Here is a 284,238-nt window from a genome sequence, read left to right on the forward strand (position 1 = left end):
GGGGCTCCCAGTGGTGGCAGCTGCCCAGGGAGGCTCTGGGGATGTGCCGGCTGCTCCTGGTTCCATGGGACATGGTTGTGTGGCAGGGATGGGGCCTCGGGAGCCTCTACTCAGGTGTCCCGTGTCCTTTCATGGGGCACAGCCCAGCCAGGGGCTGGCCATGGGGGCGGCTTGGGCAGGATGGGCCCCACGCTGTCTCCAGCCAGGGCCCGCAGCCCCCTCAAGCCTGTTGACACCAGTGCCCAAATGCTTTCCTGGGGCAGCCCGTGCTCCATCCGTGCAGTGCTCACAGACCCCACTCTTGCTCCCTTCCACCTCCCTCACCCCAGCTCCTACTGGCCCCAGGCACCTCCTGCCCCTCTCCCCCAGCCCTGTGCTCCCTCCCACCCAGCCCTGCTCAGCCCCTTTTCTCCCATCTCCTCCAGGCCATGGCTGCGGCAATCGCCTTCGCCCTGGCTGTGCTGGCTGTCGAGCACATCCTGAAGCCCGAGCCGCAGACAGATGTGGCTACGGCTGAGCGGATGCGGCAGCGTGAGGAGTATCTGCATCAGAAGATGGATCAGCTGCTGCGGGAGATGGAGTGGTGCGAGAGCGCAGAAGAGACCACGCTTCTCTCTGTGATGCAGCACTGTCTGCTTCTGGGCATTGCACTAGTCCTGGTCCTGCTTGCTGTGGCCTCTCGGCTGATCAGGAGAAGGAAGCTTGCCTTTGAGAACCAGAGTGAGCAGGACAGCTCCAGCCACAAGGAGAAGGACAACAAGGAGGTGAAAGACCTCAATGGCGCACACAATGGTGTCAGGTCTTTGGCTGTGTCCACCCCATTGCTAATGCAGGTCCCGCCTGACACGTGCAAGGCGCTGCAGCAGCTGGTGGGTGACCTGCTTGGTGTCTGCCGAATGCTTTCCAAGAAGACTTCCATGCCACAGATGCACCCAGCCATTGGGATGGACGGTCCCTATGAATCTTGGCGAGCCCACAAGAACAACATCTCCTACTGCCTGCTCGTGTTCCTGAGGCCACCACCCAGACACTCTTTCAGCCTGGAGCTGGACACCATGGGGCAGCTGCCACCAAGGCACTCCAGCATCCGTGTGGCGCTGGACTGCGTGTGCTCGAGCGAGCAGCTGCTGGAGGATAGTTTGTGCTCCTTCAGCCACCCCGACAACAACCTGCCGAGGGATCAGAGCTCATACCTCCTACATACCCTCTGCACGAGCTCTTGCTTAGACGTGGAGAAATTAGCCTGCTGGGTCCAAGAGCTGGTGAAATCAGCCTGGCTGTTTTTGCCTCAGTCGCACCACTGCCAGCTAAGGGTGCTGCCCTCCCACCAGTCCTGCAGGTTCCAGCTGACAAGCACCTCCCAGATGAGCATCTACACTGAAATGACTTTTGCAGTGCAGCAAGGCAGCTCCATCACCTACCTGAGCCTTGAGTAGGCAGAGACCAGCTTCACCAGTAGTGCACCATGCCCAGTGCTTTGCTGTCACACTGCTTGGGCCCCAATGACAATTTTGGACACTGGGACAGAGAATTTGCTCATCCCGGAGACTACCTGGGGAGTCTGTGCCGCAGATCTGAGCAATTTAGGCATGGAGGTGACACTGCTCAAGAGGAGCTCAGCATCAACAGAGCTTGTGGAATCTCCTCCAGTTCACCTGAAGATGCCACTGCAACTGAGGCTCCTGTTACCACCTGTAAGAGGATGGGGCCACCCATCCTGTCAGAAAGAGCTGATCCCCTCTGGGACTTTTAGGTGACATAAAGATGGCCATTAGCTTGTCTGAATGAACCCTCTGGTTGTGAGTGTCTGTGCAACACTTCATCGCCTCCTCTGAACTCTCTGTAGTACCTCAGTGTCCTTCTTATGATGAGGGGCCCAAAGCTGAACACAGGATTCAAGGTGGGGCCTCACCAGTGCTGAGTACAGTGACAACATCACTTCTCTAGTCCTGCTGGCCACACTATTCCTGATACAATCCAGGATGCTGTTGGCCTTTTTGGCCCCCTGGGCACATGCTGGCTCATGTTCAGCCGGCTGTCGATCAACACTCCCAGATCCCTCTCTGCCAGGCACTTTCCAGCCACTCTTCCCCGAGCCTGTAGTGCTACCTGGGGTTGTTGTGACCCAAGTGCAGGATCCGGCACTTGGCCTTGTTCAACCTCATACAACTGGCCTCAGCTCAACGATCCAGCCGCTCCAGATCCCCCTGTGTGGCCTTCCCAGCGTCCATTCCCACCCAATTTGATGTCATCTGCAGACTTACTGAGGGCGTGCTCAATCCCCTCATCCAGATCATTGATAAAGAGATTAAACAGAACTGGCTTCAATACTGAGCCCTGGGGAACACCACTTGTGACCGGTCGCCAACTGGATTTGGCTCCGTTCACCACAACTCTTTGGGCCTGTCCCTCCAGCCAGTTCTTTATCCATCACAGAGTACACACATCCAGGCCATGAGCTGCCAGTTTCTCCAGGAGAATGCTGTGGGATATGGTCTTAAAGGCCTTACTGAAGTCTATCTACAAAACATCCGCAACTTTTCCCTCATCTGTTAGGGGGATTACCTTGTTGTAGAAGGAGATCAGGTTGGTCACACAGGACCTGCCTTTCATAAACCCATGTTGACTGGGCCTGGTCATATGGTTCTCTTGCATGAGCCATGTGATGTTATTCAAGATCATCTGCCCCATGACTTTGCCCAGCACCGAGGTTAGACTGACAGGTCTGTAGTTCCCCGGATCATCCTTCTGGCCCTTCTTGTAGATGGGTGTCATATTAGCCAACTTCTAGTCAACTAGGACCTCCCCAGTTAGCAAAGATTGCTGGTAGATAATGGAAAGTGGCTCAGTGATCACCTCCGCCATCACGCTTGGGTGAATCCCTTCTGGCCCCATAGACTTGTGGGTATCTAAGTGGTGTAGCAGGTCGCTAACCATTTCTCCTTGTTTTATTGGGGCTTCATTCTGCTCCCCATCCCTGTCTTCTGGCTCAGGGGGCTGGGTACCTGGAGCACAACTGTTCTGACTATTAAAGACTGAGGCGAAGAAAGCAGTTAGTACCTTGGCCTTTCCCTCATCTTCTGTCACTATATTTCCCTCTGTCTCCATCAGGGGATGGAGATTCTCCTTAGCTTTCCTCTTGTTGCTAATATATTTATAGAAACATTTCTTGTTGCCTTTCACAGCAGTGGCCAGGCTCAGCTCTAGTTGGGCTTTGGCGCTTCTAATTTTCTCCATGCATAACCTCAGAGAATTCTTGTATTCCTCTTGAGTGGCCTGACCCTCCTTTCAAAGGTTATAAATTCTCTTTTTATTCCTAAGTTCCAGCTGCAGCTCTCTATTCAGCCAGGCTGGCCTTCTTCCCCGCTGGCTGGCCTTCCGGCACATGGGGACAGCCTGCTCCTGTGCCCCTGAGATTACCTTCTTGAAGAGAGACCAGCCTTCCTGGACTCCTTTTTCCTCCAGGGCGGTCTTGCAAGGGTCTCTGCCAACCAGCCTTCTGAACAGATCAAAGTCTGCCCTTCGGAAGTCCAAAGCAGCAGTTCTGCTGACCATCCTTCTAACTTCTCCAAGGAAGAATCATTTTGTGATCACTATACCCAAGGCAACCTCCAACCAACATGTTGCCCACGAGCCCTTCTCTGTTTACAAACAACAGATCCAGTGGGGCTTCTTCCCTGGTAGGCTCACTAACCAGCTGTGTCATTTGCTTGAAGCTGTTTTGGGGTGCCTCCAGGACAGATCCAAAAGGCTGCGTTTTCCTGTGCGGTTTCTGAGAGTGTCACACACCAGACAATGCAATGCTGCTGTAGGGCTATGGGGAACATGACTGACCTGACCAACACAGGAAAGAAATCCTGTATGTTCCACTCACTGTGCTCTGCAGCCAGGAATGTCTACAGAAGCCGCAGTTCCTGCAGAAAGGCCCCAGCCCAATACACAGAGGGGAATCCAGTTCCCTCAGATTCACGCTGGCCTCATGTCAGAGCTGCTGTATCCCACACACGGTCACTCGCTTCTGTGTTCTTGGCACCTGCATGGATCAGACACACTTCTTGTTCTTGCATTGTCTGCATTTCTCTGTCCCCTCACTCTCATACAGACAGTCCTGCTGGGCTGAAATTAACCTTGCATGACTGCTTTCTGAAGAAAAACAAACAAACAACAAAATCTTCTTTTATTTTTAGACTATGACACAGTTTCAGATGGTCCTGGACTAATTTCCACATCGACTGACACTTGCCATTAGCCTCACAGATCTGTAAAGAAAACAGCTCTAAAAAATTTTAAAATCCCCTCTCTCTGGCAGAAGGGCCCTGGGAGGAAGCTCAAGCCCAAGCCCCTGGCGCTTGCTCGCCTGTCAGCACCACCTCTGCCCACTCTCCTGGAGAAGTCGGGCCTTCTGGAACGTGGGAGGCAAATCAGATGGTGTCTGTCTACATCAAAGACCAAATAATGCAGTTACACGGAATGTAGAGGTGCTGTGGTTTGGTCCTTTTCAATAATTCTTCCTAGAAAATAATGCCTTCACTGTCAGAATATACCTTTTTTAAATTTTCCTTTAATAATGACTAGTCTTTCTTTGGGAAAACATAACACCCTACTGTTTTCCTTCACTTTGGAAATTAAACATCTATCTAAATAGAGCTTGTCTATGCTTAGAAGTCTTTCAGGGTGCTGCAGCATATCTAGTCTTCAGTAGATTTCACTGGGTACAGACCAGCTCTATTACTTGAAAGTATTAGCATCTGTAGTCTAAATATCACTGTCAGAAGACAATTTATCATGCTGATCTAACAGCCCAGGAGAGGCAAGGCTGCAGCAGCTCCATGTCGCCAAGTCCAACCAGTAGTGAGGCTGAAAATATATTCCTAATAGGAAACATGCACATAGAGCACATATATATTGTGTATACACATGCCCAGACACACAGATCACAGACACATGGCACTCACACAACCGCTGAGAACCCACAGGAAACCTGCCTTTCTTTCCCATTTCTCTTCAAGACTCTGCCTCTTTTCCCAGGTTCTTTCTCCACTGGCAAACCACAGCACTGGTAACTTTCACACACCAAGTGTTTGTGCACAATTCTTTTCCCCAAACCAGGGAAACTGTAATATCTGTTCCCACTAAATGTCAGAAGGAGTTACATTTTACTACCTCTGTTTACACTAAAATGATCAATGCTGCTTCACAATTTATTTTTATTAATGATACATTGGTGCAGACACTTGTTTTAAATTACTTAATGTAAACAACCAATAAGTAAAGCATTTCCCTATTTTTCGGTTTCAGAAGAGACAAGTCATGCCACATTTTTAGACCTCGAATGTATCCCTGAAGCAAGCCATCACTGCACTCTTATTTCCTCAAAAACGCAGCTTTTGTGACTGTAGTGTGCATCCATCCATCCAGTCCCACTCATAACTTGTGAGCTGTTGTCTAAATATCAATCAGGTTTGACAGAGAATTGTAGTCTCAAAGATAATTAGGTTCCTACAAGTTTCACCAGTTTTCATTAAATCTGTAGGAGCATAATTGTCTTTGAGGGAGAGGAAAGTAACCTAAATTAGTGTCCCTCAAGAAAAGACCCCAGTATAAACTCAAGAGTCTTCTTTTTGCCCTGCCAAGACTCAAAGCAGATTCAACACAGCTCCGTACTGGACACAGCTATACTTAGGTGATGTATAAGAGAGACTTTGTCTGGAAATGAAGATTAGCTGTTAAGTGAGGGTTACTAGTGGCATTATGGGTGCAAATAATGTCACAGCAGACACAACAGGAGAATCCTGGTATCATATAGTGAGAGGAGTGTAGAAAGAGTACACAAAGCCTTAGAAATCAGACATTATCAGTTCCAACATTAATGTAATAAGTTGTTCTTCTGAGACTTTAGTGTAGAATGTATCTCTTTTTTTTCCTAAAGAGAGTAGGACCTCAATCTTGCCGTTTGAGGAAAATTCTAATGTCTGAATTTCCACTTCAATATGCAAAAAGGGCTCTGTACTTGTGCTGTCCGAGCTGGGAAGTCTCATGTAAAGGCAGAAAAAAAGCACTTTGGGTGAACAAGCTTGCCTAAAGTGTGCCTTGCTTCATTGCTTGTAGTCTTCAAATACTGACTCTTTTAATGAAGTTACTAACATGCACAGGTGTGTTGCAGTAGAACTTCTGGCAAACAAATGTTAACCCGAATTTCAGAGGTCTTTGGTACACATAAAAAACCAGTAATTTGAGTTTATCTCAAGTGTTTCTTATGTGTGCACAAAATGCATCCTGTAATAAAATAAAAATTGTGTGCTGGTTCATGATTACTTACAAGTTACTGCTTCTGCACTGGTGTGAATGAACAGCAACAATCCCATAACCAGAGTTCGGCTAAGAACCATTAGGATGCTCTTTGAAATTACTAAGATGTCGGTTATGAAACAATAATTATGCAAAAAAAAAAAAAAGGAAAACAAGGAGACTTGCAGTGCTCAGGAAGATGGGTTTATTAGTCAGTGCTTATTCATGCACTGACTAATGTGAGATGTCACTTGTAGAGAACCGAATGTCTCTCCACAGCCTGCAGCACTGGAAACCCACAGGTGGTCTCCAGACACAGTCTTCCCCTGAGATCAGAAAATATTATCTTTATGTTGATTTTTTTTACAATGCACAGTTTGAAATTATAGCTTAGCTTTCCCTGGGGTGTTGTGTCATTTTCCTGAACTCATCACTCTTTTGGAATGTGCTGTCTATACTCTTCACTTTCTTCATTCTACCATTTCTTGTCAGTGTAAGAGAATAAAGAGGAGACCACAGGTACACAATGGATCATTGTGTCCTGGAGCACTTATAACACAAACTGCTGTTATAGGCTGGAATTTCACGTTTTGGAGGCAAGAGAATCTGGACGTACCAAATAACAGAGTTGCCAATGAAGGGCAACTCTGAAAAAGGCAAAGGCAATCCTTGGATGTATTAATTACAGTATTTCAAGCAGAGACAGGAAAATATCGATGTTATTGTTTGAAGCATTTTTACTGTCTTCTCTGGGGTAACGCATATCATTCCAATCATTCATACTCAAGAGGAACACAAACTGAAAGATGGCCAGGGTGACCCTGAATTTTGAGATTCTATCACATAAGGGTGGCTTGGCTTATTTAATCCAGCAAAGCAGCACTGAGAACTGATGTGATCGTTGATTACAAATACATCATTGCATGGTTAGGAAAGGAAAATTATGTCTTAAGTGAGAGAACAATTTGTCACTAATAATTTTAGGCTCATAATAAACATCTTTAGAGTAGAAAATTTGAAAAAAAACCCTCTGAATAAGAATCACAGAATCGACTGGGTTGGAAAAGACCTCAGAGATCATCGAGTCCAACCCTTGGTCCAACTCTAGTCCGTTTATTAGATCATGGCACTAAGTGCCGTGTCCAATCTCAGTTTAAAAACCTCCAGGGACGGCGAGTCCACCACCTCCCTGGGCAGGCCATTCCAATGCCTGACCACTCTCTCTGTAAAGAATTTCTTTCTAATATCCAGCCTAAATTTCCCCTGGCAGAGTTTAAGCCCATGCTCCCTTGTCCTATTGCTAACTGCCTCGGAGATGAGACCAATCCCCACCTGGCTATAACTTCCCTTCAGGTAATTATAGAGAGTGATGAGGTCACCTCTAAGCCTCCTCTTCTCCAGACTAAACAACCCCAGCTCCCTCAGCCTCTCCCCATAGCTCTTATGCTCAAGTCCCTTCACCAGTCGTGTTGCTCTTCTCTGGACCCGCTCCAGCACTTCAATGTCTTTCCTGAACTGAGGGGCCCAGAACTGAACACAATACTCCAGGTGTGGCTTCACCAATGCAGAGTACAGGGGAAGGATCACTTCCCTTGTCCTGCTGACCACGCTATTTTTGATACAGGACAGGACAACATTGGCCTTCTTGGCCACCTGGGCACACTGATGGCTCATGTTGAGCTTCCTGTCAATCAGCACTCCCAGGTCCCTTTCTGTCTGACTGCTCTCCAGCCACTCTGCGCCCAGCCTGTAGCGCTGCAGGGGGTTGTTGTGACCAAAGTGCAGCACCCGGCACTTGGCCTTATTGAACTTCATCCCATTGGAATCAGCCCATTTTTCCAGTCTATCCAGATCCCTCTGCAGAGCCCTCTTGCCTTCCAGCAGGTCGACACTCCCTCCCAACTTGGTGTCATCAGCAAATTTGCTGATGATGGTCTCAATCCCCTCATCTAAATCGTCAATAAAGATGTTAAACAGGACTGGACGCAACACTGACCCCTGGGGAACACCACTAGTGACTGGCCGCCAGCTAGTTGCAGCCCCATTCACCAGCACTCTCTGGGCCCGGCCCTCCAGCCAGTTCTTAACCCAGCAGAGAGTGCACTTGTCCAAGCCATGGGCTACCAGCTTTTGCAGGAGTATATTATGGGAGACAGTGTCAAAGGCCTTGCTGCAGTCCAGATAGACCACATCCACGGCTTTCCCCTCATCCACCAGATGGGTCACCTGATCATAAAAGATCAGGTTGGTCAGACAGGACCTGCCCCTCCTAAACCCATGCTGGCTGGGTCTGATCCCTTGTCCATCCTGAAGGTGCTGTGTGATTCCATTCAGGATGATCTGCTCCATAACCCTGCCAGGCACCAAGGTCAGGCTGACAGGCCTGTAGTTGCCAGGGTCAGCTTTGCAGCCCTTTTTGTGGACTGGGGTAACATTGGCCAATTTCCAATCATATGGGACCTCCCCAGTGAGCCAGGACTCCTGGAAGATGATGGAGAGCGGCTTGGCAAGTTCTTCTGCTAGCTCCCTCATCACCCTAGGATGGATCCCATCTGGTCCCATAGACTTGTGAGGATCCAGATGCCTCAGTAAATCACCAACTATTTCCTCCTGGAATACAAGGGGCCTATTTGGCTTCCTATCTCTGTCAACCACCTCCAGAGATGAGTTGTCCTGAGGGCCAACTGTCTTACTGGTAAAAACTGAGGCAAAGTAGGTATTAAGTACCTCAGCTTTCTCCTCATCTTTGTTAACTATATTTCCCTCAAAGTCCAACAGAGAATGGAGGTTTTCCTTGCCCCTCCTTTTGTTATTAACATATTTGACGAAGGACGTTTTATTATCCCTGACAGAATTGGCCAAATTAACTTCAAATTGCACTTTTGTTTCCCTGATTTTTTTTCTGCATGATCTAGCTATTTCCATAAATTCTTCATAAGTAGCCAGCCCTTTTTTCCACAGTCGGTAAAGTCTCTTTTTATTTCTGATTTCATTCAGAATCTCCCTGTTTAGCCAAGCCGGTTGTCTTCCCCGCCAGCTAGCCTTTCGGCACACTGGTATAGCCTGTTCCTGTGCACTCAAAACCTCCTGCTTGAAGCATGTCTGACCCTCCTGGGCCCCCTTGTTTTTAAGCATTGTTTCCCAGGGTATGCTCTGAACTAGACTTCTGAATAGGCAAAAATCTGCCCTCCAGAAGTCCAGCGTAGAGGTTTTGTTAATGGTTCTCCCTGCATCTCTGAGTATTGAAAATTCTATTATTTCATGGTCGCTATGCCCCAGGCGGCCTCCAACCACTACACCTCCCACCAGCCCTTCTCTATTTGTAAACAGTAGGTCTAGCGGGGTCTTGCCCCTGGTAGGCTCATTTACCAGCTGATGAAGGAAATTGTCCTCTATACACTCTAGGAACTACCTAGACTGCCTCTTCTGTGCAGTATTGAGCTCCCAGCAGATATCCGGCAGGTTAAAGTCACCCACAAGAACAAGGGCCGTCGATTTTGAGACATCTGCCAGCTGCTTGTAGAATAATTCATCTCCTTCATCGTCCTGGTTGGGCAGTCTATAACAGACACCCACGAGGATGTCAGCCTTGTTGAACTTCCCTCTGATTCTGGTCCACAGGCACTCAACCTTGTCACTGCTGACCTCAAGTTTAACAGAGTCGAGTGACTCTCTAACATATAAAGCCTCTCCATCTCTCCTACCCTGCCTATCTTTTCTGAAGAGCTTGTAGCCACACATAGCAGCACTCCAGTCATATGAGTCATCCTACCATGTTTCTGTGGTGGCAACTATGTCATAGCTTTCCTGCTGCATGATGGCTTCCAGCTCCTCTTGTTTGTTGCCCATACTGCGTGCATTAGTGTACATGCACTTCAAGTGGGCTGCTGATTTCACTCTTAATTCGGGCTTTCCATCCTTAGGCTGATCTTTGGAGAGCCCAGTTTCAATCCCTTCCCCCTTCAAACCTAGTTTAAAGCCCTCCTGATCAGCCCTTTCAGAGCTTCTGAAAACAGCATTCCAGCTGCAGTAGAGGATGTAAAAAAGATCCCCACAGGAGCTGTCCGGGCAGGGCCTTGCTGGGGGCAGCAGGGCAGCCCCCCGCATCAAGCATCTCCCTGGGGATGGGGACAGCCCAAGGCCAGGCCAGGGCACCAGACCATGGGTCAGGCCAGCCATGCCAGGGCACCAGCTCAGGGGTCCTTGGCAGGGCAACAGAGCTGGAGATCAGCATCCTACAGCATCACAGGGGCAGGGACTGAAGGCCCCAGGTAGGGGCTGAAATGGGGTCCTGGGCCACAGGCAAGGTCAGGGGGGCTGAAAAGGGACTATTCGGCCTCTTGGTGCCCTCAGTGCCCTAACAAAAAAAAAGTTACATCCTAGATGGGTATTTTTTTGTTGGTTTTTGGTTTTTGTTTTGTTGTTGTTGTTGTTTGAAAGTCGTTAAGTATACCTTCTCTATAATAGTAAAGGACAATAACTGATACACACAGTGTCATTTCCAGTCCTATATTCTTATTTGGTATGAAGAAATGGGGCAGAAAAAATACTCCTAGGGTCAATTTTTCCCTAAATCAATGGAGAAGACTCACTAGCAGCTGGATCAGACACCTTAGAAGAAAAGCAGACAAAAAAATGGTGCCCAAAGTCCTATTTGTGATTTCAAAATGAGTCACTCAAATGAGAAGGACATCTGGCAGGCATTTGTCAGTACCAGGCACAGTCATTAGACTACACCTCGAGGACACAGACTTCCTTGTTGCAGAGGAGTGATCATCTTCTGTTGACTTAACTCTAAATCCACCTCTAGACATTAAAGTATCAACACTTGGTGATCTGTCAATAAATTTCTCGACAGCTCAAATGATGCTATGCCAGTTTTAGCACAGCCTCTCTCTGGAAGGCCCATTATCACCAGCAAACCTTCCTCGGTGCAGTTCATTCATGCCACTGGAACTGTACAACCACTGACTGTAGCGGACTCTTGGTACTCCTCACCTGGCATGGTTATTTTGGTCCGTATTATTCAGGTAAATAATATGTATGAGAAAGAAGACAGGAAAACTACTGGCTAGTGAAATGTTGTGAAAATATTAATGAGAAATTAATGAGCTGAATGTCCTGAAGGGGACATATGGAGGCTCATGCAACTGTTTGCTCAAAAGCCGTATGTTCTACAGCTTCACTCTTGGCAAATTATGATTCAAAAATATTGGTTATTGTGACTCTAGGAGTTCACAGAACATGTGTAAAAACGATGACTAGCAAAACCCCCTCTATTAAGCACACTTCTGCTCCCCTGTGAAGGTACCTGATTCTCTACATCCTCAATACTGCAGTGGACTTGGCTGTGTCAGAGTGGCCACTGTCTTCCCAGTGCTGAGTCCTGCAAAGCCCAATGTGTTAGATAATGGCTTTTAGGCACTCAGGTTCATAACTGTAAACTCACTGTTGTACATCAAGAGAATCAGCATCTGAATGATTTAACACTTCCATCTGCCAGAAATGTTTCTAGACCAGAAAACCTCAGTGATCCTAAAATAGCAAGAGCCAAAAAAAAAAAAAAAAAAATAAGTCAAAGCTTTTAGCACAGAATTTACTTGGTATATTGGGACTCATAAACTGTGTGATTTAAAAAGCTGTTTAAAATCAAAACTAGCTGCACTACATTATGTATGTTACATTAAATTTGAATGTGCCATCCGTGTGACTTGGATTGAAGTGGAGAGAATGTACAGTATAATGATGCAACAATAGATGTTTCCCAGCAAAACCAGATGCTGATGCAAAGACAGAAGAAAGTCTATCTTTTGAACAAGTTAGTGTTGATATTAAAACAACAGTAAATTTGAACTAAGTTCCTTAAATGCCTGTGGTGTGATCCTGTCTCACAAGGCTCTGAAGTAAATGCCCTCTGACCTTCCTTCTTTTAAGTGAGTTCACCAGAACTAGGCTTTGACCGTTCAGGTTAAAGTTGTATTAAAACATAGGCTGGATGCAAAAATACATAGGTATTAAAAAACAGGTCTTTACAACTCAGAGGCAGTAATCAACTTTATGAATAGAGGAACACACTAGTACCTTGCCTTTATTATATACTTTCAGGGTTTGCAGGGCTAAGTCCTGCCCCAGCAGAACAAATCCAAGAGAAAAGGAGATGTGTCTCTGCCCAAGGGCCCATAGCTCTTCTTTTCTAGACAACTTGGAGTCAGACCACCCGGCCCAGGAAACTTTGCACCTTTCAACTCAAGTCAGGGACACCCACCTACACTCCCCATTTTCATTTCAGTTATGGTTTGGGGGTGTCTGCCCGCTTTGTCAAGAGAACCCCTGGGTGCTCGCTCCTGCCAGGCAGGTTTGTACTCGGTGTGATGCCCAGGAGCTGCTGAGCGGGTGGTGGGGACGAAGGCTGGGGGTGCTGGCTGGGTGGTGCTGCTCTGGTGGCTGTGACAGCACAGAGGACAGGTCACAATGGGAGCTGTCCCCAGGGCCATCACCAGGCAGCCCCACTGCAGTTCGGCTTGTGCCACTGGTGAGTGCAGCATGCAGGGGGAAGGCTGGGCTGGATGGGGGACGGGGCAGATGGCCGGGGGGTCTCTAACCCAGAGCGAGAGCCGAGCCCCCCAGGGCAGGGCACGGGACCGTCCTCGGGGCTGAGGGCAGACGTGCTCGGGGCTCCCAGTGGTGGCAGCTGCCCAGGGAGGCTCTGGGGATATGCCGGCTGCTCCTGGTTCCATGGGACATGGTTGTGTGGCAGGGATGGGGCCTCAGGAGCCTCTACTCAGGTGTCCCGTGTCCTTTCATGGGGCACAGCCCAGCCAGGGGCTGGCCATGGGGCGGCTTGGGCAGGATGGGCCCCACGCTGTCTCCAGCCAGGGCCCGCAGCCCCTTCAAGCCTGTCGACACCAGTGCCCAAACGCTTTCCTGGGGCAGCCTGTGTTCCATCCGTGCAGTGCTCACAGACCCCGCTCTTGCTCCCTTCCACCTCCCTCACGCCCGCTCCTACCGGCCCCCAGCTCCAGGCACCTCCTGCCCCTCTCCCCCAGCCCTGTGCTCCCTCCCACCCAGCCCTGCTCAGCCCCTTTTCTCCCATCTCCTCCAGGCCATGGCTGCGGCAATCGCCTTCGCCCTGGCTGTGCTGGCTGTCGAGCACATCCTGAAGCCCGACCCGCAGACAGATGTGGCTACGGCTGAGCGGATGCGGCAGCGTGAGGAGTATCTGCGTCAGGAGATGGATCAGCTGCTGTGGGAGATGGAGTGGCGCGAGAGCGCAGAAGAGACCACGCTTCTCTCTGTGATGCAGCACTGTCTGCTTCTGGGCATTGCTCTAGTCCTGGTCCTGCTTGCTGTGGCCTCTTGGCTGATCAGGAGAAGGAAGCTTGCCTTTGAGAACCGGAGTGAGCAGGACAGCTCCAGCCGCAAGGAGAAGGACAACAAGGAGGTGAAAGACCTCAATGGCACACACAATGGTGTCAGGTCTTTGGCTGTGTCCACCCCATTGCTAATGCAGGTCCCGCCTGACACGTGCAAGGCGCTGCAGCAGCTGGTGGGTGACCTGCTTGGTGTCTGCCGAATGCTTTCCAAGAAGACTTCCATGCCACAGATGCACCCAGCCATTGGGATGGACGGTCCCTATGAATCTTGGCGAGCCCACAAGAACAACATCTCCTACTGCCTGCTCGTGTTCCTGAGGCCACCACCCAGACACTCTTTCAGCCTGGAGCTGGACACCATGGGGCAGCTGCCACCAAGGCACTCCAGCATCCGTGTGGCGCTGGACTGCGTGTGCTCGAGCGAGCAGCTGCTGGGGGATAGTTTGTGCTTCTTCAGCCACCCCAACGACAACCTGCCGAGGGATCAGAGCTCATACCTCCTACATACCCTCTGCACGAGCTCTTGCTTAGACGTGGAGAAATTAGCCTGCTGGGTCCAAGAGCTGGTGAAATCAGCCTGGCTGTTTTTGCCTCAGTCGCACCACTGCCAGCTAAGGGTGCTGCCCTCCCACCAGTCCTGCAGGTTCCAGCTGACAAGCACCTCCCAGATGAACATCTACACTGAAATGACTTTTGCAGTGCAGCAAGGCAGCTCCATCACCTACCTGAGCCTTGAGTAGGCAGAGACCAGCTTCACCAGTAGTGCACCATGCCCTGCAGCTGTGGGGATAGAGAAACGCTGCTGGTGCTCCTCATCCCTTGACCAGTCGTCCCAAGGCCTTGATCATCTTTAGTCTTCCCTTTTCAGTTTCATCATTGCTTACCTGAAAAATTATTAGGCGGTAGTAGACTGAGGGCCTAAGAAGCCCACATGAAACTTCACTGCTGTATTTAATTTTTGTTCTGCCACTTAGCATTGCATTCTTTGCATGTAGATTAAAGCCCTTTGAAACAGAAAAAATGTTTTCTTTCTCTTCTCTCTAGCAACTGCTAAATTTGTAGAGCTTTGAACTTTATAGACCTGAAGTTATTGGAAAGACACTTACTAAATATACTGGGCTTTGGATTAGTACTACATTAGAACTACTTCCTATTCAACAGGAAATGTTTCCTGACATTTAACACACTGGATCCCTGAGTATAGTCTTTAAAGAAATCAGTTAAAAATGGAATTAATCTAATCTCACTTAAGGAGCTTCTCAGTTAAGAAGCTCTGATTCCCCTTTCAGTGGGGTCATCTTGGCAGACTCTACTTAAAAATCAGGCTCAGGGAAGCATGGAAAAGGAAGGTCTCTCAAGGCTACTTAAATAGTTCAGAATCACATATTTTATATATATATATAGCTATATATACAAACCAAGTCAACACAGTTCTTGGGAAAGTTCTGGCATCCTTTCATCCTGAAATGCCCATACCTGCCTGCATGAAACTCTCTATAGCCCTGTGCTGCAATGCTGATTTCTTTTGCATTTGAGAATCTAAAGCTTTATTTCTCTTCCCACCCAGCCAACCCATTCACCCAGCCTCCAAAGGATAATCCTACAGGGCTTCCCCACACCTGTTTTACAGGTCAACTGGCCAAGAACCTGCCAAGAGCATTGGTATTATTATATACTATTATTCACATGCTGTGCAAGGCATTTCTGTCATACCCATCTATCCTGATGCCTGTTTTCCCCTTTGATATGAAAAAAAAAAAATCAGGCAAGTTAAAGGGACAAACCAGCACCCATTTTAGGAGTTTCTGCCAATTAGATATAAATGCTTTGCCTTGCTGTATCATGCAGAACTGATGGTATACTCATGATTTATATTTGTAGCATTAGAAAGAGAGAAAAATACAATTTATCCAGTTATACAGGAGACATGAAGGACAGTATGTAGTTCTCCTTACAGCTTGCTGGCCATGTTAATTTAAGCAGACATCTAACTTGGCCTCAGGGGGACAATTCTGAGATAAACTTGCAGTTTGTAAAGCACCTCAGCAATATCTGGAGTTGAATGGCATAAAACTATGAAAATATGCCCCAGACATTAATAATTATACCATAATCATAAATGTTTAAGGGAAATACTGACTGCAGACACAAAGGGCCTTCCCAACAGCTCTGTAAAAGGAGGAAATACAGGACCAGAAATGTGCATAGCCTCTTCAAGAGGTTGCTATAGCAGATGCAAGCCCTGCTAACCTGGAGTCCCCACCAACGATCCACAGGACCATTGAAATCAACAGGGTGTGCCTTCCCATCCTTCAGCAATAGGGACCCCCAAGGTGACAACTTCAACTTGAGAGAGCCCCCAAATTTGTAAGAAATTATCACCTTGCCGATATAACAGGCCCAGGCAAGATCTCTCAGCAAAACACTTTAATGATTTTGCTAGACCACGTGTTCTACCTAATGGTAGGCACACAGAATGGGTCAAAAAGCCCCTGCTTATATCACCCTAATCCCAGCGGCAAATTTCACTCCCCTGTTCCCCATTGTTTGGGCACTGCAGGGCTTACAGACAACCCGACGCCTGCCTCAGTTTACATATCTCATTCATTTAACAGCCCCCTTCCCCTTATCATTTAAAATACAGATTCCCGGACCCTTCCCCCTAGATTAACTTTTTTAAATGCAGGAAACAGTATGCATTCTGGGATTAGTTGGAAGAGACTTCGTTTTACATTGAGGATTCAGTCTCACGTCTCTCAGTCCTTCAACCCCCGCTGGGCTCAGGTGCCAGACCAGGTGTAAAAACAACATTCCTCCTTCAAAGCCTCCTTACAACAAGTATGTTGGTTCCCAAGCAAAACTAAAGGTGTGTCCCCCGTGTTCGCACAGCAGCCGGTTCGGTGACGCCGTGGCGGGCAGAAACTGCCGCCGCGGGGCGGGGAGCCGCGGGAGCTGCCCCGCAGCCGCCAGCACACGGCGGGATGGCAGGGGAGAGGTGACAGCCCAAGCAGGGCGGCTCCCCCCGGCCGGTTTCTCCGCACACCCGCAGCTCCCGTGGTCCTCCCTCTCTCCCCACACTCTCCTTGCCTTGGGACCAGCGCGGATTCTCTCCGCTCGCAGCCCCAGCGCCCCAGCCGGTCCCATAACAACGCCGCTGACCGGCCCTGCCAGCCCCACCGCCCGCTGCCAGCGCGGCTTCACCGCCAATTCCGCGCATGCGCCAGCCCCGCGCGTGCGCCGGGGAAATACACACGGGGTGGTGTCCCGCGCATGCGCAGCGCGCGCGGCGGCGCCGACCGCGAGGCCGGGCAGAGCCGCCGTGTGGCGCCCGCCGCGGCTCGCCCGCCCGCCCTCTCTCTCTCCGTCCCCCGCCGCGGCCTGCGCGCAGCTCCTGCCGGGGCGGGGCCCGCTCCTGCGGCCGCCCCAGCGCAGCCCCCGCTGGGCCCGTCCGAGCCGACGGCATTTCCGGGGGAGGGAGCGGGGCGCGGGCTGGCGGGGAGCGGCGCGGCGCGAGCAGAGTTGACTATATATGGTCAAAGGCAGGGGAGAGCGGCGGGCCGCGCGGGCGCTTCCTGGTTCGTGCCGCTGGGCGCGCGGGGCTGAGGCGGCGGCGGGAGCGCCACAGGCCGGTCCGGACCCAACCCAAGCGGAGGCCGCCGGAGCCAGAGGCCGGTCCGCCTGCGGGGTGCGCCCACCGCCCTTCCCAACCCGCCCTTGCTAGTGCCGGCGCCCGCGCAGTAACAAGTGGGCGAGGATGCCGTACGAGATCAGTAAGCAGCGGGGGCCGGAGCGGCGGGGCGCGGGCTGCGGAGGGACGCGGGGTGGCGGCGCTGGGGACTCCCCCGCCGGGGTCCGGAGGCGGGCGGTTCCTCCTGTCAGCAACAAGTGACCGCGGCTGCCGGCGGGGGTCTGGCTGCTGGGCTGACGTCTGGGAGCGGCGAGAAATAAAACCTCGTTTTTATTTTATTTTTCCTCCCCGCTTTCTCCTTTTCCTGTAGAAAAAGTGTTCGCCAGCCTCCCGCAGGTTGAACGAGGCGTTTCCAAAATTATCGGAGGTGATCCTAAGGGCAACAATTTTCTTTATACCAACGGAAAATGTGTCGTCATCAGAAACATTGATGTAATGTATCCTGATTTATTTTGTTCCGTAGTATAGAGCTTTAGATAAGTTTTATTTTGTTTCCCAGCGCCTCTCCTTTAATAGCCTGTGCTTCCTTCATTCACAGTTACTAATTTCAATTGAGGTCACAAATCTGTGATCAGCAGCAGGGGAATAAGCAGGGTGCATGACTCAGGCATAAAACCATGGGCAACGACTCCTAAAACCTGTAGTAAATCTCAGTAAAATGTGCAGTTCTCTCCCTCTCTTTGCATAGAATTTGTAGACAAGACTGGTGTATTCTTGTTGGCCCTGTTTATCTTCTGAAGTATTGCTGTTATGAAGTTGAGTGTTGTGTTTGCCTAATAAATGAACTTCCCTATTTGCTGTGTTGAGGCTTTAGCTTCTAAGAGAAGCAAATGCTTGCAAACACCTATCTTTAAATGCATTAGTCCATAGCTTATTTTTTTCCCTTCCTGCCCTCGGGGAATCAAAACATTTGTCAGTTGCTTGACTCTCTGGCAAACTGTTTATGTGTTGAGTTCTCAGCCCTGGTTACAGGGAATTTTTCTCATCGATTGAATATTAGAATGCCCCAGTTACTGTTTTCAGTGGTGTGGAGGTTTGGGGCTTGTTGTTTTGTTTTGGTTTTTTTAACTTTTCTGCTGGTAACTAGAGGAATGTTAAGTGAGTCATTTAAATGATTTCTGTTCAAAGATGGCATCCCTTTGAGAAGTAGGGAGGAAGCGTTACATGTCTAGGCTATTGTCTTGCTACTGGTTTTCAAAAAATAGTTTTCTTCACAGTAAATGTTTGTTCTTTAGAAAACCAAATCCTCCCCTAGATTTAGTTCCCCTGTTACTGCAGATGTGGCCTGCAGGGGGGCAGGTCATACCTCTCTGGAATTTTTAGGTCTCCACAACAATGGATTTGTTTATGGCTGCTTCTGTAAATCACCCTGGTAAACTGATTTTTTTAATTACCTATTTTCCTGATGTATCTCATGACCCCTACTATATTCAGACATTTTTTCATTGTCATGCTGTAATACAGAAGTGCTACTAATAACTTAATTCTTTGCAAGTTTCATGTTTGGTATCAGTTTAAATTCATCCACTTAAAAATGAGCTTGTACTCTGGTTTCAGTGTCTCAGTATAATGTTGTCATAGTGTTTCACTCTTGGTGTTAAGAAAAGTTCAATTTTCTGAAACCAGAAGCCCCAATTAAACACTGTAATGGCACACAGTGTGATGAGAGAAGAGTGAAAAGCCACTCTGCTTACATTACACTTTTTGCCCAAGTTATGGATTGTGACTTGCTCCCTCATACTGTTATTAGTGCTCATATGACCCTATTTTGGGGGTTAAATTGGAAGAAAACAATTTGGTTTTATCTTCCTGAATCAGCTAATTGAAGATTTGCCCAGTGCAAATGTTGGTCCCAGCATGAGCCAGAATGTAGTGCACGTGGCAAGGTCTGAGTACAGGCGAGGTGGGATTGTGGGAATTCAAATTTAGGCTGTTTAAACTCTCAAGGGAAGCTGAGAATGGAAGGCATAAATCCTTCAGTTTTATGGTGTAATTTGTGCCGATACGCAGACTTACCTGACTGTTAAGGAGAGTCTGCTGTTGTTAATAACTGACAGGTGACGCTCTGCAGACAGCTATGGAACGTACTGTAGCAGTGACACAGAGATTGACCCAAGCCTGTGCTATGGCTTGTGTGTTGGAGCATGCTGTAGTTTGTTCACAAACCAGTGTGGAAGTGTGTCTGCTCTTAGCTGAGAGCTGTGACTTCTCTGAAAAATACGGAAGCCTGTAATAGTTTGCAACATCCAAATGAAATACTAGGAGGTCTGCGTGTAATTCCTCCGTGAACAGTTCTCCAGTGGGGTAGTTGTACTCTAATTGAATAACATTAAAATGCAGTGATCACCTTTCTCTTAAGTCTGAAGCTATCTAGTGTTAGCTAATCAGTGGTGATGAATATGGTGCTCAGGGTTAATGTTTGATCTTTGAGCATGAGCTAGAGACTTCTTTTAAGAACAAAAAGTCCTGGAACAGTGCTGGAAAAGCACTGTGAGTCAGAAGGACTAGTGATATTTGTAAGGTTTCATACCTTGTTAATATTTTATTGTCTTCATGGGTCTGAATCTACTCTGAAGCTTGGGACTTCAACTGCTCACTTTCATATGTGGCTCTGGTTTCAGTGTTTGAAATAAGCCACATAAGCTCACTCTTGTTGAGTCTAGTATTAGGTAATGTGTTTGTCCCAGCTAACAATATAATCTTATCCTAAAATCTCTTTAGAAGTGACTTTTTTTTGGGTTTTGTTCTGAAAGACATACAAGTTTAAAAACAGACTTTACAAGCAGAAAGAATGTTATCAAATAAACAGCATTTAAATTGGCAGCTTAGACTTATTACCTGGTTTTCTGAATGTGTTTACAGTATATTAAATTTGGGAATCTATCTTGCATTTAACCCCTTAAGTCAGTCTGTTAAGACCAGTCTCTCATCATCTTAGCTTTCTGGCCTCAAGATCCTTGCTGTAAAATAGCAGCTGCTAATGAACGCCACTGCTAACAAAGTGTGGCGGTTTTTAAGCTCACTGAACTTGTAGGTGATGCAGTTACAGAATGGGGAAAACATTGTCTTGTCTTGCATAAATAAAATTGAGTTGCACACAAAATGGAGAGTGACTTGCATGCTGTAAATGCAGATGATTGTGACTTAAGTAGGGCTATAATGCACTCAAGCAATGTATAAAAAGCAGGAATGAAAAAGAGCTGCTTCTTGCATGAGTAAGCTGTATTCCGTCTCCTGAGATGTAGCAGTAGTGCAACAGCAAGATCTCTTGCAAGCAGGAGACTGGCTGCTTTCTAACACAGAGCGGGTGTTTTAGTTTTTCCTGATTGGATGTCTGAGTCATACCACAACATCAAGTAGTTGTCTGGTGTGGTTGAATAAATCTGTATTAATTATAGCAGTTAAAATGGACTTCTGTTTTGACCATATGAGCCAGATTTCTGGTGCTGGGAGATATCTGTTAACCAGTAGAAAAATTCTTTTAAGGTATAGTATATTACTGTTGTAGCATACGTGCAGTATATTTGGAAAACATGTAGAACATCTTTTTTACACAGTTCATTTGAGAGCAGATTTTTGCCTTGGTTTCATCCTTTTCTGATTTGTATGGTACCTTTGTAGTGTAACATTACTGATCTGGTGAGACAGAGTCAGTTTTGTCCAACCTGAAGCATCTGAAAACATGTTTAAGACTGAAGAGAGAAAATTATGATGGAGTGGCAGTGAATTTCTTCCTGAACTCCAGTACATTTCTTGATAGGAGGGAAAACATATTTTCTGGTGCTAGTCTACTAGCTTTTTAACCAGATGGCAGTTGGCAAGGAAGAGCAAGCCTCGTGCACCTCACTGGTCATCTTGAGTACATGGTGACGTTTAATGGCCATGCAGTCTTGTTAATGGTATGCTTAATTTTCATACTCAACTATAATAGAACTTTTGGATGTGTGCTGCAAAGCACAGCTAATGTTTAATGTTCTGTTTGGGTAACTACCTTACCTGAGCCTGCCCCTTAAAAAGGAAGCCTGATGCTTGGCCTGTTATTTTGGAGAGTGTTTTTCTACCTTTCAGCAGGTTTTGAAGAAGAAAGGGTCACAGCAGTTCTGGCTATTAGAGGAAATACTTTGTGTCAGTTGTTAGAAATTAGTGCGTTTTAGTGGTACTGGAGAGCAGTGTTCAGCAATGTGTACTGCACTGCTCAGTTTTAGACAATGGCTCAATTTAAGCTGGAAGGAAGAGTGAGAGAGGAGGCGTGCAAGGAGAAATTCCGAATTTTATTTTTGAATGTCTGGTTTTACTCCTTTGAAAACCAGGAAATACAACTTAGTAACTTATTTTGTTCCTTTAACTAGAATCCTGCAATAGCTGACATCTACACTGAGCATGCCCATCAGGTTGTAGTTGCCAAGTACGCTCCCAGTGGATTCTACATAGCATCTGGAGGTAAAGTATCAGTGCGCGTGCTGTGTGAGATATGTGGACAGAGCTGTTAAAGTGCTTGACGGAGTAGTAACGCTTCACATTTATGTGTAGAATATACATGGTCAATGTGACATGCTTCAATGGGATTATGTATACATGCCTGAGGGAGGAATGATTTCTGTATTTGTTCCTCTAATCTCTTTCTGAAGCAGTGAGTTTAGTGACACGCTTGGTCCTTTTAAAATTTAGTATTTAAATCAGAAAGAATCCAGAAATGAACTTTAAATACTCAGTGAGAAGCATTAAAGAAAACAAATCTTAGTGTAGTGAAGACTTGTGCAGCAGAATGAAGTTATTTCTGAAATACAGGACCATTGTTTCTGTTTGCTAATAAACTTTGGTACTTTGGGAGCCGGGCAGGTATTCTAGAAGAGTTCATACTGCTTTCTTTTTCCTCCTCCTTTCTTCCTGACTGAACTTGGCAAGACTTGGCATAACTTTCCTTAACATTTGTAACCTGAACTAAAAAAGCTTTCTTCTGTAAGTTAGCAGGGGAAGAGGCTGATTCTCAGTTTCCATGTAATGCATATGAATCAATAGTCTGAGAATGGGTAACATGGATTTCTACAGTATGAATTTCCTGGATTGTTAGTGGAAATGGCTGCAGTTTTTAATGACTCACAAAGAATTAAACAAACCCTTTTTAATAGAAGCTTGCTTCAAATAATTGATCTTTTTCAGGAGGACTGGTATATAATTGAATACTAATAGATACAATACTATAACTTCCATTTCTTAAAAATAATTGCAGTTAATCTATAGAATTTTTTTAAATCTGCTTGGCATTGTCAATTAGAAATGCTTCGTAAGTAGTGTGCCCAAATACAGAAATACTTTCTAAGTAATGTATCTGAAAATAAAACATTGTGATTATGAGCTGCTTAGAAAATGAGTCCAGACTCATGCACAGGTCTTAGAGTGGAAGTTTCATAGCAATTTTAAGGGAACAATATTTTTTTAAATGTAAAATATTCTGTCCTCCTTAGCTTCCTGTATATCAGAAAACTGTACTACAATATGTACCTTTTGAGCACTGGGGAACCTTTAAGAATACTGGCACAACTGTTTTGGAGTGGGTTTTTTGTTGTTGTTGTTGTTGTTTAAGTTTTTTTGTTTTTCACCCTTCCCTGTCTGAAAGGAATGAGAGCCAGGATTTTTTTGGCTCAGTCTTGTGTGTGGACCATATGTCAAATTTAATACCTTCTTAAAATCCAGTTTGCATTCTTTATTCTACAGACGTGGTGCTCTAGGTTTGTGCTGTACTTAACCCTCAGAATAACAGCCTGTTTTTTTTCTTTTAGCCTTGTAGATTTTCAGTCCTCTCTAAAATATATAATATACAAGTAGCCTGATCTGTGAAGAAGCTTTTCATTAATGATCAGCTTAAGGAAGCTCCTTGCTCCTAGGGCTGTACTCCGCTGACTTTTTTCAGAAGCTGTCATACCTGATTAAATGAATTTAGGCTGCAGTATTTCCCTTAAAAAGTGTCTCCTCTCTGTCATTTAAAAATAGTTTTGTGATACTGCTGAGCATGGGGTCTGAAGATAGTATCAGGCTGTTTAGGCTGTTCCTAAGTATAACACGTATGATTAATTTCTCTATCTATAAATCTGCATTAGCCATGCAGCCTGCATTAATACTTCATGTGCTTGATGAGACAGACCTTTGGCAATATGCTTCAGGGCTTTTATGGTAATTTCTCTTACTGCAGTCATAACAGATGTAGTAATGGGAGATACCACCACAAAGTTAAAGCTATATGTGTCCTAAGTGTTTGCTCCATCTATTAATAGATAGATTTTGAAGTTCACATTAAAATCTGCTTCAATAACAAATTCCCTCTGTATAATGGAGGATTCTGCATCTGTCCTTTCAGGAGAAGTGGAGAAGATGAGTTCAAGATCAGGTCCCAAAGATACAGGGTTGCTGTATGTTTAAATTGAACTGTAAAGATGCACCAATAATTAGCAAGCTAAACTCAAAAACGTTCTGCTGAGGTGAAAGGTATATATTTTAGCACATGGTTTATTCTAAAACAATGGCTTTTATGAAGGGTCCAATACACACAGAATTTGCTGTGTGGGTTTCATTAGAGATGCATAAACCTGTCTGTGTATAGAACAATTCCTCTGGTTGTGGTGCTGCGCCACAGTAATTGCTCTGAATAGAAGCAAGCTCTAGGTCTTAGTCATACTGAAGGGAAACAGTGTCCAAGAAAGCTTTCATTATGTTAAGTCTTAAATTGTTATGACCTGTATTATATCTGCTGCTTCTGACGTTACCATTTTTGAATAGTCTGTTGGATTCCTTTGTAGTAATCTAGATAGTGCCAGTATCCACACACAACATTAAGTGTGTGCATGCTTCTGTACAAAAGCATGTATGCTGATGAGTGTGCATGAATTGCGTTCTATGGGCAGAAATCTCTTTATGTTTACGTATACGTAGTGTTTGTATGCAAAATGGGTTTGCTTTGAAGGTACAAAAAAGCTGAGGTATGAATTTTAGTGCATTAGCCACTGTCCACCGGATTACTCTCTTATTGTAGACACAGGGTGGCTTCCCAGTGAAGTGTGAGTAAGTGATCCTGTAGCTGCTGGGGTGGAGGCGGTTGTTTGTTTTTTATACGTAGTACATAATAGCTGAAAACATTAGAGTTCCTACCCTCTTACTCTGCAATTTTTTCACGTCTGTTTGCAGAAGTTGTCTCTTTGTTGTATTTATCACTGCATGTCTTGAATGGCAATACCTGGTTAAAAACATAGTCTGGGGAAACACCTGTAGTTTTCAGCATTCCTAAATCAAGTGATTTGTAGTAATTGTGGTAGGGTAAGAGAATAGGTCCCTAGTACAAGTGTTCAGTGTAGCTGAAAATCTGTATCCTGACAGATTGCTGAATCATGTGACTGAGCCATGCTGTAGAAACAATAGTTATATTCTATTTTATTATGGCAGATGTCTCTGGAAAGCTGAGAATCTGGGATACTACACAGAAGGAACACCTACTGAAGTATGAGTATCAGCCGTTTGCTGGAAAAATAAAGGACCTTGCCTGGACTGAAGACAGCAAGAGAATTGCTGTGGTTGGAGAAGGAAGGGAAAAGTGAGTAATTCTTTTCTGTGTGTGTATATGTATATACATATACTGTAAACCTCTGTATTCTAACAAAGCAGGTTATTTGCAGAAAGCTTTTAATTCTTCAAGGGAAGAAAGTCATGGCTTGTTCCCTGTTTAGACTTAAAGTTGTGCTGTTCTGTGGCAGAATTCTTTGTGCAGTACTTGACAGCTGTAAAACTACTTGGAAAATACAGTTTTGTTGGAACCTGCTCAATTTAGAAATTTTGTGGGTCTTGTTTGCTTTTTAGAGGTGGGTATTGCATTCAATGGTAAATCTTCAGTCTGCCTTTTCATGGATTTTTTTTTTTTTTTTTTTTTGGTCTAATTCTGATAGACTAGGAAGGTAGAACCACAAGACAATTCTGCCTCTTATTTCACCCCTCCCAAATTGAGAGGACATGATTGAGTAAGAGTAAAAAAAATTCAAGAAAAAAAGGATATCTGAATTTTTTCCCTCAGCAGCACACCCATATTTTTAGGCCTTATTATGGTAGTTAAGAGAAAATCACAATCAGTGTCCTTACCTGACAGAGATGCCCATTACAGTCAGGTTTGTGTCCTTTCTTTAATGTTTAAAGACTGACAGAGAGAGAGAGAGTCCAGACCAGGTAGTCTTACGCTGAAAGGCCTGAAAAACATACTGTGGTCCTATTCCCTGATCCCCTGCACCATTTTTTTAATTCCCATCATGTACTGTGTTTTGAATTTTGAGAGAGATTCTTTGTCCTCCATTGCCCTCTCCACCCCTGTGTGCCCCTGGGTAAATGCTGTGTAAATTTGCTCTCCTACTTCAAAAACTCTGGTAGTTTCCTGTTAGGTGGATGCACTTTCAGTCTAGAATTTCGCTGATGTGATTCTGCAGAATTTTAATAACAATGCTCTGACGGTTTATTGCCGCTGTACTGATTATACTTTTGTGGTTTTGTTTTGTTTTTTTTTTTTTAAGTTGATTTTAAGTAAGAACTGACAAATGCTGTTAAAACTATTCTTCCTTAAACCTTTAAGTAGTAATAGTTGTAAGAGTGATGGTACCCAATCTAGGCTAAATAATCAGATGTCATTGTTAGCCTAGCTTTCTGCATTCTGTGTAGTGGCTAGGCAGATGGAATAACTTACTGCTTTCTTTTATAAACCAGCAGACTTCCTGGAGAATATCTTCAGGATCTTGGAATTTTAGAAGCTTTATACGTCGAACTTGCTTGTCTGTCCCCTTCAGCAAATCTCTCCTATTGAAGATTAGTTTCTCTCTGTGGCAAGATCTCAAATAGCCTTCAGGGAACTATGATGCGCTTGCATGAGATTAACAAGATGACCTAATTTCTTTTCTTCGAGTGCACTCAAATCTACTGTTTGCAGATTCTTAAGGAGTTAACCTATGCATAATTTTTATGAATTGTAGTTATTATGTGCTTTTCTAACTAGATTTGGAGCAGTGTTCTTGTGGGACAGTGGTTCTTCCGTTGGCGAGATTACTGGGCACAACAAAGTGATCAACAGTGTGGACATTAAACAAACAAGACCGTATCGTCTGGCAACTGGCAGTGATGACAACTGTGCTGCTTTCTTTGAGGGACCACCATTCAAGTTCAAGTTTACCATGAGTGTGAGTTTAAGTTTAGATGTGGCTCTGCTGAACTGTGTGACAAGTTGACCAAAAGCCTTCTAACCAGGTTGCAGTTCCTGTCACAAGTAGCTGTTAGAACAAACTTTTGAGACATAATTGGTGTCAAGTAGCTTTCCTAAACCTATACAACTGGAGGCTTGTGTCAGGCCAAGAAACCTGAATTAAATGATTGGCTAAAAACAAAACCTCAAGTACTTCTTCAGATCTCTTGTTTTTTTGGCAATTCATTCTCTTTGATAACTTAAGAAGTAGGGTGTTTCATTGGCCCTGTTGGTGCTTTCTGAGCTTTGCTTTGCAGTGCAGACATGTAGAAGTTCTTAATATTCTCCAAGGTTCTAAGGTGCTTGATTCAAGAAATGTGGTGATACGAATGGAGTTTTCCAATCTGCTAAAGAGTGCTCAAATCTGAAATCCCAGGGCAGCTTAGAAGGGCTGAGTGTAGATGTTTGAAAACGTAACTGATTTCTACAAGGAATGAGTATGTAACTCGTGTGGTCAATTTTCTGTTTCTGTGTTCCTTTTCACTTTTTCACTTCCTGTTTATTATTCTACTAGTTAAAATCTCTAATGTAAATGAAACAAAGCCTGGAATTACCATGTTGAAGACATTCATTGTTACTTGAGGCCAAAGAAAATAAAAACCCAAAAGCTGCTGCAGCTGTTTCTGATGGCAGAAGACATGCCTAAAAAAACAAAACAACAACAACAAACACACAAAAACAAAAAAGCACACCAGAAAAACCCCAAACAAAACAAACAAACAAACCCCACAGACAAAAAAAAGCCCCACAAACCTATTGCAGAGATACTGGATGTTATTACAGTAGGAAATTGAAAATGTTTAGTTCGTATTTTCTTTTTAAAAACACAGTAGTAGGCATTTTGTTGTTTTTCTTAAGTGTGTGCCTTGAGTAGTCTTTGTGCACTGACTTTAGTAAGGATTCCGTTCCAGTTCTAGAAAAGGAATTGTTTTGAGCTCTGCAATCCAATGAAATGATGTGGTTGCCCAATATATTTTTGAACTTAAGCTGATACTTGCATTTTGCTAAGCTGGTTCTTTTGGAATTCTGAAGTCTGAATTGCTTACCAGTGCTCCTTACACTAGTATGTGATACAGTTTTCCTTTTAAAGTGATATTTGAGTTGATATATGGGATTCTGCTACAGGCTAGTATATGGTTTAGATTAGAGCTTGAGGTATCATCAGGAAAAAATAAATCTGTAGTTAAAGAAAGTAGGTTAGAACCTGCCTTTCGTAATACTAAAAATAGCCTCCCAAATCTCTTTGCATGGGAGCTTTGGCCTCATTGTGGTGCTTCCCTATTTAACGTGTGTTTTCTAGTTAGCATGGTTTGAATAGTCTCCTACTTGGAAATGGTCTATTTGGGGAGCATGTATCAGTCTTGCCTGATTACTTCACCACTAATAGAGTCTCCCAGAAATGGAAATCCAGTAAAATAATAATTTATTCTTCATGCCTGTGTTTTTTACAATAAGAAGGATACAGTACTCTTCTGTGTATAAAACTTACTTGTGCAATGAAGCAAGAGTTAAAATCTGTAGAATGTTGCAGAAGAACTTAGTGACCAGTGGGCAAGAATCCCATGTTTGCATCTAGGCTGCAGCTGAGGGTTTTTTCCTGCCTGTCCCTGAAACTGGGTACTCGCTCACCTGGTGGCCTCCTAAGTTGTCTGAAATACACCAGTATTGATGTCACAGTTTGTTCCCTGGACTGTTCTTGATCCCCATGATCCTCTTTAGACAAAGGCTAGACTTCTTCTCTAGCAATTCTCTACAGCAGGCATCTCCTACACAGCTAATTTGTGGCTCACATGTAAGAGAACTTGATTGTTACTGGATTATCTTTTATGTAAAAAGGTCTGTTCTTATTTTGTGTACTGATTTTTACTTTTTTTTTTCATACAGGACCATACACGATTTGTGAACTGTGTGAGGTTTTCTCCTGATGGGAACAGACTTGCTACAGCTAGTGCAGATGGCCAGGTAAAAAACAAGGGACTCTTTTTGTAGTGATTTTAGCATGAGAAGATTTTCGTATGCATTTTAGAAATAGGATTAGTATTGTAAAATCCATGCTGCTTCTTTTTTCATGCCAAGAAATAACTGGCTTAAACTTTGAAGTGTATTCCTATATAAGCTGTAGCAACTGACGTCCACCAGAGTATTCTCACTCTGCTTTTCCCCCCACTTCATCTCCCTAGCATATTGCTTCTCTTACGTGTTCTTTTGGCAGGAACATACTAGATTTTTGGAATATGTATGTCCCTGTTACGATACTGAAGTCCAGCTGAAAATACTGAATTCACAGATAGCAACCCAGCTCCATGTAGGCTCCCCACTGATAAGGGCAGGCTTGATAATGACCTGTTGCCGTAGGTAGCTCCTCCATTGAAGTAGGCAGACTCCCATGACTGCAGTGCTAAGCAGCTGCTATCACAGCAGAAGTCAAAAATGTAACATCATCCACAATTTCAAATGTCAGGATCCAATGTACAGAGTGGCTTTCTGTGATTATTTACAATTGTCATCTCATTTATTTAGTCTTAAATATTAAATGCAGGAATACTTACGCCTCTTGTTCAAAAAGCTAGTGTTTAATAAACATGCAAGCATACCATATAACAAAAGAATGATCTGTGCAATGCAAGTACCAGTGTTTCAGTTCTTATACTTTTTCTGTTACTGCTTTTCTCTTTAAGTTACATGTCTGTGTGCTCTCTTAAGATTTTTGTCTATGATGGGAAGACTGGAGAGAAAGTGTGTGCTCTTGGTGGAGGCAAAGCTCATGATGGAGGTATTTATGCTGTAAGTATCGCTTCATTTGTACAAATGATCTGTAGTATTTCATTACCAAGTTCATGGACCGTGAAGTCTTGCAATAATAAATGCATTTACTATATTGTGGTGACATTTGTTTTACAGATTAGTTGGAGCCCTGACAGTAGTCAGTTGCTTTCTGCTTCTGGAGATAAAACTGCTAAAATCTGGGACGTTGGTGCTAATTCTGTTGTCAGTACTTTTAACATGGGATCAAATGTATTGGATCAGCAGCTGGGTTGTTTGTGGCAGAAGGACCACTTACTGACTCTCTCCCTGTCTGGCTACATCAATTATTTGGACAAGAACAATCCAGATAAGCCTTTACGTGTCATAAAGGTAGGTTAAACTTCTGTTGTTGCACTGGTTTCTGCAATAAATGACTCAGTGGTTGAAGTTGTTCAGATGAAATAAGAACTTGAAAAATGGTTTTGTTAAATTAGCATTGCCAGTCAAGCTATGTGTGGCTGACTCTTGCAAGTCACATGGATCAAGTGTTAAAATGTTACATCTGTAATACTGTGCTTTGTGCAAGTATACAGACTGGTTTTGGTTTCAATTAAGGTTATCAGTCAGTTTCATAGTAGCTTTTAAGCATTCTTGAAATGAGAAAAGAAATGTAGCATAAAAAGCTACCAGTGATGCCTCATTCTACCAGAACTAGTGTATTGTGAACAAGATGACTAGGGGTACTGTGCAGTTGAGCTTTATTTTTAGGAATTAAGAGTTCCCTGACACAGCACTCTCATGGGACTTTACATTTTTACATGAACTAGAAAAGGCGTCCCAGATTCTTGCTATCGATGCCATGATGCTGGCAGTTGGTGTGAGTACATGACCATATTTAGTCCTCTTCCCTGAATCATAAAGTGCATGAAAAGCAAACTTTGTAAGTGAAAGGCCATGAAAATATTTTGGCCCAATCTAATAAGGATATTCTCAGTGCCTATTCCTTCTCTTTAAGGAGTAGTATATGGAAATAGCAATCCTGCAACAGTTAACTGACTGCACCATTAATTAGTGGTGTATTCTGCATGGTTTTTAATGCTTGTGAATAAAATAATGTTATTTTCTGAATAACCTATAGTTCTTCTCATATAAGTTGATTTATGTATGTGATAAGATGAGAAATCACCTATCAATAACTATTACTTGTGTCTCATTCACAGGGTCATAGTAAATCAATTCAGTGTCTTACAGTGCATAAAAATGGTGGAAAGTCCTATATTTACTCTGGAAGTAATGATGGTCATATTAATATCCTTTGAATAATAGTGATATTTGTTCTGACCCATTGACATGCATCTCTCTTTACAGTTGTGTTTTTCCCGCTTGTACTGAGGTGTGTTTTTGCACTTGTGTGGCACATGGATTGTTTCCTTTATTTGGTATCCCAAATGTTACTGGGCTGTCTCACTACTGAAAAAACTTATACTTTTGAGACTCTATTTTAGTCCTGTTGGTTTCTGGAGCAAAACACTGGGAATGCTGCCTGGTTCTCAAAGGGCATGTTAAGGACTGAGGCTGGGGTGTGTTCAGCTAGAAGATTGTTGGCTTTTCTTCAGTCTTCTGAGGCTTAGAAGTGAAACTGCAGTCCTTCATCCTGCTTGCTGTGATGCGTTAAAATGGTGTCACTTTGGCATAAACCATTATAAATATAAGACTCGTTTCTTTACAAATATGTAGTATAGCGTTAATAGTTCAAATTGATGTTAACCTAAAACATCGGGGAAAGCAAATGTTGCAGGACTTCTAACTTTAATTATTTTAAAAGTATTTCCCATTCTTGGACCTAATGCTAATTGTTCCACTATCTGCTGGGATAGGTCATTTAGCTCATTACAGAATATCAGAGGTTCGTTTTTAATTAGTATTTTGAGATTGTGAGGTTGGTTGAACCCTGAAACAGGTTGCCCACAGAGCTTGTAGAGTCCTTATCCCTAGAGATACTCAAAACCCAATGGAGTGGGCAACCTGTTGTAGCTGACACTGATTTGAACAGTGGATTGGACCAAGCGATCTCAAGAGGTCCCTTCTAACCTTAGCTATTCTGTCAATTATTTAAGTTTTTATGATGCTGTATCTGACTGCACCAGTATCTTCAGATGTTCCTTAATTCTGTTATGCACATTATTGGGATTCTGAAACGGGAGAGAATGATGGCTTTTCTGGGAAAGGCCATACAAACCAAGTTTCTAGAATGGCAGTGGATGAAATGGATCAGCTGGTCACCTGCAGCATGGATGATACTGTGCGCTATACCAACCTTAGCAAGAGGGACTACAGGTTAGTTAAAATGTTGCATTTTATTGTAGTATTGCAGCCCTAATTGTTCTGCAGCAAGAGTTTTCTTGATTTACGTGGTAAAGGATTTTATGCTGCAATTTATTCAGGTTTTAAGTTGCCATGGAAACTGTAGAAATGATTGCTGTACCAACCTTGCTTTTTTCTGTGACAACAAGAAATGCATCCCAGACTTTTCAGTTTTTCTCATCCCTTCCACAGGTTAGATAGAGATCTGACTTCTACTGGGTGGCTTAGTTTGGGGGCTGTGGGAAGGGCATTTGTTACATATTCATAAATACCCAGTAATATTGGTAATAAATGTGGTTAGGAGGGGTGGGAAACAGCTGTTTCTTCATGGAAACTAGTTAATATGATTCCTTGAAGTATTTTGCTTTAAGATTACCTACTTAGTTTAAAAATTTAGGCTCTAGTGTAGTAACATTGGCTTTCAATTTGAAGGTATACTGGCTGATCAAGATATTAGTGCTATAAACAGTAAACAGAAGGAAACTTTGCAGATTATTTAAAAAAAAAATATTATGCATGTTCTTGATCATTAGTGGGTGATTATTTGAATAGACAGTTTTAAATAATGGTAGGCATGGAATAATTTTTGTTCTTTGTCCTTCCTGCTTCTTCACCTCGGCACATCTTCCTCCAGTGGCCAGGATGCTGTGAAAATGGATGTTCAACCAAAATGTTTAGCTGTGGGTCCTGGTGGTTATACTATAGTTCTATGCATTGGACAAGTAAGTATAAACTTGCAGATTATCTACTCAATTGTTCTATTAATAATGCCATGCATGGTGACATGATGGCTTCTGACAAACCTGTTAAGTGTGGAATCACCTTGCATGTCTGCAGAATTTCCTCATAAGAGCTAGGGGGAACATAATTGAGCAGGATACTTGACAGGCTTGCCTTTTTGCATCCTGTATCAATTTGGTAGTCTTATCTATAGATTTAAATTTCACGTGGTCCCTTGTGTGGATACATCTAAATTTGTTGTCAATACGGCTCTGTACTGGAAGGCTATGCCACTCTGAATCATGCTCTTGCCTGATCTGTTCAGTGACATGATTTGTAGGAAAGAATGTCTTGCTTCTGCATTTTTCTTTGGGTTTTTTTGGCAATTAATCCGATTAACCAGTTAACTAATGCTGTTAAACAGCATAGGTAGCTCTAGCATTCTTGCCAGTAGTATTCAGGTCATGCAAAACCAGAGAGATTGAATCGGGGCTACCTTGTATCAAAGCAGGCTTAACTTCTAATGATTTATGCTTTCTGTATGGATGCTGGTTTTATGCCTGGGATTTTCAGTAGTGTTATCCAAACCTGTTTTCTATGTGAGTTATAGTTGCAGATGTCCATAGTATGGGACTGCATAGGAAATAGCTCTTAAAACTTAACATTGCGGTATTAACTTGCTACTAATTTAGTTCTGCCTCCGTTTAACAGGAAGGGAGTAAGCGTTGCTAAAAATGCTGTTTTGTCCACGTGTCTTCCATGTTCAAACCAAATGAGATGAAGCTGAAGGCAGTCGAGCATGCTTTGCACTACCTAATTTAGAGCACATCAGCAGTGCGTGTTGAAGATGTCCCTGCTCATTGCAGGGGGTTGGACTGGATGACCTTTGAAGGTCCCTTCCAACCCAAACTGTTCTATGATTTTACTCCAGTACAGCAGATTAGTTAGTCACCACGCATTCCCTTAAGATCGGAGTATAGTTAACTTCTAAGCAATCAGAATGCATTTGTATTTATGATTAAGCAGTGTGACTTAGTCATAGTTTTGTATTAGGCCCTTTGGATTCTTAGTTTCTGGTTTTCCATTTACAGATTGTCTTGATGAAAGATAAGAAAAAATGCTTTGCAATTGATGACCTTGGCTATGAGCCAGAAGCTGTAGCTATTCACCCTGGAGGAGGTACAGCAGCAGTGGGAGGAACGGTAAGGTTGCGCATCCTAAAACTTGCACTACTTTTAACGCTGGAACTAGTAACAGAAGCATTTAATAATAGGTGTGTTGTATTGAGAGGTAGTAGGTGGCAGTTGATAACAACAACAGAATTGTAAAAAGCAAACTGTGTGCAATTGGTGTCTCTGGACTTTCATCCCCCAGGCTCTCCCACCATTGTTACGTAAGGTTTATTTCATTTTTTTAATATTGTATTTGCTCTTTTCAAATTGTCATTGTTTTTACCCGGTGTATGCTTCAAAGTAGGCAAATTCTAGAAACTGGGTCTATATTATAGACTTTGTAGATTGTAGCGAGCATAAATGGTAGGTTCTTTAACCAATTCTTAATATAAGCACTACCAAATAGAATTGATGCAAAAAGTTCCAGAAGTTGAGTAAGCCTTCCTCTTTCTATTGTAAAGTGATTTTTGTACCTTCCCCCCTTCTTCATTATTAATTTGCAGGATGGGAATGTCCGTTTGTATTCAATCCAAGGAACCTCTTTGAAAAATGATGAGAAGTCTTTGGAAGCTAAAGGTCCTGTTACTGACCTGGCGTATTCTCACGATGGTGCCTTTCTTGCAGTCTGTGATGCAAACAAAGTTGTCACTGTCTTTAGTGTCACTGATGGCTATGCGGTAAGAACTGTTGTAACAGGAGTTTCATTTGTTTAAAAACAAATTGGCATCTCATGAATAAATATGTTGTAGTGAAACACAGTGTGGCTTCTGAGACTTAATTGTTAAATCATTGATGCATCTGTTAGAGAATTTGTGTGAATTTTTTTAAAGGGGACAACAATGCAGGGTCAACTTGATAAGAATCATGCAGTACAATAAAATTTAACAAAGTAAATAAAACAGACTTGACAGTAAAATTCTGTGGGCTGTGGCACGCAGTTCCATGGTAAGAAGGGAGCAAAGAAAGGGATACATTAGGGTAGGGAATCTTGCTTTATCCTTCAGTCTAGTGTGTTTTAACCAAGAACCAAAAAATGGGCAATTTCCCCTCTTCAGCTGTATCAGCCTGTAAAGTCACTAAGCTTTGGCTGAAACTACACTGAAGTAAAAAAACAGGATGCTATTCCACAAAAACGTTTCATTTTCTAAATGAAAGTTGAAGGAGTTTTACTTGTAGAAGCACCTGTGGGGTTATTTTAAAAGCCTCTAAGCATGAAGGGAGTTGTTGAATATGCACTTTACAGGTCCAGCTTTCATAGAAAAAGTCTTAATGTTTTTTACAAAAGATTTGGGGTTTATTGGCCTGATGAGTGTTTAAATAGCATAAAATGAAGTCACCACTTGGTTTAGGGCATCCATGTGCACCTGAGATGTACATTGTCTGGAGTCGTGCAGTAGCTTATTGTGATGCTACACGTTAAAAGTCAATAACACCATATCTCTATCTTTCAAATAGGAACATAACGTCTTTTATGGACACCATGCAAAAGTTGTTTGTATTGCCTGGTCACCAGACAATGAACACTTTGCTTCTGGAGGCATGGACATGATGGTATACGTTTGGACCGTAAGTGATCCAGAGACCAGAGTCAAGATACCAGGTATGTTTCCTTCAAAATTTTGCTTTTGAAAGTTGCAAGTAGTTCCTTGAAATCCAGCACTATATCTGTTTTCTAGAACTAGTGGTAAGCAGACTTTGAATGTTCCCAGACTAATTTAGCCTCTGTGTTAATCTCTATCTTGCTACAACGGCCAGAACTCTTCTGTTATTTTTTGTAGTCACTTTTAAAATTCACTACTGGTATTTAATGCAGCTGAAAATCAGATTTGGAATATGTGCTGGAGTTATTTTGTCAGCATAGCCCTCCTAATTTTTTTTCCTGTTATTTTGCACTGCCTTACAGATGCTCACAGGCTACATCATGTAAGCGGCTTGGCGTGGCTGGATGAACATACTCTGGTAACAACATCCCATGATGCTTCTGTCAAAGAGTGGTCTATCTCCTACAACTGAAAAAAAGCCCTCTCTTTGGAAGGACCTAATCAGGGACTAGAACTACTGCAGTGGAACATAGCATTTCTCTTAAAGAATCTGTATTGGCCTCTGGGTCTGCTATCATATCCTCATATCTTTACAGGGTGTTCATATCTGTAATTAAATGTACTTTGAAAGCTTTAGCCAGTAACAGTTTGCACATGAAAAGCACTTAAATTATGTCTGGAGCTTAATCTTTGTGCTGAACATTCCAGAGGCAACAGCCAAGCAAGTTGATGTGAAAGATTCAAACCCAATCACTTGTTCTTTTCTAACCAAGAAACATGAGACTGTACAGCATGAGAGTAATACTTCTCATTTTTTCTAATTACAGAACATTTCTGTACTAACGGTCATAGTAAGAGTATTTAGTTGTGATCTGAAATCAATCCAGCTGTGTGCAGCTACTGTATATTGCTTTGCTTCTCTGTACTGCACCAAACTGTTGCCTCAGATTTTCTCCTCCAGATAACAAAATGGGGTACATACATAATAAACTTTTTATGTATTTCATGTCAAAGCTTTGTGGTTTATTTTAAGGTGGAAGTGTGGGATTTCGATGTACTTACTGTTGTGGGTATAATGTTTACAAATAATCATTGTGGCAATTTCTTGCTTCAGAAACACATTTGTTACTTTCATGAATTAAGAATGTCTGGTCATTTCAATGTCAGAAAAAAATGGTTCTGTTTCACGGATTAAAGATATTTTCTGTTTGAAGGAGGAGAAGCATGTTATTGTTTAAAAAAAAAATCAGTACTCTATCACCTCTTTGAAAATACAGGAATTAAACAGTGAAGCGTTGTTATGACTTGAAGTGATTTTTTGAGAAGATAGTGTTTGCTGAGTAAGTTTTATGCCTTTGCATGTGCAGAACAGTTGCATGGAAGCTGTTATCTAATGCGAACAGATCATGATCTTGTGTTTAGTTCCCTTCTCACACTCCACAACACCTTTAAGTGCTTTGAAGTGAGTGGGCCAGCAAGGGTGGAGGAGGACACTCTGATGTAGGAAGATTCATTACCATCTCTAGTGGCCAAAAGAAGTTGTTGCTGTCCAGAACTTTTGAAGACGTTTAAAAAAAAAACTCTGTTCAGTCTACCACTACTCCTCCAGTGCTCCTTGGTTTTTATTAAGCTTTCCTTTCTGTGTGGACTTGTGTGTTGTTTTTTTACCAATCATATTTCTATTGACACTAATTATACAGCAAATAAAATGCTTTTGCTGCTTCTCATACTGTGGACCATTGCTCAGTTGCTGAAAAAAAAATTGCCTGTCAAAAACGATTTGGTGAAATGTCTTTTTAAAAGGGAAAATGTTGATTCCTTTTTGGAAGTGGTGATCAGTTGTCTTCTGGCATGTAAACCAACATATACATTAGAACAGTTAACATAGGTTGTATCCAAGAAGCAGAATATTTTGCATCGTGGTTTTTTTGTGCTTACTGCATCTCTCCCTTAGCGATTTTGCATGTTTGCTTATTAACAATGCAAGGACAAGAGAAGTTTTGGAAAAGGGCATGTTTGAAATTAAGCGTAAGATCCAAATGAACAAGATTTCTCAGTGTCCAGCCCCTAAAGCTTGTTCTGCTATTGTTGTGCTAGTTCCTGCGGAATTCATCCGTTGTTTCCCTAGACTGATCTGCAAGAGTTGCTATTGAATCTGCCCAGTGGGTTCCTATTGTAGTTGAATTCCTGTCATTTATGAGAGAATGATAAGGGGGTGGGAGGAGAAAAGTTATGCAGATGTCTGTGGGCGAAGAATTCACTGGCATGTCCTGCTTTTTATAAGAGATGGGCCTGCTAGTGAAATGCATTTTTTTGAGGGAAAGGCTGTATTTCCTGGAGCCTCCTCCCTCAACAAATGGATTCTTTCCTGCACGTCAGAGCCTGTGCACCATGTTTGAAAAGTGATGTGTAGGACAAAGTATTTTTTGATTCCTGGAAGACTGTCATAGTGCTCGTGTGGAATGCCTGCTAGCTAGAAACCCTGTATTAAGACTTGTGCTTGGATGCCTGCCTGTGGGGTGGTTGCTCGTGCTTCAGCTTCCATTGGATTTGTTTATTGGCATGTGGCCTGAGCTTCTAATTCCTCAAGGACTAATATGGTCCTTGTAGTTGGATAGCAAAACCTGACTACAAAATTGAAAATACATTCTTCTGTTGGACCAGATGCCATAATGCAGGCTGCTTGCTGATCCAGCATAGGCAGGTAACAGAATCAAAGGAGCCAGTTGTACAGTTCTGAATTACTGGTGTTTGCACCAGGCTTAAAGTCTTGCAGTAGACTCAAAAGTCAAGAAATAGTGATGTGGCAGAAGCCCCTAGCTACAGTGTGACTCTTGCTTTCTAATCTTGGTTGCACAAACAATGCCAAAATAAGCTTTTCTTTCACTGAACCATCCACTGATAACTTAAAATGCCAGGTATAATCATGTTTTAATTGTTCTATTTTTTTTCTAAAGGGGAAATGAATACCAAACTCTGGCTTTGGCTGTATAAAGCAAAAGGATGCAGACCTTTCTGGAGGTAGCTACGTGGAAGCAGGGCATTGCTGAGTTTAAGCTTTCTCCTCAACAACCCTGTTTGATGTGAAAACAGTAGATTGTCAGCCTCTGCAAAACAATGGGGACAGCCATCCACTGGTGGGGTGACTATAAAATGTATGTGAAGGAATGGAAGCTGTTCTTGCTGTTAGACAAACTCTGATTGTTTCAGTTGTCAATTTTCTTTCCTAGTCTCTGTGAGCCATGTTCTGCCTGTGCTGAGAGACAGTGTGGAGAGCAGCTGGGGGCAGCTGCTCCTGTGGCAAGTTATCAACCCCTTGACCTGCGGCGTAACAGAGAAACAGCAGGAAGAGACTGGGTGATGGACTGTTGGGAGGTCCTCACTTCCATGGTACCCAAGTTATGTTATTCAGCAGTAGTGTATGCATTGTAGTGACCTCAAAAGGAAATATGTGAGATACTTAATGTGAATATGAAATTGAGGGTCTAAATGGGGTTGCAAATTTAAAAAAAAAAAAAGTGTTGCTATTGTAATAGTTGTGACCATTTTAATGACAGTTCAAGCCCTGCCTAAACACAGCTCCTCAAGTCCACTTACTCTTAAAGGTTTCTGTTTTAAGCATGACTGTGCTTTTACCTCTAGCTGGCAGTTACTGGAAAGCAGGTTTCACTTCACCATGACTGGCAGCTTGCCAGCTTTGCAGTGAAAATGCAGCTTAATTAGGTCAGGGATAGATTTGGAGAACTAATGTGACCGGTAATTCCTCACAAGGTTGTGTTGCAGGGCTTCTCTCCCCATTTAACCGTGTGATTTAATCCTGGTTGCCTGCTTCATTTCTGCCATGCTTGTAGAGAACATCGGCCTTCCAAGAAGCTGGTCTATACTGTCAGCCAGAAACTTAACAGCAGCTGTTCTGTGGAATATCATCAGCAAATCCTAAATGAGATCTTTAAATGGAAAGGTGAGGGACATCAGAAATCCATTTGGAGATGGAAGTTGTTTGTTTTGTGGAAAGTTAGACACCTGACAGAATTATGGATAGACCCACAACAGATGTTCTGGCACCTCTGTTCCTCTGCTAAATGCTTTAGAGCTTCTCAGAGTGAGGATAACTGCCTGACGATCTTATTTACATGAATATTTTTCTGAAGTGAAATGCCAAAGCTGTGGAATCCTTCAAGCAGGAATTAAATTTTTTAAAGCTACATTTCTAAGCAGAGAATCCAAGAATCTCTCCTACTACACGTGTTAGTATGTCACTGCAGATATTGTTTAATGATTGCAGCACAAGGAAGGATTTGCTGATCAGTCCTTTTCACTACAATAAATTTAGCCATGACTCCCTCTGTGATGAAAATATACTGAGGAGAAAAAGCTGCCTTCCTTGTGCCCAGGAGCAGAATGATGCAGTCAACTGGCTGGGCTGAGAACAACTCACAAGTTCCCACATATACAACGGATGCTTGTGCTAAGAGGGCCAAGCTCGCTGGAGAGGCTTGAGAATGAAGCTAATCAGTGAAGGAATAAATGGATGTCTTTAGCATACTACAGGAAGTTCCTTTGAGATACCAATACTATTACTGACAAGAATGAAATCAGTTACACCAATTCACAGACGTGTTGGTGGACAGGACCCTGAAGATCTCCTTCATCCCTCCATCTAGTCTAATCTCATGTATGGAATAGGGCTATGTGCAATACTACACCAGGTCTGCTGTGGTTAATTTTCTAGCCAAGCCTTAGAAAACTTAAAAGGAGGCAGCCTCTTGAGTAATCTGTTCCAGTCAAATTTTTCCTAACATCCAACCTGAGACTTCCAAGCCGTATTGTGTGGCCACTGTCACTTGTTGACTTTTCTGCTCCTAGCAGGAGGAAGTTGAACACTATGGCCTTGGTATTATCCCCCTGGAATAACTTCTCTGTTACTACCTGCTGGCCACCAGTTGGATGCTGAGTTGTTGATTGCTGCTCTCTCAGGGGTGGTCCATTTCTCCAGCCCACATACCTCAGCTTCTAATGGAGACTGCTGTGGGAGGAGGTGTCTGAAGTGCTGCATTCTGTCTGTCCTTCCTCTCATCTGCATCGCTATCAGTGTGAAATGCATAGCTATCAAGTGGTCAGGTGTGACTGGCATGTGACAAGTCTGTGTTGGCTATTCTTTTGTCCTGCAAGTATTCAGGTTTGAATTCCAATGGGAAGTGCTCCTTCATCCCTGCAGGGACTGCAGTGGAAGTGAACTAGCCCCCATGCCCAGGTCTTCCTTTTGTTCAAAGCTGCAGCAGTGAGTAGCGTACATCAGCCTTTTTCCAGCCAGCAGGGCCCTCTGATGTTAGATGTGATTTTTTCATGGATGATAGATAACAATCTCATAACCACACTGGCCAACTATTTCACCAGCTCTGGGTGGGTCCCATCACAAACAGCCCTATGGACTCCAATGCATTCAGTTTTTAGGTAGTCCCTAAAGTTGCTTCCTCCTGACGACTGCCCCCTCCACAGCACACTGACACACACAGAGCTCTGGGAGCGAGCCTGTCTCTGGTCAAAAGTGTTGAGTACTTGAGTTTTTCTGTCATCTGATGCCAGGTTATTTCCCCCATTTAACAACAGGCCCCAATTTTTCCTTTAAAAAATCATGAAGTACAGCTGTAATGTGCACTAAGTATCTGAACCACTGCCATGTTTCTCTCCTAAATCAAGGACAGTAGAAGAAAGTTTCTTTTTATGGCTTAGTTGTCTGGGACTTACAGGGAGTATATTGAGTTTAAAGAATATTCCTCACTTTCAAACACGTTCTGAAATGATGGTCTTTATTTCTGAAATATTCAACCACATAGCTGTAATAGCATTTACATCCTGATGAGAAGAGATTTGCAGATGGCTGTAGCTTTATGAAGTTCTACAGTTCATGGTTCACACTAACTCTCTATAAGCCAAACTGAAAGACAAGCACACTAAACACAAGCCAGGCTCAGCTGTTTTCTTTTCCTGTTCTATATGTTCGCTGGGAGCCAAGTATTCTGCATATGGAGCTGTCAGCATCTGCAGTGGGGTTATTTACTGTTGGTCAGACCAGCCAGCCTGTGCTGTGGGCAGTCAGCCCTTATTTGTCTGTGAGTTAGACCGGTTGGTTCCGATTCCCCTTGAAGAAAGATAAAAGTTTGAAGTGCAGTTTATCTCCGACACCAAAAGGGATTTCTTCTTGGTTACCCAGAAACGCTTGTCATTCCCGATTGCCTGGTCTGCATGATTGCAGCAAGTCTCTTCCACATGAACAAATGAGTCATCCGTATTTAGCAACCCCTGAAATCATGGCTTATCAACATTATTCAGGCTGGGTTGTCAGAGGATCTGACTACCTGAGAGTTGCTTCATGTGTCAGCCAGGTCTCAGTTCTCACCTGCTGATTCGCTTTACTCTGTAAAGCTTGGGTAGCATTAAAATGGGAAGGGGTGAGCCTCCTCAGGGTAGCCAGGTGTGAATATTTAGGCTAAAAAAATATTAAGAGGTGTCTATGCTGTGATTCACATGCCCTGAAGACAGGCCAGACTTCTGGGTTGGCATAGTTAATCTTTGTTTCATGTACTCTGTTGTCTATACTCAGAACGCAACCTGTGCGTGGTCCATACTGCAATTTAGTGGCTTGCTGTGTATATTTTATGTCCATTTTATGTCCACTGACCCGCAGAGGGCAGCAGTGGCTTGGTGCTGCTCCGCTGGGGTCTCAGCATCTCTATTGTAGAGACTCCAGAGGTGACATCTGCACCGAGGTACAACCCCACGAGGCAGGAGTGGTTTTGGGGTGGGGAAATTGTGCAGGGAAGTAGCTGCGACCTAATAAGTTAAAGCATAAGGTGCTTAGACACAGTCTTTCTACAGATCTCTCAACAGTATCTATTTGGAGGTGGAAAAGGGCCCCTTGTACTGAGTATTTTTGATAATCTTCATAGAGAATCCACTGCCAAACAGTTAAAAAAACCAAATCTTTAGTGCATGCAGCAGACTGAACCATGGCTCAGTTTACAACTACAGAAACACCGGCAACATATAAAAATATAAATAGAAACATCAAGGTAAGGAGGGGGTTAAGAACACACCTAAACATATCATACATGTACATATTTGACACTTTTTAGGCTTTGACAGTAAGGATGAAAATAATACCTATAAATGGCAAAAAATGGCTGACTAGTAGTTGCACCTTGCAACCAGTAGTCACCATGTTCTGGGACAAGATTTAGTCACCAGCATTGCCCTGTACAAAGGAGAATGATATTTATTAGTATCAGAAGTGACAAAGGGTTAAAGAACATTTTTATAGTTACATGTAGTAATCTTAGACTGCTGGATGAGAGGCGCTCAGTGCCAGGTTTGACCCAGGGATACGGGACACACTGGGATGGCTGGTGGCCGTGGTGACCTGTCAGGCTGGGGCTCCAGCACCAGGTGGCAGAGCAGCACTGCCCATTGCATCTCCCACCTCTGCTCTTTCCACTATTCTCAGCTGATTGTTCCATCCAGGCTGACACTTCGAAATTATTTCTGTTTCAGAAATGATTTCCCTGTTCCCATGTCTGGTTGCAACCTGCAGCACACAGTCACAAGCATAGTTTAAAGCCTGGGTCAAACACAGCTCGTGTCTCGGTTAGGTCCATCTGTGCTACCCAGCTCTTCTGTTGCTGTTCATTTACTCAGCGCTGCAGGTGAGCGAGGTCCCACAGAACAAGGCAGTGTGTCTAATGGGGAAGAAGATTGTTTGACAAGGAGCTGATAGGCGGTATGTCATGTTAGATCAGCATATTGCCATGCCAGCAAAGACAGTTCTTTCTGTTATGTGCTATATAGAAAATAACAGGGCCACTAAGAAACAGATATTAAAAGGTAGTCAGAAATATGCAGTCATAAATTTTTACTATATTTATATGCCTGTGTTTAATGGCAAGTGTGTAAAAAGCTTTTCTTATAAGAGCAGAGAATGTGATGCCTCATGAAACTTGAATCAAAAACAAGATGATGAGCCTTCAGTTTGCAAGGCAGGAGAGAGGAGCTGATGGGAGAAGATGCGTGCACTGGAGCTTTGGCACCTGTGATCGCTGAAGGGGTTGAAAAGTGCTAAGAGAATCAATGAGGGGCTTATCAGTTAAGAAATACTAAAGCTGAAAACAGTGGAGGTTTGTACAGTGGCTTTGATACTAGCACACAATATGAACAAATGAGCCTTTATTTATTCAGAGGACCAGATCATATATGACTTAACCAACAAAACAAGCTAAACCAATTCTCCTTTATTATGGTCAGCATAACTTGATTTATAAATATTTAGGTTAACAGAGTCAGTGAGAGCAGAAGTAAAACCTGCAGTGTATAACAAGGCAGCAAAATAAATTGTACAAAGAGCTGGAACTGGAGAGAGTTGCTGACCCTACCATGATAACCGTGAATGCGCAGAGAACGTCACAGCTGGACTGTGCAAGAGTCAACGACCAGCTGAGCCAACAAAGGACTGATATGAAGGAAAGGTCTTTCAAGGTGGTTAGATTACAGCTCTTGTCAGATGAGTGCTATTCGGTTTGCTGACTGGTTTGGTCACGCTGCAGAGCCAGTCCTGCGGTGGCAATGCAGGCAGGGCCTCCAGGGCAGTGAGGGTTGTGCCATCAGCAGATGAGAGACACAGGGATAGCACCTAACCCAGGAGACAGCACTTGAACTGACCTAAGTCTCTCTCGGTAGCACAGTTGTCTCCACGTTTCTTCATCGTGCAGGTATGCCTGAAAAAATCAGAAGCACAACAGTTGCCGAATCTTAGAATCATTTTAGTTGGAAGAAACCCTCAAGATCATCGAGTCCAACTGTTAACATAACACTGTCACTAAACGATGTCCTTAAGAACCTCATCTACGTGTCTTTTAAACACCTCTAGGGATGGTAATTCAACCACTTCCCTGGGCAGCTTGTTCCAATGCCGTCTGTCCTGCCAGTGACAGGATGGGTTTAGTTGGGGCTGTGCTGGCTCTGTCCATCTTGTCTTTATTTAACCAGGGTGACCAAGTAGCCAGTAATTGAGTTTGGCAGAGGACAACACCAGTCTGGTGTGGGAGGTGAGTGCTGGTGGGACTGGGGTTCCCAGTGCTCGTGGCTGCTGGAGGATGTGGTCCCAGGCAGCAGGAGCCAATGCAGGAGGAGGCCATGCAGGAAGCACAAAGGGGACAAGGCAGCAAGTGCCCAGGTAGCCATCCTGTGCTGCCTGGCCCAGGAGTCCCTGTGCAGCTGCAGCTGGACCCAAGTCAGCAGTGCCAGAGGTTTGCTAAATAAGCTGACAAAACCTGGGCTGTGACAGCAGAAGCAGCAGATGTCACTATGTGACGTCACCTCGGCAGCAGAAAGGCACCAGGTGGAGAAATATGCGTAGCAGTCAGAACTGTGCCCTCAGAGAGGGAGCAAATTTTGAGACAATGCAGAAGGGAGTGAGGAAAAGAGGAAGGAATACAAGGTGTGTGCTCAGCCTCAAAGAGCTGGTTGGTGGTGGCCATAGGAGAAATGAAGGGAGGCAACGACAAGGCTAGAAGGAGGCAATAATCTGCTTCCTATCTGCACTGAACAAGAGGTAAAGGGGTTATATTGCAGTAAATGAGCTTTATATCAGGCCTAACTCTGACTCACAAATTGTGCTCAGCCTGCTGGAACAGTGGTCCAGACTGTGCCCCCCTCCTGCTGTCCTCTGGCCTGACATGGGCAGATGTCTGGGGAAGTCAGCAGATGAGAGGATGGTTTGCTGTCACCCAGAAGTGCCATCTCTCTCTGCACCCATAACCTGCCTGGTACCAGGGGAACCCTTGTGGAAAAGGCAGCAGCCCCAAAGCCATGTTACAGGGAGACCCTTGGGGACAGCAGTAGAGGCTTGTCCTCACACACGGGTTTTGCTGCATGGGCATCAGAGGTCTGGGCCACCTCTGCTCCTGTCGATCATCCGAAGAGGTGGTCTCGTTGGGAAAACGGCGTTACCCACCGGGGTGAAGAGCACACGGCAGCGCGGGTGGACTCTCCTGGGGGCACTGCGCCCAGCCAGGTCTCCGCGGTGCGGGGCTGGGGAGGCTCTGCCGGGCGGCGGGAGGATCACAGTATCACAGTATCACAGTATGTTTGGGATTGGAAGGGACCTCAAAAGATCATCTAGTCCAATCCCCCTGCTGGAGCAGGAACACCTAGGTGAGGTCGCACAGGAACATGTCCAGGCGGGTTTTGAATGTCTCCAGAGAAGGAGACTCCACCACTTCCCTGGGCAGCCTGTTCCAGTGCTCTGTCACCCTCACTGAGAAGTTTCTTCTCAAATTTAAGGATGGAGGACGGAGCGCTGCTGCCGCCCGGTGGCCGGGCCGGGGGGCACCGCGGAGGAGCCGGGGCAGAGAGCCCGGGAAGGTGCGAGCCCACCCGCCCTCCCAGCGGGGCCACCGGCTCTCCCGGCGCTGACCGGCAGGGGAGCGGGGGTGGGAGCGGGGAGGACCCGCTGCCGCCTGGCGCGGGCTCCGCTGGTGCTCTGCCCTCGTCCTGCCTGTCACGCTGCCACTTTCCTGTTCAGTGCGGTCCGGGGCTGCCACACAGCCACAGTTCACGTGTTCATAGAGAATTCTACATTTTGGCTGTTTACCCCCCGAAGAGGAAAAGTTGAGAGACAGATCTGGTCCCTTGACATCTGCAGGGTTGCCCAAGTCCAGCAAAAACTGGATGTATAGGACTGCAAGGACTGCAACCCTCAAAGCACCCCACAGATCTCAGCTGCTGAATTGCACTCCAGTCAGGAGGGCAAGTGTCTGAGCTAGGCTGGACACAGATTGCTGAGAGATTTGAACACCATCCTTATGGGATGCATCCAGAAAGTCAGAAAAAGTCAGTGATGCTCCCAGTGAGCTCTCCCAAACGGGGCAGCCCTGTGGCAGTTTGTAGCCAAGAGCCACATGCTATAAAATACCCGGAAGCTGCCCAGCAGAACTAAGTGGCCACAACAGTGAGTTTCAGAGCTTTACTAAACTCATAAGCCGGTAATCAGTGAGTAGATGAAAAGCAGTGAAGTACAAGTAATAACTAAAGAAAACACACAATATTTTGTTGCAGGATTTAGTGTGAACAAACTGAAAAGAGTATAGACCTTAGTGATGCTTCAGAGACTAAATGCTTTAAAAAGTGCTGATGCCTCTGAAGGTGGGAACACCAGCAGGAACATAAGTTCAGTAAGAGGGAAACAACTTCCCAATAGACACCTTCTTTTACTAGTCTCCCATTATATGCATTATGGTGCTCCATCAGGAAGGTGGACATAGTGATGTTTTCTACCATACTTGCTTCTGGTAACAAAGCTGGTGGGAAGTCCCATCTCCTCTCACTTGTGATGCTTCCTGTTATATATCCTATGCATTGGCCTACACTGTAGTGTAGCTTTCACCAGTTTAGGTCTGTACTGTCTTGTAAGCTTCTCACAGAATCACAGAATGTCAGGGATTGGAAGGGACCTCGAAAGATCATCCAGTCCAATCCCCCTGCCGGAGCAGGAACACCCAGATGAGGCTACACAGGAAGGTGTCCAGGCGGGTTTGAATATCTCCAGAGGAGGAGACTCCACAACCCCCCTGGGCAGCCTGTTCCAGTGTCTGTCACCCTCACTGTGAAGATGTTTCTTCTCATATTTAAATGTAACCTCCTGTGTTCCAGTTTGAACCCATTACCCTTTGTCTTGTCATTGGTTGTCACTGAGAAGAGCCTGGCTCCATCCTTGTGACACTCACCCTTTATATATTTGTAAACATTAACAAGGTCACCCACCCCTCAGTCTCCTCTTCTCCTCTTCAACCTGCTTTTCCTGCTTCTGTAGATTTAAGCTGCTCCTTATGCTACCTTATCATAGAAGCATAGTGTGTGCTATTAGGGAAGGCCTTTTTGGGACTAAACAGACAATGTATTGAAGTCTTGGATGTGAACATCTCCCTATTGGGGCTGAGCTATAGAAACGTGGGCTGCGTCTGTCAGGAACTTGGTGGGGTGGGAGTCTGGAGTTCTTCCTTCCTCAGCTCTTTGTCTCCAATAAAGGTTCAGCCAGTTTCTTCACCTCTGTGCCTGCTTTTATTTTCTTTTCACTTCAAGTAACCTGTGAGTCCTGTAAGGCAATGGGCTATGCAGAGGCTAGGAATTCCTGATTACTGGAAAGGCCTTTATGGTGTAATTACTTTCTTTAGTTGTATAACACACCATGTGCTGGCTGGTTCTTCTCTTTGTGCACAGAGATACTGAGGAAAAGCAGCAAGCAATCTATCTGAATAGTCAGTGGCCAGGGTGAAGGGTTCAAGGGAACAGGCCTTCCAAACAGGCATTTAAAAACCAGCCTATACTCTCTCAAGAGCAAACCAAAGAAGAGTGCTCAGCATTCCTTCCTCTCATCACACTTATTCAACATGAGCTTGCAACCTGCTGTATTCTCAGGGGTATTATGCAGGGACCCACCTGCATCTGGCAGATAGCTGGGCTGGAGAATAAATCTTTGATCTCTGAGTCCTGCTTTATCTTTGCAGTGATGCTGGCATGTGTTCACTTGTGATATGCCACAGAACACAGGTTATGTGTGTCCTCTCTGCTGGCTGTGCAAAACCTGGGTCAAAGGAACAGCCTGCAATCAAACACCTTGCCAAGGGCACAGACAGCAGCTCAGCTTATGGGAAGCTGCTCTTTGAGCACCTTGAAGGAAGCTGCTTGACTCCCTAAGCTTGGGTCACCTCTGGGAGTGAACTGCTGGTTGGTTGTCACCCCAGAGCCAGTTGCGTTGCACAGGAGAAAGCACCTTTTGGTTTCAAGATAGGCCCTTAGAGCACTTGTGCTTTTTCAGGTGTGATGCCCACCTGGGTGTTCATCCCCACCCATGGTGATTTAAAGATGGACTTTCCTTTTCCTGCCAGTACAAGTTTGGCTCAGACAGCTCCTGAGAGCACATGCTTGCTGCAGAGATGCTGTCTCAGAGCTATTAGCCGGCTTTTGGTTGTTCTTTCACTGCCATTGTGTCACATCAGGGTTCACTAAGGCTGGGCCAACCCTACTGGAATTGGGACTACAAGAGCTGTGTGGTTGCTGGAAAGTCATTGGTGCAGAAGTGCTTAAGACCCTGAGTAGCCAGTTGGAGCCATGGGGCATGGGGGGGTCCCATCCTAGACCCCATTTTATTCACCAAGCTGAGACCGCCATGCTGAACATCCTGGGTAACACCAAGGGGAAAGATGCCTGCAGGCCCTCAAGTTTAGATAGGGAATGGTGACTGGAAGTGTGGGATTTAATGCTTTATAGCTGGTGTGGAACACAACAGAAAATTCTGTAGCAGATGTGTGGGTGAATATACACCCACACACGCGCACATCTGCATGTATTGCAATGGAGGTTTAAGAAAACAACACCCTGCAGAGCAATAGTAAAGGTTATTCATCATCAAAGTAAGGCTAACAGATCAAGAATATTTAGTTATTGAAAAGAGGCAAAATGACCATTGTCTTGTAAAGGGCCTTGTGAGGTTCTCCTACACCTGCTACTTTCTGCTCATCTGGAGTTGCACATACCATTCAGTGAGCCAGTGAAATCCTCACTGAGGGTCACTGCACAGGTACATGAATACAAGAGAGCTTTCCAGTGTGTTAGGAAATATGTATTTATACACTTACAAATGCTTATGGATACTCATTGTTAAGTTCTACAACACAGTAACAAATTTCTCCTAACAAGCTCAATTTCAATCCGACCTGTCTAGGATGCACTTCTTCTTCAGCTTCTCCTCCTCCTCAGATAGATTTATCTTGATAGGGAAGTGAGAACATTCAGAGCTGAACTTCCAGTCCTGCTCAGTGCAGAGACTTAGTCTGTAACAGTTTGTAGGTACCTATTAGTGACATCACAGAGATGAAAGCTGACTTTATGTGGTGCATTTGGATTGATGCGGAAAGCTCATCGGAAGGGATTCTTTGCAAGTGTTAACTGCTATGCAATTAGGAGTCGAAAGATACTTGAGCTACACTAAAAGAAAGCATGCAGCCCTGTAACTTGGGAAGTGGAAATGACACAAAATCTGCTGTCTTGTGTTGTCCCGCGACCCCTTCCCTCCCACAGTGATGCTGACGGTGGAGCCTCCAAGCTCAGGCTGTCCCCGGGCAGGCGCCAACCCGAGGCGGTCCGGACTGTGTGTCGGTGCCCAGCCATGTCGCTGTCCAGCCGTGTCGCTGTCCAGTCGAGTCGCTGTCCAGCCGGGTCACTGTCCCGCGGGGTCACTGTCCAGCCGCGTTGGTGTCCAGCTGTGTCGCTGTCCAGCCGGGTCACTGTCCCGCGGGGTCACTGTCCAGCCGCGTTGGTGTCCAGCTGTGTCGCTGTCCAGCCGGGTCACTGTCCAGCCGGGGTCACTGTCCAGCCGTGTTGGCGTCCAGCTGTGTCGCTGTCCAGCCGGGTCACTGTCCCGCCGGGGTCAGCCCGGACGTGCTCCGGTCGGGATTGGCCCGCCCTGGAGCCGTTCGGTGGCGGGCGGGGGGAGGCGGGGCCTGCTGCCAGGCTCGGACGGGATTGGCTCGTACGCGGGATGGGCGGGCGCATAAACTCCTCCGGTGGGCGCTGCGCGTGTTTCGTAGCGCGTGCTCTCGGGTGAGGCGGCAGCGCCACGTGGGAGCTGCCGGTGTGAATCGCGGAGCGGCAAACGGTGAGCGAGGGGCTGGCGGTGACCACCCTGATGGGGCCGCCCTGACACCGGCTGTTGTGGGGGAGGCTGGAGGGAGAAGGACGATGTGGTTTGGGAAGGAGGAGGGCGAGGGGCGAGGTGGTTTGGGAAGGAGGAGGGTGAGGTGCAGCCAGCCCCCGAGCGGCACGAGGAGATGTCGAGACCCCGGGCGGGGGAGAGAGCGGCGCGGGGCGGGAAGCACGCGGGTGGCTCTGAGGGGCGGGAGCCCCGGGCTGAGCTCTGGGCGGGGCTCAGGTGCGGGCGGTGCTGCTGAGGGTGAAGCCCGCAGCGACTCCAGGGCAGAGGGAGGACAGCGGGTGTGTAAGGACGGCGCCGGGTCGGGAAGGGGAGCGCTGGAGCGGCGCAGGGCGAGGACGGAGCCGCCGTTGGGGCGTTAGAGGGCGAGGGGCTGCGGTTCCTCAGGGAGGGAGGGGACGGCACCGGGCGGGGGTTCAGCGGGAAACGCTGAGGTACCGCGGGGGGGGCGGTGGTGGCGCGTAAGTAGCTTCGGCAGGAGGGGCTGAGTTACCTCAGGGGAGGGAACGGCGCCAGCCGGGGGCCCTTGGGCGGGAAGGGCTGAGGTACCACGGGGAGGGGGCGGTGCCGAAGGAGTTTTGGCGGGAAATACCGCAGTGCCTCGGGGCAGGGATGGCCCCGAATGGACTTCGGCGGGAAGGGCTGAGGTACCTCACGGCAGGGATGCCATCGGTGGGGGCTTCAGCAGGACACACTGAGGAACCTCAAGGAGAGGGTGTCATCAAGAAAGGTTTCAATGGTAAATGCTGAGGTACTTCAGGAGTGGATGGCCATGAGGTATGGCTCCAAAGGGAAGTTCTAAGGTACCCTGGGAAAGGGATGCTGGGGTCGGAACCTCGAAGCACATCAGATGGGTCAGGAATGTGTTTATGACAGAAATTTCTGCAGTGATGCATCTCAGTAAGGTGGGGGAGAATGGCAAAACTTAGATCAGGCCTCCTAGAATTTCTTCAGGCTTGGGGACAGGGGTGTTCAGGTTCTTAATGCTGTCCTGAATATTTATTTCTCTCTCTCTTGCAGCACCCAATTGAATGGAGAAGCAAGTGGACAAGAAGTTCCTGTGCCACAACACAGATAATATTTATTGCTCTCAGCTTCAGAGACCTGGAGAACCATTTCAGTCCTGCCTTTAAGCAGCCTCTGCCTATACACTTCTCCCAGGGGAAACACAGGTTGCCAGTAAAATGCCAGATCAAACCACAGGGTGTACACTCTGCAGCTTTCAAGCCCAGTTCTGTGTTAGCTCACCCCTGCAATATTGTGCTGCACATGCAACTTGACTTGCACTGTCTGTTGCAGTGTGTGTTTGGCTTTGGTGAGGATAGCGTGTGTTTGTCAGCAGTTAGTGCAGGGTAGAATCTTCAGGACAAAGTGCAGTTTTCCATTCTAGAAGTCGTTGATGGTGATGTGTTATTGTGGAAGATTTCATGGAGGTTTTTGGTGTTGGAGTATTATTGCAGGATGAGTAGATTTGTGAGGTTTGTCTATGAGATGCAGTAGAGAGAGCAGTTTAGAGAGGAAGGACTGCAGATTTGGGCAGTTTGTAGGTAGGTTTTGGATGGTTGTCAGTTTAAGAGTTGGAGGTTTACCCGTTAAGTGTAGGGTAGAAGGTGAAGTTGGCCTTGCCTGGGTGGTGCAATTGGATGGGTGTGGAAAGCTGATGAGAAATGGGCTTCTGCAAGTGACCCCAAAACCTGAAGATTCATCTGGCAGCTCTAGACATTTCTCCCTGCCTGGGAGGGCTGGGAGGGCCATGCATGGCTAGTGCAGTGAGGCAGGGCAAGCTTGAACCTCTGTAAAAACAACAGTTAAGGACCGTGGAAATTTGTATTCAGTTATGACATCTATAACGTTAAATTGGGGTTCAGCCTGAGAATGGCAGGTGGGGAAACTACTCCAGCAGAGGGGCAGAGCCAGGGCAAGGTGCCCTTGGTGTGGGCGAGTGTCAGCCCCCAGGCTCAGCCCCCAGGCTCAGCCCCCATCTGAATGCAGGGTCTTGGGGTTGGTGTAGTTCAGTCCTCTGTGTGTCTCTTGCAGTGGAATATCTCGCAAAGGAGAAAACAAGAAAGAAGAGAGAAGTAAAGAGCCTGCAAGTCAAGAGTAAGGGGGAAGACAGGCATCCCAAGCTGGGGAGGAGGGGAATGTCACCCTAGGCACATGGAAGGATGAAGGGAAAGAAGATCCTGCCTGAGGGAGTGCTTGGCTAATGCTGGTCTCACAGGAGTCTTGATGTGGTGTGTTTCAGCAAGTGCCAGGGGTGACTGGCAAACAAAGTCTTTGTGAGGGGCATGCAGGGAAGCTCTGCTGCTGTGGAGGGGCTGAGTTTTGGGGAAGGCCTGTGTGGGAGGCAAGGGCCAAAGCAAGGTGGTCTTGCTGTGGGGTGTGGGGAGGTGTCAGCTCCTGGACTGAGCCCCTGTATGACTGTATGGGCCTCAGGTTGGTGTAGCTCAGTGCATCGTGGGTCTCTCTTGGGGTAGAGCAGCTTGCAAAGGAGAAAGCAAGAAAGAAGAGGAAGGTGGTGAACCTACAAGTAAGAGCGATCAAGAAAGAGGATTGGAGTGCACCTGCAAGTCAAGAGGGATCAAGAGAGAAGAGAAGGAAGGTGATGGACCTGTGAGTCAAGAGTGAGGAGAAACACTGAGTTTGACAGCCCAAGTTGGGACTTCAGCATCAGCTGCTGTCAAGCTGGGGTCGGGCTGTTGGCTGGGATTTTGGGAGGCGGGGTAGGTGAGCAGGGGGGCTGGGATTTTGGGCTCCAGAGTGGTTGAGGGAGGGGGGTGGTCATCTTTTGGGAGTTGTCCATCTCTCTTAGCCCTTGGAAAGATGGGGAAAGAGGATCTCATCTGGGTGAGAGCCTGGCCAGTGGCTGGTCCCACAGGGGTCTTGATCATGTGGTGTGTCACTGTAAGTGCTGAGGTGACTGGTAAACAAAGTCTTTGTGGGGGGCATGCAGGGAAGCTCTGCTGCTGTGGGGGGGCTGCCTGGGGGAAAGGCTTGTGCGGGGGCAGGGGCCAAGTCAAGGTGGCCTTGCTGTGGGGTGTGGGGATGTGTCAGTGGCTGGACTCTGCCCCCATGTGACTGTACAGACCTGGGGCTGGAGTAGTTGTATCCTTATGTGTCTTGGTTGGGGTTGAGCAGCTTGCAAATCAGAAAGCAAAAAAAGAGTAAAGTGCTGAGCCAAGACTAATCAAGAAAGAAGACTATGATGGAGGGCATGCAAGTGAAGAGCAATTAAAAAGGATGGCAGTGGAGCTGCTGGGAAAACACCAATCAGGACTGTGGAGAGGAGGGTGTGGAATCCCAGGCAAGTCAATAAGCACCTGAAAAAAGATAGGAGAGCAATGTGATAGTCCAAGAGGTGCTCCCAAAAGAATAGGATGGCAGAGAGGAGAGCCCTGGTGGGTCAAGAGGCACTCTGAAAAAGTAAGAAGAGGCTGGCGGGGGAGAAGCACCCTGAAAATGTGAGAAGAGGGTGGAAGGGGGAGTGCCCTGAAAATATAAGAACAGGATGGTGGAGGGAAGCACTCAGAAAAAGCAAGAAGAGGTTGATGTGGGAAAGCGCACCAGTGGATCAAGACGCACTCCAAAAAAAGTAAGAACAGGACAGTGGGGGGAAATGCACTGAAAAAGAAAAGGACAGCAGGGAGGAATGACATGAACAAGTAGGAAGAGGATGGCGGAGAGGGTGCAGCTGCAGATCAAGAGGCACCCTGATAAAAGTAAGAAGAGGACCACAGGGGGCAGCACCTCAAAAAAGTGAGAAGAGGATGGCAGTGGGGAGCACACCAAAAAAGGAAGAAGAGGACAGCAGGGGGAGCACCCAGGAAAAACAAGAAGAGGATGGTGTGGGGAGCGCACTGCTGGGTCAAGAGGCGCCCCCAAGAAGGGAGAAAAGGATGGTGGGAGGGAGCAGCCCAAAATGGAGAAGAGGATGCACCCCAGAAAATATGAGAAAAGGATGGCAGGGGGAGTGCGCTGACAGGTCAAGATGAGCCCTGAAAAAGGGAGAAGAGGACCATGGGAAGGGATGGCCTGAAAAAGAAGATGATGGGGAGTAGTGCTCCAAGAAAGCGAGAAGAGGATGTTGGGGGGAGCACAGCGGAAAAGAGAGAAACGGATGGGGGGCAAGGAGTGCCTTGAAAACGTGATAAGAGGATGGTAGGGGAGAGTGCCCTGTAAGAGGGAGATGATGATGGCGGGGGGTGTGCCTGAAGAAAGAAAGGGTGCTTGGGGGAGCACATGAGGTCAAGAGGTGCTCTGAAAAAATAAGATGATGACTGTGAGGGGGAGTGGCCCAAAAAAACACAAAAATGTGAGCCGAGGACAGCAGGGGGAGCACCCTGAAAAAGCATGAAGAGGATGGCCAGCAGGTGCAACCAGAAAAAGCAAGAGGACTGTGGGTGGGAGAACACCAGTGGGTCTAGAGGTGCCCCAAAAAAGTTAGAAGAGGATGGTGGTGTAGAGTGCCTTGAGAGAAGAGGACAATGCAGGGGAGGGGAACACCCTGAGAGTGGGGGGAACACCCTGAAAAATTAGGAAGAGGACAGCAGGAGGAGAGCATCTAGAGAATGTGAGAAGAGGATGGCGGGAGGGGAGTGTGCTGAAAAAGGAGAAAGATGACAGGAGGAAGGGAAGGGGGGTTGGCAGGGAGGTGAACACCCCAAAAAAGGGAGGACAGTGGGGGAGGAGCAGCTCAAAAAAGAAGGGGGCAGCACAACAGCAGGTCAACAGGCATGCCCTGAAAAAGTAAAAAGGACAGTGCGGGGAAGCACCCAGAAAAAGGGAGAAGATAGCAGGGGGGAGTGCTTTAAAAAGGGAGAATAGGAAGGAGGGGGGGAAGTGCACCAGCCTGTCAAGCAGCACCCTGAAGTAGGAAGATGATGCTGGGGGGGGGCGCCCTGAAAAAGAAAGAAGGTGGTGGTGGAGAGGAGCGCAGCAGCAGGTCAAGAGTCATCCCAGAAAAGTAAGAAGAGGATGGCGGGGGGGGGGAAGCACCCCAAAAAAGTCTAATGAGAACAGTGCAGGGGGGGAACAGCCAAAAAAAGTTGGAAGAGGACAGTAGGAGGGAGCGCACGGGAAGGTCAAGAGGCCCCTTCAAAAAGTAAGAAGAGGGAGGTGGTGGGGACTGCTCTGAGGAAGTGAAAAGAGGAGATACAGGACATATAGGGAGCAGGTTGGGGTGGGGGAGCGCACCAGTGGGTCAAGAGGAGTCTCAGAAAAAGCGAGAAGAGGATGGTGGGGGGAGTGCACTGGCATGTTAAGAGGTACACTGAAAATGTAGGAAGGGGATGGTGGGTCAAGAGGTGCCTTGAAAAAACAACAAGAGGATGGTGGGAGGGAGCACCCCAAAAAAGGGAGAAGAGGGCAGCAAGGGGAAGTGCCCTGAAAAGGTAGGAAGAGGTTGGCAGGATGGAGAGCCCTGAGAAAGAAAGACGATGGAGTGGAGCACACCAGTGGGTCAAGAGGCACCCCAGAAAAGTAAGAAGAGGACGGCTGGGGGGAGCACCGTGAAAAAGTGAGAAAGTACAGCAGGGGAAGCACACCAAAAAAGTCAGAATGAGGGGGGACATACCCTGAAAAAGTAGGAAGAGGGCAGTGAAGGGGAATACACTGGTGGGTCAAGAAGGGCTCCCAATAAGTAGGAAGAGGGTGGGCGGGGGGGCACCCTGAAAAATTGAAGCTGTTCTAAAACCTGAAGAGGTGTCAGTAAGGCACTGTAAGGCTCACCAATTTGGACAATCTGAAATTGTGATTCTGTGATTATACGAGGTAATTGTAAAGCTGACAAAAAACACAAAGAAAGTGGCCAGTGGAGCGATAATGAGTACCCTGATTCCACAAAACCCATATGAAAGCATATGCTATGATAGCAGGTGTTAAAAGATATGCAATTGGACTTAAAATGCAAAGTTGTGCTAATCAAATAGTGAAACAATGTGTGATAAATTGTAAAAATAATCCTAAGATAGTGTTAAAGCCTCCACCCAGAGAGGTAAAAAGAGGGAATTTTCCAGGATAATATTGTCAAATTGATTTTTCTGAATTACGGAAGTGTAATAATTATAGGTATCTTTTGATACTAGTAGATACCTTTTCTGGATGGCCTGAAGCTTTCCCATGTTGGACTAACAAAGCTAGGGAAGTAGCAAAGAAATTATTGAATGAAATCATACCAAGGTTTGGGGTTCCAGGTGGGATCTCATCAGATAGAGACCCACAATTTATAGCAGAAGTAATACAGATAGGAAAAGCTGATAAAATGTATATTTCCGGAAACCAAATACTCACTGAATGCACATTGTTTTGGGGAAAAACTTCTGCATCATTACGTAGTTCTATCCAGCAGAAAGCACCTGTGCCATTGGAGGTGCCCGTACCTCCCTTCTGACCTGTAGATCAAGTCTATCTTTGGACTTGGAAAGACAAACCTTTGAAAGAGTGATGGAAGGGACTCTGTATGGTATTGTTAGAAACTAACACAGCTGTGAAACCTCAGTCTCTGGATTCACTGCACTAGAATAAAGAAAAGTACAGAGACTGGGTAGAAATCAGAAGCAATCACTCCTTTAGCATTCAAGAAAATTTAATGGACTGCACCTGGACTGAAACAGAGAATTGGATTGTATTGAGGAGGTTTATTAGTATTGATTGTAGCATTAATAATAGCCTGTTTGCTCTGTAGATATGTTTAAACATGCATTACATCGAACATAAGTATTTGCCTCTTATATCATATAGTAAGTTCACAGACTTAAATCAGGAAAATCCATGGACCTAAAATGTACCATTTATGATAATCCAGAAGACAGTGCAGATAGCTAACAAGACCGATTGCTGGGTGTGCACGCATTTCCCAGAAAATTCAATTAAAGAGGTTCCTGTATTAGGAATACCCCTTCCTATTTGTATATTTTGGGACCACTTTTGGGAAAACACTTCATTTGAATGTTGATCAATCTAAAAGAATCATGATTGAATTAGAGGAGATTTGGAAGCATAACTGCAGGCTTACATGAGGTATAGAAAAACAATATCCCTTGTGGATTTCAGGAAGTTTGGACATGATTGATGTCCTAGATTCCTGATTTACAGATGTGGATTAAGAAGTTTATTGTATTAGCAATTGTTGTATGTTATGTTGTAATGTGTGAAGTGTTATGTTGCAGTCACTAAATGAGTTTAGAAAAGGTGGGACTTATTTGATACATGGATGTATAAAAAGTCCCATAGTGGGGAATTTTAGTCATTACCACTTATAAGTATGAGTCCTGTTGGCAATTGCTAACCTAAAGATATGTAAATCCTTGCAGTAAACAAGGTGGACAATGATGTCTCATGAGGGATGGTGAATTCTCCTCTGGCCAGGAAGATTGGGTTAAATGTGCCACTTTGTCTCTTTCCCAAATTATGTTTTAGACTGTATTTCACATTATCAAAATAAAGCTTCCACCCCCTTGATTCTTATTGCGTTAATAGAATTAATAGAGGTATTGAAGCTTGTCCTAGCTAAACTGGAAAAAAGGCAACAACCATGTGTACTTCTTAATAAAGATTAAATCGAATCTGCCATGTCCTTATCCTTGAGTATTTTACTTTAATTCCTTCCCAGTGTATTGTGTGTATTAAGGCCTGACATTCACTGCCACAGCGGATGAATCTAATGTTGCACTTAAACAAGAACCACACTTGCTGCATAACCTGTTTGCTATCTAGGATATCTGCTCCATTGGACACTTTGTTGTAGGAAAAGTGCATGTGAAACTGAAGAGCCATCTAATTGTGTCATTATACACATTCACTCCTCTTTTTTTCTGTTTTATTGGTAGCTTTTAGAAATTGGATTGTTTGAAAAGGACTTTTATTTTGGCTCTGCAGAGGCAGCCCAGTATTCTGTTACGTGGGCCTTCTACCCGAGCTCACCACATGTGTATTGTGTGAGCTTTGCACTACACATTGATGGCAAAACTAGGTGTGCTTTCTATTTCTCCTGTAAAATAGTTAGAAAGATAATAACATAATGATCATGCCAGGAACTAACTTCACAGTGAATATTTGAAGGAACCTACTGCTCATGTATTTACAATTGTTATTTGGATGATTTAGATTAAAAAAAAACAATCCATACTTTTATCCTTTACTGTACGGAAGGTGGTTGAACTTTTTTATAGAAGATTAAATCACTTGTAAAGCAAAATTGTCATCTCATGTGAAGAAGAAGCAGGGTAGATTTATTCATACTTTATAAGCACCATAGGTTAGCTATACAGAGAAACAGTTTAAAAAACAAACAAGCTAACTAACAAAAAGGTGAAAAAACCAAACAAAACCTGCGGCAGAATTTAACCTTGTTACAGTAGTAGAGTTACAACTGTGGTTGAGCCAAGTTATTGCTATAAACAAGACATGGGCTGTGGGGAAAGGCAATATATTTTACTAGGTCAGGAGATGTCATTGGGAAAAACATACTATTTTTAGAAATGCCAGTCTTTTTTAGTGAGAACATTTGCAGGAACCTGAAGGAGGGTTTATGCACTCAGAAGCAGGTCTGATGTTTCCTAACTAGGGCAGTAAATCCAAGATGCAAGGAGAGTTTAGAGGAGTGCAGCACCCTCCTGGCACTGCTGGACAGTTTACAGATATCACATTTATGGGCTAATCCTTTATTTGACATCTTTTCCTTCTGCCTGATATGCGGAAATGTAAGACTGGCTTTGAGTGATCATTTACAGAGCAGTGAGTTTGCTTTCCTTGGTGTCGTTGTTTTGAAGCCACTGTATCACCTTGGCATTAAACTCATAGAAGTATTAACCTCTGGGACACCTGCATTATACATTAAATAGCAATTCTGCCATACTGGGTTTTAGGATATAATGTGCCAATCACCAAAATTAAGGTCTGCCAAGTATTTTTAACTTTCTGGGTATTTTAAGGAGAAGAAGAACAAGTTTGGATAATGGGAACCTTAGTGTAAAAGATAATATCTCCTAAGAGTGTTGTTCTACATGGTGCCAGATTCTGATAAATAAGAGAGATGCTATTTTTTAATATAAATATGTCTGTTTGTTTTGGCATTCAGTTGTGAAGTTCACAAAATACCATTAAACTTCAGATTATTAGGTTATGATGGCAGCATAAAAATGCTAAACTTCTAAGAGAGACTAATAGATAAATCATAATTGTCCTAATTCAACTCACAATGGTTTGATTTCTCCATAGAAACTAGGATCTTAAAGAAATAGTCTCTTAAAGAGATAAACCAAGTTGCATTTTGGCTTTTTTTCTTTTTCTGGCTTGCAAGTCAATAGCTTAAGATTCTTCAGCTGTAAAATCCTTCCCCTTTACCATGACCTAGGCAAGCCCTGTAACAATGACATACTTACTGGTATGTGTACTGCAAGAGGACTTCTTTAAAATGGAAATTCTATATCTAAAAATCTTGTTTTTATGTGGGTTTGTCCGTTATTGGCTAATGCATGACGTATCAAATACATAGGTGATGTGTTCCCATGCCCAGCAGCAGGATGCTAGTGCAGCACATATTATTGAAAATATGCAGAAGTGGTTTGCACTATTTATCTAACTCACTGTTTTGCACTGTTGTCTGTCTTGTTCGTTTTTAGTACTTGCCCTTTCAATACAGAAAGAGCCCAAATGTCCTCCAGCAACCACGTCACGAGTATTTGGGGAGGCATTGCCCTTTGGAGATGTGCTGGCAGTGTGCCCGTCTCCATTCGCAGCATGGAAGGTCTCACTTCGCGTGGTTCTGGTAGAAGAGGAGCCTGGAGTCACCCAGCACCGTGTCTGTCGCTGCTGAGTCACACATGCCTGTCTCATGAGCGTGGCAGGATTGGTCCCCTGCCAGCACGACACTGTGCCAACATTGTGTTCTGCACAGTATAAGTGGCCATTTGTCAAGAGAAATTTATTATATTCTGATGAGTTAAACAGGTTTATTTGACCATAGAGAAGAGTTTTTTCTTTGCGTGCTTCAAGTGGAACAGTTTCCTGTTTGCTACTCATCATGATCACACAGTTTCCACATCTCTTTTACGAACTGTACCATTATGATACACCTAAGATAACACCCACATTACAAACATTGCTACACACCAGTAGCTTTTACGGGAGAATTGTCCTTGATGTTACATTGCTGTTACCTTATTTAACAGAGTATGTCTTAATACTTTTTTTTCCTCATAAATTGTCTCATTTCTTAGGTAAGAAAAGACTTCCCCTGTCATTTATTACCTGAGATGACCGTAACGTGTCATGCTAAAAAAATTGCTGAAGGAAACAATTCCGGCCATTCTTGTGTGGGCTGTAGTTTGCTTCCCAGTGCCCCCCGGTGAGGCAGCTCCCTGCATGGCAGATCTCAGCAAAGCTGAGGTCAGAAGGAGCTATTAGATCATCGAATTTGGCCTGATGCGTATCAAAGGCATCTAAATTTCACTCAGGAATGTCTGAATTGTTACATATTAAGTTTTCCAGTGATAATTCTACACTATTGTCTGGTGCTTAAGTAGATTGTCCTCTCCTCCTACCCCCAGCAGAAATAGTAGTTCTTGCTCTCACCAGGCACAAGAAATCTGCAGGTCAGAGACCCTATGGCTGCATACATACTGCAGAATAAAGCAGAGCCAGCTACGAACTGCAAGAGAAAGCAGGGTCAAAATAGAATAGATTATTCATTTCCACACCACGTAGTGCTTGGATTTGCACTTCTCCTGAGCACTACAGTTTCTGGGCTCCTAAGACATGATTTTTAGTTGAACGTGTCTGAAATAATAGAAATGCTGTGTTGCAACCCATCAGGGGCACGGTTTAATAACGTGACATGAGCTGGGTGTGTTGCATGCCGCCAGGAGTCACCTGAGGGTACAAAGTCTGCTGGGAAAATGTTGGAGGATTTGCGTGGGGTGGAGGAGCCAAACCTGGCACAGTTCTGTCCATAATGCTTATTCAGAATGGTCTTTGCAGCCTACTGTCTCCCAGACTGGGGCCAGTTATCATCTCATAGTGGGCTAACTGGGACAGACCAAAACCATGTCACATACTGACAGTCACGACATAGTTTAGGTTGCTGCCTCTCCCTGTTATTTAGCAGCACACCCATGGCCTGTAACTGTGTCAAGTGGCAGCTCTGATTTAGGGAGAAGGTGACTTCAGCTGAGATTAAGAACCAGTATACGAATGGGACCTGGAGTCCTGAACACAGTAAGATTTGGCATGTTTTATCACTCTGGACTCACGAACCCATAAAGAAGTTGCACGCCTTCTTGGAAGACATATCCAAGTTTTTTGTTGGCTAAAGATGGATTTTCTTTGAATAGGGGTTGGTTGTTGTGGTTTTTTTGTTGGTGTTTGTTTGTTTGGTTTTTTTAATAAATGAAAAATAGGTAGTGGTGGAATAATTCTGAAACCTACCTTCTCCCCTTCTATCTGAGCTGGTGAACTCTTTAGGGAGGGAGAGGAGGTGTTTCTGGAAGCTCATGGAGAAAGCCAGGTGTCTGCAGAAATAAACCTGTATTCTGCAGCATTAAGAAACACGTAAATGTATATGCTTTTATGATAGCTAGGCAGACGTAAAACTCAATAATTTGTATCAAACTAATTGTTATGCTCAAATGGGCTCATGATTTTATTACATTTTCATCCTGAATTTTAAAGGTTCCAATTAACTGAGTTTAACAAAGAAGCAGATAAAGAAAACTCCAAACTTACAGTTGATTGTGTTTCTTCCCACTAGTTTTCTATTGGAGCTGAGAGACTGCATTTTATCTGAAATGTAACAAAAGATGCAGAAATCTTTATGTATTGATGCCAGGAACAAAATGTCCACTGATTTAAATGGGTTCAAGTTTCACATGAAGTAATCTGATTTTCATTCATTTGTATTTCATTTTCCACTGCAAATCATGGAATCATAAACCCAAGGTCCTGTTGCTTTAGAAGCTGTACAAATGCAAAAGATCTCTTAACCTTCTGTCCTTCTCTCTCCACAAGTGCACTTCATAATTATGTGTAAGATACGAATCTCCTTAGAAGAGAACACCACGTTGCATGACTCGGAGCTGTAAGAGACAGCCGGGCCCGTGTTTACACCCAGGTAAATTCTTGGCTGTTAGGAAGCTCACATTGTATTTAACAAGCTCCACAAGTACATTTGAGGTGAAAACTGGGGTCCGGTTCAAATTATTTTGGCATCTGTGTGTAACAGAAGGAAAGTGCTGTATTCCACGAGTCTTACTGTGGATCTGCCCAGAGCACTGCAGCGCCAAATAGAGAGGACTGAGCTGCCCCAGGTGCAGAGAGAAGGGCCATGTTGGCTCCCCTGAGGTGGAGAAGCAGGTGGACAGGCCACCTGCACCCTGTCCCCAGGGGACATCAGTGCCACAGGGTGTGCAACCATCTTGTCCGGCCATGTTCTCTCTCATAGAAGGAAAGCTGCATCACGATACTCCACAGAAGGCCTGTTCTAAAAGGTAAATTTGAAATTTAAAACAAGACAAAGGCCTTCATTTTCTAGACAACTGTTCAAATTAATGACAATAGATATAGGCCAAACTCAGCCTTTGAAGTTCTGAAAGCTGTGGCAAGGGCATTTCCTTGTAGAGCTGAGCCTTAGTGCATTAAGGAAGTGCTGTCATGCAGTATTTGATGTGAGGGTAATTTAATCTTCACTAATGAGTCAAGAGGGGTTTCACTAGAAGACTGTACATATATAATACATTGAATTAACATATTCCCAGCTTCACTACCCATGCTTCCTGGCCAACAGCACTCCATTTTAAAGTCTTGTGATTAAATTTGACCTGCTGATACTGTGGAAATTGCCTACTTGTGTTATTGCTCAGCCTCTTCCATGTGTTGCCAGTCAGAACAGCCGTCTGGTACAGTTAGAGAGAAAATACTCTGCATCCGACACAGAATATGGACAGCCCTGTACTAACATGTTAATATGTTAATGTTTGCCCTCTTTTAATATGGCTTTTAAAATTTAAAGTACAATTTTAATTTAATAGAGATGAGAACCTAGTGAGGCATGCAAGCTTCAACTAAAAGTGAACTCATGGAAATTTTTCCTTGTTAAGCAGCACCATTTGAGCACCGCAGAAGATTTGTACTTCATGTCCACAGAAGAAACTCATTTTATGTGTTCTTGTCTTTTTATTTGAATTCTGTGTTCTCTTTCATTCAAAATGTTTATCCTTACACAAGAGCTTGTAGTGGATTTTAACTTTGATATATGCAAATTAGCTGACCACCTGATTCAGACTAAATTAAGCAAATATCACTATTTTGTTTCCAATGTTCTCCTGCATTTTCTTGAATTTTTGCAGTATTCTGGTGTTAAAAAGGAAGGGAGTCCATACTGAAAGTTTAAGACGATGCAAATTCCATTAGGTTGGCAGGAGATATGTCAGATCGCTAAGAAGCCTCTGTGTGTCTCATATATCTGAGCCAACAAACAGACAAAAATATATTAGGCAGGAAGTCACTTGCCACCTCTGCCTCTGGAAAGTTGTGAAATGTACACTTGACTGTCACAGCCATTTGGCATCAGCAAATTTCTCCTTCCCATTGCCGAAATCCTTTTTATATATCAGAGAGATCAATCACTTCAGACATGAATCAATATAGAGGTGACCACTGGTCTGATTGCTTACAGACTCTGTTTGTTCATTGCCTCTGGCTTTTACAGAAAACTTTTGAACATTTTCTTTGTTTTTTCTGCTTCTGGAAAGAAAAGTTCATTGTAATGTCTTCTGATACTTCTGAGCCAGTTATGAAGGAGTTCTTCAAGTATGGTTGTTCATTCACACTTATGTCTGTCTCAGAAGGAAAAAGACGCTGAGATCTTCAAGCTAAAAATTTAATAATTAACAAAAAGATTCACAGCTTAATCATTCCTGGTTTCAGCAGGTCGTTTTCACATCTGCTATCACATTCAGGAGCTAATGATAAAGAAAACACATTAGAGCACCTCTTACCAAATTTAAAAGACCTCACACTGTTACACCAGTTAAAATGCAATTGATACCCATCTCATTTACAACAACTTAGGTCCATGTATGGAAAGATGTCACTAAAGCAACAACTAATTTGGGTGTTCAAAAAGAGACAGTTAAAATGAACCAGGAGAGAAGCTGTTTCAAACCATCTCTACTTAATGCGTTCTGTATAAACTCTCCTGTTTCTTGTTCTCATCCTTGCTTATTCTTCTCCCCATTTCTTCTCCCAGGGGGACTTTGCATTTCCTGCCTCACAGTTTATCTTTTGAAGCAAATGTCTACAAACAGTGATAAGTATATATTACTAACAATTCAGGAACTATTAACTTATTAACAATATCCTGGAAGAAAAGGAAGAGAAACGAAATGTGATCTGCTTGCTGGTAGGATTAGGATTCATAGGTCAAAGCGAGTCAGAGGGTTTTGGCGTCATTGATCTATGGCTGCAGGAGGTTCAGGGTTGTACGAGGTAGAAAACTTTTCCCCAGGCAGTTGTTTCCTGCAACTAATAAACAGTCTTTAGATTAATCCTGGAAAAAAGGAGTGGTTCCTTTTTGTTTCTTTGATGTTTGTGTTTGCTCTTTGTGTCATTTACTCTGTGTAAGAGGAAGGAAATTCAAGATGTACTGTGGTGGAAAAGCCCTTAGGAAAGTAGCAGAGGTGGGTATAGACCTGAGTCATGTTCTGCTTTCTCACCATAGGTCTCTTTTATTAGCACCAAAATGTCATATTTATCTTAAAATGTGACATGTTTTAACTTTCCAGATTATTTCATCTGCTTAGCAGGATTCATTAGGAACACCCTGATACTTTGTCTTTCAACTGAAAATTTCAGAAAGTATGTTCATTTGGACTAAACTTTTGTTGAGAATCAGGAGAGAATGATAATGGTAACTCTCTTTCCCTTGTTTCCAGAAGACAGACTGCAGCACGGTGACTGGGGCACTCTCCAGGATGTGGGAAACCACTTAAGTGGTTTCTTGTTAGTATAAGAAAAGCAGGAAGGCATATTAATGGAGAAAATTTCATTTCAGGGAGAAATCCTATGGCTAAGGCTTATACAATGCTCTAATATCTTAACCTGGGCTTTCTTCCATAAATGTTGCAGTAAAGCATTCTTGACATTATTATTCTAAGTAATAGACTCAAAAGCTGAAATAGAGGGTGAAGAATTTTGTTATTTCTGTAGATAGACTTTCATGCCTTGATCATATTCCGTTCTCTGTCAGGTGTGCACGGGCCTTTTGCTGACTGCAGTGTTTCTGAAAGTGCATTTTAAATGCAGACAGAGAGCAAAGGAAGTGTTCTTTCTTTCTCAATCATTAATTTGGTAGTTTATTGCTACATATCTTCAAGAATATACTGTTCTCATTTGAACATCGAAACCTATTAAAAGCTCAACAAGTAGCAATGTGAGTGGTTTCCTCACCATTTATAGTGTAGCTTTTGCCCTAGAAACTGTGGCCAAGTCCTGTCATTTACAAGGGGTTGTTCTACAACTAAGAAGTCTTTAATTTTACACATACATATTTTTATGGTGGACTGTGAGAGTCTACACCAAATCATATTCTTTGCACAGTGTTGAAGTATCACATTTCTAAATCTGCTTTTAAAAGCCTGTGATCTGAGTTGATGGCAGCTCTTACCCAAGAATCCATGGATCTGAATCCAGTGAAAAGTGATAGAAATGGCTACTCCAGTTCTTGCTGGTCCTTGATTACTCCCATGGCCCTTTCCACCAGCTGAGAACTGTCTGTACCAGCAAAGCATTTTTCCTTTCCTTTGCCCAGAAGCTGGAGTTGGGGAAAAAGACCAGGAGCTCTCAGGAAGGAAATTCCTAAACAGAAGCCAGAATATAGAGCCAGGCAAGAATCCTACACATTACTGTTGTATTGGTCCTTAAAGCAGTCTACTATTGCCATTTGATTTACAGTCATATCTGTTTACTTTTTTATTTTTGTCCTGCTCCTTAGGTTCTCCTTCAGTTACAAACCCTGTAACAGCCCCATTCAGGGATGCTACCTCAGTCATGGTGGGGCAGTACTCCTCATGCAGGAAAAGAAAAAAAAAGATTTATTAACAATTGCACTGTGACCAGCAAAGTATCAGCAAAGTATCTGAACTGTCAGGAGTTGGCATAAATCACAAAATAAACTATTTTTCCCCTCAGAAGGGGTCTTGAAGCAATACAACGTTATCAGGATCTGAAGAAAGAAACTAAATGTTAGAGAGAAAGGAGCACATCTTGCACGGGAAAACTTTGGCAGGAGAGAGAATAAAATAACAAAGAGGGCTTGGTCCTCAGCCAGACAAAAGTTCAGCAGAGGAACTAAGTGTTGCCTACAGCAGCCCGATGAAGAAGAGGCGTTGGTGGAAGTATCTTCTTGAGGAGTATTCAGCAGGGGAGCTCATCCAGAAAACTGAAATGGTAACCTGAAGATCAAATGCAGCACTAATCTCCTTGTATTGTTTTTGATGAGTCAGAGAAATGCTGAAAAGTATAGTTAACTTTGTTGCTAAATCCTTTTCATTTCTGTCTTGATCTTCTTGGAACAGAACGGACTTGGAACAGAACGGCAGGAAATTGTAGGACTCAACCAATAGTTTGAGTTCTGCAGATGTAAACAGAAGTTAAAATTCCTGGAATAAATGATAAGATTTATATAATGCAATATATAAAATTAATTATGTAATGTAATATAGAGGTGACTGATACACTTTAATATCAATTGGACTTCCAATACATGGTTGAAATTATATATTAAAATATATAATGGATATAATTTACTCTCATGTACAAAACGTAATTATGTAGTAAGCCATAGGAAATTATGAGGCTAAACACTGACATGCTAAATGCTGTACCCAGCTTCCATATACTACAGGCTATTCAACAAGGTAATCTTTTCAGACCTTAATTGAGAAGAACTCAATGAGAATTAATACTTTATTAATCCGTATTTTCGAGAACCTAGATGGAAAGTCTACTATCCAGTATTTAACATGACCTTGATGATAACTGTGGCCTAAAACCAGCCAGAGTAAGGCTGGAAACTGCTCAGATTGCATCATTGTAGTGTGAAAACAGGGACACTATGACACTTCATACAGGACAAGCCAAAGACCTGAGTTTCTGGAGTTTCTGTCCTTACATGCAGATCATCTTTCCATTCTCCATGAACTTCCAGTCCCAAAACACTCTCAGCAGAAGTCCTCATATATTCCACTAAAGCTGAAGGGAAATACTGATTTTTTAGCCTAGAAATAAGAGATGGAGGTCAGCTACAATCTGCATCTGTTATGCTCATGGTTAGGTACAAATGAGTAACCACTTTTTATGAAGTAGAAGCTCGTGTGTAATTTGAGTGTGTGGTTGTTGATGTCAAAGGGAAAAAGTGCACATAAAAGAAAGTCATGACAATGAGAGCAAAGTTTATGTGTTTATTGCCTATAAACTGTGGCCTAGCTATTAAAAAAACCCTCTTTTCATATGCGTTTCAATTGTATAAATGTCCTTTTTCTTTTCTCTCTGTGAGCTTTGTTACATGAATGTTTTATGAGGCAATAGCCAACATAAAGTATTTTTATGTTATGGCAAAGTCTTTGGCAATATCTGTTGATCCCACAACACGCAACAGTTTACCATACACCTCGTATCTTAACCTGTAATCTAGATTTTCCATCTATACACAATAGCCGTGTTTGGAAAGCTGTTACCAGTGTGCTAGAAAACAACGGATAGAATAAGAGTCCAGCTTTATACAAAATGGCTATGTCTATTTCTTATTATGCAAAGACAGCATTGGGTCAAAATGGGTTGTGTTTCTTTTGCATGGTGGCTGTAATTCTGAAGTGATATATCTGAGAGTATCCGGAGATACTACCCTACGGGGAAAGCCTGAAGGAGTTTATTCTTTTCTCCTTAGAAAAGACTCAGGAGGGACCTCACCACAGTATTCCAGTATTTAAAGGGCAACTACAAAAGAGAGCAGAAACTCTCTCTTCACAAGGAGCCACATGGAGAAGACAAGGGGCGATGGGCACCAGTTGCGCCAGGGAGGTTTCATTTTGATGTAAGAAGGACATTCTTCACAGCAAAATCAATCACTGGAACAACCTTAGCAGGGATGTGGCAGAGTCCCCATCACTGGAGGTTTTCAAGATGCAACTGGACAGGATGCTAGATAATCTCATCTGGGTTCCCTTCCCGTGAAAGGTTGGACCAGATGGTCCTCTGAGGTCCCTTCTAACCTGGGATGTTCTATGATTCCCAAAAATGACCTTTAAAAAAAAAATCTCCTAGTGTTCACAAATTTCACTTTTAAATATGTTTGGAAGTTCCTGGGCAATAGGACAGAATGATACATGTCTACAGGTATTTTTATTTTCAAATTTGTCATTCATTATATGTAGCATGTTAAAAAGAATAGGGATTGATAAGGCACTATGAATTAAGACATACTAAGACCACTAAGAGAAGGTCGAGACTGGTGGGAGGGCTGAGTGTCTGTGTTGTAGAATTGTAAAAGAGTATATCATTTTATAGTTAGAGACTATACAGTAGTACATATACAAAAATACACCCTCAAGAATGTAAGTGGAACATTCAGCACTAACTTCCGAGTCTGAGTAGCTGGGTATTTCACCTTGCAACCATAAGGTACAGGTAAGGTGAGGGAGGGGGGGGTCATTCCTTACTCTTGCACAACAAAGGCTCTTCATTATGGGGAATTTCTTCCAAATCCTCACATTTACCTTATAGTGAAGGGAAAAGAGACAGAGGGGTCGTTGGGTCCTTGTCCTTCCATGGTTTTTGGACACTAAAGCCAGGGAGCACACCACTAATACTGCCAGCTCCGAGTTCAGTCAAGCAAGTAGCCCAGTCAGCCCAAAGCAATAGCATATTGGTTTTACGGAACCGCAGGTGTTCCCAGCCTGATAACCACATTACCTTGTGCTAACATTTGCTCAGCCAAATCTGAGAATGATGTGCAATTATCCACAATACAATCACCAACAATTAAGAACAGTTACATTTCTAGTAAATGTTTCCTTATGTCTTTACAAATGCCAAGTGTGACTAACCAGTTCAAGTGCCAGTGGGAAGTGGATATCATGAACGATGTGCTTGGAAGTGCCCTAATTCCCAATGAGTCACGTTTACAGATAAAGCAGAGGAAATAATCACTTCTCAGTCGGGGCTGTTAAGTAAAAAAATAGACCACGTGGATGGTATGGATGAGAAGTACAGTTAAAGAATGAACAAACTCCATACACAAAGCAGGAAGCTGAAATAAATGGAAGAATGACTATGATTTGCTCAGATGGAAGCCACCTGCATGGCCTGAAAACAGAAGTGAAGGTGTTGTTGGAGTCTAGCAGATGTTTCCTGAGATCACCTTCCACAGTTTTCCTATTCCTCCTCTATCCTTAAGGGAAAAACCAGACATGCTGGGTTACTCTGCATGCTCTGTAAGAAGGGACAGTATCCTGGGAAATCCCTCCCTGGTGCAGAAAACAGTCCTTCATGAGTAAAAGACACCCCATTTGGAGAGGAAAATAAAGGAAGAAATTGGCATATGGGCACTGACAGCACTACAGCAAAACAAAGTAGGTTAACAAGAGCCTGAGAAAGAATGCCAAGGATTTCTCTAGAAGCCCTGGTTTGTGCAGACACCAAGGCTTCAAACCTTCAAGTGAACCTCCCAAGCTATCATTTTCAGATGAACCAGGAGAAATCCAATATACACAAACCAGAGGAGCAGGACTTGAAAGGACCCCAGATGTGGACTCAGAATCTCTGTTGTTTATTCAGTGACATTTTAAGAGCTCGTGCTGTGCTGTTGCAGTGCCAGGTGACTGTCTTCCCATGAGGGAGGTGTTGAGGTGGTCTTTAATAAATAGTAGGGGTTTATTCTGGCCTAGGCTTCCAAATTAAGCAATAAGCTATTTCTTCATCTGAGGGTCATATTTCCACACTTAGTTTCTGTTTTGCTTTTCTTTCCCCATATTAAGTTTTACATTTTTTGATTTGAGACATTCTGAGTTTGAGTTTGGATTTAAATCTGTTTTCTCTCTGTGCCCACAAGAGACACTTTAAGCTAGTCAGGTGGGAGAGGTCACAGCCTTAAGACCTCTAGTTAGGTCTTTATGTAGTATGGCATGACAGTGAATATCAGAATTGTGGACTCTACTGTTTCTGTACCTCCATTTCCTCATCTCTAAACAAGGGTTGATAATAAAGGTTAAGTTATTCATGTACTTAAATGATGTGTAAATCAAGCATCTAATACATGTATAATCTCTCAACCTGAAGATTTCTTGAACTCAAAAGGTACTTGAAGATTTACCATTGGTTCATTTCTATCAGAGGGTGAAGTGTCCCCTCAATTCTACATTGTTATACAGAAAATCAAAGTATTCCTGCTGGCAAACTGCTGGCTGAAAAGCATAATGCTGGAATGTAGACACCTCCTATTCAGTGTAGGGTAGAAATGAGCATTTGCCTGCCAGCACAGATCAGGGATGGCAATAGAAGGGACTGAATCTCTGAAGGCCAGCAAGCTGTCAATGGGCAGAACAAAACTCCCAGAGGGCCAAAAAGAGAAGGAAAGAGGAGACGGGTAATTAAGAACCAGGTAGGAAAGATTAGGGAGCCAGAGGTCTCTAATTGGGTGGCCAAGAGGCCATCATCCCATCTTCTTGCCTATCATAGTATCATTTAGATTGGACAAGAGCCTCAAGATCAACAGGGCCAGGAGCAGCTGGGCAACATTGTGTGAGAAAGGTCCCAGCTTGAGTGGACAAGGGCTCTTCATGCTCATGTGTAACATGTTGGTGCCCAGCTCCAGGAAAAGATGGAGAAGAGGATATTAAAGTAGTGTTAAATGTACACTAGAAAGAGAGAAGATTAAAACCACAAATAGCAAGAAAGAAGAGATAATGACAAATAATTATCTAACGAAGTAAGCTATATAATCACAAGCTGGTAAAACAGAAATAGGTTAATGTTAGGGTGGGAACAGATCTTGACTTACTTTCTGTGAACTGCTCCAGCTCATCAGCTATGTAGCCAAAATAACCTCTGAGATGAAAGCAATTCATAATTATTGTCCAACTCCAACATTCAGATCATTTCTAAACCCTTATTACAGGCCATGTTTACAGACTGTACCAATAACTGGCTTTATCTGCAGTGCAGCCAGGGTATGAAACAAAGTAGAAACAAAACATTACTTAAGGTCATGGAATCCATGTCACATTTATAATTTGGCACAGAGACCTCAAGCACAGTAAAATCTATATGAGCTGTTTACTCTTCAACCCTGTTTTGCCGAAACCTAATTGACGTGAAATCTATTGACAGGGAATTACATTTTTGAGCTTTGCCTGGTGAACAGATATTTCTGTCTTTTAAATAAGTAAAAGATGTACAAAGTAACGTAAGTAATAACTGAGGATATAGATTCTGATTCTTCAGCTCCCATGTTTTAAAGAGATTCCTAATTTAAATCTAGCAATGAATCAATTTATTCTACGATGATTTTGTGAATTTCCTGGAACTAACATCTCGGGCTACTAACTTGCCCATGGTTATGGAGCTGCTAAAAAGAGTTCTCAAATTTTCACTTGCCCTTGGCAAACTTCAAGATGTAAAGAAAACATGAGTGGCAGGCCATTTGTTTTAGGCATGTCATGTATAACAGAAACAAAACCACGAAGTATAATGGGGGAATATTTTGGGGAAGAATGAAATATGTGAACAGACAACAAATTAACCATTTCCTGTAAACATGAGAAATACTTATTACAATGAGCTTTTTTTGTTGGTATTAGTTAAAAGTCCAGTAGTTTAAAGTTTAGTGGAGTATAACTTTTTTCCTTAAGGGAATTTGCATAATTTATGTTGTCAAAAAGCTATGTCTATTATTTTTCTTTTTGTCATACAGTCATGAAATAATTTAGTTTGGAAGGGACCTCTGGACTTCACCTAGGCCAGTGTCCTGGACTAGCAGTATGGGGCTACCTTCAACGCTAAATCAGGCTGCTCAGAAGGCAGCAGTTCTCTGGGTACCCCTCCCAGTGCATTGCCAACAAATGTGAACGTCATCTTTTTGCATATACAACCAAAATTTCCCTTTCTGCACCTGGTGATCATTGCCTCTGAGAACAGTTTGGCTATGTCCTCTCTCAGCTCTCCCTGCCTCAGGAAGTGGAAAACAGCAATTAAATTCACCCCTGAGCCTCCTCTTCTCCAGACTGAACGAGCCTGGAGCTCACTCAGCCTCTGCTTCTGTGTTGGATGCTCCAAACCCCTGAGCAGCTTTGTAGCCCTCAGCTGAGCTCCCACCCATCCGCACATGTCTCCTGTCCTTGGGGATGCAGGGCTGGACAGGGTATTGCAGAGGCAGCATCGCTAATGCCAAGTCATCATCCATTATCACTTTCCTTGACTTACAGCCTAGGGTGCCATTAGTCTTCCTGCTGTAATCTCATTTTAAGACCATTGCTTACTCATGTAGATATATCTTAGAATATTAAAGAATTAAACTAACAAATTACTGAAAATATCTCAGAGCTATTATTTCTCTTTGAGAACCTACTTTGTGAATTTCTCTAGGTTGTGTGAGTTTAAAGATGTGTGTTTGTATCTCAGGGTAGTTGAATTCCTACCACAGACTAATGATTAAATATAAGAAGTAAAAATTATGAAAGAATTCAAGATTAATTTATCATGTTTCTACAGAAATCATCAACCATTTTTTTAATGTTTACTTTTGCCTAATTTGCTTTGTTTGAAATCAGATAACTTTTGAAAATACTGACTGAACAGCAAATTTATCTGTTGGTCTTGCTTTGAATAGAATATAATTCATGTTATATTCTAATTTTTTTCTTTCAAGAGTAGTCTCCATAGAAAAATGCTCAAGGAAATTGGTCCATTTTTCTCGACAGTTACTACATATGAAACTTCCTCTCAAAGTGGAGTTAAGAGTTCCTCCCCTTCCAGGAACACCTGAGCAAAGGGAATGCAGATGAACTGCTTTGCCTAATTAGTTAGTTTATCTGAATGAAGGATGGACTCACACTCCTACGACAAGCAGTATAAAAAGGGTTGGCAGTGCTGAAGAGGAAAAACTGAAGGCTTGTTGGAAGAATGTGTGAGAGAATGAATTTCAGCCTGAATTAAGGACATAGTAAGTAAAAGGCTATATCTAGTAAAATGGGTGGGTTTTTTCCCCATATATTTAGGTAGTTCCTTACAAGCAGGGATGTTGGATTGGGGCATACTGAGCTGGCATGTTAAGAGAAGAGTGGGTATGTGGAGGGGGAGATGGGGGTTTATTTTGTGCCCATTTCAACTGTATATAAATATAGCATGCTGATATAGGTTGTGTTCTGTTTAAAGCATGTATGACCAGACTTTTACATGCTGACTGATACTGTCTTCTTATGATCACTTATATTTCCATTTTTTTTTTGTCTTGTACATCAGGCAAGGGTTTAATTTACGGAATGTGCACATATTTTTTTAAAACATATCTACTACAATTGTCTTGGCACACTTCAGATTCCATTTTTTTCTTCCATTTGTACATCTCATATCTGTTATTCTGTTTCAGTTACTTGGGATATGGATTCTAGGTCAAAAATGAAACATTGCTAAGCAACTTTATAAAAAAAATAATTTATAACAGATCTTAAAACTACGAACTATTTATATTCCTGACCTGCCTACAGCATTTACATAACTTCCAGGACAGGTCTTTTCCTTTGAATAACTTTCTAGTTGCTACTAAATAACTGACACTGTGGTTGTTTGCATTAGCAATAAGAACCCCAGAAGTCCCATCCTTTGAGGCACACAATTAACCACAATTTATTCTTTAATAAAACTTAGCGTTTATCGGAAAATCCCAAAAGCATATTTTTATTCCACCAAAGTCTTAGTTCATCACATTATCCATAATGGAGCATATTTATTAGTGTAATCTTGTCTAGTAATGCCACTTCTCACATGTACTTAGTAGGATCAGAGAGGGGTGTTAGAACAGTAAGTTCTCAAGCAAGACTAAACTCCTTTTAGATGCAGATAATCTTCCTAAGAAGTAGAATTAAGTGACAATCAATGCAAATACTAGTAGAATGGAGCAGAAATACCTGTTACATAAATGTTGTGCTATGAAATAATAAACATAGCTTGTGTTTTTTACAAATTCAAGAAAATATTTCTGTATAGCTAACTTATTAAAAGAGGTTAATTGTAAAGGCCAGGTATTCGATTGTTTAAAACACAAATATTATACACTGAAACCAAGTTTGAGTTTTTACTTTTAGGATTTCTATTTATTTGTATGCATGAAGAATTACTTTCTAAATATATACAGGATTTTGGGGTTTTTGTGTATTTGTTTGTTTTCCTGGTACTGTGCTCACACAAAGCCTTATATGAATTAATCCATGTAGTTCTGTAAATTGTACTGCTCGTTCTGTGCTCTAAGATTAAACATGGCTTGTCCTGGTTCAGCATAAGGTTAGATGCATATAGAAAAAGATTCTCTGTGGAAAACAAGGAAATCCGGCTGGACTGCCTATATACTCGAGTGAATACTGAAATGCATGAAATTTCTTCCATTATTTGAACAGTTTTTTTCCATTATTTTGTCAAAGTTTTTGTCTCTGGACTAAATTCTCATGCAGCTCCACAGAGAAGCCATTCTGGTACAGGAGACACCATCATGCTGTCTGTTGAGATCAGAGATTAATCACTGAGTTGACTACTTGTATATTGTTTTCAGGTATGGCTTGTGTCCTTCCACGATGTACCTAAGCTCAGTTTAACTTGACCAATGCAGAGTTAAGAGCCTTTGATACTCACCCTGCTAGTTCAACATTTTCAGCATCTTGTCTTGTTAATGTATCTGAGCTCACAGGAAAACTCCTGAAGACCGGTTTTACTTTGGTCTGTACAGAGTCCGTTTTTCCCCATCCAAAGCTCCTTCTACAGTGACTATAGGAGCACAGTGCTGAGACTCCCACAGTGGCACAGGGAGCTGGTACAACCCCTCAGCCTGGCATGAAAGGTGATGTCTTGGGTTCTGGTTCTGTGTTGTTCCCTTCCCAGTGTGCAGCTCTGGGCTGCTGTGGGCTGCTGTGCCTCACGCTGGTTCTTGTCTCTAAGCCATCTTGGATCATCTCCATTCTAATCTCCTGTAAATCCAGCTCCAGGCTGGAATGATGATCAGTTAGTGACTGCAGATTAACAGGATTATATGGGGGTTTATTTGGCCTATTAGGTTTAGTTCAACACAGGATTTAGATGGAGTTGGAACATTCAAATCTGACCTTACAAAAGCCCAGCCGACTTTCATTTTAAACTCAGTTGTGTGAAGCTGATAGCCCTAAGCAGAGTAGGTAACTCTATTTAGGCATCTGCTGCTTCTGCAGTAGCCCTAGTGCTCAGTTTGGGCTAAAGTGAGATTAATGGTCTCAACCAGGAGCGTCCTCTGAGCATGCTGAGAAGCTCTCTGAGCAGGGGCACTTACTGCATGCCCTGATGCAGCAGCTAGGACCAGACCCGACAGAAAGAGGCATCCATAGACATATCGTTGGAGGAGCAGCTTTGATTCCATCTTCATTCCAGTGACTTTCAAAGGCTTGCTCACCCAAGTCACAGGCTGTTGGCTGTTCATGAGTAGCTGAAGGGATTAGGACTGCGTAACTGCAAAATATCACACCAACAACAGTACTTCTTGTGCCTGTTTGGTAAAAGTGTCTTCTGGGCTATGAACCTGGCTCTGTACTGGAGTGCCATACACACTTATGCTCCAGCCTCCAGCTTTCCCTTGGCTATGTTTTTTTTCCCCTAGTGAACCTCATCTTCCTTGCTGCACACTGGGTGCCTCTTCATCAGGATGGGTTGGAGCATCACCTTTCCAAGTCTGTCATAGTCTGAGCCTATGCAGGAGCTAGAGGAACAGGGACAAATTTTGTTATGCTGTGGAAGAGACTACAGCCAAGTTTCCCACTTCCTAGGCTGTTACGGGTGGTGGTAGTGGCATTACTGGAATGGTAAGTGCCCTGGGTTTTCAGGAGAAAAACAGAGTGGGTGTTAGTCTGTTCTCACAAAGAATGGCTGCTGGCATTGTCCTCACAGCAGGTTTCTGGCTACGAAGATGACTAGGGAGCTAGAACACCTTTCTTATGAAGAGGGACTGAGAGAGTTGGGTCTGTTCAGCCTGGAGAAGGGAAGCTGAGAGGGGATCTCATAAAAGCCTATAAGTATCTCCAGGGTGGATATGAAGAGGATGGGACCAGACTCCTTTCAGTGGTGCCCAATTACAGGATGAGGGGCAACAGGCACAGAATGAAGCATGGGAGGTTCCATCTGAATATGAGGAGAAACTTCTTTGGTTTCAGGGTGCCAGAGCCCTGGAACAGGCTGCCCAGAGAGGTTTTGGAGTCTCCTTCTCTGGAGATGTTCAAGACCCACCTGGACACATTCCTGTGTGATCTGCTCTGGTGAACCTGCTTTAGCAGGGGGGCTGGACTAGATGATCTCCAGAGGTCCCTTCCCACCCCAACCATTCTATGATTATAAGAGACAAACTCAGCAGCACACTCGGACTTACTGTCCACAGCATATGCTTTTTTTTTTTTTTTAAGTCTTTGCACAGTCCTGAGGCACAAACTCAGCAAACTTTTCATCGCTCAGCCTTAGTCTTGGAAACTGTTCAGTACTTCCTGAGAAACCTCACCGAAGTTTCAGAATAATCCTGTTCTGTGGTGGTCAGGAATCTCCAGCAGGATGAGAAGCAAGTGTCTTGCATGACTAACTGGGACTTGTCCTTTCTTTTGTTTGTTGTTCTCATCTTATTTCTTAATCCAAAGTGCTGTTAATTCCCAAGAAAATTCCTACTGCATAGTGAAGCAGAAGGCTAACCCAGGGTCTTCTAGTCACTACTGTGTAAATATTTAATATCAGTGATAATGGCTCTTTGGGAAAAAGGGTTTATCACCAATAAGTGTTACTGGCACGGCTATTACAGTCTCCTGGATCCAAGCCAGAAGATCTGGCAGATGTTAGAGGAGGGACGCTTAGACCCTTAAGTGAGGGACTAACATAAATACAACAGTTTGTTCTCTGTCAGTGCCTATTCAAGCAGCGTGTGGTCACTTCGGCTGAATAGTGCTGAGTCTGTGGAAGCTGCTAATCTCTGCGATAGTTGTGAGCCCAAGTCTGAGTTCCAGTAAAGTTCAGGAAGGGGAAGATACTGATTTGAAAATTATTCTGAAAGAACCAACTAGATTCCAGAGTCAACTTCAAATTCAGTTAATTTATTAATATCCATGTGACTGAAGCTATGAAATGCAGGATTTCTGAGGTGTGCCTATTCTTTAAATACTTGGCTTGTGTGTTCCTCAGAACTCCCTGTAAGGTAAGATCAGACAAAAAATAGCAAGCAGACAATTGGATATTTCCATTAATACTAATTCTGTATTTGTGTTTTAATGCCTAACATAGGGAACCTTTTCTTTTTTCTTAGCCCAAAGACCTTCTAAGGTAAGTGTTACTGTCCTTTAAAGGTTTTGTTGCAGTAAAACAGATTGGCTGACAGGAAAACTAACAAAGTAAAGAAAATAAATGCGTGCCTTGTCTAAAGACCTATTACACTGATCTTTGCTCTTTTGTCTTAATTCTATTGCACTTAATTGCTCAATATTAAGTCAGATAAGCTTAGTTGCTGTGCATTTCTTCACCTGCCAGCTGACTTTGTTCCTTACACACCATTCAGCTTCTTCCCTCCTGAGGAGCCTAAGGCTAAGTACCTCTCATCCCAATGCAGGGGGCGAATGTTCAGGACATGCAAAGAGTTTTCTTGGCAGAGGTAGGTTTTGGAATATATTTGGTTACTGTACTGAAGAGGGATGGAGTGAGACCACAGCAGTTTCTGGCTGATTGGGAGGGCAGGCACACCTCCCCCTCCATCAGCCCTGCATTGCCTGAAAACACAGGGCTTGGCTGTCTTTCCTAATGCTGTCTGGAGCCCTGGGAGGGAAGGAAGAGGCTCTTCAGTTTCCCATTTCTCTGGAGTGCCAGCACGGCCAAGGATCCCCAGCAATCACTCATCTGTTTACTGATTCACAAAAGGTTTGTTTTTTAAGGGAAAGCTTCTGATTCTGAGAGAAGTCTGTGCATGTAATGCAACAGCTTTTATCTTCTGAAGGCACTACTCTGTAACCATGGTGTTCCTAGGAGGCAATAAATTCTCTAATGCTTTCTTTAATTGATGTAATTATAGATTGATCATATGCTAACTTGGCAAGTGGCTTTATTGCAAATTGCTTCTGTCTTCAAGCACAGTATAATGCTTATTTAAAAATAAAAATGGGAAGCTTCAGCTCCTTGGCACAAATTCTGAGTTGTAAACTTGGGGTCTAGCATAAGTGTCCTAACCAATACATGAGGAAATCATCTTACAACAGTAATATTGCAGGGAAAAAAAAGGGAGGGAGATATGATGCTTTCTTAAAGTGTAGTAATGTATGTAGAAACTTGTAACAGATAGATGGAGGCTCTTGTATCCTTGCTTGTTTGTATTTAAGAGGGCTGATCAAATATTTATGTAAGTTAATGGGAATTTCTCCATTTGATCTTATGGGATCTGGTTTACGTCTAAATACATTTTTAAAACTGTGAAGGATATTTTCTTAAGTGGAAAGCAGGAAAATGGGGTGGGGAAATCCCTTGCACTATTTCCTTCTTACTAAAGACATTGCTTAGTCAAGGGTCCTGATTCTATTTTACGTATGTTATTTACGGTGAGGCAATTCATGAAGGAAAGATTTAAGCTGTTCTCCCAAAAAACACTGTAAAGTACTGTAGGTTTAAGTTGAGGTTCTGATCTTGTATATCTTTCTCCATCATCTTTGAGTCCTAAGAAAGAAGAAAGCAAACCACAAAGTTCCCTTTGCTTAAACACACACAGTGTGGAAGGCAAGAAAAGACCAGACTGCTTGTAGTCTGTCAAGTATGTCAGAAAAACAAACCCATCTCTTTTTAATAACCTTTGGTGTTAATTGCTTTGGAGTAAACTTTCACTTCAAGATTTTTAAGAGGAACGATATCCGAGGCCTATAAAATACCTTCCTCCTGCAAGTGCTTTTTGGGGCATCTGTCCTCAGAGGCAGGAGGAGTCTGCAGGTTTGCTTACTGGCTTACTTTGAACCTTATTTCTCTGTATTTGTTCAGAAATAATCTCATCAGTTGATGCCCATGTTTTGGAGTGCCACATAACTGCTCAATCCCCAAAATAATTTATTTGGAAGAGCGAAAAAAAGTCCACTTGCACTAAGTGATAGATTTCAAAGCTGTAAGGCAGCAAAGCTGGAAGTTGGTCTGGCTGAGAGCTGTAGTTTGGCAGTAAGCACTTCTCTCTTGTATTGGTAGACAATCATAGTGAATGTATTTAACTGTAATATAGGAGGATGAGTCAGAATGTGTATAAAATCTAAATGATTCCATTAGTCTCAGATGCCTGCAATGGCTGACCCGACTTGCTCAGTACCACTGGCAGGGAGCAGGAGAGGCAGCTGATGTTCGTGTCTGCAGGCAGCCCTGTTTGCTCCTTAAGGAACAAGACCTGATACCTCCCAGGCTCCTGGTCCAGACAGCATTGGCTCTCTCCCTATGAGCTCCTGTTCTCATCTTGTCAACTTAATGCTCACCATTCACCGCTTCCTTTCCTCCTCACACTGCGGAACACTTTTGGTCCTCAGCCTGAAAATGTTGCTGTTCAGCCACAGCTCCTGAGAGCGCAAGGGGAGAAGAGGAGGAAGAAGGTGGCTATAGGGAGAAAATCAAAGGATGCAAAAAATCCACTTCTCAGTTCTGGTAATCTGTGTGGGTTTTGGTTTTTGGTGCTTTTGTTTGTTTTGGTGTTTGTTTTCAGAAACAAAACCTTTCAATTAGCACTGTGCTGAAGTACGGAGTGGTCTCATGTTACAGTACAGAATGTTAAATTATAGGTTCTAAAAACGTACAGCAAATCACTGAAGATTAATCTTCGTTCCTCCTTTGTAGTCAAAACAGCAGCAGATAAGAAATAGAAATGAAGTCCTTATTTCTGGTGCTAGGCTATAACCCAAAGTGCTTGAAAAGAGTTTACCTCTACTTCTGCCTTTCAAGTCAGACAAAACTAGTCCATGAGTAAGAAAGAAGAAAATGGACAAGTAATGGAGCAAGGGATTTTCTTTTTCTTCCACAGTGCACTGAAACAGAAGAATCTTATCAAGGATAACTGTCTTAGCAACCAGAAGTTGTTCCTCATTCCTAACCCAGGTATTATACGAAGGGGGTAATAAAGCTTTGGACTCATCTTAGACACTTACCAGGAAGAAATTTTATGAACAAACATCAGACAGTTGAAGGAAAAATAGTAGAGGCTTGTTTAACTAGGGAGTTGTCAAATCAGCATGCTATAATTGCAGAAGGATTTTGAGTTGCGCCACAGAGTTTGGGAAAGAAATGTTTATTATTGTTCTATCACTTTATTACTGCTGCTTGGTTTACAAATTGGCAAGGGGTTTTGTGGTCATACAATAACTACACATTTTTAATTTAAATTTGAAATAGGTAATATTGAAAGATACCTGCTGAAAAAAAGAAACCTTCAGTTTCTATAATAGGAAGCTATTCCAGTACAAATTTTTTAGATTCCAAACTGTTTTGCAAAAGGATTAAAAAATAACTATTGAAGCTCTTGAGCAAGCGAAGCAGATAGAATGAGATCATAACACAGAATGTGTATTGCCAGAACACTTTGAAGAGAGTGGTATTAACTCTCACACTTGAACAAAGGGTTTGGATTTGTCCTACACTGCTACAGAAACTAAGTAGTTCCATTTCATGCAAAAACATCTAACAGTAACTTTGAGGAGGAGCAACTATAGTTAAAAAAATGTTTTGTCTGCCGAGCTGTCAGTATTTCAAGGCAACTCCTGCAAACATGAAAGAACATGTTGTAGAGAAGAGGGCAGCTTAAAAGCAAGTCACAGCCAGATTCCTCCCACCCTGGGTTTTGGAAAAAAGTTAACCAGAACATGATCAAAAGTCATGAGTTCTTGTTCTCAATCTCTGCAGTTATTTGAAGCTGTCACATTATCCCTTTCCCTACTCATATCTGCAAGTTCCCTTGCTTTGATCTCCAAGCAACCTGGATAGAACAACAATTCATTTCAGTAGTTAAGATCACTTCAGGTTAGAGGGGGCTGAATTAGGACAGGTTCATATGGTCAGTGTCCAAATGCAGTTGGACTCTTCTCCATATTCGTTTTCACATACAGCCCACCACAACAGAGAAGCATAAATCTGAGGAAAAACTTCATATATGATCTGCTGTCTCAAATCTGCGGTCAGTCAGAGACTTGCATAACACTAACAAGTCTTGATTTGGCCAGAGAGGGCTGTGGCTTCGGTGGAACTATGTGTATGGGCATGAGTCACAGGAAAGATGTGCATGTAAATACGCTGCAACCTAACCTCTGATTTGAGAGATTATCTTGTCCCTGGTATATCCTATCCCATGAAGGATAACAGGCTTTAATCAACAGATGTAGGTCAGGACAGAGGCCACTTAATGAGGTATGAATGGCATGGGGTCTGGTGTGGTAAACCATCTTTGGCATTGATATCTACTCTTGTGGACTTGGGGGTGAAATATGAGCATAAAGTAATGTCCCCAGAAACAGATAAGGAGCAGCACATAATGTATTCATTCCAACTGGAATTGGGTCTAGATTACTTTAACTCTTCATCTCCTTTTTCTGTGTTTAAGCTAGGGTTTCAGGCAAAATTGAGGCTGGGATAATTGCAGACAGCAGGATGCTGTGGTAGTGCTTTGCACCTAGAGAGAAAGAAATACTCAAAATGATTAAGTGAAAAACCAAGCCATGAGGATGTTGGGGCCATGGGGCAGAACTGAGCCTTGGATAACATCATGGTCTGGTCTTGCAGAAATACAAGGAAAAGCAAGACTGGGACAGCAGTTTAAGGAGCTTCGGGAATGAGTTTTGTGCCTTGATCAAATTCTGTGAGAAGCAGAATGGGAAATCATAGGGTTGTGGTTGATTTTGTGTTGTGTGTGTTTTTGGTTTTGTTTTTGGTTTTTTTTTTTTAAAAAAAAGCCACAGGAGACAGAATGGAGGAAATTTTGCAAATTTCTCTTTCGAGAGAAATAAAAATTCTTTCAGGTCTGCAGAATATAGCATTTATGCTACCTTGATGCTTTGAGCATTGTTGAGAGGGTATCAAACTAGAGCTGGCACCAGCATAGAACTGTTTCAAGGAGTTACATATTCAGGGTGTTCCAGGAAAATGTCTATATTGTGGGCTTATGTGCCCACCCAATGCAGTTATGATGGCAGGTGCTGTAGAGAGAGAGGTAATGTCTGTACAGTATGTCATCATTCTGCTTCCTTTGAGACAGTAGGAATTCATACAGGAGTAACAGTGGCCACATTAAAAGTTTGTCTTTTTTCTGGCACATTAGATAGCTGTTTTTTGCATGCTGGCTAGAAGGTGCATGCCCCTTTTGCAACAGTAATGACACAAGTTATTTACTGTTCCTGCTTCCTTGGGTTATGCTTTTGCAGCCTAATGAAACAACCTAGCAAGTTTCCAGGTGTTATTAAGAGCTTGAATATTTATCTGTTCCCTGGTAGGGAAGAAGGGGGAACAGCAAAGTCTGTACTAACCAGTGAAACATCATGAATTTCAGTTTAGACAAATTAATGGTGTTTCCCTCTTCTGTGATATCTCTTTTCTCTATGTCAGTTAGGATCTTAATGTCTCTTCTCTCTGTGTCAATTAAGATCTTGATGGATCTTCTCTCTATGTCAGTTAAGATCTTGAGTACAAAGTTGAAATAACTGCAGTGGCATTATTATAATGTTTGTTTGCAGATTATCAGCTTGTTCTGGTGCAGCTGATAAGAGTATTTGGTTCTATTAATATACTATTTGTTGATAATCAGTTATTAAACTGCAGGGTGGATATTTCTTGTCAGTGTTTCTTCAGAAGGCCATGTGACGCTTTTCATGCTGATTACTCTGAAGCTTAAACATCACACAAAAGATTCTTTCAGGTACAGGATTACTAAGTTGTTTTCATCTTAATAATTGGCACATGATATGTTACAGAAGATCAATGCGCAGTTTCAGACTTAACCATCTGTTGAGCAGACCTCTTAATCTTGTATATGAGACTTGTGAGTTTTACGTTCAGAATTTAATTATCAGGGAGGTGGAGAGAAGAGGAGACAATGTGCATAGAAGTATTTTACAGTATATATTGCTAAAAGACCTCAGAATTTCCTATAAGACATCTGTTTCTGCTGCTACAGTTACCTGCCTGGCTGAGCCCTTATTTGTAGACCAGGCCTAGTCTCACTAATACAGAATTCACTCCATTTTACGAAATAAATGAACAGAAAAAAGTTAATGAGTTTGCTAATAGGCCTATTTTCCCTGTGTCTCTCCATAGTGAGACTTGAGAGTAAGGGGATTGCAGCAGTTTCTGGGGTTCAGGAGCACATCCTACACATCTGATGTGCACGACCTTCTGTTGTGCAATGTCCATGAACAACAAACACTCTGACAGCCTGATGTGCATGCAGGCCTCTCGCAGAGGGGTTGGGCTGGGGAGGGAAGGGGAGCAGGTATAACAGACACTTTTGATATTTAGCATTCTGATGGGTTGTATTCCTAGCCACAAGAGGAAGGCAAGCACAAGAATCTCTAGATTTTTACATAATAACTATATTTCTTGTTCTAGATCTTTAGGTGTAGAGGGTCAGGAGCTGTCAGACTCCTTTTCCCCAGAGACACTAAAAATCTGCTGTCCCACAACTGAGGTAGAAACAGTGCTAGCAATGATCAAATAAGATGGGAGTGAAGAGGGCAGAACTTAAAACATATTCTGAAATGGAAGTAAACAAATGAACAGGGAAATTTATTGTAGGAGGCTTGAGAGGATGGAGAAAATGAAGAAAAAAAATACATTAATTAACTACTGCCCTGAAGCCAAACTAATAACTTGGAATAGTCTGCTAGTAGTCTAGTATTCCTCAGGATGGGATCGACTTCTCTGCTCTTTGCTTCCCACTGTTAGCCTCTTGATCTAACAAAGGGTATTTAAACAGTAGGACTATACTAGCAACAGGCTGCTTCTGTAGGCTGTACTGCCCCATTTTGTTGAGAACTCCCCTTTCCTGGCTTCCCTAGCAAGCAGTGATGGCTGTGGTGCCCGGCTTCTCTCTGCCCTGGAGAGTCCGGCTCCAGCTCGGTTTTGCGCAGTGATGTCTTGCACCAGTTCCTGGCAGTACTGCAGCACCTCGGGAAAAGTGAAGTTTACCAAATCACAGATTTTCTGCGCAGAGCAATTCCTCTTTAAAATAAACACACCAAACCACCATTGGTAGAGGATAAACCTAAGGCTGAGGCTGCTTGTTACAGCTTTAGATGAGTGGAGATTCCTAGGGCACACTGGGCGGGTTATGGTGCAACTACAGTGTGTTTCAGTCGCGATAAATCAAGACATGTTTTGGCTTGTGAGGCAGAGAAGTCTTGGACCGTGTGAACTGGATGTCTTGTCAAGTTTAGGAAAACAAAAACTGTTTTAGTGACTAATTTAGATATAGTCTGTGAGACATAATTGCTTAATGTGGCACGACAGGAGCATGCCCAGAGAACCAAACAGTTGATGCACAAATGTGCATATTAACCAGCATGACTTAGCTTAAGTAGGGTATAGCTGATGAGCCTCACAAGAATTAAAGAGCTTCCAAAAAAGTCATCAGAAAATAAGCTAAAATTGACAACCTCATGTATTGATCCTGTGGTACTCATTGCCATAGGATGTTAGAAGAAAATATATAAATTGGAATAATGAAACAGGAACATGGAAAGTGGATCCAAACACTCAATGTTAGGAAGTTCCTAAGAAACCAATAACCAGAAGCTGCATAGGTGAACTGGGGAAGGCTTTTCCTATACTTGCTTTGTTTCTTATTGCATCCTTGAATATCTGCTACTGGCCATTATAAGACCAAATAGAGCACTGGCTAGTTTTACTAAAGCGAGACTGTGTAGCTATCTGTAATTTGCAAAGGTTCTACAAGGAAAGGACAACTCAGGGGAAGGGCATATCTCCTTCCTAAGCTAAGGAGTCCTTAATATACTTAGTCTCATACAGTAGCATTCATCATATCTGCTCCTCTCTGTGTCTTCTGTTATGAACCTTTCCTCTCACAAAATGCACTGCTAGCTGAGGTTTGGATTGGCAGCAACACAAGGACTCTTTTATTAAGACTTTAATATTTTTCTTCTGTCTTCCTCAGTGAACTGAACTGACAGCTTCATAGGACTCTCCACAGTGGTTTCAAGATCTCCCCAAATTAAAATAGTTACCTGTGAGTCCATTACCTTATGTGTATTAAGGCTTTTGCTACATTGATTGATATGTATGTATGAGTGATTAGTTTTATCTGGCACTTAAAACACAGAGTTACTTTCTACAATCAAGCAATCAGCTTTAGATTTGACTGTCCCCAGTACAGTGTTGCACAAACATTCTCGCATCTGGCCTCCTTTTCAAAACAATTCAGTGACAGGTTGAGTAATACGATCCCCAGATAATGGTCATATTGTACATTACTCTAAAATTTGATTTAATTAATTTTATGCAGAAGTAGTTAAATTCAGCATTATGACCAGTATCCAGTTTAGCATGGTGTTGTAGTGCTTCCATAACTTGCTTGTGTGCTTAGATAGCATGTTCTTGTATCCTATGCTGGTCTGGAGTAATGAATTACCTTTCACAGATCAAGTTATGCAAAGTACATAAAATTTAAAAAAAAATATATATAATTATTACAACCATAAATGGGAGGTAAAGTGATCTAGATCCAAACCACTGCTATGCAATTGCCAATTATTTCAATATTTACTTGGGGAATAAGGTCATGAATTCGCATATTCTTCCTGATGTCTTAGTGTGTACTACCTATAGATTCCTGTTTCTGTTCTCAGGTTAATGTTTCATTAATTAACAACATAAATCTTAACATGAAAGTAATGTACCTTGAACCAAAAGCAAAGTGGAATGCAGTAACATTGTGGTGTTCCAGGATTTTTCAAAATATGTGGCATGAGTCATGCACTTGCATATAATTCAGTAAGTATCACATCCTGGTGGCATAATTGACAATAAAACTTGAGTCTCTTGCAACATCCTAAGTAGTTCTGATAATCTAGTGACAATTTTACTGTTAATTACTTGCCTTATATCAGTGTTTCTTTCATGTGCTAGCTCCGACCATTAAATTACAGTAGCTTGCTCAACTTGCAAACCTTGAGCAGCAAGAGAGGGCAGAGGTCAGCTTGGACTGAACTTAAAAGTCCATCCTTAAGACTCAACAGACCAGAAGGTTGCTACAATGGGAAATGCTTGAGTATGAGTGAAGTGGAAAAGGTGGAAAGAAGCCTTATACAGTAGCAATCCAAACAGAGGATATGGGGCTATCAGAAGGTGTTATACAGATCTATTACTTGGTGCTCTTATGTTACCTGAGAGGCTGTTCAGACATCTGTCTGGAAGCTTGTGCAGTTACCAGGTAGGCCTTCTTCTCTCTGGAAGAGCGGTCTCACTAAGAGCCCTTCACCAAATACACAGTACCTTCCTGTGAGGTTTAGACTTCTTTGAAGGCTCAGGGTATGTTCTTCAACCTCAGTAATCAGTGCCTCCAACTGTGCAGTGGGAAACACTTCAATGGTACTTGGGTAGGCCACTCTTACCCTGTGACCTTTATTACAAAGTTGTGTTCTGTCCATTACATTACAATCAACACCACAGGGAGAGCATAAGAAATAAGTTCCATAGAGCTACTTTATAAGATGATGTAGAATTTTGAGCAGTTATTCTTGAAAATGTCATTCTCAACCTTCAGTCGCACTGCAGGAGACATGCTCAGCTCCTTGTAGAAATGGGCTTTAAAGGTAGTAAACCTTGTGTGAAGAGGAGCAATATAAGTTCACCTGTATCAAGTTATTTCTTTTCTCCAAAGGAAAAGTTTGAATGCAAAATAACCGATTTCTGTCAATGCCCTTTTAGTCCATAAACAAAGATATCTTATTCACTTGGGATTGATGAAATTAATTTCATTTCTAATGTCTTCCTGGAATATGCTGTTCTGCTTATGTAATAATTTCTAATTAAATGATTAGACCACCTATTACAAATAATTAGGTGGTTAAGAAGTATTACCACCATGAGCCAAGACTGACAATGAAGTTTATTGCAGAAAAATTGTTTTACAATTTGACTACAACTGAAGCAAATACAATCTTTCTTTCATGGACAATTCCATTTGCTGTTAATAGTGTTAACCAGCCAAAAGAGTTCAGCTTTTGACAAATAATGATACTACACTAAACCCATGACCCCAGCATGCAGGATGAGGCACAGCCTTGTTTGGTTGACAGGCACATCCATGGTGATGACGCAGGTCTGAGTTTGAGCTGCAAAGACAGGCTTTCTGGTCAGGGTAAAGCTCTGGATCAGCTTAACCTGGACTGAGGACAATGGCTCAGAACATCCCCTTACCATGCTCTCCTGAGCAAAGGTGGAGGGGAGTCCCCGCTGTTAGAGGCTCTCCTCATGACCGGGTGCCTTCACCCATCCTCTAAGCTGGCCCTGAGCCCAGGACGGGCTATGTGCTCGGGGCCCTGACACCAAGAACTGCTGGAAACAGTAATAACTAACAGACTTTGACCTCAACAGCTTTTGAAATGCAAAGCAGGCACTACAGCTATCAGCCCTCCCAGTATTTCCTAACCTGTGGAAACGTAAGGGAGTTTTGCGTCTTTACGTTTGTGTAATTGAAACCTACTGAGTGTGACGAAACATTTCTGTAATGTTTTCAAAGCTAAAACAAAAGATATTTAAATGCCCCTGGAAATCACAGCTAAAGTTGGGAGACGGGGGGGTATGTTTCTCACTAGTTTGTTTTCCATTCTCCAGTTCCTCAAAGCGTGAAAAAAATGCCTATGTTGGCAACACACTGAATTTTACCGTATTTACATAGGAAGCTTTACTTACACAAATGAATGTAGTGATACTTTAAAGCCAATTCTTATATTACATTATCTTTCCCTACTTTTAGAGGGTAATATTTTGGTAACTTTTCTTAGCCTTCAAGAGAATAAATGGTGAGCTGCTGTTTGCTTGTTTCATGAATCTGTGGAAAGAATAATTTGTTACGCAAATATCTCTGCATTATTTTTAGTCTCTAGATCAAGAAGAATGAGATATCAGACCTAAAACTACAGTTAGACAAGCTAAAAGGGTCTGGCAGCTTAAGTGAAGCTGAGATTTGGGCTACTTAAAATAACTGGGGGGGGGGCTGGATAGGGCAAAGTTTGGCCAAGTTTATTTTCCTAGCTTGTTTTCCAGGACCAACTTTCACAAGAAAGCAACATGAGTATATATATCTACTCTAAGCTCGCTCTGCCTCCTTTTTAGGCACATTCAGCATTGTGAGGAATGTGTGGACTCCAGGCTCAAGCAGCACTTGCTGCTCCCAGCGGGCTGGAGCTCAAGCCCTGAAACTCAAGTTTTGAGTAAGCTGGAGGCTGGCTGGGAGTGCTACGCATGCAAAGGCATTTTGTATAATTTTCCCCCTCCACAGAGGTCAAGAATGATGTCTATGGCTAGGAGGAGTAATTATATGGTCAAGGATGACACTAAGTCAGAACATGGAGCTTCATCTTGGAGGGACCTTATGTTAGAGCCTGACGTGTTAGAGTGATCTTTCAAAAAGATCACTGGTTCTACTCTGAAGATTTCACAAGGAGTAGTAAACAATTCCTAAGTGTAATAGGACCGCTGCTTGGAAAAACTGTTTCTGTAGAAATTGCCTGTCTGTTCTTGATGTCTATAGCGAGATTTTAGGGAATGATGTGTAAAGAATTCACCTGTCAAGGTATATCTACCTTCTGGAAGCAGTTTTTTTCTGAAACACGAAGAGAGGAGGAAGGCTCCAGCTTTTAGTACCCTGGTGAGAAGAAGTTTCCTTGCTCACAGCATTAATAAAGACAACAGAAGCAGCTCAAACATATTGGTCTCAGGCATTTTGAAAGTTTTATCTAATGTTCAACCAAAAACCCCTTAGATACTGGGTACTCTGCCTTCTTCAGGATTGAGCCCATAATTCCCACCCTAGAAGGCCTTCATTTTGGGTCATAATCCTTCTTTATAACAAGAGTTATTCTGAGCGTGTTTCTTTTCCACCTGGAATGAACCTGTACCCAGGAGCAGCTCTGGTCTTAACTCAGGGCATGACCTTACAACATAAAAGCTTTTACTTGTCAATATTTAATTCAACATTTACTAAATAGCAGGTGGATGCTAGGCTGACTTCCCTGGAAACAGCTTGGCAAAGATTTAATGAGCTTTAATCTACATGGAAGGTAATGTTGGAAATAACCCTAACATAATGACAACATTGAAGTCATAGCTCGTAAGATTTTTCCTAAATGATGGCATACCTGACTTGCATGTGTAGATGAGAGAAAGTGGTTAAAGCAACACTAATGGCCAACAAAACAAAGGGGTAATTATTAACCACTTTTTCTTCCAAAGAACTGGGAAATACTCTGCTGTAGCTGATCCAAGGCACTGTCAGGTAACAACCAGCCAAAAGTATTCTCAAATATTCAACATTATTGTTCTGGTTTTGCTCCCAATTTGTTACATCTTCTTGTACTGATGCCTACGTATTGGGAACTTTGTTTCTAAGCTGAAAAGGCTACTAAAGTGGCCAGTGTTCCGGATTTTCTCTCAAAACCATGGTTTTTGCAGTGCAGGAACACAATACATTTCTGTCACGGACATGCAGCCATGAAAGACACCAAATTCCAGTTTGGGAGGGCTGACCAAGTAAGAAGCTGGATCTTCTCACTTTCACTAGTGAAGTGTATGTGTATGCTTTATTTTCCTATGAAATCATGCTTAAAAATAAACTGTATACTACTGCTTAGCCATTTCAGGGCATTTAGAACTAAAATGGAAGGATCAGTTTGGCTCATCAATTTGAAACTGAATTTCTGAAAGAAAACCTTCATAGAAACCAGGTACCTGTTTATGTGTGAACACTGTGCACTCTAATTATCACAGGTACTCCTGCATTTCTGTTTCTAACTTCCTAACACTGACAAAATTCATCTTGAACCAGAAATTAAAATTTCAGACTTGTGTCTGAATATTCCGTTGGTGAGCTTTCAAATTAGGCTTCCTTGTAACGATTCTCTTCCACCCCCCTGCCCATTATGTTTGTGTTTTTATTATATATTTTTTTAATTTAAAAATAAAATCTTTGTTTCTTTCTTGTGTGGTATCTAACAAAGCAATTCCTATCTGCCCTTTTTCTTGGTCATGACTGTGTAAGTTGCCCTTGAGATGGTTTCTTTGTATTCTTGGTCCAGTTGATACTGGCCAAATTTATAAACTTTAACTGAAAACTTGGATCAAAGAGGTAGCTTTGTTTAGTCTGAAAGGATTAGTTCTAGCACAGGGTGCGCTGCTCTTCAGTAATCATTGAATTCATGCTTTTTGAACAGGCTTGTCTTCCCAAAGCTAACCTAATAACATATAACTGGTTTTATAATGTAGCAGTGCTAGCTTTACAGCCTTTTCTTGGCTTATTTTCTTGTCCTTGTGGTAATCACGGGACATGCTGAGCAATGAATCCTTTCCACAAATGGAGACTACTAAAAAGTAGTACATCTTGCTTTTAGATGTCACAAACCTAATCACTTTGGATTAATTCAAATTTTGAAGTTTCATTTAAAATGTAGATTATGTAAAATAAATGTATATAGGTCTGGAAGGTATCATCTGTCACTTGCATCTAAGATGTTTGTACCCCAGAGAGTGAGGAGAGAATCTCCTATTTCCTTATAACCACTCTAACACCTGTATTACAAAGGACTAAAGTACAAGACATTTTTCCTGTTAATTTTAAGATATTATGTGCCAAGTTTAAGACAGTTTTAGATGAAATATGCTAGGGAATCTTATGGAGAACTTCTTTCCTGTCCCCTAAAGTGGTGTTTTCATTGATTAGCATCTTGTAGCCATAGAAAGAGTCCTATGTTTAGCAGAAGCAAATTTGATGGTAATTTATTTTGAGAACTTCACTGAGGTTTATGTAACTGGGTCAAAAGTGATCTGTAGGAGCTGCCAGAACAATCATAGCCTGAAACACAAACCAAGCACCACATGCTCAATAATACCACCTTCCTTATAAGAACAAGGCTACTTAAATCCTGGCCAGGATTTACAGTTTCAGCCAACTCTGTACAGCTGCCTCCCTACATAACACACCTTGGATACCTTAGCATCTGCAAGTTTACAGATAATACAACTAAATTAACTATTAAAGTATTTGAGGAAATCCTGATGAGCCTAATCTAACACACAATGGATTTTCAGAGAAAGCAGTATGTGTATCAGCAGGGAAAAGCCAAAACAGAGAGCATGTTTTCACACTAAAGAGTATTCTTATCTCTGCTTGGCTTTGGGATATAAGGAACTGCACCCTTGTCTTAGTTGTGTTTTGTTTAGCATGTAAACTAACACTGATATGGAGTTCCTCTCCATGGCACAGAGCCAGAGTGGCAGACAAGGTAAATATTTTTACGAATTACTCTGGTTTCTGTGACTGTACAGTATGTTTGTCCCAGCCTTTTAAAACCTTGTAAAGGGGTGACTTCTGACAAGTGCCACACAGTATCACATGCGAGTACTGGCCCAGCACATCACTGTGAAAAGCCATTTACAGCACCTGGAATGCTGTGGGTGTTCCTTCACCTGGTCACTTGTAATCAGGTAAGAGTATATGAATGTGAGTCCTAGCCTTAGGCACTTGCATTTCAAATGTCTTTTGGTTTAAATGTTGAAAGCAAAGCTTTTTCATGTTGTATGGCAGCTGAAACAAAGAACTCTTGTATGGTATTGCAGTCATACAAGGCAGTTGGCTTTCTATTGGGCAGGAAAGATTTATTGCATGAATTCCAGCTGAAGCGTCATACTGTTCTTTGGTTTTACTGTTACATATTTATAACTTCTGAAAAGGTATAAAAGAGTTAAAGCTGGCTCTGAATTTAATTCAGTGTTTTAACTGTCCCTGTTTCAGAGTAGAGGACTGCTTCTGAACCGCACTGAACCTCAGAAATCACTGGAAGTGAAGAACACTTTGGATAAGTGGTGAGTAGTACCTAGGAGATGGACTTTACTTTGGAGCAGCTTCTCCTATTTGGCATTGTTCTCAAGGGTTTGACTCCAGGAGGGAGGAATAGATTTATCTTCATATAAACCAATTCTGTGAAGTTTGTAAACAAATAATTCCCAGTATTAGTCAAGCGCTCAGCTTCTGCATAAGCAGTCATTAACTCTGAAATCTGTCTTCCTCTCCTGGTTAACAGACTTCTATGAAAAATAGCTTTAATTTTCACCACAATTTATATTTTAAAAAGAAAATAATTTTGTAATAGAAATTAATTATTTCCCCTTCTCAATATAAGGGATCAGATTGTGACTTGTATGAATGAGGTATTGAAATCCAGATACAATAATTTGTTATCTTGTAAAGACACTTTAGGAGTGGTACTACAAATACAGGTACAAAGACAGATAGACAGTTTTAACACTGTCAACTGATTACTTAAGAGAACAGATATTTCTGGAAACTGGGGATGTCTACAGTATTTGAGATTAACTCTTGCCAAATGGTTCAGTACCATAGGAATGCTCTGTGCCAAATTAAAGTAATGCCACACCTGACTCCAGCAATGTTATTTTAGTATTGGGACTGTTCAACATTTTCCATGAACAGTATAAGAAGCATTGACTTGTACAGTCTCACTTGCACCAGAGTAGACTTAGCTTAAAAAAAAAAAAAAAAAAAAAGCCTACCTAAGAAGATGATAATCCCTTCAGTTTTTAATGGAGTTCTAGAAAACCTATTTTAACTAGGTCATTATGTCACTTATCAGGATCTAATACATAAATTGTTCCTGATTTGGGGGATGTAGAAACTTGAAACATGTTTTTCACATTGGATGCTCTAATTAATCAATCTTTTCACTAATTGATAGTGGATTTCTTTTGTGTGAGCATATAGGTGTGATTTACAGTACCAGGAATAGGAGCACATTCTTTGAAGTGCACACCACAGAATAGTGACAGACGTATCTACTTAAAGCACAGGGAAGTCCTCAGTTCAAGTCTGTTTCATTGCAAGGATGGCTCCTTTTTTTGGGAGGCACAAGTGCTCAGCCATAGAGAATTTCAGCTGTAGCTGAATGGAAAAAAAAGGTAGCAGCACACAAGCTACAGGATAGGAGTGAGATTTAAGACTTATCCATCCTCTTTTACTGAAGTTCTGGTGTTGAATAAAAAAAAAAAAAAAAAACCTTCTGAAGCACCTACCTATTACCAGCACAATGCACAGTAAACCAAAGTACTCAAGTTGGACAATTTTGCCTTCACAAAAGCAAAAATTATTAGATGTCAGTCTACCGTGGCCCAATAAGACTTAATGAGTTTGTTTAGGTTATTTTTACATCAACATGTTTTCCAAAGCTTTGTGATTCACAACCTACTGCAGTGTTATCTCTCTTAGTGCTTCTTTCTCCCTATTTTTAAAAGAAAGCAAACCACTCTGTGCTACACCTGAAAGACATTTATTCTGAAGAGTGCAAAACAGTCCCTTTTCATCCCTAAGAGGCTGTGCGGGTTTGTAATTAAAGTGAATTTTGTCAGCTGGAGGCTGCTTTTCTGACTTGCGCATTTTCCCTGTCCATAGTAGTGCACTGCTGACACAATCTTTCTATAGAGGTAACATATTTTGCACTTTGGAAACAGACATGGAAGCCATGTACGCCCATCAGGAAGAATTTGTGTCAGTGGAACCTTTTATACGGCAAATAAACTTTATAAAGTTTTCTTGTATTGTACCTTGGGTGGAGTGACCAGTGGTGTGGTGTAATTTGAGGCCCATCTGAACAACATGGCAAACAGGCCCTGAGTGGGTACAGGCCCAAACAACACCAACCGGAGAACAACAACTGATCTCTTCCAGATCTTACACTTAGTTCAGGTGTTTTTCTTAATAACTGTCTCATAACTCAGCTTTTCTGATGTGGTCATCTCCTTGGTGATTTTTGTCACTTAACACAACAAACATGGCTATTTAAAATCTGAGTTTATCTGGAACTGGTCCTTTTGCCTTTTTTTTTTTTTTTTCATGAACACAAAAGCTTTCTGATAGCTTTTTTTTTTTTCCTAACTTGCAGTCAGTTCATGAATGCTTGAGTGTTCAACAGAAGTTCAAACCCAAAACTAGATTACAGCAGGTTTATGGATACCTTTCAAGTCAGTTTGCTGGGCCAGTCATAATGCTGAGACACCCTTGCCAAGGCTAACAATGTGTAGGAGTCAGTTGGATGGCATGTCTATCTACTGAACTCAACCTATACATAGCTAAATAAACTGCTGGATAAGTAGGTAAGCAAACTGTAGCTCTGATTGCAACACTGAAATGGAAGGTGGACCCTGGCCTAACATAAATGGGTCTTTCCTGATTTGTGGGTCACCTCCTGACAAACTGTACAAGCTAAGGAGCAGACAAATCTAATCTTCCTTGATAAAAAATGAATAATGAGTGAATATTTCTGAATCCACAACTTATGCACTTACTTAATACTACCAACACAAACTTCAGGGGGGAGGAATGCACTTTTCCACCTTGTCTGTTAAAACTTTTCAGTGAATGGCCAGCAGCAGCAGCGCAAATCTCACACTTTCAGTCCCCTGAGTGGAATGTCACTTCTTTAGATTTTGTCAAATATTGCAATTTGAAGACTGGGTTTCTGCTTGTTGTAATCATTACTCTGTCTGCACACAAGCCAATAAGACTGCAAAAGTAATGCTGAGAAATCCATGCAGGGTTTCAGTGATTTCTGCTCCTTCCCCAGTCCAATGTTTTTGTTTTTGTTTTTTTTTTTTTTTTAATCACACTGGATATCTGTCCTGGGTATGGTATTGTTTCTTTTTCCACAGTCAAGTGGATATGCTTAAAAAGTTGTGAGACCAGGGTTACCTGAAATATAGGAGGGACAGTTCAGTTCTAACACTCCCTCAGATGGTGCGCCGCTAGCAATTACACTTTCCAGACACGACAGACATATCATAAAAGCATTTAAACACTGCTTAAAGAAAAAGAATATTCTGCCATATAAAAAAAACTGTGGTGAGGAAAGACAGACACAAGTTACCCTTGCTAGTGGTTTAGCTGTGAGGTTATGTCTATTTAGATGCTTAGCAGACAGTTTCTGATTATCCCTGTTTCAGTGCTATGCCCCATATACTCTTTGTATTGTAAGCTCTTAAATTCCAGCTTGATGATGCTTTGTTTGTGCTTTGTCAGAACATTCATTAATCTAATTATCTATATTATCTATATATCAAATACTGTATGGCATGTGGGTGCTGCAGTGAGCAAGGCTGACATTATTTTTGGTATGCTTGTTAAATGTGGCATGGGCAGGTGAGCTGTTTGAGACTAAGCATCTCTTATCAAGTGAACTACCTTTGCCTTGAAAGCCCTTTTTGAAGAGTAATTTAGCAGGAGTTGAACAAGGCCCATTGCAGCATACAGAAAGGAATTGTTTGCACGTTCTTGGTGTTGACTGCGCTGGGAGGTAGAGAGGGAAGAAAGTAATTTTTCTGGGTTTAGAGCTTATAGGATGCTGTCATCTCTCTAGCTTCTCTTACTGAAAAGCTCAGTCTGATTTCTTGGAATCATTTGATATAATGGCATCAGCACTGCCAATGGCAGAACTTCTGTCACACAGGACTTCTTAGAAAACCACTTGTATGTGTGATAGCCTCAACATAATTTCCACTCCAATGTACTGTTTTACTATAATGACTGTTACTCCCTATGTATCATAGTTCATTATCTTGTAGACTCCTGTCTACAAGACAACTTGCACTCAAGACTGGATCTATCATTACAATAATGACCAGGTAATCAAAGATCTTGAAATGTGCTGTCATCTCAAGATGTTGAGGTGGAAAGGCCCAGTAATCCATATTCTAAATTAACTAAAAAGACTGACTGCTCAAGATCATGCAATGAAGCACAGTGTAAATAACAGATAATCCATCCACTCTGAAACGCCAGAAATCAGCTTAGTTTCTTAATAAATTATGACTAAAGTGTCCTTTAACATTATTAAAGCACATATGGTGATGTTCAGGCAAGAGCTTTCTTGACAGAGAGATAAATAAATTGACCCCTCCTTTGCAAATGCATTCAGGCAATGCCGCGGCTAATACAAGGTCTAATAATCATTAGAATCACACCACCAATTAATCCAAATGTCCTGGCTGCAACCCAGCCATAGTAGTGCAGTTCCACCTGTCTAAACTGCTTTTGTAGTTGCAGTGGGTGTGATGTTCCTATTCTAGTAGAGACGGAGCATCTGCTGAAGGGCCCGATGCTGTAGTGTTTTCCCCTTCACACTTTACTTGTGCTAAGAACTACTATGCCTTCTCCAAGGAACATGCCACCTTCTGAGTAGACCACTTAAACACGGTTAGCAGGTATGTTTTCGTTGCTTTTAACTGCATTCAGTTTGGTGCTCCTATGCCTTCCTGAATGAGGATCTGACTTTTGAAGGGAATAGTTAGAGTTCTTATAGGGTTTTTCAAGTCCTTCCTGGATCAGATTTGTGATTTCATTAAAACAAACATAAAACAACAACAAAAACCCCATAATACAAACAAAAAACAACCAGACAAACAAATAAAAAAACCTTGCCTCAGCTGAATGGTACCACAACTTTCCTTCTTCTCTTCCTCAGCTATTACCTAACAAGGTAACAGAATGGAGAACAAACAGCAAAGCAATGGTGAGATGAAAGAGAGCAAGGTGGTGAAGAAAAAAGTGGTGAGTGAATTCCCCAAATCTTCTGTTAACACATTTGTTTGCTATATGGAGACTGGAGGCAGCAAATAACTAATTGGAACCTACATGAATACAGGCTCAGTGTCCTAAACACAGGAATGTTGCTATTTCCTTTTTGCCTTTGGTACCTGGACTGCTAATGGGCTTACTGGAAGACTGTATTGGGGGCCTCTCATTTTTTCCTGTGTTTCTCTGTATACATATGCTGGATTTGAACAAGCCAAAAAACTGTTTAGGCAAACCATTCTGGGATTACTTGAGTTTAGGCAAGATTAAAACCTGTCTTTTATGGGAATGACTGTGTCATTGAGGACAGTGGTAACATTTCGGAGTTTATGTGCCTTTGAAATAAAATTTGGGGAGGTTTCATTTTGTCTCTATGCCTTTCTTACACAGCTCTGTGGGATCTTGTATATTCTTACCCTTTTTCCACTTCTTCTCTGACATGTAGGAGAAGCACAAAATGATGCTTCTTTCCAGGGGAACACAGAAATTTGATCAAGGGGAAGCTGCCAGGATGGCAGTTTGAGGGGTATAGAGAGTTGTGTTTAGTTTCTGTAACTTACTAACGGTGATTGTAAAAGGTAAAAAATGTGTGATAAGGTGAGAAATTACGTATATGTTAATCACATGCAGCTGTATTATTAGTATATGAGTATGAACAGAACTACTTGCACTATGCAATTTGAAAGTAAATAAAACACGATTGTCTGATAAATCTCAAATACACTCCATGTATTTTAAAGGCTCGATTCTCCAAACTTGATATTTTTTACTGCTTATGGACATTCAAAGAGACTATAAATGTCTGGATGATCTGTCTATGCTGGTGTTTCTCAATATGTATGATAATTTTACATGTTAATGAGTAGCATCTGGCTTTCTATTCAAACACTGCTTAGCTTGATCTGAGCCAAAGACACTTCAAAGTTGCTGTGTCATAAACTACTTTCAAATCTGCCATGCTTCATGGCATTGTTACTGTGTCTTGGAGAGCTCTATGCTAGTTGTGAGGTATGTATCATGTCAGAACAGCACAGATTTAGACCAATATGAACTGCAGTCATCTGGGAATAGTTCCCAGATGCACTTAATACTCATCCATTGCCAACTAGAAGGGGTAGTTAACTCTAAGCAGTTCAAAAATCCCTGTGTTTGCAAATAGGTACCCTCAAAAATAATAGCTGAAAGCTTTTTTTCTTCCCAGGTAGCACGTCTAATCACCATCTGCTACACAGCAGTAGTGCTGCATATCTGATCTAAACCTTCTAAGGCAGTGGAAATATCCACATGCCGCGTGGTTAACATCTTAATTGGCTACAAGTCTTGTGGTGTTTTCACTTTCCAGCTTCGGCAACACGGGAAAAGTCTCCCCCTTCCTCCCCTAGCCTCTGCCTCACAGAAGGGCAGCCCGGGCTTCCAGACAGCACCCGCGGTCCCCCAGCCCCTGCGCCACTCGGCGGGGTGCCGTGATGAACACCCTGTCGTGACATTTCGCTGCATGGCTGGGTAAATCCCCCCCGAGGGAACAGGCTTGCCGCGAACCCACACGCAAAGCGCCGGGAACGCAACGCACGTTTGCTTCAGTTCTGTCCAAGTACGCAGATAAACGAGCCGCGGTTGTTCCATCCCTTGAGCCCGCCCTGCGCCAGGCACCCACTGTCCCCGCTCCCGGGAGCCGCGTCCTCCGCCACCGCCCGCCCGGGCACCCCCGAGCGCCAGACGCGCCCCCCCCTGCGCGGCCGCCACCGCCTCCCACGGCCGCGCCCCCGCGGCGCCCCGCGCTGCCCGGCGGAGATGTGCGGCCGCTGCGCCCGTGCGGCAGCGGCATGGACCGTGCGGCGGGGCCCGAGGCGGCCACGCTGGTGGCGCGGGGAGCGGGGAGCGGCCGCCGCCGCGCGGGCAGGAGCGTAAGTAGCGCGCAGCGGCGCGGTGTCTCCCCGAGGGTTGTTTTGCAAGTGGCGATCGCAGTGGGTAATCGGCGGGGCGGGAGCGAGCCCGGCGGCGCGGGCGGGGAGCCCGGCCTGCGCTGCCCGCTCCTCGGGGGCGATTAACCGGAGAGGGGGGGATTTCGGTCCTTTCCCGGCGTGGTGGGGAGGGAGGAAAAGCGAGACTGGTGCACGGTGGCTGTGGGAGCCGGAGTAACTCCCCGCTGCTCCTCCGGAGTGAGGCGGAGCTCGGGCTGCACAGCGGCGGCGCCGAGTCCTTCCCCGCTCGGAAAGTTGTTGGTGCCGGTGCAAGAGGCCGGCGGCGGGCAAGAGCTAAAAATACCGCGGCAGCCGAGCCGGGACCCAGAGGACGGGCGGAGGGCAGCGCCGGCAGCCGCCGAGCGCCCGCACGGGGAGAGCAGCCGCCCCCGCGGGTGAAGCCGCTGGCAGTGGGAGCACAACAAGGCGAGGGCGCACGGAGCTTTACCGCTTCTTCCCGACACCGCCCGTACCGGGAAGTCCTCAGGGCAAGGGAAAGCCCGGGGGGAGAGGGCTGGAGGTGTCCCTCCGTCAGCGACCTGCGGACCGCGGTGTGAGCGGGCGCACCTGCCGGCAGCGCCCGGCCTGCGGCGGAGCCCAACGGGCACGGCGCTGCTCTGAGCTCCAGGGTGCTTGGTGCTCTACTAAAACTGGATCTCGCTCAGGGTATCGGGTGGGGTGCTCCACAACCCAAGTTCCCAATATCAATAAAAAGTCTTAGCGGTATCAGTTTATTTAAACTTCGTTATGTAGACTAACAAGTGTCTTTTAATCAGCGAAGGGTATTATAACTGACCAAAATACAGTATTCTAAAGTGTGTTTTGAAAACCGAAATGCAAACTGGCATGCATTTTAAAAAAGGTAATTTAGGGCTCGTAGCTGACACAAATGCGGTACTGAACAAGGATGGGAGTTGGCCAAAGCAGCTTTGAGAGCATGATGCCCTGGGATCTGTGGTAAGACTAAAAATGTGGACTTTCACAAGTAAACAGTACTCAGGTATCTGGAGGTCTTTGCTGTGAGCTGACACGCAACTTCCCTGACTGCGCGCTGATTGCTGGGGTGATGGTCACACCTACCTGCCCTTGTGCTGGTGGCAGCAACGCATGAGCAGACGGTTGGCAGTGAGGTAAAGGAACACCTGTGGGAGAGGTGTAGTTGCCTCCTTGTTTACTGTTCACTGTAAAACTCACTTTTTTTCTCCCCTTTCCCTCTCTTAGTGTTGCCACAGGGTTAATATTTTTCTGAGCAACAGGTTGGTTTTATATATATATATGTTCTTGCTTCATTGTGCTACCGTCTTTTATCCGGCATGGCTGAAGCCTGAGCAAATATTTATAATAGCGTGTGAGGAGGCAGGTTATAGAGAAGTTAACATTCATATTCCAAGAACTGTAAAACTCTGAATTGAGTAAGTCTGAGGCTTTCTGCAGCAGGCTGTATACTTGAAAAAATTCTTGATATTGAAGTGGGCTCTAAACACACCTATTTGCAATACTTGAAAATGAAGTGGATGTGGGCTTTTCTAATTTGGCAGCACTTCTGTGAGTTGTCCTGCATTATCTTCCACTTAGCCTCGTGTGCACATAATTTGCCTGTGCTGAAAGGTTTAAGCTTTTGCTGGAGTTTTTAATAGCACTAGGCTATATGATCCAAATAATTTTGTTTGCAGGATTTTTCTGATTGATCTAACATTGTTGGAGCAGAGCCCTTTAGCAATATTGCATCAAGATTACCGCATAGCACTTGTGAACTTGCATTTGTAATTTGTGAGCCCATTGGGAACAATCTGTTAGACATCCAGGAATATTCTCCTTGGCGTCTTCAGTTGAGAGCAGTAGAAGTTCCTCCTAATTGTAGGAACACTTGTGTGTAGTAGAGAAGTGGTTGACCATGAGTCAACAATGTGCCCTTGTGGCCAAGAAGGCAACAGTATCCTGGGTGCGTTGAGTGTGACCAGCAAGTCAAGGGAGGTTCTTCTCCCCCTCTACTCTGCCCTGGTGAGGCTGCATCTGGAGCACTGTGTCCAGTTCTGGGCTCCCCAGTTTAAGAAGGACAAGGAATTACTGGAGGGAGTCCAGCAGTGGGCTATGAAGATGATTAGGGTCCTAGAGCACCTTTCTTATGAGGAGAGACTGGGAGAGCTGGGTCTGTTCAGCCTGGAGAAGAGAAGGCTGAGAGGGGATCTCATCAATGTTTATAAATATCTCAAGAGTGGATGTCAATAGGATGGGACCAGACTCCTTTCAGTGGTGCCCAACGATAGGATGAGGGGCAATGGGCACAGACTGAAACAGAGGAGGTTCCATCTGAATATGAGGAGGAACTACTTTGCTTTCAGGGTGCCAGAGCCCTCGAACAGGCAACCCAGAGAGGTTTTGGAGTCTCCTTCTCTGGAGATGTTCAAGACCCACCTGGACACATTCCTGTGCAATCTACTTTGAGTGTAACTGCTTTAGCAGGTGGGTTGAACTAGATGATCTTCAGTGGTCCCTTCCTACCCCAACCATTCTGTGAAAGAAATTATGTGATTTTCTACTTTTTGCTACTGAGGTAATGGTGCAAAGCTTGCTTATGTGTGTGGCAGGTTGATTTTAAGAAGCTGGCCAATAATAAGAAATTGTATTTGGCTTATGTAATTAACTCAATGAGGTGTATTTGTTACACAAGGCTTTTTTCCCCCTGTGCTCTTCCTTCTGACCTGACTGAAAACAGGGTGGTTAATGAACTGTGTAATCTCTTAGAAGTTCCCACATCATGTGGAAGAAGTCAAAAACGCTCAGCTGTCCCACAGGGCGTTTTGAGCCCTCAGGAGTGGCACTGTGGAGCATGGCAGACCCCACGCACGCTGGGCTGTGCGCTGCAGTCCCTTGCCCTGGCACCTGAGTGTCTCATCCCTTCTTCGTGGACCATAGCAAGTCCGCAATGACAGTGTGGAAACGTGGGCTCTGACACGCATTAACAGCCACAGTGCGTTTACTTACCCTGCTGTGCTTGACCTGAGGCTGCTGGAGCTCGCTCTGCTGCATTGTTGCTGTGGCTATGCCATGTGCTAGCTGCACAAACCTAGTTCGTGCTCCAAATCTTCATTTTCCAAGGCAAACATACAGCTTTGTGCAGTTAACAGAATGTGTTGACTCATTAACCTGTTTTGTTTGCTGTAAGGGATATAACTGAAGCTGGGTTTATTAGGCTGCCTTAAGCACATCTTTTTCCCTTTGAAAGGATTGAGGCTTCAATGAGTGATGAGGCTGGACATAAAATGACAGTGAGCTGTGCCTGAAATTCTGGATTCTTAGCAGAGGGTTGGGTTTTTTTTTTGTGTTGGTTTTTTGTTTGGGTTTTTTTTTGTTCATTTGGATTTGTTTGATTGTGGTTTTGTTTTCAATTCAAGACACGTTAAAAAGCTGCCCACTCTAACGTACTCAGAGGTTAAGAAAGGTGAGCTGTCTTCCATGATCTACAAAACAGTGTTCACAACCAACAAGCCACCAAAACACTAACTGTAACATCCCTTGGGAATGGCAGTGGTCACTTCTGCTGCTCTCTGTAATGCAGCAGAACTGAGTAGCAGAGCGTAATACTGGGCAAGGTAGAAAGGACCCTAAAATGCAGAATCTCTCAAATCAACTGGCTGAAACTCCAGTATCTAAGCAGTCCTACGTTTTATTCAACAGCTGATGTGGAAGAAGAAATTGTTAGTAGAGGTGGGCTAAAAACAGGCTGAGAGGGAGGGAGGGAAGGAAGAGCGCTGAAAAGGGAGAGGTACAGGTGTGTCACTGGGGAAAAAGGGCAAATGGTGTCTCCACTGGAGTGTGTGTGTCATCAAATTACTGTTGGAGACTTGCATGTGGATTACAAAACCTAGTTTGTAAGCATCATTTTTATTTGTTTGGTCACAGTTTCACTAATCCTTATATGCATGGGAATGGGGGGCACACGATCTCACAGACTTTCACCTGGGTTGGGTCAGCCCATGGATCATCAAATACACACTACTCCTTATGTTATTGCATTGATGGTATGTTGCCAACAGTTTCATTTGCTGAGAATGTACTTCTCCAGCATTTTACTTTTTGGTGGGGTTGCTGATGGGATGTGTACAGCAAAAATCTGTGAGGTTGGAAGAAGTTCAGATGGTCACTTATGCTTTGGTAAATGCTAACTGAGATGCTGCCACTTCAAATTTACTGTGCCTCAAATTGCACCAAGGTAAAGTGTTTCAGGCCATTATTCTGCAGCTGGGAGATCCGCCTGCAAAAGTTATGCAAGATAGTGTAAGGAGAGTTTAAAACATGAGGTACGTCAATTTAAGGTATACTAACAATGGCCGCATCTTCTCTTTGTTTTTCAGAGCTGGTCTGGGAGTCTAATTGTAGCCTCTTTAACTGGTGCTTTTGGGTCGTCTTTTCTTTATGGTTACAATCTCTCAGTGGTGAACGCTCCTGCAGTGGTAAGTGACTGACAAAACTGGAACTGATTATCAGTAGAGGGCAGCCTTGTCCATTTAGTGTGTGCTGCCCAACATCCTGCTTTTATACTCCTCCTGAGGTAGTAGATTAAATCTCATATGGTAACTTTGCCTGAAAGTTTCTTTCTGCTGTCCGTGTGGTTTTTGCATAAATTCAGTAGCTGTCAGGAAACTAAACATCGCAGTTGAGGTGAGTGGGTGCACGTGGTTTGTTTCTCATTCTCCCCAAGCCCAGAATAATACTAAATCTTCTTGCCCGCTTTTGCATGATAAGGTATTTTTAATAGTCTGAGTATTCGGTAGCTGTATGCACATGTTCAGCAGCTTCTCTTCATATCAGTCAGTTTTAGAGGGTTGCACAACATTTCATTCCCACAGTACTGATATTATAAATAATGCCTCTGGCTCCCTCCTAAATAATGGGCCTCTTCTGCATTTCATGGCGATGCTGTGTTTGTTTCTGAACTCAAAACTGCTGTGTTGACCATCTGTTGGCTGCAACATATGGAATAGATTTGATGAATAGAGTACTGTGGAATCAGTGTACAATATTTGGGGGGGGATTTCATTAAAATACCAGTTATCACAAATGAAAATCTGAACATTTTGTTTTTATGCTGGCTGTCTAGAGATCCTCTTAATTCAGTCAAGCACAGCAGTAAGCAACTTAGTAGAGTTGCAAGCAACACCATTTTGAAAAAGTAACTTTGGGAACTGTGGAAATTCCATTTCAAAATAGTTCCTTTCCAAAGCTAAGCTCCTTCTTCTATACAAATCTCTTATTACAATGTGTGGCTAGCTTTCCACCTAAACAGGCTGGTCACATTAAAGATGAATACAGTATTTATGCAAATAATGGTAGAATATTTTTTTTAAATTTATGTTTCATATGTGTATTTTATTTGGTAAACTGACAACCCAAAGGGCTAGGAAGAGACTCATCCTATGGGAAGTTTTAATTGCTACCTTTGTAACTTCTGGGAATTTTCTTCAAGTTCCTGGTACTTTTTGTACCAATAACACAGGGTGAGACAGATTGGATGTTTATTCTAGGATGACATGTCTAGGCATCACTTCACCTTGCAGTCATCAGAAGATAAACATGGCTTAGAAGAAATCAGCATGAAGCTGAAATTCTGTGAGCGATGGTATTGATTTTCCTGATGGTAGACATCCTGTGCTGCCTTGGTACTGTCAGCAGAGCAGTGAGAGTGATCTGATTTCTGAACTTTTAAGCACCATTTAAAAAATGGGCTGTCGTGGTAATCAGAGCTCTTCTGTCACTTTGTGCAGGTGTAAAGGAAAGAAAGGATGACAGGATGTGCTCTGTGGCAACACTCAGACACTTAGGTTTGAATGAGGTGTTAGATTATAGTGGTGACCAGAGTATGAGTGGGGAGGCTGAAGGTGCAGCTGTACTGTGACGAATGCTAAATTCCAGATGTCATGGTTAGTAGCACTTGCAGGATTGTCCATTTTTGTTTGAAATCCGTACGGTTGTTTTTGGACTGAAACTGGATGCCTGGCTGATTGCTTTGGTCATCTTGTTGATAGGTATGCATGAAGTTTCCCTTTTTCTAGCATGGTGTTTCAGTGTTTGATTGAGAACTTTGTGTCTTTCTTATTCATGTTAAGCCATACATTAGCTAGGGCTAAGGAGTAGTCCTATGGACACGGAATGCATAATGGTGTAGTTCAAGAATAAAATAACAGTGTGGCCTCTGGTTCTCTCTAGCCCCAGCATTAATGTGTTGTCCATTGACCTAGGACAGGCCACCTTCCTGTCCCTGGAGCTGCAGTGACCAGGTTGAAGGGAAGCGTCTGGGCTCTGCTCGTAGGGAGGAGTGAGCCACACCAAACCTGTGGCTCTTCACAAGAAAAGGAACCTTTGCCACATCTGTTTTCCCCCATGTGTTACCAAATCAGTCTGCTTCAAGGTGACCCTTTGGAATACAGCTGTGAGGTGACTGAGGAAAACTGAAGGGGAACAGCTTTTAGCTGTAGTTAAACAGCGGTCTTGTAAAAGGTTGTATTGGGAGTGCAGTAGTTCCTAAATGTTGTAAGCCAAGTTTCATTTACAAACTTGGTAGGACAAATAAATTGTTCTGGTGATGTGCAGCTTACAGTCTGCATTGTATGAGCATCTCTCTGTGGGATGTTGGATATCTTCTGCCTCTGTTGACTTCGGTACAATTCCTTTTGATGCCTAAAGTCCTCCAACTTTAGAAAGGGACTGTATGAAAAAATGTTTGATAATGACTGTTGACTAAAACATGGGATGTTTCTAGGATCCTGAAACTGAACACATCAGTACAATGACTGAGCTGGGGGGAAGGTTCATTTAAGTATTGAACTGTTCATAAGTTCTTGTATACGTGTCCTTTCAATGCTGAAAGTTGCACCAGCTTATCAAAACTCAGGGAAATAGCCCTGCACTTCTCACCAGTGAACTTTACTATGGGTCATCTCATAAGGTAGTCTCAGTCCAACTTCCTTTTTGTTGCAAGGGGGTAATAGCACCAGCTCTGCTCAGAGCAGAGGTCACTTCCCACTTAGTCCCTCACTTCTCTGTGGGAAAGAGCAGTGGCCCATTGCAGGTCTCTTCCCCCTGCACATAGCGCTTGACCACACAAGAAACCCAGAATTATTAATAGAAGTCTCCAGGGGCTTGTTCAAAGAGTTACCAGAATTTATTAAAAATGTATGGAAGCATTTGCCAATCAGGAGACAAATGCTTTAATGGAATGCAAGTCAAAGCTGTCTGTTTCTTAGCTGAATTTCTCCAATTCTTTCTGTGGCTTGGTTGTGGGCATGGTCTGTAGAACAATGATGTGCTTTGTGCTCTGTGCAGGAAGCAAAGTCTCTTTGTGTACTGCCATGCAGCTCTTGGCCCTTCCCGCAGGCGGCTGCAGCCCTGCATTCCTTCTGGAGCTCATATGGGAAAAGTGAGACTATTGCAGAAACGTGTAGCGTGCTGTGTCAGCCAGTTCAATAGTTGTCACTGGGTGTGAGTGACCCTTGTAATGATGGGTAAGGTCATTTTTCTTCTCTAAAGATCAGCTCATCTCTTCCCTTGATAAAAGTTACTTACAGCTAGAGAGAAGGTAAATATTTCCCTTAAATGTAAAATATATTCCTTATATTTAGAGATACAAAAAAATATGTATCACTTGTATTTCCCTGATATTTCCCATCCCTACCTTAATGAACTGAGGCAGCAGAATGTGAGATACTGATATCAGTCAGTTGCCATTCCTTGTAGGCTTTGGGTAGGGGCTAAAAATTTTGTATGCAGGTTTACACCATTAGCGTTGTTGAGACAACTGTTTAAAATCCCAAAGGAGCATTTCCACCGAATTCAGTGGATTCAAATCCAGTGGATTTGTTGGATCAGATTTGCTTTGTTCTTTGAGTTTTCATTTTCATGTGCAACTCCTCAAAACCTGTATGTGTTATTAGCATCCCATTTACTGCCAACAGGAATCCAGACACAGGTGATGTACATACCAGCCCATTTGTCTGTTACTTTTGAGTGTTGTAGTCTGTACTTTCTGTTCTTGAATATTTGCAGTTATTTGACATCTCCTTGGTAATAACAAAGCTATGCTGAGAATATCAGTCATAATACAAGGGGAGATAATTTGCATACTATTTTTAGCCATTATCTTTAGCAAGAAATGCTAATAGTGTTCCAAAAATGTTTTCTTTCAGTATTCATTACTGTCAGAAATGAACTTCAAATAAACAAGATATCTGATTCTAAATATAATCTGAGTATTGGTGTTAAAGAGATAAGATGTATTGCTTGATTTAATGGAGATTCATTTGGAAGTTTACTGTGAGATTCTTCTAAATGGACCAAGCACCAAATTTACTTTTTTTTTTCCTTCCTTTTTTTTTTTTCTTCTGTCTGTTTATATAGTAACATGTAAGACAGGAAGGATAAATATCCCTGTCCTCCTTACATACTACCTCCACCTTTTTTAGGTACTTTGCAGGTGGAGAGGTAGAGTTTCAAACTAAATGAAGTTCTCAAATTGAATAGTGCATGTGTCGAAGGCTGGAATACCCAAGTCTGAAATTCCTAGTTTGAGCAGGGAAAGCGTGGTGTTAGGTTTATCCTGCTGAGTCCTGCCCCAGGATAATTTAGTACCTATGACATGCTGGAGGAAATCTGAGAAGAAACTGGGGAAAACTGCCAAGATGAAGCTTTGTGATATAGAAGAGCTTGTCAGGCAGCAGTGACACAGAACACATGAGAGCGTTACACAAGCGTGCTGTGCCCTTCTGCAGCAGTGACCTGTACTGTATCCTGGCCAGAGCATCAGACACCATGGTGGCATCAGAGCTTCGCTTGAGTTCAAAGTGGGAAAAGCATAAAAATGAGGATGCCTGACGAAAGAGAAAGTAAATAGGTGATGTCTCTGCAGGTGATACAGAGACTTAAAAAATGTCATACTGGAGCTACGACAACTTTACCTTTTAGAAAGATGAAGAAACTTTGGTGTAATTAGATATCAGGGAAGGGAAGTTGTTAGAGGCATTCTTCAAAAACTTGCAGTTGGGCTCATGTGAGGAAAGCAGAAAAATAAACTCTGGCACATTGAAGGTGTATGTATGTGAGCACTGAGCGGAACTCAGCTGATGTGCAGTAACTTTCCAAGCTCAGGTGGTGTGATTTGTGGAGTCTCCCTCTTTAGAGGTATTAAAAAAGCTCTGGGCACGGTCCTGGGCACTCGACAGTATGTGACCCTACTTGAGCAGTGGGGTTGGACAAGATTGGCCTTCAGAGGTCCCTTCCAACCTCAACCACTCTGTGATTCTGTGTCTGAGCCCTTAACAGCACTTTGGGTTAAATGTTATATATGTGTACACAGTAAGGCTAATGCAAACTGTTGTTAATGTTGTACTGATAACCAAAATGGTAACATTTGTGCTTTGTAGGAGTTTCTCTTTTATAAGCCTCTTCTACACCCATGTCTACCTGTTTTTTTTTCCCCACCTGTTTTTGACTGGCATGTAGTTAAATGTATGTGTGCTTTGACTGGTTCAGTTAGTCTGTATTGTAGTTTCATCTAGAAGTGAGTGAGACCTCATTTTTTGGAGAAGGAAGATAGAAGAGCAAGGGTGATTCCTGCAAATGAGCTGCTGTTTTGTTTTGGTGGTGGTTTTTTTAATTATTATTCTGTCAGTTGTGTTCTTGAAGAGTAATTTTACATTATTATTATTATTTCAGTTTATCAAGAAGTTTTACAATGAAACTTGGGAAAGAAGATATGGCTTCTCAGTGGATGAAAGCACGCTGACTCTTCTCTGGTCTATAACTGTTTCTATTTTTGCCATTGGTGGCCTTGTGGGTGCCATTATTGCTACCCCAATTGTGAAGTTCTTTGGACGGTAAGTGTATTGAAAGACTAGTTTCTAAAGCAGTTTCTCACTTTGTCTCTCTAGAAAGAGAAACAACAACACCTCTTCACCAGAATGCAAATTTAAACATCTTCAAATTATGAAAGCTCAATTCTAAGAGTTCCGAATTTCCAAGAGTAAAACTAGTACCTTTCTCTCTGGCCTTAATGTGCATCATTTGAGTCACAGAAGCCATTTGTTCTGAATGGGCAATGGGTTGAGATGTCAAAGAGGCTGAATAGTGAAGAATGCAACAGGAAAATACCATATAAAAGGAAAGATTTCACAAAGGATCAGCAGACTCTTGTTTCAAGAGTCTGATGAGTATTTTACAAATAAAGCTATCCACATCTCATTTGCTTCTCAACAACATTTGTTGGCATACCTTCCTTGTGTCAACTTAAAATACAGTTTGAAGAACTAAACTAGGGTGAAGTTTGTGTTTGGTCTTCCCTAAGCTTGGGGATGCCTTCCCTGCTCTATGCAATGCAGTATCTGACCAAGTCTTCACCATAGGGAACATGGCTATTTTAGGAATGTTCGTGCTAGTGTGTATTTCCATTTTTGCTGCAGGTACTAACTAGATATTTCTGCCAAACTTTTGTTTCATACAGTCTTCCAAAGAGAATTTTAAAAGTGATTTGTAATTCACCTCTGTTTAGAGAGGCATGAAATTCATCTTAACTGCTCATTTGGCTTTCCCTTAATTATAAATTCTATATAATTTGATATTTTTTGCTCAATGGAGTCACTGGAGAAGGTAATAACAGAAGCTTAAGTATGTAACCATCCAACTCAACTGTTCTTACTTGTCTGGGCCGCCAGACTGATATATCGGTACTGTAATTGAGGAGCAGAACAATAAAATACTTTGCTGTTAAATTGTTCAAGGGTGGGTTGAAGAGATGTATGCATGATGAAGTGGAGCCCCATTTACAGTGGTGCAGAATAATGAACTAGGGGGGATCAAAAGCATTAGGCAGAAATAATGTATGACTTTAAAAAGAGCAGTCTTGAATCATGTTGCTGCAAGGTTAATAATATAACTTCCAAATTACTAGAGTCCTAGACCCTACTCACTTTGACAGATGTAATTTTTTCAAAGAACCTTCATCCACACAAATCCCATGTTCAGATGTGGCTTTGACACTTCATAATTTAAATTCTCTTCTACCAAAGAGCCAGTGCTGTTGAGTAACTCGAACACCCAGAGCGTTATGCTCAGGGGATTGCTTAGGCCACTGCCAGGGGGGCATTTGCAGGAGAGGGACAAGACCTTCATCTTTCAACAAGAACCATTGCAGCAGAGCTATTGATCTTATATCTTTAAACACTCGTCTTCCATGTGTTCAGGAAACGAGACCTTGTATGTCAGTGTTTGAATCTGATTGTCAAAGGCCCGTGAAATCCTACGTATAATTTCTTTTGTAAAGTGTTTCCTTCTGCAGAAGTTATGAGACTTATGACTTACTTTTGAATAAATGAGTCCCTCAAACCTGAGCGGAAAGTTCTGAAAGATGAAAACTATAAGAAATACAGCTGTTATTATAGTGCAAATGAGAAATTGAGATTTTTGAAAATTTTAAAATACATTTTTGTGATTTTATTTATGTTTATTTAATGAAGTAATAATTTTCCATAAATAATATTTATTTTCTTTGAAAGAAGTATTTTTTCACGTTGTATTTGACTGCTATAGAATGAAATAATTTAAAAATTGGAGAAAAAAAAGTAAATCTGTATTTTGATTAATTTTAATAATTTTTGGAAAAGGGTAGATTTTCATCCTGCCAGTGAGCTCAAGTGATTTTTCTAGCTCTACAAGTAGTAAGTAATTTTCCTCAATGCATGTTTTTAATATCATGGGTTTAAGGATGAATTACAATGACATGAATATGTCAGTGCTGGGAAGTTCTCAAAATGGCAAAAACTGCATGTAGCATAAAAATGCCTGTAGTTATATCAGCTTATTGCTATTTGAAATATATTCTCTGGTTCCGACATACATACATTTACCCAGAGTATGCTTGTTTATATTCATATACAGAGTCTCTGGCAGGGCACTTGGGTTCTTAGGATGTTCAGGATGGCTAAATGCTGTGCCTTTGAAGTACAACTCTTTAGTTAACTGTGATATGTTTTATTTTAGAGCTGTGGTATAGATTTGGAACTGTGTCCATTTGGGTATAGTATTGCATTTTGGAACTCTGCACAACATGTAAGAGGCAGTGTTTGCTAGGCACTTTTTGGTTTTATTTATGGATATTTAAGAATAATAGCCTAATGTGCTTTGAAAATGACTAGATTTAACTGTTGTGTTGCTGGTATGTACAAAAAATATATTTTCCTTTTAGGAAATGTACGTTGCTGCTCAATAACGTGTTTGCAGTGACAGCTGCCTTGTTGATGTCCCTCTCCTTGCTGGCGGGGTCATTTGAAATGCTCATACTGGGCCGTGTGATAATGGGTGTTGATGCAGGTAAGCTTAATTATGCTGTACGTATCTGAAATGCTTGTGCCATGCATAGTCTTTCTTCTATGCCCCAATTACATCACTCTTTACATTAAAGAGGCATTTCAGGGACTAGCCACACTGGTTTTGCTGGGACAAAACGGCAGAATAAGCATTGGGAGATGTGATGTTTGGAGAAGACACTGGAATGGACGCTAGCTGCTGCTGTCCACTCTGGTTCTTCCTCCTCCTTTCCTACTCCAGCCCTGATAGAACATATCTGTCTTCATGCCACGAAAATCCTTTGGCTAGGAGGGTGTAGTCTATTTATTTCAGCTGCTTGCTGCTGTGTGTTTAGAAGTTGTTGGATCCCATGCTAATACCAGTAGGATGAAGTGGAAGCTTTGGTACATCACCGTTTGCTTCTAGCAACATGGTCTTCATGGTTTAAAAGTAAATCAGAGAGGAGCTGCTGCACCAGAAGAGTCTTGCAGCTAGCAGTGAGGCTCTAAACAACTTCACAGATCACTAGATGGTGATAAATACTTACCTATTGTGGAGACAGACTTGATGAATTAAGATGGGTTTACACTCTGAGTGTAATTATGTCACTAAACAACGGAAAGTGCTCTGACTTTTCCTTCACCATGCTCCCTTTCTGGCAAGCTTTGGTGGTGTTGTCAGTAAGCATAAACTTTGGTTGTTTGACAGTGGATGTGTCTGTCACTTGCAATGTAAAGTTCATGGGTAGTTTTGGTGCTGACTGCTAATTTTGGTCTCAGATTACCACCCAATGACCCAACTTCTTGAGCTGTGTAAATATTGTCAGTATACTAACCAGGGTCAAGCATTTGTTTTCTCCTAGCTTTGAGCAGCATTCTCACCCTTATTTTATGCCTGCTTTTAAGTGTTCTTTGCAGCTGTAAGCCTGTATTGAGAGGAGCATCTGCTAATACCGTTTACAGTAAAAATATTTCATCTGACAGTGTCTGCTTTCTCTGCCTGACACATGGTTATTTTATTTTTCCTTACCTGGCCCAATGCTAACATTGTGCTTGCTTTGGGATGTGCAAATATAGATCATAAAATCCATCCTCCTGATGATTCTCATCTCTGAGTAACCTTTGTGCTTCCGTCAAATAGCAGCCTACACACATCACTGTAGATCTGTAACAGATAATCAGTCCTATGGTTATTAAATGGTGCAAGAGTAATTAGACATACAGAGAACATAACTCATATTATCTGTGGATAGATACAGATCTGTTCTCTGCTTGTTTTTATGCTGATCTTGTGAGCAGATTAGCACCCAGACTCCTTTCAATAGATATTTGTTTCATACCTGGTATAATGAAAAGGCAATCTGACTTAACCTGTGACGTTTTCCTTCCTTCATAGGCATTTCTCTGAGTGCCCTTCCCATGTATTTAAGTGAAATATCTCCTAAGGAAATCCGTGGTTCATTGGGTCAGGTCACAGCGATTTTCATCTGTATTGGTGTTTTTACTGGTCAAGTTTTGGGGCTGCCAGAAATATTTGGGCAAGTAAGTATTTAACAGATGTTTTCTGTGAAAGAACACAAGCATGCTTAAAAATGGCTATGTTTTCATGTTTTGACTGAGTTCCTTACAAAAGTGGAAAAGCGAAACATTCCTTTTTTTGTTTTGAAGCACTTTGAAAAGTGGTTTCTTCCATATCTTTTAAAAGCGTGTATGTGTGACTGAGTTTGATAGACGTGCCAAGCAGCTTTAACAGCTTGAACAGTTTGTGTGTGTGCATATGCAGGTTTTCCCACGCCCCCCCTTTCTTGATGTACATTTACTTTTGCTGGTTTCCAGTTTCCTTGAGTATCATGGAAGTGCTTAAGAGTTTATGCATATTTCATTTATAATTTTTCAAAGTGAGATAGAAGTGAGAAAGGCCTAGTTAGAGTTTGTATGAGAACCTGAATACAAAGAATGTTGCCCAGTATTTTTAATGCTGCTTGTAATGCAATCCTACTTTTAGACTAGGAGGTGAAATAACAGAGTTAATTTATACCTTTATGGAAAGAGATTATTTGTTCCCATAAAAAAGGTTATCTTGCTGTCGTAGGCTGAGATTAACTTGGTGGCCACTGGATGTCGGCATTACTCTGAATAAATGAAGTCTAGGTTTATTCAGGCTGGCACTTGGAAATACTTTTTGTCTGGAGATGAATCTTAAAAGCAGTGTGGAGGAATAATCTGCGGCAATCCTCTCACAGTGAAACCCGAACTAAGAATCCCTTCTGACAGCCAAGCAAAAGTAGTAAACAGTTGATAAGTGAGGAGAGCTTGTCCCCCTGTGTCTATCCAAATTCAATTACTTTGTAAATATATGGTACCATCCTCCCTGACACTTTTTATTTTTGTCTGACCAGCTCTCCTATTCTGTCCTTTTATCCTTGGGCTCACTTACCCTGTCCAGCTCTCCCAAAGGCAGTGGTTTGATTAAACTTATCCTTTATTGAAGGACACAATACTATGCCTACCCCCACAAGCAACGGATTTTAGGCAAAAGTTTAAAATTACTTTCACTGACTGTCATTGTGGCTTCTACAGATATCTCTTCTCTTGCTTTGAAAGTTGGTCTGTTACAAACGAGTGTATTAAATGTGAAGAGGCTCATTCAACTGCTTAGAATATATGTCAGCCATTATGTAGTAGGGGTGTTTGGTTTTTTTTGAAACATGTATATTTTAAAGGTGAGGTGTCCTGAAAATTATTATTTCCCTGTTAAGTCTTTCAGATATTTTGAATAGGAAATACTTTTTCCTTGGTTTCAACACATTCTTGCTCCTTTTTTTCTTCTTCTCTTCCCTCCTTCCCAAGTGTTGTCACTCCAAATTATGGAGGTTGCGTTTCTGCTTTTACAACCTACTTTAGTATGTGGTTAATTAATATCACACCATTAAAGATAGCCATTAATTTATGTAAGAAGAAATATACTTTATCTGTAGCATTAGTTATTTTCAAGAGGGGTAACATCAGCATGTAGAAGTAGCAAAGTTTTGGCTGGTGTGAATTAGCACATTTCTAGTAGAGATATTGGAGCCCGCTTGTATTTTCCGATCGAGTACATGGGTGTATTTTCTGTTTAATATATTAATAAAATTTAGCACTGAGGGGAAACCTCAGGCTGTTTGAAATATGATTCCCTAGTGCAGCCTTATCTTTTTTCGAAGACTTTATCAAAATTTCTGTTGGCTTCAGTCAAGCCAGGGTTTTCTTCCCTAGCTTCCTGTGGTTCCCATTGAAATCAGTGGGACTTTTGCGGAGAACAGCAGTTGCTGCCAGAGGACATTCCTGCAGCGGGTACGTGTGATGAGGTCACTCCTGTTGAAGCTGGGAGGCAGCAAACATGGTGTCCTTATCCTGAGTTCTTTAGTCCTTGCAACACTTTCCTCTCTCGTCTCCCCAGCGAACACCTTGCTCAAATTTATCTCACTTTGTTTGATCAAGTTCAAACGTAGGTTCAAGACATTTGCAGTCTATTTTCTCGTTGTGGGCTTCTCTCTGATTTATGTCATGTTCATTAATGATGTAGGAGCTTCTTATCAAATCATTCCCATATTATTTTTTTTTGTCCCTTTTATTCTGTTGGAGAAAGCTGGTTTGCATTTGAAGTGAGGCCAGTATTCCAGATCCACAGCCACCCTGTTTTGGAGACAGCTGTGCATTCATGGTGTCTCACTGATTTCATCTGTAACTGGAAAGAAAACCCTTGCTTTCCTCAGAAGGCTGAGGTCATTTGTGTTACACTTAAGCTGTTCTGTAATATGCCAATTTGTAGTATAATTCTACCTTTGTAAAATTCATAAATTGTTTAAAGCAAATAGACAGGAAAATTTTGATCAGTAGGAGCTTGTCGCCAGCAATCACCGTTCTGTGCAACTGCTTGCAATGGCATATGGACAAACACCTTTGTGGGGTCTGTCTAACTATGTCCAGCTTTTTAATGATTGTGCCTTAAAACCTTGTGGGTGTATTTTTTTTGTTGCTCTGTGGTTGGTTGCTTGTTTCTATCAGAATTGGTTGTAAATAATACTAGTTACAAATACGTCTGTTATGGTTTCATAACAATTTCCCCCAGAGCTCTGTCATGTTTCTGTAACTTGTAAATTGAGCAAATATCAAAGAGGTTATTAACTGTAGTATCTAAGCAGTGATGGTTTTGAAGAAAGGAGGGACAAAGATTGAGTTGGGCATCTCGCTGAAGAGATTGGAACAGGAGTGGACATGGGGAGGGCTGCAGGCATGGCCAAGGGTCTGTCTTGTAAGAGGAGATGACAGCACCATTGCTCGTGTGGCCAGGTAAATAAAGGGAAAGGAGAGGAACTGACGAAACTGTGTTAACGTAAGATCAAACTACTACAGAGGGGGCAGAGTGGCTTAATCTCTAGGACAATATTACAACAAGAATAACTTTTTATAAATCCTCCATGAGTAATTGCATGCTGAAATTCAGCATAGTGATTTTTCAAACAGACTCCCAGCTGAAGTAGCTTGAGCAGAAAATTTAAATTGGAGCTCGATGCCTTTATCTGGATTATATGAGGTTGTTGCTTTCAGTGGTTCTGTAGAAGTCTTTCCACAGGAAAGGAAGGTATTTCTGTAGGCTGTGCGACATAGCATTACAAGCCTTTATTAACAACCTAATTGATAGTGTCCTCTGTTATGGAACACAACAGTGTTCCTTTGAATGTGGATGTGTGATAGAAATACTTCTGAAGCACTGAGTGTTACTTGAGGCAATTCAGAAAGTCCTGCTTTTTGTGTCAAGCAGGTTAAGCAGCCCCAAAGTGATTTTTCAGCAATCTTTTATTTATGAAGACCACTTTATGTGGTGGTGTCCTCCTCTCCACCACCCTGACTGCTGAGAGATTTGTGCTTGTTTCCATGTACTGATGTCTTGTTTTAGCCTTCTATAAGCCAGAGCCCTGAATCCTTCGGGAGGCCATGGCAACTGTAGATGACAACTTAGTGCTGGCCCACAGGAGTGCAGTCATGTTATCTGCCGTAATGTGGGCACCGAGTCATTGCTAGTGCCTATAAGATTATTTAATTTAGGGTGTTTTTGATTGTATAGCATGTGCAGCTTTCCATACATCTGACTGAAGGAAAAATCCCGATATTAACATAAGGAAGAACTGTTTCAGACCTGCTACTTCTTCAGACACAGCCCTTCAGGTGTTTCCTTTCTCTCTGTTTCTATGATTCTGCAATTTAATCACCCAGCCCATTTTCCTGACAGATTGCACCCTGCAAAGCAAAGGCCAGTGCATTGTCAACTTCAGTTTTGAAAGTTCAAATTTACACTTACTGTCTTAGGGGAATATTGTCTGGCCTGATTCTGGCATATTCCTTGTATCTGAGGTATCTCTCTGACTCACCCAGTTCCTCCTGCATGTGGTGTCCTGCTCCATGTTACTACTTTAGGTACTACTTTAGGTTACTACTTTAGGTACTACTTTGTAATGTCCTGTCCTCTGTTACTACTTAGGGTAGTAACTTATAAGTGTTGTAGACCACAGGGCCATCTCTTCTGTTGCTTCAGTTTGTTTACTGAAGAGGGATTTATTCTTTCCTTAAATGACAGAGGATTTAGTTTATGAATACATTTGCCACAGTTATTAAATTAATCACTTTTTTTTTATACATTGAGCCTCAGTATCTTTTTCATATGTGTACAGATATGAGAAAGGGGAGAAAAAAAATTTCACAGCATGCATGTGTATTCAGCACACATAAAACTGGAATTGGTGCCTTTTGCCATTTTTTCGTCAGACTTGTACTTTGAGCCCCTTTTCCCATGGTGTGGCAGGTTCTGTCAAGCTGTAGTTGGTGCACCCAGAGTTGGCGCCAGTAGCTGCTCCAGCTGCTTCTCTGACCAGAACGGCTGTTTACCATAGGTAGGCCAGTGGAGAAATAGATTTTGTTTACTTTGAGAACTGCTTTTTATCCATTTCAAGTGTTTTTATGTCATGTTGCCCACAAGCTGACCTAACTATATTGCACTATTTCACAGTGGATAGTACGTCATCCTAAAAACCTTGCTATACTTGTGTCCTAAGGCTTCTTAGTGCAACACTTTCTGAATAATCCCTATGGCTGCTGTAGGTGCTTTTAGAAAACAAACAAAACAAACAAGAAACGAGCAAACAAAACAAACACCTCCCCCGCAAAAAAAACCAAACCAAACCAAAAAACAAACAACAGTAGAGGAAACAGAAAAACTGTAAAATTCCTGATGTGTCCATCTCTCGAGGGTTGCAGGTGGTTTTGGTCATCCTGCTTTAAAAAGAGTGTAATCGAGCAATGCAAGATACAGGAGGAAGCAGCAATGATCAGAGATAGGAAATGGCTTCTTGAGGAGAGAAGGCTGAGTTAAGGCTCAGCAGCTCTTATGGACAACCCTGTGCTGGGTTAATACTTAAAGTAATACGAAACAAAGTACACCAGAGAGGACTCAGAATTTATCTTTTAAGTGATACACTTTGTCTAGATTTCCTTTTTTTCCTTTTTTTTTTTTTTTTTTGTAAACACCTTTGGAATCTGCCCCATTGCAGACCTGTTGTGTAAGTGGTTATGGTTACAAAATTTATTTATTGGGTGTTGTCTTTGTCATTGAAGCAACATGAATTACACTTTTACATTCCACTTTTTTGAGGAATTTGAGAAGTTTTAATGTATATCTGGCTGGATATTACCTGTTTCTAAAAAACTAGTTAGCTGCAAAAAAAGTCTGTGACACATGGTGATACTGGCCAAGCTGTCCTTCCCCTACAACTGATTATTTTAGCAAAGTTATTCTGCTGTTGATACAAATATCAATTTCTACAGCAAAATGAAATAAATTTGGGAAAGGACTAATGAACTTCATAGATCCTGTATTATATCTCCAGTAAGGTACAAAATCTCTGTGATGAGTCCTTTTCAAGTTAGCTCTTCTTTATCCAAGTGGACCTTGCTAAGGAATAGTTGTGATTTTTTATTTTTACTTTAAATCAAACTAAGAAGCTCTGTAGATGTAACATCTAATTCTAATTTATTTTTTTTTGCAAGACCTCTTAAAATCATATACTTGAAGTGATAGATAGTTGTGCATTTAGGAAAGTTTATATAGGAATTTTTCATTTTACTTTACCAACTTCTTTTTAAAAGGACTCTCTCACTTGCACTGCAATATGCAGTGATGGAACAGGTAGTTGTACAGCTTGTGCAGCTGAAGGCTGTTCTGAAAACTAAGCTTTGATTTTACTTGTCAAATCTTCATTTTTTATTGTCTTTTTTCCCTTGTTTCTCTCTATTTTTATTTTTTTTTTTTTTACTGATCCTTCTTCCTAAGACTCTTGACTGAGATTCAAGGATTCCTTAAAAGCTTCAGTAAATTATAGATGAGAAAATAAATCAATTCAGAATTGTTCTGGGGACCTGCAGCCTGCAGGTGGACACCAAAGACAAAATGATCCGTTGGAGATGCTCTTGAATCTTACACATCGGCATGGTAACACAAAGTGTGAATCAACCCGTTTCCTCATATTTTTCTGTGAGCTCTTTTGTTCTATATGTTTATCTTCCCCTTGAGCCATGATAGTGACTATAGTTAAATATATTAATCTTTCAACATACGACTGAGAATTTATTTCAGAATATAGAACCAAGAGCTCTTGTGGCAATAAGAGACAGGGGAGAACTTAACACAGGTGAACTCTTGTCACTGCATGAAGCATCTTGGAAAGGAAAGCAGCTTGTGCCTCATGGGTGCGTGCTCTTTACAGAATACAAAAAAGTGTTTGCAGCTTCTGTTAGAGTAGGACAAAAGCATCCACTAGTTTAGTGTTTTCCAGAATCACTCTAATTCTCAAAGTGTCCTGTTTGTGATGATTCAAAACATTTTGCTTCACCTCCCACTGCAGCCCCAGGAGGATGCAGGTCTCTGCAGTTGTGTGTGTCACATCTCCCAGCCCCACAGGGACATCTGAGGTACCCTAGGGCATCAGAACAATACTATATGCCCATGTTTGAGGAACTGAATCTTTTCCACTTCAATTATTTTAGTGTACTGTTTTGTATTTTATTGTTTGTGGAAATTAACCTGAGTCTACATGCATAGCTGAAAGGAAGTTTTGTCAGAAATTTTGCATAGCTCCAGTATACCTCTAATATTTCTTTCTAAAGAAGCTCAAGTAAATATGGTGGCTGCTAATAATAATCCCATTTGAAAGCTCACCATTTCATGTTGATTTTCGCAGAAATTTTTACATTTCTCAGAAGTGAATAAGCAATGAAGACAAATTATGCCATTCAGGTATTCAGTAAAAAGCTAGTTACTACTCCAATAAAATGTTGGACCAAAAAGCATCTAAAAGACACTTTAATTCTCCCTCTCAATATGTACAACATGATCTAACGTGCAATTCAGTGAGCAGAATGTCATGGGATTTGGACACCAACCACTTTCAAGGCTGTTTTAAGTCCTGATCTAAAGGTGGTTTACTCAGTAACAAAAATCTTCCAGTCACTTCTGTGAATTTTAGATTAGGATTGTACAGCCTTAAGTCTGGTAACTTCAGGTACTGTTTAATACCTGGGAAGACACTGAGACTTGAGTAATCTTGTTGTCAGAGCTGTGTCTGCAGTAGTGACCCATACAAATAAATACCCATGTGGGTGCAGAACAGAGTTGAAATATATGTACTATCTGGGTTGGCTTTGTTTTAAATGAGAAGGCAAGGAATTCATAACTCTGTTATTAAAATATATTTTGACAGAAGTGGGTTGCAGGAATGGTCATGTAATGAGAAAATCGTATCCAAAAGAGATGCAGCTGTTAGACAGGGAGGTTAGTGTCCTGCTCTGCAGCAGAGGAGGTGGCAGAGCGGGGTTTGATGGGGCACGAGGAAGGTAAGAGGAAGGTAACTGTATGTACTTTAGGTGAGTAGCTGGTCTGAAGCCTGAGATACAGGAGAAATACTAATTTCTCAGCTGCCTCATGATCATCTCCACTGTGGCCTACCCTTGCCTCAAGGAAGACAAAGAGAATGCAATAATGCAAATAAATCGGTTCTATCTCAATGCTTTTTCCGTCCTTGGCCCCAAGCCTGTGAGGTTGTTCTTTACATTTAGGAGTGTTTTCTGTGACACGGTAACAGATTAAGAGGGAAATGCTTGACTTCTGCAGTCTTCTCATCTTCACACACCCACGTGAGTCTACTCAGTCTGTTTTGAGCAGGCATTTGATTATTTTGTGGGGCAAATGGAATATTTCTGATATGAAATTTTTGTGTCAAATCTCTACTAAAGAGGATAAGATACAATTACTTGAACAGAAGTATATAGTATCATTTTGATGCTCTAGGGTACCTTGGTTATCTCTGTGGGGCTGACAGATGAGACACAGAAAGCCCCAGAGACCCATATACTCCTGGGCCTGCAGTTGGAGGCAAGGCAAGATACTTCAGGACATTTAGCAATTATACTAGGTGTAATTCTTTTTGGCTGTGTGCTTGTGATTATATTTTGCCGGACTAAAGTTTTAAATGTGTTCTTGCTTCTTTACAGGAACTTGAAAAAGAAGAGACTGCCAAATCACTAGTTCCTGGACTTCTTTAGTGTCTTGCATTGGGTGCAATAGGCCTTTGTCTCTTTGTTCACCACATATAAAAGGGGTAAAATATGGTGCTCTACATGAGAAGGGCTCTATACAAAAAAACTAATTACTGTTTGTAAGGTGTTCAGTGCTGTAGTAAACATATCATAACTCCACACCCCTAAGGAATTAATTCCAGATTTAATATTTAAAGGAGTTTGGGATAGTGACAGGTAAAAAAAAACAGTCACTGAGAGATCACAGTTTATCCTGTGCACTGAATGAGAAAAAGAGAGAGTATGTTTATCCTCTGGCAGTGCCCTGTGTCATCCCGTGTGCAGGCGGCTTCCCAGGAGGTGTTTGGGTGCAGGAATTTCCCCTGTGGCTCTGGAAGAGGCAGGAGGCAGAGATGTGGGAAACATGCCCTGGGGCAGCTGTGGTCAGGGATGCTCAGCGGAACATGGGGGTCTCCACAGCAGAGAAAAGCAAACTCAGGGCAGAGAGCAAACAAGGAGCCTGACTGTGCTGTACTGGTTGATACTCAGTTGGGAATGGGACACTGGGATGCATCTCCAGATTATGCTTTGTAAATAAATAAAATTACTTAGAGAGTAGAGCTCATGGAAGCCATGTATTTCCTTACTTGGTCTTTTTGATGCTGTTACTCATCTCGTACTGAAATAGTTAATGGTTCTCAGTAGATCTTTCCAAAAAAGAGTGCCTATGTACAGGGCAGTACAGTACTTCTTCTTACATCTCTGTATCATACTGTCAAGGATTCAATTCTCCCTTTTTAATTTATACATATATATGCATAGTCTTAGCCTTCTCTGTGTTGAATATGTTTTCAAATTTTACCAAAATCTTCCTAATTAGTGAAAATATTACATGTAACCATGCTTAAAGAAGTCATTGGACTTAATACAGACGAGTAGTTCAGCTCTCAGCAGTGCCTGTTGACATTTGCCCATGCCAGTTTCTTTTCCACCTTTTAATTGTTAAAGTAAGTTCAATTTTCTGCATTTTAGCTGATTATTCGCTGACATGGTAACCTTTGCTTTACTGTATTCCAGCAGAACTTGATCTTGTCTAATTTAGAGTTGGTAAATCCATTTCTTTCACCCCCCGCCTTGTATTTTTGCAGCTCTGCACTTTATTACATCAACCTTTGAATGAGTCTGTAGCTGTCAAAATCACTCTACTGTTTAACTGTCTTTTGTAAATAGATCAAGGTTGGGTTTTTCACGCTCCAGCCTAAGCAAATATCCATAATGTGACAGTTCAAAATTAAAATCTTACCGTCTTGACATGTTATTTGTAGTGATTCTGAGCAGGTGACGAGTCAGGTCCCCTGTAATTAAAATATTTAATGCTCTTTTAAGTTTTTCCTGAGATAAAATGGGATGTGGCTGCTTTCATTTCTCTCAGTAGCGCCTGTGTGCTTCTCCTTACTGATGACAGCTGAGGTAAAATGCCGATGTGTCTTCTAAGTCAAGCCTACGCTGTCTTCTGCCTTTACCTTATTATGGCTTCTGAGCATTGTCCAAGTCTGTATCCTGTCCTATGCCCTCCTAAAGAACTTGAGGAACCCCTCTTTTCTCTGTATCCTTTCCTTCTCTTCGTAGGGTCTAATTCAACTTGATTTTCAGCAATTTGTATTTTATACTTTCAGACCAACAAATGTAGCTTTTTTTTTTTTTATAATGGACCTTTTAAACTAATTTTAGTCGTCCTGTTTCTTTTCTGTAGTGGGATGAAGAATTTGAACATGGATAATGTAAATGAAGAGAAAAGCAAATAGAACACTTGTTCTATAGCATTGAATAGACATCATCTGAAACCTTTTGAAATGAATGGAGATGTTGCCATTGATTTCAATTACTTATTGATCCACTCATGCCAGAAATGGCAAGTTGGAGCATATTTATTATTTTTCTACCTTGAAATTTTAAAAGTTAGTGTAATAAAAAGTAAACCAGAATTTTTTCATAGAGGAAGCTCGGTGTCTTATGCAGTGAAAATAGAGGGCTTTTTATTATACTGTCAAGGTCTGTCTTTTATTGTGAAGAATAAGTTCAGAAGTTCAGTCTGGTTCATAGCTGTTTCAAAATAACACTTTCAGAAGAGTTATTTGAGAGAAATGTGACCGACTAAAAAACGATATGCTATGCGAGGCTTTAAAAGGGGTGAAAGCTTATTCCAAGTATTTCTCCATGGATTGGCAGAATGTTAATAACAACAATATAGAGAAGTGACTTTTTTTTTTCCTTGAAAGGTGTTTTTGGCATTGTGGAAAATACCTACAGGAAATACAATGTGCTGATCAAGAGTGTAAGATTTTTATCTAGAAGTGTTGTAAAAAGTTCTAACATCCTAACGTCCTATAAACCTTTTTATATGGTACACAGCAAGTGTATTTATATATTACCTCATGGTAATTGAGGCTCTTAGTAAGACTCATAAGTAAGACTCATAACCTTGAGTTTTGAATTGGTTGAAAAACCCCTTTTTCAAGTTGTTTTCCCATCCCAGGAGATTTAGAAAAGAACAAACAAACAAAAGCAACCAAATAAAATACAAACAACAACAGCCAACCAAACAAAAAACCCTGTCACTAAAAGGGCACATGCCTGAGAGTTACTAAGTTATCTCAGGCTCCAGTTTGGGTTCCGGGCTTGGATTACACCACGTACCGTGCAGTACATTGTGCTTTAGCAGTGGCATTGCTGAAGTGGGAGCATGTGAAATACAAACTATCAGCAGGAAGTAGTTTGGGTGCTTTTGACCTTTGATTTTACTGTGTAAAATGATGTTGAAATGAAATTTATCCGGCTCCGTTTAGCGAAATGTGAGCTCTGAATGGGTGGATTCATTCTGATGAAGGGACAGGATCCAACCCCCCAGTTTCTCTTGGAGCTCAGTCAGCCATATGCAGCACAACCTGGCTTTGATCTAGCCAAGCTTTTGAAAATGTGCTAGACATGATGCCTGAACAGCAGGCCTACTGAAGTCTTAGCAGGCTTTTCAATTAAGAACCAAGTCTCAAATTAGAAAACATTGAATTAAATAGATGAATGCTGAACTTGGAGAAAACTACTAAAAATTTCATCTCGGCATTCAGTTGGAACAGAAGGCATCTTAAGAACAGGGACAGAGTGAGGGCCATTTTGCAGGGGAAAATAATACTGCCAACACCTTTCTCCCTCAGCTACTTGAAAGTGTCCTGTACAGAGAGTAAGCCCAGAGAGCAAGAACTCTCCATACTGCCTTTCCAAGCCTTTTCCTGAAAGACCTTTGCTCAGGTCATCCTCTGTAGCTGGTTTTAAATAATGAATGTTTGAGGATGTTGACAACTTAGTTTCAGTTGATTTTAAAGAAAATTATCAAAGTCAAGTTGTATCTTGTCAAAGTCAAGTTGAAACCTGCTAGTAGTTGAAGAGATTCCTATAAATGGTGTTGGATAGTGCAGCACCTTGTGCTCTTCACCTGTGCCACAACTGGGCTCTGGCAGGTTAAAACTGCCTGGCTTCTGTATAGGGGACTTACCAGAGAGGAGTCATCTGTGCTTTGCATTGGTGGAGATACTGCAGATGGCTCTTGTGTTTCAGGTGCTTGCTGGAGACTTCCAGCAGATTACTTGCAATGCGATAGAAAATGTATTTTCTGTTTAATGGACTTGGGAACAAGACGATCAGTGTTTCATTTGATCATCTGAGCTTGGTTAGCTAATTCAGAGTGGGAAGCAGTGTAATGTATAATTCTTAGTTATGCTACCATAGAACCAAAGAATGTCTTTAAGGTCCTGTGATTCACTGATAGAGTGGTTGGTGACTGGAACAGTTTCCCCAGTGGTCACAGCACCAAGCCTGTGAGAGCTCAAGGAGCATCTGGACAATGCTCTTACTCATATGGTTTAGTTTCAGGTAGTCCTACGAGGAGCAGGGAGTTGGACTTGATGATCCTTATGGATCCTTTCTGATTTGAGATATTCTATAATTTTGGGCAGGAGGACAGGTGAAACACCTTTTTTATACTTAAATTAGCATGGAAACCAGATAAAGTGGTGAAATCAATGGCTGCAAGTGAAAACTCTCATAAAGATAACCTCCCTCTGTTTAGCCAGGTATCTTGTATGTTGTTAAATTATATCACTGTCTTAAATTGTGTTGAACTGTATATGTCCTCTGTTCTCAATGGAAATGAAAACTGCATGACTGTGTGTTACTTGTACCTGTAAGGCACATACTGTGTTTTTCCAAGTAGAAGAGGCTTTTGGTGAGACCTCAGCCCGAGCTGGTTCATTCCCAGCAGCTGTGAAATGCTGAATGGTCACTGTCTGCATTTCCCCAAGAACCACCAAACTGTGCTGAACTCTAGATTAGCTGAACAGTTATCAGGATTTTACCCATACTATGACAATTAGAGGATTGAGCCAAATGGGGTTTTTTGTTGTTGTTCTTTTGAGATCAGTTAGATTAGACTAAGAGACAACATGCTGGTATAGGTAACTATATGAAAATAGTGTTGTATTGTTGTTTAAAACTAATGAGTGATACTATTGTGAGTGGGGATGACTTGTAGAATATATATTTGAGTATATATAACATTTTTACATGTATAGTTGTTGACACTGAAGGAAAGGAAAAACATGTTATATATTGCTGTTTTCCAGCTTTCCTGCCTCTCCTTTCCATGGTCAGTCAGCTGATGGCTTGTGTTGTCTTCCTGGGCCATTGAGTGAGGTGATCGGAGAGGGAAGTATTCAGACTGCTTACTAAACTCAGGCAGAAGACATCACTCTGCTCACTGACACAACACGTTGAACAATGAAAAGTTACAGCAATTCCCATCAAAGCTATTTTTCTTCCAAGTATCTGTGAGAAAATATTACTGACTTATGTTTGCATTACTTTGCAGGAGTCTCGATGGCCTTACTTGTTTGGAGCGATCATTGTTCCTTCATTGATACAAGTCGTGATTCTGCCTTTTCTTCCTGAAAGTCCTCGTTACCTCCTACTTGAAAAACATAACAAGAGCAAGGCAGAAAAAGGTATGGTGTGTTACTTTCTTGCAACAAAGGATGAGTATTGTAGGGATGCAGGCTGGAAGTAATTGTGGTATCAGTAAAACCAGAATATTCCAGTAGGCAAGATTCTCTTTGCAATTATTTTTCTTTCATATTTTTTGTCTGTGTGTGTGTAAATGTAACTCTTGCTTTGATTTTTTTTTTTTTTTTTAATAAATTAAATTCTCCAACTAACTAACCTATATAGCATTATGCATGGTAATACAAATCTGACCAAATCATTCTGCTGTTGTGCATCAGCCACTATCCACAGGGTTCATTTGAGAGGGAAAGGTGGTTTCAGTCTTCATGACTCTCCCTTGTCTACGGTCTTTGCAGTTTGGTTAACAAAAACACTGATTCTGTTGCTGGGTTTTGTTCAGTAGTCACTGCGTTTGACCATGTGTTTCTGTAACTCAATAAGCTTTGTATATCCAATAAAAGCACCATACACTTATTTAACTGAAATTTTTCAGTGCTTCCATATTGCTTGCTGCAGTTTCACAGACACAGACCAGAATAATTTGTTCTTACTTTAGGTTGTATGTATAAAATAATTTGCTTGTGTGATGATAGCTGCTGTATACTCTGCCCCAGTAATATTGCTATGGTCAGTTGTAAGTTCCAATATATCATCATGTTAAGGCTGAGAGAATGTTGAAAATTTGTTTTTACTTATTATAGGGACATGCTAAAAATAGAGGTGTACAAAGATGGAAAGAGCCTGATTATAATACCAAAATGTTTGCAGAACATAACTGCTTTAAAAATTATTCCTGAAAACTTGATTTGAATATAACCCTTAATGTTTTTAGTCACTAACTAGTTGCTTACAAAATTACTTGCAAATTGTGAAACTTAAATTTAATAATCTTTTAGCATTAAATTAATGCAAATTAGTCTATCCTGTTTCTTCTACTGTGAAATGAAAAACTGTCCTTTTTTATTCTGATCAGTACCCTGAAATAGAAATGGAACACTAATGAAGAGACTGTCATGTTGTCTCAGTTTAATGTTGGAGTCAAGTGTTTAAAGCTCCAGTAGAGTGTTTAAAAAAAAAGAGAGAGAGCAAACAGAAATAGGCTTTGGGGAGAGTACTTTAGCTTTACAGAATCAGCAGAGATTTGGTGAGATAGAGAACAGCTTTTCCAGGGATGGCAAAGGAAGGAGCTTGCTTGCCAGCTGTGGTCCAAGCACCTTGGGGCTGGCCCTTGGGTAGGAACTTCTGCAGCAACACAGCTGGGCTGGGAAGAAACACCTTTGGGTGCCAGGTTTAAACGGGCTCATTTCTACCTGAGAAAATTGTAAATGTATTTCCGGAGCTATGGCTGGCAAAAAGTATGTACCTGCAATGCTGTGGTGTAATGGCACACTTGGTGTAGGGATCTCTTGGAAATACTGCCACAGAACCTGGAAACTTCCCCAGTGACAGTGAAGCTGGGCCTCACATAGGTAGAATTTAAAAACTGTAAAAAAATTGGCAGTAAAATAACACCACCTGCCTTGAAATTCACACCATTTACTGTTGCTGGTGATGGGCCAGCTGAAGTCTGGGATGCTTTAGTGTACATGTTCTGAAATATGTGAAAGCTGATCTAGAAGCATTAGAGTTGGATTTTGCAGTAGAAGACATCAGGAGAGCAAAGTTACACCTTATTTGGTAATTGAATGGAAACGAGCTGTAGCAACTGGCTTGCTGATTACAAGAAAGTAGCTTTCAGGAACCACCCTAAAGGCTATTAATTTAGACACTCTGAGAAAAAAACAAGAGGCCGAAATAAAAAATTTCTCAAAGTAACTGCTTGTCGATAGAAACTTTTGGACTTGATCAATCCTATAATAAAAAATTAATACTGATATTCGTTGTAGTACAGAAGGAAACTCATTTTGAGTGTAGTCAACAGAGCTTTCTAAACAGAGACTGCTGTTTCTAGACTGAGATTTGCAAAGGACTGTAGGGCAGTGAGGTGTAAACATCCCCTGAATTTCCCTCTCAGCCCTTGCCTATCAAGCACCCCTGCTTCCAGAACTGGCCAAAGAAAGTTGCACAAAGTTGCACAAAGAAAGTAGCCTGTAGGATATCAGCTGCAAAATAGGTAAGGATGGTTTTTAAACATCATTTTGAAGTTAATGATCCATAAAATCTACCTGTAGGGCAGTGTATCACATCATCTTGTACTTCGGTGCTGTAAGGTATCTACATGCCTTATTACGAAGCATGTTAGGAACACAAGAAATTTTCTTACCATTGCACATGCTTTGTAATCCCCCCTCTTCTAATGTAGATTTGCAAGTGTTAGTATCTTTGGATCTCTGTTCAGCATGGGTACAGGTGGGGAAGGAGTTTGGCTGATCCATGCAAGGACTGCGCAGAGGACACCAGTGATGTTAGCCGAGTGCAGGGGTTTGGAACCCTTTTCCCTGCTCCAGAGCACTTGGAGAAATCCAGGTTAGGCATGAGCCAAGCCTCGGATACCTGGAGTAATGCAGTGGAATAATGAATGTGAGTAGAGGGGAATTCACAAAATAAGAGGGTGAATAACTGTGAATCAATAATCATAAAAAATCATCTGGATGTTAGCATTATCTACAAAAATGGAGGAGGGAAAGTCTGAGAGACCTTCTCTGGGAGACCAGAAGAGTTTGTGGGTTATTAAAAAACCTACTGCTTGTGAGCCATATAATGACGAAGTGGTATTCTCCATTTTAATGATAATGCTTTTGAATTATTTGCCTCCTAGGTTAAATCTGCATATTAATATCAGAAATGTCGAAGTCTGTCTTCCAACTAAATCCTTTTTCTTTCCCCCAATGGATCAAGGCTATTCATGCAAATATACATTTCACGGTGGATTATATCTTGTTGGAGAAATATAAAACTGTTATTTGTAAAAGGTCTGCTGTATTTAAAGCAGATGACTACATTAGTCTTTATAAAATACTCTAAAATGTACGTGCATGTCAAAGCTTCTAAAATGGAGATGACAACATTAATCTTCTTAATTGTTTTAGAGCAATAAAAATCTGGTGGGATAATGTAGGTCATTGAGTTTCCACAGAGTTCTGCTTCTGCTTTCCTCCCTTCCTTTTCTTCTGTCCTCAGGAGAAAACCGCACTCTTAACTACTGAAATACTAGCAGCCTCATTCTCTTTTTGGCAGAGGTGTAAAAGAGCATAATGCCTTTAAATGTCAAATAAGAGACTGAAAGAGGGAGAAGCACCAAAATGTGTTGTGTAAGTGATGAAAAAAAGAGAAGCTATGATGTTAGAGCAGGCAGGCCTCACGTGCAGACGTAAACCACACCACCACAAGAGCAGGTACTCCATGAGCACAGGAGTAGTGAGGCCTCAGATGAGTGATGTCTCCTGAGCTCCACTAACCAGGTTCTACCCGGTTCCCTGCTTTCCCCTTTCTCACAGTGCAAATGGTGCACGCTGGTGCACCGATGTGTGGCTGATTAGCCATTGGGACACCGTGGCTGATGTGCCGTTGTCTGCTGCCAAAAGCAAGTCTAGCAGCCAAGCTCTGCTTGTCCTCCTGGAGGTCACCATCCTGTGTCTGACTTCCTGAGACCAACAGGAGCTAAACTATCTCCCATATTCCCGTCTTGCTGCTGAATATGGGAGAACTGATTTATGTGTTGTGAGGGGAGAACGATGGACTGGATCAGCAGCACAGTCTGTAAACCTGCTCTGCTCAGATGCTAAAAGTCTGGAGGAACCATCCCAGCTCCCCTCACAGGTCCTATAACTAACATTATTCTTTTTTGGTAAGAAAAGAAGGGAGAAAAATGCCTGGCATTTTACTGGTATAATCCTTCTTTATAAAGCTACCAGACAGTAGAGGAGAAATGGGTATTCAGGTGGCTGAGGAAAGGAACTTTGGAAGGAGATTGTTATTCGGTTAGTAGAGAGCAGTGAGAGTGAAGAGTAACAAGGATAGAAACAGGAAGAAAAACTTGCTGCTATAAGTACGTCAGGTGATTTACCATCCAAGTTCTAGAATGATAAGACAGGAATTTTACATTAATTGTCAAATAGTTGCATGCTGAGTGGACCACTGATCTATGTCTGTGGCTGTGATACAATATAAATAAAAACAGTAGTGGTATAATAAACCAGACCTTTTTTTTGACTAACTACGTGGGTTATAAACACTCTCAGATGGAGAGTTGAGGGGTCTCTCTTGAAGAATGCTGTTACAAGGAGGAAACCTGAATTTTCAATGCAGCTGTAGTAGTTTGTCATGTAAATCAATACTGGAATTCAGCTGGCATCCCAGCTTGCCAGAGAACAAGAATATTGTTATCTCTTAAAGGTCAAATAACTTAGATATAATGTCACAGTAACATCTGTTGGTGACGAACAAAATCTGTTCATCTAGTATGTTCAGTCATACATTAAAACTCCCATGGTTATGAAAGAAGCACTGCGCCAGGTATGACAAGAAGTGTAGATTTAAATACTTAGGAAAATGGATCAGAGTGGATACCTTTTGATGTGGTAAAAGAGCGAGGCTGTTCCTGATTTTCAGAAAGCAGGTAGCTAATTTTTTATGAAGCCCCTTCTGGGGTCCTCATGAAAAGGAGAGAGATTAAAGCCGAAGTCATAGCAGGAACAAATTGCTGCAAATCCAGTGATTTAAATGAAGTTTTTATGACTGACAACAAGAACATACATGATTTACTTTTGCTTATCTCTGCTTTTATGTCTCTAAGCATTATAAGCTATGCTTATGGGAAAGAAAGAGACAGCCATGACTACTGTTCTTCCAGCTTATGATAGAGACTCCATCTCAGATAGTTGCTGACTGCCAAAAGCTGGAGTGATTGTGATGTGTCTGGTTTATTTTTGAGCTTTTCTTAAACCTCTCGTCTTTTACAAAGGACACTTGGTTCACTGAACCTTTGATACAACTCAGTTTACCAATTCTTGTGTTATTTTAGGGTGGCATGTGGATGTTTTGTTTTGTCTCTATCTCTTGACTAGCTTCAAATGAACCTGAACAGGCCTATTTTGTATTTAATATCTGTGAAACCAGACATAAGAACTGGTAAAGATGTAATCCCAAACTCATAGAAGGTGATAACTCACAGAAGATCTGCGTGTTCCTTTACTTAGAAGAATGAGGTGACACATGAGAAAAGCCTAAAGCCTTTTGCTTGCCATTATATTTACTGAATTGGAATTGCAAATTTGAGATTTATTCTTAAACTCTGCTATGCTACATGCTAGTAGTTAATTAACATTTTGCTAGATTTAAATAGCTATTTAAATCTCTTCTATTAATAGCAAGGTACATTTAAATTATTCTTTGGGCTATTCAGTACTCTAATAGAATTAGTGGTATATAAAAATAACTTTTTTCATTTTGTGAAATATTTTTTTATTGGTATGAAGTTACTACAGGGAAATTATTACAGATCCCATTCAAAAGCATTGAAGTTGGGTGAACTTTTTGCAAGTGCAGAGGCAAACAGTGAAGCACCCCATATGTCTGCTGCCATCCGGAACAGCAGCCAGCATTAACACGAGATGCTTGACTGCATCTGTGCAGCCCAGTTTTCTGCCTCCCACAGTGGCCAAAGGAGATGCTGTTGAAGCAGAGCTTACACAAATCTTTGTGTTAAAGACACTGCATTTAGTATACTTTAACATCAGTGAAATGAAAGTGAATGTCTCTGGGGGAAACAGATGACGATAATACTCACACATCTTAATTTTTTTTCTTTTTTAAAGGCATAGGTCCTATTGCCCAAACTACTACCTGTGAGCACTTGTCTCTTTTCCTGCCTCTTCTTGCCCAGGGCTGGTTCTGTTCTACAAACCACACAATAGCATTTTGATCCTTTTAAAAGTCTTCACAAAATTTATGTGCTAATTCAGTCTTTACAATAAGAGCTGATTTCTTTGCACAGTCGTGGAAGTACTACAGTGGAGGAAGAATTAGTAATTCCCTATGTAGCTGGATTCTTGAGTCCCCATCTTCAGTTACTTTAAAGGCCTAATTGGCATTAAAGACAGTACCAACCTGATTTATTTGAGACATTTTGAACCGCTTTTAAATATTTCACCTTCGCTTAGCTAAGAAGAATAAAAGCTGCTGGTGTAAATTGAAGGCTTTCCTATCTCTGTGCCCCTTGAATGGAACCATCCACTTCTTTTGCCTTTTATAAGGGCAGTGCAACAGCTTTTGAAAGCTGAGCTTCTAGGACCTTCAGATCGAAGGGAATTAAAAAGAAAAATCTAAAAGTTGCTGGAACTGTGACTCCTTAGGTGTTTTTAAGTGTGACATGGAAATAAAACTTCCCTATAGAGAGAAGCAGCCAGTCACGGAGGGAAATGAGTCATTGCAGCAGGGAGAGGAACGACTGCTGTGCTTCTCAGTGCCAATAATGCAGGGGTTTAAAATATAAAATGGATAGAATTGAGCATCACATGTTGAAAGACCTTTGAGTTTTCCCATCTCCCTGCTAATGCAGAATTTATTTCCACATTAATTATGTATAAAATTGTGGTTCTTACAGTACTGACAAACTGTTAATGGAAGAAAATTGAGGATGTGTTGAGTAGCAGGAAAATGTGTTTTTACAAGAAGACTGAGTGTTGTCTACTCAAAACTATGCATATGTAGCATAGCATTTTCCTAGCATTTCTTGACTTGTTGGTAATTTTAAGTATCTGTCAAAGTTTCCTAGTGGCATCTAAATCTCTGGTCCTAATACCAAGGAGGGAAGAAAGAGAAGGCAGGTGTCTATATATTTTTCTTGCCTTGTACTCGGTAATTTTGGTAATTGCAGTTTTTCATTTCCTGGTGCCTCTAGAAATATAGCAAGCTCCCTTATGCAGAAAAGACAGATTGCTTTCTTTTTACTTGACTGCACCTGTATTTTTGACTTGCGTGCCCTACAGGAATGCTGAGGATTCTAAGGACAGGAAAAATAAATAAAATTGTGCACTGACCTAATTCACACTGATAAACCAGATGCTTAAAAATCTCAGAGAATCTCTTCAAGGAAGAGTACAGTGATATTTATCTGGTTATTCTCATCTTTATCTGAATTTTTCTTTATCAGTGCTCTAATAATACAGGAGAAAGTATAATTTAAATGAGACGTTGGCTGTGACATGCCATAGGCACACGTTGTTCTAATTTTATGTTTCCTATCGTAGCCTTTAAATACAACACACTCATTTTAACAAGCGTTTAGCATGTCATTTAATAACAAGTGGGCAGTGGCACAAGGGCAGAACTCAGCAGCCTAAATTATGGGGTTTGAGGTCCAAATTTGTTAACTCATTTCTGATTGTAAGGCCTGTGTGAAAAGATAAATCTCATGCTGTTTCTGAAGGCTTTAACAATTCTGACCTCTCTTCTCCCAAGGGAGAAACTGGATATCAGAATAAATTAATGTTACAAATTGACTCAACACCCAGAGGTGGTCAGTGTTCATCCCTTAAAAAAATCATCCTTCATGTTAAGCAGAGTCACGTAGAGCCCATTAAAATGCAATAGAAGTGCTAACTGCATCTGAAAATCCTGGCCCAGAGCTCAAGTTAGTTCGCAGTTCCGCCAGACTGGGAGCCAGGCAGAGTGCACGGTGTTGTGCACTTGCCAAAGGGATGGACAAGGATGTCCCTGGGAGGCCACGGGTTCATTGGTGTGACCTGCCCCTCACAACACTGAAATGGTGCTACTCAGCCTTTTCACCGCCTAGGTAATATGAAATTTTATAACTTCAAAACCTAAATGCAATCCAGGTGTTCTAGTCATGACTAGTCAGTGTCTCTGGCTTTCTTAACTATTCAAGTACTTTCCATGATGCAAAAGCACATATACTTACTGAAAAATGTGAAGGTCATTTATTTATAGGCAGTACTGTGCAAAGCTGTGGATAAAAGAAAAATGGATTTGGCTTGTAGGAGAACTAAATCAACTTACTCACTTAGTAAAAATAGCAATTTTAAGTGACCTACTGTGTGAAGGTTTGTTTTTAGAGTTAGCATCCCACTGAGTTGCAAAGCCTTGATGCATGGGTATGTGTAATGTAATTGTTCCTCTGCAGTCATTCCAAGATTATGAGCATTGTAAACACCTCTTAAAAAGCCAACCCCTGGGGTATGTTCATGGGATTGTGATGAAAGTATCATCAGCATATACGTTATCTGTAGAACAACGTTGGTGGAGATACACCACCTCCATTAGGAGATATTTGTTTGTAGTACCTCTTGGAGGAGGTGTGAGATGGAAAGGTTTTATTATTCACAATCAAAGGATATCTCAGTAAGTCATTCATGTCCAATAATATAATACTAAATCGTATGTTTTTCTAGGGCCACAAGGTTGTTTGTTTATATTTGCCAGGTAAATTTACTCCCATGTCTCCAGCATTCACAAATAGAAAGTCTTGAACTGCTCTGGGTAATTCTTGCTAATATTAATAATCTTGACAAAGTGAATTCTTGTCTATTTGCTAGTAAAAACAAGAGGTGATACAAAGAGTAATAGCTATTCCTTTTAAATGTCTGCCTTTTCTTGGTTTACCAGACTTATGTACATTCTTAAATGTTATTACTTCTCTTATCCAGTTTATCTCCGGTAACGAAGTCTGCTGTATTGTTAGGTACAAAAGTAGCCAGGTCAAATAATGTTCAGAGCTGCTTTGCTATTAAACTTTTTTTTTCTTTCAGATTGCACAGGGTTTTGACTCTGTACTGGACCTTAGGCTGGAGTGTATGTGAAATAATACAAGGAGAGATCTGGTGGGGTTCCAGATAATTTATATTCTTGTTGCAGTTTCTGAGACCAGTTGCAGGGATGAGCCAGATCATAACCAGAGCAGAATGATATTGTTGGCAGAAGAATAATTGAAGTTGTAGCCCATGTGTGTCCCCTGTTTGTATCACACATTTCCATTTCTATCAAAGAAGTCTGTTATAAATGCACATAGTGCCAAGTGTCTGACCTGAAGTACATCTCCTCTCTTTATAGCATTTCGGACCTTCCTTGGGAAAGATGATGTGTCTCATGAAGTAGAAGAAGTTTTGGCAGAGTCCCGAGTCCAAAGAAACACCAAGTTAGTGTCGATACTTCAGCTCCTGAGAACCCGCGCTGTGCGATGGCAGGTCATTACCGTGGTTGTCACCATGGGCTGCTACCAGCTCTGTGGGCTGAATGCTGTAAGTGTCCTTCTTCAGGCCATGGCATCTCCTGGTCTCCTCCTTTCTTTCTTTGTAACACAAGGCTTCTACTATACCCTTCAGCAACCTCTGTGACTTTCTGGTTTTGACTGTTTCGTATTAGTAATGGTTTAGTTATGCCAGCATGTGGCGAGGTCCATGAAGAGCTGTATCCGTTGGGTTTTTTTAAACAGAAAAGAGAGGTAAGCCTTGTTATGTTTTGAAGGAATACATGAAACGGTAGCACAGATCAGCAAAGAAAGAGTGTGCAGCTGCTGATACTCATTCTCTGTTTCTGGTCAGTTAAGGTCTGATCTGATGTGCCCCATATTTGTTCATGTTGGGTAAACTTGGTCTCTTCAGTTGACATTTCTGCTTGGATTAATTCAAGTCAGCAAAAGTTCCTGTAAGTTATTTTAAGAGGTTGCACTGTGTGGAGGGGTTTTGATAGATAAAGATCTGTTGCTGAATTAGTCAGGCTCAAAGGAATCTCAAGGCCGCTTCAAGAAGCTGAGAACAGAATCTGCTGTGAGAAAGAGGGGCGTTCCTCAATCAGCGGGGTCCTGGAGTGGCGTGAATCATCGGACGTATCATCAGTGAGACTCCAGTGCATGGACAGCCCACAATACTCATTTAGCGAATCCATGCTTGGAGCGTGGACGCGTGATTAGAGTATAGTTGCATATATAAGGAGGCTTGTTTCTGTAATAAATGGCTTTAGCATGATTCACATTGAATCGAATTGTTTGCTGAGTCCTTTATCGCTCCAACAGCACTGGATGTTTGACTTTTTGTTGTTGTTTCATACAATTTGAAGAATAAGCTGTGCTTCAATATACCTTTCTTGGAAAGTGGAGCAAAATAGGAAAAAGGACACTAAACAGTCAATAGTGAGGAGTCCTGTTGACCATTAATGTATCTGAGTCTAATGGATATTGAAGTCTCCTTTTCTATCTGTCTGAGCCTATTGCATCGGCAAGGAGAAGGTCACAGGTCAATTTAGATTGGAAGGGATCTTTGGAGGTCATCGGGTGCAACACCCTGGCCAGAGCACGACTGACTTCAGGGATGACTCAGGCTACTCAGAGCTTTGTGCACTTGAGTTTTAAGTATCTCCAAGGCTGAAGAATCTGCATCCTCCCTGAGCAGCCTGTGCCAGGTGTTCTCACTACTTACACTGTGAAAAGTGTTTTCTATATATGCATCCAGAACTTTCCTTGCTGCAGCTTATGACATCTGGGTTAGATGCTTTATGTTGACAACACAAATGTTTCATGAAGTGCCTCAAAGTGAAAGGGGTTTTCATTATAGTTCAAAGATGTTAATTGCTTATATATAGGAAAGGCAATATTATCACTGCTGAAAGGAGCTCAACAAATGCAGCTTCTCACTGAGGCCTTTTGCATTACAGAATACTTCAGCTAGTTTTTTTGCCAGAGGTCTAATCAGTGACAGCTAACTAGTTCAGACTTATTCCAGGTATCTCTATAGCTTTAAAACTCCTAATACAAAGTAATTTGTCCAAGACCACTTGAAAGATCAATGTGATTATAACTCTGATATTGTAAAGTTTTTAACAAAATACTAGGAGGGAGCTGGAATATTTTTCGTACTGTGGGCTAAACTATAAAAACATTTGTATAGGTGGTATTTTCTTCTAATTGTAGGATTTCAGTGCTAATGACAGGCTATTTTGTTCCTCGCTGTGGATACTTTTTTAAGAAAAGAAATGGAATTATCTTGTCATCCTGTCTTTCTAGGATTTATCAATGTCTTAAGTGAAATAACATGACACTTATAGTAAGAAACAGACTGCTCAAATAATGAAGCACAACACCTAAAGAAAAAAAAGATCACAGCTAAATTTTCAAGGGAAAGAGGAGAGTTTTGTGGCTTTGAGGACATTTATTAAAATGACAGAAATTGTTTAGTATTCTCTGGGAGAGCAAAACCACACATAGCTTGAGTGGGGGCACTGGGGGAAAGTGAGAGATGTCCAGTCCAAAATGGATGCTAGAGTTGTTTTAAAGTGCCACTGGGGGGGCACTTTCTGAAAATATGCCTCAGAAAAACTGTCTGTGTCAGGAAACCTGTGTGTGAGGTTGGCTGTTTCCGGCCTTAGCTTTTTTTTACAATTACTTTGTTTCTCCTCCAATGCAAGGCCACTAAACATGAAAAAAAATTATTCCCACAAAATTTGCATTCTGAAGTTGATTACTTAAATAGTTAATATCAATAGTTAATAGTAAAAATAAGCAAATTGTAAGAGAGGTCAAGGGAAACAGCTGGACCACTTGATTAAGAGACCGGGTTTCAATTCCTTGTCTCTTGCGTGGCTTTCCTGGCTGATCTTGCCCAAGTCACCTGAAGCTCAGAGATTAGAAGATGGGTACAGGTGTGACAGATACTGCTGAACGCAGGTCTTGTTTTGCCTGGCTGTATCTGGTCCAGCCTGCTGGGTGTGGGCCTGCATCAGCAAGGGTTGACTGGCTGCAGACGCTTCCTTTTAACTCACAGCTCGCATCATTTGCTTTGTCTGTAGTGCCCTATTAGTTGGTCTGGTCTTTTCCACAATTACCATCTGGGCAGGGCATATGGGAAAGCTGGACTTCTTTCAGGTGAAAGTCTCAGGTCGCTCTCTGGGGAAATTACCAACTGGCAGACTTCTGTAATCATTCTGCTGGTATCTAAGAACACTTGCTTCCTTTTAAGGCTCTTGCTTCACACAAAAACCCCCTATTTTGCTTAAAACCAGTACATTTGTTGGTTTCCACATAGAACAGAAATCATGGTGAAACCCTGATAATATTAATGTATTCAATTATAATAAAATACCAGGCAGTCTGACCTAAATTGACGTAAATAAATGGAAATATATTAGTATCTTTTCATCTGATAAAATTTATCCATGATACATACCATCCATAATAAATTTCTTTACCTGCCACTATTGTATCTCAGTTCTAAAGAAGACATGACACTACAGTGAAGTTCTCATTGATGAACTTTATGCTTTTTTATGTCAGGAAATATACTGTACTGCATACTGCTTTAAGAAGGTCATTCCCAAAGTGGGATCCCTTGGCTTCTGTGGGGTCTGTCGTTAAGGCAGAAGGCTGTATTTCAAATGGCAAAGAAATGCCAAGGAATCATGCTGGGGATGGGGAGTCCATGCAGCAATGTATGTTTTCAGTGTGCAAAAAACCATACTTTGCTTTTCACACTTGTTATGGAGAAGACCTGGCATCAGGCAGTGTAGAAAGGGGTGAATGAGTAGGCTATGTGCAAGACACTATGTGTCCGCGTTGCTGCCCATCATTTTTTTTGTTGCTTTCTTTTGCTATTGAAGAGTTAAATTTCTTGGGAAGACATGCATGTAGGGAGCTGGCTGAGAAATAAAAGAACTGGAAAACTGAGTCAGTGCTAGAAGGGTCAATGGCATGAGTAGGTTTGGGAACACCAGTGATAACATACACTGCATGCCACTTTAAGCCAAGACCTTGTAGGAGTAAATACTTATGATAAGTAAAGTAAACAACTTTCATGAAGCTGACTGTAATCTACAGACAAAAATGCTAAAATGTTGCCTCCAAACTCGCAGAGATCGGACTGCAGAGATACAGTTAAACAAAGGGACCAAAGTGGGGAAGTTTTACTTCAATCTGTGAAGCAACAGCAAGCCGCCATGGACGTTGGAAGTCAGATGTCCATGTGTTGATTTGGACCTGACAGTAGTTGTTTTTGGGGTTTTGGACCTTCTGACCCTTTTTCCACAGCTCTCACATTCCAAAACTTTTAGTCCAATCATCAGCTAATTTTGTTAGCTATAGAAATCACTAGCTAACAAAACCCATGTTATAAAAATAACTTAAGTAGTCATCATTAGCCTAGTAAGTTTGTCCTAGTAATATCCTAGAGCAATACATTTCCTTGTTTAATGATACACAGGCCGGAAAATATGCACTTTTATTGTTTTGAAATGTGTATATCATGTTAATTTTTACCCTAATATATATTTGTGCTGCTATAGAGACTAATAAGTCAGTGAACCTCATCCTGTCTTTGCTCTACCAGTTTTTAATCTAGCGGTGTAACTACCACTAATATAGCTGAGTTACTACCACTCTCACCATCAATGGTCAGTCATGCTCCTCTGTAAAAACACATCTTGTGTTCTAGTTGTTACGTTTTGGCAAATTGCATTCAGCAGTTGCCTACTTAGGTGAATCTTTGGCCTCTTTCTTCTCTTTAAAGGTCTACATACCTGCATTATCACATTGAATTTTTCAATCTTGTAACCTGTAATATGGAGAAAAAAATTACTTTTGTCACAGTTTTGTGCTACCTTGTTTTCCTTACATACTGTGCCAGGGGTATGGGAGGTGAATAGGTTGTCAGGGTACTGGGCCCCAAAATATTTATGAGTGGGCATAGACATTTCAAAGGGAATTGGGAGCTGATCCTTGGTTTTGTTTCAGTGTGTGCTCTGTATCAGGAGGCCAATGAAATGCACGGTTAACACCAGTGCATGCCATATCAAGGCAGATGGCTTCATATAGAGAGGTTTGCTGCTATCACTTATTGTCACTGCATCTATTCTGGTGAGAGCTGATGTGCCAGCAGTAGGCATAAAAGCCTTCAGTCAGCTTCTATTTATCTCTAAGGTGATATAGGTGACGTTTTAGTCCTTGGTACTTTATTTGAGATGAGCTGGAGTTTCTTCTTTGGTCTGGGACAAGCAGCTTTGCTGAAGGGCTAGTTGGGAATTTAGAATTACTTTTTTGTTTTTACAAAGCTCCTGGGTTAGTAGCTTGATGAACAGATGCAGCATGTGCACAGTATGCTGACGGGCAGCAGGGCTTTCCTCATGCTATCAAACACTTCCATTCATCAGACAAGCCTTGTCTTTAGCAGTGCTTGCCCTGTTAGGGCTTGTGACATGGACAGCATACGGGAAAAAAAATATCATTGCTGCTTTTTTGTTTGGTGCCATCATTATTTCTGGCTTTCAGTTTTGTCATCACAGGTGATCAGCTATCATTCAGAACTCTTTTTTGTCTCCTGATAATCAGTTGGTTCTATTATTTTTCCCTTCTCTAGTAAATCAGTTATCTTTTCTCTCTCCAAGGTAGTCTCTCCTTGTATGCTTTTGGCAACCCAAATATTTGGCTAGTTCTTTGCTGTCACCTGAGTCCAACATAAAGATTATGTGATTTTCAAACTTTATTTATGATGTGCATGGTGCTCTGATACTTACCAGACTTGCTATTTTAGAGTGTTACTGATACATATTCTCTGTCTGGATGTTGTCACCACTGGATATGGTTTTGCTGACCAAACATGAATGACTTTTTCTAAGCTAGTAACCCTGTGCACCTTGGCTTTCTGTCCATTAATGACAGCTCCTTATAGCCTATAATTAATTTCATCCTAAAAGCAGCTTTTCACTTTTCACCAAGCAACTCTGACTCTAAAAGCATCTTTTCTTTCTGTTGATTATAGAGAGATGAGGGTGATGGCTTGACTGCAGATGTCCACACTGCAGTGCAGTTCCAGTGAGATAAGTCTCACACGTTCTGTCCCAAAAGGACCAGTTTCTGCAGTGCCTCTCAGCATCTCTTTCCTGTTCTCTCCTCTTGTCACATGCCGCTGAAGTATTCCGTAAAGCCACCCAAACCTGCTTTTCTAGCAGTGTGGCTCAGCCACATGAAACCTATTTGTATCCTCTTGTTCAAGCTTAAAGTGAGTTTCTTTGATTTACTCCTAAAGTGAATTAAGCTAAATTGAGTTAAAGCTGCTTGTAATTCTGCCTGGGTCTGCAAGCAGAAGTATAGCGTGGCTGTGTAACTAATCCACCTGAAATTCGCACCTTCCCTTCATTTGTTGTCCTGCCCAGCTCTCGGTCATTCAGGAGTGCTCAGTGTTTTAACAAGTCTGGTCTCTGGCAGATCAGATGTTTGAACTGAATACTGATATATTGTAGTTCAAGCCATAATGATTAATAACTTGTTTTCTTCTCTCTGATACAGATCTGGTACTACACAAACAACATTTTCAGTGAAGCTGGGATCAATCATGAAACAATCCCCTATGTTACTCTAAGTACTGGTGCTGTTGAGACTCTGGCTGCTGTTTTTTCTGTAAGTATGGTTATAAAAATTCATTAACATGCTTGGTGTGTTAATTACTGATTTTATTTCCTTATACAGATTAAAATATCAACAGAATAATATATTGCTGATTCAGTGTAGTGATTGTTAAAGCAATTGCAAACATTTCTATGTTTAATCCTAAAACAGTTTTGTAGCTTGGGTTTTTTTTTTTTTAAGATGCTGTCTAGTTTTAGTTTTATGAAAGAAGCATAAAAAGTTGATACATCCTGAGGTGCTTTGTATGAGTGAAGAGGAAGAAGGCAGGAACAGCAAGGCCCAAGGTATACTGAGTGATAACTCATAAATGATTTCACCTGGTAGAGTGACTTTACCTGGTAGCAGTTTATTCACATCTCAGCAGGCAGTGTTGCTGGAGAAGGCTCAGACATCACACAGCTGGGTGTGTTCAGTGTGGGTCACAGAAATAGCCATATGTCTTAATGGTATGGTTTAATAACACATTTTCTATAGCAGCTTATGAACAGAAAGTTCTTCAGCCATTTAAAAATATGGGAGTAAATGTTTGTAACCCAGCTTGCTGGAGAAGTAAGGCAGCTCGCTAGAACAAGATTCTCCCATGTTGTGTTAAATGCTGCTGTCTCATTCACTGAGGGCACGTGGGCATCCCTTTGTAACACGAGAGCTCCTGAGTAGGTCGTGTACCTTTGCTGTGTACTAAATGTACTCTAAATGTAGAGGAAGATGTTAATAGAAAAAATGATCCATCCACATTTTTTTTCTTTCCTATTTCAAAATGGAAAAGCTGACTAGTAAAATATATACCCTAAATAAGCAAACTAAACCTGAGAGTTTTATTAGGTTAATATACAATGAATTGCTAAAGGAAATACTTTTTTTTTTTGCACTGCAATAAATAAGAAATAATGATAGAGGTCTTTGGAATGGAAGGCTGCAAATAAGCAAACACTCTCTTCTTTCTTTGTTAGAATTTTTCCTTATCTTCATAATATTCTATATCAACTGTATTTGCACAATACACACCAGAAAAGCATTTTTAAATGTCAGAAGAATGGTTTTGGCAAAAAAATCCTTTCCAGTGGCAGAGCAACTGCTTGTGACCTATGAAATGTTAAACTAAATCCAGCTATCAAGTATATTTTCTTATAGTCTAGGACATAAGGACTCTCACAGGTCATGAAGTTCTTCTTCTGATCTTTGTAAATTTCCACAAATCTATTTTTGGGTAAACCATCTTATTTTTGTTCTTTAATTGAAGGGACATTCTTTTAATAGGTGGAAACAGTAAAGTATGGAAATCTCTACCTTTTACAATTTCTTCTTTGTGATACTGCAGAAATGCTTCTTTGTTCAAGATATATGTAAAAATAATGGTGATAATTCTGCAAGTTATTTAGGTGAAGAATACATCTCTTTTTTGTGGAAAAAGATGAAAATTATATGGAGATGATTCTGTAATATTAAAGCCATTCTCTAAATAGGGTCTGTCATCTTTTCAGTTCCTCTCTGCTCTCAGATTGTGGGGCTTATTCAGAGCACAGTGTTCATACATAACGAGGTGCATGTGTCTGCTTTGGTTCCTGGCATGTGTGGTAACTTTTTTATGCCCAAGAGGAGTGTTTTTAACACTTTTTCTCTTTAAGCCACTTGCTGTTCCTCTGGTAATGCTCATGTATTGACATCTTTGCTCCCTTCAGACTTGCTCTTTCCATTCAAGAGAAATGCTGCTTTGTAGCCTTAATTTTATTTCAGTGATCTTCATTGCTGCTGTTTAAAAGAAGAACAATATGAATTTGTTTTTTTCAATTGAAGTTTTGTGGCTTCTCATTTTTACAAGTAAATTCCTCTGAATTTTTTTCATGCCCAGCTAAGGAGGGGGAGTTCCTCCCATTCCCAGCCTCTCTGCTGCTCTTTTTGTCCCCTTTTTTTTAATGTATTTGACAGCATTAAATATTAACTCAAGTGCACGTCTTACCTACTACTTAGAGGGAAGAATGGAAGAAGCAGGAGAAAGTGAGAGGAGAACTTAAATTTCCTGGTACTTTTTTATATATTGTACTTGCTAGCAGAAACCAGATTTTACTAGCAATAAATGCCGGGATTTTAGTAGATACTCCTATCAGTAATAGAAGTAGAGGTTTTTTTCTTGTATAATAAATGAATCAGCTATTGGAGAGTCCACAATAAAATCATGTACCATCTCCGATCATTACGCATATGTTGGGTGATCATGAAACTTTGTGCCTCAGTGAGAATACTTGGGGGTTCATCCACTGATGAGCCCCATATGAATGCTAAAGGAAACTATTGAAATAGATATAGTTCACAGAGAAGGAAAATAGTATTTAGGAGCTAAAATACCATTCAAACTGTGGAAAAAATTGAAAGTGACCCTTTAACACGTCTTCTGGGAGTAGCAGCATAACAGTAATAATGTTGATGTGGTCCTTGAGGAAAGGCAAACAACATCCTATCCCTTTTATAGCTGTGCATTTTCTCAGATCACTTGATATGCCTGCTAGTAGCCTGCTTTGCCTACAGCTCCATCCCTCATCCTCTTGACCAAAAGCTGCGTAAACAAGACATTGAAAAATGAAATGTGCATCATCGTTTTCCTGTCATCTATATAATTTGGCTGCAACTCCTGCTTACACAATCACTTCCTAATTTACTTCATGGAATACCTGTGTTGTAGCATTGCATACTTGGTGCCCTGGCTTCTCCCTGGGGTGACAATATACATGTTCTGTATGGTTTTGGGTCATTTGTAGACTTCTCCACCCACTGTACTGAACACAGGTTCTGTTCAGAGGACTGGCTAGACAAGTTGCTTTTTAATGAGAGAACCATCAATTTCAGTTTGCTCTCAAAGAAGTTTGGTATCCTCTGGAATGAAATACTGCATAGATTTCCTACTCACAGGCATGTCGCAGCAGTAAGTCATCTAACTTGATGCTGTGCTTTGAATAAGGATGGAATATACCTAAATAATTCCCTGGCAAATATGTGTTTATTAGAAGTCTATTCTTTAAATTTTACAGTAAGAGGAATCCACAAACTTAGTTTTTCTTTAGTAAGACTGGTTACTGTGGCTTTTTTGTAATTTGTAGTAATTGAGGTTAATTTAATTGTTGTGTTACTCTTAGTGGACAGAAAGAACAATTTGCCAGTGCATTTCTTTGACAAGGCAACAGGCTGAATGGAAAGGGAGACAAAAGTAAATGTGTGAAAAGATAAATAAAAGAATAAAATTGAATGTTATTCAAATTAAGCATCCCACATCCAATTTTGCCATCTGTGGCACCACATTTGGTCTTTATATAATGTTCACAGGAGACTAGCTATGACTATATTGAGAAGATTATGCCTTAAGCATTTCCCAGAAGGTGATGCATCAACGTGTTACTAATGTGCCTTCCAAAGCCTGTGACAATGAGTTAAAACACAATTCAGTAGTAGACCACAAAAGACTGTAGAAAATCTTTTGCAGTATCACACAGAAGTCAAGGAAGCCAACTTTCTTAGGTGAGATGATTCTGGTTTGGGATGTCACGAGAAAGGGCTCTGAGACTTGTTCTGTGTTTCTTTTAATGTTAGTTAATAGATCTTAACATACAAGAAGGGATTCCTTGCTTAGGGCATGGCACATCTTAAGGGGACTCCAGACACTTCAACAGGTGTTCTCATCCCTAACACATTTCCTCCATGGTACCCAAAGCATAATCCAAGCTATGTTTGTTGAAACTCTGAGGCTCCACTGGGGTCAGAATAAGAAGAAATACATTCCAGTGACAGCCAATCATAGCACATGGAAAAAATGGGGTGATGAATACTTTAATCTTGAGGGTTCATAAGAGGTTTTGCTATAATCTGATTTTTAGTAAGACTTTTAGTACAGTTCACATTAGGTCAGAATCAGCCTTCACCTACCCATAATCCACATTAGGCTGTAAGTAGAGGAGTGTGCAAGAGAGGAGCAAACATGGCATTTTCCCCTTTTGCTCCTGTCATCCTGACAAGCTGTTGATGAAGGAATACCTGAATTAGAAAGTAATATCTTGGTCTTCAGTATCTATGATATTTTCTTTGAATTTGTGTAGTTACTTTTCAGAATGCACAGCATCCTAAAGCAGTGAATTTCACAGTTTAACTACATATTATATGAAAAAGATACAGTAGGTGTGGGCTGGATGAAATGCTAACAGTGTAGATGCTCAGCTAACTGTAAAACTATTATTGGAAAGTAGCAATCAATCCTTCACTGTTATACAAAGAAATATCAAGTCAGATTCTGTGATGGTTTGCCATGGGTCAATTAATCATAAAAATATCCATTAATAATATGGGAGAGGTAATAAAGAGCCTTTCATAATTAACTATATCATCTGAACTTTGCAAAGGGAGAAACTCAAAAATATTTGCAAGAACTATGGAAGATCGTAAGAAATTGGACAGGTGGTCTGAAATCAGTAAGATGAAATTCAGTAAGGAAAGGTACTGCACTTTGGGAAGGAAAAAATTATATGCACAAATACAAAATGTCATGTGGAACTGTGACAAAAGGCTTAATGAAGTCAAAATCTATCTTGTTTTTAATTTTCTTTCTATCAACTCAGCTTCCTCCCTGACAGTGAAAGAAGTTGCACCAGTCTGCATGGAGCGGATCTGTTTTGACTGTTCTCATCACCTTAGTCTCCTCTAGCTGCTGTCAGACTGTTTGATCAGTTAATAATTTGTCCTAGTATTTTGGGGTGAATGAAATCCAGACCCTGTTTTCCTTCTCCCTGCATAACAGAAGGCAAGTTCTTCACCTGCCCAGATCCAGTACTCTCAGACATTGCCATCTACTCACAAGATTTATGGGATTTTCATTAAATTTTAACTAATGAATTGCGAGATGAAAAAGCAGTCCTTAGTGAATATGCTACTGCATATTGATTTTGGGGAAAAAGTTACCTGGCACTGAAGACCATTAATTTTATCCAAGAGAAGTATTTATGCAGTTCATAATTTTTAATTTTAAGAGGCCATAAATAGTTGCCTACATGAGCAAACAGTTGGCTTCCAAAATTGCCTGCCACACTGATTTGTTTTGCCGATACAAAATTTTCACTTGCGTGAATTTTTAGATGATTTACATACACTTTGCTCAGTATTACTAAAGCACTGCCAAGTGTGTCTAATAATTGGAATAAAAAAAAATACTTGGTGGTTCATTTGGAATATAAGATACTGAATTCTTTTAGATGCAGCATGTCACTAATTACTCCCTAGTCCCAAATTCATCGTCATTTCATATCTCAAATGTGTGTGCAATCTTTGTGGAGCAAATTTGTGAGTGGAAAAATACTCAGATTTATGTCACTGTACTGGGCAAAATGTGAACAGAAAGAATCACCAGTACAAAAAAGTGATACTGACCAAGCAGCTTCCCAGGCTGTGCTATTAGAGGCAGAAGCAATCCAATGTAGAGCTCAAGGGCAGCCTTGGCTGCAGTGACCATGAAATGGTGTAGTTCAAGATCCTTATAGCAGGGAGGAGGGTGCACAGCAAGCTCACTACCCTGGATTTCAAGAGAGCAGACTTCGGCCACTTCAGGGGTCTGCTTGGTAGAGTAACATGGGATAAAGCCCAGGGCGGGGAGGAGGGGCCCAAGAGAGCTGGTTAATATTCAGGGATCACCTCATCCAAGCTCAGGAGTGATGCATTCTAACAAGAAGGAAGTCAGGCAAAAAGGCCAGGAGGCCTGCACGGGTGAACAAGAAGGTCCTGGGCAAACTCAAACAGAAAAAGAAAGCCTGCAGAGGGTGGAAGCAAGGACAGGTAGCGTGGGAGGAATACAGAGATATTGTGTGAGCAGCCAGGGATCAGGTTAGGAAAGCTAAAGCCCTGATAAAATTAAACCTGGCCAGGGACATCAATGGCAACAAGAAAAACTTCTAGAGGTATGCTGGTGAAAAAAGGAAGACTAGGGAAAATGTTGGCCCTCTCCAGGAGGAAATGGGAGACCTAGTTACTCAGGATATGGAGAAGGCTGAGGTACTCAATTACTTTTTTTGCCTCATTCTTCACCAGCAAGTGCTCTAGCCACACTGCCCAAGTTGTAGAAGGCAAAGGCAGGGACTGGGACTATGGAGAACCATCCACTGTAAGAGATCAGGTTTGAGACCATCTAAGGCACCTGAAGGTGCACAAGTCCATGGGACCTAATGTGATGCATCCGTGGGTCCTGAGGGTGGATGAAGTTGTCAAGCCACTATCCATCATATTTGAGAAGTTGTGGCAGTCTAGTGAAGTTCACACTGACTGGAAAAGGGAAAATATAACCTCCATTTTTAAAAAAGAAAGACCTGGGGAACTATGGGCCAGTCAGTCTCACCTCTGTGCCCAGCAAGATCATGGCACAGATCCTCCTGGAAACTGGGCTGCGTCTTCGTCATGCTGGTCTGGCAGGCATTGAGTGTGGAGACCCTTCTTCATGAATGGAAAATTTTACTGCCAAGTGAAGCTGATTAAGGATGCTTTACTGCAAAATAGTTCAGATTGAGCTTAGAAATTTAACAATCAATTCCACCCTTTGCTGATAGTAATCTCTAGCCTGGTACTTACAGAAAATTTGTAGGATCTCACGCTGTTGTGACTTTAACACAGATACAGGCAAACTGATGTGAGAGCCAGGGTAGCCAGAGTTATTTAAGGTTTATGCTTATGTGGTCAAACTTGGCACTAGGCCTCTAAATTCCAGTTTAGGTACTTAAATAAAATAACTTCTTTCTTTGTTTTACAACAGTATAATTCATACAGTAGACAAATGGATATATTTAACAATATGAATCAAAAACCCTATCTGTAACCTTCAGTGTTCCTTTCCTCTTCTTTTCCTGGATGCAAGATACTACACATTGTGTCATAAATAGATATGACAGTGATATAAATGTGATTATCCATTTTAATCCTGCTATTTAAAATGGAAATAACGTAGAGTAAGCTTGTTACATTAAGCCTGAATCTAGATGTACGGTGTTACTCAGACGTATATCCAAAACACAGGAGAAAAAAAGCGTGGCTAGTCTTGACGTTAGCATACAGATCAAGCTTCTTCACAGATCTGAGACGTCAAAAAGATCTGTTAAGGTTTTCTTAGCATAATTTAGGGCCAGCAAATAAGCAGGGAATAGCATTCAGTGACCTCCCATCTGGGCTGTGGAACTCACAAATTCATTTTATCCAGAGAAGCTTGTCTGATCTTTTTTAATGCGCTCTGCTTTCACTATGTCAGCCTCGGTAACTGCAGCTGACTCAAGTGAAAAGGTTGACATTTGCCTTTTTAACTTTATTCACAAGTGTTTCCTGCAAGACAAAAGTAAGTTGTGTGAACTATTAACTGAGTTTGTGTATCAGTTGCCTTGTTATCACCAAACGTTTCTGTTGAATTTTGGTTGCAATAGTTTTTTACGCATCTTCAGTAATTTTAGCTGTGTTAATTACCATGACTGAGTATAGGCTTCTATGAATGTATGTTTATGATCACACATAAACAAGTATTAGCCCACACAATTTGGCAAATAACTCAGTGTGCTATCACAGAAAACAGTTGTAAGATTCTTTTTTTGACTCTACTTGTGCGTATACTGATTTCTTCTTATTTCATTTACTCTACCATATAGTGTGTTTTGACTTTAGGTCTTCAATAGGTAACAGTTATCAGTGCATAGCAGTGAAGCATTCAGAACTATAAATACCTGAAAACTGGTGAATCATCTTCCACTTCTTATGAGTCATAAGCGTCTTAGTGATTTCTCAAGTTAACAAGTTTTGGGTCTTTATAATCATAACTAAAAATGAAGTTGTTGTCTGTTTATAACATCAAAACCAGCATTTTTTCACCAGGGAAACTTGCTGTTACATAAGACGTTAGACCTTTCTTTTCAAGTATTTACTGAAACTTCAGAGTTTTTCTGAGCTTTTTTTCCAATCAAGAAAAGAACGAACAATTCAGAGAAGTTTGAGGTACTGATTTATTATCATAAGTTTTATTAAGAAATCCTCAAAAATAAAATAATTTTTAGTTAGAAATACTGTAGACTTAAATGATTCAAAAAACCTTTTTGGCCTTTATGAAAGATGGTGCTTCCTGAGAGGCTTTTCTATTGTGGGATCTGCTAATGGGCGCTGGGATGTTTCTTCATTGCCTCCTGCCCAGCAAAGCCACAGACCCATGTCTTTGCAAACGCAAATGCTGCCTTTCATGAGACCACAGCTTTGTAATTTATTAACAGGTAGGGACCATGTTTTTGACTCTTGCACCTGGCTTTTCCTGAGCTTGATTCTGCGTAGTATCCTATTTCAGCAGGGACTGGTGGGCCAAGAGGTAGGTCACACATTTGAACAAATTAGAGGTGTCCTTAGCTTTAAAATGGAAGTGAGCATTTCTCTCCCCATAACTGTACAAGTTAATCATGTCTAATTGAGAAACCTTCTGAGTCTGTATTTCCTAGATTTGTTAGTGTTGTCAGCGTACTTAACTTTGTATCAAATTTGAAAATGATTATAGAATTCCCAGCAATTCTGGTGCATCATGGTATCCCTGTGAATAAGGACAAAATCGCTGCTTATTTTTTCCAGTGAACAAAGTTGGTCCATTCCATAAATCACAAGAATTGTAATTGTAATTGTAAATTCTTTGTGGCAGAAACTGCAGGGAATGCCCAGAAGCTGAAGCATTTGAGTTCCTCATTGCTACTGTATTAAATAAATAGCAATGATGAATGCTTGGGAAATCTGGCATCAGCTCAGGGAAAAGAATGACTGCACATGGATTTGCTTTATTTCATCCTGAATTTTCTCTGAATAAAAATAATTTAAATGTATTAGAAATTATTATTCTTTTCTGTAAAAAGAATATGGAGCCCACAGATCTGCTGTAACTGTATTGTATGTGGCTGCTCTCAGTTAAAACTGAGAGTTCCTTACCAGCCCACATAGTTTTGCCCAAATATGTCCAGACTACTTATTCTCAATGCATGTAAGCACAAGTGCATACACTCCTCTAGGACTTTTTTCCCCCATGTTTTGCTTTGTACGAGAGCCATCTTATACAAGAAACATGCATCCCTTACCCTGTTTTAATACAAAACCTGCCAGCTGGTGTAACATCAAGATTGTTTAATCATGGCCACCAATCCAGAATTGAAAAAAATGAGGGAAATTACCTGGTATGTCAAATTACATGTGCAGCATCTACTGCAGATAACTTTTCATCACTCATAGCCATAAAAAATGTCTCTTGGTTAAGTGTATGTGTGGCCGCATGTGTTTGCAAGATGGATTCATTAATCATCCTGGAAAACACTTGGCATCTTATAGAGGTTTTGACAGTGCAGCACTTGTAATTTTGGAACATTTGGACCCCGTGAGCACAATGTGAAATGTTAATAACATCAGTGCGAGTCTATTTTAAACATGGCTCTGAAATCAATTCTATTATGGAAGCTGTGGAAGCTGTCAAAATGAGTATATTTCTTCATTTAAAGAAATAACGCTAAAGCTTGCTCCAGAGCTGCTTTCCGAGTTCTGTAGTGTCACGGTGCGTATCTCTGGTGTGGAAGTCCAGCTCAGTGGGGTGCAGGGTTGGTGGGTTTTGCAGCCTGTCCTAAAATCTGCCAGTGACCCTGATGGTGTAGGAGAAGCTCTTGCCACACCAGGCGTTTCTTCTGTGGGTGACTTTGTACTTTCCTTTAACACGTCTCTTCTAGATGCTTACAGTGGAACGGTGTGCATCCTCTCCCAGAATTAAGGGTATTGCTCAGGATTTCATCTTACTTACTCGTTTTGTCTTTTCCTCAAGGGAGGTGTGAAAGCGGGACTTCAGTCTCGTGTAAATAATGATGTGGCAAACAGTTGTGTGATTATGATTTCAGGTTATTTGAAGTGATACATTTCAGGCTTCATGAAATTGTTTTATCTTTCTCATAAGCAAGCCAATTGTAATTAGCAGTTCCAGTAGTTATCAACAGGAACAGTACTACTAAATATTATGACCTGATGTATGTATGTATGAACCCATTTTAGTGAGTCACACTAGCAAAGACAAGACAGTTCCATGTTACAGCTTTTTAAGAATCTTTTGTGTTCTTCTCTAGCAGATAAGTATTCAGATTTTGTGATTACATTTAAGGAAGTTGATTTATCTTCAGGTGTTACATATAGATTCAAAATGTACGTGAGTGCGCAAGTATCAGTGTTACAAACCCCCATCTGAGCAAAGTTTTCTGACAGGTGGATTTGTTTTATCTTGCTATTCCAGTTACATTAACCATCCTATATCATGAGTAAATGTGTTTTCTGTGTTTGGACAAAAAATAAATTTAAAATAAATTTCAGATTAATAAAAATATATTTAATCTATGCTAAAAAGTTTTTATGCTTAAATTTTAAGCCTTTTAAGCTTAAATTCAGGAAGAACTTGAAATTAAGAAATGTGGAAAATGTTCGAACTTCTGACATTTAAAAATTACATATTTTGAGAACACCTTTATACTGATTTGGTGCGAATTTGTAAGCAGTTCAACCAGTGTAGAGTTATTTCTCCCCTGAAAAACCCACAAACCCATAAATAACAACAACAACAAAGCCCCAACCAAGCCTCTTGTAGTTATCATCATATTGATTATTTTAATATAGCTGATATACAGTCCGTGTTTTACTATTAAATTGTTATGGAAGAAGTTTAATGTAGAAGTAGCTTTGAAACCTACCATGCTAACAGTATTAAAGTTGAATTTACCAGTTGTACATTCTTCTTATCAAGATGGTCATATTTGTTCCTTAGGGGGAAATCCAAGCATAAGACTACTACCAAGTACTGGTTTTGACCGTTTCCCATTTTTTCAGGGGTTTTAAATAAGGATGCTGTGCTGACTTGTTTTTTCAAAGAGGTCGAATTATGTAAACATAATTGTGAACACAGTTATGAACATATCATAGCTGATAAATAGTATAAAAGCTGATAAATAGTATAAAATCAGATCTCTTGGTTTTGTTTTTGGTGTTCATATTTGCAAGGAGAACGTAATTCATTATCTGAGTTCTTCAGTGCTTTATCAAGAAAGTCAAATGCCACTTTTTGTTTTCCAGGGCTTAGTTATTGAGCGGCTTGGGCGCAGACCTCTGCTCATCGGGGGCTTTGGGTTGATGATTGTCTTCTTCGCAGTGCTGACCGTCTCTCTGACTTTACAGGTAATACTACAGCCACTACATATTTTTACTCTCGCCTGTTTTAAAAAACAGGTGCTCGATACCTGTTTACCTTGGCATTCCTATATAAGCCAGTCCTTTTAATTAGTTTGGCATAAGGATTTGAAGGTCTTTTATGTTTCTTTGTGAATCTGTTGGTTTCAATGTACTATGTTTAGCCATAGCAGCTTTTGCATTAAAAAGCCATATGGGCTTTGTCACATTCAGTCTCCTTAACTCAAGGATTCATGCATTCATGAACTATTATGAAGACAATTTAACCCATAGTTGGGTAAATAGTTTACCTATATTATATGTTTTTATCTTTATTTGTAATGCAGTCTTTTTGAGATTTCTTTCCTACTTTGTATGTCATTCTTATTCTTAGACTTGGATGTTTGGTTTTTTTTTTCCAGTAGTGGACAATTTCCATATTTGCTGCTTCTTTCAAGTTGCATTTCTGATATTTTTATTGAAAATATAAAGATTTAGCCTTTACAGAACATCTGCACTTAAGTTCTCAGATGTTATTAGCAGTCAGTTCCCCAAAAATTTCAAACAGTCAGAGGAGGACTAGTAAACAAATTTAGATACTGACCCTGAGTCATTTTTCCTTGCTTGGCTTCCATTTCTTTCTGTTCCCCAGAGCTTTTGGGAAGTAAGACTGACAGTCTGTAATGGTGTGGGTTTGGGTGGTCTTTCATCAAGTCATTTTTCCCCTGGTTTTGATTCCTGTGTCTTGCCATTCTTTTGACTTTCAAATCTTGTTTCTTGGTTGAAGAGAGTAAGACAGTTTGACTAGCAAATGTGTGCCACACCATTGCAAAGTTTTATTTGACTTACCTGTACTTACAGCACAATAAAACTTTACTTCACATACCTGTCATGACAACTATAAGAGAGCTCTCCAGAAGAGAGATGTTATTGGAAGTAAACAATAAAAAAATTCTCTTCAAAATCTTTTGAAACCTAGTCTGATCTGTGAGGACCTTCGACTGTTGTAAATATCTGAAGTTGGAGTGTCTTCCAGTTTTAGTTCCTTTCAGAAGTGTTTCAATCTGTTAAGTATGAGAGATTAGGTATTGCTTTGAACAAAGGACCTGGGGAACAAATAAATAGGCTTGATGTCAGGGCAATTTGTCACTACTCTGGTTTTGCACCTTCTCTCTTTCAGTGCCCTTAGAGACCCTGGATCTGAGCTCACACGAGAACTCCAGAATTATTCTATTTACAATTCCATTGAAGAACTATTTATAGTTTGTTCTCTTTCCATGTACCTTAAACCGTGACACACACACATGGCCCTCCTTGTCTGCAAAATCAGATTATGGCTAAAATCCCTGGACTGTGGCTTTCACGTTCTTTGCTAAGGCTCAGGTACAGCTGTCTCACTGAAAGGAACCCTGTCACGTCCAGACTTCAGCCCAGCCTTTAAATGGCGAACTCTGAAGCTCTGTTGGGCCACCATAGTTGCTCTTTTTAAACGTGGCTGAAATACCTGAGGAAGATGGAGGTGCTGAGTCTGTTCAATGGAAAGTAAAAGTTTTTTCCAGGATGGCTTGAACTTCAGCACAAGAAGTTGTAAACTCTCAGAGTTGTGACTTCTGTGGTGCAAGAGCTTGTCTAATGTTTCTCTGCAGGGATTCTGCAGAGACCAAGACCTTTACTACAAATGATCTAATAAATTCCTACAGAAATACTATGATTTTCTAAAATAATTCTAGACTAAATTCTGAAATAGAGAAAGAATTGTGGAAAATATTCTCTATCTGTGATTTTTTTTTAATATTGGTACATACAACACACTTACCATGAATGTCTTTTATCTACCCAGAAAACCGTGCAGTGGCTTCCTTACCTCAGCATATTTTGCATCCTTGCAATCATTGCATCATTCTGCATTGGACCAGGTATGTCTATATTTTTTCATGTTTTTTTGTACATCAAAGCCCAGGTATTTTTGCACTGGGATTATGTTAACAAATTGTTGGCACCTTCACTTTACCTTTGTCTGATGACCACAAGGGATCTAAGACACTGAAAAGTGATAGCAACACAAAATGATAGCAATATTCTCAATAAAACCCCATGTACGCACGCATTCCCACTTAGCTGTCAGCATAATTGAAAACTAGTGGCTAAATTGCAATCAGTACCAAAATAAAATATTGGCTATTACTGTGGGGTTACTATGATTTTGTAACTCTATAAAAAAACTCAAACTGGAAGCTGAGTGTTTTATTTATCAATGCTTGTCTTAGCATTTCAGTGCTGGTAGGATGCAAATTGGACACTGGTGGTGGAAGGGGACAGTTGTGTGTGGTTCTTTTCTTCCTCTCCAAAGACAGAGAAGTGCTGTGCAGGAGGGTTTCCACATGTTCTCTTTAGGAAGATGATGGAAAAGATGGATGTCCTGATGGTGGAGCTGCTTCTGGTCTGGCAGTTCTCTGCTGACTGTACACGTTTCAAATCTGATGCCCTCAGGGTAACTGTTTCTGTAGATTTGTAATGAGTTTATCAAATCTGTTTCACCAGCCGAGTTTTGATTACTTAGAGTTGGATACAACTTCATAGAAAATCCAGCTGTAATTTTTTAAATTTTTTTTGCTTTGACAAATAACATGTTTAAGGATAAAAATGTTATAATGCCAGACCTTTATCAGAAGTGTAGAATGAAAGGACAAGAGCAACAGTCAAGTGTCAACAAGGGCAATTGTGACTGGGTAAAAGAGAAAAAATGTTACACCGAGAGTGGTTAAGCACTGGAAGACATGGCTCACAGGGGCCATGAAGTGTCCGACCTTGGAGCTATTCAAAGCTCAGCTGGACAAGTTCATGAACAACCGGCCCTGCTTTGACCAGAGGCTGAACTCCAGAAGTCCCTTCAGACCTAATTTATCCTGTGTTTCTAACTGCATCGTGTCTTTGGAAAATGCATTTTAATAGGTAGGCATAACACACAAATACTTAATTCAGTGTAGTATAAGCAGTGTTGTTCTAGCCTTCAGATACTAGATCAGAATTGGATCCTGCAGTTATCAAATAAAGAAATGTTAACAAAAATTATCTGCAGACAGATAAAGAGAAATTTAATCCAAATTCAATACATGTACAGAATAAGATGTCAAAACAGTGCTTAAATTTTCAGAGATTCTCTTACAAACTGTTCTGCACAAAGATGGGAAAAATTAGCTGCTTTTTAGGAGTTTTTCACAGACGTTCTGCTGTGAACCTGAAAGCGAGACTTCTGTTCCACTGAGTTCTCAGTTTTTTTCATGCACCATTTATTACCTCATTTTCTTTATGAAGATCTTGACATTAAACATTAATCAGCTGTTTATACATCTTCACCACTGAAGTGATCTAATTAATTGATTGTGGTTCATTTGGGGAAGGGAAGAGTTGCTGATGTTCTCTGTGATTCTAATGAAACATGGCTGTAATGCTGTGGATCCTCTTTTGGAAAAGCTGAGGAAAATGGGGAGACCACAATATTCCTTTTCCCCTTGCTTCTGGGAAGATAGTCTGCCACTAATTTCTGTGCTTATTCTTTTACATATGGGAGCTGACTGGAGGGTGGGCTTGGGTAGGGTCATTAACACACCCAGTGCTGGACTGTAGATGGCCTACAAAGATTGTTGTTCTTCACCTCTAGCACTTATTACAAGGCAAATAGTGCAAACGATCTTGCAATCCCTTTGTCCTTCTGTAATAACAAATCTAGGTTCCGCTAAGTCCCTAGTGTTGCGGACGTATGTTTCTTAGATTGAGACTTTTTTTAAAAAGAAGAATTTGGTGGAATAGAGCTGCTTTTGCATCTTGGATACCTAAGTAAAATCAAATGTTGGCTCAAAACTTCTTGAAAACTTCCTTTCCACTGTTTTAAATAGCTCAAACAATTTAAGTGCAGCTGCTTGCAACATCTACCAATGTTTTTTCTAAAAATCTGTTGAAACAAATTGTAATTTTTTTCCATTTTACAGACATGTTCCACTGATCTTTACGACTTGCAGATCAATATGTTCTTACATGTTGTATTTTTAGTGTATTAAGAATAGCCCTCTACATTTCTCTTTCACTTCACCATTCTTCAGAATGGATTCTGTTTTTCTTAACTTAGCTTCTTTCCTCTTACCAGTGCTAGCCAGGATTTTCTATTGTGCTTTGCACTGTCTTTGAAGTAGGGTCTGCAGATATATGTAAGACAAACAGCTTTTGTTTGATATTACTTGCTTTCTACAGAAATTCTTTAAAATTATATATTCTGTGGGGTTTTTTTGTTGTGCTCATTGCTTTTAAAGCCAAAGAACATTAATACTGTACCAGTAGCTACCCAGTTGGCCTCTCCACGTTTCCTGTGTATGTTCAGACATTTGTAATACTTGATAATAGTGTGAATATCTTGGTAGCAGTGAACAGTGCTTTGGTTTTTATGAAAATTTTGTTGATTCACACTTCAGCTGTTGAGAAGAAGTTGGAAAGAATCATATTCTGGTTCCTCTGTAAAACAATAGCAATATTTTAGCTGACTTGAATGGGACCAGATTTATCTTCAGTGAAACTTTTCTGTTTAGTGGGGCTTAGAAGATCTAAATTACTTGGTTATGTCTTAGCTGGGGGCAGTTATCTTTCAGAATATGAAAGCAACTTCCATTATTAGCCATGTTTTAAGATGGATAAGTGAGAAGAGAGCATATATATTTTTTTCTGAACAAATAACATATTGCTAAAAAGTGAGATATCACTGCTTTTTGTATCACAAGACATAACTTCAATATTAGAGTGCAGTTGCTGTGACAAGTTTTGTCCTTACCTCCCAGTCCAGAAAAGACATCAATAAACTGCAGCAAATTTGCTGGGGAGTCACCAAGTCAGGGACGGGGCTGGGTGAGCTGGACATGTTCAGCCTGGAGAGGAGGTGGCTTTGGGGGCACCAAAGAGCAGCCCCTGTACCTCTGAGGAGGGTGTTGTGATGACAGAGCCAGGCTCCTCTTGTGTCCTGGCAACGCTTCAGAGATAGAAGGCATAAGTTGAAGCAAGATGGACTGTCACTGTAAGGAAAAGGTTTTAGCTTATAGAGAGTAGAGCAGGTTACCAAGGATTTTGAGTCCTTAATTACTACACAAAGATCAAAACTGAGTGGTTTGTACTTCTGCTTTTTTATTTCAAAACTCTGTAGTCCATTGGGAATTCTGTCTTTCTGGATCTTCCTAGATAGGGAAAGTAAGTACTACTGACTAGCAGTTACCAACTGATTTAAAATTGGCTGGGTTTTGTTGAAAACTACACTGTGACAGTTAATACTAAGATATGTGACTGATATAGCATATCCATATATGTATCTCATACATATTTTTCAGCTTAGGGTCTTACTGAGACAGCATTTCCAAGATATTTGTAGTCTTCCATTAATTTGTTCGTTCCCTGTCTGAAACTGTGTGAAATTTTAGCTTCTTTTAGCAAAGAAATCTACAAGTCTACCACCTTTCACGTGCATGAAAACATCCTTTGTTTTGCTTGGTGGGATGCCCTTTATGTCTTGCATTGGAAGAAGCAGAACAATTGATCCCCTTCTTCCCTCTTCAAGTTTCTTGTGACCTTGTAGACTTTTACCTTATCACCTCAGATTTCTCCAGACTGAATGCCTATTTCTTATTGCTTTCTTGTCAGTGATATTTTATTACAGCCTTTAGCAGTAAAATTTCACACTTCAATATCTAGTATTCTTTTGCAGCAGTCTGGTAGTTTAACAAGACAGGATTGAAGTTTAGGAATAGCTTTCCCACCTTTCTGGTCAGTTAAAGGTTTTCCCCAAGAAAATTAATGTATGCTCTTTATTTTTATTTAGTTGCAGATTGTTAATGTTTGTAGCCTTTTGTAGAAGGCTGAGTATCATTTGTTTGTATTGGTTAAAAAGGTATTATTGTTATGGTATTACTAATACTTATTATCTTATTTAATTCCTTCTTTAGCTATTTAGAGCATTTCAGCATTCTTCAGAGTGATTCCTACATAGTTTGTAATGATTCTGGCGATACAGATTTTCATCTAAGATTAATTCAGTTTACATGCACTGAGCTATTGGTACTTGGAAAAAATTATCCCATCTGAAAACAGTAAATAACATAAGGAATCGGGCATATAAAAATACTGCCATAACCTTCTAGAGCATAAAATTACCTTTAAAAACACAGTATTTTCTCTCTTGTTAGAACATCTGATACTTTCTTGATAGCTTAGATGTTGTGTGGTCTCCCACTCTCTGATAGCATATGGATGAGTCCCATATGCTCCTTTACAGCTAGGATCAGCTGCTACTATAAATTGTGGCGTTTTTTTACTTGTTTCATTTTTCTGAACTTGGCTTTTCAGCTTGCAGATGTTTTTCAGGCATATTTCTAGGGACTGAAACAGTAATGCCAACAGGTACTTTCAGACATGCACGTGATTTGGTACTTCATCATTTTTACCAAAAGACAAACAGTGGAAAGCTTTCATGCATTTATTAAAAATTAAAGGGACCTTTATGTTAAAGATAGTCAATCTATGATCTGAAAGTAAAATACCCTTCACAAATTGCTTGGTTTTTAGAGATTAAGGAGCTACGCTGTTCCAGACAGTTGCTTCCCTGTCCCCATTTGGTTAATTATACACGAGTGAAGGTAGTTGGTTGCAAACAAACATATTGTTTTCCAATATTACTTTTGATTATGGGAATACATTAGTAAATAATTTTACAGTTTGCCTTCAAGGTAAAGGCAGACGCTTCATGGAAATGTTTTTCTTGTTCAGACACTTGATCTGAAATAAAAATATGATGTGTTTCAAATGAAGAATTGTCCAGCAAAGAGTAAATAGAACGGACTAAGGGGATTAGTTCTGGGTCTTAGGGAGAGAAGAAGAAAAAAAAAAATCGATGGAGAAAACAAATCATAGAAAAATAGTCAGAGAACATTTTCAGTATCTCCACAAAGCATTTGTGTTGTTTGGGTTAGGTGTCATGAGCAAATGCATTGAATTGGAATGCCTTTAGTGAGTGGTTAACAATTTGCAGGTCCTTGGAAATTTGCGTAGTGATAGATGGGCTTAGCTACATGTGAAATGTCTTCCTTCTTTTAGCTTATCTTAGGTACTATTTAAGGAAAAAGGAAAAGCTAAAAGCAGTTATCCCTGCTTTCTCAGTTAAACCTGGGTGGCTACCTCTTTGTGGACACTGGAGTATGTTTGACTGTGCTTGCAGAATCTATGTCTCTTTCAGGAGAACCGCACTAAAAATCTGAATTAAACAGAAAGTGTGTAGGTTCTACTTTATGTGTTCACTTTAATTCCCAGTTCATCCATTGTGCCTTTGCAATAGTCACTGTGCAAATGATTTGTGATTTTTGATTTTGCTGGGTGAATTGAAAAATATCTGTATGCATGTGTGTGCATTGAGTGACTGGAGTTAGTTTTATGAAGTTGCTGGAGATTGACCCCTTTTATCTACCACCAAATAGTTGAAAAAAAAACCCAAAACAAAGCAAAAAAACCCCAAACCACAAACACAAACAAGAAACCACCACCAACAGTAAAACCAGCTGACCCAGGGAAATCCAGGGACAGTTTCCTTATTTGCCTGCCAGGATTGTGACCCCACCTGCCAGGGAGGCTGTCATGTGTTCTGGGATGAGGGTCTTTCAGTGTTCGGGTTTGATGCTGTTCCAATTTGTATATAACAACTAAATGTCCATTCTCTGAACCAGAGAATGTCTCTTCTGCCGTGTGTCAAGAGATTCACTCCGGATGGTAGAACATATGGGGGAAAAAAATCAAGCAACTGATTAATTGAGGATTACAGCAATGTTGGCATGGGCTTCCCAATAGAAATAAGCATGACATAGACACAGTGAGACCTTGAGAACTTTGGAAACTTGGCATAAAGCATTTCCGTGCATTGTCTTTGTATGAAGAGATTTAATAATGTGGCTTCCTTAGAAGAATACTCTGTTTAACATCCTTCTATCCAGTGTTGATAAATGGAGGAGGCAATGCTGCAGAGATGGGAAAGGAAACCATGGTGGGGGAGGTTAGGTATGATGCCTGTCTTTTAACTAAATGAAAGGGCGGGAGGAGGTAGACTGTTTTAATAATATACCTGCTTTGAAGTAATCTTTCCTTCATCACCTGCTTTCAGAAATTGAAAAAGTCTCTTTTGAATCAAACTTTTGCATATTTGGTGGCTCTGGAAATGCAGTGAACTGGAGCACTGGACTTGATTTTACCATTGGGAAAATAACCCAAGACCCTATTTTTGCAGTAAGACCTGAAAAAGGTGTTTGTGTTGCCCTTCGTTGGGCCGCTGTAGCTGGGTGAGAGGTCAGTCACACGTGTGCCCAGGCAGGCATGCAGTAATGTTCTCTCCTCCAGGGAACATTCCCCAGGAGTTCCTTGGAGTCCTCTGGAAGGAAAAAAAATCAGCTTTTATTACAACAAGCAGTAATACCAGGGGAAGTTCCAGAAATCTGAGGAGTTGCTTTTATATCCGTTGCTTGATTAACATAAATCAAGCCATCTTTCTGCCGGAAATTCATGTGACTTCCAAATTTGAGATTTGTGATTCATTTGAAATCTCACTTCATCCTTCACAGTTTACCCATTTCTAGTAATAGAGGATTTAAGCATGTCTGAATATGCCAGTTTCCTAAGGGAGAATATAAGAATGATGTCTGTCAGTATCACGTGGAAAACTTCCCCATAGATGTTTATATTTTATGCAAGTTATTTGAAAGTTTGTTTTACATTGACAGTCTACATGCATATTCTTTTACATATTTTCTTTGAGACCTAATGCATCATATTGTCATGCATTGTCTCTCTGTATCGTAATGTGAAAAATGCTCGTTGTGTTGTCATGTGTCATGTCATCATTTTTGAGATGAAGACTTGGAGCACAAAACTGTTCATGTAGCAGTTTGCCAGGAAAGTGGCAAAGAAGGGCTACTGCGAAGGTGAAGAAGATAGATATTTATATTAAAAGATACAGAATAACTTCATAGTACCTAACAAAATACTGCAAATAGAATTTCTGTTTCCACATACATGGACAGAAGGGAGAATAACACTGAGAAGAGAGAATAAGCTCAAGGTAAATGTTGCTGCAGAAAATCACAACAAAAACCCAAACCTAGGTGCTGCTTAGCTATGAATAAATTTAGAATAGAAACTGGAAGAAAACTCATAGCCACTGCAGGAGCAGAGTTCTCTATTAACTTCTCAATGGAAACAACAGCAAAGGGAGAAACTAAACATGAGTGTTTTAAATTTCTAAAAAGACTGTATGAAATACTTCCTGAAACAGCCGAGGATTGGAATTGAACCAGATGATCCAATCTGATCCTTGATTCCTTTATCTCCAAGTCCTTTGTTCTTGCTTTATCTCTAAGTGAGATATTTGATCCTCGGTATAAAGTCTTTCTTTTTTTTTTTTTCCATTTGTCAGAAAGCCCATGTGTCTGTGAAGATGAGCATGTTTGCAGAGAGGATTTTCTAACTGGTCATTACATAGAGCACGTAGCCCATGACTTTAATGTACATCAATAGCTGCTATTTTTAAATCAGTGGTGCTTCAGTGAGAAAAAAGCAGGAATCTCTGGTTAATCCTTAGACGGTGTCAACAGGGAATCTGACTTTACTGTCCTATGCTGTGTAACCTCTTAGAAGTAGTTACTCTGGTCCTAAATGCTGTAGGTATTTCTATGGATGAGTGGCGCTTCCCTTCAGAAGTCCAGCTGACTTCAGTAGACTTTGCATAAGGTTGCATTTATTGTGAATAGGATCAAATGTGAACCAGTGTGATTTTGCTTCAATTCCTACTTTTAGAATAAGTTCCTATTCAGTATGAGTAGGGATGACAAAATCAGATCAGTGATATGTTTCCAGTCAAACTCTCATCACAGAAAAATGAAGTCGATAGAACTCACTATAATGGAATTTGAAAAAATAGTTATTTTATGGTAGTGAGATCTTCATTTTTTGAATGTTGCTTTTTATAGCAATTGCATTTTCAGATGCAGCTAAGAAATCTTAGCAAACCAGATAATTTCAGAAAAATGTTTCACTTTTTGTCTCTTTTTTGAGAGTTTTGTCTTATAATTGAGTTTTATAATACTTGTCATGGTGAGTGAAGTCTTTCCTAGTACAGCTGAATACAGACACAATAGAAACATGATAATGGTATATTTAGCATGTGTTGAATTGACATTATGAAGTAAACAAAAGAAAACTCAAAGGAAATCATTGCTGTGCCCTGAGGTGTATCAAAGATATTTTGATATTTAAAGCTTACATCAGCCTATGCTGTTACTCTGAATGCCAATGTGCAGCTGTATTGACAGCGGAGCAGTTGTGATAAAAGGGTCACTTTGAAAGTCATGAGGTTTGTTCAATCTGAAATGTCATCAGGGAAGAAGAAAAATCTGTCTTGGATGTGAAACACAAAGAAAGGTGTGATAGCACACACGTAGACATTAAAGTACTGAAATGAAAGGCAGCATCAGTATGATTGCCTGAAATAGGCATTTACAGAAGCTTTGTGTGATGTGTTAGCTTCCCCACTTAGAGTGGGATGTAGGAATGTCTAATGCTTGTGGCCTCCCACAGAGGTATTCTTTTCATACGCTTTCTTTTTAGTTCAAGAAAGAGTTTGGAGCTTGCTTGAGTGGAAAAAACTTCTCTTTGTACTAGAAAAGTGTACCATGTTAAAAAGAAACAAATAAAACCAGGTTGCTATATATTTAATTAAAAAGTGGTGGATTTGAACATTTAGGTTAAGTTTCAAAATGTCTTTTATTCCGTAAACTAGAAGCTTTTACAGTCTTTCTAGCACATAAGTATCCTTTGATAATGTCAAATAGTTCCCACATCAGCTAAGAAGGGTATTTGTGCAGAAATATTTATTTATATAAGAAAACATTTGGTTTGTTTATAGTTGTAAGGCTTTTGTGGGCACAACAGTAGATTTAAAACGTGCTTCACTAAAAGCAGTTGCATATTGCAGACATGAGTTGCGGTTCCGTTCAGGAACTTGTAATAACGTGGAGATGTATTGTTATTGTGCAATAGGTACCAGTCTCAGTTGAAGATTTGCTGAGGGATCTCTGGCCCCATCCCCTGCCCCTTTGTGCCACTGCACTGCTGCAGACACCGCTGCCACCCATCCATCCAACACGAGGAGCCTTAGGGTTGGCATTTCAGCCTCCAGCTGCCACCCATCACCACCTGCCATGGTAGTGCCATTGCTTTAATTTCTGTGGGCTGTGAAGCACAGCAGCAGGAAATATGATTTATAACACCCTTCCTCCCCTGGTTTGCTCTGGCAGTAGGAGAACCTTCTGCCGACTCTTGGGGACAGGACCACTTTCAACTACTTCTGCTGAGGCAAGGAGATGACTGTATGGGAAGTTTAAGGGCTTCACATGAGAATTTATCTTTTTGTTACTTTTCAGTGGACAAACTGAGGTTTGGGGCTGTTAAGAAATAGAATTGCTTACAATTGGGCCCCATGTTCGTTCATTTTTTTTTTTTTTTTTGGTGGGGATGATAACATACCCCTTGAATATATTGAATACAACATATATCTTGGGATTAATACCTGGTTTATGTTTTGTTTGAATATTTCTCTCTTTAAAGAACAGCATAGAGTAAATGTGTAGCTTTTAACAGTTCTGTTACAGAAGTGATTTCAATTCATTACAATTAGTGGAGGTTCTACTGAAAAATGAAGCCCTAGTGTTTTAAAGGTAACTCTGTCTGTTGGATAAAGACATTGCTAGAGATGACACATGGAGATCTTAGCAGCAGGAAAACTTATGAACTTTATCCCTTTAACAATAGATTTAAAAATTATCTTAATTGAAGCTTTCAAAATGTGAATGCTTTGACACTTGAGAGCACTCCTCTCACCTGAACTAACATGTTTTCCTGAATGATCCTTAATGACTTGCTGATGGCTCACAACTCCAACACTTAAGAAATTTACTGCTGGAACAATGCACCCCTGTGTTTTAGAGCTTTGTGTAACTGAAAAATTTATTTATTCAAAGGTTGTGTAAGTGCATTACTCAGGGTAATGTGAACTGGACATAGAAAGCCTAGTAAAAAAAATACTGTTTAGTCTGTGAATGAATGTAAAATATTTAAACTTACAAAAGTGCAAACTAATAAATATATAGAACAGTAGATGTAGAATTAATGAATGTAAGACAAAAAAGTACTTTATTTTCCTTGTTTCCAGGCACAATGCACAGCAAAGTTCTAAGTTCATCCCATGTATTTCGTGCTAAGCTCCATGGCTAGCATGTAAATGCAAATGTTTATTAGTTTTATGTTGCAATGAAAGTTGCTTTAGAGTCTAGACAGCGTTTCTTGATAGCCAGCCTACCTTGTAGAAAGCTAAATAAACAGCAATAAAATACTCTCGGGGGAAAAATAGGTCAGAAGGACAATTGTGTGAACATGGGTAGTCTCATGGTGTCAGTTTGACCAAGTAAGCAGTTTCCTTTGAATCTCCAAATGCTGTCCTACTCCAGAAACATTACTTTTTTTTGGGAACACTCAGTTATATGCCTTTGGCAACTTCTTTCTAAATTTCATCAGAAAGAAGGTTTATATCTTTCATCATAGCAAGACTGTCTTTCTTCAGGCCGGTACTTGTAGTCAAAGGGCACCTTATGGCTCTCTTTTCTGTTTGCTAGCAAACAGGTATTGCTGTTTCCTATATCTGTTTTGGTTATCGGCCATAGTAAGGAAAATAAAATATTTTTGTTGTCCTACATTCATTAGTCCTACAGCCACTGCTCTCTTCATCCTGCCTACCGTCCTGGAGCTGCAGCCAAATTCTTTAATCACTGTCATTTGAGGCCCATGTCTTAAAGATTTCAACGGTTTCCAGAAATAAACAGATGGTCTGTTACCCATCTTAAACAGGAGGAGAACAGGGAGAGGCTCTTCTGTCCCAGTTTCTCTGAAAATTTGGTCCACTGTTTGTACTCTTTGGGTCCTTCAGGATGAATGCAGCTATAGAATGACATGGCTGTGCACTGCTACTATGATTAATTTGTTAAAATATTTCACGAGGAAAGCCTGACACTGAGTTTTCAAGACTGTTTCAGCTTGCACAGGTTCACAACCAGCAGCATTTTGTGCTAATGGGCTGTCAACCTGAATTCCTGATGAGGAAATCATGTCCGATGACTTTATATTTCTTTCAGTAGATTATTGTAGAAGCAATAAGCCTATATGAGATAGGGCTTGTTTTTTTTCTGTTTTCATCCTGTCATAGTGATATGACTGTATGAATATTTCACTTACCTAGGACTGATGATGCTTGTGAGCCTTTAATTCAGGTATATCCACAATACTGCCATCTGTATAGTGGATGAAAATGTAAAGGACACTTGTGTGCTTTTATTACAGTAAAAACTCTCTCATCATTATCTTGTAATTGTGATCATAGTTTTTAATTCCGTAATATTAAGAGAAGTGATGTTAATCAGTGTGTGATCATCATTGTTGCTGAGAATAATTATACAATTAATTATATCATAAAGACTCAGTCATAGCTCAGTGAAGAATTTTTTTAACATTCAAGTAGAAGAACAGAAATTCAGGGTATAATTATGGTTCTGATATGATAAAGTGAGTCTGAAAATATAGCAGAAATGGTTAAAACACTATGTGCAGTTAAAAGTTGAATGTATTTTATTCTTCAGTAGAGATGTAGAATTATAATGGTGAAGTGAAAAGAAATATTGCTAAGTACCACAGTAGAAATTGAATCTTGATGTTTCAGTGTTTACAAAACAAAAAACAACTATGTAATAATCAAGCAACAATAACCAGGAAAAAAAGACCCCACCAGATTGAAAGTGTCACAAACCACCAAAAAAGATGTGTTGGATTTGTATAGAAGTTGGCAGAATGGCCTGTGTCTGGACTGCTGGTTTTTATTACCAAAAAAAACCCCAAAGTGGGGCAAAAAGGAAAAGCTAGTAAAAATTGAAGATATTACTCAGGCTTCCAGGAAATAGCTTTTTGTTGTTGTTTTTTCCCAAAACAGAACATTGTTGCAGAGTACTTGCCAGTTTTCTCAAAACGTCTTGCTTGGGAGACTCCATCTCTCAGTGTGTGGGGTTGGGAAGTCTGGGAGCTCCTGTCCTAATCCGGGCTCTCAGGATTTCCAGACTCCCTCCCCTACGGGCAGAATTTGGAGTGCAGAGTCGAGCAGGAGGCCACTAGGCTGTGTGGCCACGGGTGGTCCTCCTGGTGGGGCTGGAAACCCCACAGCTGGCCCTGGAGCCATGGCCTCAACACAGTTTTGTCTTGAGTGTCCATTGAAAGATGAACTGCTGTCCCAGGGAGTTCCTTTCTCTTTGCTGCTTCTTATGGCACAAGGTTTCCATCGCCTTTAGAGGTGATTTGCCTATGTAGTAAATCTCCCTGATTTGTGTTAGGCATTTGTTCTTTTAGCAGTTACATTTCATAAATCATTTATATAGCCATGACTTCAACTCCCAGTTAGGTACTGGATAAAAACAGAGTGATGATCTAAGTACTTTCCTTACTCTTTCATGTTTTCTGTGTTCAGATTTTTGCACTGAATTGAGTAACATCTGCTAAGCAATGTTTATTTGTAAGTGCTCACTGAACAGAACAATAAGTATGTGTACTTAATTTTTCATAAGAAAACATGTTGATAGTTGTGCAAATTGAAATATATATTTGAAAATCTGTAGCATGTATACAAAGAGTATTGTTTCTGTTCATGCATAAAGGACTAGTGGGTTTTGATTCTGGATGTTTACCAGCAAATGACATTGATTCAAAGTGTAACTGGACTAATTACTGAGAGAAATTACTGAGTTCAGGATCCCATGTGACAGGAACGGAATACCAAGCAGAATTGCAACCCTGGACTTCAGTAAGGCCAACTTCAGCCTTTTCAAGCAATTGCTAGGGGAAATCCCATGGGACAGGGTACTTGAAGGTAAAGGGCCCAAGATAGGTGGTTAGCATTCAGGGATTGCTTCTTTCAAGCTCAAGATCAGAGCATCCCAACACATACGAAGTCAAGGAGGGAAGTCAGGAGACCTGCTTGGTTAAGCAGGGAACTGCTGGGCAAACTCAAATCGAATAGGAGAGTCTACGGATCATGGAAGCAGGGGCTTGCCACTTGGGAAGAATATAAGGCTGTTGTCAGAGGATGTAGGGAGGCATCTGGAATATTGTGTCCACTTTTGGGCCCCTCAGTTCCAGAAGGACAGGAAACTGCTGGAGAGAGTCCAGTGCAGGGCAACAAAGATGATTAAGGGAGTGGAGCATCTCCCTTATGAGGAAAGGCTGAGGGAGCTGGGTCTCTTTAACTTGGAGGAGACTGAGGGGTGACCTCACTAATGTTAATAAATATGTAAAGGGTGAGTGTCACGAGGATGGAGCCAGGCTCTTTTCAGTGACAACCAATGATAGGGCAAGGTGCAATGGGTTCAAACTGGAACACAGGAGGTTCCACTTAAATATGGAAAGAAACTTCTTCACGGTGAGGGTGACAGACACTGGAACAGGCTGCCCAGGGAGGTTGTGGAGTCTCCTTCTCTGGAGACATTCAAAACCCGCCTGGACATTCCTGTGTAACCTCATCCAGGTGTTCCTGCTCCAGCAGGGGGATTGGACTAGATGATCTTTTGAGGTCCCTTCCAATCGCTAACATTCTGTGATTCTGTGAAATGAATAAAATACACAGATGTAGAAGTATTGTTGCATGTCTAATTGTTTCAGGTGAGCTTAATCTAGTTTCTTTAAACAGCTCATTGTTATGCAAGTCCTGCAATAGGAAATTTGTAATTTCCAGTAGATGTAGCATGCTAACAGGTATAACAATCTTTCTTTAACTGTACTACAATATGTGAAGAGTTTCTTCCATTAGTTTCACTGCAGTGCTGAAAAGAATGATGTATCAGAAATGAATAACTATAATTATTGTGGTCAGTGCATTACTTCTTTAAATTCATGTTCAAAAGCTACCTTGCTGAAAAACTCCTACAGGAAATCCTAATATATATTTTTGGTTTTATGATCAGAGCTAAAATAATGCTGTTTCACTGAAAACTGTGTGGAAAGCCTTCCAGGGGAAATGCTAATGCCAGGTTCATCCTCCATAAGAAAGAACATAAGTTAGCTTTTTTGTGAAATTTCACCCACATTCAAATACATATTAAAGTTGCAAAACGCATGACAAAAAGACTGTTTCAAAAAAATACAGTGGCTTGGTTGGATTGCCTCTGGCTGTGCTTTCCAAGTGTCTGTATTTGAATGCAGGCCAGTATGGGCCCATCTAGCCCAGTGATTATGTAGAGAAGCTTGCAATGAGACTGACTCTGTAAGGAATGGCTGGTGAGGTGCTGTATTGTTGTCATGGCTCAACTATTGCAAAAGTAAAGTGGAAAATCCTGGGATTTTGTAAAGAGAGCAAGGCTGCATGCACAGACTGGGTAGTGGCACACTGCGGCCTGGATCCGAACTGGTCTAGTCAAAGCACACTACAGTTTCCTTCAGCCTCATGCACCCAGATTTCTTTCTCAAATAAACTAAATTCCAGGAGAAAATGAGTCCTTGAACACCCCTCTGACACTTTGAAATGGCTGGGGATAGAGTCCTGGACTTTTCAGTTCAGCTGATCTCAGGTATCCTCACTGTTGATGTCTTAAGGCTTTACATTTTTCCTTCAGGTTGCCCTAATCTTTTTTTGACTTCACGTAGTTGGGGAGTGTGTTCTTCACAGTGGTGTGGCGCTCGGCAGGCATTTGCATCCCCTGCTCTGCATCCTAGTGAGATGTGTCTCTGCTCTTGCAGTCATATAGTGATATATAGCAATGACCTACCTTCGTTCAGTTTCTCATGTTTCTAGACCTGGCCTTTCATGGAAATTGATTTTCAGGCTCCATGGTTCCTCCATATAATTTGTCTTAAGTCATGCCTCTACAGAAATTACTTTCTCTGTTTTGTTGTGCTATGGAGATGCTTGTCTATGCCTCAAGAAAGTCTGGAGGTCTGTCTGTGCCACCTTTACCATTCCTCTAAAGAACATTTGAAAGAACTCAGAGCAGCTGCTAATTTCTTTTATTTTTTTCCAGACCTTGCAAAATGCTATTTTTACCATCACTAGATTAATTGATTAATTTTCAAATTACATTGAAGAGTTTTATGCAAGTGTGACTAATCATAAGTTTTAGTGATGATTAATATGTATGTAGAAAGTACATTTGAATTTCAAGGAACCTTTTTCCAAGATAGTGCCGATGCATTTTTATTTCTGTAACATTTATGCTTTCTGATACATTTCTGTCCTTTTGTACTTTTTTTTGTCCTTTTTTGCCTCTGGCTTTTTTCTTCTTTGTACAATGTGTATTTTCCCAAATGGGTCTCGAACAGCATTTTTCATTATACTGACAAGAACAGCAACACCTCAGTAGATTGTCCTACAGCAAAGGCATGACAGAATAAATGATAATAAATAGATGATGTTACATGATTTCTGTGTTTCCAGTCCTTCAGTTCCTCTCTCCAAGTGGCAAGTGCCCTAGCAAACCACTGCCTTGCATGGCATTTGAGACCTAAAACATATGCTGACAGAACAGATGTGATTGTTCTTTTGCCTGCCATCTTAGGATTTGAACCCAAATCCCAAGTGTGTGATAACCACTAATCCACTAAGGATTGATAGACCACATGTTGCTTCAATTTCAATAAATTATGCCAGCTCAGCTGCTTATTCTACCTGTTCAAAGTGCCCTTTTGAGAGGTCACTTTTTTTTTTAGTCACAGAATTCAGATGCTACCTATGAGTTGTAGATTAACACTAAACTAGGGCTTGGATGACCTGAAGTCTCCTTATCTCAGTTTCCTATATATAAAGTAGGAGTAAATAAATGTATTTGCACTGTGCTTTAGTGTCTGTATTTTACACTGGCAGTCTGTGGGACAGAAAGTTCAGTTGAAGCCTTTGCAGATAGGTTCTCCCAGAAAGCCACATCAGCTGATGACAGAAGGTGATGTCTGCTAATGTGTGTAGCCTTTTGCTGCATCATGTTGCCTTTCTCTTTTGCATATATTCATCATCTCTGCATCTGAAAGCTCTGGAGTGAAGGAATATGAGATGCCATGTATCATCTGCATGTCCCATTAGGCATTTACAAGTTCCTATCTCATACTGCTCACAGGACAGCTTCTGGGGCTTGTGTTTAAGTGCAGTGCCATTGAGTACTAGGTGCTACATGACAATGCATTGCTATAAAGGACTTGGAGATTTTTTCACAACTGTCCAACAGTAAGGATAGTGCAAAAGATAAGCACATAGATCAAGGAAAAACATGCAAGGAGAAGATTCAGTGGATGGATAAATTTTTGGTGGTTTTTTTTTTTTTTTTAATCTTAATGTATATATATATATTGGAAGTTGGGATTGTTATAGAGGTTTTTGAGAGGGAGTGTGTCTATTAATGTTTTTGATTGTCTACAGTAACTTGTTAAAATGCTTAAAACAGAGAAAGGACTTACATAGTATGTGTGTACATGCATCTAACCTGCAAAGCTAAGTGATGAGGCAGATAATACTGGCAAGACATGAGCACCTAGAAGTAGAAATTGGTAGTACCACAATACTGAAAACCTGTCTAGTATTACTAGGTTTACTGTTATCCAGGCTATAGTGAAATAATTCTGCAAGTAGACGCATGTCTAATGTGCAACTTTAACTGGAGTATGTAGCCCATCAGCAAATGCAATCCATGTTCTATTCTATAAAAATAGAAATACTTCTATTGAAATATCCTATTGGAATGAAAGAAGCTGAAGATCATAAATTGAGACTTTCAGCTACTAGACAGCTCTTCCCCAAGGGTATTGTCAGGCCAGCAATATGCCAGTGCTGTACAAAATAGTCCACTGTGTAAGTAGAAGGAAACACGAGTGACAAATGTGGTATTCAACTAAACTTGTTATTACAGAGGTCAGAGTCCTTGACTGATGGGATTAATAGACCTTGCCAGAAGTGCCAAAAGTACCAACAGTATATCTAGTAAGGAAATGTATTAAATAAGCATCAAAGAATAGTATGCTTGTAGATGTTTTGCCTTATTTATTGCTAAAATTAAGTGGATAATAATTATCCAAAACTGCTGTTTAATCTCTTTGGAACCATCTTTCCAACTGTTAAGGTCTACAAGCATTTTAGTAGAAACAATCATTCTTGTGTTTAGTAAACAGCTTGTCACACGGTACTCAGGAAGCTGATGTGTGGATTCAGTGCTCTGTTACTTGCTTGCTATCATGGGAAGAACGTAGAACAGGAGATGCAGTGGTGTGAAAGAAGGAAGTGTCACAATTCTCTAAAGCGCGATTTTGACAAATCCCATTTTACTGGCTCAGCAGCCCCTGTGTACACCTGAGCAGAGCACTGTGGAGCAGTGTTGGTCACTGGGGAGTCTGACATGAATGTGTTCATCTCTGTAAGTGAAACAGCTGTTGGCAGAGGAAGCTTACTAAAACCATTGCCTTGGACCCTGTTTCAGGTGGGATTCCATTTGTCCTCACCGGAGAGTTTTTCCAGCAGTCGCAGAGGCCGGCCGCATTCATGATAGCTGGGACAGTCAACTGGCTCTCCAACTTCGCAGTCGGACTGCTCTTCCCTTTCATTCAGGTACTCAGCAGCCTTGATATTTGATATACTATGACACAGCTGGTGTAGTGTAGCATATGATGTTTGAATAGTAATTTTCAGGTAATAATAAATGTCTTTTTATTGAGGTGGATGAAATTGCCACAGTGTTTCTGATACAGTTCAGTTGTGCTACCTGCACATCCTCGTTCGAATGTTGTGGAGAAAATTGTCCTGCAAAAGAAAAATTTTTGTAACCGTGGACAACCCTTTATGACAGATTGCCACAGAAGTTCTTTATCAAAGCAGTCTGATGGCTGTGTCAAGAGTTCACGATCACTGATTGTGATTTTCACTGTCTTTTTCTTCATCCTTTAGGCCACCCATCTTCTGGTTTACCCTAGGCTTTGAGAATCCTTTTTAGTCTCATTAAGGAATCTCCTCTCCATTTAAGCTCTCGGTATTTTTAAATCTCTTCTGTCGGGCTTTTATCTTCATTAGCTGGTTCCTTCTTGCCATAGCCTAGTTGCTGCATGAATGAATTTGTTCCTGTCCCAGCTTCCCCAGGCTCGCATAAGCTTCACTTTTAGTTAACTGCTTTATTTCTTTGGCTGGACTAGTTGCATGGAGACCAGAGGCCAGTCATCTAGAGCTATCTGACAACTGATGTTGGTATTCTAACAGGATAACTTTATTTTCTGGGTTTTTTTAAATGAAAAAATAAAATTCAAGGTTGAACATAAAATGGTATTTTTCCCCTCTGATTCCTAAGGACACTTCATCATTGTTGGTGTGTCATTGTCTGAAAAAGGAGGCTTCAAGCAGCTTCTCCTTCAAAACTACACTGAGGGCATTTTCCCAACCATGAACCTCTCCCAGTGACCATCCACAGACTCTGGAGCTCACAAGGGAGCTGATTCTCTGTCTCAGGAGCTGAAGGACAGGTGATCAGTCCCCTGACCAACCATGTCCAAACTCTTCAAAGAGCCATCCTGCTCCACAGATAACAGTTTAAGAGTGAAGCTTACAACAAGTCCTAGTTGATTTTTTTTTTTAATGCACAGAGGAAAGTAATAGGGGCAGGAGAAGGGTACAGAGAGGAGCAAGCCCTCCAGGCTACTTGCGGGTCTGCGCATTTAGGAGAGAGATTTTGGATTACCCTTCGAATCATCTCTGAGTAAGAGAGTTGAATAACAGGCAAGGAGGTGTTACTGCTGTTTGTACCTTCTTAAAACTGAAAATTATATGATACTTTATCATATGCAATACCGTGTAACAGTGTTTGCAGATACTGTGAAATTATCTCACACCGTAAGACTATAATTCATTTTCATTTGACAAGTAAAACTGCTTTTACTGAGTAGTACTGTATAAGATTATCTGTATGAGTTTATGGGAGAACTTAGATGTCTTACAAAGTCTGACCCTTGATCTAAGTTTGACACTTAATTTAAAATTCTTTGTAAAAGGGAAATTCTCCAGGTGTTTTAATTACCTGGATCACCTTCAAAAGTCAACATGAGTATAAAGGCTGAGTTCCTACTAACATTGACTTCAATTAGACTGCTCAGAACTGTAACTCTTAAGAGCTTGTTGTAATGCTTGCTGAAATCAATGAGTGTTTTTCATCAGTTTCACAGCACAGAATAAGACTTGCCATCTTAGACATTTAAGGTGAGATTTTCAAAAGCAGCTGGAGACATAATTATTTTCTCACTGAGGTCATTAGAAAATCTACCAAACACAGCAGAGAAAGAATTAGTCAGTTCCCTTGTGTTTTTGAAAACCTGACGTTGGCCATTAGCGTCAGTGTGATCCAGTAGGCAGCTCATCCAGCCAAGTGATGCTTCTGTGTGGTTTACCAGCGGTTTCTGCAGGCAGACAGGGACTGATTAAGCTTAAGCAGTGCTGGGGATCGCCTTCCATCCCGGCATGCCCTGTACTGGTGGCCCCGTCACCTCCTCCATGGCGGCCAGGCAGGTGGCAGTGAAAGAGGTCTCGCATCTAGGGGCGTATAATCAGAATACTGTAATTTGTCATGTTTTTAAACTATCCAGAGATGTTTAAGGAATAATCACGCTTCTCCAAAATTGCAGTTTTTGACTCCTGCATAAAACCGAGGAGTTACCTGAGCTCTGGCCGTCAGTCACATCTGAATTAATGCAACTCAGGGCTCTCCCTCTGTGTCCTCCTAATCCCACCTTGACAGATCACCTAGTGGGAATGGTTAAAAAAGGCCCTCAGTAAATTCAGATAAAAGGTAAACTACATGCTCTAACTTTTCCTATGCATACTAAAGCCTTCTGAGTGATTTAGTATGCATCCATATGAAGTTTGCTGTAGCTTTGGGGAATTTATTGTTTTATGTCATAAAAATTTCCCATTGTGTGATTACAAAATTACCAGTTTAAACAGAGATAAATCATATTTCCAGCTTGCAAGGTTTTCAGTTTTCTCTTCTTTAAAAAGTAATATAGAAAAAAAGCTTAGAGTTTGCACCTAAAGATGAAAACAGTGTTACTCAGACTTCAATTTTTAAAGGTTTTTCACAAGATCAAACGATAATGTCTCCTCATTCTCTGACTTTCATTTCTTTCCTATTTCTGTCAACCTTATTCTCAACATTCAGCTTGTGAGTCACTTTACCAAAAGGCAATAGCCTCTTCTTAGCTCGTTTTTTTTGTCTAAAACAGGAAAAAAAATCTTTAATATGCCTTCACACAACAAAAACATAATCCCTTCTGTGTATTTAAATACCGACCTGATTTTTTGAGAAACAACAGTTACTTTTTTGATTGTTGGGGTGCGTTTCTATGAAATTATCCCAAATGTTCAGGAAACAAATATGTTAACTTTAGGGTTACTCAAAAAATGAAGCCGTAGTTAGTTCTCCAAATGTCACCAATTAACTAGTTTGAATGCCTAGATTTTCTCCCCTCAACCATCTGTAGATACATATAACAGAATAAAACACTGGCTTGAGTCATACATTAAAATGTATGGACAAGGTTGAAAAGCTAGTACACAAATCAGTTTGTGACAAATGTAAAAACAATTAAACTGTAGCTACTCTTCCAGCCCTCTCCACTGTGTATTTGAGAAATTCGTTTGTGTGAACAATCAGAACTGAGGTTAAAATGACAACTGATACTATATTGAATCCACAAGTACATTTGATATTTTGTGATTACTAGGAGGTATATGATAGGTGTCAAAAATGTGCATTTTAAAAAATCTTTTACTGCAAAAATAGAACAATTGAAGAAGCATTACTGCATGGGTTCTTGGAACATACAGAGAAATTGTAGAAGATCTGGTTTTAGGTCTGAAGGCATTTCAGACTTGTGTTTAACATAGAGCTTGACCTTGTGAAATGTCAAACAAGTCACCTTGATAGACACTCAGCAGAATCTTTCCCATTGCTGTCACTGCAGAACAAGGGCATGAGGCTTTCCTGAAGAATGAGCTGTGAACAGGCAAAGACAGCTTTGGTCAGCCAGTAGACCAGAGACGCATGAAATGGTTCATAACGATATGGTGACCCCTCTTTTCAAAGCATTTCAGTGCTCCTACAGGTGCTAGAACTGGGTCATAAGGCTCTGTTATTTAGATGCCAAATCTCCAAATTTTCATTCTTGAAAAATTACCTCCAGTGAATATTTGTAATATTAAAAAAGTTATTTGGCCACTTGGGGAAGAATACTTGAAGTTATTATATTAGAATGCTTGTGTAAGCTTGAAGGAATTAAAATGCTTTATCTGAAATAATTACAACTTTCAATGCTTTTCATTTTGCCTTTACCTTATATACTATCCTTTTATACTTCTAATGTGTTGTAATTGGATCTGAATCTCAAATTTTTGTGAGCTACCCAAAATAGGCGTTTAAAAAGGTTCAACATTTGTGTGAGCTGGTGAAAAAATTGACTATATTGTCATATCTAAATAAGTATGTTGTGTCCTTGTTCTTAGGGACTTATGCAAACACTTAGTTCCAGCATTTGATTTAAAGGTGGCTTGCATTCACAGAGCTATTGATATGCATTCATATGCCTTTGAAAGATCTGAATTTAAAATATCCTGTATCGATTATTCAATTAATGTCTGTTTTCCATTGTTTGTTATATTTTTCATTGGTTCAGTTTGTAGAGGTGAAAATAATACCGTTTTTCCTTAGGCGTGTCTAATTTTTTCACTTTCCTAAAAGTTTTAGAAACCTTTTTTATAAATATATATATATATATATATATATATGTAAATGACTAAGATTTTTTTAAAAAGAAAGAAAAAGAAGAAAAGAAAAAAAAGATATGCAGTTGTGCCATCTGTTCTTCCACACAAATGAAATTGCTGTACTAGACAGCACACTCTCTGGCCAAAATTCTTAAAGCTAAATTCTTGTAACTTCTTAATCCAAATTAGTAAATCTATCTGATTTTCCGCTGTATCACTGACATTTCAGCAGAAATGTTCTGGGGTCAGCATCTCACAGAAAGCATTTAATAGCTGGCTGGGTGAAGACCCAGCTCAGCTAAACCCCCTCAAACACCGAATCTTTCTCCCTTGTTTGCTCTTTTTGATAACTCAGTTGCTATAGATAATCCAGGGCAGCAGCAGGGCTTGTCTCGCAATCCTAATAAATAATATTGATTCTTGCTTCAGCCCTATATTGCATTTTTGATGTGCTCATAACAAATCAGTCTTTGAAAATATAACTCTTGAATATATGGAATGGTTTTAGAAAATGAAAAGGAGATTAAACTAAGTGTTCCATTGCTAGCAGTTCTCCTGATACCTCCAAATCATTAAGAGATCCAAAATAAGCACTTCCATCATGGACATCTTGTGTACAGATCACCCCAGCATTTAATCCTCATGTGGCCCATCAGCCGTGTCACAGTTGAGCTCCGCAGTGGGAGCATGAATTTGGTTTGAAGCTCCCTCATAGACAATTAGTTGTCTGTTTTCTTGACCAAGAGTCCTAGGTGTTGTCCCTATTAAGAAAACTCATTTACTCATTTACTCATTGATGGAAATGGGCTTCTGGTTGCTTTATGATATCAACAGAGTATCTCAATGTGTGAATGTCACATGGCGAGCACAGAGGATTAGTCATCTTCTCCATGTGTTCATGGTATAGCTTCTGTTTCCTAGTGGTTTAGCTTATGAGAATATAAGACACAGATTCTCTTTATAGTTTATTTCTGAGTAAATTCTAGGCTAGCTGTAACACCTGGAGCAAATTGCGTGTCATAAAACAGACTGCAACTATTTAATCATACTTTAAGAGTTTATGCTCAGTATGGAAACCTGTGAGTACTTGGCTTTATTTTTTTTTTGTGTGTGTGCAGAAAGCGTATTGAAAATGAGCTTCTCTGGTTATCCACAACAAATAAGTCCATCATTTATTCATATTATCCCTTGGGAATGGGGATGATATTTTATGTCTCAAATGAGCAGACATAACAAACCAACGAAGTTTTTGGAGTGGAAGCAATTGTGGCTGTAATTATAGAATCATTCCAGCTGGAAGGGACACCAGGGGGTCTCTGGTCCAGGCTCCTTCTCAGAGAAAATCAGCTTTGAAATCAGACCAAGTTTGGTAGGACCTTGTCCAGTTGTGTCTTAAAAATGACCAAGATTTGGTACTTCTATGTTAACTAGCTTATAAATTCAGAGGACTCAGGAATCAAAACTGATGGTAGCTAAAATGCAGCCAGAGTTTTGCCATTTCTGAGAATAATTTTAATCTCAGTTTTAAAAATTGAATATTATTCACTATCAATCCTGAGTTGAAATAAAACCCACTAAAAATTCTGGACATTGAGAGTTCCTGCTGCTCCTCAATGTATTTTTAGGGTAAAATTATGACAAATGTTTCATCCTGTCTTAATAAATTGATGTTTTCTCGATGTGCCTATTCTCCTTTTGTGAAACTGTATTTGTAAAATCAGAAAGAGTCTGTGGGACAGATGGTATCTGTTTATCTTGATAGAAAAGGGAGATACAGATTTTTGTCTTTAGAAGAAAGGCAAACTCAAAATAGGACCATTTTCAGTTCCTGTATCATGTGATTTTTGTGAACTTTGTGCACATGTGAGATAGAGTGTAAAATATTTGTGACAGTGAAGGAGAGAAGTTTGCCTTCCAGCTCTCTAACGTTTCAGTACAACCGAGCAGTAACCCAATGGCTTTTCATGATACACAGATCTGCAGGTGTATGTGGGACATTTCTCACCTTACTCTTTACGGATCAGTGAAATTCCTGGTCTGCAGAAATCAATGTGAAACAACCAGTTTCTTTAGTTTCTTCTTGAGAAAAAATAATAATGCTCTTTTTTATAAGAACACAATTGTCAATGACGCTACTGTTCTATCCTGTAGGAGTAAGCCATTGTGAAGGTCTTTTCATGCTGTGGGTAAAACTAGCACTGTCCCCAAATAGGCGGGCACGAAGCCCACCTTTACCACAATGTACTTTATGCTGAGATCCTTCTCATCCCTGGGGGTTTCCGCTTTAAATGCCTCTGTTCTAATGTCATGAACAGTGATATATAACTAAATCACAGCTCTGGACAACAAACCTGAGTATGTCTGATTTTCAGGTTAAATCCACTGACTAGAATTGATAGCACTGGCAGAATAATTAGTACTTAGTTCCATAATTTATTTTAGCCAATGGAACTTCTAGAGGGAAGAAGAACATATATATTTTTAAATTTTTGTTGTTTTGGTAAGAGTGTAAGTTTTAGTGAGTAATTCCAGGTATTTTAATAAGTGTAACACATTCATCTGTGTGGTTAGACTGAAGCATTCTTTTCAATAATTACATTGTAGGTATTTTATAAACCCTCCATGTTGCTAAGAAGCTTAATACACGACATTAATTAGTCTTTGACTAGAATTCACGAAGAGATTTAAAAAAAGAAGCGAGCTTTTTACACAGGCAGCAAAAGCATACTTGTTTGTAGGCAGCATAAAGGAGAATTTTGAAGGTCTCTTTTTTTGTGTTCTGTGTGCTTTCTTCCTAGCGATGTGTTTTTAATCTAGACTTGCACTTTGAGACCTTTTAAAATTAGACTAATTAAAGATGTGGTTATGTGGCTTCTGTTTTTCCCAAGGTAATTGATTATGTGGTTTTAAGTTTGCTGACTGTTGCTCCAACAGGCAGAGCCTGTCAGATATCAGATCTCAACATTATTTCCTGGAAAGTGACTCCATGCTATGAAAGTGTGAATGTTAGCATAGTAGACATAAGAATAAGTATATTTCAAGGTCAAAGTCAGGTAAGAGCATCTTCCTCACTGTCAGTGGGAAGGGTGTTGTCTGGAAAATATGCAGAGCTGTTTTCATGCACAGAGCTGCTTGATTAATAAATATGGGTACATTAGGGACAATATTAGTGCCTGTTGTTCCCTTTTTATATTTGCACTGAACAATCTCCAGCAGTTATGCTTTATCTCTCCCTACTTACCCACATCCCAAACCAGACTGGGGTTGCATTTGCACCTAAACCTCTTCTCTGAAGAGGGTCTTGAAATGTGAGACACTTGGATTTGCAATCCTGCTCATCTGGAAACAGCGTGTTTTACTTCCAATAGGGCACTTGGAACCAGCTTCACAGGTAGTAGTGTTTACTGGTTCAGTAGCATGTCCTTAGGAATCCTATTAATGTAAACAAGGGCAGAGGTGCCAGATGCTGAGGTCATGCCTTAATCTGCAAGATCGAGCACAAATTGTTCAGTGGTAAGTAGACCACCACGTTCAAAAACTCAGGTGATGGCAGTAGTGGTGGGATACTCCTTTTAGTTGTGGTTATACGGAAAGAGTAAAGCCCTTAAGAGATGGCAATATGTATTTTTAAAAAGGGAATGCTCTTTTCTTGCTCTCTGCACCATGTCCAGCAGCCTGCCTGCTTGGTCAGGGCTGAATAGCGGCAGCAGTCAGAGGTTCCAGCGCCTCAGCTGCATGCGTCCTTGTCCCAGGTGGCTTTGCTGCCTCTCAGATATGAGCAGAGCCTTGCTTTTCAGGCTTCTGCAACCCTTATGAAGCATAATAAAAACTTTTTATCAAATTCCATTTGAATTAACTGATGCTTTTGTTGATTACTACGGTGAAGTTTGCATTTAATGAGATCCAGTACAAGATCCCCTGCACTAACTGAATATCGCAAAGGAGTTATTTCAGCCAACAGGTTTGTCAGGGAGGTGCTTTGGTACCCAACAGTTTAGACAGTTCCCAGGCATGCCAGACCCACTTGCACTTGCTTCTCTGTTCTCTGTTTATCTTGGGTCCAGGCCTGTTGTGTTCAGTGATTTCACCAGCAATGAGGATGATGAAGCAGAGAGAATGTGTGTTATATTTTCAGATAACTGCATCAAGAAGGAAGCTAGGAAACCTTTTACTCATGAGAATAGTCTAACTGTGTAATGATGTGTGGAGAAGTTATAGCTTGTCCGTTACTGGAGATCTATAGAAGACAGGCAGACGGATGTTTGTCAAGAGCTGAAACTGCCTTAGTAATGGGAATGGACTGGCTGGTATCTGTGTTCCTGGTTTTCTCTGAGTTTATTGACATTTTGAAGCCCTCAGAGCAGGGGGTGTCTCATTAAGTGTACACACAGCATGTGGCGTTACTGCGATACATCAGTGCCACTGCAGGAAGGGCTGCTGCAGGCTGCGGTGGCAGGAGGATCCAAACTCAAAAGCAAAAACTGTAAGACAACTGCAACTACTCCTCTCCTTGGAAGTGATGATGGCTTAATACGAATACTGCAGTGATGCTTTGGGCTAAATATTATTGACAAATGCAGAAAAATTAAGAAGAAATGTCAAAAATTGCAATGAACTTGGTGTGAAAGAAGGCAAACCTAAAAATGTTCCATCTGGTGAAAAGATTAGAGAAAAGAAAGGCTAACTGAACAACTGGGGAGGGAGAAAAGATCACTTGTTTTCTTCTGTTCAAAAGGATCAGAAAGTGTTAAACTTCTCTGACACATAAGAGAAAACCTTGTGAATTTCAGAACAACTTGGGCAAGAATCAAGCATCCATGGAAATTTGAGGAATCTGTAACCTGAAGGCCTTTAAGGTTATATTAGTCATCCTTCTGTAAGCTTATTACTATTTCATATATTCCTTCTTTTATGGATAATAAGAGGAAGCAGATCATTTTCCCTTTGGCGGTAGTGACTCATTACCAAAAAAAAAAAAAAAAGACTAGAAGAACCTATGTATTTTTGTCTAGTTTAAGGTACAAGCCATCAAATATAACTTAATTCTGCATTAGTGTTTTCTAATTGCACTAGAACGTGTCTCAATGTACAGTTCTCAGTTACCACTGAAAGTTTCCAGTGCATTTCATACTTCTCAATAGGGTATTCAGTGATTAATTCTAAATCGTATCTTGGAGTTTAACTTCACCCTTCAGCCATCAGATACTTTATTTCTTGCAAGTTTTATTTATTTCATCTTCTGTTGAACAGAACAGACTGGGGGGGTTGATATGTTTTTAATTGTTGGCTGAAGAGTTCATGTGAATGTATTTCAAGCAGTGGAGTTTCTGGAGGGTGTTCATTATCCCACAGGCCATTTATTCCAGTCCTTGATTAAATGAAGAACTTCTTAAACAGAAGAATAATGGATGGCTAAATAACATATAAACCAAATATACTTGCTTGTCCATAAGCCTTCTGCTTTCTTGTTCTCACTGGCACATGAATAAACAGAAACTATTTCCGCAGTACTTAGATGAGCAAAGCCCAAATCTTGTAACTGTGTAGGTACACAAATGGATACAGACACACCCTTGTTAATTTAGCCAGACTCAAAATTGCTACTTGCCGATATTGTTTGGCATCACCTCCCTTGATTTTCTGTTTTATGTTGCTGGAAACAAAATCTGAGGCTTTGCCTGACTTTGCTGGAGCTTGCTGTTCAAAAATCTGTTATAAAGAGTGAGTGATAGCTGGTAGAAATTGGTATGCTGGAGTGTGGAGAACAGGGAAACTTGCTAAATCAGAAATTAGTGTGTATGTATATGTGGAAATAGGTGCAACAAGCTGAAGCAAACAGAGGGGACGACAAACTTATAGGAGAAGAAAAGCACAATCTAAAAGGCTTGAAAACCTTTGGTGCAATAGAATAGGCATGTGTTAAGCTGTTACTCTTCAGTAACAGCAAGTTTGCAGGGACAGGCTTCTGTAATCTGATGGTGTAGCAGGACCTTAAATTAGGTGTTATCTAGACAAAATGTACTGTTTATTTTTTGTAATGCATTCTCTAAATTACTAATTACTAAAATTACTAAGCATTAATAACTAGCAAGTAATTTTTTGGCATTATTTTCATTACATGCTGATACATTCTTATTTCATATTTCCCTTTATTCCACTAGGTTGTTACGAGGCACTTACAGACTATGTAGTAAATTAGTATTATACTGCAGGACAATGTAGCAGATTTCTCCAGAAGTTTTCTGTCACAATAATTTCTTTTTCTAGAAGATTGCAGAGTATTTTTTTGGTGTCAAAGTCACAGTATATATTCAGTGCATATTAAATAAATGCTTGAATTACTCTGCATTTTATTGAAATTGGAATCTTGGCATGGATATACTAAACTACGTTGTAGAATAATGCGCTTTCCTTTCCCAGTAGCAAACTGGAAGCAGATATAACCCAGGAAGGACGTAAGGAAGTTAGTAATTTTTTTCCCGTCATGAATATTCTCAAGGATTCATCCCTGGTTCTGTGAACATCTCCTGTATTTCCCTTGTCTGCTGCTCACCCCATTGCCCCTCATGCATCCCACCTCTCCCTGGGTTATGGTGATGGCAGCTGAGCTTGTGTTTGCTTCTGGTTTGTACCCTTCTCTGGTACGTCCTGTGCCATCCTCATCCAACTGGCCTTCAGTCTGGTGAGGGTGCTTTTGCAGAGGAGACCTCTGCCTGGCTGCTCCATTTCAGCAACCAAAACTGACTGCCCAGAGCCCTCCTTCTTCAGAGACCAGCTGCATCTTTACTCCTCCTCTAGTTCCCTCTCTATCCCATCAGTAATTTTCCAGAACAAGTCATGTTTGGGCTCTCCTCCTAATACAAATGTTTCCAATAACCAGGGATCGCAAAGAATACCCAGTTATGATTACAGGTCCACTAAGTGGAAAGCTCAGTTTATTCCCGGCTGGGGTTTGACTTTTACCTTTGGCACTATGGGAAAGAGAAAGTTTTGAAATCATTAGAAGTGTTGGGGAAATGATTGATGGAGGTCTTCAGATCTCTCCGCATGACTGTACTACAAAATGAGGACTGACTTGCTTCTATGGTTTGCTAGGAAAAAGAAAGGACTTAAATGAGGTTCATTTAGAAATGAGAGAAACCTCTTTTTCATCTTGCCAGTCCTACATACAGTCTCTGAGGGCTGCATGGATATTTCCCATCTTTTACTTCTGCCACAGGAAAAACTTTTCTTATCCCAAAATGGGATACAAAGATATCATTCTCTCACAGCATTTTTGCAGCAAGACTGAGGCAAAGATATTAATAAACTGCAAGATGTTTTGCAGCTCTCTGGCAGAGCAATAACATGGAATATCTCATTTTTGCAAGGGCTAATAAATGTCCCTGTGCAGTCTGAATGTTTTGTCCAGTTGTAAAAAAAAAGATTGATTTGACGAAGTCTTAATACGTAAATCTATTCCTCCATCATCTATTTTTTTTTCATTGTTACCCTGTAATTGGAAACTGGAGCATGTTGATAAAGCAGAGACGTATATTGTGCTATAAGTTCCAGAAATGAACACTCAGACCTTAGTGAGGACTTGTGTAAAAAACGTAAGTTATTGATAGATACCAGATAGGTACCTGGCTCTTCAGGCTGGGGAACCTGGTGACTCACAGAAATGACCTCTGGCAATGGAAAATTATGTGCTTTTCACGATCAATGAACAAGTCACTAGATTTGGGGCAGGCTTCAATAATACCTGAGAAATTGATGGAAGGTTTTGGGGCTGTGCTGTCGCACCCTGTCAATGTCCCTCCCATAACAGTGTGTGTTTTCACAGGAAGGTTCAGCCAACAGTGTGAGAGTGTATTATGAGCCATAGCAGACATTAGGAAAACCTTTAATAACTAAAAAATACATTTAATATCTTTGTTCTCAGAAAATTAAAACCATTAACAGTGTAAGAGCATGAACAAAGCAGGTTGTGAAGGAGATTGTATCGTAAATAGAAAATGTGTGATAAAAGATCACTTCTAAATATTTATTATGAAGAGCTGCCTACATTCTCTGTAATTGTGGCTGGGAAACACCTTTTCAGTGAATAGAACCTTGGTGTTGAGTGTTGATGTTTGCCTAACCTTTCTGCATAAGGGCAATAAAATGAGGACACAGCTGTAAATGTTCAGCTCATTGCAGCCCATCGTAGCTTGTGCCCAGTTTCTGAGCTGATGGGTGAAGGTCTAATTCTCACTGATGCTGAGAGGCAGAGGCAACTGCTGAGATGACAGGAAAGGAGAACAAATAGCTGTGTGGACATTGTGTCCCCCAAATACTGAGTGTTTTTAGTCGCTGGCTTTTGAAGTGAGGAACTCAAAGACGGTACTCTTTTGAATTTTCATGTGTCTTCTTCATATAAGTGTTTTACTTACATTAGGGTAGAAGGCATCTGAAAGAAGTAAAGTACAAATTGTTACTAGCTAGAAATTGGGTAAACTTTGGTTTTCTTTTATTTTTAGAGTGAAATGTCTTGAAAAATAGCCTGCTTGGCTCTGTGATCCAGATGGAGATCAATATCACATTGGATACAGGTGCTACGAGGCCTGTAGTCTTAGTTCAGGTTGCTTACTAGTACGATACAAAGACCTAGATGTGTGTTTATTTTCTCTCTTTCAGAAACTAATTTATTTCTGCCTGTGAAGTAATATGTTTGAGCCATTATACTTGTTACTGGAGGTTCTCCTGCATTTCTGCCCTGTTCCTTCCTTATTTTTACACTCGAGATTTTCCGTCTCATGCATCAGGATTCATTTACCGAACAAGATTGTCTTTCGTTTTTCCTTTTTTTTTCTTTTTTTTTCCTTACAGTGTAATAATGCCCCTTGGCTTTTTCTATTATGCAGTACAAAAATTTCAATAGCAGAGGTGTGCACAGAAGCCTATACATAGATTCCCTCAGCCAAGCTATTTTAAGCTGTTGCAAACACATCTGATACTTAAGGTAACTACAATGCACCTATATTAAGGGAAATGGCTGAAGTTCCCCTTAAAGATGAGAAAATGAAATGTAGGCTATCAGAAGGTTAGATACGAAAAAAATGCTCTCAGTTAGAAGCAACCCACTTCAAGTATGGAATACAAGGATGTGTTAACTTTTTTTATGAGGAGGTAGTGAATGTGTGAGGGTTGAGGTTGAAATTGCAGTTCATGTCTGAAAATATCTCTATTTTTTTACTTAAGAAATATGTTCCATACATTATATTTTAGTGCTCTGTCCTTCTTCATTGTCCTGCACATTCAGTAGAACCTTAAATAATGTCTGAAACTGAAGAAGGACAAGGGGTAAAGGACACAAACTCTTTCATCCATTTGTTTCAGTGAGTTATATTAATTTGAAGCAAAGTAACTAAAGTCAAATGTCTACATGAAAAACTGTTTTGCTGTCGATCCTTTTAGTAAGACATCTAACCATTATCATTTGACCTCGTCACTTCAAAATCCAGTTTGACCTCCATCTCACAACTCTAATCTTTATGGCAACTTCCAAATCCAAACACCCCATTGCCAGTGCCGAAGGGGCTGTGACATTGCAAGTTGAGAATTCACAGTCACATTTTGTCATTTTCTGGGAAGAGATAAAAGTTCTTTTTTAAAAATACTAATTTGTTAAGCTTGTTAAATCAGTTTCAGAATTTGTTCATTTGCTCATTTATTCTTGCTGTATCTACCCTAGAATGTCCATTTTCCTGTTTTCAGTATCACAGTTCTGCTTAGAATTTAACCTTGCTACAGAATGAGTTAAGTCAGTAAGCAGCCATCAATAAATAGCACATGATGATGTTTTACTCAAATACTTTTATATTTTTCCAGACTTCAGTGTTCACAGCATGTAAGCTATTAGCAGGAAGACTGTTCTCAGCTAGCAGACTTTGGAAGTGGCAAATTGTTAATTTTTTTATTAATCAAACCCAGAGATCTGATCATTTCAGTTCCAGGGGTTTTATTTGTTTCAGTTTACCTTTTAGCCTGAAAAAAATGAGCTATTTTGCTCATTAATTCTGAGAAATTTAAGTCTGTTCATAATGGTAAAAATTAAATATTCTTTAACATCTTATTTAAAGGTAGATGGAGGAAATGCTTGTACATTTTTATGAATATAGCAGCCCTACACAAGCTGGGAATGTGTTTGTTAGCCTCTATGCTGAAGAAAATATGTCCGGGCTGCACATAGTTATTCATACACCTCACTTATGCAGCTACATCTCATCATCGAAGTCAGGTTTGATTGCTTGCCACACCTGGGATCTGATTTGGGGAACTGCCTGAATCCTTCAACTTTGATTTTTTTTATTTTTTTGTGATAACTGTGTGTGTGGCTTAGGTGATTCATTTCCTGGTTCTCTTTTTTCTTTAACAAATAAAGAGCCTTGATCAGCTGCAGAAAAATGAAGAGAACATAAAAATGAGTAATTCAAGAATCAGTTGGCAGGACATTTTCAGAAATGCTGTGTTTTAAATAGCCTCCTTAGAAAGAAATATTATGAAAATAGAAGGTGATGAGTTCAAAAGTTTATACTTCTAAATGTCTTGTACAGCAATAGCCCTTACTAGCCTTGAAAAGTCCAGTGTGAATCCTGCTTTGGAGAGGCTTTATTAGCCTGCTGACTAACTAGGGACAGGTTCTAGGTATCACAGAATGTCAGGGATTGGAAGGGACCTCGAAAGATCATTCAGTCCAGTCCCCTGCCAGAGCAGGAACAGTTAGATGAGGCTACACAGGAATGTGTCCAGGCAGGTTTTGAATGTCACCAGAGAAGGAGATTCCACAACATGCCTGGGCAGCCTGTTCCAGTGTCTGTCACCCTCACTGAGAAGAAGTTTCTTCTCAAGTTTAAATGGAACCTCCCATGTTCCAGTTTGAACCCATTACCCTTTGTCCTACCATTGGTTGTCACCGAGAAGAGCCTGGCTCCATCCTCATGACACTCACCCTTTATATATTTGTAAACATTAATAAGGTCACCCCTCAGTCTCCTCTTCTCCAAACTAAAGAGCCCCAGCTCCCTCAGCCTTTCTTCATAAGGGAGATGCTCCACTCCCTTTATCATCTTTGTTGCCCTGTGCTGGACTCTCTCCAGCAGTTCCCTGTCCTTCTTGAACTGAGGGGCCCAGCTGGACACAATATCCGATGTGCTTTCCTTGGGAGATTGCATCAAAGTGTGTATCTGACCTAGACTCTGAATTAATATTTATGAGCCTATTAAGAGACAGAGGAAACCACCTGAAACTTTGGCCAACTTTGAAACTTGGATGTGCAGGCAGGAGAGCGCACAGAAGAAAAGTTAGGGGAAGTGCTTTGCTCTGTCTTCATTCTAACCTTTTGTTTTCTAAGCTTGTATGTAAAAGCCTGGCTTCAAGTATTGCTGAAGAAAAGCGTTCCTAGCTCTGGCAAGCCTGTCTAGTGTTAGAGGAGAAGAAGCACCTTGGTGAAGGTGGCAGCTTGTTCTGAACCCAAACAATACATGAAGATGATCTGAAGAGACTTGCCTGAGTGGATGTGGCAGGGAGGTATGGATGTGGCAGGGCGGTATGGATTTGGCAGGGGGATATGGATATGGCAGGAGTATATGGATGGGGCTGGGTCGGTGCCTCCTGCATGGCCAGAGTTGCTGCTGCTGCTATGAGCTGAGTGTGAGGAAGTAACCCGTCCTTACATGGGAAAGATGAGAAGCAACAGAAACTGCATACTTTCCTTGCATTTATTCTGTATTTAGTTAGAATTTCAATTCAGAATTGGCTCGCTTTTTCCTCTTCCCTCGCCTTTCCTTTCCTCTTTTAACTCTCTCCTCCAGCTGTTTGGATATGGTATTTTTTATTGAGTCAAACTACTCTTCAGGTGGATACAAGTATTCAGTTTTTGAATGCTGAGGCTTGTATCCCATGTATTTAGTGAAATAATGTCACAAAGTATAGAAAAATGTTTACCTTTTCAAATTTTATCATGTATGTTGTCATTATTCTTATATCATTGAGGATGCACGTGTAAGTAAAAGATCTTGAGACCATGTCCATTGGACTAAATACACAGAGTTGCAGATTTTCTATGTTTTGCCACCAAAGATTTAAATTAAGTTCCTTCTCAGTTTTTTACTCCCACCACAGCCCAAGATAAGCAAAACTCTGGTAATTTTAGTTCTAGAGTGGCAACTGCACAGTCTGTATAGATGTCTTGCCTCTAGCAAGTTGGAAAGAGTAAAACAACAGAGAGACTATGGATTTGAAGATGTCAAGGAGTAAATGAGCAATAACAGGATTCATGGGCATAATATAAATAATACATAATATAGTATAAATGAAAGAAAGTATAATAATTTCATGGAACAAAGAAACAGATCCATTTTCCTGTCAGATCTGTCTGTCAATCCCTTTTTTGTAGTAGTCATCATTCTGTAAGTCAGCATTTACCCTTTTCCCAGCACGTTATCCTACCTTCTGAATCCCTTGATGGGCTCATCAGATATGCTGTGGTCAATCTATTAATTGTTCCACCCCTCACATCTTCCCTCTGACACCAGGCAGTTCAGAATACATCAGAAAATGATAAAAATGAATTAAAAATCTATGATGAACTGTATCTCACCCGTGTCCCACTAAAGGTTTCTATTGAGTTAGGATTTGGCATTTAACATTTTCCTTCTGCTTTATCCCATACTACTGTCCTACATCCTTTATCCATGTGTGGTGGAGGTAGAAGGTTTCATGCTTGTAGCAAGTAAATCAGTTCACACATGACGTTCTTCCACACCTAAACCAGGTTTGGGTGATATGAGTTGGACTCTGAATGAGTTACAAAAGACTTATGGATATGAGTGTTTGTTTTTCCTGTGTGTGTAAAATAATAACCAGCTTTAAAGAAATATTATGACTGAAGAGTAGCTGCTGAGGAAAGGGCATTTTGTGATCGCCCTGCAGCATTGCTGTAGGGGAATTAGGGCCCTGTTGTGCCAATCCTGCTGAACACAAGGAATGCGAAGTCTTGATCTCTTCCCACAGACCTAATTTGTAAGATTTATAACAAAATTTAATTTTTAGCTTATTCTCTGTGGAACTTCAGTTGGAGTTCCTTGGGGGCCACCTCTAAAGGGATCTGCAGAAATTAAGGAGAGCAAGTTTATTACCAACAAATGTAAATATATTAAGTAAAATACTTGCAAAGAAAATATGCACTCATGAGAGTGTTCAGTTTAATGACACAAGGTTTAAGGAGACAATCAAAGAAGATAATAAGCACTAATTTAGGTCATGGACAACAAAGAAATGAGCAGGAATGAGAAAGGTGGGACAAACTTGTGGCCGCACCACCATGAGACACAGGTAACTTGAGGCATTTGATTGCCAGGCTTATTCCTACTAGGCATTAATGGTTTATTTTCATCACAGAGAAGATTTAGTTAAATGAAGATTTTGAAAAGGGGGAAAAAATTATTCCAGATTGGAGCTTTACCATTCAGCTGAAAAAAAATTCAAACGTAGAAGATCCAGATTGAAAATTTGAATTCTTAACATGACAGGATGATTTATGAAGTACCGTGAAGTTATTTTTCCCTTCTACTAAATCCATTTGCTTCTGCCTCTGTTTAAGCTTGAAAGTCGTATCTGTTTCCCTGCCGGAATATTTTTCCCCCTCATCACTTGTGCTTTTTGGTTGTGATTGTCAGGTTGCTCAGGAGTTCATGTTTCTGGGATTTATTAAAGAAAAAAAAAAAGAACTGATGATCTCAAGAGTCCATAGTCAGTATTTCAGAGGATGCACTTTCTGGCTTTTCCTGTTACAGACAGGAGTTGAAGGGCTGAACTAAGTAATGAATTATCCACGGAAAACATTGTGACTAGGCAGGCTGGCAACCAGACATGGTATTAAAAAGCAGCTGCAGAAAAAAAAAAAAGCGGTTTTTTTCCTTTTTTTTTTTTTTTTTTTCTTGTTCCACCCATGAGTTTATGTTCTTCTGTGACATATATGATGTATCTTGAGCAAGTGAAACAAAAATAATCCTAGGAATTGTGTACACCCTGCGACCCCAAAGAAGGGAGCTTAGCAGCCTGCAGCGTCAGACTGTTATAACTAACAACGATGGGAGGGTCTTAGAAAAATGTGGAAAGTCATGGTTACACCATTGTCTAGTCCTGTCTTAATTGTTTCAGATACATAAATTTAATGGCAATTGTAATATATATATACAGGAAGCCACATCTGCTGCTTTTGTCCTGAGTGATTTTTTTCCCTGGGGTAACCTCTGCATATAGCAACACCTGGGATGACGTGCAAGAGGTCCGGTTCTCCTCATATTTGCTGCTCATGACCTCACACAAGGCACCACAGCAAGATTGCCTTATTTTTGAAGCTGGAGATGCCACTTTTGGGTTAATTTAGCTTCAATTAGTGTCTATATTTTTGCAGCAAAGCAGAATCCAAAACATTCAACTATGGCCTGTACTTCATTTTCAGTCAACACTAGCCTCTAGCATGTAAGCAGTGTACTTTATGGATTCTTTTCCTGCTGTAAGCTCCCATAACCTTAGAAATGATATGTCTGCCATTTGGGGTTTTTTTTCCTTATTTACTTTGCAAATCTCAAGGCTTGCATCTACCATGATGCGCATCCCCCTGGCTATGGCAGGTTTCCCATGTGTTGTGTACAGATGCACAGCACTGCAAAAGCGTGCCTCATGTTTTGTACCTAGAAATTAGGAGGCAGTGTGCAGAATGACCCACAGAAACATCTGCCTCATCTCCAGAAGTACCGTGGCTGTGCAGGGCTCGGCTGAGCGTGCACGCAGCAGGAGCCGCCTGCTCCTCGCACCCGCGGTGCCTGGACTCAGCCTGGTGTCTCCAGCATCGCCCGGATTGCAGATCTGCGCGTCTCTGCCAGTAACCTGCTCTTCCATTGGAGAACCACAGGCAGTGTTGAAAGAACTAAAGATTCATGCATTTTTATGAACTTTTAAGCAATGTGTGCCAGTACTTTACTGTACTTAGTTAAAAAATGTTCCATTTCTTTCAAACCATTTTTTCTTTCAAATCATTCCTGATGTTGCTTTCCTTCTGACTTTTGTCCCTTTTGTAATGACCTTCTCCCTTGTTTTCTATTTGCAGGGTGGTTTACAGACCTACTGCTTCCTAGTGTTTGCTGCCATCTGCTTTGCAGGAGCTACCTACCTGTTTTTTGTCCTGCCTGAAACAAAAAATAAGACATTTAATGAGATCAGCCAGGCATTTGCCAAAAGGAATAAAGTTTCTTTAGAGATGCAAGAAATGAACCACTACCCAGGGGAGAGGAAGTCGAGTGCAGAACAAGAATCAAACTTCACTTCTTCAGTGGACAACGGGGAAACCAAAAAAGGGATTGTGTAAACGCAGGATGCTCTTCTGAGGGACAGGGAAACACATGCTCTTTTCATTTGGTATGTTTATAGCAATGCGCAAGTTGTATTTTTTATGTGACAGCATGAACTGCCTCCCCCTGAAATATGTTTTAAGTGAGTACAGGTGAATTTGTTAGCAGCTGGGGTGATGGTTGAGGAAATGAGTAGCAGCAGCTGATTAAATTAATAAGAGCCAGAATTTTCTTCAGCACCTGTGAAATAGGTGCAAGGAAGAGGAAGAAGAAGAGGTGGTGGCAGGGAAAAGGAAGAGATCCTGGTCTGCTAAGACTTGATGTAGGTGAACCTGAAATTATACCGGCTCATGACTCTCCACATTTCCCAGTGTGTCATTCCAGTTGCATGTGAGAATTGAGGACTTGAAAGGAGACCTGTCACACTCCCCTGGCCTCCCATTCATTTTCCTGCTATTTTGACTTTCAGTTGCTTTGTCTGAACATCTCCCACCTTCCCACAAATGGGGAGCTCTGGGTCCTGATGGGTTTCCCTGTCTCTCTTGCAAATCCTGACCAACTAGTAATAGAGTTGCCTCTAGTTTCTGGATTTGCAGGCAGTGCATTTTTGTGGATATAAATTTTTTGTTTAATTTTATTTTTTAAAAAAATATCTATAGAAGCTTTAATAAGAAGAGGAAACTAAACATCATGGTGAAGTGAAAGAATTCTGATGGTATGTGCAGGATGTAGCATTAAAAAAAATAATCAAGCACCAAATTTCCCAAGGGTTGGGAGTTTGGAGGTTTTGGTGTTTTGTTTTTTTCTTTTCAAGCTCCTTTGAAAACAAGTCTTAGAAGTCAAAATTTCCTTGAGAGCCAGTAAATGCCATTTCTTAATGCTTGGCTCTCTCCAAAGGAATTTGGGTGCCTACTTCTAATTTAAACACTAATTTTCATTTGGGCATTAGATTCTGAAGCTCCAGACCTAGGTCACATTAGTAAGTTTCTAAGCTATTTAATGCTTTGTAGAACTGTCTTCAGAGTCCACTTATTTTTGTGATGGCAAGACTCAGCAGGCTGTCGGGGGTTAGATGATCCATTCCCTTCCATTTGGGATTTTTTTTTAAATATCATCTTTCTAGTTTGTAATTTTGATAGTAGGTCATCTTGACTCTTCTAATTACCTGGATGCTGGAGGGCTAATGAGCACTTTTAAATTAAATTGTCAGCTGTTTTACTTGAAAAGTCACTTGAGTCTTAGAGCTACTCTCAGTTAGGAGGAAGGCACAAGAAGCAAGTGAAGCATTTAGGTAGAGTCAGCTGCTTCCACAAGTTATATTTACTAATCCAAAGTTTCAAAAATTTGGGGCTATTTTGGAAAAAAAAAAATAAATATATATATATATACACACACATATATATGTATTCATATATATATTCCAAATATAGACATATATATGAATATGTATATCCATATACACTATGGAAAATTGCTTTCCAATACTTGGGGTTTTTTCCCAGCTTCTCCCAAGTGACAAGCTATATTTATTGTTTTGTTTTACACTGTAGATTAAAGTCAGAAATCCTAATGTTCAAATAGTACGACTAAATGATGTATATGGTTTTATACTGTGATTTATTTATATGTGGCCTATTTACTGCACACATTTTAAGCTGACCTAACAGGGCAATTTCACTACTGGATAATAGAATAAATCTTAATCTGAGCCTTTATGCCAGAATTTATGCTATTTTACTGGGATAGAGGTACAGCAGCAAGTAAGAAAATGAAAATAAATTCGAACAAGAAAATTAAGAATGCACAATCAGATTTACAATATTGGTGCTAATGTAGAGTGAATCAGGATTATACCAACTATAGAAGTCAATCAAGTACTACAGAGCAAACCGAAAAATGTTTTCTAATAACCGCTTATAAAATTATATATATAGCAAATGAACGTGTCATCTTTCAGTGGCTTTAGTTGCCTATTCCATGTGTTACATGGGGCTTGCTAAGTGAATGGCTATGTAAAAAATTATCTTGAATGCCACCCCTCCAGGCAATTTCAGGAATAAATTCTTCCTATTCTGCCTGCAGGCCAGGACTGGCAAGTTCAGACTCCCTCGTTCAGACTGAGAATTACTTTACTTTGCAGTTAGGGCTACTAACATGGTACGGTATGATCCAATTTGAGTCAAGGTGGCAAGATTGTAATCCATTATTATTATTATTATTACTATTATTATTATTATTTAGCACTTAGTGCTGTTCATTAATGTACATTACAGGCATTGCAAGTTGATAATGTTGCCATTGGGTAACTTCAATAAAACATCATGTTGGCCAGACACGGCAGCTGTATTGCGCAACAAGATAAAAATCATCTTAGTTACTTAGAGTTGCACTTGGAGCCCAGCTCCGCATGTGTTGGTAAAGAGATGGTTCAATAGAGTTTCCTGTCGCAGCTCAGGGGTTTGTACAGATTTAACAGCAGGGGGCTGTGATTTTCTCTTCCACTGTCCCCTTTGCCCATCTGTGCCCTACCTGAGCCAGGCACACTCCACATACGCGCGCTCAGTGCGGCTGCGAAGTGCTGCTGTAGAGCAGGTACACCAGGGGACAGTGGCTGCAGCTCATGGTTCGGGTTAAAGGCAATTCCAGCCTCCAGATGTGTGTGTGTGTGCAGGTGCTCTGCTCGCTGGCCAGGGAAGGTGGCTGCAGCCTCCTCTGCTTTGGGTTGTGGAAGTTTCTGAGGAAACTTCACATGTGCCAGTACTGCATTGGCTTTCTCATCTCTGACCCTAATGAGAGTTTTGCATTATTCTTGAACTTGTTTTGTATTTTGTTTTCCATTGTTATGCTGCTAGAGCTTCTCCAGCAATGAGAGGACAAAATTGAAAATATCAGCAATTTATCATTTGTGGTTTTTTTCATGTTGAATGTATCAAATTGTCTGCAGCCCATGTGTTTGTCGGTGAGTACTGTGTGGTACCACATTCTCTTCACCTGTCTGTGACATGGGGGTGAGATGGTGCTAGACAGTGTTTGTTCAAGTACTGCAAGTGGGTTGTGTGTGTGTGATAAATTATGTCTGTGCATAGTGATGGCAAAATAAACCTTTGGAATTAAATTAAAATTATGTAGGTTTTGTTCTGGGTAAATCTGAATCTCTACATCTGTGTAAGTTTCATTGTACAATTCCCTGGGGTTTTGTATGTCTCAGTACAAGATGCAAATACAAGTGCAGTCCCATGGCTGGATGATCTGAGTCATTTTAGACTCTACAGTTGGGTGGCTGAGAGTTATGGGGAAAAAATAATCCCTGAAACTCTATATTTTTTGAGCATTATTTACATTTTGCTTCTCAAATCAGATTCATCGTTTCATATATTGCTTATAAAGCTTATATTGCATATAAAGCTTATATTGGGCTTTAGAATTAAAAATCCAGACATCAGTGACAGGCAAACTAGTAGTAGTAATCACTGTGTATAAGAATTATTGAATCTGGTGAGGCTTTTTTTTAGAAAGTTGTCATTTGTAATGGATGACTTGAGTTGCTAAATCTCCACTTTCTGATGAGAAATTCAGTCAAATGACTATTTCTGCTACAAATATATGCAAAACCTGAGATCTGAAGTATGTATTAAAAAACTGAATTTCATACTTCACGTTCTGAAGCCAATTTTCATTCCACAAAAATCTACTTTCTAGTGGGGGAAGATATGAGTAGTTCAGCCATATGGGACAATTTTCACCCTCAGAGTAAAATGAAGGAAAAAAAAAAAGTCTCTGAAATTTGCTTTTTTCCCTTTGACTGTTTTTATATACTTTTCTATACCGAAATAATGATATAAACTATTAAAGCTCCCATCATCTCAAACAGCATGAAGAACAAACGTGAGTAAAGCATCCTTAGGAGATACCTGCAGTCTTTTCCTTTCAACCCAACTCCAGAAAACAGAGTTAAAATACAGTCTAAAAACTTGAACTATATAGACTCAAATTTATGAAGCAGGTTTGTTAATGCAAATATTCAGTCTGTGAAAAAGCTCAGGTTTGGGTGCATACTTAATTCTCTCTGCAAGTGATATTATTTGTCAGTGAGCCCTGTGAAAAGGTGAATTTCATGGCAGAAGCTTGGTATTTGGCTTCCTAATCAAGTTCTCACAGCTCAGTAAGCAATCATGGATAACCCGAGTCACTACCACCCTTTTCCTTGTAAACTAAATTGCGTTAATCTTGCTTGTGCCGTGACCTGGGAGAAACAAAGGCAGTGGATGATCAGGCTCCTTCTTGAGATGTTCCTGCTAAAGCTGCACTACAGTTATACTATTTTGAACCTTGGGTTTAGATTTTTAAAAAAGCATAGAAGAAAAGCTTCCAGGAGACTTTTATTCAGTGATTAGTGAAGTCAACAGAAGTCTCCTCCAGTGGTTTCAACTGTACAAAGGTACCCAAGAAAGGCATGGTAAGTATAAAGGAGTTCTGAGCTTAGGAAACCCTGCACATTTTTATCTTCTTTAGACACTAAACTAATTACTTGATTTCTCAATCTGGGAAAACAATATAATTCTTCATATGCTGAAGAAGCACTGACCTGATGCTTTTCTTCTGAGTTTGGGGGCAAGAGGTGGGTCAGTTGGTGGTCTGTTGGGTTTTTTAATTTGTGGGAGCACTGTTATTCTGGTTCATATGCCAGAGTACCAAGCATGAGACTGCTGGAGTTGCTGGTTGTTTTAATATAATTCCCAAAAGGTAAAAAGCAAATTATAAATCTGTCAGACCCCTGAAACACAATACATTAAGAGCATGATCTTCTAAGGGTAGGAAATAACTTGTCTGCTGCTATGTAGGCTGCCTACGCAGACACATTGATTTTTCTTTCATTTTCTGTTGTTTCCCTCAGTTAAAAAAATCAGTCAAGCTAAATGCAATGCTCACCTCTTTACATTTGTTCCACCTTTTGTTTCTGACTTATTCCACCCAATTATATAAATATTTTTACAGTTCAGATTTGAAAACAGGAAAACAATAGTTACTTAAGAAAAACAAACACGCCAAAGATTATAAAAATGATAAATACCATTTTCTCTAGAGGCTGACATTGTCAAAGATAAGCTCAAGAGGCAATCAAATCCAAATTTCAAATGGTTTCATCCCTTTGAATTAAACTCCACAGACTATATCTATGCCTGTGTATATATAGGGAGATTTCTATGTTATCCCATGGAAAAAGATCAGCTACTTTAATTGTTGTTCATAAAAAAAATTAGGCCATTTGGATATTATGCCAAGCTGTAAACTAGACTATGGTGGTGCTCAGATACTTGCATTAACAAACTTAGCTAAAGTTAGCATGATCTTAGGCTTGGGAAAGCAGTCTAGCAAGGCTGTCTCCTTTTGGCCAGCCTTAGATTTTTCTTTCTCCAATTTTCTAAACTGCTAGATGGAGACTACTATGTTAATATATGTTTATATATAAATAAAATATATATTTATGTGTGTGCATGTATTATATATTAAAATACATAACTTTTTATATAGATAGTATATTTCTAATTTACTTTCTTCAAAGGAAGAAGAATGCAGGTTTTCTAAATTCTGTGGAACTATATTTTGTTGAACAAATGTGAGGTAAACAGCTAATACAAGAAATTATATACTGCTTTAACACAACATCAGAATAAACCACAGTTAGACAATTTATATTCTGTCACTGACTGACTGAAGCTTTATCTTCCTAATTGATTCACTCACTGAGCTGTTAAGACTGGTGATCTGGATAACTAATAGTCAACAAGAGCTTTTCACGTGCTTGTTACACAGCACAGGGATCACCTTGACCCAAAGCTGGAGGAAATCCTTCTCGGCATAGCTCCAGTTCTGGACATCGATGCTAAAATAGTTGCCAACATGTAGTAAGAGAACCAATTTTCTTTTGTCAAATAGCCTTCAAGCGGAATTTATTAATAGAAACATTATCCTTAATGGTAACTTTCGGGTTTTCTTTTGAGGCATAAGAGGAAAACATAAAAACTCTCTTTATCCAACTAGAGAACCAATCTGTATCAAAGTCCCCCAAGAAGCAGGATGCACCAACATCTCATCAGGGCTAAGCCAAATATACTCCCCAAGTTTCTAGTGAAACTCAGATGTATTTTGCACACCAGAAGCTCTCAGCTTTTTGGTAGAGAGGCCTCATTGCCACCCCCTTCCTTCCTTTCCCTCCTTGATCCCCACTTTTCACCGCCACAGGCTGTGCTTTGCCTCCCAGGTTCCAGGATGAGACCTGCCAGCATGTCCTTAGAAACAACATTTTCATCAGCTGAGGAGTGGAAGGGTATTAAGAGGCAGAAAGGGAGGTCAGGTCTAAGGCGGATGAAAGGATGACAATGTGCAACCTATGGCCCTCTTGCAGACAGACATTATTCACTATTAAACTTTGTTTTTTTGTAGAATTTAGAGAGGGCATGAACACTGCAGCCTCGAGGAAGGTGGAAGAGACTCTGAGTTTGTGACCGAGCAGCTACTGACAGATGAAATCCGTGTTTGAGAAATCATCCAAGTGGTTCAGACATTGCTGCGGTTGATTTAATGAGTATAAAACATATAGGAAGGTTTCTCAGGCATCACTCTGAGCTAATGATGAAAGCACTGCTCTCTTTGCAACTGTAATCAAAGAAAACTAAGGGCCAAAGGGATAGCCAAGGACATCACAATAAAAATGTAACATTACAATCTGGTCCCCCTCTCTTAAAAGGGTCATAAGAGGATGCAGGTGATAATTATTTGAAGTTTTCTAATGGAAATTAAGAGTTAAAAATGTTAAGGAGAAATACGTCTGAGGAAAACAGAATGCAAGAGAAAGGGGTGGCTTGTTTTTACAGTACATTACTCAGGACCTATTCAATGAGCAATTAAAAATAAATCTAAAACTAATAGAAAAATTTTAAAATGCATAACTAAAGCTGTAGAATTCGTTGGCACAAATAAGAATTAATCAATTTTTATAGGATAAGTTATTTAAATTTATGATATTAAAATTTAAATTAGGCAAGAGAAATAAAAATGGAAAAGCTACAGTCAATAGGAGATAAGAAATTTCTCTGAGGAGCTGAGTAGCCTATAATTGGTCATTAGATCATTATTTCACTTTCTTCTGAGACGTACAGTTAATTTATGGAGACAAGATGACACTCTATGTGGATCATTGCTCAGACACACTGTCATAATTTTTACAGGTGGCAGTGAGTACTATGAGCTGACCCAGAATACAACAGAAGTGGGGAAATTCCAGTACTAGCCAATCAGTAAATAAATCAGACTCTAAGTCTTGCAATTGTTGGGAAAAAAAAAAAAGTTTTCTCCATACAAGGGAGCATTTCAGATGGAAATTGGAACATTATACCTCGTGATAATCATTGGGAAATTGTGTACTGAGCTTTCTTTGCTCTTTTAAGAGCTTTGCTACATTTTATTAACTCCATTTTGCAGAGTTATTGTATGGTACAAGTTTCAGCCTTTTCTGATTGCTCACAGCCTTGGCTAATAAGCATTAGAAATTAGTTTTATTAAGACAGGAAAAAATGGTAACAATTCAGCAATAGTAGGAGGAGAATAAGCATGTCTGGCAAGCTTCTGTATTTTCTATGAACTAGGACACCTGGCTTGGATTATTTAAAATTTAAACATCCTAATAAATAGGGGTTTTTATATATTCTCAAACTATATTGCTAAATGGGGTCAGCCTTGTGGTCCAAACAAATGGTTTGAAGAAATGCAGTTCAAATGGAGTGGGTGATGTTGGCACGCATGATGTAGATGGTGCTGAAGAGATGATCGTTCTGGAATGCAAAATCATTCACAGCTCTAAGACATTTTTTTCTTTAAATTTAGAAGTGACAGAAAATTGTAACACATCATACATGCTTTCAATGTCATTAAGCTACTCAAGACTACTTCAAAAATATATCATTTTGAAGGCAAAGACATTTTCTTTTAAATAAAAGATGTTGACAATGCTTTTGTCAATACACAATATTAGATCATAGATGCCTATTTGATGTCCACTTTTGATCAGTTATACTATGAACAGCCCCACCAGGCCAATGGTTGAAAATTCTTTCCAGCCCCAGATGAAAACGTCTTTTAGGTTGCACCTACTTCATGGTCAAAACAAAACTGACAAAATAGCCAATTCGAAAAGCCATACAGCTCTGCAGTTCCAGCCTATAGTTCCTGGAGAGGTTCTACCATTAAATATTGTAGATGGAATCTGATGTAGGTAATGGTGGGCATTATCCTGAAGGCAGCTAATTGACATTTTACTTTTCCCTTCCACCTCAGGTCAGGATTTAACTCAAAACCTTTACACTGCATTGAATATTCATATAAGTGCTTGCAGCGCTGTGAAAGTGATTGATTACCAGCATAAATGAGGGGTAGTCAGAAGGTGAAAAACTTGCAGGACTGGGTCCTTGTTCCTCAAACAGCAGATATTAACTCTGTGGTCCTGTAGATTTATTATGGAGCTGACCAGAATACTACTACTACCACCACCTGAAAAGAGTAAAATTAAAAACACCTCTACAATTTGCTTTGTACTTTGAGAAACTGCTCTATAGGAATTAGTACAACGAACAGATTTGCCCTGGGCTTTTATACGTAATACTTCATCTGACCTACATACACACACGATCTGCCCTCCTTACAACTGATTGGGTTGGACCAAGTTCCTACACATGGTCACTGCTGGCAGCAGATCTGAGATCCAGTCCCTCTGCCTGGCAGGAGTGCTTGGTTTAGTCCTTTAACAGTTACTTACAGGACAAAACCTTGCAATTTACTGAGAAGAAAAAGTTACTTAAAGGACAAAAACCTTACAACATACGGAGAAGATACATCATAAAAGGTATAATCTGCTCTATGACCTTTTGTGCTTCATATTTTTGAATTTCAAGAGTTGATTCATACTGTATTTTTAATGGTCTCTTCCTTTGTACATATGTCTTTCATAGTAAAAGAACTCCAGCCCTTGCTTCTCTCTAAGTTGCAGACACATGGGATATCAGATTCTCTTCTGTTATAAAACCAAAATATAAGCTTGAATTTTATTTGTTTAATACCCTCATCAAGTAACATCATCACAACTCCTTTTGAAGTCTATGTTATTGTCAGCTGGATTTACCTGGGGGCTATAAAAGAACAAGGAAGAAGCAGCACAAGAACAATTGTTATAAAGGCCTGTGAAGGTGCTGGAAGAGTCCCTTTTCCTCCAGCTGCCTCTGCCCTGGAAGGAGCCAGCTCCCCTCTCACCCGCAGGACAGCTTTGGGGGACATGAAGCTTCTACCACGGGTCAGCAGCACCGCTCTACCTCACTGCACTTTGCTGATGTCTCCAACAGCTTCTCAATCTGTGAAGTGGATGTGAGAAGCAGAAATCACAGCTAAATGCCAAGCTCTGACCAGCCAGGCTCTGCCAGCTGACCCTCTGACCTAAGGTGCATCCTCAGCACATTAGATTTAACACATATCATAAACGTCCACAAACACGTCCAGCTCAAGGACGAATCACTATTTGGAAAAAAAAAAAAAGGTAAAGGTGAAAAGTTTGCTTACCTTCAGGTGTGGCAGTCCACTGACAATGACACTGCGATCATACACCACTTTGGGTAGGCTTCACTTCTGTTTGGTGGATCAAATACAGTTCTGTCACCGTAGTGACTAATGGCTCTGCATCAGATGTATCCCAATGAAAAACAGGAGGCAAAACATACATTAGACAGCAAGATGCTCTAGTCAGTTATTCCTTATGACATTCAGGATACTATCAAGAATGCTCATGAATTTTAAATGCCTTCTGTTGTTATGATGGTGGTGAAAAGGGTTTGGTTTGGGTTTTTTGTTTTTTTAATAGACATTTTCAGATAACTGCTTTTTTTTTTCAGGTGTGTCTTCTGCAATGTGCTCCAGTAATAGTCGCACACAGAGAAATGTGCACCTAAGAAGAGTCTCGCTCTTGGGTTAGTAGTGCAGCTATGTGATTCATTTCCAAAATTACAAGTGCAGAGAGATTTTATTCAAAGCAGAGTATATGTACAAAAATGGCTTGTCATTGCAACAATTGAATTCCATTACCAGATCCTTTCCCAGAATAATGGAAATCATATGCACACTAACGGAATAATTATATATGTATTTTCATGTGCAGAGTTCTTTACGTATATATGTTTATTTTAAAATATATGAAGATATAAAGTATGACTTTTTGTGCTTTACAAGATTTAAAAAAATAAATGTCCATATTCTAATATCAGTAATCCATAAATACAATAAACTGTATCTCCTTGCATGTGTTGGATTAAATATGACTTCATTAAATTGCACAAACTGAGGCACTTCTCCACAACAGTTCACCAATTTTTAAATTACAGTATTTATGAGTCTGTGAAGAGGTTAGTGATTTGCTTTCTTTAGTTAGAAAGAAGTTCTATAAATCATCACTGGAACAATTCTAGTCCTTGAAATATAAATGCAACTGTGCACAACTAGCAAAGAGAGATTGCAGTACCCTGACAGTTTGGAATTTTCTACATTCATTCCCAGTTACTGATGCAAAGTTTGTAATAAATATCAGTGCACTTCCATGTGAGCTGTCTATGCAAATCCAGGGCCAAATAATAATAGGCTGCAAATCATAACTCCTGCTGAAAAAAAAAAAAAAAAGCCATTGAAAAAAGCTTTCATGAGCTATTTTCAGTCTAGTCCTATATAAAGCATATTCAGAAATTCTCAGCTTAACTAGCAGCTTTGAATGCCTCATGTATTTTTATGATCTTGTTAATACTGAAATAGTGAAGTTCTTTCTATATTGCTTAGTTTATACTGGCAGTAGAATGGGGAGTCATACTAATCAATTGATGCCTGCATCTTTTTATATACTCTAGCACAATGTTTATAGAAAAAAATGTGTGTGATAACATAGCTTCAGAGTGTTTGGGGTTTGACAGCTAAAGCCTAGGTTTACGCATGACCAGGTCAAAATCCCTGCTTCTGATGGATGTTTATAGGGGAACCACTAAGGATATGGAAGGGGAAATCACATTATTCAACCTACCTGTTGACTCACAGTATCACAGTATCACAGTATGTTTGGGATTGGAAGGGACCTCATCTAGTCCAATCCCTCTGCTGGAGCAGGAACGCCTAGGTGAGGTCGCACAGGAACATGTCCAGGCGGGTTTTGAATGTCTCCAGAGAAGGAGACTCCACAACCTCCCTGGGCAGCCTGTTCCAGTGTCTGTCACTCTCACTGAGAAGAAGTTTTTTCTCAAATTTAAGTGGAACCTCTTGTGTTCCAGCTTGACTCTTACCCCTTGAGACCATCCATTTTCTTAGTTTCAGCATCTTATTTTAAGCACGATTCCTATGGAATCTTCACTCCTCACAGAGTTCCAGCTGTCTCCTTGTACCACCCACCCATCTATTACATTGTTTGCTGCTTTCAGCCTATGCAACATTGGGGTAGACAATGTTTTTCAGGGCCATGGTCCTGCATGCTTTTAAAAATAATTGTGATTTACACATTTTCACTCACACTTCAAGCCAATCCCACTTGTTTGAGCCACTACTCAGAGCTCACAAAGAGGTAAGTTCAGTTGTTACAGCGAACCATGAAACAATGCACTGACATGAAACAAACCCAGTATGAAGGTTTTGAGAAACAAGGTTTTGTGGTGCTGACAGACATCAGCCTCTGAGGAAAGAATGAAAGAACTGGGGCTTAGCATTAGAAAAACTACCACACTGAGAAAACCCATTACATATATGAGGCTGCTGCAGAAAGGGAGGCCATTAGCTGTGCTCTTGCTGGATGCAACAAGAGCTCATGGGGCTATGATGGCAATTTGAAATTTTTTCTAGCAGTAAAGATAGCATGACACTAGAGTAGATGGCTGTGGGGGCTAAGGAAGGTTCCTCTCTGGGTTAGTCTATTAAACAAATTGTACAAAGGTGGTTTAGATGCAATTAATCCCTCTCTGACAAGGCACTAGATGGCTGCCATGGGTCTCCCACGGCCTCGTGCAACACTGTTCTGGGGCTCTCAGGTTCAAACTTCTGGAGTAAATCATCGACAACACGGTACAAGACAGATTAAAGCCAATAGTATCACAATGTGACTATGAACAGCCAGAATCCACATAGTAAGCAGAAATGTAATAACAATTTCTCCTACTTATTTGAAGCACCCTAGAATCCCCACGTCCCTGGCCGGGAGAGAGTTGCAAATGGGCAACGCTCAAGCAACAGATCAGACACAGGTGTTTCTGACTCCATGTGGGATAACATGTGTTTCAGCTCCTTTAATCTTTCATTTTTTTATCTTTTTTTTCCATACCATAATTGAAGTCTTTCAGCTCAATTTTCTTAACTGGCAGGATACAAGAGATAATCGTTGAATTTTTGAGTGACTTCACCCAGAAAAGCCTCTCTTAATCCATATATTCCTGTCTCCAGCAGGAGCAGGCTGTAGGAATAATTATTTTTTTACTTGCTCAGAACTTATTTTACCCTGAAATTGTTTTACAGTGCATCAAAGGAAAAGGTAGCCATAGCCATACTGATTCTATCACTTCTAGCTAACACTGCTTCAAACACGACCAGCTGCTCTCATCTGTACATTATGTACAGAGAGAGGGTTTAACAGCATTCCTCTGGGCTGTGATGGAAAAAGTTAAAAAAAAAAAAAAGGAAATCAATGGGAATAGGAAAAGCGTTTTAATTAGCATCTAAAATTTAAAATGCTGAACATATCGACCTGGAAAGTCTCTAATAATTACAGCTGAACCTTACAACAGAATAATGCCACAACATTCAACTACACTGTGGTTTACAGCCATGTGGAAAGAAAAAAAGATGCTGCATAATCTTATAATTATTATAAATTATATAAATAAATAATTTTATAATTATTAATAATTAATTTTATTTTCTTGGCTCAATTTTAGTGACAGCAGCAATTTGTGTTGATATTCTGCAGTGGGAGACTGCAATTTGTGTCATTTGAATGGGACCAGTGAGCGCTGTAAATGAAATCTTCATTAAGGCAGTGGGGTTAAATGAAGGAGTAAGCTCTACCATCAGGCATCGAGAACTTTCAAGGCACCTTGCTGTGCACTAGGAATCCGGTAGTTGCAAGCTGAATCTTCCCAAATGAGTCACAATAATATAAACTCAAACAACAAATACCATGCCAAAAATAAACAGAAAGTAGAGTCTTCAATATATCTTCCAAATCCCAGTGTCTACTCCACAATAAACATACTCTGCACAGCTGCAGAATAGTAGTCCTTTCATTAGTAATCAACTTGGAATAGTTGACTATCTACTTCCAATAGTTACAGAATCACAGAATGTTAGGGATTGGAAGGGACCTCAAAAGATCATCTAGTCCAATCCCCCTGACAGAGCAGGAACACGTACATGAGGCTACACAGGAAGGCGTCCAGGTGGGTTTTGAATGTCTCCAGAGAAGGAGACTCCACAATCTCCCTGGGCAGCCTGTTCCAGTGTCTGTCACCCTCACTGAGAAGAAGTTTCTTCTCAAATTTAAATGGAACCTCCCGTGTTCCAGTTTGTACCCATTGCCCTTTGTCCTATCATTGGTTGTCACCGAGAAGAGCCTGGCTCCATCCTCGTGACACTCACCCTTTATATATCTGTAAGCATTAATGCGGTCACCCCTCAGTCTCCTCTTCTCCAAACTAAAGAGCCCCAGCTCCCTCAGCCTTTCCTCATAAGGGAGAAGCTCCACTCCCTTAATCATATTCGTGGCTGTGCGCTGGACTCTCTCCAGCAGTTCCCTGTCCTTCTTGAACTGAGGGGCCCAGAACTGGACACAATATTCCAGGTGTGGTCTCACCAGGGCAGAGTAGAGGGGAAGGAGAACCTCTCTGGACCTACTAACCACCCCCCTTCTAATACACCCCAGGATGCCATTGGCCTTCCTGGCCACAAGGGCACACTGCTGGCTCCTGGTCATCCTGTTGTCCACCGGGACCCCCAGGTCCCTTTCCCCTACACTGCTCTCTAACAGGTCATTCCCCAACTTATACTGGAACCTGGGGTTGTTCCTGACCAGATGTAAGACTCTACGCTTGTCCTTGTTATATTTTGTCAGAAACACAAGGGTTGCTGGAGTCACACTTTTAATCACTTTGTGCCAGGAATATCAGGCTGCATAGCTGAGAAATGTGTGCAGTTTGCAGGAAGACTGAGAAAAATAAGTAATACCTGCATAGCATGGGGATAAGTGAATGATAGGATTACATTGCTTCCCACTGAAAGTATTGCCCCAGCTGCAAGAAGGGCTGGATGCAGGGCTTTGTTTCCACAGTCAAATAATTAAATTTTAGATCAATAAGCTAAAAAAATAGTATTTTCCTAAAGTAAAAATAATCCTCTAAATTCTGGTGAGACTCTGACTGCTATTGTGCCTATGTAACTTTGCATACATCAGCCTTGGGTTTATGTCACTATAATGGTGATAAAATCCTAGTCCTTTACCCTCCCAAGAAGAAATGTGAACTTTATGCTAACATGAGATGTGGAATATTGCAACTCTCCTGATGGTAAAGGATGCTTATAGGAGGGAAAGAATCACAGCAAGGGTGTCAAACTCAATTTCACCAGGGGCCACATCAGACTCACAGTTGCTTTCAAAGGGCCAAATGTAATTTTAGGACTGTATAAATGTGGGAGACTTACAGGCTTACCAAGGCACTGAGGGACATCCACAGAGGCTGCCCTTAGTCCTGGGGCTGCCTGCCTGCTGCCTGATACTCAAAGTGTGCCCTGTGGTGTCCTGTGACTAAGGGGCAGCCAAGATGATGATACTCATTTTGTATTAAGTATAGGCAGCCACACAACTGAAGACGCAGAGCTCTTTTCCAGGGATGTCTATTGAAATGCATATTGGTGTCAAAAGATCAAACCTACGCAGACCAACTGATTATTGCATACTAGATCTTGCATAAGCCGCAGCAATTGATTGCCGTACTTGAACAGGCCCTGTAGGAGCTCCCCTCCGATCCCAATCCATGTCCTTCTCACTTTCCCCATGACCTGCCAGCTCCAGCGCAGACACAGAGAGGGGCTGCCCGGCCCAGCCCCGGGCAGGTGTGAGCAGGGGATGGAGGTGGAGGCACAAGCGCTGCACAGCGCACAGCAAAAGACTTCAGCTGTCACAAACTGTCTGCAGTGCAGATTACCAGAAATGCCTTGCATAATTATTTCTGTATTGTTTTATATTACATACATGAAGAGTCAAGATACTGTGCCTTTAGCGCATTGCCGAATGTTACTCAGGGCAGCTAGCCAAAGTTTTATTTTCAAGCATAGCTGGTAGTGTGAAAGGCTATGATGAAGAAAACAAGGCCACTACTGCATTTTTTCCCCCTTTGCAATTTGCTTTGATTAGTACTTGTTTTATGGCTGGAGATGCTATGTAAATGTTATTACTGCTATTCACAGCATAAAATAGAACTACATACATGGTTTCTTCTGACGGTAATGTACAAATAGCATGTCTCATTTTTTCAAAATCACTTAATTTGTACAATGTTTGCAGACCTGTTCAGTCAGAAAAGATGGTATAAATATAAATTAGTGTTTCCATGTGCCGTTTTCCGCAAATAAAAATAGACTTCATCTAGACTCCGTTTTTTTTCCTTCCCAGATCTTTCTGTTTATTCTTAATCGTAATCAATCTCTGATGATTCTATCAAAAGCAGGTGCTAAAGTGTGTTGTTGATTATTTCCATTTCAAACATAGATGAACAGACTATTCAGTGCACAGGTTTTGTGCATTTTAGAAAAAAAAAAACCATCACTCCTACTTAGACATTTATTTAAATGTGCTTTTAAAACAATTTGGATAAGGAATAATTAGTATTGTTTTCACAACTAGCAAAATCCATTTTCTACTATCACTGCACTTTTCAGTAAGCACTAAAAAATAAATTTGAGTGTTGTAGGTTAGAATACGTGGGCATGTCTAGCTAAGAGTTGAAATTTGTGGGATCAGGCCCTGTAAGCCCGTGTTTGCTCAATTCCTTTTCCTTTCCTCTTCTATATCTGCAGAAAATTGCTAGTAATTTTTTTTCTAATAATCTCTTCAAAGTTAAAGAAACCAAATATCTTTAAACTATTTTTAGATTATAAGCTCAGAAGATAAGTTGGCACTTCGTTGCAGAAGATTAATTTAGTCATTGCAGAACACTCTTATTCTCAAGTGCTTTCAGCCATTGTCTTGGGCTCCAGCTGCAGAGGACGGGATGCACCATTTGTAATTATTTTATCTGGGAATAGAAGGAACAACAGAAGCTATTTGTTTTATTGGCATTCCTGGAAATAAGTCAGCCTAAGTCCTCACCCCTATTTATTTCCCTACAGCAGCACACCAAATGCTGAGACCCTGCTCCTGAACACTGGTCCCATGTTCCTGGAAAGCCGGCATTCAAGTATTTCAGGGCTAGAGCCTTTGTAAAAATTGAGGTATGCACTGGGTTAATGTATACAAAGTCTCTGGACCACTTGGAATAAACTGACATCCCTCCACTGCCAAACTACTTCAGATACAACAGCCAGATATCTGCAACTTATTTAATTGTAATATTACAGCTGTCAGAGGATAACATACTTTTCTATCAGTTCATAAGACATTTTATAGCATTTAATCAATGTGCATTAAGTTTCACAATCTCATACCTACAAAGGCCTGAATTCAACTCCCAAAGCACACCCTGTTATACATACTGTGGCAAAAGTAATTTCTGGAATAACTTTCCTGTCCTTTAGGATTAAACTCAATGTTACTACATTCCTCATACGCTTCAAAACAAAAACTGTGTAAATGATGATGAATGCTACAGTTTGACCCAAGACCGCTATTAAATAATAAATCAAAGCAAAATTTATTGTGTATTGGAAACTACCTTTCAGAGCACTCTGGAGAGGATACGAGTCTGTTGTACCAGCAAAGGTGATAAATGTCTCTCTTACTGTATATGTCTCTTTGCACTCCAGCAGAGTAGAAGGTTATATTTAAACTCTAGAGGACACCATCACCTTGCCCCTCTCATTTGTAAGGACTTTAGCCACTAAATTTATTCTTAAACAAGTCAGTATTTATTAGGCTTTCATCCAAAGATCCAAATGTTCATTCATGAACTGCATGCAAGTCCTGTATGATGCTCTGTCTATTTTTTTACCCTTACTGAAGAGCCAGAATTTGTGTCTCAGCTGAAATTCTATTGGTGATATTCACATCAGCTGCCTGGTCTCTAGTGGAAATCTCCTGCCATACATCACAGAAAACTGGTTGCTCCTCTACATGGTTTCACAGCATATCTGTTGGTGGGACCAAGAGAGCGACCAGATCTGCTCCCTCTGCCTGCGCTCCTGGTCCATGGTGGGGAAGCCTCGAGGCAGCACAAGCCCCAAGCACACATCCTGAGGCAACAGCCATGGGCAGAGATGCTCCCCCTGCAAATCACACACAGGTCAGGGGCCAGAGGGGGCAACAGAGGTTCACAGAGAAACAACACCCATCGTGGTGAGACCACATGGTCTGAAAACTAATAATATTCCTTATGATCTCTGATGGTTCAGTCTGAGCCTGTAAATCAGAAGGAAACTTGCCTGGGCACTCTAAGCTTACAGTTGTCTATAGCATTAAATCACTAAAGAGGTCCCTGGTTCAGTTTTGGCCCATGCTGACTGGCAGTCTCCCAAAACTTCCCAGGCAGAGTCTGGGAGTTGGGACAAGCCAAGGACCATTCCTCATGGGCAATTTCTCATTTCTCTGTTAATTCTTACTACAGTGCACTGTCATGAGTTCATGCATCTTGGTAATAAGTCAATTTTCCCTATGTTTTGAAGACAGTTCTTGTGCATAGCATCACTATCTCTCAATAAAATGTTATGCAAAATCTTCTGGTTATGTTTTGGGTTTTTTTGGTTTGTGCTTTTTTGTTGTTGTTTTGTTTTTTGTTGGGGGGTGGTGGTTTGTTGGTTTGTTGGTTTGTTTGTTTTCAAATATGGAGTAGGAAAGCAGAAATAAAAGTTTCCAGGTTGACACGTCAATTTTTTTCTTTTTGCTGGCCCCTAAACAATTTCTGCTGCCTACACAGATTCCTGTATGAGGCAAAGCTTATTGACAAAGAATTACTTTACTTAGACACTTCCATGTACCTTCTGAAATAACAGCTAATGCCCCTTGTATCAGCCACAGGCCACAGCCATTTGTCCATGCACACCGATGCACTTTTGGGGTGAGGAGCTCAGCTCACCATGTTTTTCATACTGTACTAGAGCTCCTTAAAAGCAAACGGCTGCCTTAATTCTTTGTGATCGCCACTGGCAGGAGGTGACTCATTTTGAACTAGCAAAAATCCAAGAGAGAAAGAAAATGCCAGAGTTCCCAAGTTCAGCACTCCACAAATGACGTTCAATTTGACAAGCATGAGTGGAAAGAGCTCTTCACCAGACTCTGAACTGCAGCTCTGCTTAGCTCAGGAGCTGCAAAGCGCAGGTCAGGCCACTGAGATACGCAGTGGAGAGCGAAACAGAGAATACTGACAAGGCATTTGCCTTCCCAGAAGAAAAGGAGAGGAATCATCCTGACATAAATCTAAAAAGCCTGATGAGCATTTTGTTCTTAACCGTAATAAAAGACAGGGGCATGTAATTATTAAAAAAAAAAAAAAAAAAGTGTGCAGATCCCCATGAGGAACCTGGAAGACTCTTGGATGACCTGTACATGGAAACACAAACCACTAAACACTAAATATTATTAGAGAAGTTCCCTGGGGGTTTCACAAGTATACAATTCAGATTGCAGGAATAAAGTTGTTGCCATTCTCCAGAGAATCTCCAATGGGGCATAAATCAAAAGCCTAAAAGCAGCAGAGATGATTCACCTCTCAGACAGGCATGCATCTTGACGAGAACAACAGAGAGTAACCAGTTAGAGCCCTAGAGAAGGTGATGAGAGGAAGCAGATTTCTACGTAACCTATCACCAGCTAAAGATACTGCCTTGTGATAGTAAGGTTTTCCACAGTTTGTAAGATTCAGTTTATGCTCAAGCCCTTAAGCAAGTTATTACATTCACGTATTTCTGAAAGCCATGATGTGGACGCATCACACTTCTGGGTACTTTTGCCAATTTAATTCTAAGACCTTGTAAAGAAAAAGCAACTTTTCTAAAAAGGTCAGCCAGTTTGAACTGTTTGAGGTGGGGGAGGGGGTTGCAATACTACTGGGGTGCAGTAACAAAAAAAGCAGCCACATTTTGGGCAGAAGCAACCTCACCTTTAGAACAGAAATGCAACACAGCAGCATTCAGCTTAGCTGTGTACAGCAGGAATGCACTGTCTGTACCACAGAAGCCCAGATGAACAAGATGTGGAAGAATTTAGGGAGGTATCTGTAATATCTTAAAAGGAGCTAACAGCATGCAGGCAAAAAGCTGTAACTAGAATTATGTAACAAATATAGCTTACTTGCTCTCTGGCCATTTTCATCTTCACTTACTAATCTATCTCCTAATAGGATCATTACTAATATTTCAAATATATCTGCAGCTTTCAAAGAACCTTCATGTCTTTTAAAGTGAGTAGCCTCAAAAAACTATTTCTTCCCCAAAGGTCATTAGTAATGTACTGTTATTGCAGTAGTTCGTGCTTCATGCTGATAAGGTGGAGACATTTTGAACTAGTGTACTTTTTTTTCTTTTAAATTAGAAGAACCACCTCAGGAAGGCTCACTGCAGATGAAGGATGGCCGTCCAGGCCAGCAAAGTCAACCTGAGGGACTTCCCTTCCTGCTGAAGCCATGGCAGTGAATACGGAACCATGGCCAGATAATCTGCAGATAGCTTCATTAAAGCTAATGAAGGTTTTGCATGAAAGGAAACAGCTTCAGTGCAAATGAATGAATGGCGTGATGACAACTAGATACACAGATGTATTTTTTCCCAAATACCATCAAACCTCTGTGATATGGGGAAAACCAGCAAAACATGCACAAACAGGAATCCAGTGAGCCCTCCTTTTAGCTTCTACCACAGTCCTGAGCTGGGAGTTCATGCAGTTGTACACAGCCAAGTGGTCTTCTGCAAAACAGGGTGGAAAAAGGAGGCCTAGTATCCTCCCAGAGTATATGTGGCACATGGTTCCAGCTGATGGCCTGTTATGGAGCTGGTAAGGTAATTCATGGACCTGTGTTTTCCCCAGCCTTGGTAAAGCAGTCTGCAACTGCAGGGACACTGGCAAGTGCCCAACCTGGTCTGCAAGAGAACATGGGAGATTTGACCAAGGGCACTCAGGAGCATACAGGCAGGAGGCTCCTTTCAGCCTCTGTGCCCTTTCCAAGCAATGCCGGACTGCACCTCAGCAGCATATCCCGCACCTCTCAGCCATGGTTTGCTTCATTCTGAGGATCAGACATCCCAAACACAGCTCCAAAACCTTACATCGTATAGCCAATATTCTCTCTAAAAGTGTCTTCAATGAAAAGATTGTCCTAATGGCCAGCACCTGAATATAAACTACCCAGGCTTGCTAGAAGTGAGCACCCAGGCAGGAGAGCCACATCTGAGATGTTGTGGTCTAAGGAGACTGAAGGACCTCAGTACTCACAGGTGAGGAGGCACAGCCTGGCCTCCAGCCTGGGGTACAGAGGCACAGGCAGGTGTCCAGCTTCCATATTGTGTGAGGACTCCTCAAAAAATTACACAAAAATCCCCAGCACACTGTGGAGAACTGTCTAGAGCTGGTGTCAAACACCAGGTCTTGGAGTGAAGCTTGGGCCACAACTCAGGGCTGTAAGATAGTTGGATGAGCTTTCAGCCCTTGGGTCCAGAGACCGATATCTGCTGGGAAGGTTTCAAAACACTTCTTTGAGCTTGTTCTTTTCTTTATTGCTCACCTGACATACAGTAGCCCGGTGGTTAAAGCACAGCGAGCAACAGACCTGGATTTATTGTTTTATTTCTGTCTGGGGTGGCATGTTCAAATTCTAGCTTCCCAGAACAGATTTAGCCAAAGGAGCTAAGCCTTTCTACAACGTTGCTTAGGCTTCTGGGGACATCTCCCCAGTGTCTTTGTGATCTTTTCATCTTCAAATTAAAGGAAAAACTGTCTTTCTAGCCCTAACTAGGAATTGCTGTGTTGCCAGCTCTGCAGTTCAGATCATGACTCAAACCTGACAATCATGGACAGAGGAATCACCTTTTAGTCTAGGGGGAACTGGGAGGGGAAAAAAAAAAATAATCAAATTTCATCACAAGTCTTTGTAGCTTTCTATAATATTAATACTTCTCCTCCCTTTCCCACATAGCTGCAATAACTGTTAACATATTCCCTTGCCAGTTGCACAGAGGAAGAGCTTACTTTCATTCTCTTCAAAAGAAAATAATACTAATTTTGGATTACTCACTTGATTAGTTTCTTTCTTAGCTTCTTACCTCCAGTTTGTAAACATCCTCTCCAGATATCCCCCCTTCTTCCTCTATACTCCTCCTTGCCTGCAGCTCAGCCCCTTCTTGGTGCCAATCTACCGGTGGGTCCTTCAGCTGAGGGCCATGCTCTGCCCCTCTCCCACTCCTCCCTCCTGCTCCCAACCCTCCCTGTGTATGGGTACATCACTAATTTACATTAGGAAAGAAGAATCACACTGACCAATGTTCAGGAGTGTTTGCAAACCTCAACTTTAGGGCAACATCCTGCAATCCTTTCCATTTTTCAGAAGTTCCAGCCATGGAACAAGACTTTTTTTTTTTTTTCTTTTTCTGTAGAATGAGTTTTTCTATCCTGGCTGCTGCTTCTCAGTGCTTTATTGAGAACTGGGGTGGGATTTACCAGATATACATAAGATGTATCTAATCCACCCCCTGTTGCATTTCACTGCGACACTGCATGATTGCCCAGGGTGGCCAACCCTGCTCACACCAGGTCACCTCTGCCCCTGGCACCACAGTAAAACACATGAGCTTTACCTCATCTTTTGTCCTGCAAGCCCACCCACAGTGATGGCTACAGAGCGACCAACAGGAAGGGAACAACAAGGGTGTCATCAGGGGACCAGTAAAAAGAGAAAGATAAACATTACCTGGAAATTTATCTGCTTTTGTCAGCTTCTGTCATTTTTGATTGAATTGAAAGGAAAAGTGTGGAAAGAACTTTTGGCTTGGATTGAAAATGGCTGTCTGAAAAATAGCTTCTAAGAAAGAACAAATGTAGCTTAATGGAGTAGTGAGTCAAATTGTTGGAAGAAAAATAGAAGAAATTTCTTTGTATAGCAGTAATGATAATTCCAGTGGCATAAGTATCTCTCTATGCATGATTGAAGGTAATACTCAAACAGAAAAATGTCTGCATCATTAGAGACATAATAATCACCCATAAATTTGAGACATATTCAAAAATTGAATTTCATCAGATCATCTATGCAAACAGCAAATTCTTCAAATCAGTCTGCCTTTATCTTCCACCTACCATCAGCTCTTCACCTTCTCATTTTTCCTCTCTTTTTAAGGCAAGTTTCCAGGTTTGGCAGGCCCCTGGGCTAATGTTAGTAGTGCTGTGGTATAAGCAGGAAGGTGAGGAGGAGGAAGGGGGCAGGGGGCCATTATTGCCCATAAAGAACCAGCAGAGAACAAGTCCCAACAGCTTGTGGTAAGAGCCCTTGTGCATGCCCCTGCTCCGATTGCCAATGCCCAGGGACCATGTGTGGGGGTCCTGCAAGCCCTACCGATCTCACAGAGCTCCCTGGGGTTGAGACCTTCCCACCCAGCTGCAATTTAGACAAGATTCTTAGGGATATGGTTTAGTGCTAGAGTTAGGTTAGGTTATGGTTGGACTCGATGATCCTGAGGGTTTCTTCCAACTAAAATGATTCTATGACTCTCATTGCAGCTCCAATCCAGCCCCAATGGATTTTCTTTCAGCTTTCTTCTTTGACTTACAACAGACGGTCTGTCAGCAAAGGCATGCTCCAACTAACTGCCTTCTAGTGCTGTTGCTTTCATTGTAACTTTCTCAGTTTTGCAAGCAAGAACTTAATGTTTTCCTCTGCTGGGGTAATTATTCCCTTGTATTTAAAAGTGGCCACAATACAAAGGCTATGCTGGCCAGTGCAGTGAAATAACAAGGTCCGTGAACGTGGTTGCTTTAGGTGAACTTACACTGAAGTGGATGAGGCACTGGGATGATTTTACACCAATAGGTCACACAATGATGGAGAAGCAGAAAGAAAACTGTCCCCCAGTGGGACAGGGAAAGAGAAAAGGAAGAGTAACTGTGAGAAAACTTGTAGGTCAAGATTAAAATAGTCTAATAAGCAAAGGATGGAAGGAAGAAAAAACAAGTGGCACAAAAGAAATCATTCCCCACTTCCCCCATGTAGATTGATGCTCCTGGCCAAAAGATGACTAACTGACCTAACCTCACTCCTCCATGTTTTATTTCTGACCATAACATTATGTGGTATGGAGTATCTCTTTGGTTAGTTCGGGTCATCTGCATAGCTGCATCTCCTCCTGACCTATTCACTGCGGGGGGGGCACAGAGTGAGAAGCAGAGAAGACCTTGATGCTATGCCAACACTCTTCAGCAAAAGCTAAAGCACTGGTGTACTACCACTATTATTCTGGTCACAAACCTACAACGCAGCACCATATGGGCTGTGATGATGAAAATTAACTCTGTCCCAGCCATAGCCAGTACAAGAGAGCTGATTTTCAGCTGAGATGTACAGGTCTGGTTGTAAATAACTACATTAACAACACAGAATTAATAGCCAGAAGCTGATCATATTTCTGCTGTATTTATCAAAATTCCCTCTGCATTTTCAAAGGCAGATTTAATGTAGTTGGGTGATCTGGCCACTGAAAATCTTATGAACAAAATACTAAATTTGATGTTAGAATTGTTTATGTAGCACAAGTTGCAGTGTTTTAATATGGATGTTTGTGTGCTTTCTACAGAGAACATAATGATACTTCATTTAAATTGCACCTAGCAGCCTTGTCTTTAACTTACGTTTTTTTGTGGGGGAGTAAAAGAGCTAGGGCAAATAAAATATGGCTCATGGAATTTTCTAACAATTTGGCAATCAGTTGGGGAAATACAAATTACTTTAAATGCATCTGAGTGAAATATTTTGACTTGGATCCACACACTTCAATTTCTTCTTTGGAGTCTGAGCTATTATGTTTTACATAGGAAAGGGGGAGAATCAATCTGAGTGAACTTCCAGACTCATAAAATCTTGCACTGTCAGCTGCACCTCTAAAGCTGTTGATGTTCAACATGTTGTTATATGTCATCGGCTGTAAAATGGGATTCGTCCTGAGAAGGATATAAAAATGACAAATCCACTCAGTTACAAAACCACTCAGCTACTCCTACTGGTGCAGGATGCTGCAGTTATTCTTGTGTTGTTGTAGTTACCTCCAAATTTTAACACTGAAATAGGCTTCCACATTTTAATTGGGGAAGGAAAATTGCATGCAGCCCCACTCCTTCACTCCTGCCATACACATATGGCTCCTGCCGTGGCTGCCACTCACACACCCACAAATGCAGGAATGGAGCCCCCATATGACACTGTCTACAGCACATTCTGTCACTTAAAAGCTTTGATTTTCTTCTTCAGCCTAATATTTTTTTTCGCCTACTAAATCCTGCATATGAAAATAGCTATAATCCTCCAGGCAAGGAAAGAACACTGGCTAAGAAGATTTTTTTCAATGCCATCTTATCTGCACAGTGCTGACTCAAATGGTTAATGATGTATGGGAATGTTAAGTAAAACTTGAATAACTTTCTTTTATCAGGTCTGACACTCTTTAGATGCATAATTAAAAAAAATAACTTTGATCTTTTCCCAGGTGTGCATAGGGCAAGATAGTTACTCTCAAAACTTTTCCATAAGATTGAAAATATATGGAAAGAAAAAGACTATTTGCTGTCAAATGCCTCTTTGAGTTACATCAGTGAGTCAAACTCTTCATCTGAACCACACTCCCTGCTTTGCAAAAAAAACCAACAATCCCTACCAATCTATTGCAAAGTTACACCCATGCTCTTACTGAGACAATGCATTAAGATGGTGTAAAAGTGCCATAATTCAGTTCTGAATCAGGCCTACAGTGGTTAAAAGATACTTTACATAAACTAGGGAGGCACAACAGTATTAGGGCAGACGTTTTGCATAAGAACTACAAGGGTCATAAACAACTCTCCTGTGAAGTAAAACTGAAAAGTTTGGAACTGTTTACCTTAAAAGTATAAAAGCTCACAAATAAACCAGACTGGGAATTTTTCTTCCCTTTGCCATGTGACACAAGAAATAAGGAGGCATTAGATGAAACAGAGGAGCAGCAAATCAAAAGCTGATCACAGGAACAAATTTTTCAAAAACTGCTTGACATTCTCCAATTTGAAAATGAAACTACAGTGAATTTCTAAGACCAAGATGAATATTTACACAATCTTCAGCAATATCTAAAGTCAGTTAAAAACGTAGAGGAATAACTGCTCATCAAGGCTACAAGGACAGTACTATTTGTAGCAAGTAGTACCATCTTTAATTATCCTCTATGACAAAGAGACTTTCAAGCACATGCACTTTGCTTCATCAGATATAGAGGCAAAACACTTCACATCTGAAGAAGGGCTCTTGTTCCAAGAAGTCTGACTGCCTATTGTATCAGTTAAATACAAGATATTATAACTTTCTCGGGATTTATAATAGTCAATGACAACAAAAATCAGCAACAGAGTATAAAACATCATGACTCAGACACCAGTATTTTAAGCACAATATAACAAGGAACAGCTACAGAAATGTCTTCATTTTGAGCTGCAGTGTTTGAAAAGGTTAGACAAACTGTGCACACGTCTTATCAGGTGCAACAGGTCCTTTCTTCTGGGACTTCAGTGCAAGGTCTTCCTGAAGACCTCAGCAAGCTCCCTTCCTGCTCCAGAAAAGAGTTATATTGGCTCATTTTCAAATACCTTCAATACCAGACTGGTAAAGAGGACAGAAGCTTTCTTAGTTGTGGAAGAAGTTAAATCTAACACTTTGCCATACCCACATCAGGGCTTATCAAAAGTTTGACAAGAGACATTTAAGGCACTTTTCGGTACTCTTCCTTCACTTCTTCCTACGGGAAGAACTTCATTCTGTGGGAGAATGATAGTTTATTTTGCATAGGTTGCTCAACAGTGACAGTTTATCTTGCGCAGGTCGCTCAATGGACTTTCTAGATCCCATAATTACTAACCAGGTCTGGATTCCAACCAGAGGCCAAATACAGAGATACTTTGTATAATCCATCTTCTGTGTACCTTCTGCTGCTGTATTCAATATTTGCTAAGAGGTGGAAGTGGGAGGAAGAAACTGAGACTGAAATGAAGCCAGAAAGCAATCCAATTACTGCTTGCTAACCCTAGAAGGTATTTTTATGCTTTTTTCCTATAACTTTTTAAGTGTAGGTTTGTCAGCCCGGACATCTTATCTTTCCTTCTAATCAAATCCAGTGTTTTACCAGTGGGGAGCAAATCAAGCCAGTGGTGTGGCAAAACAAGGGATACAAAGCTCAAAAGCTAAGAGGGTAGAAACGCATTTCTGACTTCGTGTTAGCTCTCAGTCCAAAACGAGTCGAAGCTATGGGACTGGAATACCAGTCAATTTTATCAAGGACTTTTGACCTGGACTGGGTTTTCAGACAGATGGGAACCATATCTGGGCTAAGCTTTCAAAGTCCATTATTTACACCAGGATCAGACCTTCTGAGCTCTGCCACTGGGAGAGGAGAACTGGACTGAGAAATGCTGCCAATGTGAGCCTGGGCCTGCAAGTCTGTCCTTACTGGAGGAAGGAAACATACAGACATAGGCAGCTCATAAACAGCCAGCCTAGCATGGGATGCTGGGGTCATAAATTGTAAGTCTTAATGTAGGTATCCACTTTTTCTTGTACTTCATCCTTCTCCCTCTTTCCTATATTATCTTCTTGAGTATAGATATTCTAACTCACAAAATGGAGACTGGTCATCGTATGTAGCTCATCCTGTAGAGAAGGCAAACAGAAGGAGCATGAGAGGACTACATTCCCACTGTTTAAAGCCTCAATAGCTATTATGTCAACCCAAACTGCTGGCAGCCAAGGCTGGTGCAGGTCCCACCACCTTTAATTGAGTCAGAGGCTTAACTGAATAGTTAAGAGTAGCAGGAACTTCATAACCTGACACAAGCAACAAATGAGACCTCCAAGAACAACCCAAGACCATAGGAAAATTGACATCTCTCTTCTACAAGGATAATAGATTATTACAGGGAGGTAGCCTGGCTGCAAAATTGGAATAAAACTACCATCAGTCTACCTCCCTGATGGACCTTGAGTGGTCCATCCTCACTTCAGTCACAGATCAGTTGCAGATAAGCCAGAAGCTGAGTTGTGTCTGGCCTCAGACCATCACAGCTTGCTAACTAGGAAGAATACACAGAGGTATTTTCATGTGACCTGAAAGCCACCAACTTGAACACAGAATGAGACATCCAGGAATGAGTCTCTTCTGAATCTGGAGCTCTTTCATGGGAAATGAAAAGAGAGGTTGTAGAGGACAATTTCTAGCATATATATATAATCCTTCCTAGCTATTGTAAGTGAAAGAAAGAACTTAAATTGTAAATGTTTAACAGGCTGCAGATAACTGGTATGGAGGAACAGGGGTCAGTATCTGAAATCAAACTTTTGAACCCTCATGCCGAAGCCAGCTACCACAACCAAAAAAGACAGGTAATTTTTTATAAAACCTGGACTGAAGTGGTGCATCCTGGATCCTCCAGTAATAAAGAGGTGTGAGACAGTCAATAATTAGGTGTTTGATTATGCAATGTGCTTCTGCACGTAGACTGTGTGGTGCTTGGGGTCCTGGAAAGCAGAGGCGGTGCAGAAAAGCAGGGATCCCGAAATGAAGTAGTCATCTTGGAAAGAAGGGAGCCTGGAAAGAAGAAAGCTGGGATCTTGGCTACAAGAAAGATATGGAAAGTAAGTTTCCTCCAGCTATTGATTAACAGCTCCCTAAGGAGACTATGAGACACTTTTAAGACTATTTATTATATCTAACCAAACAGAAAATAACTTTTCTTCCTGTACCAAACAATTTTCTCTAGTGGTCCAGCTAATACGCTAGGAAATTAAGAAGTAGAGCAGAGACAACAAAAAAAGACAATTTTAGAATGGCAAAGTCATCTCTTTTAAATCATCTTCACCACTGAATGATCTGTCCTAGTATATTAAAGTTATAAAGTTTGTACTGCTGCCATCACTGAATTCATTGCATTTGCTTTCATACACAGGGCACTGAAGCATACCATCTTTTTAAAAAGCAACTGAAAGTCAACTGTGCCTCTCCAAGTCACCAAATAAAGCTCTCAGCCCAGAAACGTGGAATTAAGGGCATCTTTTAGCCTCTCTGAGGCTTCCTGAATGTGCAAGAGGCACAGATGTAGCAGAAGCCATTCTCTGGCCAGACCGAGCTGGTGGGCACATCGCGTAGGGTGGTCCTCATTTTACATCCATTGGCCGCAGTGCTGCAAAACCCCACTCCAGGGTGTTGTAATAGTCTGTGTACACGAATGGATGCACTAGTATGTTGCGGCCATTGCTTTGCTTCAGCTCACACTGAGAACATATAAAGTGAATGCTGAACCAGATGATGCTCACAAGTGAGAAGGGGTGATCCTGCTTAATCTGTGCTTGCAAAGTAATTCAGTTTATACACTTTTATGTGGCATTCCAAATCCCGTCTAGCTGGGATCCAGATTCATTTGCAACATGTACAGACATACTTGAGTGAATACATCTGTAACCTATAAGGCATTAAAATGCTTACATTTAAGTGAAATTTAGGTGCCTAAATTTAGGACAACAGCCTTGAAAAAAAATCCTGCTTCCCCAGCCAGCTGCTTTACAAGGCAGTATTTTCTCCAAGTGCCTAAAACTGTGCCATCACATACACTCCATGTGCCTTCATTTTTGCTGACATCTTCCCACCAGCTATGGAGAGTTGGCACCTGGACATTAGGTATTCCTGCATTGTTGACACTTGATTTACCAAGCACACTCAGAGCCTACCATTTAGCTTGACTCAAACAGAGCCAGGAAGGACAATATTTGCAACGTGTATCACAGTCTGGTGTTTAGAGACCCTGCTGAAAACACAGAGGTTAAGCTTCTGCAGCCTCCAAGAAGAGATGCTGAGCTGTCTCCCCTTCCCAAACCTGGGGCACAACTGGGCCGAGACTGTGGTGTGCACAGATCCAGAGGGAGCACAGTTAAGAGATGTTCACTTTTACCTGATGCGGGTCTTTGTGCTAAGATGGTGAATACATTCAAGCAGAGGTATTGTCACTTTTCATCCAAAGAGTACATAAGGAACACATATATATTTTGGAGTTACTCTGCAGATTTCTGCAGGCTGTTACCGTCACCTGGGTATCCTGACAGAAACCGCTAAAAGGTGAAAGGAAAAAGGGAAAAAAGAGAAGCATTCTGCAAAGGTGTAAACCAGCACAAGCCTTGTATAGAACTGAGTATTTCCTATTAGATCTTCCATTATACATAACTATTTATTTATGAAGTTAAACCTTCTGTCTCTTAAGCTCATTTCCAACTGTCTGATCACTGTACAAATATCTGTACTCAATAGGCAAACCGATAGTAGAAGTTGGTATCTTTGTATTTGAAAAATATATTGTTAATACCTGTATCTAACAGAAAGCAGCACTCCCACATCTTTTGTACTTGCATACTGGCAGATTTGGGCTTGAGTCACTAAGTCAACTCCATAACGTCATGTTACAAGTTATCACAGGAGATCAGATTTTCACAATGAATATATAGCAGCAAATTTTGACTATGTTCAATACCTTATTTGCACAGATTAAAGAAATCACAGTATTGAGAAACTGAGGGCCATTCTACCAGAGATTTCAAGTGGAACTAGGCACCTCCAGAAAGTTTCTGCAAGACAGACTTACTTCTGGCAATCCAGCAGAACTAGGACAAACCTCTAAAATGCCCTACCATCCCACAGCGAAAACAGCCGTATCCAGCACAGTGGGAAGATGAGCTCAAAGCCCTCTTTGCTCACCACTCCTTGACTAATTACGCCTTGCAGAATGATAGAGAGCGTTGCTATGGAAGTTATTTTCCAAGATTTAACACAATGGCATAAATATGATAGTGGATCATCTGCTGCTCAGTAGATTGACAGTTGTGTTTTACCTGTTCAATGATAAAATGAAGAGGCAATATCGAAGTAAATCAGAAGTGGTAGGCAAGGATTGCACAGAGCAGGAGAGTCTGTGGATCCTGGGAGCAGAAGGGGTGGGTGAGTTGTCCACTCTGTTTCCTCACAGAAATCTCATCCCTCTACAGCCTTCCAGAGCCCCATGAGCCCCTAGGGATGCTCACTGCCCAGACACTATCTGGACCCCTTCACCCACTTGCTCCAAAACCTACTGACCTCTGTTATCACCTCTGATTCAGCCCAGGACCATATCGATTCTTCCCTTGCCTTCTTCACCTGCCACCAGATTACTGGCTTGTTGGACCCTCTGCTGGTTTCTCTCATTCCTCCCCTAAAATTCTCTCCCTGTCTCCTACCCAGCTATTTTCTTCCCTGTGCTCAGACACAGCTGTTATTGCCAGGACATTGAATCTTGCCTACTTTGTTCAGTGCTGCTGAGCTGGTCCTCAAATTTGCACTTTTCTAACCCGTTTGACCTATGAAACCCTGACCCTTTGTAAGCATTATTTTTAAGAGAAGGGCATTATTTGAATCATCCAAGTAGTTGTTTAATACAGAAAATGCTTCTACCTAAGATGCCATTTAAATGTTGGACACTGTGTTACCTAAATTGGATGTTTTGAAAGGTTATACAATACATTTTGTCTTCTGATGAAGAAGAAACTCTTTGCACACTGTCAAGAAGTTGGCACCTTTGTTTCAACAAATGGGAAAGACAGAAGCATTGTTGAATATATGTTGTTGAGAGACATCCAAGAGCTACTTGTAAATCATTGCCTCTTTTTGCTATCTGTCTCAAAATGCTTGTACTAATAACTAAAAGATCAATTAGCAAATTATTATAAAAATTCTTTGAAATAAAATAGTTGAAAGAATTTTGTACGCTCCCTCTCACTGCACAATTCAAGTTTGGATTTTCAAAGATTCTCAACTCTAAACAGCCAAAACACCTTTTGAGCATCTGGGAATACTATGTACTTGTATTTTATTGTTGTGATGAAAGAATAATAGTAAAGCTTCAAGATCTGAATCACTTCCTTCTGGATGGATTTGCAAATTTTGTGAGAGAGAAAAATATGTGTAAATATGATGAAATATATCTGAGTGTGCGCATATAAAATAACATCTGTATGCATGTGTTTAAAATGAAATGTATATATACTCTTCACAATGAAAACATCCAGCCTTTATTTCTATAAGAGGCTAAAAATTAAACCTCTTGTAGAAAAAAAAAACCTCTGTTTATCTCTGTGCCTAAAGCTGATCCATTCTCATTTTGTATAATCAAGTAAAATCCCTAAGAGCTTTAAAAAAAGTCTATTTACACTTGTCCTCTAAATTATGTCTCTGGTGAACAATCATGTGTTGAGGAGAGAAATGTTTCATTTGTGAAAAAAAAAATCTGAAAGATTCCCGTTTGGCTGGAGACTTAATGCAATTTAAGTGTAGCTTGAGGTCATTCCGTATTTGGTGACAATGAAGTACCCAAGCAGTTAACTCCATGCCAGGAGCTTCTGTTCACAGAATGAGACTAATTATATGAAATTAACAGAGAAAGCAAAGGTCAAGGCCAAAGGCTGGAAATGTAGATTTTTAATTTCGCTAAAAACCTTTCAGATTGGAAAAATTAGGTCAAAGGGTAAAAGGGGGCACAATTGGCTTCCCTGTTAGTATTTTACTCATGGGACATTTTCAAAACTGCAACAGGTAAAGTTTAGACTGGATTTCACCGATGTCCTTGGACACAACAAAGCTGTGGTCGAGGCTCATCTCTGCTCTGCAACCACCAGATTGTGATTTGCAGTGCTTCTCTGGGGCTCTGGAAAAACTGTATGAATTCAGGATTTCTTCCATTCAACATTAGGCCCCTCAACTATGACATACATGCAGTTCAGATATCTAAACCCCAAGCAGCTGTCGTAGCCACATCCATTCAAGCACTGGCCAGGCAGCAGCTAAACCAGGGAGGCTGCACCAACGAGATGTTATTTGCAACCACTTCAGAGTATAACCTCAAAAAAGAAAAGTGTCATCTCACTTTAATGCAGTAAGCAGTCATTAAAAAGTTCAGGCTTCCTAAGCACTACATGCAGATTTTGAGCATCCCCTTGGGAGTAAGGGGTCTACCACGCAGCCCCGGTCCAGGGGGTTGGTGTTTGTGGCCAAGGCTGAGGTGCTTGTTCATCAGGAATGGCTCGGTGCCATGCAGTCCCCTGCAAGGCCTGGCTGGCACTAGACTGATTTCATGCAAACTGCACTTATCTGTACATGTCGCTGCCATTTCTCCTCTTATTTTTCAGACCCTCCTCCTAATGTGCATCAGTAGATTATTAGTAGCAGGTTCAGAGCATTCCAGCTTCTTCTGGTAGCAATGAGAGTGCAGTACAAGATACAAACAAATATTTGTTGTCAGAAGTGGGGAGTAATTCATGGGACGACTTTTTTTCATGGACTGGAGTTTTAAATTATTTTTTTTTTATGATTACTGCATTGTATTTCACAAACCTCACAAATGTGACTGTGATGGCTGTGATATAAATAAGTCCATAAAAATGTTTAGCCTCTTTAAACAGTTATCTCTCTGCTATAAATCTTACTGAAGATTATTTCCAGTCACAAATGAAAATGAATTTAGACTATAACAAGATAAAATCATCTTGTAAATTTTCTATTAAACTAAACTATCCTGGGCAAGCCAGCAGACTTCTGAAAGAAACAATCCATCACCTGCTTCAGATTATAATATTACTTGTTTTCACTCTTTACACCCTTAATCCCATTATTGCTCACTTCAATTTTACCACTGCTACAATAAACAAAAGGCTAAAGAAAGAGGCACATCTTTGGTGCACCATTAATAATGGTGACCATGAGCCAGCACTGTGCCCTTGTGGGCACGAAGGCCAATGGCATCCTGGGGTGTATTAGAAGGGGGGTGGTTAGTAGGTCGAGAGAGGTTCTCCTCCCCCTCTGCTCCGCCCTGGTGAGACCACACCTGGAATATTGTGTCCAGTTCTGGGCCCCTCAGTTCCAGAAGGACAGGGAGAGAGGACAGGGAGGACAAGGACTGCTGGAGAGAGTCCAGCGCAGGACAACAAAGATGATTAAGGGAGTGGAGCATCTCCCGTATGAGGAAAGGCTGAGGGAGCTGGGGCTCTTTAGTTCAGAGGAGACTGAGGGGTGACCTTGTTAATGTTTACAAATATGTAAAGGGTGAGTGTCATGAGGATGGAGCCAGGCTCTTCTCAGTGACAACCAATGGTAAGACAAGGGCTAATGGGTTCAAACTGGAACTCAAGAGGTTCCACTTAAATTTGAGAAGAAACTTCTTCTCAGTGAGGGTGACAGACACTGGAACAGGCTGCCCAGGGGGGTTGTGGAGTCTCTTACTCTGGAGACATTCAAAACCCGTCTGGACACATTCCTGTGTAACCTCATCTGGGTGTTCTTGCTCTAGCAGGGGGATTGGACTGGATGATCTTTTGAGGTCCCTTCCAATCCCTAACATTCTGTGATTCTGTGAAATGCCCTCATCTGTGCTTTTAGATTAAAAGTATACCTTCACCTTTGAAAACACCAGCTGAAGCGTACAGAGGCAGAATTCTGTTCATAAAAGCACAACGTACTATATAGCTACCAGGGCTCTAAAAATGCAACCAGTTGTTGCTGATTTGAAATACGATCAAAGTGGAGATGCTTTGTGTGGACTTTGGAAGACTTTTTGAACTTTGCAGGAGCTTCACAAAGTTTGAAAACAAGTAAGTAAATCTGAATAAAAGAAGTACTTCTGCATATCTTCTGGTGAAATGTTTTGTTCAGCACACCAAGTTTAATATGTTGTCATCCACTAGCAGAAACTACATAAGAAAGCATGAGAAATAATTTCATTGCTCTATGACCCAAGCCAACATCCATCACTGAGGTCTTCTACTGATTTAAATAGGCACTGAATAATTTTAAAGATCTGATGAATCCAATTAAACAGTAGCGAAGACGGCCTCAGAGGAACAAAAAAATCTCTGCATAATCATTAACACCGGCATAGGTGTATACCCTGCTTTCTGTGTGACAGCAATGAAAATGCTCTTCTTGTCAAGAGTGGCAATTTTGGCACATACAAACAGCTGAGGGACTTGTGACCTCTCAGACCTCCAGTCTGATGCACGCTCTGAACACTGCCTCCAGTCTTGTCAGTCTCTTGAATGCTGAATTTATACATGATTGACTCCTAAATGGTGTAAGATTGTGCTTAGTGTTATTTCTATAAGAAGCCCTCCTAATTTTGAAGCCTTTTTTTTGCTATATGTTACAAAACATCAGAGTACTCAGTAGGGAGCCTCTCTGCAGAGGCACATCAGATGTGGCTGGTAAAAGTAAAAAACGCAATGAAAGCAAAGGGATAAAGTACCAAACTTACCAGATTTATTGCAGTAATTTTTCTCCCTTTGAGAAGTGTTTTGTTTGTGTTCACCTCTGAGAAAGTCATCTACATGTCTTTAGATTGGGGGGCGTGGATAACAAAAACCCACAACACTATACAACCCACCACTCCTTGTTAAAGCCAGTGTTGTTAAAAGCTCTTTGAGGATTTGAATAGTGAAAGAGTCTTCATGGTGTCTGCAGTATTTTACATAAAACACTGTACTTTCATGTCCTCCATGTCCCAAATTCTTAAAAATGAACTAAAATACCTTTCCCTTTTCTGTTCTTTCACTAAAATGAACTCCTCTGTCACTACTGAACCCAAAGAGAAAACATAGAGACTAATATACTGGCCCTCTTTTGGTATGGAGTTATCCAGAACTAACAGAATGAGCCGTAACAAAGATTTGGCTGGCTCAGGTAATTTAACAGTGACACATATTGCAAGGTAAGATAATTAAACATTAACACAAAATAGAAGCCAAAAATAATCAGGGATTTTGAAGGTCAGCCATCACTCAGGACTAGACTAAGTAATGATGACTCAAAACCAAACTGCACCATACATTCAGATCATTAAAGTACAAAGGACAGAAAAAAAGAAGAACCCCAAAAAACTACGCTAGCAATAAGTGATCAGGCTTAACTAGGAAGTAAAACACATGACAGGAGAAAGGTGACTTTCACGGAAGAAAATATGTTGACAGGAGGCACGAAGCCAGTGACACACATGAGTTCCAGAGTGACACCACAAGGATATGAGGATTATAAAAACCTACTTCCACCTCCAGTGAACTCTGGTCTATGGCAAGGCAGATGCATTAGTCCTTAAGAGGGAAACCATTTAAAAAGTAGGGCAGCAGTTTCATCCATGTTTAAAAAAAAAATCCAGTTAAAACAATCTTTTTTTGGGGAATATGTTAATTAAAACAGCCTGCCCCTTTTTATAGTTCAAGGCAAAATACACTTTTCTTTAAAATGTTTATCTTACTAATTACGATTACTCTAGCTTTGTCAGTGATAAGTAATTAAGACACATTAAAAAGCAACAAATTGTCCCTATATTACAACGCAAGAAAAAGGTTTCCCTTCATATCCGTAAGGTCAATCTGTGCTTCCAGCAAAAAAAGCACCGTCTCTCTGTCTTTTGAAGCAGAAATGTTCTCTTTCTGATGCTCCTGGGCTCTGAAGGATGAAGGCCCTGACAGGTACGTAGTCCAAGGAGAGAGATTACATCATAGAGCCACCATCAGAAATCATTTACCAGCTGAAGTCATAAGATAAATTAGTAACGGAAAGTGGCAGTTTGGCCGTTTTTCTGTATTGTCCTAATCATGCTCCCAAGTTCTGGGAGCAGGCTAAAAATTTGCCTTCCTTCAGACCTGAAATAAGACTGTTTCCAATATTCTGCACAAAGCTGCTGTATAAACCCACTGATGGAGATGTCATCTTGCACTCCCAGGGGTAGCCCACTCACTTATTCCAGAAACCCAGGCAGGTAAAGCCTCAACAAGGAGAAAGGCACCTGTCAGGGTGATGCACCAGCATCTTCTTGTACACACCTACCCTTCCACCACACCTGCAGGTAACTGGATCCAAGGGAACTGTCACACCACCAGCACAGGGATTATTTTGAAGAGGAAAAGCTGCTTGGGGAAGTGGGGGGACACCTTGAAACCCTCCCCACTGTTACTACTGAAATTGCTCCGCTGCTCCATACTGCTGCTGGAGCAGGTGTAACACACAGCATCAAGCTGCACAGCCTGGTGGCATGCAGGTGCTCAGGAAGAGATCGTGTTCTCTCTTCCGCACTTCCCTGGGCTGTTTCTGATTTAGTATGGACAAAACTAGGTAAAATATAGGCAAATTAGGTAAAATATATTGCCCTGTGAGCTGGAATCGTCACCAGGTGCCTGCACCTCTTGCATCTGGATATCATAGGCTTTTTGCACAGATCCAGAAAGTTCAGCATGCTGTACTAGCCTCAAAATTTGAGTAGTAACTAGAAAATGCAAAAATCTAAATTCTGGTTGAGATAATTCATCACCGCACCACCAGAAGCAGTTTCCCACATTTTTATTTGGGAAATTATTTTATTCTGCTTAAGTTTATCTAACTTGGTAGAAATATGATTAATTCACAGCAACATGTGATTGATTTAGTAGAGGAACAATAACATACTCACCTTTGACGTCAAGCCATTAGTAGGTATCATCTGGCATGAGACTTCTTTTTTACAAGCTTCCCTGAGCCACAGTCACAATACCTTTTCTGAGGACAGCTGTAAAGCAACATTCCACTGAGATTTTGTATCAACAGCAAAGAAAACACTCAGGTAGATGTCAATCTTCAGTGACAAGCAGTTGAAAAGATAATCCAAAGTGACAATATAACCAATTAATATCAAACATACACAATGTTGCTTGCAGACAAAACCAGATTGCAGCAGACGCAGCCACAAAGGGATTTTGATCACATACCTTCTGCACTTCTTCCACCCCATATCCCAAAGGTAATGTAAAACAAACCCCTAACCAGTATTAGGGGTTTGACTTCCAAAGAAGCCCAATCCTAAATGAAAAACATCCACAAATCCCAGCATCTGCTTAAATGGCTTTCCCTGAGACACACTGACTAGTGGAGATCCTACCTTTCCCCCACACATCATATGGGGACCTTCAGTTCCCAGTTTGGGAGGATGGGGAGGCCCCAGGTGAGGCTGGTTAGGACCATGAGGAGGAGGAGGAGGAGTGCTAGTGAGTCCACACCTGCAATTTAATTTGAATCTCCTCAGCTCAGGGCATGGGTATTTTTATAGGATAGGTGAATTTCAGTGTTTTTCATTTTGGGAGCTAAAACTTGAAACAAATATTGGTTCTGTTTTTCCTGCTTTTGATCATTTCTCTTGAAAAGAAGATCACTTCTTATTTCTGAGCTGAACACTTACAAATGTTTCTAAAACAAATATTCTATTTGATACAAATGTTTTGATAGAAACACCTTAAAACTCTCTTTTATTATTTTTAAAGACTGCTTTAAAATGTTTTGTAGACTCAAAGCACTTGAAGTATATTTAAATTCTATTTCATAAGTAAATAACTACAGAAATACATCAACACCATTTTTTTCTTCTCTTGGTTTGAATGAGTTCTCTAATGTCTACACTGGGAAATGCTGATTACAAACAGCATTTTCAAACATAATTACTGTTTTCAGGCACATCCAGTTCCTAATTCTATCATGAAACTCTTCTCATTAATAGTATCTTTAAAAAGTAAGTTCAAGTACAGAATTACGTGGAAAGTTTTAATAGCTTATAGGTACATAGACTCTATATTCTTAGCTGCAGAGGGATAGCATCAGTTATAATACTAAAGAAAAACAGGCACAAATGTAGCTGTTAGTAGAGCCATATAAAAGATTTCATTTAAGTCAATTATTTCTATTAGACTTCCATTCATTCAAAAACTGTATTTTCTATACAGACTATTTTGCTCTTAAAATAATAAGGTTTAGCTGTTAGTCATTCTAACCATTCAAACAGAAATGTTAAAAGTTGGAATACTTGTAAACCTTTCAGGATGATAAATGAAAGATAATAACCCCTTGATCAATATAACTTTTATTTATTTATCTGGGACCATGGCAAGGATATCATAGGCAACAATGCTGCCTAGAAGAACACGGATTTCACATAAGCTGTTTTGGCAGAAACACGCATTTAAATAATCATCCAAATCACCACCTCGCTATTTCTATCTTAGGGAAGAAAAAAAAAAGGCAGAACGAAAAACCAACAGAGAAAAAGAAACATAGCATCTGAACAAACAGCCTCAAATTTGTTTCTATTTGACATCTACGCCAGCCACATCTGTCCCTGATTTTAGAAGTTGTAATACTTAGCACTGACAATGGCACCTTTCATTTGCAAACACATTATACAAACGAACTGACTGTAATTATACCACAACACCTCACCACAGCTAATCAATGCGACTGCCTGGTCCTCTCCCAGCCTGAGGAAGTGCTGAATTAAGTTTGTGCTGCCAGCTCCTGTATGACAGTGTCTACATCCTGCAAAGTGCTACACATAGAAGTGAGTTTAGCATGAAGTGACTGACCAAACTACAGCATAAAATCAAGCAGGTTTTTCCACTCAGTGCTAATATTTTTTTTTTTTTTAAATCCAAGAACAACTGACCAGGACAGGATGCAATTTAGTGTAAACCATTTGGAGTGAAAGGAGTTATTTTGCCTAGCGAAATCTCTCCCTCACAGTCCAGTTCACAGACAGAGTCAGTGGCAATCTCGTGGTCAGGGGAGATCTGGGACATTCTATCAAAAGGATCTTCGCGATTTTCCTCACAGTCAATCACATTTGGGATCATGTTAACATAAGCAGTCACTATCTCCTTATGAAAAAGGGTGTCCTGGTTGTAAGAGATAAGCTCATTGCTTATATTAACAGTCTCCACTGGAGTACTAGAGCAAAAATGACCACATCCCAGGAGGTTGGAGAAGACCTTTCTGAAGTCAGCATTGAAGGCATAGATGATGGGGTTGAGAGAGGAGTTGGCCCAACCAAACCAGACAAAGATATTAAAGGTGGTCTCACTAACACAGGGAAGGCCAGCGTGGGGGTCACTGGGTGGGCTCTCACAGAAGGGAACCATGCAGTTCAAGATGAAGAACGGCAACCAGCAGCAGACAAAGACGCCCATGATGACGGACAGAGTCTTCAAGACCTTGGTCTCTTTCCTGATAGAGGACTTGAGGCTTGTGTGATGGTGGCAGTCAACATGGCTGCTCCGGCAGCTCTGCGCATGCTCGGCTGCCCTCTCCAGGGAAGAGATACGACGAATCTGCACCTGGGCAATACGGTAGATTCGAGTGTAGGTAACTATCATGATAGCCACCGGGATATAAAAACTGATCAAGGAGGATGAAATAGCATACGTCCTGTTGAGGCTGGAGTCACAGCTCTCTGATGGTCTAGTGAGAGTATCATTGCTGCCAGAGGTCCCATCAGAGGGTCTCATTGCTGCTAATGCCACCCATGTGGTGCTCATATCTTCTGCCCAGGTGGTGACAGCACCCGCTGCTGCCCAGCCAGTGCCAAATCCATCTCCAATATCACCAGCAGCAACAACATCCCCACCTTTGTGCCAGTTGAGCTGGACAGGGATGAAGGAGATGAGCACAGATAAAGCCCATGCCACACTGATCATCACCAAAGCCAACCGCTGGGTCATCTTCCTCTCATAGCGGAAAGGGCTGGAAATAGCCCAGTACCTGTCCACGCTGATCACACATAGGTTCAGGATGGAGGCCGTGGAACACATGATATCAAAGGCCACCCAGACGTTGCAGAAAGCCCCAAAGGGCCAGTACCCAGCCACCTCAGCCACCGCCTTCCAGGGCATGACTAGCAGAGCCACCAGCAGGTCCGAGACAGCCAAGGACACGATGAAGATGTTGGTGACCTTGCTCCTCAGGTGCCGGTAGCGGACGATGGCCGCACACACCAGCACGTTCCCAAAGAGCGTCCAGAGGATGAGCAGAGCCAGCAGGCTGCCCGCCGCCACCTGCGCCACCCCGGGGGCGCCCGCCGGTCCCTGCGCCCCGCCGAGGGGTCCCGTCGCTGGCGGCAGCGGGCTCCGGCCGCCCCGCAGCATGGCTGGCGGTTCCCGCTGGCGGCTCCCGGCGGCGGGGCGGCGGCGGCCGGGACGCGCCGAGCAGCCAGCGCCGCTCCGCCGCCCGGCCCCATGGGGCCGCTGCCCCCCCGCCCCGCCGCCACCCCTGCCGGATGCTCCCGGTCCCGCTCCGCGCCTCAGCGCGTTTCGGGCTGCGGGCTCCGCATCCCGCCGCACAGCGCGCCCCCTGCTCGGGATTCCTGTCCCGCCTCCCTCCGCCCCGCGGGTCAGTACTTCCCCCTGCTCGGGGGTCTCTGCCCCGCCGCTCTCGGTTGGTGCACCCGCTCGGCTGCGTGGGGTCTGTGCTCCGCCCCCGCGGCTCCCGCTTGGGGTCCGTGCTGCGCAGTTTAGCGCGCTCCCCTGCGCGGAGTCTCTGCCCCGCGGCTCCCGGTTGGGGCGCCCACTCGGCGGCTCAGCGCGTTCCACTGCGTGGGGTCTCTGTACCGCTCCGCGTCCCCCGCTTGCGCTCCGCGGCTCAGCGCGTCCTCCTGCTCGGGGTCTCCGCGGCTCAGCGCGCTCCTCTCCGCCGCGGGCTCACCGCTCCGCGGCTCGGCGTGCACCCTGCTCAGGGTACTCGCTTCTCGAGGTGGCCGCTCCGCGCCGCCAAGGCTCCAGGTGGCTCCGGCCCGGGCTGGCGGCTCCGCCCGCCCCGCGCCCGCCGGGGCTCCCAGAGCGGCGGAGCGGCGCCCCGCTGCCACCTCCCCGCTCCCCAAGCCGGTCTTCCCTCCACCCCCCCCGTCGCCCTCTGAGCATGCTCCGCCGCCAGGGACGCGCCGTCCGGGCCGTGGGGTAGGGGCGCTTATGGAGGACGGGACGGCGCGGCGGAGGCGGCTACCATAGGGCGCTCCTTTCCTCCTTCCCTCCCGAAACCGGGACATCCTCGCGGTTTTCTGCAGCCGTCACCGGCTTTGTGCGGTGAATTCCCGCACAAAGAGGGAAGAGCGCGGTGCCCACCTCGGAAATGGTGAGAAACCCCCTGGACAGTATCGCAGGGGGAAGCGGCGCGGTTGGGGGCGGCCACAGCCACATCTCGCTTGGCCTGTCGCTGAGAGCGAGCGGGGCAGAAAGTTACCGGGAAAGCAGAGCGGGAGGGTCTGGGTTTCTTCTATAGGGATGGGAAGTGTAGCCTAGTCGGTCGTTGTTTCAAAAGGTTCTGCTGGACGACTGAGATGCGTTACAGGTAAGAAACCAGGCAAACGAAATCCAATTCTCACTCTTTTCAGCTCTTCAATGGGATCAGTCTCCCCCTCGGTAGGGCTCCAGTGCAACGAGAGAACGGAGCTATGGCCCTAAGCAGTACAGGTGTGAATGCTGTGCAGTTGGACTTGCCATGCACTCATGTCACATCTGTCTTTCAGAGAACATGCTTTAGTGATTTTTATTCAAAATACTACATATTTAGTTTCTCCAAAACCTAATCCTTTTTTTAAACCATTTATAGAGATCAAACGTGTTACTGAATCAACAGCCTGGTTTGGCTCTAGAAGGGCTGAGAATGCTGCTCTTCAGAGCTTTCCAGCTGCTTCTGCAGGCAGATGGGGAAGGACAAGGCCCACAAAACTCACTATACCTTGCTGGATCTAGAGTGACATGAAGGAAAATTAAGTGTTAGTTACTAAATAAAGAGTAAAAATAAAGAAATAAACTCTGCAACCTTCTAAATTTTCTAAAATCATCACAAGAAAAACTGGCGCTTCATTTTAGCTCTCACTTAAGAAATTGGCACTGCTTTTCCACATTTAAGCAGAGTTATATTTAATATTGGAGGGAGAATTTAGCTTTTGCCACCACTGAATTCTAAACAGCATGACTAAAGCTGTGATGCTGAGGCAATGTGTTGCTTGCACAAACTCTGCCTTCCTAAGCAATGCCTCATACAAGTTGTATAAAGACAGAGTTGGACAGGTACTTGTGCAGGTGCCTGTTGAAGCTGCTAGTCCAGAAATGTGGATATTTTCTGTAAAAAACGAATGCTCTGATTTGCTTATTTAGCTTATATTCATTGCTTCACCACTGTAGAGGTGTAGGCGTTAACATGCAAATCCAACAACACAAATTATATATATAATACAGTATCTATATGCGTGTATGCATTTACATTCTTGCAGTCAGTATGCATTAGCTATTTAAATAAACTACATGTAAGAATCTGTCTGCTTAATAGTAATAGGAGCCCAATAACAACATAGCCTGCCCACAACTAGCTCAGCAGCAACATGCGCACACTGGTGGCTTGGAACCACCAGTTCAGCACCAGCATTGGAAGCAAAGACATCGGGGCTGTGGCTGGGAGCAGCGGCGGTGCGGGCGTGTGTTATCTCCTGCCAGCCCTGCTGCGGGTGGTGGAGTCAGGCAGAGGGGAGGTGAAAGTAGCTGGGAAAGACCCCTTAACCCATTGAAACAAAAACTGTCGGAGCTCACTTGTCAGACATCTAAAGAATTAAATTTTACTATGCTTTCTACAGTACTGTCTGCAATAGGCAGACCAAAAGTATAGAGGAGTGTCCAAAGTGTCTCATCATGGCTCCAAACCTGGCAGTATTCAAGAAGCAGTTGGACAATGTCCTCAGACACATGGTGTGAACTTTGGGGTTATCCTCTGCAGGGACAGGAATTGGACTCGATCCTTGTGGGTTCCTTCCAACACAGGACATTCTGTGATTCTATAATTGCATTTGGCTGTCTGGCTCCCGTGTAACTCAAAAAGTAGAGGATATAATATCCTCTCTCACCTATTTTGTCTTTAGCAAATGTTCTTGAATTTCAGCTGATGGGAACTGAAGTTGCTCACCACAAACACCTATGGAAATAGACCTGTTATTGAGCTGCAGGAAGTTTCATCAGCCAAAGACACACCTGTACCTGTAGGTGCACTTAGTGATTCAGTCTTCAATGTTTATCCAACATACCATGCATACTCAAAACTTTCAAGTCACAGGAGTTTTCTAGGAGATCAGGAATATTTTCAATGGTAGTGGAAAATAATATTGGTTTGCGATAGGGTGACACATGAGACTAACGTCACACCCCCCCCCTCACTAATAGGCTCCAGTGAATTGGGAAGAGGTGGAGAAGGAGCAGGCAACAGCACAACTGCCTTGCTGCAGCCAAGTACCAGATCATTCATTGTGGCAATAGACCAGAGAAGTGATCGTGAAATGGGGACATTTATGGTGTGTTATAATATTCCATCCATTGCCATCAATATTTTTGAGCCAGAGATAAAAACCTTTAACACTTATAGGTTATTAACATCCTTTTTTAACTTTCTGTAGGCAGTTTGCATATAAATCTCATTTTAAGAATAGTCCATTAAAACCACAGCTGTCACTTGCTGAGAGATTTGGGGTGGCTTTTTTCATCCTGAAATCATCTTTGTAATGGCTTTTGTGCTCCTCCTTCAGAGCTTTTTCTCACTTTTCCTTTTTTATTCACCTGTTAAAATTGCACTTCTCTCTCACAGCTGGCAGATTGGTAGTAATGGAATTTAACTGCTATTGCAGTGGTTCTGAGTGAAAAAAGATTCATTGCAGTTCCTGATTTTAGAAATGTATGTTTTACTAGCTCTTTCCCTTCATTGCCACATATTCTATTTCCATTTCAAAATACACAGATACACTGTTCTGCTGAATGATATTTATTTAAAAATAGACAACACTCAAAAATGCACACATTCTCGCATGTAAGAAGTAGTCAGCATGAAGAGATAAAAAATAATGCCAAAAGGAAATAAAAGTATAAAGGTACAGATGTACTGCTGAGGATTACGCTATAAAAGCATCCCAGCAAAAAGCTCCCATTACGGTTAGGCTCTAAACCAGGCTAGAATAGATAGTGGTAGGGGTGGAGGAGGCTGGAAGTCACTGTACATTAGGCCAACTTAGTGAAGTAGCCGGACGTGTTCTTAACTGTAGAAGTATGCTCAAGTGGAGCTATATTTAGGAGCACAGTTGAATGTATGCTTAAGGTGCATCAGTTTTACTCACTGAAGCTGAAATGCTTTACTGCACAGAAATGGACAAAGGTGCAGCTGTATATAGAGCCACATGAATATATTGAGGAAAGAAGGGAGAGAACAAGTACAATCAATTTATTCAGCACAGAAAAATCCTTGCAGGCTAGGTCAGGTTCTGCTGTTCGCCTTTCAAATAAAAATAAATACGAGCAACTGGAAAATGATGAGAAACGTGTTTCAGGAATTATGTCTGGGAAACTTCCTTAGCGAGCAGAGGGCACCAGAAGGGTTAGAAACAGCTGGCAATTTCTTACAGAGGGAAAAGTTTTCTGATAATTGATGACAATTTTTCAGGTAAGATTATAAAAACTGCAGTGACTAGAAAGTGAATCTATGAGAAATCAGGGTACAGATAAGATGCAGAGTTTTAACAGTGAGGATGGTTAGTGGCTGATGCAATTGATTTCAGGTTGTAATGGATTTTCTATCATTTACAGTCTGAAAGCCAAGGCTGAATGCAATTCCTAGAGACTGTGCGTCAGCTCACCCCCCAGCTCTGTCTTGGTTCAGATGGTACCAAACTGCATTCTGTAGTTTACTTTGTGGGAAGAATAATTTTAGACTGTTGCAGTTGTCCCAGCTGGCTTTAAAACCTGTTTAAGTTTTTGTTGACTTGGGACTGTGATGGATAGTATTAATTAACCATATATAACAGAATGAACTGTCCTCCCAGTATCTCTGTTGCTGCTTTTTTTCTGTAATGAGTGTGATACGGTTCCTGCATAAGCTGTTCATCACTCTCAGGGTGAAATCATGAAGTAATTGAAGCTACCAGAAGATTTCCAAAATTTTCCTTTTTTTTTTATTCATACTGAACCTGACTTCATTTAAACCGATGGTAAAAGATGAGACGTGTGCGAGCCAAGACCAAAAGCAAAGAGAATAGGACTGTAAATATGATTTCCTGGTGGACCGTCTTAGTTCATTTTGTCTTATAAAATATTATCTTGTATTTTTGGGTATTCATAATTATATACTAAAAATTAGTATGATTATTTTTTGGGGGCAGCTAATACACCAAAAGCTCACGTGATGAACAACTACTAAAGATCAGTGACATCTGAAGCAAGATAAAGAAAAAAGAAAATAAACTGATTTATACAATGGTACAATGTGGGTATGTTATTCATATTCTCTGGTCATGCATGGCTACATCCCAGGTGAACATCTATCTGGAGGAAACTACCAAGATAAAAAAGCGATTGTAATTTTCTAATACTGAACATTTCAAGATTTTATTTTGTCTTTTGTCAACTATATTACCAAACTTCAAATAAAAATCAGGTGGCTTAATTCCCAAAGTCGTCACTGTAATTTTGTCTCTGGCTTAAATAGTAAAACAATTTGCCCTATGGAGTAATTTGAAAACAGATTTCTTTTCAGTGTTCCAGTTTCTCTGTTTCTCTAACCCACTGTATATTAACAGAACCTATGAATTTCATATTGAATGTATAAATGACAGGCTTTTTTAGTTGATAATTTTTATTGGAACACTTGCAATCAGCATCTTTTATCTTAGGATTTTACCCTGTCCTTTAGCTTAGTATGGGATTGTCTTCCACAGACTGAGTAAGAAAAGCAAATCCCTATGGAATCAAACAAACAGTAATTTCCATAATGAAAACAGACTCTATTTTGATGACTTTTAACTCTGATAGAAAAAGGGGACTCAGAAGACAGAAGTCAGGAGCTGCGTCTCAGCCTCTCAAGCAAAGCAGGTGGTGTCTCATACAGTTGGACAGTAGCTCATCGCTGGGCATCCCTCCTCCCAAAAGGCTGCTAGATGGATGGGAATGGGGTTGGGAAGCGGGACCCTCAAACCTCAGTTGCTTCGCTGGTGCTGTGGGACAGCTGTATCCTCACAGGAGAGCCTCCTGCAAGTGCTGAACAGAAAACTACAATGCAAGGTAATTTAAGTGTTGTCAGTGGTTAGACCTGATAGGGATTTTGATCTATATTTTTAAGAGTCATGTAGGACCAGGGCTAGATTTTGTAGCTCAGGATTTATTTGGAGGAAGAATTCCAGTTTCAAATTTTTAAGCACTAGTGGTAAGAATAAGCAACTTTGTCACTTTGAGAAAAACAGCAGTGAATTACTACTTTTACTTAGTTCTACCTTTTTCCTTAAGTAAGACCTAAAAAAAAATACTCCTTTAGAATCAACAGGTCTCACTCATCTCCATAGCAGAATATCAGCGACAGGGATGAGAAGGTTCTTCATTAAATACTTACTGCAATAATCCTTAGGACAATTAGTTCTGTTACAGAACACAGAGGAAGTGCTGATGAAGACATCAGTCAGCCAATGTAAGACAGAGTTGTACTGGGGCTGGCAAAGAAAAAACTGATGTGTGTTATTCTGTCCATCCATGAGTGACCAATAGCTATTTATTCCAAACTGTAAGTAGCCTTCTGCATGCTGAGCAGCAGCATTTCATCCTTTGGTGTGTCTAGGTTTGCCATCCTATTGGTTTCTCCTGAAACTGAACTCAGCAAGATTTTCTGTATATTATTTTACCAGGGTTGGTCGATCAGAAGACTCTTCTATATACTAACCTTCAAGGTGTGTTAAAATACAGTTTTTGCCTTGAGGATTCAGCAGAGGTAACTGTACACAGGCCAGGCTTCATAAACATAAAATGTGTATTGATCCAAGACAAAAAGAGTTGTCGTAGAGAGCAGTGGGTTCCCAAATGTCAGAGCAGGAAACAAAACCAAGGACAGAAACTATCAACTGAAATATTGTCTGTCTGCTTTAATCCAAGAAAATATTGCAGATCTAATTATCTGGTATTTGTGAGCTGTTTGCTGCACATAGGCTGTACTGATGGCACTAATTGCCTGCAATAATGATACTTGGCTATAGATCTGGATTTTCATTTTAGAATAATTTGCAACTACTTACTTTTGCTGTCATGGCCTTTCTAGCTAAAAATAACTAGCCAATGCAGTTCCTTTTAGTACTGTTGACCAAGATTTGTGGCCCACAGTGGGACAGGCTATTTTATTTTAGCTGTAGCTGAACATAAAAGATAAAAGTGAGAGTTATAGTTGAACAAAAGTTTAACTTTCATTTCTACTTTGATGGAATATGAGGTGGTTTCCTTCCTTGGATTGTTAAGCATTTTCATTATGCCCCACTAATTTATGTTGTTGCAGTGTCAGGTCCCCTCCTTGCTGCGTGTGGCCTGGCTGGGCTGTGTCAGGTCTCACCTGTACATACATGGTGGCCACATCTCACAGGTTCAGTGTCGGTGCTGCACCTGTGTGTAGAGATGATGCCAAATGCAGGCACAGTCATCTCTGCTTGATGTAGTGAAGTTTGTGTTCTTCGCTCATATTGTACTGGCAAGATTTTCCAAAATGGTGGGCAAAGAAAAGAAGAGAAAATTAAAGGTCTGGAGAGAAGAAAGTCATGCTGATGCCTGGAAAAGCACTCAAGAATGTTTTCAAAATATGTTTGACCGGTGTGTTGTCTTATTAAAATATGTCTTGGTAATGGAGCTATTTGATTCAAGCGGGCAGTGGTAGAAAATCCCAGCGGGGGAGCACTGCAGAAGTGCTCCTTGTACCCGGGAGGGCAGCAACAGGAGCGACAAGGAAGGGAGTTCATGTAGCCAGCTACCGTTAAGATCTTGTTACGAAGCTATTGCTTACTACCTTATAGCTGTTAGTTGCTGCCTTCCTACAAAGGTCATTGCCTGTTAGAGGCAAAATTACCAAATTCAGAAGATGATGGACTCAAGTATGAACCAAACACCAAGTGTAGATTTAGCCCTAGATATGTCATGAATTTTTTCCATGCATTTTTAAAAGCATTCTAATCTTCAGTTAAGCCTGGGAAATATTTGATTGCAGAATAAATTAGAATAAAGAAGTTACGGTATCCTTGATAATCCTGGCTGCGTGGACAGGAGCTGTTCCTCACTCTGCTTTGATTAAAATGCTGATGCAGTTCCCTGGAATTAATGGATCTGTGTGCTTTTCACAAACTGGCTTTTAATTTCAGATATTTTTCAGTGATATTCAAGCAAAGATTTATTGGAAAATAAATGTGAAGCACCCACTGCTTGTGCAAGGTTTCATAGAAAAAGATGTGTAAAGATAATAAATTGAGTTTGTTGCAAGTGAAGGAGATGGCAACTGGTTTTCCTGCCATCTCTGTTCCTTTCACAAATTTCCACCTCTTACATCTGTCTTTCTTTGAAACACATTCTTAGACCTGAATTGTGGTCCATTTGTTTCTGGTAAGAATTTGAAAATGTGTTGGTACAGGTGTTATCAAAGAATGTATTTATAGGAATGGAAGTCAGTTCTTTCTTAGCTGAAATATAGCAGCAGGAGACAGGAGACATCCCATAGAAAACTGCAAGTTTTGCTTTAAATCTCAGCCAAATTAATATTATGGGGAATAACACACCTCCTAATGAAGAGAAAAGAAAAAGGACTCTAACCATTGACTGTTAACATTAAAGTCAGATTTGACACCATCATCAACTTCAAGATCAAATTAATGCTTTAAAGCTAATAGAGGTAACCCTGCTTTTTAAGGTTCCTATTAACAATTGCAGCTGCTTCAGTTCTGTTTATATCCAGATCTAATTCTATTCATGCATGCACAGAATGAGCAAGGTAGGAAGATTTAAAAATGGATGTTTGTATTAAAATCTTGAAGTTCAGGGATCTTTTTTATTTCATCAATTTTAGGTGCAATTTATAGAGTGCATGTTTGGTTTTGATAATACTTCATGTAAGATATGGTCAATGGTATCCACATAGTCTTTTTTCAGGATCCAGAAATGATTCATTTAAGGGTATTTATATACCACTACGCGCAGATACTCATATCTCCAATCAACGCGCGTTTTATGTACTGTCAGGTCACATAGAGAATAAATAACATTCACATAGCACTCATTGGTTTTGCCAGGCTGCTTTCTGGCCTGCCTTGCTAAAACTTCAACAGGGCCATCACAGGCCTACTCAGGTACAAGTAAAGAAGTGGTGTTAACTGTTAAAATGAAAGCATCAACTGTAAATCCACTGTCCAGAAACCTGACCTTACAGAAAGTTCTGAAGAACTACACTTCTAAAAAATCTTTTTATTCTCTCAAATGTGATTTCTAAGCATTTCTTAATTAAATTAAAATTCATACTGGCTACACAAAACGTTGTCATCAAGTTTACAAGTAAATTACCCTGGTCACATTATTATGATGATTGAAATTTGCCCTTTATTTTCAGCTAGAAACAACTCCAGCAAACAGCAAAACTACTGTATCTTTAATTTCCTATTTAATCAAATCCTGCTTTGTTCAGAGCTGTTGCAGAAAAAGGGAGAATAACACAAGCAGGGTATACTATGTACCCCTACTTAGGAAAGAGTGATTAGATCTTGAAGGATTTATTACATGCTGCTCAATGGAAAAGATAGTCAGGTTAATTTTGGTTTTGTTTTATTTGTGGGGGTTTTTTTTGTTTTGTTTTGTTTTGGGGTGTTTTGTTGTTGTTTTTTAATGAACTAATTATCCTCATAAGGACCTTGAATTCCCTGGCCAGTGGAAAGAAGGGTGTACTTAAACTACGTGGATAATTTCCCTCTCTGCTGTTCTCTGGAGCCATTTACTTCTCTGCACTGATACAGTTCACTCAAAGTCTATGGATCACAAATGGGCCATACAACACAGGAATATTTCCAAAATGATTGAAATGGTCATTGGAAAAAAAAAAAAAAAAGCAAGTGATTAAACGAGGAAATTCAGAGTATTGAGACATACTAGTAAAGGGAATTCAATTATTTTAGAAAGACTCAACCATGACTCCTCCACTTTCTTTTATCTTAGAGTTACTGTTACTGACGCTAAAAAAACACTTAGAAAAATCTACGGTTGTGCAAGTTTGACTATTCACACAAATGCTTGAGTATTGTAGGAACCTTTTTGCACCATAGCAGCTTTTATTCCTCTACATATATGAGTTTAAATGCTACCCAAGCATATGTTATTGAATAAATAAAATTATCTAGGGAGGGAGGGAGTGAAAGGGTCTAACAGAAGGATATAATGAACATAGAATCATAGAATCATTTTGGTTGGAGAAGACCTTTAAGACCATCAAGTCCAACTGTTAACCTAACAACATCAGAGAATAGGTTTCTGATTAAGATTATGCAACAAAATTTCAGAATGCTTTACATATCAAGTGCATTTTTGAGTTGACTAAAGAAATCCCCTTAAAACAAACCAAACCAAACAAAAAACCCCTCTTTTAAAAATAATGTTAAATCAGTCTCAAAGACATTCCCTAGAGATCTCAAAGTAGGCAAACTGTCCCCTGGGGACACCTCAGGAACAAAACAATGAGCAGATGTTGGACCCCTCTCCTGGGTGAGCCAGCCCTCCTGCCTCTTGTCGCATGCTTGAGCAGGTAAGTAAGCAGAAACAGGGAAACTTTGTGCTATTCCTTTTATTTTAAAAACTGTGGTAAATTAGTACTGTAGATATATGCTAGCGAAAAAAAATATATATAAATTTGAAAGCAGTTTTTTGAGAAAGTCCAGGCTTAGCTTTGATCAAACAGCTAGATCTCACTACATTAAACAATTTGGTCATTGTTCCAAAAATCTATGTTTCTCGAAAATGTATGTTTTTCAAAAAAATCTACATTTCTGAAATGTTTGGAATGTCATGACTCACCATTGCTTCAAGAGCAGTTAAATTAAGACCTACTTCCATAAAATATTCTGCATTTGGATGAAAAAATATTTTTTGAGACAAGTCCTGTTGTGAAAACCTCTTCAGCCTCTCAGACCAAAATCTGGTCTCCAGTTCTGTGAAACAGAACAATTTAATTCAGCGGGGTTTCATCAGTGCAACTCAGAATAGAATTTTCCCATTAGCATGTTTAAAGCATTTGCTCACTGCCAGAGTGCTGCCTTAATTCACTTCTCTGAATTAACTTCAATTTCAGCACTCAAAATCAATTTAATATTGTGGACAAATGAAATTACTTCAATAATAACATTAAGAAACCGAAAAGGCTAAGTAATTGTAGATAGAATATAACTAAAAAAGGATGTTATTTATTTTTTAAACTTCCAAATATGTGCTATTTGTAATAGAGCGTATGGCCCCTTCTTAGCTAGCTCTGCTTTGGTTGAACACAAATGCTGGGAATCAGCTAAAGAGCACCAGTTCTAGCTGAAAAATTATATGGGACCCTCCAGCCATCTTTATGAGCACTTAAAAGATGAAGTGGAATCTGTGGGCTTGCCTGGTGAAATGAATTTTTTCTGATACCAGAATTACCTGGAGACTTGGCCCAAGAGTCGATTTGGAAGGATGATTAAGGTTTTATTTGATTATCTGGGTGGCCCTATTCACTTCTCTTAAAATGAAACCAGTCAGAGACACCCAAGCGAAGTTGTTAGAGTTGGTATTTGCATGGAAGTAGGTGAGGTCAAGCTACTCTGTTCAAGGGGAAAGGTAGAAAAGGCTACTCTCTAGAACGAATGTAAGGACTAATAAAGATAGGGTAAAAGAGCATGACAAACAGCCCTAGAGACAGGCAGAGATTACAGTTGTGAGATTGGATGGTGAAAATGAAAAAACACTCAGAATGAAACAACTGGAATTGCTTTGTTCAGCCTCGCTGATGGTTCATCTAATTCAGACTTCACCTGAGACTTCAGATGAAAGTTGCTTTACCTGATCTGGGTTTTGCAAAAGGTAAAGCAGGTAATGGCTGTGTCTACTGCAAAATAGAACTGAAGATTAATTATGATGTGAAGCAACTCCCAGAAGTAATCAGGTGATTTATCAAATGGTCTATGTTTGCCATCTAGTGGTACAAAGACAAAATTTTTGTTCTGATGTGTGAGAGCAGGCGAGACAGGTGAAATGTTGTGTCTCAGAAGCAGGCCTGTCCCATGCAGAAACACAACGGCTTCCAGGCAGGTGGCAACTATGGTTAAAAGTATAACTGGCCTTTGAGGAACGCGGAGCAGAAAGTTTTCAGCCCCTGACCCACCAGATTTAGGACTAGATGCTTAGTGAGTTAGCAAGGGTTGTCCAATAACCCATCTGTCGCTCCCTTCTAGTATTCTGGTCATTGCTTCAGTCTTTCGATCTTACAGGTTCAGATTCCAAGAATAATCAGGCACTCCACTTTTCACAGCTTTCTGTGAGAATTCAGGCAACTGTAATAAATATCCTAGGGATGTGAGATTATTTTCTAAAAGCTTGTAAACCACATTTGTTAAATCCTCAGCCAAGGGCCCTCCAGATTTCTAGAGGCATCAGCTGTGCTTCACAGCATCCCTGAATGAAGACTTATGATTATTTTTCAGGCAGGAGACTGAACTGGAACAAAGGAACAAAGAAATTAGGAACTCACAAAAAAAAAATGTACAGGAAATACATATCATTCTGGCAATGGAACATATATGCTTAAAGCTATAAAATTAGTTTTATCTCTTGAAACATTTCAAGGATGTGTGAGTAAATAATTAGGTAAAAGGATCAACTTTATTTCTCAGTTCTGTCATATAGTAAATACAAGACAAGAGGGATGCACTAATAGAAATATATTTTATCAGGAGAAGTTATATACAGCGTGATATCTAACCATACATGTTATTTCCTTGTATTTCTTGCTATATAGTTAGGAAAATAATTATTATATATTGATTTTTAATCAGTATTCAGGAAGTTGAATATAATTCCCACATCCTAACTAAAAAGGAAATGTTTTCAGGTTTGACTGCAAAAACACAGCTGGGAATTAATAAAGAGTTGGAGTTTTCAGTGTCTCATTGGTTCAGGAGCAGCACTCAGTTTAGGTGGCCCTGGGATTTTCCCTTCTAAGTCATACAGATATTGTTTTTAACCCCTTTCAAAGACCACAATGACTGAAAACAAAGCAATGCAAATTGCATAGAGGACAAATCCCAGATGACTGAAACAAAGATTAATGAGATTGAATTAACTTTACTATGTAGCGTTAATCATATTAAAACTAATATGATTCTGAAAAGTCTACTTATACAGTAACGCCACATATATAACAAAATACGTAGGAGAAAAAACAAAAATTACATGCTATTAGCTATGGTCCCTTCTTAAAAACAAAATCTCCTATTTATTGAGCAGCTGTTGCTATGTTCACTCATTCATCCATCCACTCATTCAACTGTTATTTATTTAATTAATTATTCAATCAATTGTTCACTGAGGGACCGTATATGATCTATGTTTTACAATTGACCTCAAAGAGTGAGGCAGCTGAATGCATCCGATAGAAAATAGAAAAAGGCATTGCAAGGTTCACAACAATTATCCAGGGTTCAAAGCCAAAAACTATTTCTTCTAGTCCATTGTCATATTCCGGACGGCACCCGAATGCCGGTGGTATCCACAGCTGCAAGGAAAGAACGCAAGGCCAATATTAATCACCGGTGATACGAGTCACTAGCCCTTTATGACTGTGACCCCACCAAACTGCAATTTGGTCTCAGAAATCTCAAAGGAACCCTCCCTGTTGCTACTTGGGCACACTGGTGGAACAGGGTTTCAGCTTCTGCTGCTACAGGTTTTGTACTGTGACTAAAACAAGCCTAGGCTTCCCAATTCCATGTTTAAATAAACTTTGTTCCCCCAAGGCACATTCACTTAGTCTTCCAGAAGAAGTAAAATTTACTTGCTACAAACTACAGAACCATGTAATTTTAATATACTTATCAGGCTTGAAAGGTTGGGAAGCTTTTGGGTATTAACCTGTGAATTACGTTCAAAATGTCTTACCGAAAGGTTGCACAGGAATAAAAATGCAGCAATGTTCTTCAGAATTCTCCTCTTGTTGTTAGTACCCAAGTTGCTACTGTAAATGGAGAAATTTGAGGCTGAATGCATGACCGAACTATTTTCCTGACTCTTTTCTTCTTTGGCGGCAGCACCACCACCGTTTTCTCTCCTGCAGATGCTGCCCTTAAGCAGGCAGGGAGCCTCTCCGCTGTCACGAGCGGCTCTGCCGTTGTAAATCTCTTTGTACGAGGGGGTAAGAGACAAAGTGCTCCCCCGAGATATAGTCACTATTCGAAGAGTTTTAATATCATCATTCACCTTTTCCTGCTCACGATGTATGGATTCAATGATAAAGAGGTTCTGGATATATTTCTCAATAATAACCAGGACGGAGTAGGGCAGGTTATACCAGGTGTATTTTGGATGGGCCTGGGCACAGATAATGGCGAGGATCGAGCCCCAGGAGAGGAGCCAGGACCCTGCAGCTGTGCCCACCAGCAGCTCTGCGTCAAGTTTTCGAGCAGGATTTTTTGAGTTATCCAGCGATCTATCTTCCAGTCTGTAGATGAGAAGGGCGACGATTCCAGCTGTACACATGAGAGCCAACACAAAGATAGCATGCAAGTAAAACATAGTGAGCGCTAATTCACTTTTGATTTTTGAACCTCCAATCTGAATTAAATACACAACAACTATGGCTATTGTGCTAGTTAACACTATTAGTCCAAAAATCATTCCAACAGTTATGCCATGGAATTTGAATGGAGTTTTGTGTTGCTGGTGGTGCTCGACTTTGCGGCCAATGTTCTTCCACAGGACATAGAGCATTGTGGATGCTAGGATGTGGTACTCTATATTAAAGGGATATAGGTAGTATATTCCTTGAGAAAATATTGAACAGAGAGTTGTTGTTGTGCAATTGCATTGAGGTGCATGATCATCTAAAACTAAAGGAGAGGGAGATGTTAGTTATGTGCATTATAAAGATTTCTCATTTAAAGTGAATAAATAAAACACAACTAAAGTAATAAAACATAAACAACACATCATGCCACCATGTTAGCTACCTAAGAAAAGGTTTCTCCATTGAAGTTATTAACGTAACAAAGCTTTTGTGTGTTCACTGAAGTCTGATCTCTGACTATTGCTCACCCACTGAGCAATAATCACATCATGAACAAATGCTGCACCAGTCGTCAGCAGGGTCTTGGTAAAAATACTTCTTCATAAAATGAAAATCCAGATCGCAAGGGCTTTGAGTCCTCAGTCCTTCAGCTTAGAAGGCCCAAGGATCTGTTGACTAAATCAAGAAAAAGCTTAACAAGAAAGGCCTCAGTTCTACTCTCATTTTTATCAGTTATTTACACCAGCATGGTTTCTAATACCAAACCCACTTTATTAAAAAGTTGTTTATGTCTAGGAAAGAGGTGAAGTAAATCACAGATACTTTCACTCAATGTCCCAATATAGTTTTAAGCATAAAAAAAAATCTGTCTCCTTTTGAGAGGAACCTATGAAATCATTCTCTCTCTGCTGTGCAGTTGCCTGCATTGTAAACCACTCAGGTATCTCAACGAACAATTGCTTCTATTTGTAAAATAAATGCATTTAATGTGCATTTATAACCTAATCAAATAATGTCATAAATCAGAAATTTTCACAGTAGCAATGAAAACAGTTACTTATTTTCACAATCTATTTATTTATAAATATATAAACATACATGCTGAAGAGCACATTTTTAGGCAGTATTCTCAGATTTGTGCCTAGAAGCTTTTCTTTTGTTTTCTATAATTTTAGAAGATAAGAGGAGAGGAGAAACCTGGTGTTGTTTTGTCTCAAGCACACACTGTTAAGAGATGAAAAAAATTATAGCAGATTGTATGTTAATCCCAAACGTGTTCTGTGAATCACTACTTCACTCTCCCTTGTTTCAGATGCTATGTCTGACTGTTCATAATTGCATAACAATTCTGGCCCCTGAATAATATGAAATAATATAAGGAAACGGCTTCTGTTTAACAAGCAGAAATACCAAGTAGAGCCACTAACTGGTGATTTGTCTGCTCCCTGCTAATGCTCCAAGGTTACAAAATCTCTGAACTATGGATTCAGCTATTTGATTATTAATGGAAACTAGACAGTTTCAATAGATACATATACAGGGTAACAATTGCAAATAGATGTAAAATTGTGGGCATCATTTTAGATGCAGTTATACTGAAAATACTATTTTCCAGATTTTAAAATTAAGTTTTCACTTATGTGTGGACTTTGGAAGTAATTTTTAAAAATTCCTAAAACTTGTCAATGTCTACAGACTATATAAATAACAAAAAAATAAATTAGTTCAGGATTTGGCTTTGTGCAGGCAAAATTAAGGATTTTTAGGGTACAGGCCCTATTGAATTCACTGGGTGGGAAAGCATACATTTTCCTCTCCAAAAGCTGTCCTTTCCTTTGTGAACACAATCAAAATTTATCAGCTGTACTGATCAATTTTCATGGGAATAATATTACTTATAGTTGCTGAGAAGGTTTATTTCCTCTTTAAAGTTAAGCGCTACTAATTTTGCCATGCATCAGTGATGTTTGAAAGTGAAAGGCATCCCCAGCAGTCATACTCAGTGTTTGTTGACTACAACTTGCATCATCTTACCAATGGAGAAAATGGTTCATCATGAAAAAAGAACCACCCAAAGCAAAATCCTTGTTTTGTAAAGCAGCACTAATGGATAACTCCTGTCCCTCTGAGCCATCCCACTGAATTCTGTAGGACCACACAACATGTGTAACTACTCTCCTGGGAAGGATTTGCAGGATTATCCATGCTTGTTTTTCTACAAATAACTTAGTACATAGTAAACTCTGGTTTTAAAACTCCTACGTGAAATTTACTTCTATGATTTTATAATAAAAGGGTTCTTCAGTTATGTTATTCCTCAAAATAAATGTTTTGAAAAATCTGTTTGTTTGGAACTTAGAGTAAAACCATAGCCTGGATCACATATATGGTAATGATCATATAACATTTTAGTTAGGATCTGAACTGTGTATCAGCTCACTACCATTTGCCCAGGAATGACTATACTGACATAGTCATAAATGACCCAGCTCCATACTACAGTGATGTGGTATTTTGTATGAGAGTGTGTAAGAGCAGGAATTCCAAAATGTACCAAGACTTTCACTTACCTATTGTTATGTTCCCAAAACCAAGCGTGATTAGTCTTTCCTTATGTTCATTCAGCTGATGTTTTGACTCTGTCAGTACTCCATTTGTCCACAGGAGTAAATTTGTAAACACGGAATGGATAACCCCAAACCTACAAAATAAGGTAATTATTGAAGGAATCTGCACAGTGTATGTCCTTATATGTTAAATAAAATGGATTAACTTCCTGTAGACAAGCTTCATGGCACTATTTATTTGTGAGTGCAGGGGAAAAGAATATCAGAACTGATCTCTTTAAAGATGTTCCTCAGTGGAGCACAATGAGTGTTAGACTTCCAAAATTTTACAGAAACACAATAGTTTAATGTATTAAACCATTAATAAGATGCTGTTATTATTTGTTATGCTCTCTTATGTGATGGATTTTATTCTTTTGGATGGACAAGTTTCATGTTAGTGACAGTGACTGAATAGTTTGAACAGGGTTAATTGTTTTTCAGGCTGTATTTCACAGCTGCCTGCAGTGCTCCTTCATACTCACCGTGGCTGGTCTTTCTTCCCAGGTACCACCACCTTCTCTAACTTCTAGTCCATGCATTTTTGTCCCCTGGAGAGAGCTGGAGCTGGGAAAGGGCCCAGGGAGGGCATAGATGCCCCATCGCTGAAAACATTCAAGGCCAGGCTGGACAGTGCTCTGAGCAACCTGATCTAGTAGAAGATGTCCCTGCTCATTGCATGGGTCTGGACCAGACAACCTTTAAAGGTCCCTTCAAACCCAGACCGTTCTATGATTCTGTGATTCTATGATCTAGTTTCAAAAGGTACTTTCCATAAAAATCAATATAAAATACCTCAGATACATTGCACTGACTCAGATACATTGCACTGACTGTGGTTTGCTGATGCAGATTCCCTTTCAGAAGTCAAATAAATAAAACATAGAACAGTGCACAGTCCTAAGACACATACATGATGCTTTCTTCCTTCAAAACAAAGCAAGTGACACTGGTATCATACATTGCCCATTTCCCTGTCTCATGAGAAAAATATATGTATTCTGTGACTGTTGTATATTATAAAATATAAGCACAGTTTAAATAAGGGTAAATGGAGTTGCTTTCTATTTAACTATTCTATTTATTTCTAATTTTTAAGTATTCTATTTCTTTCTACTTAACACAATCAAGAAGAGAATCAATCTCTGTAAATTTTCACTGTCCATCATACAGTAAAACCCTGAGTGTTAAAGCACTGTGCAGACCTGCACCTATTAGCATTCCAGATAAGGATCAGATCCACTTTACCTCTCAAGTGTTTTGAAAGACTGGATAATATCCTTTGCATGGCACCACAGAAAGTACACCTAAAGGAAAAGAATACGGAGAAATGTCACTACACCAACGAGCATGTGTGACACTCAAAAAGGAAAGTGCATCTGTAGACAGAAACACTGAGGTTTAAATCCTCTGATGACTTCAACTGAGGTAGCTCTATCTCCACACGTCAAATCACTCATTTCCTGTGATGTTCACCCAGGACACCTCTGGCATGAAGAATCTGAGACTTCTTATATGTAAAGTCAGTGGCTCAACAGCAGAAAGTCTCAGTATGACTCATCAAAACATCAAACCTCTCTATCTGGAGAGGTTTTTATTTCAGTGACAAAGGAAATAAAGCTACCAGCTGTGGACAGCAGTATGATTACTGCAGGGTACAGTGAGTCTAAGTTTGAATAATTTATTAAATATATTATATTCTATGGATGGAGTGAGATAAGTGAAAGGATGGCAGACTTGATTAATAAAACCAATAATGGACACCCAGGAAGCAGGAAAAAATCTTGTACTATTAGTCTGAGAGACAATCACATTAGTAATGTGGCAGTTGCACTCAAGGGTAGTGCAGAAAGCTCAACTGGAGAATAAAAGTGAGAGTTAGCAAGTAAAGGAGAAAGAAGCATAAAATCGGGAATCTCTCTGCGAGCATAATGGAGACCTGAGGACAGAGATTTTTGTTAATACAACAGCAACATACTTGTTCCAAGTGCTGATAAGTGCCAGAAGAATGATACCAATGTTCCTAAGGAGTGTTAGGGTGACACTGCGAGTTCCATTTACTCAGAATAGCTCCTAGGATACTGAACTTGACAGTAGGTGAACTATCAGGAGAGAAATAGTCCAAAAGATTTCTCTTAGAAACCTGCCTGGTTTGGTGTTCCAGATATGGTCTCAAAAAAAGTGCAAAGAACTTTGAGTTCTTCTTCAGCAATTAGAGTAATTGGAAGTCCATTTTAGCGTTGTGCCCATTAATGTAGGGTACGTCCACAGCTGGTCTTGTCTGAGATATTCAATATCTAATTTTTGAAAAAGCTAGGAAAGTGCACTTCTCTGAGGCTCACGTATGCTAACCAGGAATAACATGTTCATTCATTCCTCTAATAAAGCATTTATCAAAAGGAGGTGTGACGATTGTGAAACCCCAGATGTGAAGACTGCAAGATATCATAGAAATTTCAACTGAAATCAAATACATTGAAATTAGCACTTTTGTCTCATCTAATTCCAGGTTCAATTTCCCATTCTGGGATAGATGGAGTAAAATCTAACAGCAGATGTGAAAGCATTCTTCAAAACTTAAAAACACATTAAGTTTTGAAGACCTTTTCAGACATTGGAGTCAAGAAAGTGGAGGGAAATATGAGAAGTCAGTAAGGAAATAGCATAAAACCTCATTTTTGCTCACAGAATACTCATTGCTCAAAAGAAACTTTTGTCCGTGAAAGACCATATTGCACAGCCTGTCTTGGAAGGGCAGGTATATGTCGCTTTATTGCTTGCACACATGCAGTATGTATATATTTAGTAATTTAATGGCACATGGGGATGTCTCATCTAGAGTAAAATACAACAGAATCTGACACATTCTGTAGAAAACAAATCCTTTGGTTTTTAGATGACACATAATTAGAGATGTTCTCTGCTGTAATTTCATCCTGTGTTTCAAAGACATGAGAAGATTTGTCTTAGGTAAGAGGTATCTGGTAAATTACCTTTTAACTGTTTTTTTTTATTGCTGAGGCTAACATTCAAGCTTTCATTATTTTAAGCTAAGTAGATTATAAATTCAGCAATATTACATGATGAAAAATATAAATTAGAATTCTTCTTCCCTTTGTTCAGCATTGTTATACACAATTTCTTCCACAAATCAGTTCATGGTAGCTTGAAACCTTGTCAGCTCAAGGTAACTGGGTGCAATGAAGAATGCTGTATGCAGATCAGCGGGCAAAAAAAGCTTTAATTTCTTTGGTTTCTTTTTCAGAGGTAAAGCAAAGAAGTTGCAAGACATGGAGAGTCGATATTACAAGAATGTGAAATTAAGATTACTTCAACCAAATCAGAGTTACACCCTCAGAGAAAAAAAGATAGAAGAGGTCAGAGTTATTGCTTAAATTTCAATGCCTTTTTTGTTATGGAAAGCAGAAAACTTTAGGTTGTTAAAGGCTCATGTACATGCAACCACAACTGCTAGGAAAATCTTTCTTTTCTTTCTGAATGACTTAATCATCTTGGAAAGTGCTGTAGATGACCTGGCTATACCAGAGTATCTTAGTTGAGTGGCTCTTTGTTTCCTTCTTTCCTACAAATCTGCTGACAGGCTCAGAGGAATTAATGTGATAAACAGTTGGCTGTCACCATCCAATATAGACCCAAAGCCTTACGACAAACAAGCAGCTGGAATATTTTACCGGGAATCACTGATTATGGTTGCTGCTGTGCAGTCACTGATAAGCATAATAAAATTCTTCCAGAAGGAAAATCCATGTTCATGTGTTATAGGAGAGCTGTGCAAGTATTTTATAACCACCTAGGAAGGGTTTTGAACTATCAGGCTTCCACCCCTAACCACAATGGGACATCAGGATTGACAGATTGAACTGAACCTGTGTGGCAAGTCCTACAAACAGAAACAAGTGAATTGTCTTTAGCCAAGATGCTCATATCAGCCTGAAAATTCTGAAAGTTATAAATGTAACTTAACTAAAAAAAAAAGCAACTTCAACTACAGGAGAGCATTTTTTTAAATTTTATGGCTGAGCAATTTCAAGTTGCAAAGCCTGCATTTACACATAGAAAGGATACATATGCACAAGAATTTAGCTTTCAAAAGTATCCTGCAATATGCTTAGAAATTCCTGTAAAATCCACTGATAATGAGAAGATAATTTTTTTTGCTAAGAAATTCAGATATAATATAAAATTTCAACCAGAGACTTTTACCTGTAAGATGGTGTGCACGGCATGTGTAATAGGAAAAATGCCTTCAGTTGGTGATAAACAGTTTGAAAAATCAATATAATATCCAATTTTAAAAGAATCCAGAATTAAAGTAATCACTGCAAATAATGTAATCCCACCTGCAAATGAAAAGGATATTAGAAAATATCAGTGTACAGTTACAGTGTCTAGAGACAATATGCTAAAATCTGTTTAGGGAAATAAAAGTAGATTGATGTTCATTAAGATAATTGACTCAATGTAATAAGCCTCTCTAATTGGTGAAAATATCTGACTAATATATGACAAAAGCACATCACTGTACACACCCCGCACGGCCAGTGCAGAGGAACCAGTCCAGCAATGACCAGGACGTGGAGCCACCCAGCACCTCTCCAGTGACCGCCACGCTGAGGCAGCCATACGGCACATCCATTAATGCTCCATACAGCCACACACATATGCAGTTCCCAGGAGCTGAACAATCACGTTACAGTCTCCTGGCCCAGGAGCTCAGCAGTGGAAGTAACACAATCACCTGGTGTTCCTTCCCCTGCTTCGGGAGGTTACGCTTGGTATGGTTTGTTCTTTGAGAAACGAACCAAACATTTTATTTCAGTATCTATTCTTTCTCCCCCACCTCCTCCACAACCAACACCCACACCTAATGTGTTTCTCTAAATATGTTTTGTATCCTTAAGAACTTTCAAAATATGTTTTCAATTGTAGTTTGCCTTTCCTTTCCTTTCCTTTCCTTTCCTTTCCTTTCCTTTCCTTTCCTTTCCTTTCCTTTCCTTTCCTTTCCTTTCCTTTCCTTTCCTTTCCTTTCCTTTCCTTTCCTTTCCTTTCCTTTCCTTTCCTTCCCTTCCCTTCCCTTCCCTTCCCTTCCCTTCCCTTCCCTTCCCTTCCCTTCCCTTCCCTTCCCTTCCCTTCCCTTCCCTTCCCTTCCCTTCCGGAATGTAAATATTTGTTACAAACTTTTATTACTTTTTAAATTTATCCTTATTCTGTCAGCTAATTTGTATTATTTGTAACACATGTAACACATCTGGAGTCCACATTTAAATAGATGTGCTATTTTCATTATCTATAAAAATAAATGGCATAACAAAATGCAAAATTCTAGGCTACTCTTGCGATCAAATGATATGTTTCCTTCCCTATTTAAAGATTTACATAATTCTAAAATAAAGGAGAACTGTTAATTCTTATGAAATAACTTTACCCAAGGTAATTGGACCTGCTCTAAGCAAGGTGTTGGACTAGATGACCTTCAGATGTCCCTTCCTACCTAAATTATTCTACAATTTATTCTGTGATTCATAGTTTATTTAGAAAGTATGCATGAAATAACCTGTGTCACTATTTGCCTGAAATATATCAATCTGAGGGACTTAATGTGTATTATAACTGCTTCAATAAGAAGGAAAATTATATCTTCTGAAGCAAAAAGCTTATTAAAATCTTCCACAATTGCTCCGTAGTGAATGATTATGCCTATGTTGGCTTAACAGAGTGTTTTAGAAAGGTATTCAATTCCCCAGTCATGACACTAGTAAGGTAATTTCCCAGTGAATTCATGGTGCAGGATCAAGCCCTGAGGAACCGTTTTAGTGAAGTTGTAATGTTAGAGCAAAACAGGTGGAAAATGTGGTTTATAATGTAAAAGTTCTGCATCCTTGCTTCCGTTACTCATGAGAGTGGCTCAGCAGAACAGGATCACAAGGGACTTGTTAACTAGAAAAAACTGGAAGAAGGAAGGCAGGGCAAGGGGCTCAGGCTGAAATTCACAGAAATAAAAAGCAAACACATCTTAGATTAGTGATCTGTCTCCTGCACCCTACACCCATCTTGTCTTTACAAGGATGACCTGTATTGTGGTTCCACTCTGTTTTGCTTCCATTTCACAAAGTCACTATATCAGTTGTATAGTTTTACATCAATGTCCAGCAGACCATTGGGAGGGAGGAAACAAAACAAAAGAAAACATGCAAAAAAACCCCAACAAAACAGCCAAACAAACAAACACAAAATGTCTTTCACACTGAGTATTTTGGTTTATGCCTTCATATGTCTCTTCATGTTTCCTTTACATCCATCAGAAACTGGATGGGCTTCAATCTGTTACCACTGAAATAAATAGTTTTGGCATTGTCCTCCAGGGATTAGGGGATTTTATATGACTAATTTATTTTAATGTTTGATTATTTCATTTATTCAAATGATATCTAGATGTTTCTGTCAATCACTCAGGTGGCCACACTGTAAGCATATACAAAGTGTTCAACATACATTTTCAAGGGCCTTCAGAAGAGAATGATTTTACCAATTTGCTTCTGTCAAAAATTAAAGTGCAATTACAATGACCATAAATATGGTATGCTAATGGTTTCAATGTTAAATTTTCCTGATGGAAACTTCAGTATTATGTAATAATAATAAATATGATATAAGTATTAGTAATTATAAATAACAAAGACAATTCCACTGTTTTGCTTTTTTTTATTTGAAAGTTAAAGAAACATTAAATGCTTGTTATTGAGCACTGTATTACTTTTAAAAATGGGATTTTTTTTTCAATTGTTTGTTGAAACTTGTATATTTTAAGGGATCAAGAACAGGATTTTCAGTATTGCTACGTGCTGCCTTAATTCTTTCTATTAACCATCATGAAGAAAAAAAAACCCACAATGATGCAGTTGTAAAAATACCGCTCTAAACTTAAAATATTGTTCCAATAATAGACAATTCAATGCAAGTAGTAAAAAAGGTACAAGTTGAAATCTGCCAAGAGCTTTGTGAATTGACCAGCTGTCTATGCTTTAAAACAGAGGTTGTGCTGCTGGAGAACATGATAAAATAAAGCCATTTGTGAAGCAAATTGATTTTCATTTTGAGTTCACTGGCTCACTTGGCTGAACTTCCAAATAATCCTCAGAGAGCCTTTCCTAACAGGAGAGTGTCCTCAGGGTAATAACATCTGGAATAAGTCAAGGAAAGGACTTCATAAGCTTCCTGGTGATTCTTTGGGTCAGGATAACTGTACCTTACTAAAGGCAAAGCTCTCCCTGAAACTGTTCCCACATTCAGACCACAGGAGTGGTTCTTGGTCTACCATGCAAGCAGGAAGACAACTGTGCTCTAGGGTTCACACCATTGACATCTAGGTACAAAAAGGCCCAAGGAAACCTTTCTGTGAGCATTTATTGTAAAATGACCATTTGTCCTTCTAGTGGTGTTAGCCATGTACAAGGATGCAGTTATAGGAGGTTTTTGTGAAATCACTGTTTTTCAACATTTGTCAGAGCAAAAGTTCTAAGTAGCTACCATCACTTCTACTAAAATGATGTTCACGGTTTGAAGGGAATCAGGAAAACATACTAATTTTGTACTGCTTAATACAAGGACATTTGCTCTCACAATAAGAGTGAGGAGATATTCTTCAAAAGCAGCTGACAGGACTAGTAAAACATCGCAGAGAGCTTTCTGTGGAAAGAAATGATGAAAATTCATCCCCTCCTCCTCCTCATTTTTGAACTTTTAGTTTTTCAGATAAAAAATTTCCATGACAAAATCTTTGATAAAGAGGAGGGCAAGGGGCATCTTGGCAGAGGAATTGCCACCTGAGTGTTTCCTTACCTCAAAGAAGTTTTCTTTTACCAACAGAGGATAAAAGAGTTGTACAGGCTTGTTGTAACTACAAGAAACTCCTAAGAATAGGAAAGTGCATGTCTTTCCCTAAGGGCGAATGTGTTGAATTGCAGCCTAGACATCCAAGAGTAGCCGTGGAAGCCACACCACTTCAGAAGCCAGGACAAAGAGCCATCCTGTGCTGGTAAATGAAATGGATAAGGTAACCTAGTAGTTCAATCCAGTATCTAATTTCTAAGTTTCTGTGACTCCTTATATCCTGTAGGACAAATGAAATGCTGTGAATGGTGTGCCAAAAGGAAAAGGGCAGGGGGTCCCGCTGTGCTTACCCATGTTAAGCAGTATTTATTCCATACTTAGGAGGGGAAAGCTATCCTCTGAGTAACAAAAGCACAGCTTGGTCCAAAACAGGATCAAATTAAGCCTTGCATTAATGAATTTCAGGAGGTTGTAAGCCACATAAGCTAATAAATGAAAAAAGCCTGAGAGCTGAATATTGGTTTGGAGAACAGTGAATAATCAAGAGAACAATTCAACAGTAGGTACATGAACTGCATACATTTCAAGAAAGAGTCTATGACTGTATGTTAGATGTAAAAAAAAAAGAAAAAAAAAGTAAAAGGAAAAAAAGTCCCTGAGCCATTCATACAGCACAATTGTTAACAGTTGCAGAGGAAGTAAAAGAACGTAAGCACTGAGACTGAGAACAAACTAAGTTTCCACAAAACAATCTTACTTTTCAAAATAATCAGGTTTTAGGTGTTCTTGGGATTTTCAGTTAACTGTTACCTCATTGCTAGTAGGTAGGAAGTATTTATGGAAAAGCTGTCTTACAGCAATCCACTTAAAATGCTTCATTTCCAACCTATCATTTTCAGTGCTGAGACTGGAGAAGAGGTCAGTATAACTGGGCTTGCCTATTGCTCTACACAGTGTTGATACAGGTTGTTTCTTGGGACCCAGAAACACAGCTTTCCTGTCACTATAACTCTGTGATGTTCTCCCTAGCTACCTTCTCTTGATATACCTTTAAGGTTCTTCACCCAGAGGGTGCTGGACACTGGAACAGGCTCCCCAGGGAGGTGTCACAGCCCCAAGCGTGACAGTGTTCAAGAAGAGACTGGACAACACCCCCAGACACACGGTGTGAACTGTGGGGTTGTCCTGTGCAGGGACAGGAGATGGACTCGATGATCCTTGTGGGTCCCTTCCAACTCAGGACATTCTGCAATTCTACATCCTCACTCTAGTATGCACCTGACTCTTCAGATAAGGACCATCACATCTCACTCCTATACATTTCTTGCTACCTAATGCTATGTTTAGATTCCTTGCTTAGATTTTTATGTACTAATTGACAAACTGATCTGGCCCGAGACTTTGTCTTCTTCTGTCTAAATCTGCATGTTTCTAAGGCATCATCATACACATATAAATGGGAATCTCTGATATACATCGGTATAGAGAGCACCTGAGGACCTTTCTGACTGGTACTAGCCTGAAGTATTATATTGTCTGGAAAAGGTGATAATTCCTCCAGAAGAGCTGCATGACACCAACAAAACTGCTCCAGAAGAGCTGCATGACACCAACAAAACTGCCTCTTCCATTAGCTATATTTTATTTTTCAAGTGTCGCCAAACCAGCCTGGTCAGGGAAAAAAAGTGCTGGAGCTTTCAGCACTGTAAACGGTAGGTTACAAAGTGAGGATGTTTAGCAAACAGCTTTGCCATACAATCTCCCAGTATGTTCAGCTTATGCATATATTGACTTTACGCATGTGCATTAAGTTCATGAATACCAGGATGGCTCCTGGTAGGGATGGAGAGGGCAACAAACCGGTAGCAGAGATGGGCAATGTCACAGATGTCCCGTGCGCAGTACCACGCTCAACTACCTACCACCACGGGCTAGTACTTACACTTCAGCCAGCGGGCTCCAGCATGGGTGTCCTTGTCCCTGATCAGCCTCCTCTGCGTACAGCTCCTGCAGAGGTACCACAGCATCCACAGCAGCTGGATGAGCATCAGCGTGATGAGGTAGGAGAGCAGGTGGCTCTTGCTGATGCCCACGGCGTGCACAGCCCAGGCGAAGGTGAGCAGCAGCCCGGCCAGGAAGAGGTTGATGCCGTACTGGCTGCTGAGGATCTCGGCGTTTTTCTGCGGGTAGCTGCCGCCCACGGAGAGGGAAGCGGTGGCTTTCTCCATCTCCCACGCCGCCAGCCAGGCGCTGCGCGCAGGTGGCCTCGCGTCCCCCGGGAAGAGCCGAGGCCGTCGGCTGGTCCGTCCCCCATCGGCAGCGGGGGGCGGAGCGGGGCCGCCGCTCCCGCCGTGCCCCCCCGCAGCCCTGCCCGCCGGGAGGGGACCCGCGGGGGCTGCGGTGCCCGCTGCCAGGGGAAGGGTAGGCTGGCGGGGGGGAAAGGCTGCCGAGGTTTTGCGGGGCAGGGGGCCATGCCTGAGGCTCAGCCAACAGCTTGGGTCGAGATGAGGGAAAGGGAGAGATTATTCAGCGGCAGGTTGCCCGGGGGCGGTCATGTCTCATGTCCCCTGCAGAGGGGCAGGTGAGCCCTGGGCGGCTGGTTGCGGTGAGGGACACGGAGCTTAGGTCCGTGTTGACAGAGACGTGTGCGGTGTAACATGTTCCCTAGATATGGAGATGGGAAAGATAGCAAGCGATGAACAGAACTCCCCTGAGCATTAATGGCTGGCTGGAAAGCCGAGGGATGGCCGGCGTGCAGGAGGTGTTGAGACAAAGCAAGGACAGGCCCATAGACCCTGCCCTGTGATGCGGCTCCTTCACATTGGGGTGGCAATGGGCTCACCTGCCACGCTTCCATGCTCTCGGCCCCACAGTCCACTGTCTTTTTTGGCAATTGACACTTCCATTGGTAATAAAACCCCTTCCCTTTCAGGAATTTTCTATACCTTTCAAAATTAGCAATTTATCTCGTTTTTTAATAAGTCCTGTTCTGACAACAGAGTATGGTAACGATTGCTAGCTGGAGTAGCAACAACTGAGCTCAAAGTAGCAAAGACCTCTGCAGAATTTAGTCCATTTCTCATTTATTAATTTTCCTAATTTTTATGGACATTTTAAGTATTGACCTTCTCTCATTTAAACTGCTTAGTTGTAGCTGTGACCTGTGCTCATAAGATATTAATGCATTCAAACCTCAAGATTCGGAGCACCAGTTAGGGACTGACAGGAATTCAGCCCAGGGTAAAACATTACATATTTTAAATGGTATTTTGTTTGCATCCAATACAAATTCTCTTAATTCTAGTTATTTATGTACCTAGCCATTGCTTGGAGGCCAAATACCAAGATGGACCGGTCCTTGTTCTGGCTAAGCAGGTCTTACATTTTACCCTCTATCTGTTGGTAGCATATCAAATATCCAGAGCATTGTTTTTTACATTGAGTGACCTATGTCTCACATGAAATTAAGCCACTAATTCGGCTACATCCAAAAAAAAAAAAAAAAGAGAAATTAAAAATTAAAACACAGCATCTACTTTACTTCCACTGTCAAAACTTAAAGAGCTTTGAAGCTTTTTCTCTTCTGAAGCCAGAAATGAATAAGAAGGATTTTTTTGTTGAGAAACAAAGGACATTTCTGAACTTGTATGTAAATTTGAGGTTTACATTCCTCTTAAACAGGGAAGGAGAACAAAATGGCAGAAGGGTAGAAGCAGGGAATTCTGCTCAGTCCCCTATGTAGGTAAGCACAAGGAAGTAGCAGCTGATGTCCTTTACTCATCTTGGCCTCTTCTCAAGAAACAGGTATTTTAAGTCACCTACGAATTTTCCCTAAATGCACTTATTTGATAGCTAGCCCTGTGTTTCTGTCTGGCCCATATCAGCAGTATAAAAAAAAAGGGTAACTAGAGAAATTTAAGCCTTCAAGCACCTCTAGCTCAAAGCTACATCCATCACTATGTGAAGCTTATGAAAATGCCAAGTCCTACTTTTACCTTAACTAATGTAACCTTTGAAGAACAATGAAGGAAGATGCTTTTCTTTTACAGGGCCTCTATGGGTAACTGATAACTTCAGCTGTCTAGACTGTCGTGGTTGAGACGGACAAACGACATGGACCAAATTCTTTCAAGATGAAAGTAATAGGTGCCATTTATTGCTACAAGTGCATTTTTATACAATTCTACCAGTTCATGTGTCTTTTCACTATTGGTTACAAGTTACAGCACTAACATCTCATTGGTTAATTTTTCTATCATCCATGTTATTCTTCTATCCCCTTCTCTCTCACGGGTACATCTCTCCTCTCTCCGGATACTCCTAAATCTTAATATCTCAAGGCTGATCTCTACTCCCATATTTTCTGTCCAGGATTCCACAGACCCGCTGCAGTTTCCCACACTAGACTATTTTATTTGTATGTTATTTTAAGATTATTCTAGAGCATCTCTTGTCACTTGTGACGAAAAGCTCTTTGGTGCTGGTATACATACTTATGCTCAAATGAAATTAATGTAAATGGATACAGAAAATACCTACAGTGGCCTGTAGCCAGTTATTGTATTCCAACTTTGGTAGAGGTAGGGATTTTGACCATCTAATAATTATTTTCAATAAACTATTAAGAGACCTCTTTCTAATCGCTTTCCCTACATTCTTTATTTGGTGAGAAGCAAAATAACAGAGGCAAGGAGTTCACAGAACTGGAAGTGGCAGCAACATTTTGTTAGGTTGCTAATTACAGCAAACATTGTTTTAAATTCTTTCTAGATTGGCCACTCCTGCCTTCTAAGCAAGTAAGTGACTAAGTATTGCACTACATACTCAAAACTTACTGAAAGACTGTGCAGGACTTTGTACAATGCGCATCTCTGACTGGGATTTGAGTTTTCTAAAGGTGAACAGAATGGTATTACACCCTCAATAAACCCAGCTGAGAGGTCATGAAAAGACATACTCCAAGTCAAGTACAGTATTTAAAATCTACATGAATATCTATTTTAAAGGCAAAATGATGGGCTGGCAGTCACCAAGAACAGTGGCGCTGGATGGTTAAACAATTAAGTACTAACAATAATTGATCATTTTGTACAAAGTTTATTAAGATGTCCAGAAAAATAAATCTGAAAAAACATGTAGCAAATAGTAATCTTAAGTCAAGAGTACAAAGCAACTGAAAACACCTAGAGCATTTATATAGTTGACAAATAAAAATACAGTGATAATTGCCATCCCTGAGCAACAGTGCATTTAAATACCGTAATAAACAAAGTTACTCAAATGTACCTCTGTAAGCAGACTTAAAATTGTTAAAATTTATTAAAGATGCAGGTCTGAAGATAAGCAACTCGCCCTTTAAAGGTGTAAAATACAACTGGTTTTGGAAAACTTAAGTATTACATTTAAACAAATTGAGCTGTTAATTTACTCTACAAGCTACTTAATGGTAGTGCTAAACGTATTTTATTTTGGTTTCACTGATCCTTTGTGTTGCATATCGACAGCAACATTTTTCCTTAATGAAACTGTAGCAGCTTAAGACCATGTCTGTATTTTTCATTACTAAACATTTCATGGATTGTGTATTCAGCAATGGTGTGAGTTCGAAAGTCAGAATGAAGAACACGGTCTCCTCTAACTGTCAAGACTTCAAGCAACAGTCACGAGGAGAAAATTTTAAGAAGCTTCCATACTTAGTTTCTACATTCTCCTACTTTCCAAAAGGTCTGGGTGTCAAGGTATTTAACACAAGGATCTATATAAAATGGTCCAGCAGCTGAATGGCACACAGGTTTCCAGATACTTAGGTATCTCAGCCAAAGCGAACAGACAAAGTTACTTTATTTGCCCAGCTGTGTATGACTAATGGCATTGAAGTTAATATCAGCCTCTTCTGAGGAAGAAAAGTGGCAACTTTATTAACAGGCACTGCTGAGAATGAAAAAAAGACTTTTCTTTGTGCTCTTAATTGCTTGTGTAGTGTTAATATTGTTCATACCATTGTTATTCATGGCTTGATCATCTATCTTTGGCTGTGGGCAAACTATATCAGCACAAGTAGAATTTATTTATTTCACTGATGGCACTATCAAATTAACAATGATGTACATGTCAACCAGCTTTCTAGGCCCTTACCCTGATCCCTATCTTTTTTCAAATACTAGCAGATCCAAAGTCAAGAGATTAGGTAATAAAATATTTCCTACATGATAACACACATAAGAAATTTAACAGATCAATAAATGTCTCCTGTGTCATCTATGAGTAAGTTTACAAGTACAAACACAGATTCCAGATAACTTTAGCTGTCAATTCAAATTGAATTAATATAGTATTAAAACCCCACACCACTTACAAAGTACCAATTAATCCTAAACCAACCAACCTGCTTTGAGCAGGAAATTGGACTAGGTGACCTCTGGAGTGCTCAAATAGGATTTAGGACTATGTAACTGACTTATTGCCCATCTGATTAATATTGAAATATATTAATAAATAAAAGCTTCAGAAAGCAGGGATGAAATGCTTTATGTTACTAAGAGAGGTAAAACCTGTCTTTCAATTATTCACTATTCAGTTGCTTTTTCCCAGCCACTGGCTGACCTATGGTTATGCCCAGGTACTCTAAGAATTACAGTGTCAGAGCAAACAAGCAGTATTAGAAATAACAGAAGCACTGGAATGTAACAAAAGTAACATCCATTTTGCAAGATAACAATTGCTTGAGTCCTTCACACGAAGCTGAAAGAAAAACCAAATCCAGCTTTAATAAAAATGGTGTAAGGTTGCATATATTGCACAAGTTGTATCTTGTACTAATTTGATATTGATCAGTTAATGATTTTGCATCACCAAATAATATTTTGGCCCTAATTATTACGCCAATAATTATCTGGCCTAATGCAAAATTAATAAATTCTGTAGAATAGAATTTACCTGTCTGTTCATATAGAAAGCCAGAACTTTATAAGGTTCGGCTGTTCAGGATATCTGTAATTCACTTGTACTTCTTACTTTCTAAGTACAAATTAATGCAGAATTGTTGGTTTAATCTGCTATACAATCAGCCCTGAAGTATGTGCTTTCCCCACATTCTTCCAGTGCTCAGGCAGAACATAACTAAGGACAGAATGAACAAACATGATTTGAAGAATTTTGCATTATCAACTGTGACTAAAGCTCCTATAAACAGTTAAAATGTTATGAAGTAAATATCGTATTTTTCAGAAGTCTATAGGTGTTGCCAGATTATGACCTAATTTAATTACCTCCTTAAAAAAATCAGAAATCCAGAAAATAGGGAAAAAATCCAACACCACTTTCAGTTTGTTGATGCAAACAAAAGCTGTGTTTCACTCTCCCAGCCATTAAGTATTTTTTGCCTACAACTCCAGCACTATAAGAGGCTACACTCAAAATCCAGCATTGTCTCATTCTTTATACAGTCATAAAAATGCTGGGGGACTTCCTCACCAGAAAGGATTTATGATGGCAGCAAAACCAAACAGGCTTCCCCAGATTCCCTTGAGAAGTACAGCACAAGATCTGCTGAAGGAGACACTTGACTGGATGATGCAGACACTTGTGATGGAGGGGATGTCCCTAACCCTATTTACTGAGCAGTCTTTGATGTCTTCCTTAAGCTTTTTCTATTTCACAGGACTAATTTGAATAGTATATCCTAACAAAGGATGCAAGAACTCCTTTTCAGTGTGGCAGTTACTGAGAATAAATTTTTCAAGTCAACAAAATATCAGGTTTTGCCTGTGAAAGGTTGTTTTTTAGGAAGAACAAAGAACTTCTAATATTAGGCAGCTTTCCAGGAGGTTGATCTGGACTGTTCATCACAGAAAATGAAAACAGCATACCTAAAGACAAATATAAGACAAAGAATTTGAATTTTAAAAAAGTAAAAATAGATAAGACAGTTGCATATGGATGTTAATAGCTTCTCCCCTTTACTATCATGTCAAGCAACTTCACATTTTTCCGGTTTGTATAAAAGCTGCAGGTATTTGGCCTGCACTCCCCAAACCCATCCACTCACTAATTGCTTGTTTTCACTGTCTAGAACGGAATCTTAAAGAAAAGAAAAAGGATGTTCTTCCCCTTAGGACACTTGCACATTCTCCAGTTAATCTATATGCCACAAAATGTCAATGTTCTAAAAGCATATACAATGCATTGAGAGGGAATCCTTAAGTGGTCTTACAAACCTTAAATGTCAAAAAAGCAGTTCATGCAACAAGATCAATAATTTCACGTGCTTAAACAATTCAATTATTTACCTGAAGGACTTATCCCAAGAGTGACACAAGCATCACAACACCCATAAACTGAATGAAGAGCAGCAAAGGTGTCATAAATGACCAGACAGGCCACAAGGCAACGTTGAAACTGGGAATAAAAGCAGGAAGTTTTGGTAAGTTCAATTGTCATATTATGGAAATACCAGCCACACGAAGAAAACATGGCACAAGAGGAAAAGAGATTTAAATTACTTAATCTGGAAAAATACTTATTTTTTACAACTTGAGAGAAAACCCCAGCACCCGCTTATTGATAGTTTAGTTTACTCTTTATTTACTGACAACTCATCCTAGAACTTCTGTAGCTCTTGCAGATTTTACACTGAGTACTTACACTCAGTCCCATCAAGGGTAAAAATACCTCTTCCTTTCAAGATCTCTATATATCAAGCGCCTGAAAATACTCTGGATTTTTCCATGGGCATACACTGCAACTGAGAAAAGGCTTAATTTTTACTTCGGGCCAAGCAGATTGAGTTAACTACAGAGAGGGGACACAGAGGGGGCAAACAATTTATTCTACAACTGACTTACAAGAATTATAGATTTGACTAATACTAAACAACAGGGAACCTTTATCTTATTCAGTCTTCTTTTTTTCCCCCCAGCATTGCAACAAATACTGACTGATATTACTCAGATACAACATCTACACTTAAAGGGAGAACCAGCTTTCATAGAGCAAATAAAGATGCTTGCACACACATACATAATTTTTTCATTCACATGCACATTTGCTCAATTCTGACTTCTATAATCTCATAAATAAAGTAGCTCTTACTAAAAGTACCATTCTCTGACAAAATATAAACCCTTAAAGCTCATATAACCTAATCGGAAGTATAAATTTCAGTATGTTTGCTATTATAGATTGCTTGATATTTTTCTCAGCTAGAGAATACACCTTTGTCTTCATTTGTAAACCTCACAAACAGCTGTCAGAGGTGAGCAGTTTATTCTAACAAAGCTAAGGACTTCCGTTTCCCTATAAATTTTCAAGACAGAAAAGATAAGGTACATTTACAAGTATACTTAATATACAGTTTTGACAGCTGTAACTCCTGCTTTGTGGGTGAATGTTGAAAGTGGAAGAAATTACGCTACATAGAACTGATATTGTCACCAACACACTTAATAGAATTAGAGAAACTATACTTTTTATAAAATAAGCCCTTTAACACAGTTAGGCTTGTCTGTACAGTGTTCATACTTACCAAATGGCCGCTGCAATAAAGGTAGCTGTTGTGATAGGTATCAGTGCTGGATACTGTGTGTCGTAGTCCTGAATTCCACAATACCACTCAAGATATAGTATGCAGTAAAAGGCAACAGATAAACATGCAGCCAATAAACAGCTGCCAGATAAAAACCACCAGCTGTGGGGGGGGAAAGCACATTAAGCACAGTCATATTGCAGTTAGCACATTAATCTTCATTCTAGTCTAGAGACAGAACAGACAATAGCTTTTAATTATACAGATGGGCCTAGAGGTCCTGTTGTTTTTTTCTTCAATTACTTTTACAAAATATTTTTGCCCTTCCAAAGCTGTCTAATAGACATGACTGAATTTAATTTTGCAATGCATCATTCCTGTCATTTATCTTTTCCCTCAAATATTTTGAAAATGCAATGCAACAGACCTTGTCAGATCTACTATACCACCACACAAAAAATACCTTGTCAGTAATGAGGTAAAAAGGCTTCACTGCACTTTAGCTTCTCACTAGACTACTGATTTTTGTGCAACAGAAATCTTGCAGAAAGCTTTAATAAGGTTTAAAGTTTATTAACTCTGAAATTTAACAGAAAACAAGTATGAAGATATTTCTTTATTGCAGCTGAAGAAAAGCATGGAGAAATCCAGGATTTCAAACTCAAAATCAAAAAAACACAGGGTATGTGATTATTTAGGAAGACGTACTTTTGAGTCTCTTTGAGGACACACTTCAGGAGTAAAAGATACGAGAGACAACTTGGGAGGCAGCTACACTTCACTAAAATCTTATCTGAATGTATATTTAGCAAAAAAAAAAACAACCCCAAAATTAAAAGGAAATTCTTATTACTATAGTTTGATTACTAAATTACAAAGAGTAATAAACTACTCAGGTAACATTTGCTCTGGTAGGCTACAGCAATTATCATATGCTATTTTGCTACCTCAGTATTACCAATTAAGAAATCTGCTTTAAGAGAGCAGTTGCCATAGTCTAGCTAAACAAGCAATGCAGGAAGACAAGTTCCTGCAGGTTGCAGATGGAGCCACCTAAAACCTTGATCACATCCTGGAGTCACTCATTTGGATCCACAGCCAAGTGGATGTAGGTGTATCTACACCAGCCTGGAACAGCAGCTCCAGAGAACCTCACAGCATAGAGCAAGGCCCTGTTCAGCTTCCATGTGCTGATACAACAATGACAATGAGATAGTTTTAAAAGCACTTCCAGGTGAAGCTATCCAAAAATATCAATCCCATTGAAAATAATTTAATAGAGAAGAAATAGAAATTATTTAATAGAAATTATTTCACTAAACTTTCACTGGTCTGCTCAAAGAATTCTAGAGAACTTCTAGAGAAAATAACTTCATTTTGACATTTAAAGATTAATTTCAGCTTTTTCTGATTAAAATAAAACACCAACAGTTTCCACAAAACAGGCAGCAATTTCTTGTACTTAGGTGTAAACTAGAAGTTACAGTATTAAAATGCTGTGCTAATAGAACAAATTTTCCATGTAGACAAATGGCTCAGTAGAACCTGAAGAAAAAATAATTATAGCAAAATTTTAAGTATTGCATTTACTTAAAAATTAGTTTAATAATAATGACTTAGGTGGTCATCTGGCCCCATCCCTCTGTTCCAGCAGGGTCAGCTACAGCTGGGTGCCCAGGACCATTTCCAGACAGGTTTTGAGTATCTCCAAGGATGGAGACTCCATGACCCCCTTGGGCAACCTGTGCCAGTGCTTGGTCACCCTCACAGTGAAAAACTGTTTCCTGATGTTCAGAGGGAACCTCTTGTGTTTCAGTCTGTGCCCACTGCCTCTGGTCCCGTCACTGGGCACCACTGAAAACAAGCTGGCTCTGTATTCTTTACACCCTCCCACCAGGTATTTATATACATTGACGAGATCACCCTGAGCCTTCTCTTCTCCAGGCTGAACAGTCTCAGCTCCTGCTATTTCTATTGTAGATCTTCTTGATCCAAGATTTAAAACACAGTGTTCAGATCTAACAAACTGAATATGATTGTAAGATGAAAACACTATTTGCTTTGTAAGAAAAGGTACCTTACCTGTCTGCTTGAATAGTTTCTTTAATAGTTTTAAAAAAATCAAAGTAGTACGTGGCAGCAATTGATGCCAATATCCAGAATGCAGAATGAGCATTCAGTCTGGTAAGAGGTTTCCTTTTCTTCTCTACAGCTGTAGACTCTTCTGTAAATAAGAACATAATTATAGCAGTAAAGCCAGTTATTAAATGAAATATGGTTATACTTACGTAAAACATGATGCTTTATCCTTTTAATTCATTTATCTTTGGAGATTATTATACTCAGTATAATACACTTTGTATTATAGAGGAAGTATTCTAAAAAGCTCTGCACATTTCCTGAAATAAAACAGACTAAGCGAAGTACCCTTTGATAAAAAGATAAAGCAGTAACAAATTAACAGCTGACTAGATTATGAAAGGGTTATTTAACTAAGCAAAAACCTCCCCGTGTTATTAAAGCATTTTTATTAATCCAGCATATAAAAAGACAGGTCAGTATTTCCAATTACTAATCAATTTGTATCCTTGCTAATTTTAATATTTGCAAACCAATCTCAGGCATAAATAATTTTCTTGTACAAAACTGCAGTTATTGCACAAGAGATTTTCCACTTCAGTTTCAAGAGCAGGCCTGACTCACGCTGGATACCTTAAGCAGGTAGACTAAAACTATTGTTATGCAGAAATGTGTATTTTCTTTTTTCCCCTCATCACCATATATTGCTTTAGAGAAAACAAGAGTGAGAGGATTTGAAAGCATATTTTTGTTCTTGACACTGACCAACTAACTCACTCAATACTTATACACACTGTCAAAAAAGGTGTCACAGGTGCCTTTGATGTTTTGTACTTTGAACTTTATCACTGGCAGTTATTGGTGCCCTCCAGCAGTGCTGGCTCCTCCACATGCATTGTCACCAGCTGAGTGTACTAGCAGTTCTGCTGGAATTTAAAGGCACTTTTATTTTTTATTTCCTAGGTTCTTCCCCATCTACTAAACCTTGGGTCTGGAGCATTTAAGCACTTCGTCCCCATGAAGAAATCCCCCTTTTCCCACCCAGCTCGCTGTTAGCACCAGACGCCGAGGGGAGCCGTGGGGCTGCCCGCAGGCAGCGCCCAGCGGCGGGACAGCGTCCAGTCACCGCCAACCCCTCCCTCCTGCCGCGGGCAGGGCCCGGCCCTTCCCCCGGTCCCGCGGGGGGCAGCGCTGCGGCAGCCACCGCCTGGCACCCGGCACCGCTCCCCGCCCGCCCGCTCCTGTCACACCGCCCACCGAGCAGACTGGGGCTCCCCTCCCTGCAGCGTCTCCGCGACCTCAGCCCGCGCCCCCGGCACCACCCACCGGCCGTGCCACCGCCCCCCGAAGGCGGCTGCTGCAGCAGCGGGTCGCGGAGCTCTGGCCCTCGCCGCAAAGGGCGCCTGAGCCTCGGGAGCGGCGCCCGAGCACTGCCGCCCGTCTCCATCTTGGGCCGCTCCGGCAGTGACGCCAGGGCGGGGCGGGGAGCGCGGCGGCCGTTGGCGTGAGGGGCGGTGGCCCCGTGTGGGGCAGAGGCCGTTGGGGCGGCCGCTGTCAGAGTGGCCCGTGTTACAGCTGCTGCAGTCACAGCTGCTGTGTGGTCACGGCCGCTGTGTGGTCGCGGCCCGGCTGAGCCCACGGTCGGTCAGAACGCGAGTGTGAGCGGCTGATCCCCGCGGAGGGCGCCGGGCCGCTCGGTAGCACCGCTGGAGCCAGTGATGACCCTGTTAGTGGCCCAGGAATCTGTTATAAATAGACAGTATCAGTCACGCTAGTCCCCGTTGAAAACACTAAACTGTGTGCTGTAAAACCAAGTGCCAGACCGAGGATTTTTTATTTTTTCAAAATCATCACAAATACGAAAAAAATAGGTGCATGTAAGTATTTTTCTCATCACATTTTGCAAAACAAGTGCTTTCAAGTACATGTTAGGAAGATTTCAATTGTGACACAGAGCAGTGGTTTAACTAGAAGACAAATACAAAGCTCTGTAAGGTTGCAAGAACTGCAGGAATACTGTAACACCGTGAGAGCAATTGAAAAGAACCACCATATTTAGGAGACAAACTAGGTGAAAGTTAAACTAATAAGATAGTAAAATACGTTGCCTTTGTTTCAGCTGTAGCTGAATTCTGCATAACTAGGTGGGGAGTCACACTCAAATGTTTCTGCAAACAAAACCTTGAAGCTTATTATTGTTGCTTTATTGCTTATTCCCATGGACAAACTTGAAACATAAATTGTATTGACAGATTAGATTAGGTCTAGTGTAATTTTTCCTGTTCTATAAGAATGCTGTAAATATGCATATTCTGTCTTTTGGGATATGTTCATTGAATAAATAACGTAGCTTTTAAAATTGAAATTTGTTTCTAACAGTAATGATTTATTAGGCTAATTTGATTACATATGTGGTACATACAAACCCTGCTTTCTTAGACAAAATCATGTGGCATAAAGTTCAAACTAAGGCAGGAGTCCCTCTGACTGCAGAATGGAATTACCTGTCTGGTATGGCACCTGTTCTGGAAAGCTTTTCTTTATGGTGTCATAAAATGTAAAAATACTTAATAAAAGCTTTGATTATTATAAGGTAGATTGAAGAAAAAAGAATTCAGTCTGTGTGTTTTACTTACCAAAGTCAAATTTATAGTCCTAGCTACATATAAAGTTCAAAATACAGATGTTTAGTTACCTGATTTGATTTTTAGAAGGCAAATTGCGTATTTTGCATGAAAACAGTGACTATGAGAAATATGTTAAATTTTCACTTATCACATGCAATCTTTGCATATTGTGTGGCATTTATAAATGTAAAAGCCTTGAAGATACTTCCTCTGTAGTTTCATGTTGAGAAAACAAGAAAAGCCAAAAGAGTGGGATATAGGCTGTGGATAAATAATTAATACGTATTTTGTCAGAAAACCTTAAAAAATGTCAGGCTGTCCTAAAGGTAGAAAGTAACTGGTAGAAGCTAATCATGGTGCAAGCTAAAGTTCCTCTGACCTGCACTGTTTTTAAGCAGTTCTAAGCCTGTTTGGTAGCTAATGACCTTATCAAATGCCCTTTGAACTGGATGGAAGAAAACTTGAGTAAGTATTAATAAAATAATAGATCTTCTGCATATACAACCTCATTCATACAGTGTTATAGCAGGTTTAACTCAGTAGACTTATGTCAGTTTAGTTAGTGTAGGGATGAACCCTACAAGTATGTAAGAATTATGTTTTTTCAATGCACTATCACAACTTTTTCTTACATGCGGTTTGAACTGCAGGTGCTGAAGTAGTGGAGAATTTGACTTAGCCTCTACATTCTACAGTTAGAAAAACAGCACTGGCTTTTCATTTGTCATGTAACCTGATGCATATGTACACTGTGTTGTATAGTCTACCTGGAGATGTTCTTTTTTTCTGCAAAGGGGCTGCTAACAGTAACTTATCAGGAAAAAAATTACTACATTTTCCTAAATAGCGTATAGAAGAGTGAGGTTCTAGGGACAAGGGAAGCAAGGGTTCTGGTTATTCTGTATTACTGTGCATTGAGTTTTGAGTAAATTCAGCCTAAAAGAAAAAAGGATGGTACATTTTTTTTAATTATCCATTTATTTTCCCACAGAAACCTGGACCTTCATTTACATCTGAATTTCATGTGAGCCATGTCATGGTGAGCAGAAATTGTTTTTCAAGCCTTACAACACGTCTCACATTAGGTAAACCACATCATAGTCCTTAGTGACTGCAGTGACTATTTTTTATTTAGTTTGGTTGAATATTTTGAAGTTAACAGCTCGTGGGAGCCTCTAAGCTCTGCTTTCTTAGCAACGAAATAGAGGTTTCTTTGTTTTATTTCCCTTGAGTGAACTGATTACCTCAGCCTTCACTGTCATGCTAGTGATTCAAATAAGAAACAAATGAAATCTTCATGTACTTTCTTTGAAAAATCTATTCATAGGAGATATTTTTTATTTAAATTTAGCAATTAAATAAATATGTATGCTTGAAAAGGTTAAGATCTGTTAGTGTTGTTAAACTGAAGACTCCTGTTTACCTACAGAGTAGGTATTGTGCAAAGAGCTGAAATAAGAGCCTCCCTTCCCTGACTCACTATTGACCTTAACCTGGACCTCTGATGTTCAGTGTTTGTAGAGCTCAGATGTTTTCTGTGATCTTTTCACAGAGCTTCTCTGATTCAGAAATTATTAATCTGTTAAAGAGTAGATAGCAATCAGGACCTGAGCTGAGCCTGTTACAAAATGAACAACATAATTAACAAGCATCTAAACAACAGGCCCATTATGAATAATTAATTATTGCAAGTAAAAATTTAAGAATCCCTGCAGAAATATTAGGAAGTATTTTAAAATGTGGTGATTGATCGGATAAATTTATTTAAGTCTGTGAAGGAAATTTTTGAGTTTGAAGGTTCTGTGAAGGAAATGTACTAAGGGTAGATTTTGCAACTTTTTTTTTTTGTTACATGTATTCCTGGTCTCTCACATGACGTGAATTCTTCCCACATTTTCAGAGTGAATTCAACAATTTCATGTTCTCTTCTTTTAAATAGAAAATAATGGTTTCTAAGTTATTTGAATGCTTTTAAATATTCGGGTTTTTCAGTTAAAAATGAAGGCTGATTTTTTTTCAATCTAGTCAGATACTTTAAAATTAATTTTCTTGTTGCTTGCTGCATATTTTCTATTTACTGATTAGTTGTTTTTATGTTGATTACAGGTAACTCTTAATGACAAGTGGTAGCTTTTTATGTTCCTTGACTGGGTAAAGTTAAATTTTAGAATTAAATTCCCCAGTTAAATTCTCACTTTCAGAAAGTCATATTAGTTTTCTAGTATTCCAGCAAATGTGTGCAACGTTTTCCCCGTTACAGAAATCAACAGTTAAGTAAGCCAAAATGTTGTTTGTTCACAAAAGACCTCACTGGAATTTTCTTAATTTCTTGTCTAAGTAGAGCTGGCTTCTCTCTCTGTGTATTCATTTTTAACTGAAGGAGGTGGCTGTGGTGTATGCATATTCTTCATTTTGAGGAATAATTGTGCTATATATTCTGTGCTTTCTGTTAATAAACTAAGAAATGATAAAGTGAGTAATAATCTGCTGCTTATCTTCCACCATCAGGAGTAAAATGAGTGGGTGGGTAGAAATTCTCACTCCTTTCTGAACGTTGTTCTTGGAGTAAAGCTTTGCATATTCTCTCTTACACGGAGTGGGAAAGTACATGCACTGTGTAACCCATCCAGGTGCAAAACCAGCCTTCAAATAGTACTACAGTTCTCTTGCTTTCATCTAGCGTTCATTTATTTAAGTTCAATACAATGGAAAAAATCACCAAAGGACTGAAAACACTTATTGCAGTTCTCAAAACAACTGAAGGTTAAAACTCAATCAGATCTGCATATTGTACACATACAAACTATTGACCTCAAGTTGAATTCTCATGTGAGTATTAAATTACGGTGCAGCCCTGAGTTGACCCTTTAGGAAGGAAACAATACATATAATAGTGTGTTTGATATCAAGAATGTACTACCTATAAGCATGAAATCTTCATGAAGGAAAAGAAAGCAGAAAATATAAAAGCTATTAAAAATGTGAGGAGGGCATCTATAAGAACTGAAAAATAACATGCCACATAATGCCATCTGATTTATCTATTATGTTCTTTTTCACCCTGAAAATTACAAATTACAAAAAAGTAGCTGATCCAGAAGATTACTTTAGTCTGAAGTATCTGTTTGATGGAAGATGATTTCAATGCTTTCAGTTATTCTGAATAAAAATGTTACATAGCTTCAATGTTTGACTCTTGCCTTTTGCTATAGTCAGCATTAAGAATATGAAATGAGAACACTGTTTATTCCAACTTGGAATGAACACTTTTACTCTTCAAACATGTAAAAAAACCCATGAAATAAATCTGAATAAACTATTGTCCTAGAAGTTGCTAAGTAAATCTTCCCACTCTCTCTCCTAAATAATTTATTGAGTTTAGTTTCGCTTAACTGTGCTTACTTTCTTAGGGAATACAATGGCTCTCAAAATGTTTTCCTGAGACTACAGTTTAATGATACAAAGCATTTGGCAGCAATGCTCCAGCTATAATTGTTCTTGACTACTCAATTCCCAGTAGTAGTACATAATACCTCTCAGTTTGAGGATTTGATCTCGTTTTAAAAGCCTGCAGAAATGCGGGGGGTCGCAGAGATGGCCAAGTGTGGGAGGCTGGGAAAGTGAACGCTTGGGAATTACCAAAGCTGATTTCCCCACTGAGGAAAACGTATGTCTGTGCAACTGTGCCTCTGTAACAGTATGTCAAGAATTTCATATTGAGGGCATTTAGAAACTTCCTAAAGGTTTGTTGTTTGTTTGCTTGTGGTGGGGTTTTTTTGGTTTGATTTATTTTTAGTAATTAAGATCATGGATCTAATTCACACAGGAAAGACTGTGTATCAATTGTGGGAATGGGCATTCAAGTTTATTATTCATCAAACATTTGCTCTACAGGAGTATTGCTCTCCTCCGGCATGACACTTTATTTCTGTATTGATAGACGTCAGCAGTTTTTTAGGCTGTGGTAGCACATTAACTATTGTTTTGGAGATGGTCTAGTGTCTCCACTACCTGTGATCTGACTCCTTTAATGAAGCAGAAACAAAGCTTCTTGGGCACATGGACATAACTGTTATAAGACTGGAAAGTACAGATAATTTCCATAATGTGTTCAGCATATATAGTGTAGAACTCATGCTGTTTGACTTGGTAATTTTTCTGTGGAGTCCTGAAAAAATTAAACACAAACCAAAGTTCTTACAAACTTCATTGATGTCTATAAGCAGGTTTTCTTTACCATTATCCTTCACAGTCCTTTACCACTTATATATCTTGCAGTGTCAATTTTTCATGTTTTTTCTGGTATTGTAATTGGACAAAAGCATTAGAGGGAACACTGAGTGTGTTATAGTGTCAGAGAGAGAAAGGAAGACAGAAAGGTGTTTGCTGGTATGAAAACTAAATTCAGCAATACCTCAATTTGAAATTTTAGCTGGAGGATGGTTGTGCAATTCCTGTCACTGTTTTGGGTAATCTGCTTAACATGATGTCATGGTTTAAGGCAAGGCGGCAATAAACCGTGGCAGACGCTCCCTGTTCCCCCCTCACCTCCCGCCACCCCCTTCCTGTAGATCGAAAAGATGATAAGAAAGATAAGGAGGAAGGAAGAGAGACTTAGACTTCAAGTTGGAGAGTTTTAAAGGCTTTTACTAATGCTACTAATAAACAGAGAATACATACAAAATATACAAAACCAATCTCGAATGCTTGATGTGGAGTTGGTGTCACTCAGCAGCAGAGCTGGGTGTGCGGAGCTGGCGGCTCCAGCTGCTGCAGCTCAGGCCCCCGGAAGTCATGGGTGGGACTGCACAGCCAACCGGAACCTGGGTGCAGGATGCAGGGCCTGAGGCCTGTAGAGCACAGGCAGACGGGCAGGGTCCTCTCTAGATGCCGGCCATGGTCAGAGAGTCACCCTCGTGATCACCCTCTTGTATAGGCGGTATGACGATTATGGGATGGAATACTTAATTGGTCAATTTAAGTCACCTGTTCCATCCACCCCTCCTCAAACACGCCCCTCTCACAATGGAATGTGGGAAAACTTATCAGTCTTTCTTGGCTACCATAGTAATAAATCTGAACATGAGCTTCTTCAGCATTCTGTTGGTCTTCTTATCAGCATCGAGTACAGCATCTGAGGAAAACCAGGCATACTTTAGTATGCCTGTTTTAGTAAAACTCAGAAAAGTACAGCCACCTAGAAGAGCTTAGCTGAAAGAAAAATCACTAAAAGAGAACTGGTCTTGTTTTTAACAAAACCCGGACATTCCACCCCTTATTCCATACGATTTGAGTCATACCCAAATCACTACTGCTTTCTGCCTGTCTTCAAATGTATGTACACACACACAAAAATATGTATATCGCTAGTTCATGAGTGCAAGTCTCTCTGTCACAGCAGTCTCTCTCTAGGCAGGAGAGATGATGTGCAATCTGGTGCAGTTCGTGCCCATGAATTGTCAGAGATGTCAGCCTCAGGAAAGTTACTGGACACCACTCAATGAGGTTAGCTCAGGGTTCATCACCACCACTGCATCAGCCGGAAAGACACTTATGGAACACGGTTAGTGTCATGCAGCAACTACCCTCATACAGTTTGAAACTGAGTATTCTCACCCAGAATCAGATCTCCTTGAGGTGCACATTGGGCTTCACCATCCTTCAGCATCACCCACCAAGTACATCCAGGCCCTTGAGTGAAAACAATCCCACGAATGGGTTTGCCTTTGCCCAAAGCAGGAATAACCCAGACAGCTTTTCCTAACATGTTCCTTCCATGTACCACAGGGACTTTATCCCCTTCTACTGTATGTAAAAGCTCTGAGCAGGGCCAGCTCGATTGATTGATTCCCTGGTGTTAACTAACTAGGTGGCTTGTGCCAAATTCTTCTCCCAGTTTTTAAAAAGTTCCACCTCCCATTGCTTTGAGAGTAGTTTTTAACAAACTGTTATATCACTCACTCTTCCCAGAGGCTGGTGCATGACAGGGGATATGATATATCCATTCAGTACCATGTTCTTTGGCCCAGTTGGTTATGAGACTATTTTTAAAATGAGTCCCATTGTCTGACTCAGTTATTTCTGGAGTACCATGTCGCTAAGGACTTGCTTTTCAAGGCCCAAAATAGTGTTCTGGGCAGTGGCATGAGACACAAGATATGTTTCCAGCCATCCTGTAGTTGCTTCCACCATTGTAAGCACATAGCACTTGCCTTGACGTGTTCTAGGGAGTATAATATAGTCAATCTGCCAGGCCTCCCCATATTTATATTTCAACCACCGCCCCCCATACCACACAGGCTTTAACCTTTTGGCCTGCTTGATTGCAGCACATGTTTCACAATCACGGATAACCTGCGAAATAATGTCCATGGTTAAGTCCACCCCTCAGTCCCAAGCCCATTTATGTGTTGCATCCCATCCTTGATGCTCTGAAGCATCATGGGCCCACTGAGCTAGGAAAAGTTCATCTTTATGTTGCCAGTCCAAATTCACCTCAGCTACTTTAGTAGCTGAGCCTGATCTGCTTGCTGGTTGTTTTGATGTTCGTCAGTGGCTCGACTTTTAAGCACATAGGCATCCACATGCCGTACTTTTACAGTCAGGTTCTCTAGTCGAGCAGCAATGTCCTGCCACAATGGGGCAGCCCAAATAGGCTTGCCTCTGCGCTGTCAGTTATTTTACTTCCACTGCTTTAGCCACCCCCACAAGGCATTTGCCACCATCCATGAGTCAATATAGAGATAAAGTACCGGCCACAGGTCTTTAAGAACATGGAACTGAGACTGAGTTAATATTTTTTCTCACAGAAAACTTATCCAATGCTAACCTATGAAATCACTTAAGTTCTGGAAGTTCATCAAAAAACCTGAACTTTCAAAGCTGTGTGGGACAGAATTGTAGCAGCAAGAAGGAAAGAGGAAAAATATTTCCTGGTGTAAGACAAGGAAATTGTAGGTACAGTCAGTCCATAAAATGGCTTATAGTAAATGGTAGAATGGATAGATGGAAAAAAAAAAATCAATAAAACGTTCTAAGCATTAGAGATGTCTATTCAGTTCAGTGAAAGCATTTATACTAGCAATTGATTTAGAAGTCTGAGGCAGAAATGCAGGCACAACATATTGACTTCAGTAAGTGAAGCACTTGCTTTAATGGTAAGAAAGAGAAATCTAGGAGAAAATTCTGGTCCCGTATAACTGACACAAAACATTAGCCCTTGTCATGAGTGGATACTATACAGTGTCAATAGCTGTGTACTTCTTGAATTCCTTCTCATCATCAAGAGTCAAAGGCCAGCAGAAAGGCAGAAAATCAAATGTATAAAAGAGCACTTCATGCTTTGTATTTATACATTAATGGCTGGATTAATTCATTGCATGGCTACTGCCAAGAACAAAATGAAGGTGTAAAAATCACGTGTTTTGATCCATCTGCAATGCAGGCAGAATTCACAGAATGTTAGGGATTGGAAGGAACCTTGAAAGATGATTCAGTCCAATCCCCCAGCCAGAGCAGGAGCACCCAGATGAGGTTGCACAGGAAGGTGTCCAGGCGGGTTTTGAATGTTTTCAGAGAAGGAGACTCCACAACCTCCCTGGGCAGCCTGTTTCAGTGTCTGTCACCCTCACCATGAAGAAGTTTCTTCTCATATTTAAGTGGAACCTCCTGTGTTCCAGTTTGTACCCATTGCCCCTTGTACTGTCATTGGTTGTCACCGAGAAGAGCCTGGCTCCATCCTCGTGACACTCACCCTTTACATATTCATAAATATTAATGAGGTCACCCCTCAGTCTCCTCCAAATTAAAGACACCCAGCTCCCTCAGCCTTTCCTCATAAGGGAGATGCTCCACTCCCTTAATCATCTTTGTTGCCCTGCACTGGACTCTTCTTCAGCAGTTCCCTGTCCTTCTTGAACTGAGGGGCCCAGAACTGGACACAATATTCTAGATGTGGTCTCACCAGGACGGAGTAGAGGGGAAGGAGAACCTCTCTCGATCTACTAACCACCCCCCTTGTAATACACCCCAGGATGCCATTGGCCTTCCTGGCCACAAGGGCACAGTGCTGACTCATGGTTATCCTGATGTAAATCAGGATCCCCAAGTCCCTTTCCCCTGCACTGCTCTCTAACAGGTCATTCCCCAACTTATACTGGTACCTGGAGTTGTTCTTGCCCGGATGCAAGACTCTACACTTGCCCGTGTTATATTTCATTACATTTTTCGCCACCCAAGTCTGTCCAGGTCTCGCTGGATGGCAGCACAGCCTTCTGGCTTACCAGTGCTTCTGTTCTGGCGGGGAGATCTTAGTAGTAAACACCCACTACAACATCTCCTTTGTTTTCCATTCCCCTATTCCTCACCCAGAGGCTCTCAACCACATCATTGCTAACTGTAAGGGCTCTACAATCAAACCTCTCCCTTGCATAGAGCATTGACACCTCACCTTGCCTGCCCTTGCCTGTCTCTCCTGAACAGCCTGTAGCCCTCCATCCCAGCACTCCAGCTGCAGGGCTCAATTCACCAAGTCAGAGCACCCTCAGAGTCAGGACCTGCTTTCTTGTGTTCAGATGGAATTTCACATTTTTTTATCTGTGCCTGTTCTGTCAGTGGTCACTCCTGAGAAAGGTCTGACTCAAGGCTCAGGTAGACGATGGAGCTGCCTTGCTGCACTGCAAAAGTCATTTCAGTGTAGATGCTCATCTGGGAGGTGCTTGTCAGCTGGAACCTGCAGGACTGGTGGGAGGGCAGCACCGTTAGCTGGCAGTGGTGCGACTGAGGCAAAAACAGCCAGGCTGATTTCACCAGCTCTTGGACCCAGCAGGCTAGTTTCTCCACGTCTAAGCAAGAGCTCGTGCAGAGGGTATGTAGGAGGTACGAGCTCTGATCCCTCGGCAGGTTGTCCTTGGGGTGATGGAGGAAGCACAAACTATCCCCCAGCAGCTGCTCGCTCGAGCACACGCAGTCCAGCGCCACACGGATGCTGGAGTGCCTTGGTAGCAGCTGCCCCATGGTGTCCAGCTCCAGGCTGAAAGAGTGTCCGGGTGGTGGCTGCAGGAACACGAGCAGGCAGTAGGAGATGCTGTTCTCGTGGACTCCCCAGGATTCATAGACATCGTCCATCTCAATGGCTGGGTGCATCTGTGGCATGGAAGTCTTCTTGGAAAGCATTCGGCAGACACCAAGCAGGTCACCCACCAGCTGCTGCAGCGCCTTGCACGTGTCAGGCAGGACCTGCATTAGCAATGGGGTGGACACAGCCAAAGACCTGACACCATTGTGTGCTCCGTTGGGGTCTTTCATCTGCTTGTTGTCCTTCTCCTTGCTGCTGGAGCTGTCCTGCTCACTCCGGTTCTCAAAGGCAAGCTTCCTTCTCCTGATCAGCCAAGAGATCACAGCAAGCAGGACCAGGACTAGTGCAATGCCCAGAAGCAGACAGTGCTGCATCGCAGAGAAGAGCATGGTCTCTTCTGCGCTCTCGTGCCACTCCATCTCCCGCAGCAGCCGATCCATCTCCTGACGCAGATGCTCCTCACGCTCCCGCATCCGCTCAGCCGTAGCCACATCTGTCTGCGGGTCGGGCTTCAGGATGTGCTCGACAGCCAGCACAGCCAGGGTGAAGGCGATTGCTGCAGCCATGGCCTGGAGGAGATGGGAGAAAAGGGGCTGAGCAGGGCTGGGTGGGAGGGAGCACAGGGCTGGGGGAGAGGGGCAGGAGGTGCCTGGGGCCAGTAGGAGCGGGGGTGAGGGAGGTGGAAGGGAGCAAGAGTGGGGTCTGTGAGCACTGCCCAGATGGGAGCCCCGGGCTGTCCCAGGAAAGCGTTTGGGCACTGGTGTCGACAGGCTTGAAGGGGCTGCGGGCCCTGGCTGGAGACAGAGTGGGGCCCATCCTGCCCAAGCCACCCCCGTGGCCAGCCCCTGGCTGGGCTGTGCCATGTGAAAGGACACAGGACACCTGAGTAGAGGCTCCTGAGGCCCCATCCCTGCCACACAACCATGTCCCATGGAACCAGGAGCAGCCGGCACATCCCCAGAGCCTCCCTGGGCAGCTGCCACCACTGGGAGCCCCGAGCACGTCTGCCCTCAGCCCCGAGGACGGTCCCGTGCCCTGCCCTGTGGGACTCGGCTCTCGCTCTGGGTTAGAGACCCCCCGGCCATCTGCCCCGTCCCCCATCCAGCCCAGCCTTCCCCCTGCATGCTGCACTCACCAGTGGCACAAGCCGAACTGCAGTGGGGCTGCCTGGTGATGGCCCTGGGGAGAGCTCCCATTGTGACCTGTCCTCTGTGCTGTCACAGCCACCAGAGCAGCACCACCCAGCCAGCACCCCCAGCCTTTGTCCCCACCACCCGCTCAGCAGCTCCTGGGCATCACACCGAGTACAAACCTGCCTGGCAGGAGCGAGCACCCAGGGGCTCTCTTGACAAAGCGGGCAGACACCCCCAAACCATAACTGAAATGAAAATGGGGAGGGTAGGTGGGTGTCCCTGACTTGAGTTGAAAGGTGCAAAGTTTTCTGGGCCAGGTGGTCTGACTCCAAGTTGTCTAGAAAAGAAGAGCTATGGGCCCTTGGGCAGAGACACATCTCCTTTTCCTCTTGTTCTCTTGGATTTGTTCTGCTGGGGCAGGACTTAGCCCTGCAAACCCTGAAAGTATATAATAAAGGCAAGATACTAGAGTATTCCTCTATTCATATATTTGTAGAAAACAGTAGTGTGGTAGTTGAACAGTATTTTTAGCAGAGTCCATCGGAGAATGATTTAAAAGCCCATGATGTTGAGAAAAGTTAAAATAATATGGTGGCATCGTTACAGGATCTGGGACTGGTCTTCCTTGATTAAAGTTTTCTTACAGTATGCATTTCAAATCTTGGAACTGACTCAATGAACTTTTGGTTTCTGGCAGAATTTCAAGCTGATCCTTGACCTGGTCAGAGTTGTTGCTGAAAGTCCACTCTGGGCTTGAGCACAGTGGAGACAAGGCTGTGCACCACGTGGCTTTTTATCCAGAACTAGTATCTCAGGGCCGGAGCCTCCAGCACTGTAGAAATGTCTCTGGATTCTATCTGGTTCTTGATTTAAGGGATTTACTGTGACGACGGGCATTGTTCATCAGTCAGAAGGTCCATGATATGACTGGCTGTGCTCCCTTTCTGCTGTTTTCTGGATACCTGTTCATAGAATCATAGAATAGTTTGGATTGGAAGGGACTTTCAAAGGTCATCTAGCCCCACTATTAATCCTTTAGCAAACCATATAGGAATTGCATACAGAGACACAAAGACACACATACACCTGGCCATTTCATTCAGAAAGGTATTATAAAGGATACTGTATTTTTGTAAAGTTGATGACCACATCTGAGGTACAAAGAACTGTTTATTAATACCTACGTAATGTTGCATCCAGCCTATGTTTTAAGGCAACTTTAATTTGAGCAGTCAAAGCCTAATTTTGGTGAACTCAGGAGTATCACAAAGCTATTTTTCAACGGCAGAGATGAGATACTTTTTAAGGGAAATACTGTAGCCTAAATTCATTTACTCAGGTATGACAGACAACTTCTGAAAAAAGTCAACTGGATACAGGCCTAGGAGCAAGGAGTTTCCATAAGCTGATCATTAATGAAACACTTCTTCACAGATCAGGCTACTTATATATTCCTGTTGTTTTAGAGAGGACTGAAAATCTACAAGGCTGCAAGAACAAAATATATGATAGCCATTTGTGGAGCAAACTTTCAGGCATCTTCTCTCCATGGGCCCGACACCTGTTTGCAGAGCAAACTTTCAGGAAAAAAAATTATCAGAAACGGAAAATAAAAAAAAAATAATAAAAATAATAATAATAATAATCATAATAATAAAGGGGAGTAGACTACCAGGAGGGCTGGCTCAAGCTGGGTACCTGTGCAGAGGTCCAATCTGAGCATAGAAAACCATAGACTTTTACATCTTCACAGACCATTCTTACCATGATTAATTCCGATAGCAATATTTCAGTTTGGGGTCTTCTTGCTTCTCATTGGATCTTTCTCACTGATCTCATGTGTGCATTTTTGTTTAGCTATAGATATTGTTTATTCTCTATAGCCTTACAGATGCTGTTTTGTCTGAATAAACCCTTCTCAGTGAAGTGCAAAACAGGCCCCGTTTGCAGGTGTCTGCAGTGCCTTTGCATTAGCCTTGAAGTCATCATATTTTCCCAGTCAATTCCATTCTCCCCAGCAAACTAGACCTCATCTTGCAGGTGTTCAGTGTAGTTTGTAGTTGCTTTTGGTAAATATGAAAAGAACTTTACAGCTTAAGGCTTTAGCAAATCCATCTTTCTAAGTAACATGAAGCAGAGAGTATATAAAAATCACACAGCCTTATACTTTTTGATGATTCATTATATTTAGTGTGCACTTACTTAAGCTGAGTGATTGACATGAAATTGGGCTCATCCACTCACCTGTGGATAGCCTGGATGGGTGGACTCTGCAATGGATACAGAACTGACTGGAGGGCCGGGCCCAAAGAGTTGTGGTGAACGGAGCCAAATCCAGTTGGTGACCGGTCACGAGTGGTGTTCCCCAGGGCTCAGTATTGGGGCCAGTTCTGTTTAATCTCTTTATCAATGATCTGGATGAGGGGAATGAGAGCGCCCTCAGTAAGTCTGCAGATGACACCAAATTGATCTTGATTAGGATTTTGATACTGATTTTGTAGTAATGCGTTCCACTTAAAAGTCTGAGAATAGTGCTTGAATGAGTAGGCATACGGAGACACAATTTCTGGTTTTCTGT

The 284,238-nt window shown here is 41.0% G+C and overlaps 5 protein-coding genes across 11 annotated transcripts; 2 read left to right on the plus strand and 3 right to left on the minus strand.

Moving 5' to 3' along the window:
• The first annotated feature begins 17,149 nt into the window (after nucleotides 1–17,149).
• On the plus strand, nucleotides 17,150–36,880 carry WDR1 (WD repeat domain 1). Its single transcript, XM_082050485.1, has 15 exons — nucleotides 17,150–17,431; nucleotides 17,660–17,781; nucleotides 21,699–21,789; nucleotides 24,784–24,931; nucleotides 26,369–26,549; nucleotides 28,496–28,573; nucleotides 29,315–29,395; nucleotides 29,513–29,746; nucleotides 30,577–30,664; nucleotides 31,537–31,693; nucleotides 32,355–32,442; nucleotides 33,532–33,642; nucleotides 34,116–34,289; nucleotides 35,068–35,212; nucleotides 35,516–36,880. Exons 1-15 carry the CDS (start codon nucleotides 17,416–17,418, stop codon nucleotides 35,623–35,625), a joined length of 1,824 nt encoding a protein of 607 aa, XP_081906611.1. The 5' UTR covers nucleotides 17,150–17,415; the 3' UTR covers nucleotides 35,626–36,880.
• Nucleotides 36,881–77,980: 41,100 nt separating this feature from the next.
• Nucleotides 77,981–208,354, plus strand: SLC2A9 (solute carrier family 2 member 9). 5 transcript variants are annotated; one of them, XM_082050487.1, is made up of 14 exons: nucleotides 77,981–78,078; nucleotides 92,180–92,250; nucleotides 96,915–97,000; nucleotides 103,341–103,439; nucleotides 108,694–108,854; nucleotides 111,218–111,342; nucleotides 112,714–112,859; nucleotides 125,845–125,977; nucleotides 134,985–135,172; nucleotides 141,202–141,312; nucleotides 152,440–152,541; nucleotides 154,373–154,448; nucleotides 172,140–172,267; nucleotides 191,595–195,615. In XM_082050487.1, exons 3-14 carry the CDS (start codon nucleotides 96,938–96,940, stop codon nucleotides 191,850–191,852), a joined length of 1,590 nt encoding a protein of 529 aa, XP_081906613.1. In that variant the 5' UTR covers nucleotides 77,981–78,078; nucleotides 92,180–92,250; nucleotides 96,915–96,937; the 3' UTR covers nucleotides 191,853–195,615. The 5 variants fall into 5 exon arrangements, 2 of the variants coding, with proteins under 2 accessions (XP_081906613.1, XP_081906612.1); XR_014183846.1 differs by lacking the exons at nucleotides 77,981–78,078; nucleotides 92,180–92,250; nucleotides 96,915–97,000 and adding exons at nucleotides 98,806–98,928; nucleotides 201,771–201,845; nucleotides 208,276–208,354 and having other exon boundaries at nucleotides 191,595–191,902; XR_014183847.1 differs by lacking the exons at nucleotides 77,981–78,078; nucleotides 92,180–92,250; nucleotides 96,915–97,000 and adding exons at nucleotides 98,806–98,928; nucleotides 201,771–202,068 and having other exon boundaries at nucleotides 191,595–191,902.
• A 22,495-nt stretch (nucleotides 208,355–230,849) lies between these two features.
• On the minus strand, nucleotides 230,850–232,307 carry DRD5 (dopamine receptor D5; the record flags this gene model as incomplete). Its single annotated transcript, XM_082051668.1, has 1 exon — nucleotides 230,850–232,307. One exon carries the CDS (start codon nucleotides 232,305–232,307, stop codon nucleotides 230,850–230,852), a length of 1,458 nt encoding a protein of 485 aa, XP_081907794.1.
• Nucleotides 232,308–245,586: 13,279 nt separating this feature from the next.
• OTOP1 (otopetrin 1) lies at nucleotides 245,587–259,450 on the minus strand (the record flags this gene model as incomplete). Its single annotated transcript, XM_082050616.1, has 6 exons — nucleotides 245,587–245,757; nucleotides 246,141–247,087; nucleotides 249,336–249,466; nucleotides 250,620–250,678; nucleotides 253,596–253,732; nucleotides 259,165–259,450. 6 exons carry the CDS (start codon nucleotides 259,448–259,450, stop codon nucleotides 245,587–245,589), a joined length of 1,731 nt encoding a protein of 576 aa, XP_081906742.1.
• A 2,853-nt stretch (nucleotides 259,451–262,303) lies between these two features.
• Nucleotides 262,304–270,312, minus strand: TMEM128 (transmembrane protein 128). Of its 3 annotated transcripts, none has more exons than XM_082052165.1 (5): nucleotides 270,151–270,312; nucleotides 268,828–268,969; nucleotides 266,746–266,907; nucleotides 265,511–265,619; nucleotides 262,304–263,963 (listed from the first exon to the last, which is right to left on the minus strand). In XM_082052165.1, the coding sequence occupies exons 1-4, from the start codon at nucleotides 270,269–270,271 to the stop codon at nucleotides 265,520–265,522; spliced, it is 525 nt and encodes a 174-aa protein (XP_081908291.1). In that variant the 5' UTR covers nucleotides 270,272–270,312; the 3' UTR covers nucleotides 262,304–263,963; nucleotides 265,511–265,519. The 3 variants fall into 3 exon arrangements, with proteins under 3 accessions (XP_081908291.1, XP_081908290.1, XP_081908289.1); XM_082052164.1 differs by having other exon boundaries at nucleotides 262,304–264,341; XM_082052163.1 differs by having other exon boundaries at nucleotides 262,304–265,090; nucleotides 270,151–270,310.
• Between the last annotated feature and the right edge of the window lie 13,926 nt (nucleotides 270,313–284,238).

The sequence above is a fragment of the Streptopelia decaocto genome (genome assembly GCF_964273445.1).
Source record: "Streptopelia decaocto genome assembly, chromosome: 4".
In the NCBI taxonomy this organism is placed as follows: Eukaryota; Metazoa; Chordata; class Aves; order Columbiformes; family Columbidae; genus Streptopelia; species Streptopelia decaocto.

What these genes read in the sequence shown, in the direction of transcription:
- SLC2A9 (XM_082050486.1), top strand. Translation starts at nt 98,848, where the DNA reads ATGGACCGTGCGGCGGGGCCCGAGGCGGCCACGCTGGTGGCGCGGGGA. An exon ending in ATTGTGAAGTTCTTTGGACG is followed by an intron (nt 108,855 to 111,217) that starts GTAAGTGTATTG and finishes TTTTCCTTTTAG; the next exon opens with GAAATGTACGTTGCTGCTCA. An exon ending in AGCTCTGTGGGCTGAATGCT is followed by an intron (nt 135,173 to 141,201) that starts GTAAGTGTCCTT and finishes TCTCTGATACAG; the next exon opens with ATCTGGTACTACACAAACAA.
- WDR1 (XM_082050485.1), top strand. An exon ending in TAGTTCTATGCATTGGACAA is followed by an intron (nt 32,443 to 33,531) that starts GTAAGTATAAAC and finishes TTCCATTTACAG; the next exon opens with ATTGTCTTGATGAAAGATAA. An exon ending in GACCAGAGTCAAGATACCAG is followed by an intron (nt 35,213 to 35,515) that starts GTATGTTTCCTT and finishes ACTGCCTTACAG; the next exon opens with ATGCTCACAGGCTACATCAT.
- TMEM128 (XM_082052165.1), bottom strand. Translation starts at nt 270,271, where the DNA reads ATGGAGACGGGCGGCAGTGCTCGGGCGCCGCTCCCGAGGCTCAGGCGC. An exon ending in GAAACTATTCAAGCAGACAG is followed by an intron (nt 266,908 to 268,827) that starts GTAAGGTACCTT and finishes CCCCCCCCACAG; the next exon opens with CTGGTGGTTTTTATCTGGCA. An exon ending in TTTATTGCAGCGGCCATTTG is followed by an intron (nt 265,620 to 266,745) that starts GTAAGTATGAAC and finishes TTTTATTCCCAG; the next exon opens with TTTCAACGTTGCCTTGTGGC.